General features: G+C 35.7%; 4 protein-coding genes across 4 annotated transcripts; 2 read left to right on the top strand and 2 right to left on the bottom strand.

The window, feature by feature from the left end:
• Positions 1 to 45,202: 45,202 nt before the first annotated feature.
• On the top strand, positions 45,203 to 192,601 carry LOC125237831 (neuropeptide SIFamide receptor-like). The gene is made up of 3 exons (XM_048145042.1): positions 45,203 to 45,746; positions 131,241 to 131,340; positions 191,813 to 192,601. Exons 1-3 carry the CDS (start codon positions 45,203 to 45,205, stop codon positions 192,579 to 192,581), a joined length of 1,413 nt encoding a protein of 470 aa, XP_048000999.1. The 3' UTR covers positions 192,582 to 192,601.
• Positions 161,619 to 162,467, top strand: LOC125237844 (A-kinase anchor protein 14-like). The gene is made up of 2 exons (XM_048145069.1): positions 161,619 to 161,821; positions 161,998 to 162,467. The coding sequence occupies exons 1-2, from the start codon at positions 161,810 to 161,812 to the stop codon at positions 162,424 to 162,426; spliced, it is 441 nt and encodes a 146-aa protein (XP_048001026.1). The 5' UTR covers positions 161,619 to 161,809; the 3' UTR covers positions 162,427 to 162,467.
• LOC125237851 (larval cuticle protein F1-like) lies at positions 165,045 to 166,587 on the bottom strand. Its single transcript, XM_048145081.1, has 2 exons — positions 166,519 to 166,587; positions 165,045 to 165,479 (listed from the first exon to the last, which is right to left on the bottom strand). The coding sequence occupies exons 1-2, from the start codon at positions 166,528 to 166,530 to the stop codon at positions 165,084 to 165,086; spliced, it is 408 nt and encodes a 135-aa protein (XP_048001038.1). The 5' UTR covers positions 166,531 to 166,587; the 3' UTR covers positions 165,045 to 165,083.
• LOC125237839 lies at positions 172,262 to 173,133 on the bottom strand. Its single transcript, XM_048145055.1, has 2 exons — positions 173,056 to 173,133; positions 172,262 to 172,881 (listed from the first exon to the last, which is right to left on the bottom strand). The coding sequence occupies exons 1-2, from the start codon at positions 173,065 to 173,067 to the stop codon at positions 172,309 to 172,311; spliced, it is 585 nt and encodes a 194-aa protein (XP_048001012.1). The 5' UTR covers positions 173,068 to 173,133; the 3' UTR covers positions 172,262 to 172,308.
• Positions 192,602 to 232,702: the final 40,101 nt, after the last annotated feature.

Raw genomic sequence — 232,702 nt, 5'->3', positions numbered from 1 at the left:
CCATACTGTAGTTCATCGGGAATACCTCGACAGGGAGCTCATTCCACAGCCGAGCCGGAGCGTTCGTGGGAGGAAATTCCTCAGGTTTTTGTACAGACCTATCTTTTACTGGTTTGTGTTAAATAAAAAGACACAACAAACAATTGGAATAGCATACATGTTTTGGCATGCTGCTGAGGATTTTGTAAGTTACAATTAGTAGGTATTTACCTAAAATAAATACGAATTTATAGCCAATTTGCACAAGATCGGAACGAAAAGAATCCATAAAATGGGGCCGAAGTCCAGCAAAATGTTCTCTTTGCCCAAAACAAATCCATTAAAAGGTTACCAACGATTGTTACTTTGCTCCAAGGGAGCTTTTATATGGTCCATTATATTTCCATAACAACGTCGTTTATATTCAAACGGTTAATTGTAGGTTTAAGTAGACCTAGTTATACACTCCTTCCTTGCCTTAACTGTCTGCAATATTCCGATTTGTCTGAAGCTTTAGGTATGTAATGTACAGTCAACCAATTGGAACCCTAGGCCACTCTACAACCATGCCAAAATGACAAGCAGTAAGAAATTTCTTACAATCTGATTTAGGGCCCATTTAGACGGTACGAGAACTCGCCTTCGAGTTTTATTACATTGCGGTACTTGATGGCTGTGCAAAATTGTATGTAACCCCAACAGCCCGCAATGTAACTACAATCGCATGCGAGCTCGCACGCCGTCTAAATCAGGCCTTATTTATAACGTCACTACGACATAGCTAGTTCTACAGTGGCCTAGGGTTCCAATTGGTTGACTATACCTTAACAACTAGGCTGTCGCCATCAAAAGTAGCGGACCTAATAACGCTTCAGAATATGTAACGGATATTTTTGGTGCATTGTTTTATCCGCTACTATTGATCCTGACTGTACTTCGTTAAGTTAGCCATTAGGTTTGTTTTTCGATCCTCTTGTTACGTACACGTGTCGCCGCGAGTAAAAGTGACTTTTCCTTGTTCATCTAAATATATAAAAGAAGAAGCTGACTGACTGACTGACTGACTGACTGACTGACTGACTGACTGACTGACATATCAACGCACAGCCGAAACCGCTGGTCCTAGAGATTTCAAATTTGGCACGTAGGTTCCTTATATAGTGTAGAGGAGCACTAAGAAAGGATTTTCCAAAATTCACCTCCTAAGGGGGTCAAATGGGGGTTCAAAGTTTGTATGGGGAAACAAGATTAGTTTGACTATTTTATTCGAAACTTCACAGGAAGATTCCTTAAGACATATGACTGAGTACGTGTTTCAGGTTTTTTGAAAATTTAACCCCTAAAAGGGTGAAAAGGGGGTGATAAAGTCAAAAAACCAATATGGGTAGGGTACCGTTTTTATGGTTTATCGGGTCGCTGATCACGATAAATACAACGTTTTTAAAATGTAACGAGGCGGAAGTGAAATACCTTCTCCCCTGTTGTGGTGCAATGGGGTTTAAATATCAAAAAAAAATATAAAAGAAGATATTGACTGACTGACTGACATATCAACGCACAGCCGAAACCGCTGGTCCTAGAGATGTCAAATTTGGCACGTAGGTTCCTTATATAGTGTAGAGGAGCACTAAGAAAGGATTTTTCAAAATTCGCCTCTTAAGGGGGTCAAATGGGGGTTCAAAGTTTGTATGGGGAAACAATGTTAGTTTCACTGTTTTACTCGAAACTTCACAGGAGGGAGGGTAAAAACATATGGCTAAAGACGTGTTTCAGGTTTTTTGAAAATCTAACCCCTAAAAGGGTGAAAAGGGGGTGACAAAGTCAAAAAACTAATATGGGTATCGTTTTTACGGTTTATTGGGTCGCTGATCACGATAAATCTAACGAAGCGGAAGTGAAATACCTTCTCCCCTAAGGTAAAATACCCCATAATGGACGGTGATGCCATTATGGACAAAAAAACACAAATCCTTAAAAATAAGTATCTAAAATAAGTTTCTAAAAACTGACGGCTATGTACCATAAACTAGAGTTGTAGAGCTGTTTCATTTTGAAGTTTCAATTAATTCGGTTATTTCTGAAGGATTTGGCGACAAGATAAAATTCACCAGTTTACTGAAAAAAATATCAAGACGAATTCTTAGTAATGTTGCTAAGAGAGTTGAGTTCATGTATAAAATAATAAAAAAATAATACACGGTGTAAACTTGAATGCGTTTTACTTACTGCATTAAGCATGAGATAAGGTATAAAACATACTAGTTTGTTGCTCCAAAGATATAAAGAAATGGCGTTATTTTGCGAGTGTCCATTACTGGACCCGAAAAACTGCGTACCTCCTATGATGGACAAGGAACAATTTACAAAACCAAAATTTACAAGAAACATAGGATATGTTAAAATAACCCAAACTAATTGTATTTATGGTGTATATAATTGACTCATTGAGTATCAGTTGGCTTTAAAAGTAAAATTTTAAACTTATTTCACTGTCCATAATGGGGGATCCATTACTGGAGAACTGCCGTCCATAATTGGAGAAAAAACACCTAGTTTTAATTTGTTAACTATGAAGAAACCAATAGGAGTATCCATTCTGCAATACGCTTGAAATGTAAAAGAAGGATAGGACATTCAAGATTTAACACGCTTAGCGGTAGAATTTTTACATTTATCAGTGAAATATCAAAAACAGGCGAATTTTTTTCTTAAACTGTCCATGATTGGGTCCGTTACATTATTGTCGTGCAATGGGGTTTAAAAATCAAAAAATATATAAAAGAAGAAACTGACTGACTGACTAACTGACATAATATATCAACACACAGCCGAAACCGCTGGTTCTAGAGATTTCAAATTTGGCACATAGGTTCCTTATATGGCGTAGAGGAGCACTACGAAAGGATTTTTCAAAATTCTCCTCTTAAAAGGGTGAAATGGGGGTTCAAAGTTTGTATGGGGAAACAAGATTAGTTTGACTATTTTATTCGAAACTTCATAGGACGATTCCTAAAGACATAACTAAATACATGTTTCAGGTTTTTTGGAAATTTTACACCTAAAGGGGTGCAAAGGGGGTAAAGTCAAAAACACAATATGGGTATCGTTTTTATGGTTTATCGGGTCGCTGAACACGATAAATACAACGTTTTTAAAATCTAATGAGGTGGAAAAGAAATTTTCTCTCCTGTTGTTGTGCAATGGGTTAAAATATCCAAAATAGTCATTAGTATAGGTTTAGTGTTTATCTTTACTTCTGGGTCAAGAGATTTCAAATTGACACGGAATTTCCTTAGAGGACCACTAAGAAAGGATTTTTCAAAGTTCACCTCCTAGCACGATAATTTGACAGGGACAGGGACAGGTACAGGGACAGGAACGGGATAGGGTTAGGGTTAGGGATGGGGATGGGGATGGGGATGGGGATGGGGATGGGGATGGGGATGGGGATGGGGATGGGGATGGGGATGGGGATGGGGATGGGGATGGGGATGGGGATGGGGATGGGGATGGGGATGGGGATGGGGATGGGGATGGGGATGGGGGGATGGGGATGGGGATGGGGATGGGGATGGGGATGGGGATGGGGATGGGGATGGGGATGGGGATGGGGATGGGGATGGGGATGGGGATGGGGATGGGGATAGGGATAGGGATAGGTGTAGATAAGGATAGGGATAGGTGTAGATAAGGATAGGGATAAGAATAGGGGACGGGGACGGGGATAGGGATAGGGGAGGGACGGGGACAGGGACGGGACGGGGACGGGGACAAGGATAGAGATAGGGACGGGGACGGGGATAGGGATAGGGGAGGGACGGGGACAGGGATGGGACGGGGACGGGGACGGGGACAAGGATAGAGATAGGGACGGGGATAAGAATAGGGATTGGGGTCGGACTAATCGGTCGGCAATCGATATCTAGGCAGTGTAAAATGCAGGTGGCTCAGTGCGAAGGGATTAGTAAGTAGGCATCGGCGAGTATCCTGCATCCGTAATAACTATTACATTCAATGTGCTGTAAGAAGATCGTTGTTTGCTTGCCTTTTATATGTTTACGTTTGCAATAATTATAAGAAAAATGGAAAAAATTGTAAGCGATAATGCAAGGAAGTACTTTTTACCCTACCGACCATAGCGTCGAGATACTGGCTATGTGGGTTGTATGAAGTTTCCCCAGTATAAATATTTATATAGGTAAAATACAAACATATTCGTACCTACTACCTACGCTGTGGTCGCTGTGTAACAAATTCTACAATCATTGCAAGAATTTCTTTTAAAACAATAGTAATATGTGTAAGGTACAGTCAGCCAAAAAAGTGGTTTAGGTACCACTTTTCGATCAATAAAGTCAAAAAGTGGTAAACCACTTTCTTGGCTGACCGTACAGCAAATAGATCAGTTACAATGGCCCCCCAGTCGAGAATTGCCCCGCTTTACCTTAATCGAAGTAATCGCGGACAGATGTACCTACAAAGAAACCTATGGATCCAAATGAAAATCTTATTTTTTGTAAACGTTTCATAAGAATACTTTTATTACGCGGGCGAAGCTGCGGGTAAAAGCTAGTAATTTCATAAAGGACCTTTTTGATCATAACGATATCAAGTCTATGTTTTTGTATACCTATTTTATATCCACACCATAAGCTCTTAGTCGTTGGGTACCCGGCACCCCTATTCACATTAGCACTCACTGAAATTCTTAACACGACCAAGCGAAACGTCAGCCCTTCCTAAATAAACAAGGTCCATGCAGGTCATTAAATCTTTACGGCCGACCTTGGCCCACTTACAACATCTGTAGGCTAATAAAACACTTGAGAAAACTTAAGCGGCTGTGGAGATCGTCTTGAATGTATGTCGACGGGTAATAGACATAAGCGGTTTAATGGACACTCGGAGTTTTTGCAGAGGGAGACTTCACAACCTTGGGTAAGCTAGCAGACAGGCCGGAATTCCAGACCTTGTGGAATCAACATATATGCACATCCGTTTAACGAATTTTTAGTTAAATCCTTCTAAATGTAAACAGAGACTTTTCACCGAAATACTAAGTATGGTTGTTGACAGCGACATATACAGTTTAAGTATGAAAACGCAGTGAACTAACACGTAGGTTAAATTAAATGACAACCTTTCATACATTACAATTACGACTTTTATTTCAAGAGTTCATATTTTATTTTTCAGATTTCATTAAAGTGTAACCCTAAAATGTACCATTTGTGTTCTCATTTGTAACCCTTTACTAGTATGCGGGTGGGTTTTATTAGAAATTCTGTTTATGGCTTCGGTAATATACATAATACATTGCTTCGTTTCAAGGACGAACCCCATCTTATTCACAAAACTTTTTGAGTCCATTATCGCCAATATACCTTACCCTCGAGACATGTGCCAAGTCTTTTTCCCTTCACTAGCTCGGAAACACGTGTTTTGTCCTTTAATACCAGCGGGTAAAAACGCATTTTATCCACTAGTGGGTAAAGTAATTTGACCTTGAATAAAGTCAAATTAATTGCTTTAAAATTGATAAAAGTAGGTGAATATAGTAATAAAGATGATTTACCACCTGTGGTACTACTGGAAGCAGTGATAAACGCATTTTTTGCGTTGTAGTTTCCTCGCTATAGTGAGGGGAAAAGTCTTGTGTTACACTCGGGGGCAAATGTATTTTACTTCTCGTGTGTTAAAAAACTCGCAAGTTCAGGATTCTATTCTCGAACCCCTCGCTTCGCTCGTGGTTCAACTATAGAATCCTTTTACTTGCTCGTTTTTCAATTCCACACTCGGCGTTAAAATACAACTTTGCCCCCTTATATAACAAATAACTATTAAATAAAAGATCACTTTTTACTGGTTTTTATACTCAATGTAATTATTACTTACTTGGTAAATATAACAACTCTGCCGTGGGATCCTAGGTTATAGCGGCGGACAACATTCCAAATTACTTACCTTTAGAATCAGCGAGGAAGCTAATACTGAAGTTTATAATGTCTTATTCGGATAGTTGGAAATTGGATACTGAAGGAATTTTGATTGCGTGGTTATATTATAAGGAGTCCAAAACAATGTCCAAACGTCCTCCCTGCAGAGTGCTGCAGTGTCAGTAGTATCACACACTCTAAACCACAGCTTTAAAGAGTTTTTTTGAAAAGTTTTCATTATGACAGACGGTTAATGCGCACCCTTCTTCGACGTGTTGCCTCCCTTTCACAGTTATGTGTGAATTTACAAGGGCAATATACTGGCAAAATGTCGAATAATTAATTCTGATTTCGGCTTTCAGTACCTACCTAAAGTCCTAAAGGCGCCTCCTGCAGTCTCGCCTGCGGGACCATAGAAATCAAATGTAGGTATGTACATGGTATGTATATGTTTGTGACAGGACACACATAGTTTACTACTAAGTTATCATCACCTTAGTATGGTTAATAAATCGTTATCGATTAACGTTAAATATTATTTCAAAACGATTTAAAATTAAACCATACCACACCAGGCAGGCAAGTATGGTCGCGCGATAAATGATAAAATATCTGGCCGTCCCCATTGCACTTACTAATAGTACGATAGGGATGGCCTGATATTTTATCGTCTATCGCGCAACCATGCTATGCTACCCGTGCAGCATGGCGTAGAGACAACGCTACTTCACATTGATTGGGTCAAGAATAGATCGACCTACTAACTGTTTACAGCTTTAAAATTTTATTAGCTGCAGTGCAATGATGCTTTTGTACTTAATAAAAAATGAGTTTAAGTAGGTACTAGTACTTACAAGGTTAGATAGATATCTAACCTCTTTCAAAGCTGAGATCTGAGATGGCCTCTTTTTGAAACAGGCCTGTTATATATAAGATTAATTAAATGCCAAAAAACTATAGTGTCATAATAGACAAGTAATAAAATACTTTCTATGAGTGTCATGGTTTATTCATAAAAACCATACCTTTGATCTCCATATTAATAACACTATGATTACTTTTTAATTATAAAATTAGTGGCCCTGGAACTTGAGTAAGTTTCATGTGTTCTGCCTAACCCTTTAAAGAATGCAGGCGCGTGTTGGTGTGCATGTGTAGAAAATTAATGAAGTGGTTTTTTTTACGAAAAAAACTAAGTGTATCGCAAAATTACCGATCGACGATTCAGAGAAGATTCACCAAACCCAGGACTAGGAGATAAAACAGTAAGCAAAGAAAACTTATGTCAATTTCATCTGTATTCAATTAGCAATACAATTCGCTTTTTAAATTTTATTTATGGTGCTAACCAAAAATAATATTATTATTATATAATAATATTACATAATTATTAACATATCTAATTTAAACCATTTCCTATTGTTATCGTTGTAACTATCATCACTCATATTTTAAGATATGCATAGTACCAGTGCCATTCAAATTGTTATACTTATAACCTTCTTATAACGATTTTCTTTTACTGAATGGAAGCTCCATAATGTGACACATCCTTTTGTCACTTCACGAGGTTGCAAATGTGCTAAATCAAATAAGTGAGCGGGTCGTCAACCTTCCACTCGTCTTGCTAAGAGGCTTGTCACTAGGAACTTAGCTCTTGAAAGTTGGGAACACTGAGTACAGTACGTACGAGTATATTTTGCGTACCTCTTAATGGAAATAATTGAACGGTGTCTATGGGCATTTTCAGAATTTGGAACCCCCCAATTAGCGTAAGTTGTTAACAAAAAAAAAACCGGCCAAGTGCGAGTCGGACTCGCCCACCGAGGGTTCCGTACCTACAAAACTTTTACGTTACTCACATAATTCTAAAGACTGGGCTAGGCTAGAAGTATAGGTTCTCTAATGAGCATAATTGTGTTTAGCGCCACCTCTCGACGAATTCGCGAACTAATTAGCACAGCTTGCGTGAGGTCTTTTATAATGTTAACCAAATTCAACATTTTTATTTTATTTTAAAGTAGGTGTTTTATGTAAAATTTCGTAGCTATAAATTTCAACACCCTTATTCATAAACGTACACTAAAGTATCCAGCCGATAAAGTTCGTTTGTCCCTTTCTATCACACCAATACGTCGGAAAGGGACAAACGAAATTTATCGGCTTGATAACTTTAGTGTACGTTTATGAATAACGGGGTAAGTAAGTATGGTAAACATCAGAAAGGGTGAGTAAAACAATCTGAAAGGTTCTAAGTTTTACTTAAAGGTTTTTTTAATCTAATCCAAATTTGGTTATGGTAGCTGAAAAAGTATACAGAATAGTATAACGCAAGTTTCTAGCGGGAAATTACTAAATAAATATTATTTAGTAAATACATTAAGTATCTATTGTTGTATTTAGGATTTACCGAACCAACGTCGGTGTAAGTCCAAAGAGAACAATATTTATTAACATTTCGCTATTACCAATTGGCAGCTGGGATTTTTCAAGAGATTTTGGCGAACTTCGGTCTTTTACAGTAACATAATAAACTTACCCAAAAAATTAATAGTTGATAACTGATGCAACTAGCTACAGTAAAATTATTTTTTATCATGATTAACGGATTATCGATTAACTTTAACTTCCGTTAAATTTGTTGAAATGTATCACTTTAACGATTAACGAAGTTAACTTTTATAGTAACGGATTAGCGATTATCGAAGTTAACTATTTGATTAACGGTGCCCAGCTATGAGTATAATTAATACACTTAATTGTTAAAATGTAATGTATACGGATTAATGAATTTAATATAGATAAGTAATTATTGATATATGGCAAAACGAAGGAAATTGTTTACACCTCCGCAAATAAGTATCTAATGATAATTTTTAATTTACCATGTTACTTCACGTACTAAATAAGTACCTAGTTATTTTAAAAACCCTAAAAATGTCTATTGAGTTTCTGCCACAGACCACCATGTGGTTTCTGCATATATTGCAGAGACATTGCAGAGAGCGCACGCGGACACCGGCGCGGCGCCAGTGGACGCGTCTGTGTGCGTGAGCTAGGTATGCATACAACTACAACCTGCTGTAGGCACCGCCCCCCTCAGTAGATCGATGCGATAACATCGATTTAAACTTCCCTAGCCTCGTGGCGCCCACCATACAAAATTTTTGCTAGGGAATTTTGATTCTTATTGTACTTGAGATTGAATTCAATTTCAGTTATTCGAAAAATTTTAGAAACAAAAGAAATTATATTTTATTTGTTTACATGAGAGTTAAAATTCCATTGAAACCATTATGTACTTTAGAAAGTACATTCCGCGCCACGAGGCTAGAGTAGATAGTTAGATACACTGTCACCTACAGTCCGATCGCTTAGTTGCAAATGTGTGCGTCTAGTTGACAAACGAAAACTTCGCAATGTAGTAAAAACTACTTTCATTTTTTTACAAAAACAACGTTATTTCTTAGTAATTAAAGTTCAATTTCCAATGCAAGCAATTGGCGTGCACACTTACGCCGTGTCTTGCGTGGGCGACGGTCGCGCGACCGTCGCCGTCACGTCTCATCGCATCGTCTACTTCCATATCGATAAGGTTTGATTTCGTATGCGTCGCATCGCCGTCGCGCGACCGTCGCCCACGCAAGCCATCGGTTTATCAGTCGCGGTCGTCAGACGCGTCCCATAATTTGTTTCAAGCTTTATACACAAGTTTTCCTTTCAATAGCAATAGCTAACGTAACGCTTGGCTTGAGTAATAAAAACTGTATAGTTAAATTAATAAAATATGTATAAGTAGGATATTGAAATCTTCTTTCTTCGTTGAGCCATCACAGTTAACTTTAACTTACAAACGGTCTTAAGCACCTGCACTTCTGAAGGCGCTTAAGTCATTTATGCTAATAAAAAAAAACCACAACGTTCTATGAACATTGGTCAAGTGCGAGTCGGTTTTCGACTTTTCCATACAAAGAACTCATGAGCGCCTGAACGACTATAATGGCAAAGTTAACGTTTCGCACTTTCAAGACTTTACGTATATATCTCGGAAACGATAAGAGATAGAGCAAAATGGACTTCAGATTTGGGCTTTCGGTGGCACAAATTCTATGTTTTCGTCAACAGACACCTTTTTTTGGACCGATTTGAATAAAATTTTGCTCAGTCAATTTATAAACGGTCTTAAGCGCCTCCTTTTTAGTAGGAACTTAAGTCATTTTGTACAAATGAAAAAAAAATTGAACAAGTTCTAAAAAGAAAAAGACAGAAATGAATTTCTTTATACCTGTCCAACTCGCTTACACAATTTTAAGACGTTTAGTAACTACTTGCAGCGGCAGTGAGTGAAATTCGTAATCTGAGTTTTTTCTCTTAAGTCCGACTTACGCTTGACTGTAGATTTCTAATAGGTTTTCCTGTAATCTACAGGGAGAGGGCTATCTCGTGTATTTTTTTGAAAATTTTACGCTAAGTAGTTTCGGAGATAAGGGGGGGGAATGGTAATTTTTTGCTTATTTTCTTAAATTACTTCTAAATTACCAAAACAAAAAATATAAAAAAAATATATTTCAGATGCTGATAAAATGCTCTTTCATTTGATATGTAACACAATATAGTTTTAATAACTTTGATTTTTAATTTTCAATTTTACCCCCCAAAAGTGACCCCTGTGATTAAATTTCATTTAATTAAATTACATGTCCGTCTTTGGGCCACAGGTTTACATACGTGTGCCAAATTTCAAGTAAATCGGTGCAGTAGTTTCGGAGAAATCGGCTGTGACAGAGGGACAGACAGACACGCGAGTGATCCTATAAGGGTTCCGTTTTCCTCTTTGAGGTACGGAACCCTAATTAACTCACTGTCAGTTTTGTGACGATAATTAAGCATGAAATTTCAATAAAAATATTGTTTTTGTGTTAAATACATAAACCTCAAACGATAATCTACATTTAGAATGTTAAAAAAAGTAAGTGTTTAGACAGATTTTATGCTTAATTGTCGTCACAAAACTGACAGAGAGTTAATTTTTGTTAACAACTTTCGCTAATTGGGGGGGTCCCAAATTCTGAAAATGCCCCTATAAGAGAGAGATATGACACGTGTTTCTAATCTCTGGACCTAGATGAAAAGCACGTGCTGAATAGGCTAAGCTATGTATAAAGTCTCATTCTAAGCCTCACAGTAGGTATTGATATTATTGAATATTTAGGTTTTAGTTTAGGAATTCGGTTGAGGATTGCATAAGTAGTTTGGAACAGCCTTTATATAGACACGTGGATGAAAATTTAGGTGTAATTAAATTTTGGTGAAAGAGGAGAAAAAGTAAAGTAGTTTAAAAGAAGTCTATGTGTAAACATGCTTGCAATAGCTAGTATTCAATAAGGTATTTTTGTGATTTACTATAGATAATTACAGCCTAAAACTATTTAACTGTACGTAAGTACCTATATTATTATCTATTCTGTACTCGTATTATAATAGCTATAATATCATTATCATTCAATTGGAAAACTCACGCTTGTATTAAAGGGCAGGTCACATGAAACTAGGTATTCAAGTTTTATGGAGGTTATAAAGAATCGAAAACTTGAAATTGCAGTGACAGGTTTCTATAGCCCATCGCCTACACCACAATTGAATCCATAGTCGACTTCTACTATACCCACAGGGGGAAAGTGGGCGGTGAAATTCTTATCGCAACACCACACTGGTAATGTATTTAGTATATTTAGATATAGGTACAACACAAAATAACTCAATTGTGTTGTGTTGTAAATTTGTTTATACCATCATTACAGATTTGATTAAACTTAACCAACTAAATTTAAATATCAGAAGCAACTGCTCAATATTAATATACAGCCAAGTAAATAAATAAATTCAACACATCTGGCAGCCGGCCGTAACGTAGCACAGTTCATTAAAGAGCAAGGTTGCTAGTTCAAATCCCGTTTTCGACCGAATTTCTCTTTTGTGACCTTTCTGTATTTCTGTAATAGATGAGGGTGCATAAATTCACTGTTCACATTAGACGCGCCTGTGTAAGACTGAATGATTTAGATTATACAACGCTTGGGACACGCTTTACCGTTTTTGGCTTAAAAAATGTTTGATTCGAATCTGGCCCCTAATAGGGAACTTGACTGTACTTAAAATAAAATATTTTATACCATGCACCAAATAAAGCAACAGATAAATATAAGAAAAATATGGATAAAAGTAATTGTTACATCCAATTTCTATCAGGTAGAAACATGAAGTAACCGAGTTGACCGTGACTCAATTCGATTTCATAATTAATTCCATATTAGCAAGACGTTGAAATTCGTTTTGACAGTTTGAAGAAGCCGATTTGACTAGGAGGCAAGTAGCCTATTTTGTTGCGAAATACTTTTCACTGCGCCAGATCGTAAAGGCTCAAAGCTGATGAGAAAATTGCAGTTTCACTGGTTATTTGACGCAAACGTTATCTTGTTTCGTCGATGTTTAATTAAATATTTTCTCGTCAATAATAATTTTGAAACCGAAAAAGAAAAACAATAAAACTGTAGCCGTGAGTACTAATAAAATGTAATTTTCCCGAGCAAAGAATTTATTGTTCGGCAGTAAGACATGCCATGGGGAGGCACTAGCAAACAGACAATGTATTTTTACGATAGCAAATGTTTGCGATGTAACTCATCTCTTTGTTCTGGTAAACACGAATAAGAATAAGAATAAAGAAATTATTTGCTAGAATACTTCTAACTAAGATACCTACAGATGTTCGTGTAAGGTAAAGTAAAAGTATTCAGTCATCGTCGTGACGACATGCAGATGTTTCTTAAAACTAAGTAAATAATAATAAACTTAATCCTGACTATAAGAAGGCCTATGATTCGGTGCCTCACTCATGGCTGAGGCGGATATTGGAGCTGTATAAACTTGATGCAGCTCTAATATCCTTCCTGGCCGCATGTATGAGGCAGTGGACCACAGTCCTTCGTCAACCAGGAGGTAGGGATGCCCCCCCTGGTCCGCAGGACTTCATAAGGATTGAGCGAGGAATATTCCAGGGTGATAGTCTGAGTCCTTTATGGTTCTGCCTAGCTCTGAATCCCCTCAGCACCCTGCTGAAGGATTCTGGGCTAGGTTGCCGGCTTCGGAGAGAGGGTGAAGTCATCTCTCACCTTCTGTACATAGACGATCTCAAACTATTTGCACCGAACACCCAAGATCTGATGGTGCTATTGAAAACCACAGAAGTTTTCAGTACCGCCATCAGAATGGAGTTTGGTGTCGATAAGTGTGCGGTTATGCATGTACAGCGGGGGGAGGTTGTAAATTCAGAAAATTTACAACTTTCTGAGACGATGTCGTTCAGATCTATCTCTGAATCAGAAACCTATAAGTACCTTGGTATGTCACAGTCGTTGGGTATTGAGGATAATGGCATTAGACAGTCGGTGAAGGAGCGCTTTTTCAGTCGGCTCACAAAAGTCCTTAACAGTCTCTTGTCAGGAGGCAACAAAGTGCGCGCCTTTAACGCCTGGGTAATGCCTCTACTCACAAACTCCTTTGGCATACTAAGGTGGACCCAGACTGAGCTGGACGCCCTGGATCGGAGGGTCCGGTCCGGTTACTGCTTACCACACACCGTATGTTACACCCGCGCTCGTCTGTTATGAGATTGTACATCCCACGGAAGTGCGGAGGTCGAGGCTTCCTAAACGCCAAAGATCTCCACAACCGTGAGGTGTACAATCTCAGGAATTACTTCCTTAACAACGAGTGTGAGATGCATCGTGATGTGGTGGCAGTAGACGGAAACCTCACGCCGCTCTCCTTGGCGAAAGAGAACTGGCGCAAACCTGTGGTACTAAGTGCTGCGGACCGCAAGGCGGTATGGGAGAGCAAGCAGCTACACGGGCGGTTCTACAAGGCCCTCACGGGACCCGATGTAGATCTGCTCGCATCGGTGAACTGGTTACGATTCGGGGACCTCTTCGGAGAAACCGAGGGTTTTGCCTGTGCAATTGCCGACGAAGTTATGATGACGAACAACTACCGGAAATATATCCTGAAGGACGGTACGGTCGACATTTGTCGGGCATGCCGCCGTCCCGGAGAGTCACTCAGGCATATCATCTCCGGTTGTTCTCATCTAGCTAACGGTGAGTACTTGCACAGGCATAATCTCGTAGCCAGGATCATTCACCAGCAGCTTGCTCTTCAATACGGTCTTGTGGACCGCGAAGTACCGTACTACAAGTACATACCTGCGCCAGTTCTCGAAAATGGTCGTGCCACGCTCTATTGGGATCGATCTATTATCACTGACAGGACTATTGTAGCCAATAAGCCTGACATTGTCATAATAGATCGATCGCAACGCGGGGCCGTGCTCGTCGACATCACCATCCCCCATGATGAGAATCTCGTGAAAGCCGAGAAGGACAAGTCCAGTAAGTACCTAGACTTGGCTTACGAGATAACCGCCATGTGGGATGTTGATTCGACGATCATTGTCCCGATAGTCGTTTCAGCGAACGGTCTCATAGCGAAGAGTCTCGACCAACATCTCGAGAGACTCTCGCTAGGTGGTTGGATCAAGGGTCAGATGCAGAAGGCGGTGATCTTGGACACGGCGCGGATAGTCCGACGGTTCCTCTCTCTGCAGCCCTAACCACCGGCAGCTTGGGCCCTGCCCCGCTGCTGGCGGCACCCTAGGTTAGGTTTTTTATAATGTGTTTATATATTTTGTATTAGACTTATATTGACCGGGATATAGACCGTGATTACCTTTTTGATTTTTGTCAAGCTCCCGATATTTCGACGCAGTTGCATGCATCATGATCACGGAAAACTGACGAAGGCGGGTGGTCAATATAAGTCTAATGAAAATAACCGTGAATCATTCAAAACTCATATTTTGTATTGTTTTGTATGTGGTTTTGTATTTTACTTTTATAATCATATTATAACAAACCTAGCCTAAGAATTAAAATAAATAAAGAGAATAATAACTTAATCCCATTATTAAATATTACATAAATAAAAAAGTATGTCAAAGACTAATATAATTAAAAGAATTATTCAACTTGATTTATAATTATTCTGGAATATATGTCACATTTTATCACATATTTTCTGGAATATATTCACGTGGAAATATATGTCACATTTTACTGTATATTCAAGAGACTGTGGGATTGCTCATTGAGTAACTTTCATCGGGAGTTTATTCTAGAAGGACGACAACATGAAGGGTTAATGCCCTAACAAACCCTTTTTTATTTTTGTTTATTCAGGAAGTATTTTATTAATAGAATACAAATGGACTAAATATTTGATGTTACATTTTTAAATATACCTCCAGGTTCCGTACCAAGAAGGAATAAAAGGAATGGCGCGACTTTATCTCGAGAAATACTTATGCTATCGATTTGAAATTTGACATAGTTATGTTATGAACATTGTTAACCTCTACAAATTGAAGGTATTGTTTTTATAAATTTATTAATATTGATTATAGATTAATATTAATATTAATTGTAGAAAGTGGCCAAATGAAAGGTTGGCAAACTGTAAATTTCACGATACTAAGTCAAGTGGGGTATCGTTAGAAAGAGCTCAAATTGTACATTTCAAAACTATTTTTTTGTAATTTAATAAAAAAGGAATTATAAAGGAAAATTAAAAAAAATATCAGAAACTTTTATTTTAATAAAAAAACCTTTCGGATTTTAACTTTTAATTTGATTACCCTTGCGAAATGATATCGTACTTTCAAATTCACCCGATATTTTACGTGAAAAAATATCTTTCAAATAAAGTAAAGACTGTCGAAATCGGTTAATATTCTAAAGAATTATCCCGGAAAAACCAACATACTGTACAGGTCGCGTAAATTAGCGATTTCACCGAGAGATGGCGCTATACCTATACTTCTAGTCTAGTCTTTAGAGTTACATGAGAAACATGACATTATTTAAAAGTTTGTACGGAACCCTCGGTGGGCAAGTCCGACCCGCACTTGGCCGGTTTTATTTTTTTTTCTAAATAAAGAGTTTTAAGGTAGTACAGTACCTAATACTTTTTCTAAAGAAATATCCACCGCATTGCCTTCATTAATATCTTGTGTAAAATAGATGCCACTGAGAATCTTTTCAGTCGCCTCGAACTGAAAACATTTTTTTACAAAATTGCCCCAAGAGTATAAGGACGATTAAAAAGTGAAAATTACCCCATTTATAATCCCGGCTTTTTTTGTTCCCGACTGCCACACAAATATCGCTAAAGTCATACATAAGGCGTATAACGTTTATTACGTGAGCGGGGTACGTAATGAAAATATTTCTAAGTTACCTATGTACGTGTAAGACGCCGAAATAGTGTTATAGTATTCTTGGCATCATGTTTATTACCTGAATGCAAGCTGTTGTTTGTTGTTGTAATTAATATTTTCCACCTGTGTGGGTTAGTTAATGAACAAATATGATCTTAAGAATAATTTCGTTTCTAATGTAGGTATACAGGCTGTGTACAGATATGTGAGAGTTAGGAGATTTATAGGTACTTTTCATAGCTGCGTAACATGCCGTGAGAGTACGGTTTGTTAAAAATTAAAATTAAAATTATAGGCAAATTACTGTGTTATGTGTTGCATAACCTATGTGTAAATATGTTCACGAACACTCGAATAGTCCAGATTTTAGTCATTCCTGCATGCAAAGCACATAATCTGTGCTCAGTAGGTTTCAAACTATTCTATTAAGTTAAGACTCTTTGTCTAAGTATTTTATCGCAATTGACTTGTTTAAATTTATTTTTGTCTATACCAATGGTTCCAAAACCAAAATGGAAAAGGCTCGTTAAGATGTGCGATACGATTGGCCTTGAAACTGGACCGAAGTTGTTATCAGAAACATTCATTCCTTTCAGTGCCCCGCGGGTTTCCGAAGGCCGGCGGAGGCCGAGGAAGGCCGTTTGCATTGTTAAAAGATTCCGCAACTCGCCCAAATCTTTGAAGCATACATAAGTATACAGATAAATTTGAATAGCTAATCTTAATAGATTAATATGATATGACATGATAATGCACATGCTTGGCATCATTACATCTTGATATATGCTAGATACATCCATACTAATATTATAAATGGGAAAGTGTGTGTGTCTGTTTGTGTCCGTCTTTCACGGCAAAACAGAGCAACGAATTGACGTGATTTTTAAGTGGAGAGAGTTGAAAGGATGGAGAGTGACAAAGGCTACTTTTTGTCTCTTTCTAACGCGAGCAAAGACGCGGGAAAAAGCTATTTGTGGTGTGAGTCTGCGTCTCATTTCCACCAAATCGTGATAAATATATGTAAAGTTTGATGGAATTGAGTATTGAGTCGGACCACAGTCATAGGTATCGTTTTAGAACAGCACAAATATATAACCATACGTTTACACGCTATACCTAATACATAAGCTTTCAGTGAAAATTCGTGAAACATGGTTCATTGGCTGTATGAAAAAATACTAGATTTTGTCCGCGGCTTCGCTCGCGTTACAAAAAGTACTTTAAGTTTGAGGGCGCCACTTAGGACCGCGTGCGTCGGGCTTCGCCCGACACTTTAAGTTTGAGGGCGCCTTCGGCGCCCGACTTAGGACCGCGTGCGTCGGGCTTTGCCCGACACTTTAAGTTAGAGGGCGCCGCTTAAGACCGCGTGCGTCGGACTTCGCCCGACACTTTAAGTTAGAGGGCGCCGAAGGCGCCCGGCTTAGAACCGCGTACGTCGGGCGTCGCCCGACACTTTAAGTTAGAGGGCGCCGCTTAGGACCGCGTGCGTCGGACTTCGCCCGACACTTTAAGTTAGAGGGCGCCGGCGCCTTAAGACCGCGTGCTTTTAGTTTGAGGCCCGACACTTTAAGTTAGAGGGCGCCGAAGGCGCCCGGCTTAGAACCGCGTGCGTCGGGCTTCGCCGTTATTAGTTCCTTTGGCAAAAGCCTTCTTGTGTAACCGCAGTCGGATAATACATGGAACTATGGCAGAGCGCTTGCGGATTTGCAAATAGTAAATTTTTCCGAGAAATTAACGAATTATCCGGTGTAATCAAGTAAAGCTGGAAATAAAAGCTAACAATATGTACATATTTGAAATGTGCTATATAAGCCCTTTCAAATGATATACAACATGTATTGTCATTCTAACGTCATTTTATTTTTTTGCTTAGACACTTGACACGAACTTTAATGTTAAGATTAGGGTCCTGGCTAGGGATTGCAATCCGGTCTGATATCCAATCCGGCCGGATCCGGCCGGATTTTGGTCCCAATCCGGTGGATCCGGCCGGATCATAAGTAAGTATATTTATTCTTGTTTGTATATATTTATATTTTTAGGTATTATATAAGTATTTCATGAAGTTAATCAGTTGTTTTCGATAATTCTACCATTGTCATTTTTCCTTCTCCTTGCACCATTTTTACATGTCTCTGTTTGGCCGATGGTTGACTGGTAGAGAATGCCATTAGGCATTAAGTCCGCCATTTGTACATTTTTGTTTTATTTGTGCAATAAAGTTTAAATAAAATAAATAAATTTGGGATTAATTTTTTTATTGTAACATATCGGAAAAACCGTACCACAGAATATATAATAGTGCGTACTTACTATTCTTTAAAAGTTGGTTTAGTTGGTAACCCAAAATATATCAGCAAAACAACCAGAGTTCGTTGCACTCCCGTATTAGGGTATCATAGATTTTATTGCCGTCGACTACCTGGACGTTAATGGCCCTAGCTAATGCCACCAATCAGTGCTTTATGTTGATTTCGGACTAGGGATTGCAAAACGGGTTGATTTTTTACCGGCCCGGATTCTGCTCGATTTTTTTTTTATACTACGTCGGTGGCAAACAAGATATGGCTGGAGTCAGGTCCGGCCGGAACGAATCCGGTTTTCTATAGGGAATATCAAAGATAAAAAAAATAGTGCATGGAGTCCCTCCGCGAAGTGAAACTGTGTAATGTGGAAATGAAAATAAGAAGGGATATTTCAAAATTGGAGTTGGCAACACTGTCAGTGAGCGTTAAACGTTAAAAGTTTAACGGTGTCAGTTGGAAATCGCATTAGAAGTTTCACTTCAATAAACAAATTAAATATTTTTTAAATTTATTATGATAATATAAAACTTTGCAGTAGGTAAAAAAAACCATTACAAAGTTACTATCACTGATGTCACAATACAAAATATCTTGAATCTGCAAACTTTTCATTAGATTCTTGAATTTCTTGTTCTATTCATCAATGCCATCCGTCGCTTTCACGTCATCCAAAACGCGATTTTTGATTTTAGCTGGATCCGTAAAGTACCGGATCCGCCGGAATTGATGATCATCCCTATTTCGTACTTATCGCTCTTATGGTGTTCCGTTATCGCTTTCCTTATCTTTTAATGGATATTAACACTTGAATAGATCAGACTTTTAGGCGATGGCGATACTCACCCAGACTTTATAAATGTAGTACGTAACGACCTCTCCCCACCTGACCCAAGCGTTATCATTAAAAATTTACTTCTATGGGTACTTTAAAAAGTTCTATTTTTTGATACATAACAAAATATGGCCCACTAAAGTATGAAATATAAAATGCGTATGTTTTTTGTGGCGTATAGATAGTTAGAAAATCAAAACAGTGCTAGTTTACAATAGTTTTGTTTTCTAAAGAACCTAACGATTCCTACTTAAAGATGAAAGCTAACATCATTTTATTAGGTACCTGTCTTTAACGTACAGAGTGTCTTCGTAGTTAGCGAATAGCCGCCCAGCCGGCTTCACAAAATGTAAACTTGCCTCGGCCGAGGCAGGTGGGTAAACCTCTTTCCCTCCCTCTCGATAGGAGAGGGGGCCGAAAGAGGGAGTCCCACACACTCCTCCACCAATGCCTTCCCGCGGCTGGGGGGACGGTGCGTAACGCTTTCCCCACTCCGACAAAAAAAGGTTGCTCCCACGAGCAAAACGTGCTCACTGCCTCGACCGAGGCACTTCTACATAGCACATTTGCTGCCGAGGAATTTGCCTCACAACGTGACTCGCTGTGTGGACCCAGCTAATGGCTACATAATAAATCTACATACTAAATAGTACATAGTTAACGTAGACCTTAATCACACGATTAACCTCTTGTCATTTTGGCTACATGCTTTGATGGCTTCTACTTCGAAACCCTTTCTAATTGTTGAACGCTAAACTTGAAACTAAACCGTATTGACGAGAGATTACAAAGGGCTGTACTAATTTATTTTCTAAGATTGAAGGTCAAGGTAACAGTGATCTTGTGACCCTAATCTCATTGAAAGGTTTTGACAGTGACAGACCCTTTTGTATCTTTTATTCAACGGGGTATTTTAATTGCAGGTCCAAAGGTTGGTGATGGCTTAGGCGTGAATTCGTTTGAAGCTGTATTTTTATATACAAAGCTAAAGACGTAATCTATTTTCTCAAGAATGAAAGGCGTTTGGCAACAAAAGTTATGTTGTACAACCAGGGGGCCGATTTTTGAGTCTCACGGCGTTCGAATTCAGAAAATTGTCACTGAAAATAATAGGCAATTCACCGTTTTCAACCGGTATTTTAGTGACAGTGAGACTCAAAAATCGGCCCCCTGGGGCAAAAATAACACATATTAGATAGGACATTGCGATTAGCATAATTATTGTAAGGTACAGCGATGCAAATCTCGACTCGGGGGCAATTGTAACTAATTCCATTTTTTTCATTATTACATTACACTATGATGTTGAGTTCTACATGTATCATCCACTGAACACGCCTACCATATATAACCGGTGGACACTCTATTTAATATTGCGAACATTGTAAAACATGGAAAAAATGGACCAGTTATATTTGTCCCCCAGTCGAGATTTGCCCCGATGATTATTTAAATGCAATATTGGAAAATGTACAATTATTTTACAAAATTGTGTTTTATATTCCAAAACTTCAAAAATAAGTTTATATCGATTCTATTGTCAAAAATCTTTGCACAATAAGGGTCTTCCCAAACCTATCGACGCGGAAGCTTTCGCCGACCAAAAATCATGCGTTCAGCGACAACCACGCGTAACGTCTTCATACCAACGACTAACGAGCTACTTAACTTTTGGTCGGCTTGAGCCGATTCCGCGTCGATAGGTTTGGGGAGACCTTAACTCGTGTACCAATTGGTCAGTTCCTTTCTAATTCAACAATTATATACTACGTATATATATTGTGTACAAAACTTTGCCTTATTCATTTCGATATTGATCAATACCTATTACGAAGCTAGCTGAACTTCAGTTTCAACAACAACAATTTGAACAAGGAGCTCCTTGAAATACCACAAAATATCAATGAGAAATACTTGCAGAATTATTTACTTGCATATTAATTAAACGTTTCGATGAAAACATTTTAGTACAAGTGTAGTTACCTACATTTCGGGCTAAAGACGAACGAAGTAGGTACTAGTAGGACATCAAATTCATTGCGGACTATTTAATTGAGATTACCTAAATCAAATTAAGCCGACCAACCAAGTGCCGCAATTTAACTGTCTGCCCTAAGAGTCCCAACTTCAGAAGTGTTACGTACTCGCCATGATCGGTACATTATAGTTACTTCTTATATAATGTGAACTATTACTTATAAATAAAGTGTATAAAAATATAATCTATGTACCTTATAGATTATATTTTTATACATGTGAAAGTTAAGAGAGTCATAGTTACTACCGCCGAGCGGGGGGTGTGGGGGGCCGCTAAGGCCCCCCACCCTAAAGCTCGGGCGCCGGAAAGGCGGTGTCGTTTACAAACACACGCTAGACTTATGGCTCGAACCGTGCGGTTCCCACATTACAAGCGCCAGCGTGCCAGAGATGCACCTCCAAGCCCCGGACCATCGAACCACTAGAAACCGGCAGACTACTTTCGTAATCGGTAACTATGACTGCAATTACGCCTGGATGTTGCTCAGGCGGCAAGCACCATCGGCCCGACCCTCCCCGACTTGAGGAAGGACAGTAGACCGATGGCGGCGGATCAAAATGTGTCTCTGGACTGGCCCCATTCTGCCACCTTCTCTTAATGTCATGCGGCACACGAATGAACACCAAGATTCCCCCTGCCCGCTAACTGGCGAGACCTCAACCCCCGCGAGTCCAACGCCAATCGGATGGGCACTGGAAGCCGACCAGTGGGGCTCCCATCCTCCCGCGGTATCGTTTTAACCAAGATTCCTCCTGGTCCCCGCGCACGAATCACCGGTTGAGGCCAGCATTGCTGACTTCTGCCCTTTCTTGCTTACTAGGCGCAGTACAAACTGTTGCCCAGACCAGGCCAGACCTTAACCTGGGATTAGCCGACACACGACTAGTTTTACGGGTAACGCCCGCAGGGCGTGAACGAAACCCATGTTGCTGTCCCTTTAGCATAACCCGGGAGACACGTGGCTGGTACTCCCGCAATGTCCTACACGGTCGGACACGACGGGCAATCAGAGCAGCCGGACGCGAACAGCTTTGATCTCCCTGGTGTTTCCGCCCCGGACTCTTATATAATGTGAACTATTACTTATAAATAAAGTGTATAAAAATATAATCTATAAGGTACAGCGGGGCTAATCTCGACTGGGGGGCAATTGTAACTGATCCATTTTTTCCATTGTTATACACTATGATGTTGAGTTCTACATGTATCCACTGAACATGCCTACCATATATAACCGGTGGACACTCTAAGCATTTAATAATGCAAACATTGTAAAACATGAAAAAAATGGACCAGTTACATTTGCCCCCCAGTCGAAATTTGTCCCGCTGTACCTTACTAATATTATAAATGGGAAAGTGTGCGTCTGTTTGTTTGTCCGTCTTTAAGTGGAGATAGTTGAAAGGATGAATAGTGACACTGACATAGGCTACTTTTGTCTCTTTCTAAACCCCCCACTTCCCTGAAATTGGGGGTGGAAGTTTGTATGGAGCAATCTGCAGTTTTCGAATTTAACGCGAGCGAAGCCGTGGGCAAAAGCTAGTGTTAAATAAAAGGAAAAATAAATAAAGTATTTACACGTAGCGATTATAAAAAATACACAACCCATATTTACCATGTACATATTAAATTTATACTCGTACGCGTAAATGCCGAATTTCTCCTTTAGGTTCGCAAAATGTGCGTTTCGTGCTAACACCAGATGTCGTTACTGCATGTTTATGAGTTTGTGCACCTTAGTATTTACGTTTTGCTTTTTCGTCTGGGCTATAGGAAAGTCTTATCGATTTCAATGGGGTTGGGGAAGCATTTAAATATTTTTACAGATTTTAAGTAAGTATTCTTAAAATAAATGTTATCTGGCAACTAGTCAACATTTTTGCAGAAATTCCATGTTTTTTTTGCAAAGAAGTTTAGAAGCTAAGCTGTCGTGTCGCAGATTAAGACCTAAATTATGATTAAATTTTCTAGATGCAAATTTTACCTTTTGTGTATTATTTATTCATGATGTGTCACAGAACACCCCACTAGAAGCCTAATGCAAGCGATATTGTTCGAGACGCAAATCACCAATCTTTGCGGGGTGAGGCGGGAGCGCACGGTGCTGCCATTGGTCGTTTCAAATAATGGCGCGCCTTTACGCTTAGCCGTAGGGATGGGAATGGGACATGTCTATTATAGACAATGGTACCGGTACCAGTACTGTGGTGAATTTGTTTTGCAACAAATTATAATATTATAGCAGTTTTTCTAACTTATTTATATTTGTTTAGTTATAAAGTATTATTTCTACAAGTAATGGTAAGAAATGCGCAAGTTAGGCGTTTTTGCAAGCTTTTATTTAACTTGCAATGTTAGTATATTCGGGTGAAATCATGCGACTTTTAAAGCAGATATTTTTAACCGATTGAGCTGAAATTTTGCACACATAATTGTGTAAATCACGTGACGATGCAATATTATGGTATCATGGAGCTGATCTGCTGATGGACCAGAAATGTGGCCATAGATTAAATTTCATATCTGATTATGATGTTGACCTCAATTCCAATAAGGCCTAGTTACCCTTCGGGTTGGAAGGTCAGATGGCAGTCGCTTTCGTAAAACTAGTGCCTACGCCAAATCTTGGGATTAGTTGCCAAAGCGGACCCCAGGCTCCCATGAGCCGTGGCGAATGCCGATGCCGGGATAACGCAAGGAGGATGATGATTGTGATAGCACCTCAATAAAAATCATTCTACTAACTAATAACTAAACTGTGCATTTTTACTTACGTTTACTAAGTAAAATTACCAACTAAATATTCTAAACTAATCAATCAACTAAATAACACTACAGACTTCACAATTACAAATCTGCTTTCTTTTATATTTCATAAAATGGTAGCACATGGTACGAACGGTAGTACGAAGTTCCCGCAACAGACATAAACTAACATGGCCCCATCCCTAGTCGTTTACGTGAAAGGGATAGCATATCGCATTGTTAACTAGGCAAAAAGGGATGGACGCGCCTCGGCGCCGCTCAGTACAACCATATTGACCAGTATAAATGAACTCCGCGGATAATAAACAATATTCAACAAAATAATTAATTTGACTTAACTGTGGAATGTTATTCCGTCTATATTCTTTTTTATATGTGGAAGTGTTAGAAGACTTGCCACACCACTTTATGCTGCAAGAGACCATTGTTTGCAACCAAATTTAATTATGAAATAAAACTATGGAAACGGATTAAATCGCGTATAATGAATTTAAAATACATCCCGACGTTTCGAACTCTTTACAGCGTTCGTGGTCAACGGGTGACTGAGGAGAAAATTAAAATGTGCAAAAGCTACCCACTTACAAGAAATATTAACGAACCATGACCACAAATAATATAGATTTCTAAGGCAGGTTCACACACTATTAAGGCGAGAGGCCATTGAGATCAAGAAATATCCAAACTTTAATAGAGAGGATGGCTTTACTTTACCACCGGCTTGGGATCCAGTAGTACATCTGATAATGGAACAAGCACGACGAAGGCTGTGAGGCATTTGTGTTGTATGGTGTTGGACATTTGCAGTTTGTTTCTTTGTCAATTTTGTGTAGATTAATTGGTTAATTTTTTTTTAACAGAGTAATGGTAAAATTTTTTGAATATTGTATAACTGGCTTTATTAATAGTGTGTGAACCTGCCTTAGAAATCTATATTATTTGTGGTCATGGTTCGTTAATATTTCTTGTAAGTGGGTAGCTTTTGCACATTTTAATTTTTTCCTCAGTTACCCGTTGACCACGAACGCTGTAAAGAGTTCGAAACGTTGGGATGTATTTTAAATTCATTATACGCGATTTAATCCGTTTCCATAGTTTTATTTCATGAGTAACTATCGCGGTAACCGAAGTCAAATTTAATTATTTAAGATTTTTTCCCGAGCGGACACGAACACTGTTAGCGGGTCGTATACTTGGGCGCTACTGATCGGTGTCGCGCGCGTTCAAACTTTTATACACCTGATTTTTCGTATGCTTGGTGCCCGCGAGTCGCCCTGTAAGGGCCGTCTTGTTGGGTTGGTCTGTGTGATGTGTTCATGATGTAGGTAAGACAATGATAAAGTGTAGAAGGTCATTTTTTGTAAGGCTAGCTAAAGTAAAATAAAGTATCTTTCAGGGGTCCATATTGGCTCATATAAAATTATTTGTTATAAAATTATTGTTTATACCGATTTGTGCTCCGAATGATCATTTCTCATAATTTTACTTATCATCATTTTGTTTCATTATTATCAATAGTAGGGTAGACCGGGGACAACTGAAACAATTTATGTTTAATCGCCTGTAGCATTTTAATTTGAATAGTTAGGAAGATATGAAAGTTATTTTTTAGAAGGAAATTTATTAGGCTTTTAAACAAAATTAGTTTTAAAGGTATGTTTCCCATGGTTATTTTGTATTATGAAATTAAAGAGGCAGCGGGAGAGTGGTTCAATTGACCCCACATGGTTGTCAATTGAAGCACTATGCGAGGTCATTTGAAACACCTTAATTAATTTGGGGAAAAATAAAGAAATGTTTTTATTCATATATTTAATAATGACTGCTGTGTTATAAGAACAGACCACCAAAAGATTACTTTCGTAGTACAAACTATACAAAAAATATCAGCGCCTGAAGATTCTTTCAAGATCTTGACAAAAGAAACGTATGTAAAAAAAGAAATACATGACTTTTAACCTTCTTTGTTTCAGTAACTTGTTACATATAAATTTATCATTTTGATTAAAATGAAACAATAAGATATAATTCTATGGAAGAGTCGTAAAAAAATATTAACGTTTTTCATACAAAAATGGGTGTTTCAATTATAACCTTGTTTCAATCATAACCAGTCAGTAACACAGCGGTGTGCACTGTATGTAGACATTTTTGAAGATCTGTCGGTCGCATGCTTCTGTTTTCAGGCCGGAGTTATACGTACATGTTGCTGCTTTCATTCGTGGAATTTACACGCTGTTATACTTACAAAAAACAGATCCCCATTTTATTGATAGTCGGTTACTTGTGGGGACGATTAAAATACAGGGACGTTTGAAACGTTTCAATCGTCCACAAGTACGTTGTTTCTATCGTCCCTACAACACATGTTTGATTTCAAAGTCAATTATTTACTAATTAATGACACTTCATCACTGTTTCATGGCACTTAAAATATTATAGAATCCACACTCATATCACTTAGTGAATTGAAATTTTCATACTACACGGCTACACAAAATTAGACAAAAATATACGAGAACGCCAATACTTACTTTTTCGGTCGAAAATTTTCATCGGCTCCCTGTCACTGCCACGTCACTCGCGTGCCCGATCCTTATTGGTTCAAACTTGCAAAATGATCGACCGCGTGTCGTGAGTAGGTATTGCGTATTCCACGTAGGTATTGTAGTTTTCGAGAAATTTGACTTGTTTCAACCGTAACGTGTTTCTATTGTCCCCGGTCTACCCTACTACTATCACTGTTCATAATAATAATTTGGCCGAAAAATTTTAATCATAACTTCTATACAAATATTTAATAACATTCATAATTTTGTGTTTAAGAAAATCATTCATCATAAAGTTATTAAAAAAGTTTTAGGGAAGTTCTATGAAAAACTTAATTGTGCCATTTATAGAAGCGCGCTTGGAGCTTTTACAGTGACATACAATTCACACGGCGACGGTACGGAAACGCAGTGACTTTCGTTTGGGGCACGTCATGCGTTTCCGTACCGTCGCCGTTTTTTGAGCAGCGGTGTGGGGAGCATGCGGTAAAAACGGTACGGATACGATGCGTCACTGCGATTCCGTACCGCACCGTTTTTTAAGCAGCGGTGTGGTCGCACCTTTACGAGTGCAAATATAAATATAAAACTCAAGTCAGCTACACTCGACAAAGCTCAAATATCTTTAGAATCGTGTATAATCTTATAGGTGTTTCAGAATTTACAAAGTTCAGTAATATTAATTTAGAATATAAACTAGATCTCCAAAGTCAGTGTAGCGGAAAACAAATAGCACGATAAAAGGCCAAAGTTGCTCGTGTGCATAATTTTATTATTTTTACTAGATAAACTAAGGGCAAGGTCAGCGTGAAAGGGTGCATCTCATGCATCCTTTTATATACAGGGATTACAGGGTGCCCCAACACTATGAGACATGATGGGAAAGTACCTTAAATATCGTAGATAGGTTTTATATACCTACTCAAACGTATTACATTCTTTTAAAATACTGTCACTTAAGAAAAAATATTATTTTGTGTCCATTCTTTCGATTAGCATCGAATATATTTGAATGTAGTATTACTAACTTTTTAAACGTAAAATAAGGTGGTACACTGAGAGAAAATACAACCAGTTTTCATGTTCGTTTAACAAGTTTTTTGGTTAAAATAGCGCCTACGTGCTCTTTGGTTCAAACAACAAGCTACTTGTCATTTGAATCGGCAATATATTTGAATCAACAAGTCGATTTTATAAAAACAACCTGACACATATTGTTTTAAACATACGTTTGGCTGATTCAAACGGATAAACCGCAATAAGTCGAACTTGTTGTAAGTAGAATTAAGCACCTCTATTGACTCAATAAAATATCTTTTTTATCTTTATCTTTTTGTTAAATTCACAATGCAAATTTCTCTCAGTGTAGAAAAATATCCTATCTTAGATATTTAGGATACTTTGCCTTCATGTCTCATAGTTTTGGGACGACCTGTACATACAGGTACAGGAAGACACATACTTGGATGCTGATAAGCAACAATGTGTCAACCCACACGCCAACCATTTTGAGAAAATGGCGTCTAAAGATTTTTTCTCATTTTTTTGTGTTTCTCTTAAAAAAATTTTTTTTATATAGATTGTTGTGTTTTTCAGCTATAATACGTTCAGTAGTAGTGATTATTGTAGCTTAATTTCAAAACAAACTTCAATTTGACGAAATAATGCCCTTTTCTTTTATTGCGAATTGTTCGACGACGTCAAACTTTTTCAAGACTGTGTTATGTACTTAACCCACTTTTGCTAATTGTTTAAAAATATCTATGAGTCTTAAATAAACATGTTAAGCACATAAATTGTTGTTGTAAAATACTCTGCCTATGCATATTTTTAACTTTATAAGTGTTATTAAGTAACATATCAGTCATGGTCACTTATGTTATTAGGTATGTAGGAATCAATACATTATTTATTAATCAAACCTTTTAATGATTTTTCTACTCCCGAACTGTTATTCGTCATTTACAGGATTGTGCGTATCGAAAAAACTGAAAACGCATTGTTTGGTTCTGTAATCATGGCAACGCATTGCATTAACGATACTGCGTGCGTGCGCGGGAAGGCTTTGGGCAGCTGAGCTAACAGTGCAAACCTTTGCAATACAGGAAACAGTGTGAATTTCGCGAGAATTATTAAAAAAAACTATTAAAAACTAAGTGCATGGTCGTTGTAAAAGTATTGTATGCAATGGTGTTTAACTGACTCCAAAATACTCGTGGAAAGTACGCCACTCATATTTCTTGACCTCCTTTAAACGCCTGTTGAATAAAAAACTATAAATTAACTATTAGAGTAATGATCATTTCTAGATACATATTTAAATTATCTGTGCTTTTTCAACAAAAAATCGTTACAAAAACCAAATAATCATCTTTAAAAAAAATAAACTACTTATCTACAATAAAATATACAACAAAATATTTTTTTACGCTAAGAAATAGACTAAGTCATTTAAATTATGAAAAACTCATGACTTGTACAAGAACAAAACATAAAATATCTTTAACAAAATAATAAACTACCATTCAGTAAGTATTCAAAAATCAAACAATATTTTTATGCATACATTAACACGTCTTAATGTAATTATTAATTGTAAAAAAATAGTAGCTTATATTAGATTTTTATATAAACACATACTTGTAAAAAATGTTTGCAAATTATAATAACGAATATGTATATTCATGACTTAAAATGTTCAATTTCGTACTGAATTTACCATTCATGTGCAAAAATATACTAATGGACTAAGTCATAACTTATTCAAACATAAAGTAATATGAACAGTTATATTTTACAATATAGTGTCATGGTACTTACACCAAAAACGAACAATTTATGACCCGAATATAATTTAACAATAATGACTTATGTTTCATAACACGGGTCGTAGCATAAAACAACGAATAAAATATCATTTTGCAATAATCATTCAAGTCTCATAGTGGGTAACTATGTCATTTTTTGCGTTTTGCAAGAATGAGTCAAGTGTAAAAAAATCGTTGAGTCAACCCTCATAACACATTATTGTAATTTAAATATGTCTTCTGCCAATTACTATAATAAGTTAAGGTTCTTGACACATTAATGCAAAACAGGCAACACACGATAAAGGATTTGTGTTAACCTATTTTTTTACTTTTGGGATAGTGAAAATTTTCAAAATGAAAAGGTCATTTTTGCAAATAGAAGTTTGACGACCGGTCTGGCGCAGTCAGTAGTGACCCTGCCTGCTGCGCCGCGGTCCCGGGTTCGAATCCCGGTAAGGGCATTTATTTGTGTGATGAGCACAGATATTTGTTCCTGAGTCATGGATGTTTTCTATGTATATAAGTATTTATATATTATATATATCGTTGTCTGAGTACCCACAACACAAGCCTTCTTGAGCTTACCGTGGGGCTCAGTCAACCTGTGTAAGAATGTCGTATAATATTCATTTATTTATTTATTTTAAAAATCCAGCTATAACATGGCATTAAAATCTCATTTTTTTAGTTTTTGTGGGTTGACACATTATTGCTTATCACCATCCACTTAAAAAGATATATAAAGTACAGCGGGACAAATCCCGACTGGGGGTCAAATGTAACTGATCCATTTTTTTCATGTTTTACAATGTCTGCATTATTAAATAGAGTGTCCACCGGTTATGTATGGTAGGTGTGTTCAGTGGATATAATATGTAGAACTCAACATCATAGTGTAAAAATGGATTAGTTACAATTGCCCCCTGTCGAGATTTGCCCTGCTGTACCTTAGTAATGTTTGAATAATTATGTTCACTTCCATCAAAGACCTATATAACTTCGTAAAGACCGGTAAAGTCTAAGAAAGAAACGTACCCCAAAACCATACAGAAAAAGGTACGGTGAGCTAGATGGCGATACACCTTTGGGGTACGCTCGGCTAGATGGCGCTAATATTAATATTTGACATTTTAAAACATATCAAGCTAAGAATATGGGCCAAATTGTCAAAACTGAGGTTCAAAAGTTTTAAGCTTGTGTCGAGAGATGGCAGTCTATGCACTGTGATTACACATTTTACTTTGACAGTCATTCTCTATAATACTCGATCCTCTTTGACTTCCATCCATCAAGAATACGTGTATAAGAATACGATTTAAATACGTGTACCTATAATTTAATCATTTGAAGGTTAGGCGTGGGTAGTAAAGGGCAATAAGTAAATAAATAAATGTAAATAATTAGGTACGATTACGGCTAAAAAAATTAATATTCCTTTTTTGCTTGCTAATATTTAGGTGGGTGCTTACTTATAAAAAGATTTGTGTTACATAAAAAACACTAAAATTTATTTCATTCAAATTATGTTTTTAATATTTTACCATATTCCATTCAGTTCTCTCTAATTAGATTAATCAAAGTAAAGAAATCAAAAGGTTGATAATAAAACATTTAAAGGTAAACTAGAAATAATTTTCTGTTTGATGTAGGAGTAAATAAACAAACAAGTAGGTACCTACTTACGAGTAGTTGAAGCCAATTACTCTCTATCAAAAATTGCGCGCGAATGTTGAGAGTACGTAGCCAAATGCATCTTACGATGTATCGTTATCGTAGCTAGCTATCTCTATTGCTCTTCCGTATTGGCGCGACAGTGCCAGATTGCGTTTCGATCGGCGTCTAGCATCAATGCTTGTCATTTCGGATAGACCGGCAGGTGCGGGATAGGCCCCGTAGCCGAATGGCATTTCTCCGACGCCAAACGAAAGCGATACGCCGCTGGCTCTGTCGCGCCAATACGCAAGCGCGATAGAGATAGATACTACTAGCGCTTCGTTTCGTGAGCGTTTCGTGAGCGATTGTGCCATTCGGCTAGCCACCCTGAATAGATGTTTTAACCAACCTTGTTTTCTAGCCAATTCGAGTGACCTGTGGGACCTTTGTGTTGTTATTTACTTATACAGTTTATTTACTGTATATGGCAATAAGGTAAAAAAAAATAGAGTTGAAGATTTAAGGTAAAAGTACCAGTGCTCGACACTCTCGACAGTGTACCAGTAGATGCCACTTTAAATATTAAGTCAGTGTTAAGAAATGTGATCAAAAGTTGTCGACTATTGGGCATTAACGTGTCGAGAATTGGTATGTTTAATTGATTCAAGTTGTTATTCTTATTTTTGCACAATTTTCTGAATTTATGGGAGAGGCTTCACCCTGTATTGGAAATACCTAGAGGCTATTTGTTTAATCAAACGTGTTAAAACTCGTGCCCTTCAGGTATAAATATTTATCGGAAAACGTTACGGAACGGAACAGTGTTTTTCTGATATTTATGCTAATAATTTTACTGTTTACAAAATTTAATTTAAAACCGGCTCATTGTTTTTTTTTTCTTAACTGATATTTATTTATAACTTTACTGAGAAAATGCAAAAAATATTTCGCTTTAACTATGGCACAAACACTGTAAGTACCTAAATAATAAGAATGTAAGTAGGTAAATATGCCACAAACAAGTCTATCACAACCTATCATAAGAGTTCTTGTCAGTTGCATACTACTATCCTTACTTAATATTATAAATGGAAACGTGTGTGTGTGTCTGTTTGTTTGTCCGCATAAGCCAAATGAGAAGGCCAGACACACTTCCCCTTAAGACACACGGATCCTTATTGACCTTATTTTTATATTATTAGGTTGGCTATGTTAAACGAATTTAACTTCAAAAAATTAAATTAAGTACCTATTGTTTAAAAAAATGATTAACTTTTACCTTTGTTTGCTCTAAATTAAACCTTAGTATTAGTTTAGGACTGATTAAAGCCTAACTTTGTGCATGTTGTGATAATTATGAACATTTTCATCCAGTTCGTCGATTTATATGGATTTAGTTCTGCTTTTTAAATTACATTAAATTCACCAAATAAATGAATCGTATTAAATACGTTGTCAACGAAATAATAAGTATTTATGGCAAATGAACATTGCTATATTAAAAGCATAATCAATCATACAATTTATGAAAAGGAAAAACATTATATAAGTATCATCTGCGTGGCAATTTTATTTCCCTTACACCACGTGGCAGGGCAAGTGGAACTACATATTTGGCGATCAAATCTCAGTAAATTAATAAATTAAAAAAATGTTACTTTGTATTTTTTCCCAATTAATTAATAATAGATTCAATCCAATCTTTCAACACATTTAACGCCAATGACCCGATATCGGGTTCTCTATTCGTAGGCGTTCTTCATACCCATTTTATCATTTTCACTCGTAGCGCGTAGCATATGCTGGCACTTAAAATGTTCTGAAATTTTATACTTACAGTGTCACATAGGAATCAAGCTAATTCATACTCAATAAATGAGTAACAGTTTACAGATGAGAGTAACTTATTTTACAATTCAAATATTTCAGTTAGATAATTCCCTAAATGTGATTTTACCTAAGCTTAGATTTTGGGGTAGCACTTTCGTTCCGGAGGTCGCGGGTTCGAACCCCGGCTCGCACCAATGAGTTTTTCGGAATTTATGTGCGAAATGTCATTAGATATTTGCCAGTCGCTTTTCGGTGAAGGAAAACATCGTGAGGAAAACATCGTGAGGACTAATTCCAATAAGGTCTAGTTTACCCTTCGGGTTGGAAGGTCAGATGGCAGTCGCTTTCGTAAAAACTAGTGCCTACGCCAAATCTTGGGATTAGTTGTCAAAGCGGACCCCAGGCTCCCATGAGCCGTGGCATATGCCGGGATAACGCAAGGAGGATGATGAGATTTTGGGGTAGCACGACGTTTAGTGCTGACAGAAATTTTCAGTTCAATTTTATTCCATTATCTAATAAGTGGCGCGCTTACGTGGTCTTAATTCGCGCGCTATAGGCGGCCTCATACTTACACGTAGCCTAACGTACGTCGCCCACGCGTGCAGCTTCCTTGCAGTCACAAGTCACAAATTACATATATATTTAACTATCGCAAGTGCTACTGGCTCTAGGCATAGTAAAACGTTTCTCCTGATGTGACTTGCCTCGAGGTCGATTATTCGTCGATTAGAATCAGGCAATCAACCGGTTGCCTTTGTCGTTCCTGTATTCATTTACACGGCTCCCGTCAGGTGCTCCACGGGCACGTTCAGTAATGGGGTCTTCGAGGAATACCACAATTTGTGTGTTGATCGGAAATTAAAAATACTGTAGTAACATAAATAATATTATTTATATTATACAGGGGCAAATCTCGACTGAAGGCCAAATGTAACTGGTCCATTTTTTCATGTTTTACAATGTTTGCATTATTAAATAATGTCCACCGGATACTTATATGGTAGGCATGTTCGGTAGATAAATGTAGAACTCAACATCATAGTGTAATAATGGAAAAAATGGATCAGTTACCAGTCGAGATTTGCCCCGCTGTAGGTACCTTATAGAACATATTATATTCCATGACTTCTCGTTCTGAACAGACTATACCTGTAGCTATGGATTTTTAGTAATTTTTAACGGATGTTCATTAGAAGATTACTACTAAGGGTGATTAAAAGAGAACGGGCAATCTGTCCCGTGAGTGCACTTATACTCTGAGAAGTATCGTTGTTTTCATTTGAAAATGAAAATGAAAATGAAAATGATTTATTTTATAAAAAATCAACATTGCTAAATACATAGTTGTCGAGTCCTCCTAGTGGGTACGAAGTACCTGTATCAGGAGACCTCGCTCTTCCAGAATTACAGTTTATGATCTTTTACTATATGGTACATTTTTTATTTCTAATATACTATTGAGATGAACAGGTAAGTGGTAAGTGCTTTATTTGTTTATACAATACAATTTTCTTATAATAAGTAGCATGCAGTTGTGTGTTCGCGCGTATGCATTTTTTTTGGCGGCGCGTATGCGCGTATGCATTTATGGTACGCTACCAACTTTGGATAATGGGCAGTGCCTGGGGCTATTTAAAACTTTAGGTACTTGGATGAAAATATTCTGACGTAAGTAACACAAATTTGATGGCAGTTGGGTACGTTGAATAAAACAAAAAAAATTTTGTTATTTGACTAAATTATGCTAGGAGCTTCATCACAATAAATATATTCTGTTATATTTACAAGTCACTTCTTTTTAACCCCCGACGAAAAAACGAAGGGGTTGTAAGTTTGACGTGTCTGTCTGTCTGTGTGTGTGTGTCTGTCTGTGACATCGTAGCTCCCGAACGGATGAACCGATTTAGATTTAGTATTTTTTGTTTGAAAGCAGAATTAGTCGGGAGTGTTCTTAGCCATGTTTCATGAAAATCGGTACACTATTTGATTTGATTTGATTTGATTTGATTTATTTGCTAAAATGAAAGCACAGGTATATGCATATATAGGTATAGGCATATGCTATGTCGCGGACGGGGGTTTTTTCAAAATTTTAATTTTGTAGTTATTTCCAACGTTTCAACCAGTTTGCATTAGCCGTGGTCAATTAAAGAAAAACGTAGTCAAAATAATGTTAGTCAATCGCGATCGACCCCTAAGTGACTTTAAATGACTTAAAGAGTTTAAAAGCGTTATAACATTCAGTTGTAGATACTCCATCCAAACCACATGTTCATTTTCAATAGCAAATAAAGCGGTGTCTTAACCCCAAGATCTAGATTAGCTTATCAACCGAAATACCCTTCACAGTGATATATGTCCGCAACGCTGTCAGGATTTATCCTCTAACTATATTCAAATCGTCGTCTAGACGTACTATTTGTATGGGATTGTTTAATGTTTGCGAGATTTAAGGCTAGAGTCGCTTTTATGGTTTTATGCTAGTTAAGTTGTGTTAGGCAATTTATTGTCACCTATTAACTAACCTAACCACGAAATCGGTCCATCCGTTCGGGAGCTACGTTGCCACAGACAGACACACACACAGACAGACACGTCAAACATAACACCCCGTCGTTTTTGCGCCGGGGGTTAAAAACATATATCATTCTCATTATTCCTTTCTGTGTAGTTAGTAACGCAACTTTTTTTTTGTACATAGTTGAATTTCAAGCGACTGAGTGGCATCAGCGTGCGTAGCCGAATGGCATTTCTCCGACGCCAAACGAAAACGAATCGCCGCGCCAGTTTGTCCCGCTCTGTCGCGCCAATACGCACGAGCGATAGAGATAGATATCTACTAGCGTTTCGTTTCGTGAGCGTTAGTGCCATTCGGCTACGCACCCAGATCTCATAGGATAGAAGCGAATAACGGAGTCTAATGTCGGTCGGAGGCCAATATCCAATTCGGGTCGCTGAGTCAACGCCAAAGACATATATAACTCCGTATAGACAGATAATGTCTTAGAAAAACCCGTAACTCACTACCATACAGAAAAAGGTACGGTGGCAATGATGGCATTACTCCTTTGGGGTACGCTCAGCTAGCGCTATGATGCGCTAGCGCTAAGATGGCGCTAATACTAATATTTGACATTTTAACACATACCAAGCTAAGAATACCTCTACTGTAACCTTTGAGTAATTATGTTAACTAGAGAGGGCACCTCAACTTGATTTTGTGTAACAACACTTAGAGCTGATCGGCACAAGCGCGCTCTGTGCCGAACGGCTGTGGTAGATTGACGTATCGCAATGAAAAATATTTCGTCTAAATAATGCCGTCATGTGTAGTGACTAGTGAGGTACTGTACAAACTGCTCAGGAAAATCTAACAAAAGCCAAGGAGTGACTTTTCATACGTGTAGGTTTACTGCATTTTTGTTTAAACACGCTTACTTTTTAAAAAATGTATCAATATGAACTCATGCCGAAGCGCCATGTTGCGGCGGCCATGTTTCGTTGAAACCAAAGAATAAAAAAACAACAAAAGCAGACTTGACAATATCGCAAGTTAGTTCATGTTTCCTATCATACATTAAATTATATATATTTATCGACGCAAAAAAAGGTTATTTAATTATTATTGTCAGAATTGCACAGTTTTCCGACATGTCGGTCTATAACAGATTCTCAATACGCGTGTCGAATTTCATGTGAGTATGTAAATGTAAGTGCAGTACCTAACCTGCCTGAATGAATTTGGGTAGGTAGACGGTCAAGCAAATTATGAGAGTATAAAAACGCGCGAAATTCAAATTTTCTATGGGACGGTAAACCCGCGCCCATACATACATGGATGTAGATAAAGTTATGTATGCGACTATTCATAAATAGGCATTAAAACACTCATGTTATCTTATTAACACAACAAAAACAACACTCATGTTTTAATGCCTACCATTATGCAAATGTCACGTAAATAACTAATATCCAGTTGCGGCTACGTGTACTGTACACATGTACGCTCAGTCCGTATGCAGCTTTATATGTGGGCATAAAAAAATTGGGACTCACAGAGTTGTTAAAAAAAATTTAAATCGCTGTCAGTTTTGCAACGATAATTAAGCATGGAATTTCAATAAAAACATCGTTTTTGTTTTAATTATGTAAATTATAATAAGCTATAATCTAAATTCAGAACGTGAAAAAAAGTTTAGTTTTAAATACAGATTTCAAGCTTGATTGTAGTTACAAAACTAACAGCGATTTATGTTTTTATTAACAACTCACGCTAATTGAAAGTCATAAATTAAAAAATGCCCTTGTAAACCCATGTCACTTCTATACTACGACTTCTAATCTATGCACTCTATGCAGGGCTCATCATCGCGACCGAAAGGTCGTAAGCGCCGAGTAAAATCGTAGCGCTTGCGACTTTACGGAAGCAGGCCATTGGTTCACACCCCGCCCACTCACCCCGCCTTCAGCTTACAGGCTGTGACACGTTCGTTGTTTGCTATAGCTCCTCTATACGAAGTAATACTTACTCAATGACTGTAACCATGGTTTGCAATAAAGAATTAAAGAAAGAATATGGGCCATATTGTCAAAACTGAGGTTCAAAAGTTTTAAGCCTGTGTCAAGAGATGGCAGTCTATGCACTGTGATTACACATTTTAGTTCGACAGTAACTCTCTATAATACTTGATCCTCTTTGGTCAACGCATTAAGTTGAATTTAGATTTAGAGCAAAAGATGGAGGTAGGTTTATGTAAACTAAAGTTGACACTTAAACATTGTTAAAACCTGATAAAATCTAAAGAGAAAATCATTGTTAGCGGTCTCACAGTTATATCAACAATAGTAAATGTTAGATAATATATAATGTAGTTTTATGTACTTAGGTACTTACTATGTTTCATCAAACTACAGATGTTTTCTTCAAGTTTACATAAACTAGTATGTAACCCGTTATTCCATTACGGCTTACATGTGAATCAAGGACAATATAATACTGGGACAGACAAAGCCCATACAAAAAAAAGCGCACCCTTGAAATGTATAGGCCTTTAAGGCTGAAAACTAGATGGCGCTGTTTCGCAGCCTGGAAGTGGCAAAAACATATTTTCCCCAAATATTTTTGGATGTTTTTATTTTTTATAAGAACAAATGACATGCTTCTTTATTTAAATATCATGATTTCAATCCAATACACATTTTAAAAATAAATAAATTTGTAGGCATCAATCATCAGTGTAGTTATGATAGTATTTAATAGGGGGCGCTAAAAAAAGAGGTACGATGCTTAGTATGTAGATTGTAAATCCTATATAAAACATCTTTGATGTGAATCAAATTTTCAACTATAGAGGTCTTGTGTTTTATAGTGGAAATAAACAGTAGCTTCAATTATGTACTCTAATCCTTTTAGTCAATTGTGCAGCTACAATAAATAAATAATTCTTGTTTCTTTTGCTCACATTAGATCAAAATGAATGATGAACAAATGTTTACATGAAAGGAAATCTGTTTACACGAAACGAAAACCGGTTAGAGATATATACTTGTAACGTATATGTACATTATGTAACGACTGTAAATATGTACCTAGTTACTGAGGGATGAGCTTGTTATGAAATGGATATTTGACTAGTAAATCAATCAGAAACTGCGCGCTTCGTGTTGAAGCATAAAGCGGGATTCACATTTGTTAACCGACTTCAAAAAAAGGAGGAGGTTCTCAATTCGACTGAATGTTTTTTATTTTTTATTTTTTTTTGTATGTATGTTATTCGATATCTCCGAGAATCATGGACCGATTTTCAAAATTTTTTTTTCGTTCGATCAGGTATAACCCCGAGATGGTCCCATTGGCACCAAGTCGGGGTCTGATGATGGGATCTTGGAGAAATCGAGGGAACTTTTCAAATGTTATAGGCACATGTCATGTTTTTAGTATATTTTTCAAAGGTACACCAGTATTTACGCCTGATGGTGATAACTTTATGTGGCTGAGCTGATGATGGAAGATCAAATCCTCAATGGTTAGGAGTTAAAGGATAATTCTTTCACTACTGTACATATATTCGGACTGATACATATAATATCAACAGGAACTACTAAAAATCAACAAATAAATAAACTTTTTAACAAATTAACAAAAAATAAAACCGCCTTCAAAAATAAGCGCGTTACAAAACACGGAGAAACTAAAAAGCCAAAAATAATAAACCTTTCAATTCAGATTTCTTATCGTATTGCAATAAGCTAAACATCCAAATTATAAACAAATCAATTATTTTTGTAGTCGGTACCAGACCTGTTCGTCGCCTTGCTATTGCCTGTTTGCCCCACCCAACCATACACAGGCTGGTACCGACTCCAAAAATAATTGATAATTATTACCATCAGACGTAAATACTGGTGTACCTTTGAAAAATAGACTAAAAACATTACATGTGCCTATAACATTTGAAGAGTTCCCTCGATTTCTCCAGGATCCCATCATCAGACCCTGACTTGGTGCCAATGGGACCATCTCGGGGTTATACCGGTTCGATCAAAAAAAAAAATTTGAAAATCGGTCCACGATTCTCGGAGATATCGAATAACATACATACAAAAAAAAAAAAAAAAAAAACATTCAGTCGAATTGAGAACCTCCTCCTTTTTTGAAGTCGGTTAAAAATAAAACCGCTTTCAAAAATAAGCGCGTTACAAATCACGGAGAAACTAAAAAGCAAAAAATAATAAACCTTTGAATTCAGTCGGCGTATCATGCTTCTAATTTTATCACTTATCCACGTGGATAAGACTTCTGTCACGCTTTGGCAAGTATGTCAGTGTGAGAGTGACAGATGTCTTATCCACGTGGATAAGTGATAAAATTGGAAGCATGGTACGCCGGCAGATCTCTTATCAGATTATTTGCAATAATCTAAACATCCAAATTATAAACAAATCAATTATTTTTGGAGTCGGTGCCAGCCTGCGTATGGTTAGGTGGTGCAAACAGGAAATAGCAAGGCGACGAACAGGTCTGGTACCGACTACAAAAATAATTGTTTTGATTATAATTTGGATGTTTAGATTATTGCAATCCGATAAGAGATCTGAATTCAAAGTTTTATTATTTTTTGCTTTTTAGTTTCTCCGTGATTTGTAACGCGCTTATTTTTGAAGGCGGTTTTATTTTTGGTTAAAAAGTTTTTTGAAGTGCCGTGTTGCATCAGAACGTTAATCGGAATAATATATACATATGGCTACATTCAGTACGTTCACATTTCGTGAAGTGCGTTGTTGCACGTAAATATTTGATAGCCGTAAGGATACGATAGCTGCCGATTTTTTTTTAATAAATGAGCTTACTCTTGGCCTCAGACTAGCCAAAGGCAAAGACGTGGCCGACGATGGAGTGAGCTCGCCGAGAAGATGCATGTTCACCCTAGATTTGAAGGTTGCCGAGTCATATGAGCTCGGAAACATAGCAGCCGCCGGCAAGGAACTCCATTAGTCCATTCCTTAATTCTTTCTTGATTCTTTTGTGCATTTGCAAAATAACACCAAACGCGCTTAGTTTACTAATGATAACTATACACATTTTTTGTGTAATAGTGTAGCTCCACTGTAGGTTTTTGCTTAAACCAAATACATAGAAAAGTAATAATTTTGTTTCAACACGTCGAAACCGCGGCCTCAAATGGCGATGCTTTGCAAGACGCAAAACGTTCGACCGGAGTTGTATAAGATGCCTCATCAGTCACATGAAATATAAGTAACCAATTACCGTTCTATTTCGACACAGAATACGATGTACTATCAGTCTACCAATCTATGTACGGTCTATTGTACTACGTATTTCTTGTGCGAAATAAAGATTAAATAATAAATAAAATGCTTCACGACACGTTACCAATGTGAATGCGGCTTAACACACATGATGCGTCGTACTTGCTGAATGGGCAGAAGTGCAAACAGCTCTGTTTTGTTTTTATAGGCTTCAAGTTTCAACAGTCATGCGTAGTTTGAAGAAAATACACAGGCTAATTCTGACGTCAGATGTCATCAATTTGATATTAGAATGATATTACACCCATAGGAATATCAGATAATAAGTAAATAATACGCATATCAGTTGTCATTCAAGGGAACGTCTCGCTTGCAATAGTGCTTGTGCGAACAAATCTGATGAAAATGAACAGGAGTATTGTGACATATAATAGGATATAAATTAGTTCAGATCATTAAACAGTACAAAATCTTATTCATAACCTGTTGTTACAGTGAGAATACAATATCATTTTAATATCGTCAGTGAACATTCGAATAGATTTGATTGATGATCGTCGATAACTTAACCGAAATAATATTACGCGGCAATTTAGTAAAATTATCAACTATTATGTTTTGCTACTCAAGTTACACGGAGTAGACTAAAATAATATAACACTGATTTGCTACGGAAGTTATAATCCAGGAAACATTGAGTAAGTAGATGAAAGTGCCATGACACTTGTTTTAACACAGTACAATAATTGATTACATGGCAATACTCTCACACGTTTATTTATCACCTATATTATTATACCATCTCATCAATCACTTCGTCTCGCCTGTCGATATGAGTACACACGAGTTCAACGACCTCTCGTCGATTTTCAACCTGTCATATATCGGTATGTCCGCACGTTTTTGGTTATGTGTAATTGTTTGAATAACATGCATATTTGAATTTTAATAAACCTCTACATCAAAAATTGGGTATGATCATAGATTAAATAGAAGAAGATCATACCATCCCATACATTAAAATGCGACCGCCTAAGTACGCGCATACACTACACCACACATAGATGGCGCCACAAAAAATACCTTGTTGCCATCGATTATTTGTGTGTGTTGTTAAGTGTCACTTTTGAGCCATATATCTATGTCAAAAGCAAAGAGGATCTAGTATTATAGAGAGTTACTGTCAAAGTAAAATGTGCAATCACTATACATCGGGGTTTTCGGAGCGGGAACGTTTGACATTAGCCAAAGAGTAAGTATTTACTTAAAAACAGATCGTACTCTAGCAGGTTTCTACCGAATGAATAATTGATTGAAAAACAAATAAAGATTAATCATACATATAGGTATATATTTTATAATGGCCATTCATTATCAACCTCTTCAGTTAAGTCTATTCATTTATAAATAAGAAAATGCTTCATAGTTTATTCTGAAAATCGTGTCAACTATTAAATTTACAGCAGGTAATTAATTAAAGTTATTTTTATTATAATCTTATAAGCAGAGATCGGATTTTTGTGCGTCATCTCATACTAAAAGTCATTAAAATGACGTAAGTCACTAAGAATGTCGCAAATCCGTTCGATCTCTGCTTAAAAGTTATAAGACTTTACGGAAATTAAAATAAAACTTTGTCACAGATTGTATACAACTCGCAGAGAGGTAATTATTCATTAGGCATAATATGATATTTTCTTAGACTAACATATCTGTTTATCTTTACTCTATCTCAAATCATTCCCGCTCCGAAATTTAAGTTTCTATGAATTATTTAGGTACTAGCTTTCTCATTTATCTGATAATAACTTGTGGCGCCATCTATGTGTGGTGTAGTGTATGCGCGTTCTTAGGCGGTCGTATTTTAATGTATAGGATGGTATGATCTTTTTATATTTAATCTATGCTTTAGACAGTAACAGATTGGAGATATCGCTGTGTAATCTTTATTTATTTATTTATTTATCAAGGAGATAACACAGAACAATAGGTACATGAAAAATAAGTACAGTAAAATGTTGGTCACATGTTTGAATACAGATGTTTCCTTAAAAGTATCTCACTGTGAACACAAAATACCATAATAGAAGTTATACAAGTGCAAGCTTACCAGTATGAAATAATTTACATATAAAATACAGTATGATTAGGTAATATGAGAAACAAACAATATTAGTTTACCAATGTAAGAGATTTACAAAACAGGAAGATGTAGTAAAAATATAATATTAAAGTATTTTCTAGTTTTCATTACATTTTAGTTTTGATAAGTAGTTGACGATAAAATAGCTCCCTTCGCACTATTTGTAAGTGCGATAGGGACGGCCTGATATTTTTATCGTCTATCGCTAACCATGCTTCCCGTGCAGCAATTAATCTTTATTTTTTAGGTTCTTATAGACATACCTAGTTTGAAACGGGCCGTAAACACACATGTCATACTGTACAATAAATTTTAAATAAATAAATATAAATAATGTTTAAACCCAAGTGTACTAAGCCATTCCACCGTATTTTACGCTCACGACTTTGTCTTTTATGGTAATCGTTTTTGTTATTTTTGCTGTAAAAAAGTTTTTACGACACAAGTTGGGTATAGTGTATTAAAGTGGAAACATTGAAGTTAGTAATTTTATACCGTTTAATTAATTTGAAATGACAATTCTGTCCTCCGTTTCTACATGGCTGGCGTTTCAAGCGTTCACTATACATAGTAAAAATGCGGGGCGTTAACCTGTATTATTTTGGTTAAATAATGGTTTATACACCGTGTTTTTTTTTTTTTGTTTTATTGTTTTCCGTTAAATTCGACACGTCGTTAGGTTCATTATCAGGAAACACCCTGTATATCACTTATAGTTAAATTCGCAAAAAAAATATTTTCATCATTTTCATATATAATCAATGAATTTATTAGTGTGAGAGATTTAAGAATAACATTCAAGTTAGTGTGAAATGATTGACGGCACATGTCAAAACAAATAACATTACGAATCGGTAAAGGCTGTGACACACGTGTTCATCAATTAATCTTTATTTTTTCAATAGCTCGATAACCGCAAGAGTTAAGATGCTAGTTTTTTAGAGAAATTAATTGTATTGGATGTAATGAATCTTCCCTTAAAGTTAACGGAATTCAATAAAAACAGGGTGTATTTTGTAGGTATTCTACAACAAAATAGTTTCTATAACCGGTAATATAGTCGGTATGCCTTTTTCCTTCCTCACTATTTTCTATTGAGGACGCAATTCTGTAAGTATATGACCTCAAGATGCCCATTAAATATTTATGTCTATGTATAAAATAGGTACACCCACCGTACCCACTATAATTATTAAGTACTATGGAATAAACCAGGTCTTTTTTTAAGCCCCGACGCAAAAACGAAGGGGTGTTATAAGTTTGACGTATCTGTCTGTAGCATCGTAGCTCCCGAACGGATGGACCGATCTAGATTTAGTTTTTTTTTGTTTGAAAGCTGAATTAGTCGGGAGTGTTCTTAGCCATGTTTCATGAACGTCGGTTCACTATTTCGAGTTTTTTTTTTCAAAATGGTTATTTTATGGTTAGGTTAATTATATCACGGTGGTGGTAAACAAGTACTTGTCCTGCACAATGGTAAGTAGTCACCGTAGCCTATGGACGTCTGCAACTCCCGAGATGTTATGTATTATGTACGTTGCCCACCTTTTAAAATGTCGTACACTTCTTTTTTAAAGAACCCCGAAGGCAAGTCTAAAATATTCGGCTGCTGTTTCATGCAGTTTTGGCTGCCTGACCTTGATATTACCTATTGGGCAGTTATTTTCATTTGTCACTATATCGGGACTGGTTCCATTAATAGTTCCTCAGTGTGATCAATATATTCATCCGGTCAATTATTGCAGGTGGCTAAATAAACATCCTGTAGGTTGAAGTTTTTCCTCAATGTCCATTTACTCCATTAAAATTGCTCTCATTGTAAACAATGAGCTGGTATGCACTTAATAATGCGTTGACTGCATTCTGCGAGCCTCAAATTTGATTACGGGTCACTCTGATTAAAATTCATGAAATGCTAACCGTTTTCCATGCATTTGCGACCTTCCTAGCCTATTGGCATCAAACTGGAGAAAAATCAACCCTCTGACGTATAGAATAGAAGTGTTTTACAACCCTGGGTTGGTAGTTAGCCAAAATGCACATGCGTCGTTTCCGAGCGGGCCTACGCCGTAGACGCTACGCTCAGACGGCGCTCGACCGCCGCTACACACGCGCGTAGACCCTCTACGACCCAACGCGCGAACACTCCGAAACTTTCGTATTTTTCTATGACATAGAATTTTCGTTAAGTGCTGTGAAGTTTCTTTGCTGACGTTCGGTGTTTTTTGTAGGACTAAGATATGACTTAATTTAAATTATGGCTCCATTAAGAATACCATCAGGTGATTTCTTTACGAACGATGTAAGCGAGTTTTTTAACTTTTCGACTCAGCATCCAAGTCACGAGACGCGTCACGGGCGACATAGGAATCATTCTCACCCACATCATTCGAAGAATCATATTGTGGACGTTCTATCTAACTCTATAATGGAGGTGTTAAATACTAAATTTGTGCCAGAGAACAGTGTGTTGCCGGATTTGGAGCCGTTATCGAATCACATGGACATGGACCGTCACCATCCGTTAAAGATGAACATTACTATGAACAGGTCAGATTTCGGTGTGATGAACGAGGAAGTGATGTATAGGCATAACGGTATAATGACGGCAGTGTACTGTGCCGCGTACCTGCTGGTGTTCGTGGTTGGGTTGGTCGGGAACTGTTTCGTGATCGCGGTGGTGTACCGCTCGCCGCGGATGCGAACTGTCACCAACTTCTTTATCGTGAACTTGGCTGTGGCTGATATTCTGGTGATCGTGTTTTGTCTACCCGCTACGCTGATGTCCAACATTTTTGTTCGTGAGTACTTTTTATCCGTCATTATAAATGTTAAAAAATATCAATGTGTAGTTCATTTTAATCTTTGATTTATAATGTTTATTTTTGTGTCAGTATTCGTATTGATAAAAAACAAGTAGTATGTCCACGTTGTGTTAAGTTAATATTTACATGCAGAGACTTAGACTACAATATATTATAAGGTAAGTTGTGTTTTATTTTGTCTTTTTTACTTAATATAGGACTTTGATTTAGTCACCTGCTATATTTACGAGGTCATATTGAGCAACATTTACAATATCAAGACCCGAAATAGCGATCAAAAATTGCTCTCATATAAAATGTCAAGGTCAGACATCCTATACATACATACAGCCACGCCTGTATCCCATAAAGGGTAGGCAGAGCACATGAACTACTCAAGTTTCAGTGCCACTCTTGGGAGAAAGAAAACGAAAATTGTGACATTACAGTGACAGGTTGCCAGCCTCTCGCCTACGCCACAAATTAACCCGTATCCCACTGTCGACTTCTACGACACCCACGGGAAGAAAGGGGGTGGTGAAATTCTTAACCCGTCACCACACGGAATAAATGTATCCTATATGTATGAAAAAGCCTAATATTTTTAGAGATCTTAGGTTGACCTCATAGTAAAAGTTGCTGACTATGCTCGGTATATAGAGGTATAGGTAAAACCTGTAAATTATTTCAGGTAAAAAAATATTCCCTGTATGGATATGTTGGCAAAATAATCACACACAAACTACGAGCACTGCTACAAGCGAAGCCTTAGCTTCGCCCACAGAACTATATTTAGATAGAAGAAACAAGTTCATCTATTTGTATAGGGGCAAAATTTTGCAATTGTTTCTTGCCTGTAATTTTAAATATGTCTCACATTGTTCATAATTTTTGTGTTGTTGCAATTGAATATCTAACGAGGCATTTTTTATGTTTTGATTGACTTCAATTTACAAAAATTGCAAAGCTGCAAGCTGCGATTAAAGACGGACAACTCAGTGGATTTCACTGAGTTCATTTGACACGCTAAGTAGATACGTTTGCTTGATCTATGGTATATATGACATCTGTGGCTTCGCCGCTTACGGTAAATATGTTGACAAATTCAAATTGTTATAATCTGTTTGTTAACGAGAACGAAATGACAAGCTCAAAGACGTAACGTGTTATAAGTGTTATTTAAAGCTTTACTCCCACGTAATGGTATGTTCATTTGAATCGTTTGACGATATTCTTCCTGGAATATCTTAAATATTTAAGTCGCTAACAGTATCTTGAACGCTGTAAACAGAAAACAGGTATTTTAATTTGTTAATAGTATTGCGCATATGTGATGCGCAACATAGGCTTAATATTAAGACCTTGAAACATGGAAGAAACATGGTATCAAAGGTAAGTCCTAAGTGAGTGTAAATAACTAGAACTTAGAAGTATAAAAATATTTCGATATATTAAAATAAAACCAAAATTTTTGTGATATTTTTTGGGGGGAATTGGGGAAATAACACAATTTGACGACCAGTCTGGAGTAGTCGGTAGTGACCCTGCCTGCTGACCCGATGACCCTGGGTTCGAATCCCGGAAGGGCATTTATTTACAGATATTTGTTTTGTGTCATGGGTGTTTTCTATATATTTAAGTATTTGTATATTCCGCATATCGTCGTCTGAGTACCCACAACACAAGCCTTCTTGGGCTTACAATGGGTCTGTGAATCTGTGTCCTACTTATTATAATTCTACGCAAGTATTTAAAAAAAAGTTTGAAAATTTATGTTTCTTTCTTTTTCCGTTTTTAATTTATTTACCCAAGTGAGGCATTATCAGGCCATTTACGTAAAACATTATGCATTTTTAACACCCCAGCTTCACTCGTATTTGCATTAAAGAGATTGCGCTGGGCCTGTTAGAAGCAGTTAGAAATAATTTCTTCGTTTATGTAAATTGTCGTACTAAGATTCAATTTTGTGTGACAAAATACGATTCATTATTCAGAATGTAATCAAATACTGCGTTACACATTTGGTGCCCTAAATAAATAATACAGATATCAAATTAAATCCACGATTTACTTATACAGAGAAATTGCGTCATACAAGTTGCGTTTAATCAGTACTACGATGACATTGAGATTTTGATTTTGACAATAAACAACTTTCCTTTAAGTAAAATGTGAGTCTTTCTAATATCTGTCAAAGCGAAATTAAACGGTTTGCTAATATGGAAATAACAGAAAATCGAGTTCAATAACGTCACGGTGAACTAATTCACTTTAATTTCTATTAATTAAAAATTGAATTAAAAATAACTACAGTCTGTGTTTTTTATTATAATTATCTGATGTTTTAATTTCGTACCTGGACTACCTGCTATTTTTTATGTACGCACGCACGCACACACGCACACACGCACGCACGCACGCAGCACGCACGCACGCACGCACGCACGCACCCGCACCACACACACACACACGCACACGCACACGCACACGCACACGCACACGCACACGCACACGCACACGCAAACGCACACGCGCACACACACACACACACACACACACACACACACACACACACACACACACACACACACACACACACACACACACACACACACACACACACACACACACACACACACACACACAAACACACACGTGGCAAAAGCAGCATTAAATATTTTCCTTACATTCCATGATCACATGCGTTCAACGCAGGTTATATCACATAAATCAACTGCGCATTTAAGGTGTAAATATTTGTTGTTTATTCTGGCCAAATCTACTTGTAAGTACCTTGGGAATGGTGCAATTGCCTTGCAGATAGAAAAGAATCGTACCATCTCATTTACGACTAGGCAATCAAAGATGAGTTGGTATTCTCTTGGGACAGAAAACCAATTAGGGTTATAGGCACTTCAAGTTTAACTACGCGGTTACCTAAGTATAGATTGACTGCGACAATGTTTTTTTTTATTTTATTTTGGTATAATCATTATTTTTTCTTCATTATGGAATTTAGAAAAAAAACAATACTTAACTTAATAATGTTAAAACGTTTTGAATTCGGTTAATCGTGCAATTGTTTTAAGATAATGTTTCTTAATATTGTCTATATTTTATTTAAAAAATCCTACTACAATAGACGCTTACATACCGTTAAAGCACTCTAAGTGATGAGTTAGAGCCAACATTTTAGACTAAAATCTACTAAAATGTACCAAATGCGATTAAACTTCCAGTAACTTAGTTATTAAGCAGCGTTTAGTCTGGTCTTGTTCAGAATTTTAGAATCATGAGCTATTATGTATTGATCTATGAAAAAATGATTGTATGCTTTGCAATCAATCACTTTTCTATTTGGTTACACAATGGAAAAAAATCCATAGGTAAATACTTTATTTACAGAACATAAGTACATAATATATTTTCACCACACAAACTTGTAAAGGCTCTCTTTGCTATTCGAAAAAAGATAGCAAAATTGCATTTTATCCACATGAGTGAAAATTAATTTCATACAAATTTTAACTTGATGTCTTAAGCTGACTGGTAGATTTTACCTATAAATGATGATTTTGAATCATAAATATTGTATAAATTGATGGATTTGATTAGTTTGATGTTTTATAACCAGTATTTTGTTCGTGTTGGTGTGGTGAACAATTTTGTGATTCACTCGGTGGCAACGTTTGTTTAACCTTCGTGCCTTGAAACCCTCGCAACGCCCAAGATTCCACTTTTTGGAATCTTTCGCTTGCTCGGGTATCAATATTGGCACGTGCGGTTAAACAACAACTTTGCCCCCTTGTAAAACAAATAACTATATTTACACCCTGTGAATATCTAACATAAGTAGGTACACATATATTTAAAGCCTTTCCACTAGATAACAAATAAAAGGACTACTGAAGAATATGACAGGTCGATTGAAACTGCTCTCTGGAGTGGAATTGTGAGATAACGGAGTTGTCTGCGAGTTGCGTTGCATTGTCAGGTATTTTACTTTAATCCGTTTCCAACTTGGTCGTTTTCAGCCAGTTTTATTCATTATTAATAGCTTTTAAATTAAATTCGAAAATTGCGGAATGCTCCTTACAAACTTCCACCTCCCATTTTAGGGAAGTGGGGGTCGGAAAGAGGCAAAAAGTAGCCTAATATGTCACTCTCCATCCCTTCAAATATCTCCACTTAAAAAATCACGTCATTTCGAAGCTCCGTTTTGCCGTGAAAGACGGACAAAGCAACGGATACACACACTTTGCCATTTATAATATTATTATGGATTATTATAATATTGTTAAGACTTCAAGTCCCGACGTATTAAAAAACGCCTAACAAATTTTCAAGATAACAGATAGTAACAAACAATTGGTGTTTATAAACAACGATATAAACAATTATTGTTAAAGTTTTATGAAGATGTTGCAGAAATGGTGAGCAAAATCTTGGAAATTGTAGCAATAGTACACTTACAGAATGGACTCGCTAAGTCCGTAATGAATTCAGTCACAAGTTGCGAGACGGCGAGAGATTTTATGTGTTACGAATGGCAGACACACTTACAAGATAGGATAGCTATAGATGAACGATAGGGCTGTTGAAATGTAGTTGAATGATAACGATTCAATTGTTAGATAGAATTATGCGATGTCTGGTACAAATTGTTTTACATTCTATGTAAAACATATACACGATGTAACATGAGGGAACCGAAAGATTGTAACTACGTAATTCAAAGGGCGAAATAAAGATAAAATGCTATATGATCTCAAGCAAATATCGCCAAAGAAATTATCTTTTTTTGTAATTTTTTTTAGTTTTTTGGATGTATTTTCACATAAAAAGCAAATGTTATTCGTAAAAGTGGCAATTAAATTAAAAATTTACATTTTTTTTTCTAAAAAAATACTTTTTTGCAATGAGTTACGAGTTATTTTTTGACATCTATCAACGACGATAGTTAGATTATGTCCGATGTTGTGAGAAAGAATAAGTAATTGTTTTTTTTTAATGCTTACAAATCTGAAATTAGGCGAAATCCAGAAAAGTTTATATGACATTTTACTCTTCTAATATGATGAGGAATACGCTGTTAAAATTATTCGGTTTCCTTATGTTACACCGTGTATAAAAACACGATGTACATAAAATGTGTTTTTGGTTTTGTTTTTCTCTGTGCAGATATATGGTCGTGATCTCCAACGTACACCAACAAGATCTCCATGGAAAAACGTCCGGATGGCAGATTTCTAGGTCTTTCGGTCCCTTGCGACTTGTAAGGCATCATGGACCTTGGTCTTTGGTGGAAAGGGATCTGCTGACCTAGTCGGAGTAACGCGAGGTCTGTGGACCTTTTCTTTTCTTTTATTCCAGTAGGAACCGATAGTTATTTTTCAGGTTGTCTTCCTGGCTACGTTATCCATGCTTACTAATATTATAAATGGGAAAGTGTGTGTGTCTGTTTTTTGTCCGTGTTTCACGGCAAAACGGAGCAACGAATTCATGTTATTTTTTAAGTAGAGATAGTTGAAGGGATGGAGAGTGACATAGACTACTTTTGTCTGCTTCTAACGCGAGCGAAGCCGTGGGCAAAAGCTAGTACATAATATTCACAGGTACATAAATGTATATTACAAGGTAAACGGTCCCTGGCAACTGTATCAACATTGAACCCTGCACAGAAAAATAACAAGTTACCTACCTTTTTTCTTTCATGACTCATTTGATTGTAAACAGATGGTAAAATATATTCTACCCTTTGTAGGAAAGGAGAAGGCAATTGAGGAAAATTTTAATTTACACGTGTAAGTTAAGGGTAGAGCTAGCTAGAGGATCAGTTCCAGTCAAATTCTTGTTTCTTTCTTGTTACATAGGGCCAGTTGCATCAACCACATTTGACAGACACATCATCGTCACGCAGCAAATGTCTATGGAACTTCCCATACAATCAAATTTCACGAACGCTTTAACGGTGACAGACGGTTTGATGCAACCGGCCCTTAGTCTACCCGCGCCGCGGTGACCTAAATACTAGTATCTTTTGTAGTGCAATTAGATTTTTTTGGAAAAAGGTCCTGTTTGCAGATTTAAAAAAAATGGTAGGTATTTGTATAGACGTTAAACTTTCGTGAGACATAGTTATGGACTAAGAGCCCAGAGCCGCCAGACCTTCCTCATTTTCTCAAGGGTGAAACTTTGGTATAATGTTGAGTTCATATCGACGTTTAATTACCTAGTTCGGCCCGTCAGCCATTGTTTTTTGCTATAAGGTTTTTTATGAAAAAAAAAACGAATTTTCCTTAAATTCTCAAAGCTGATTTTTATACACCGTGTTTCACTTAACACTAAAAACCTGAAAACAGTTTGTTCAGAATCGAGAGTAGAATCGATTGAGCTATATCTTGGTGGGGGTAATATTTTTATTTAAATTAGTATTATTAGTTATTTTTTACGTGCCCATTCTATTGTACTCGTAATACAACATTGTGTATATCGCATTGCTAGAGGTTGTTTACCTTTTTTCAGTATTTAGGGGTATTAATACTGGCCGGTTACTTGGACGATTATTTTTTCCGCTACTAGTTTGACGTTGTTTGTCAGTTTAATCTTAATGTTTATCATAAGTCATAACAAATTGAACTCGTACCTAATTACAACCTTGTCATTTTGAATATTGAGTTTATTTGCTTACTGCGATTACCTGTCCAATTTGAAGTTTACTGTGACAAAGCTTTAAAGTGTTTTACAATGACATCTTAGCTGTCTATTGGTAAACCTTATGTCGTTGCAGTAACGTACACAAATAAATAGTCTTATGGTTTATGATGGTAGTTAGCAATTATTTTATTGAGTGTAGAGCTAAAAGTCAAGTAGAGCTGTACAGAAAATTAAAAATTCAATTAAAAAAAAAGTAACGATCAGATTAAAAGATGAATACTCTAGATGAGTTTAAAAAAATAAAAATCAGTTGGGGTGTCTGAGGTTTTGAGTGATACCGGAAACACCGTGTATATGTCTCAGAAAAGACTGTAAGGATTTGATAATCATCATTTCCTTTTCTGCCAGAGGCTTGAAAATCTCTGTTACGCTAATTTCTCAAGTTACGGCCCTCAAGGTATCTATTAGTAGGTAATTTGAACAAAAAAATAACTTAAGTAAATAATGCTGACGCAAGAGCAAGGTGGACATTATTATGTAATGAATCGGATTCCTACTTAAGTTCTTTGTAAATGTTTTGAGGGTCTCTTCGTACAATATATATTTTTTTGGTTTTCAAATATGACATTTGTAATGAAACAACGAGTATTTTTGAGCTTTTTAGTTCGTTAGATATCGTATCGTTACATCGTAAATGTTTACATAGTTAAAATAATTAAATCATTTCAATTATAAATATAATACATAACGCTTACTTAAAGCACACACTTAAATACATATAACAATGTCACATGCAAGCAACGCTGTGGTATAAATATATATTGATATATTAGTTAATTATAATTGCTTCAACAATCTGTTATAACGACTTCAAAGCCTGAAATTTTGGAATAATTGTGCCCAAATGAGTTTAATTCTAACTATATTATACGAGGGACAGGGTATCTAGCCAACGTTACAATGACTTACGATTCGCATGACGTTTTAAGCTAGGTCCATGTCGCTCTTCTGTGGTGGCACGACAGAGCCAGACTACTTTTCGATCGCCACGTCGCGACAACGATGGTAACTTTGGCTAAGACTGGTGGCCCCAATTTATTCCTTTGTGACAAATGCAATTGTGAGTGCTCTTATGGACGATACTCGTTAAAACACAGATTTTTTTTTTGATGACTTTAATTTATTAATTGTTCTTTGTCATTTCATTAGACGTTAAATAATTATGATAGTTAAGATTATTATAACTTTTTAATATTTGATTATGTGGATTTTTGTTGTATTTTTTCCAATTTCCCGAAGACAAAATACATATTCTTAAATAAAATTAACATGATCATGCTGTTAAAATATCACACCAGATTTTTAAGCCTTTTTTATATGTAATATACAATTACAATTCTAAATTTAATTCGTATTTTGGGGCGTTCATTAAATTTATACCCATGTCTCTTTTCGCGCTAATACTCGTACATGTACAGACAAATCGAATTGAAGTGAACACGCCTATGATAACTAACAAGTAAATATACATACGAGTAGATGCGTTTTGAATTTGCATATTAGTATCAGTTTAGGTATAGCATATAATAGAGATAATACTATAAATAAAGTATTATTTTATTTTCAAAATTTACCATTAAATTAAATCTAAAAATAAATAAAACTACATAACAAACTATACCTACATACATATAAAAATACTTACCTACCTACAGTAATAACCTAGTTACAAAGAAAATACCCCTTCCAGTAGGTCTGCTTGCGGCATGGACCCCATGACACTGGCGGCGTTACCTCTTTGTATCGCAAGTGAGATACGTTAACAGAGGTACGCGCCAGCCCTGGGGTCCCCTGTACAGCAGCTAAATAAAGTGCGTTGTTTATTCCGTGAATTTCGTCTGAATTTCTCTGAGAGATATTCTATATTTGAAATGTATCCATTTCACCGAGAAAGTTGTCAAATATAAATAAGAAATTACCATACAAACCAGATTCCAAATCAAGCACATTTCTAACTAAACGTACCGCATCTTTATATCCAGTTTAATCTTTCAAAGAAACTCCTTGAACGTCTCATTCCCCGGTCTAGACGTAATATGTTAGTTTTTGTACCATTCGTCTACCGCCTCCGTCTCGCTCAAACACAGCTGTTCAGTGTATCTGTCGCGGGCCATTTGGTGCGATGATGACTATCTAGCTCGATATTTATTGTTTTGTCATAGAAATTACAAGCAGATTTTTATTTTTGTATATTTAGCATGGCGATAAAGATATGGCGCGACGACTTGAAGGCATTTGTCCCGATTGGCGGGTGTGTGAAAAAGCAAGGAGACGCTTTTGCCCAGCAGTGATACACCAAAAAAGTATATCTATGCTGTATAGTCTGTGGAATTAAATTGCTGTCATTAAGTTGGTGATATTGCAACACTTAGTAGCAGCATAACACTCTTAATGAGGGGAATAATGGTAGACACTTAATGTGAAGCCATTAAGTCTACCCTACACATGGAACTGAGCACAGATTGTTTCCGTTGAATCGTCTTTGTGCTTCCTCTTCCATTGTCGCTTAACTATTGCATGGGTATGAAGATCAGCTATTGGCACGTTTAAACACTTTACTAGGTTGCTAATAACAAGCGTGCTCAAATTATATATATATATATATATATATATATATATATATATATATATATATATATATATATGTATAGATTTGTATTGAACTTCGTGTACAAAATGTATTTACAAATATGAGATATGTTCCTGTAAAACAGAAAAAAGTGAGATACGGTATTCCCTTTGCCTGTCCGAGTAATAAACTATCTATATTCAATGGTGTAATTAAATATTGCACTGTTTGCTTGCTGCGTTCAGAGTCCCATTGAGTCGGGATGCTCCGTGAATTGATTCGTATGTAGCTTAGGGATCTGCCCTGTACGCTACACAGCCACAAACGCAAGTGTAGTTCGAAATAGTTCAGATGCTGCTTAAATCACCTGTCATAAGTAAAGGCCTATTATTAATTAAATATGTATGTATTGTATCAGGCAAATGGTGACACTTAAAGCCAGAGACCTGGCGGCTCATTTGAAGATTTTCAAAGGTCGCAAAAGGTGTCCGTTTGCGTTACGTCATTTTACCAGATTCCAGCTGGCTAAATTACCATTACAGAGTACCTAGGTAAAAAAGTTAGAAAATATTATCAAGATTGATTTCTTATAGATATTTATGAAATACATATAATTATTTGTCAATTACTTTCAATAAAAAAGTTAAAAGCAATAAGGGAAAGTTTTCAAGGAATTTGTTTTATTGATATTTGAAATCTTAAAAGAAGTTTGCCTATAGTTGAATAGCATATTTTTGGTAACTGATTAAATACCGTGCTACGTAAAATATGTAGTAGAAAATAAGTGAGAGTTTTGAACGATTCATGGAAAGCTTCATTAGAATAAAGTTAATCACGGTTTATATCCCTGTCAATATAAGCACAGTATAATGAAGAGTACTATCGTACAGTATGGCCACTCCCGCTCCCCGCTGAAAGTGCCGCCCACCCCCTCTTGGTTACCTCACAGTTACCGCCTGTCAAAAACGCGAAGTCGACCTGTCATATTTCACTCATACAAGCATAGTACGCGTTCACCTACACGAGCTTAGACTGTGTGCTAGGAACGCCCCTCTTTCATATATTTGATCGCCAGTATCTGAGATGTGATATAAGTGTAATAAATGATAGTGCCACCGTCTTTGTAACTGTCAAATTTTTGACGTAAAATGATAAAATATGGCAAATATGGCGTTAATATCGAGACCACAGAACTTAATTTAGATAGAAGAAACAAATTCATATATTTGTATAGGGGCCGAGGGTGTCATATTTTGTACTGAAGTTGATTCTTGCCTGTAATTTTAAATATGTCTCAGGCTCTTGATTGTTCATAATTTTTGTGTTGTTGCAATTGAATATCACGTAACGAGGCATTTTTTATGTTTTGGTTGACTTCAACTTACAAAAATTGACGCCCGAAAGCTGCAAGCTGCGAGTAAAGACGGACAACTCAGTGGATTTCACTGAGTTCATTTGACATGCTAAGTAGATACGTTTGCTTGATCTATGGTATATATGACATCTGTGATCGAGACTCATTAGACCAATACCTACTTCTATTTAATAAATTATGTGGCATTTTATTTCGCGCTGTACATTAAAATACGTACCTACAGATGTCACAAACATAAAAATGAAAGGGGCATCGAACTTGCTGTAGGATAATATTATTTTAAGAAGTCACTTATTATAAAGATTCCCAAACCTATAAAATTGCGTCAATAGATACTTACAGTGCAGACATGTTTCGCAGATTCCGCGTCTACCAATAAAAAACAAGAGTTTATTGCAAGACAGTAAATGGCGGTTTACAATATAAAACAACGGGAAATATAAGCTTTACAACTGCAATAACATTGATGAAAAGAGACGGATCACTTTGATGACGAAAACTGCTTTGATGTATCTGAAAAAGAAATGGAATACTTATGAAAATTTCAAAATACATTAATAAAAATAAAAAAAACATTAAAATATCACTAAACTGGAGGTTTTCAAGCTTTTCCGTGAAGTTGCAATAACAAACAAACAAAAATGGAAACTTCCATTCAATGTGAACAAATACAAGAGTGATTACGGGGAGTTCATAATTATTATTATTTTTTTTTTTTTTATAGATAGGTAGACGTTTGACCACGATCACACCTGATGGTAAGTGATGATGCGGTCTACGGTGGAGCACGCTTACCTATGAGATACCTATTTACTCTTGCTTTAAAGAGACCTGGATTGTACTCGTGCGGAAACACAGAATTAGGCAGGGCATTCCACTCCTTATTTCGATATGAGGTCTGTTAACGCCATCACTGGCAACACTATCCAAGACAACCAACCTCCGGACGCCCCGCTGGATCGATGAGCGGCGCGGCGGCCAGCTGCTTGACCTTCCTGACCAATAAGAATGAAGACTGAAGTGCCACAGTGTCCCCTTCGCGTCCCTATAAAAGCGAGGAACAAGGCACCAGCGCCCCCTTTTTTTCTAATCGAACTCATCTCTCTCTGAACGTGTCCTAGACAACTAAATAACCTTCTGATTTATTGGGTGTACCCTTGTTTCGCCGACAAACTTTTCATCGAATATCATTTCATCGACAACAAATCATCGAAAGTTTAGTTCGAGTAAAATTGTTTCGAGTAATTTTGTTTCAACTACTATTTATTTGAAATTTTCTTAGTTATTATAAATACTATTCAATTAATATTTCTTCATCGCTGATTCGTTTCAAAGTACTTCAAATAGCAGAACTACAAAACATCGCAATTCATTTATTCGACGTATTATTACAAAACTTTCTCATTTGTCGTACTACACATTTATAGATGTTTCTATTCTAGGAAACATCAAATTGTCGATTTCATCGTGGCACATCACATACGTCCATAATTAAACTATGACCATTGGCTTAAATCCTATATTAGAGTAGGTTTAGGTTAGAAGTGTGATCACACAGAAACAAACGGCTTACCAAATAGGTTTATATTAGGTTAGAACTGCGACCTTCGCAACAACGAATGGCTTTTAAATTAGGTTTAGGTTAGGTTAGAACTGTGACCACACAAAAAAACAAATAGTTTACAGAGTAGGTTTAGGTTAGGTTCGACCTGTGATTTACAAAGAAGCAAACGTATTGCAGAGTAGGTTTAGGTTAGGTTAGAACTGTGACCACACACAAAAACAAATAGTTTACAGAGTAGGTTTAGGTTAGGTTCGACCTGTGATTTACACAGAAGCAAACGTATTGCAGAGTAGGTTTAGGTTAGGTTAGAACTGTGACCACACACAAAAACAAACAGTTTACAGAGTAGGTTTAGGTTAGGTTAGAACAGCGACCCCACACACAATAACGATTTTTATTTAAAGTAGGTTTAGGTTAAGTTAGAACTGTGACCAATCAAACAGTTTACAAATTGTAATATTTTAGAAAAAATCATAGTTGAAATAATGTTATGCGTAATGAATTGTATTTAATGTAAAACAAAATGAAATGAAAAACACGAAACGAAATACCGCGATATAAAGTATACTCGGAATAACTTATCTACGAAATAAAAGTCTACGGTTTGATTTTACTTGTATCGATTGTTCTACGATATAAACTGTCGATGAAATGAAATTATTTGAAACGTTGTCTTTGAAATAATATTCGAAGAAGTGTCTGTCGGCGATTCAAAGGTAAACCGATTTATTGTATTCTTAAAGTCCATTAAAAATGGTAATTATTTAAAGCTGTTTTTATTTACTGTTTGGGTCTCGGCTCAATCAGGTCACAGCTTCAATGTCAGCAGTCAAGCCGATCCGAAATCCGAGTCGCTCTTCGTGGTATGCGGCCCAGAGGGAAATGCGGGCACTGGGGTGCCTGTGCCATTAAGGATAAGAAGTATTATATTTGTTGGTGAACGTGCGTCATAAAAAGCTATAGTTGAGAATTTTTAGGTACATCTAAGTAATCATAATACTAGTTTAACATTAGCACGAGATGAAACATTTTTCTATTTAGTAGGCACGAAAAAGATATGTCTATATATCTCTAACATCCTTCTAAGTAAATTAACTTAGTCAACACCTTAGTCAAATTTATCGGAGTTTAATTAAGTTACCCAGAATTTACGCAAAGAGGAAATTTAGAAATTCTCTTCAATTCCCAGAATTCGGTACATCAAATGTTCTCGTTAAAAGCTTTTGTTTAATGCTTATTGAAAGTAGTCAATTTGTAGCTACTTCAAACTTTACTTGGAATAACAGAAAAATGGTCGCGAATATTTAAGTGTTTTTACAAAACAACTATCATTAAAAAGTACATCCAATAAAGACTAGAAACTGTAGCCTAAAAGAAAATAATTTTTAAGAAAAAAAAACCGCCGCCTTTGGCGTTCTGGTGAAAGCTACTTGCGAATGTTGGATTATGTAGAAATGTGTAGGTATTTTTTAAAACTGCTCTTCATGCTTTAATTATTTGATGGCAACAGTAATCAATATACGTATACCGTTAAGGTTTGAGGAGTTTCCTCAATTCCTCATGAATCCGATACCTAATAAGAAATCGAAGCTTGACAAAATTTGATTTGAAAACTCAATATGCTTAATAAACATAACATAATTAATGTCACTGTTCTGAACTTAAATGCATGCTGTTCTTATAAAAATACCAAAGTCACTATAAGTGTGCCGTTCAGATTTGAGGAGTTATTTAGCATTTTGGTTATATAATGAAACGTTTTTATTTTGTGCTTGTATGAGAGATCATTACAATTCAATTATGCGACCGAGTATGTTAAAGGGGTATAATATGCAGCCTTTTGTCTAAAATAATAATCAACGTTTTTACTTCAAGAAAGGTAACTAACTTCCAAGGAACAAATTAGCTTTACTCAAATGTCATATGACCTGTAGTGACTACTAATATGATGAAATAACTAACTTCCAAAGAACAAATTAGCTTTACCCAAATGTCATATGACCTGAAGTGACTAATATTATGATAAAATAATTGTAAACATTTATTTGTATTCTCCATTTAAGCGATCCTAATTAAATTTGTTTTTGGGATAAATTTAAATATGTAATTCAATTGGCAAATATGGGACATAATAAAACTGCGTTGGTTATAAATCAATGACACCAATTATATATTTACTCGTTAGAAACACATCAAATATTCAACAAGGGAGTAAAATCATAAACATGGTTACTATTAAGTTACGTATAATGAAATTAGTCAGTTTCATCAATTTATTCAGGTAGTTTTCATTAATTAATTTTCATAGTTAAATACGGGTAATTATTATTAAATAATCAGACATAAACAGGGTTGTAGAGTTGTTTATAACGAAACACTAAAACATTAACTTTTTAATTACATTTTCATTAATCCATTTCATAAATTAATTCAGACAATTTTCATTGAATAAATTTATAAATTAATTCAGGTATTTATTAAATAATCAGATTAAGGTACTTCAAATAATTTCATAAACTAATTCAGACAATTATTATTATTATATAATCAGATTAAGGTACTTATCTCTGTTCGTGGCGCTGGTAGAACTAAAAGTGACTGCTCGCCGACGAGCAGTCCCTTTTATAACCAGTCCAGGTAAACTTGCCAGACCGACCCGGTTTCTTTGTCTACCGACATTATTGCCATAAATTTAAATGTTTGAGAGAAACGTACCTTAAAATGTTACAATTATTAAACATTATAATGGCAAATCCAACACGGCCATACTGACAAGTACTTCGATCTCGAAGTACAAAAGTATTTACATAGTTATACATCTTAATCTTACTCTTATATTAAGTAGCCACAAGCCTTGTCATGTAAGCCCCATCACCTGCTGCCCGTGAAGCCAGGCAAACATCAGACTTGTGACCGACCAGCATTTTTTTTGTAGCTGTGGGCCCTGGCATGAAAGCTCCGTCACCTGTTGCGACATGACGTCGAGCAATCATCAGACACACAACCGACCAACAGTATTTTTGTAGCTGTGGGCCCTGGCATGAAAGCTCCGCCACCTGTTGCGACATGACGTCGAGCAATCATCAGACACACAACCGACCAACAGTATTTTTGTAGCTGTGGGCCCTGGCATGAAAGCTCCGTCACCTGTTGCGACATGACGTCGAGCAATCATCAGACACACAACCGACCAACAGTATTTTTGTAGCTGTGGGCCCTGGCATGAAAGCTCCGTCACCTGTTGCGACATGACGTCGAGCAATCATCAGACACACAACCGACCAACAGTATTTTTGTAGCTGTGGGCCCTGGCATGAAAGCTCCGTCACCTGTTGCGACATGACGTCGAGCAATCATCAGACACACAACCGACCAACAGTATTTTTGTAGCTGTGGGCCCTGGCATGAAAGCTCCGTCACCTGTTGCGACATGACGTCGAGCAATCATCAGACACACAACCGACCAACAGTATTTTTGTAGCTATGTGCCCTGGCATGAAAGCTCCGTCACCTGCTGCACCATGACGTCAAGCAATCATCAGACACATAACCGACCAGCAGTATATATACAATTGACAACATTTCATATTTTTGAGTACTACTTTTTATTGTTTGGTTTGAAAGAACTCAATACTAAAAGATACACGTATTTTTTTTTTTATTTTTCCAAAAACTGCTATTTTAATGAGAAAGTCCCTTATTACTACTTCGAGTAGAAAGAGCTTAAGAAGACACAGCTTTATGACTTCACATGTGTTGATTCATACACTTAAGAAAACGACAAAATAATTTCAAAAAAAAAAAAAAAAAGTTTTAACATTCAGCTTAAACAGTCCGGTATGTCTGACTGTCAAGTGTCACTGTCAAACTCAAGTGACTTCCTAACTGGAAGTTTCTTTTGTTATAGTGACAGCTCTAAATCAGCTATTGAGGTCACTTCCCCATTAAACTATTTTTTAAGATTTTTTTGTTATCATAAAAATACGGAAAAAAAAAAATATATTAATATTATAACTCGAAATGGTTTTCGACTAAGGGACACTGAAAATTTTGAAACGTTGTCAATTATACATAGTATATAATATATATTACACATTTTATTACATATGTATACATCCAACACGACTATTCCGGACTTAAAGCAATCGGCAAAAAAGCTACCTTTTTTTTCAGTTATTTATTGTAACCTTAAATTAATGTAACGGTATAGCAAGTACACAATAAATATAGCCAGTTTTTTTTGCGGAATGCTTTAAGATAATCAGCACTTAATATGGCCATTTACCATTTTGTATACTATTTTACATTTTCTTTACAGATATAGCATCATCGATAGGTATATCTTTCATCAAGTTTTATCACAAAATGTTTTTATCTTTGTACTGTACTGTAAAAAGATACAATATCCTAGGACTTCAATTAATCGAGCTATATATTTATTTCTGATTACTTCACGATCAATCAACAAGTGTGAATATTATTATATCTTCCAAACAGCTCGGCCAGTCTGACCTAATATTTTATGAAGGGCATGTCATGTAAGATGCAAATGCCGTACAAACTGAAAACTCATCTTCCCTTATTCGTAGCTTATTACATGGTAAATATCGCTTTATCAGCAACAGTTTTCAGTAAATAGTATACCTAATATATTTATTAAACATTACAGTATCACATATTAACTATGTAATGAGCTATCTTGAGAAGTAAAGCATAAACGTGACGAATAATCAGGAAAAGAAGCATATAGAATCGTCCACTTATTTATACAGTTATATTTTGAAAATGGTCCCTTTTCCCAAAGAATCTTATTAAATTTATTTGAATCTATTCACACTATTTTCCGTAAGTACTCTACTCAGCATGAAAGATGAATAGTACCTACCTAGTGACCCTTTTTTTTTGCAGAATCTTGTTCTGTGAGATTTGTATTATTGATCATAATTTAATTTATTAATCTTATTTTTTTTGCTTTCCTTTTTTTAATAATGACTTTCTTGTTGGGAGACCAAATTAATTTTATTACATAAGTAATAAAATTAATTTGGTTCGTATAAACGAAACCGCTGATATGAAAACACTTTTTTTTTTGTTAAATTTGACAGTCGCCAGGATCCCTATTTTTTTTTAGTTTTCATACATTATAAATTTGTCAATCATGTGAGAGACCCGTAGAAACAATAAAGTCAGTCTCAAGTAAATGACGACACATGTAACAATAAATAATGATAAGGAATTACAAAGGCAGCCTTTATTACTACGCTTACTGAGCCACTAAATTCATTCCCTGAATAACTCGATAACAGTAAGAGAAAAGACAATATTTTCTTACAGAAATTAATTGTAATTTACCTAAAGAACCGTCCCCTAATATTAACGGAAATCAATAAAAATTCTTTGTAGATAATAATCTACCCAAACTCGAAAACCAGGCAAGCACAGAGTAAACTCTCTTTATAAAGCAAGTTGCGTAAGCCTTTATTTGCACTAGGTCCATTTATTTATCTACGTATATATCAATATGTATGTAAGTTCATTTATTGTATCTATATATGTTTATTTTATAATAGAATCAACAATGGTTGACTGATAGAAAATGACTTAAGGCGTTAAGTTCGCCATTTGTACTTGTTATTGTTAATTTGTGCAATAAAGTTCAAATAAATAAATAAAACTTTATTCGTTTTTGAGCCTAAGATATGCGATAACAGACACACAAACGTGAAAGTAGAATTAAAATCTCAGACACTTTCTTAATCGTTACTTCTCAACGAAAAGAGAAGACAAAATTGTAAACATACTCGCAATGATGATAAATAGATTTATCATTTATCAGGTCAGTAATTTGTCCGAAGTAACAGCAACTTGGAAAAAGTTTCAATGTAAATTGAATTCAAACCAATAGGGATGTGTGTGTAACATTACTGTTGGGTACTAAAAGTAAATTTTATTGGTCCGCAATTGGTGAAATAATTTTGAAATACGTTAGTGCGGGATACAAACGTTTAAGCGTTTCTTAGAATAAGCACAGCATTTATAGTAGCAAGTTTTGAATCTATTTTTTTTATTAATTAGGTAGGTAAGGAAAGTCTACCATATTTATTAAATAATTTGGTTTAAATTTCAATACCTCAAACTGTACCTACATGGTGGGCAGGAACAGGTTAAAATAAGCACAGCATTTTTAGCAGCAAGTTTTGTGTCTATTTTTTTTTATGATGTAGGTAAGTATGTAACTAAACTACTGTATTTAAATAAACCAATAACTTTCACTTTGAAGCCATGCCACTATCTGAAGAAAACACTAATATACTACTTTTAAATTTGACATTTTTGTAGGTAGGCAGGTTTAATTACTTACTCATTTGTTTGTTTTTGGTATAGTATAGTTAAATAAACAACGAAACCACCTAAAGTAAATCACATATCGATTGCCAATTTTTTTGTATCTCATTATAATAGCAATCCACTTAGGTCTCATTCTGGTCAAAGTGGAGAAAAATCATTATAAAATGTAAGCGAAAACAAATATTGGACAATTGAAAAGCGAGTATTAAAAAAAAATAAAAACGATTTTTGAAACGTACATATTTGCTTGAAAACATCGATCTTGAGTCACTTATTAGTATCAAATTTTTATTTATTAAGTGAAAACTGCCACTTTGCTTAATACATAAACAAAAAAAATATATTAGTGATTTTCAAATTAGTGTTTCACAAGAGAAATAGCTAAAAATATTTTTTGGAAAATAAAATAAACGTTGGTCAATACAGAGATTTAGACCCTATATCAATACGAAAATCGAAATATTGTTTTGCAGTTATAGGATCACTCCGGATCAGTAGTGTCGTAATACAATCTTTACAACAAGAACTTGTTTACCGAATTATGTCATTAACAAAATATAATTTATTCCCAAAGGAAGAAACTAAACCAGTATTGTTCTAAACCTGTATTGTTCAGTTCTGACTTTTATACCCCTTCTTCAGGATTTAACTGTTTTTCTTTTAAACAACATGATCTAATAAGAGGTAATTTATTTATTCAAGATGTCATAATCATAACACTAGCTCTTTCAATAACTAGCTCGATTAACTGCAGTTCCGTAATAAGTAAACAAAATCAGTTTAAAACACAGTGGGTACAACAATATTTCTTCAAAGCAAGATTTTTTACATGATAATGCAGAGCCCTCAGGGCCTTACCGACTTTAATGATCATAACAACGCCAGTTCATTCAGGTTTTCAGAAGGTCCCGAAATCGGTGCACCATGCGTCGGCCGTGCAGCCCCATCATCGCTGTTAGTAGGACCAAATGTAGGAAGCACAATGTTGTGGTATCGGCAGCCCGAAGAAACTTCACTCCGAATGGTGGTATGAAAGTTGGTCAGCAGATTTCAATCCGTTATCTCTGAAATAATTCACAGTGTTAAAAGATGGCTAGGTAAAACGTATCTCCACTTCTGAATTTAGCATTTTGGTTATATAATGAAACGTTTTTATTTTGTGCTTGTATGAGAGATCATTACAATTCAATTATGCGACCGAGTATGTTAAAGGGGTATAATATGCAGCCTTTTGTCTAAAATAATAATCAACGTTTTTACTTCAAGAAAGGTAACTAACTTCCAAGGAACAAATTAGCTTTACTCAAATGTCATATGACCTGTAGTGACTACTAATATGATGAAATAACTAACTTCCAAAGAACAAATTAGCTTTACCCAAATGTCATAATTATGACCTGAAGTGACTAATATTATGATAAAATAATTGTAAACATTTATTTGTATTCTCCATTTAAGCGATCCTAATTAAATTTGTTTTTGGGATAAATTTAAATATGTAATTCAATTGGCAAATATGGGACATAATAAAACTGCGTTGGTTATAAATCAATGACACCAATTATATATTTACTCGTTAGAAACACATCAAATATTCAACAAGGGAGTAAAATCATAAACATGGTTACTATTAAGTTACGTATAATGAAATTAGTCAGTTTCATCAATTTATTCAGGTAGTTTTCATTAATTAATTTTCATAGTTAAATACGGGTAATTATTATTAAATAATCAGACATAAACAGGGTTGTAGAGTTGTTTATAACGAAACACTAAAACATTAACTTTTTAATTACATTTTCATTAATCCATTTCATAAATTAATTCAGACAATTTTCATTGAATAAATTTATAAATTAATTCAGGTATTTATTAAATAATCAGATTAAGGTACTTCAAATAATTTCATAAACTAATTCAGACAATTATTATTATTATATAATCAGATTAAGGTACTTATCTCTGTTCGTGGCGCTGGTAGAACTAAAAGTGACTGCTCGCCGACGAGCAGTCCCTTTTATAACCAGTCCAGGTAAACTTGCCAGACCGACCCGGTTTCTTTGTCTACCGACATTATTGCCATAAATTTAAATGTTTGAGAGAAACGTACCTTAAAATGTTACAATTATTAAACATTATAATGGCAAATCCAACAAGTTCGGTTCTGACCATCATCAGCAGTTCCACTGCACCAAATATCACTGTTCTGGACGTAAATGCATGCTGTTCTTAAAAAAATACCAAAGTCACTATAAGTGTGCCGTTCAGATTTGAGGAGTTCGGTTCTGACCATCATCAGCAGTTCCACTACACCAAATGTCACTGATCCGTACGTAAATGCATGCTGTTCCTTTAAAAACACAAAAATCACCATTTATGTATGCCTTTCAGATTTAAGGAGTTCCCTCGATTTCTCCAGGATCCCATCATCAGAACTGGGTTTTGAGAAAAATGGGACCAATCTGTATGCATATACATTCAATCAAAAAATAATTTTTCAAAATCGGTCCAGTAACGACGGAGATATCGAGGAACAAACATTTAAAAAAAATAAAAAAAATAAAAACATACAGACGAAATTGAGAACCACCTTCCTTTGAGAGATTTGAGGCGGCGGTTAAAAATATAAAATATGAAAATATTGCAAATACTTGACAGAGATTTTTTAAAAGTAGACGAACTACTATTTAAACTCTAATCAAAGCAAACTGAATTAAGTAACCTACAACAAAAATAACGGTTAACAAGGTTAACGTTTAAAATACGTCATAGAGAGCAAAGATATTCAATTAGAACTGCAAGGCTAGCACATCATTGGCGCGATCAGACGTCTTTTTTTTAATGAGGAGGCACACTCAAAGGTTATGACAGATGGCGCCACCCTATTAGTCCATTGCATTTGCATTGCACAGATAAAGAATTTCACACGTGAGAGCGAGAAGATGTGTTTTTTCTCTCTCTCACATATGAATGACAGTGACATGCCTAGACACTTGCACAGGCGCCGCCTGTCGGGATAAAATGTCAGTGTGCCTCCTTATTGTATAATATAAATGATATAAACGACGACCGGTCTGGCTCAGTCGGTAGTGACCCTGCCTGCTGAGCCGCGGTCCTGGGTTCGAATCCTGGTAAGTGCATTTATTTGTGTGATGAGCACAGATATTTGTTCCTGGGTCATGGATGTTTTTCTATGTATATAAGTATGAATTTATCTATTTCAGTATGTATATCGTCGCTTAGCACTCATAGTGCAAGCTTTGCTTAGTTTGGGGCTAAGTTGATCTGTGTAAGGTGTCCCCAATATTTATATTTATTTATTTATAAAAACGGGTATTCTATGTCGTGGCGACATAATCTTGCGCCCATCACGTGCTAGCCTTGCAGGTCGGAAACTGTAGTAAAAAATACTGACGACGCAAGGTTGATCTTGTTCACGTCTCCTGAAACACCTTGTATTAGAAAAAAATACAAAGAACCATCGATTTTGTGGGCGACCAATCAATCATTCTCATATCCAGTTCACCTGTACTTGAGTCTACAAAAAATATGAATTAAAATTTTCGCCGGTTTTTCTACTACACCTTTAGTCCTTTATGTCAGGGATATATTTCGGCTATAATTGATTATGTCCATTTTATTTCTGCGTTTTTACTTTTTTTTTGTGTAGCGTGGGGTTGGATTCATCTTTGAAAATCAGATGCGCTGATGATGGTACAGTGAAATTAAATGAATTTGCGTGTGCTACTAATATCCCACTAAGTGAGTAGTGTACCATCCGTCGTCTACCACCATCCACCATTAATTTATTCGTCAAATTTTTGTGTATGGGAAATTCCATAGATAGTTACTTGCTGCGTGACTTTGATGTGTCTGTTAACTGTGCTGTGGTTGATGCAACCGGCCCTGAGAGCGCGTCTATGTTGGATGCAAATTGAAACTCATATTTACATTTTTATATTAAAGGAAAAAATGGAAAAATTTACGCTTCTAGCGGGACTTGAACCCGCACCATTTTTGCAATCCGTGCAATGCTCTTACCAATTGAGACCAGTTTAGAATCGTTAGCAGACGTTTCTGCTTAATAAAAAAAATAATAATTTATATTTACATTGTTTGTGTTGACCACTTGATAGTATAACGATACCTGAATGATAATATTGATAATTATCAATATGATTTGTCTTAATTGTTTACGCTAATTCGTGTGATGACTATCTGCGGCCCATTTCTCAAAACTGAAAGTTACAAGTTACAAGCGGAAGTCTCTTTCCAACTTGTCTTATTAGACATTGACAACCACTTGTAAATTGTAACTTGTAGCTTCGAGAAATAGTGATCATTCACACGAATTAGCGTAAACAATTAAGACAAATCATATTGATAATTATCAATATTATCATTCAGGTATCGTATGGTATTATAAAAGAAAAATAACAACCAAAGTCTACGAGACATGTTTTTTTTTAAAGAATTGTAATGAGCCATAACCTCGAGACATTCAGTATTTAACTCTAAAGATGTTGACGTAGCAAAGTAAATTGAATCATCGTTATGAATGCATAAAAAATCATTTAAAGACTTATTTATTTAGGATAGGTAGGTATACCATATATACTGGTAATTTAACTTTTTATTAAGTTTAAGATAGGGAGGTGTGACATCGAATTCCCATTTGATTTAGAAAATATTAACGACCGTATTTATAAAGCTGTTAAAAGTAGTACGTGATTTAAGTGCTAAGTTATTGAGGTGTTTTTCATTGCTGTAGCTTCAATGTAACATCTTATCTTAGCAAGATATGGATATTTAAAAAAATCCTTGACGATAAACATTATTTTTAGAAATTTCGCATGATGTTTTCGGCGAAATTTAACATTTAATTATATGTTATTAAATGATTGGGTTCGAATCCCGGTAAGGGCATTTATTTGTGTGATGAGCACAGATATTTGTTCCTGAGTCATGGATGTTTTCTGTGTATATAAGTATGTATTTATCTATTTAAGTACGTATATCGTCGCTTAGCACCCATAGTACAAGCTTTGCTTAGTTTGGGGCTAAGTTGATCTGTGTAAGGTTTCCCCAATATTTATTTATTTATTATTTGTTTTGCGTAGGTTTTGTAATTTAATACAGGAAGAATATAACGAAGTAATAATTAATTAATTAATAATTTAATTTACCGAAGATTTTTTTGCCTTTAACTTAAAATTGTCAAATGATAATTTCAGTTTTATTCCCAAGGTTCAGTTGGACTAGAAAAGTTTGCTCAACTTTATTTTTGTCAAATTAATTACTGGACAAAATTATTTTGTCAAAAAATGTTTCTACAAATTACACCGCGCAAAACCACGTTTGACAATAAATATTATAAGGCACTAGCTTTTACCCGCGGCTTCGCCCGCGTAATAAAAGTATTCTTATTGAAACGTTTACAAAAAATAAGATTTTCATTTGGATCCGTAGGTTTCTTTGTAGGTACATCTGTCTGTATTTCGATTAAGGTAAAGCGGGGCAATTCTCGACTGGGGGGCCATTGTAACTGATCTATTTGCTGTACGGTCAGCCAAGAACCTTACACTGCTTTTTGGTTGACTGTACCTTACACATATTACTATTGTTTTAAAAGAAATTCTTGCAATGATTGTAGAATTGTTACACAGCGACCACAGCGTAGGTAGTAGGTACGAATATGTATGTATTTTACCTATATAAATATTTATACTGGGGAAACTTCATACAACCCACATATCCAGTATCTCTACGCTATGGTCGGTAGGGTAAAAAGTACTTCCTTGCATTATCGCTTACAATTTTTTCCATTTTGCTTATACTTATTGCAAACATAAACATATAAAAGGCAAGCAAACAACGATCTTCTTACAGCACATTGAATATAATAGTTATCACGCATGCAGGATACTCGCCGATGCCTACTTACTAATCCCTTCCCACTGAGCCACCTGTCTTTTAACACTGCCTAGGTATCGATTGCCGGCCGATTATTCCGACCCCAATCCCTATTCTTATCCCCGTCCCTATCTCTGTCCTTGTCCTCGTCCCCGTCCCCGTCCCGTCCCTCCCCTATCCCTATCCCTATCCCTATCCCCGTCCCCGTCCCCGTCCCCTATTCCTATCCCTATTTCTATCCCTATCCCTATCTATACCTATCCTTATCCTTATCCCTATCCCTATCCCTATCCCTACGCCTATCCCTATCCCTATCCCTATCCCTACGCCTATCCCTATCCCTATCCCTATCCCTATCCCTATCCCTATCCCTATCCCTATCCCTATCCCTATCCCTATCCCTATCCCTATCCCCGTCCCCGTCCCCTATTTCTATCCCTATCCCTATCTATACCTATCCCTATCCCTATCCCCATCCCCATCCCCATCCCTATCCCTATCCCTAACCCTATGCCTATCCCGTTCCTGTCCCTGTCCCTGTCCCTGTCCCTGTCCTTGCCCTTGTCAAATTATCATGCTAGGTGAACTTTGAAAAATCCTTTCTTAATGCTCCTCTTATGGCTATTTTGGATATTTTAACCCTATTGCACTACAACAGGGGAGAAAATTTATTTTCCACCTCATTAGATTTTAAAATCGTTGTATTTATCGTAATCAGCGACCCGATAAACCATAAAAACGATACCCATATTGTGTTTTTGACTTTACCCCCTTTGCACCCTTTTAGGGGTCAAATTTTCAAAAAACCTGAAACATGTATTTAGTCATATGTCTTTAGGAATCCTCCTGTGAAGTTTCGTATAAAATAGTCAAACTAATCTTGTTTCCCCATACAAACTTTGAACCCCCATTTGAGTCCCTTAGGAGGCGAATTTTGAAAAATTCTTTCTTAGTGCTCCTCTACACTATATAGGGAACCTACGTGCCAAATTTGACATCTCTAGGACCAGCGGTTTCGGCTGTGCGTTGATATGTCAGTCAGTCAGTCAATATCATCTTTTATATATATTTTTGATATTTAAACCCCATTGCACCACAACAGGGGAGAAGGTATTTCACTTCCGCCTCGTAGATTTTAAAAACGTTGTATTTATCGTGAACAGCGACCCGATAAACCATAAAAACGATACCCATATTGATTTTTTGACTTTATCACCCCCTTTTCACCCTTTTAGGGGTTAAATTTTCAAAAAACCTGAAACACGTATTCAGTCATATGTCTTAAGGAATCTTCCTGTGAAGTTTCGAATAAAATAGTCAAACTAATCTTGTTTCCCCATACAAACTTTGAACCCCCATTTGACCCCCTTAGGAGGTGAATTTTGGAAAATCCTTTCTTAGTGCTCCTCTATACTACATAAGGAACCTACGTGCCAAATTTGAAATCTCTAGGACCAGCGGTTTCGGCTGTGCGTTGATATGTCAGTCAGTCAGTCAGTCAGTCAGCTTCTTCTTTTATATTATAAGGCATAAATGTAATGTAAGAGAGATTTTACTTCACCCATAATTAAATAAGAAATAATTTAACGACACCAGTTTTAATGTAAAAATGAAGGAAAATTGTCTAACAAATAGACTATTTGGTACATATTTTTTTTACATTTTATCGAATGTTATAGAAGGTGTGCACTAACTACCCACTTCATATAGTTAGTCCCCTTCAAACTTCTCGTAGGAGAACTAGAACCTAGAACTTACACTAATGTACCTACTGAACTGGGCGAATAACAAAATGTTCCACTAAAGAGTGAATTTTCCACTCGTGTCATTCATCACCATACGTTTATTTTTATATGTAGGTTTACAAATCTATTTCCAACGCCAACGTGAATCACGTTCACTTAAAACGTATTTTTGTGACCAAAGAATTATATAAAGTTTGTCTCTGTCGACCCTTCAGTGCCTCTACCATTCGTTTTTCACATTTTTTTATACGTTACGTTACTCGATATCTTAAAAGACACGGAAAATTTATGTATTCCGTGACGTTTTAGCTCAGATTTCCTAGTACGAATTATGGAGACCACCTTTGTGATGGCACCTCAGAGGATATAATACTAGAGCGGACAAGCCGGCGGCGGACGTGTCGCAGTTGTTAATTCAGTGACCATACAGTTGTCGTTGTGTGCGTGCGTGATAATGACGTGCGTAGAGATGGGTAGTGAGTAAATACTCAAGAGTAAATATCGAGTAAATACTCAGTATTTACTCAAAATACACGTATTTACTCGTTTTTACTCAAATTGGTGGGTATAAACTATTTAGCGTGCTGAAATGGAAATACAAATTAGAAATATTGGTGTAGTTTGTTATCGGCTACTAAGTTAAGCAATCAAATTTATATGAATTTTATTTTAAAGACGTGCTCTCCATACATGTAACTATTTTTCACAAAAATAAAATTCAGAAATTACCAGTGTATTATACATCATCTGATAGGTCTTTAAAAACTAATTGAATGTTTCTAAAAAAGTTTTTTAATAATATGAACACTTTTGGACTAAAACTATAATTAAGGCCGAAATAATGTTTAAACCTTTATAACTTTCGAATTCGTTGTTGGAAAAATATCCAGAAACCGTCAAATCATTGCCCATATAATACAAAACACAAAACTAGTACTTTAAACGTCATCAGCTGAGCCATTTTTGAGTTTTCTTTAGAAAACCCTTAATAAAAGGTCGTAAGTGCCACATTAACAATCACTTCCGAACGTCATGCCATTATCCAGAACATCAATTTAATTTAATTCTCATACTTTTACTGTAAATACCTGCTTTTTTAAAACAAAAAAAAAAATAAAAAAAAACTGCTAACTAAACATTATCACTATTTTTTTCTCACAATGATTACCTCTTTTTCGACAAACTAAGACTCCCATAAGCTTCTAATAATATAAATCTCATTTAAACAGGTCCACACAGTTAAAATAAACACGACTAAATACTTAAATCTCATTTTTTAAATTATTTTTAGGTAACAGTTTCTACTCACCCAAATGAGTAAATACCAGTATTTACTCGGTGCTTTGAGTAAATTACGGGTAAATACTCAGTATTTACTCACCCCTACCCATCTCTAGACGTGCGTGACACTACTCGCTATTGCTTGCCGTTCGCATATACACAAGTATGGAAATAATGCGCGTGTATTGAGGAATAGCCCAACAAGAGCGTCCATCTACTACTATATCAAGTGTTCAGGAACTTCAGGAGTATTCAATACAAATCGCTCGACATGTCCAATCTCATGGACGCTATCGCTATCGAGTAACGTATCTAAAACGTCATTAACTCATGGTAAATTCCCAGGCTTATATTAAATTCTACTCACGTCGCTTTTCACTGAAGCTTGTAGAAACAGATTACAGACGAGATTTCTTTGCTTTAAAGACTTTTCAGCTTCGCTAGACAATTTGTCTTAGTCTAATAAGTGTAGTCTAGAGCACTCTGGAGGGTAATGAATTGGGTATTTTATGAGAAGGGGGTACTTTTAATTAATCATTTGATGTCGTTTAAATAATAATTGATTTTCAGAAAATAATACATACGTTACTTACTTTTACCGGTCATTACCATTTGTGTGTTATTCATAGAAAGAAATTATGATATAGGTTTGTACTTGTTAAAATACTTGCTTAGTGTATGTTGTATGTCTAGTAGAAACAAAACTGTAAGCTTAGTTGTAACACCATCATGCTGCAATGTACATACGAGTATATGTACATTGTACAAGTGTATAAGCTAGCCATTGGCTTAAATTTTTAGCAGTTAGCAGGTTTCAGGTACATGTCATTAATATTAAAAAAAACAATGACTTTCAATTCAAACTAGTATATAAGAAGCTGCTAGTATATTCTCACGAACTCAGTACACAATCATCGTTGTATGACTTTTATGAGATCCAAGTTATCTCAGCAAAAAGTTTGAAATTGAGTGAAGTTTCAATAGATATCAAACGTTTATTCCCGTTGTTGCTCCCTTGTCGCTGGCGTAATTACTAGTTATCTATAAATTGGAATGGAGTCGCTGTCAAGCGCACTGTTCGGTGGCAGACAGGGCAGCGGGTCAACAGCATCTTGGATTGCCGTGGGACTGATTTGCTGGTTAAACTTGGCTTTGTTTATTTGTAATATGATTGTGAGCTGTCGCAATATAATTGTTTGTACAGCGATTCTTCTTCGGCCTGACAAAGTCAATTTTGAGACAAATAGAATATGTCTAAGATTACAAATCCAAATGAAATAGATAGATAGATAGATATACGTTTATTTGTTTGTCACAATACACACAGAATACACAAAAGAAATAAGTTACAAAAAAGAATTAGAATACATAATAAGCAAATTGGAAAACAGGAAATTACACAGATTTTTACAATAGCGTACTATGATACTGTGCGCGTCGCAACAAGACAAAAGGGTTACGGCTCAGTATTACGCTACGCCCTGAGGCAGCAGCACTGATATTCTGCCGGAACCGGATCAGATCACGATAACACATAATTGATTGAATAAGAAATATTGTAAAGAGATGAAATTATATACCTAAAATATCTATAAATAATTGCCTATGAAACGAGTGAGATGAATGCTATGATGAAAAGAAATGTGTGTTTGATCTGTTAGATCGATAGATAGTAAAATAATTGCTACAGCTAGAGCTAAACCTGAAGCTAAAATATTAGAACACACAAAATCTTCATTATAGTTAATTATCCTTAATGTACTTGTAAAAAACGATTGAAAAAAAAATACGATATCCTCAATTCTCTTTTTACGAATTTTCCAATATTTCTCGTTTACCCTATTGTTGAAAACTGGTTTTTGCCAAGTGCCTAGGCAACATCATTTTCAATTGAAACGTTTATAAGAACTAACGGAAATATATTAATAACCTAACCACAAAATTAAACTTTTGAAAAAACCCCCGACCGCGACATAGTGGACCGATTTTCATGAAACATGGCTAAGAACACTCCCGACTAACTCAGCTTTCAAACAAAAAAAACTAAATCGATATCGGTTCACCCGTTCGGGAGCTACGGTGCCACAGACAGACACACACACAGACAAACAGACAGACAGACAGACAGACAGACAGACAGACAGACAGACAGACAGACAGACACGTCAAACTTATAACACCCGTCGTTTTTGCGTCGGGGGTTAAAAATGAGTGCTCGGATTAAACGAAAATAACTCCGGACTACGAGTCCTAGGGATAATAATAGAAAAAAGAACAAAAATTGTTCTAATTCAGCCCGAATCAGTGTTAACAACACATGTCCAGATCCCTAGGCACATAATGTAAGGTGAGACTAAGCAAGCGCTGTCAATATTGACCGAGCCGTAAGTCCCTCATACGGGTCGTACATTTCGATCTATCCGCCTCACCCACAAAAACTTGGAATCTGGGCCGCCTTAATTGGTACTCGTTCCGCACCTGGCCATCCATCAGGTTTTTAGAACTAGTGTAGTACCTAATTAGACGCTTCGCCAGTATAAGAAGTTCCAAGATTGTTGCAACTAATTATTATCTCTCTTAGATATCTTTACGCATGAAGCTTATACGGATTGTTTCTCTGTCTCTTGAAATGGGGTGAGCGTACTGAGCAGCATTTTCAAACATTGCCTGTTTCACATTTTGGTTACTTTTTATATTGATATTTTCTATCGAAAAGTATTTATTTTTGCAATTTTGAGATTGTTCCATTTAATTAACCTCAGTATGTTAAATATACACAAATTGTAAATTATTGCAAGTAATTAAATGATCATTTTTTACAAAGATAGAGCTTGTCATAGCGAACTCTTGTTGTGAAACACGCTGTTTCTCACAAAAAGAATCGCAAATTAGATCACGTTGAACATCTCAACTGGAAATCAGAGAAACAGTTCACGAGGTCGGAATAACTAGATATGACAAATAAATGTTTGTTTGCTTTTATTTAAAATTAATAAACGAGCTGACTGTTACATAAGTCAGGATAATGCAGGTGCAAAAATTATTCTTTCTTATCTTGAAAATGGCAGTGATTTCAACGGCAAAGCCTAAGCAGTAATGTAGCTACATATAAAGCGTATATACAGAATGAAGGTTCAGGTTATTTAATATTTGAACACAGCCGTGTGTAATAACGCCTCAGTACGAATATTAGGGAACAGTCGATATTACGACACTTATGACCTGCCCCACTGGTCCACTGATCGGCCGTCTACATCGCCCCTGCTATGTGTGTCGGACCACAGACCTCACCACCACCTATTAGAAAGAGTATTCAAGCCAGCTCAAAGTCACTACACATAATTATTATGTTCTCTATGGTAACGCAGTTGCGTTCAAAATTACACGAGTGCTGATTGTAAACATTGCAACCGCTTGATACTATCATAATTATATAGTTTTTGTTATAATTATATAGTGTTTAGATACAGTCTTGGAACTAGCTTACGTGTGTTATTTACACCTCCATATCAATACATATTTTACATGGCGCAGTCGCTAGGATGGGATAAATAAGAGTTGTGTCTCAACGTTAACAACCAGCACTCGTGTAATTTTGAATTGAAAATTAAAAAAAAAAGAGTTTTAGAGCTAAAATTAGGCTGTTATTATGTAATAATGTACGATGCTACTCAATTGCACTTTTACTGGTAAAATTGTATATGTCTGGTGACCACGCGCTCTTTGTAAAGGTTTCATAATGCGGTATCTGTGTAGTCTGTGGTCGGAACTTCCTCACCAATTGGCCTGGTTGGACCAAATGTTTGGCACGCCTGTATTTTATCGTTAGACAACCATGACGGGTCCTATTGATCGTATTAAAATTTGATTTGCCTTCGATTCGGCAGCAGTGGGGTGAACAGGCATCTTTTGGGCAAGCTCACTCCATCCTAGGCCACGTCTTTGCCTTTGGTTAGTCTGTGGCCAAGAGTAAGCCCTTATAATAGTAATAAAGATGTAGGGTAAGTTTCTACCACATAGTCAAATCAGTTTATTTTTTAGAAATGTAAAAACGATTAGCTATTATGTGTTTTTATTAGGGATGTACCGACTATTGATTTGGCCTACTAGGCCGACTACCGACTAGTCGGCGCTTGGGTGGCCGATTAGTCGGCTAGTCGGCCAAAACTTAATTTTCGACTAAATTCACATTTAAATTGTCATTTTTGGTCCTTCGAACGCGCTTTTCATGATTTTTTTCAAGTTCAAAGGTTCATGACAATGTTTATATACAATTATAAATTTTCCATTTTTGACAACCGGCTTGGCTTAGTGGGTAGTGATCTTGCCTATGAAGTCGATAATCATAGGTGGGATATTTATTTCTGTGATAAATACAGATATTTGTTATTTAGACAAATAAATAGGAATTACGAATAGTTACATAATACAACCATAATTTTCAGATGGTAATTTAATTTTGTACTGTTTTTCTATCACTAATGAAGTGCCGACTAATCGGCCCTTTTTGCCGACTAATCGCCGACTACAAATGTGGCCGGATAGTCGGCTTTCCCAACTAGTCGGCGACTAGTCGGTATATCCCTAGTTTTTATTATGTTAATTGAATAGAAATTGTGTTTAAAACTATTTTCTATCCATGTTCATGTAACAAGTAACTGGTTTGGTATATTATATGGTACCTATGCAGGTGAAGTGCCATAAATAGCAATGAAAATAATGCCTTTCATAGAGAAAATTCCCTTCAAAAGGTAAACTCCCTGGAATGGCACATAACTATATTAAAACTTTATTGCACAGTTATCAAATGATATCTGAAATTATGCGGCAAGATTTAAAAGGATGACATTTCTCTCAACTTACATATAAACAAAGGGAGGATTATAAGTAGGCAAGTGTCGTCATGTGTCCAATATGTTTAACGGAACGTGCCGGCACTCAGCTGGGAAAACATGGCTGATTTTGTTGAGATATTATGTGACTTACTGAAGCAGGTCACATGGCAGTGCTTTAAGTGATTTTGTAAGGGTTTCACAATTTTTTGTATGCAAATATTATGAATAGCGTATTCATAACATTTATTCGCTTTACAAAATGTTTGTACAAAAATACGAGGGATATCTAAACTGATGCAGAGGATTTTAAGTATCTAAAGAGCTGCATAAAATTCTCATAATATCTTTCTATGTCTTTCCCATCACGGAACAATGGTATTCCGGACCTTTGGGAGGCGTGCGCGGGGCCGAAGCCAACGCGTAGAGGCCCTTTCGACACTTTAATGAAATGTAAGGGGTACACCGAGCGGATGTTGCCCTTGCCCGTATCATGGGACACACGCAGAGGCAACACCCGCCAGGGTGTAAGGACTATTTGAGAGTTAATGGAATCTAAAATGAACTGGTCTATTTTGATGAAAGTGATGGACTAAATACTGGCCTATGGATAAAAAACCGGACGCCTGCCTAATAAAACGGTATCCAATTTTATTTCCGGCAGACGGTGACTCGTCCCCACAAGATGGGCCCCCACAAAAAGCGACATCCAAGATGGCTCAAGGGCAACACCGATGTGAGAACTCAAGGGTGTCGAGAGGTGTACACCGCTTTCTGCCCAGTGGCTGTTAAGCCACGAGTTGGTACAGTGGCTGTTAAGCCACTGTACCAACTCGCGTCTTATGCAAATTTTCACTTCCACCCCTGGGGCATGTAGCCCTAACGACTCCACTCTGGACGGCCAGCCAAGGCAAGCCAGAGGTAGAGAGTACTGTCCCACCCACCCGCCTTACGGGTAACAGAACTCCCCGGGAGCACTCGGGTTCGTGGGGTTGCTGTTCCCCAACAGCTCGCCACAAGCTGCCCTGCGTTGATAATAATATCTTTCTTATTATTATCATATTGATATTTACCTAACCATAATTATAATTATGTTTTATTAACTCGTCCCTTCTTCCGATTCCAAATCTACCATAAACAGCTGTACTGCATCGAACAGTACCAGTAATGGTATCCGATTTGATTTTTTTTTACTTGTTGAGGCGTTTTCGATTTGGTTTGGCATTGACTTCAAACATATCGGTTAGTGTCGCATATAAAAGGGATAGTCTTATTTTATTCTTTTTGAAGTAGGTTCTAAAAGTGTTTTTGATAGCCAAAGCTATAAATAATGCTACTTACCATAGCTGTACTGCGTACGAATAAAGCGTTTTTTGCGAAAGTAAAGTAGGTTGCCTCAATATTATTCACAGCCAAAGTGACTCGCGTTTTCTATTCAGCTCGCGCCGAGCTTTTTAGCGGTCATGGGTTCGATTCCCGGTCACCTACTTTGTAGTTTTGGCCCCAAATAAGTTAGGAACGGATATCCGTAACATCCCTTACGCGATTGATTTCGTTGTCAAGTTTTTTGGGTCGTATGTCTCTATGGGAGTTTTAGAGCTCCTGTTTTGATAACGCAATATGTTGCTGACAGTCTCTTGGGAGCGTTTAGATTTCACTCGAATTATTGATATTATATTGCAGTATTTATTTCAAAAAGTATTTCAAGGTTGACTGATTTTCTATCAATCACTATGGTTTTATTTTAACACTAGCTTTTACCCGCGGCTTCGCCCGCGTAATAAAAATATTCTTATTGAAACGTTTACAAAAAATAAGATTTTCATTTGGATCCGTAGGTTTCTTTGTAGGTACATCTGTCCGCGATTATTTCGATTCAGGTAAAGCGGGGCAATTCTCGACTGGGGGGGCCATTGTAACTGATCTATTTGCTGTACGGTCCGGTTTTGGCTGACCTTACACATATTACTATCGTTTTTAAAGAAATTCTTGCAATGATTGTAGAATTGTTACACAGCGACCACAGCGTAGGTATTAGGTACGAATATGTATGAATTTAACCCTTATTTGCCAAGAGTGGCACTGAAACTTGAGTAGTTTCATGTGTTCTGCCTACCCCTTCATGGTATACAGGCGTGATTGTATGTATGTATGTATGTATGAATTTTACCTATATAAATATTTATACTGGGGAAACTTCATACAACCCACATAGCCAGTATCTCGACGCTGTGGTCGGTAGGGTAAAAAGTACTTCCTTGCATTATCGCTTACAATTTTTTCCATTTTGCTTATACTTATTGCAAACGTAAACATATAAAAGGCAAGCAAACAACGATCTTCTTACAGCACATTGAATGTAATAGTTATTACGGATGCAGGATACTCGCCGATGCCTACTTACTAATCCCTTCCCACTGAGCTACCTGCATTTTACACTGCCTAGATATCGATTGCCGACCGATTATTCCGACCCCAATCCCTATTCTTATCCACGGGGATAGGGACGAAGATAGAGATAGGGACGGCCCTATCTCTATCTTTGTCCCCGCCCCCGTCCCCGTCCCTGTCCCCGTCCCTCCCCTATCCCTATCCCCGTCCCCTATTTTTATCCCTATTTCTACCCCTATCCCTATCCCTATCCCTATCCCTATCCCTATCCCTATCCCTATCCCTATCCCTATCCCTATCCCTATCCCTATCCCTATCCCTATCCCTATCCCTATCCCTATCCCTATCCCTATCCCTATCCCTATCCCTATCCCTATCCCTATCCCTATCCCTATCCCTATCCCTATCCCTATCCCTATCCCTATCCCTATCCCTATCCCTATCCCTATCCCTATCCCTATCCCTATCCCTATCCCTATCCCTATCCCTATCCCTATCCCTATCCCTATCCCTATCCCTATCCCTATCCCTATCCCTACCCCTACCCCTACCCCTACCCCTATCCCTATCCCTATCCCTATCCCTATCCCTATCCCTATCCCTATCCCTATCCCTATCCCTATCCCTATCCCTATCCCTATCCCTATCCCTATCCCTATCCCTATCCCTATCCCTATCCCTATCCCTATCCCTATCCCTATCCCTATCCCTATCCCTATCCCTATCCCTATCCCTATCCCTATCCCTATCCCTATCCCTATCCCTATCCCTATCCCTATCCCTATCCCTATCCCTATCCCTATCCCTATCCCTATCCCTATCCCTATCCCTATCCCTATCCCTATCCCTATCCCTATCCCTATCCCTATCCCTATCCCTATCCCTATCCCTATCCCTATCCCTATCCCTATCCCTATCCCTATCCCTATCCCTATCCCTATCCCTATCCCTACCCCTACCCCTACCCCTACCCCTACCCCTACCCCTACCCCTACCCCTACCCCTACCCCTATCCCTATCCCTATCCCTATCCCTACCCCCAATCCCAATCCCTATCCCTATCTCTATCCCTATCCCTATTCCTAACCCTGTCGCTGTCCCTGTCGCTGTCCCTGTCCCTGTCCCTGTCCTTGTCCCTGTCCCTGGCCCTGTCCCTGTCCTTGCCCCTGTAAAATTATCATGCTAGGAGGTGAACTTTGAAAAATCCTTTCTTAGTGCTCCTCTAAGGAACTTCCGTGTCAATTTGAAATCTCTTGAACCAGAAGTAAAGATAAAAACTAAAGCTATACTTATGGCTATTTTGGATATTTTAACCCCATTGCACAACAACAGGGGAGAAAATATCTTTTCCACCTCATTAGATTTTAAAATCGTTGTATTTATCGTGATCAGCGACCCGATAAACCATAAAAACGATACCCATATTGTGTTTTTGGCTTTACCCCTTTGCACCCCTTTAGGGGTCAAATTTTCAAAAAACCTGAAACATGTATTTAGTCATATGTCTTTAGGAATCCTCCTGTGAAGTTTCGAATAAAATAGTCAAACTAATCTTGTTTCCCCATACAAACTTTGAACCCCCATTTCACCCTTTTAAGAGGAGAATTTTGAAAAATCCTTTCTTAGTGCTCCTCTACGCCATATAAGGAACCTATGTGCCAAATTTGATATCTCTAGGACCAGCGGTTTCGGCTGTGTGTTGATATATCAATCAGTCAGTCAATATCTTCTTTTATATATTTAAACCCCATTGCACCACAACAGGGGAGAAGGTATTTCACTTCCGCCTCGTTAGATTTTAAAAACGTTGTATTTATCGTGATCAGCGACCCGATAAACCATAAAAACGATACCCATATTGATTTTTTGACTTTATCACCCCCTTTTCACCCTTTTAGGGGTTAAATTTTCAAAAAACCTGAAACACGTATTCAGTCATATGTCTTAAGGAATCTTCCTGTGAAGTTTCGAATAAAATAGTCAAACTAATCTTGTTTCCCCATACAAACTTTGAACCCCCATTTGACCCCCTTAGGAGGTGAATTTTGGAAAATCCTTTCTTAGTGCTCCTCTACACTATATAAGGAACCTACGTGCCAAATTTGAAATCTCTAGGATGAGCGGTTTCGGCTGTGCGTTGATATGTCAGTCAGTCAGTCAGTCAGTCAGTCAGTCAGTCAGTCAGTCAGCTTCTTCTTTTATATATTTAGATGTATGATATACATAGGTACCTAAAGTAGAATCCGCTGTTATAGATTATATCTGCTAACTTAATAAGAGTGCATTAACAATGCACACTTGCATAATCTCTTTAATTATTGAATACGGAACCCTAAAAAAGGGTTCGAAGGGTTATATCTATAAACGTCAACCAAAATCATGTCTGTCTGTTGTATGGAATCCCGATTTTTTAGTATTTGTTGGTACATCGGCAAGAGAAAATACATCATCGATATCTAACTACCATGGTTCATGAGATATCATGGGATGGAAGAACGGACAGCGGAGTCTTAGGATAAATTTCCCGTTTTATCCTTTGTGTGCGGAATCTTATAAATATACCATGTCATTCATGTGCATGGAGGATGCAGTTATACCGAAGTACCTGTGCTGCGCTACGAGCAAACCTCTTGACCGGTCATCGACCGAAGTACAAGCGGAACGAAAACTCCCAGTTTGACACTTGTGTTTTATTTGGCGTCGTTAAGTTTTATGGAGTTTGATTTAGTGGTTCCGCTACGGCTGAGCATTAGGAAAACGAAGATATGTATTCTTTATTTATAGCAGTAGGCCTAGCACATGATGGCCGCGGGAGTATGTCGCCGCGAGATAGATGCCACGTCTTCTTCTAATTGTATTAATGACATAAGGACGGGTAGTCTATCTCGCGGCGACATACTCCCGCGGCCATCATGTGCTAGGCCTACAGTTTGTCTCTTGTACCTATTTAAGTACAGGCAGATGCACAGAGTGGTTTTATGCAAACTAAGGGCAGTTTACCTCTCTTCGCACCTCACTGTACAATGTTAAGTTAAATAGGTACATTGTATTTATTTAAATGCTACTTACTTATAATTTTTAAGTATTACATTTTATAATATTTATTTAAAAAAAGTGTTTTTCGTGAGTAATAGTATTTCTATTTACACCTATTGCATGTACTAGATTTAAAAGGTTATAGATATCTTGTTGAACATCACTAAATTGAAATGTACTTATTGAATTTCCTTGTCAAGTGACTTAATGTTTCAACTTTACTACAATTATTATAGCCACATGAAAAGAAAACCAAGAAATCAATTTCAACTGGACACTTTTATGACTTTTGTTCTTTACCGTACATCCGCGAAGAGTGTTCACGCCAATCCTTGCCAACTCAACCTTACGTTATAATCATAAAGCTTAATTCGCAATAGCGATGGCTTTACACTTGAGTAAACCAAAGCCTCGTAAGTCTGAGCTTTATTTGGCCTTTTGTCGCACAGTTAATAGGAGTTCTAATAGAGTTACAAGGATACTTAGCCAATTTCCCAATCGCTTACGAAAGCGTAACCTAGCTCTCCTTATCGCTCTTCTGCCGCCTAAACGCAGTCTGGCTCTGTCTCGCCAATGGGCACTTTCAGAATTTGGGACCCCCCAATTAGCGTAAGTTGTTAACAAAAATTAACTCATTGTCAGGTTTGTGACGATAATTAAGCATGAAATTTCAATACATATACACGGTGCTCGTGAGCATTCCGAGAGATTTTAACACCATGTTCCTGACCATATTTTAAGTTAAAAATGTTAATTAACTTTGGCTAAATTCGGCTCGGGTTTCGAGATATTTCCATTTTTCTGTAAAAACGTTTTAATGAAATCTCCAGTATGAAACACCTTTATGATTGCAACGTTGCGAGACTTAACAATCTAATTTGACTGTAAACGTCAAATCCAGTTCTGTCACTATGAGTGTTTATCAGCAGAAATATCGCCGTGTTATTTTTAGTAAAAAAAATACATCTGATGTTAAGAATGGTGATCGTTTTGCAAATGAATTTTTTGAATGCACGTGTTTACTATTGAAAGCTTTCACTGATTCCAGAGGGCAAGTAACAAAAAAAAAGAGTGATTGTGCACTGTTCCCCAACGTTTGTTGTTGCACATGGTTTCCAGAGGATATTGAGAAGGCTCGTGAAATATGACTGGGAGTAGGGAAAACTACTAGTAAATTATATTGTGGACGTAATTATTGGACTAATAAATGTACTTAATACTAATTATGTTTCTGTTACTGTTACAATAGTTAGAAAGGTTAATAAAGATTAACTCTTATCAAGACTCCATTCAAAGTGGTACAGCTATTAACACCATGAATGCCCAGTAAGGAATATTTCAGTATCATTTTCTCGGCCGCAAAGAAAACTACCTCCTGCACTCAAAGGGTTTCACGTTTCCCTGCAGATGACCGTACTCAGTTGATTTTGTATCAGATGGACAATAAATATCAGGGACAATCTTGCAAAAGATACATAGTGTCCTAGTTCCTAGGTTCCATCCACATAAGAAAGTTTAAGTCGAATACCTAGAAGTCACATGTTATACAGTCCCCACATAAATAAAATAATATGTATTTTAGTTACATTTATTTATTTAGCTTTTTATTAATAAATCTCATTACACCATACATTTTATCAAAACTTTACAATCTTGGGATATAGCAGTCATATCCTTTTTAGGGTTCCGTAGTCAACTAGGATCCCTTATAGTTTCGCCATGTCTGTCTGTCCGTCCGTCCGTCCGTCCGTCCGTCCGCGGATAATCTCAGTAACCGTTAGCACTAGAAAGCTGAAATTTGGTACCAATATGTATATCAATCACGCCTACAAAGTGCAAAAATAAAAAATGGGAAAAAATGTTTTATTAGGGTACCCCCCATACATGTAAAGTGGGGGCTGATTTTTTTTTTATTCGAACCCCAACGTGTGATATATTGTTGGATAGGTATTTAAAAATGAATAAGGGTTTACAAAGATCGTTTTTTGATAATACTAATATTTTCGGAAATAATCGCTCCTAAAGGAAAAAAAAGTGCGTCCCCCCCCCCCTCTAACTTTTGAACCATATGTTCAAAAAATATGAAAAAAATCACAAAAGTAGAACTTTATAAAGACTTTCTAGGAAAATTGTTTTGAACTTGATAGGTTCAGTAGTTTTTGAGAAAAATACGGAAAACTACGGAACCCTACACTGAGCGTGGCCCGACACGCTCTTGGCCGGTTTTTTATTAAGCCGTCGCAGCTGATTTAACGCTGTCTGCGGCATCAAATATTCAAGGCACACTGATGTTGTAATAAGACGCACCACAAAGCACTTCACATAAAATTTCCTTCAGCTTTCGTTGTTAAACGACCTACCGGCCGTCACATTAAACTGGTCCTCAATTTCTTATTATTAAGAATTTGGTTTCGGTGATACTTCAGAACATTTAAACATGCTTAGAGTAGGTACGATTTTTAGTTCTAGATTACATTATTTACAGTTTTAACGCTAAAATTAATGCCAATAATATCAATGAGTCGTATGAAAGTCATTAATGTCATTATGAAGGAGGAAATTTAGTTCAGGTAGAAAATTTACAAGTGGCCTGTTGCTTTTATCGTAGCTACTTTAAAAAGTACCGATAACGATACTCTTGAATACATTAAACTACCTCTGTTGTCTAATAGTCGATTCTGACAAGTGGACATTGTATTTTGTGTACCAACCTTTTACTTTCATTAAATGTAGTACGGCTAACACGAAAAAGAAGAATCTAAATCATAATTTGAATACTCTATGCCCCAAAGAAAAAAAAAACATAATGACATTGTCTTTTGTAAAAAAGAGATAGCAATAACAGACGTTGCCAGCTCGTCCTAAAGGCACGTTTATACTTCATTAGCAATTATTATGTATGAAAATTTATAAAAAAAAAATCTCGTGTTTCGACCTAAGTTCATATAACATTTATTACTTCTTATAGCTTCGGGAATTCGTGGTTGAAATCTCTCGCAATGCTCACGAGCACCGTGTATATTGTTTTTGTGTTAGTTACATAAACTTTAAGCGATAATTTACATTCAGAATGTGAAAAAAGTAAATTTTTAGACATATTTTATGCTTCATTGTCGTCATAAAACTGACAGCGAGTTAATTTTTGTTAACGACTTACGCTAATTGGGGGGGACCCAAATTCTGAAAATGCCCCGAGACGGAAGAGCTATAGAAACGCTTGTGCATTTGGCTACGTACACTGTGGTGGCGCGACAGAGCCAGACTGCTTGACTTTCGATCGCCACGTATCGTCAACGATTGTCACTTCGGCTAGGCGGGCTGAAAATCAATCAATAGATTCTCTCCTTTCATGTCGGAAGTATAATTGAGAAAATTGAATCTGTATTGTGGCGAGTTTAAATGGAGAAGTTAACTTTTATGTATTTTATTTGTTATACGTTAAACAAAGAGGGAGAGTGTCGGCGAGTTTGTGTTGGGGCGTTGACATTGTAAGGTAAACAAACTAAGGAAATAAAATCTTACACACCCTTGTCTGATGTATTGTACCTAAATATGTACCTATTTCACTTCTATGACGCGCAAAACAATATCTGCAGGGTTAGCACACGATTGCCGCGAGAGTATGTCGCCGCGAGATAGACTACCCGTCCTTATGTCATTAATACAGTTAGAAGAAGACGTGTAATCTATCTCGCGGCGACATACTCTCGCGGCTATCATGTGCTAGGCCTACAGCTGTTAAATATCTGTCATCAAATTTTCAAATGAAATGAAATGAAATGAAATATTTATTTTCCAAGTAGGCATATTACAATGCGCTTATGAACGTCAAATAAAGCTACGCCGGCTCTAACACTACGCCTCAGCCTCGAGAAGATTTCAGTCCCCCCTCAGTTGGAGGGGGGTATCCACTATGAGACCGGCAAGAAACTCGGCGGGCCACTTCTTTTCAAAACATTACATCTTATAATTAACATGCATTAAAAAAACGAAATACAATTTAAAAAAATTAATAGACTAGGTACCTACTCTATGGAAATTCATTTCAATAAAATATACAAAGTACAAAGCTACTATGATTAATAAGAGATGTTAGAGATGTATAGAGTCTCTAAGTGTTAAAGTACATCTAAAAAAAAGAAAAATTATACATGATGAAGAAAAAAAACACGAACTGATACAAATAAAAGATAACTAAAATAACTTTAGAGTTGTAAAAGACTCTTGATGTCTCAAGTAAAGAAAAAAAAATTATTTATCTACTTAATCTACTTTTTTCCTTGGAGATGTATATGGTCTCCAAGAGTCAGAAAGAAAATAAACAAACAAGGATCGAACAGAGTGCCTCAATGTAATCAAACTTAATAGTTATAACCCCTATTAGCTGAAACAGACCGGTCTTCAGAAACAGCACCCGTTCACGAGTATGGCGCGTATTTCAGCCATCGCCTCCCTCAACCTATATTCGGGAAGGTGGCGACCCGATCAACGACGCCACCGTAAGCAAAGACTTTTAAGCGAGCATGACATGTTCAAGCTGTCCGGGCTGTATTAAATATTCAAATAATAAGTCAATACCGTATACCTAGATGTAAGACACAACATTCCGTTTTTGTATGTTATAATGTGTTTTAAGAACCATCAGTCTATTTATAGGTATCTAGACCTAGTTTTTTAAACGACTTATTTCTTCTCAGAAGAAGAATATTCTGTATTTAAGTTTGTTCTCAAATAAAATATTTGGATCATGATTACTTAATCTAAAAAAAATCAGTCTGTAATCTTCGATATAAATCATATACGGGATTTTTTTTTACATTTCTTAATGATACATGAAAAAATGTTCCGAGTGCCAAAAATCATGGGACACGATCGGCGCGCCGTTTGATTGAAGAAAGTAAAAACGTGATATTATTTTTAAAGGAATGTTTTTAGGGTTCTTTCGATCCGTACAAAAAAACAGAAACTCTTTGCTTAGTTCACCAATAGGAATATAATAAGGCAGAAATATAAAACAATTGAAATAAGTTTTTTGCAAAAAAAAATCATTTTTGGCACAAGCTTTTATCGCCGACTCTACCTTTCTTTCAACAGTCATCTACTGCTCTCCGAGACGTTTCTAAGAATCCCTTACTCGATGGGGATACGACGTTTCATAAAAGAGTTCCTTTGACCACCTTTCTGCTCCATCATCAGATCAGCTCCATGATACCATAATATTGCATTGTCACGTGATTTACATATGTGTGCAAATTTTCAGCTCAATCGGAAACCGTTAAGTGGGTCAAATTTAGCTTCTACCTTTTGACGCACACTAACATACTAACAAGGCAAGTTGAATAAAAGCTTGTAAAAAGAAGTAACTATATTGACAAACTAAAAACCTATTGAAGTAACTATCGGTGGCAAACAAGCATGATGGTAAACACCGTAACCTAAGCCTGCAACTCAAACAGTGTCCTATTGAACTTGTAGCTGTGTTAATTTATCTAAATGAACAGTTAATCCTAAGCACACCGCACCCTCGTTGACTCTGGCAATACCGGCAGGAACACAACACTTAATATTAATAAATATTTATCAAGCGGTCACAGCGAAGCAATCACAGCGATACACATTAGGTAGTCCAATCGCGTTTTGTCCGATGAATTGAGAGTACAAAGTCACACTTTTTTTTTCAGAATAATGGATTACATTGAAAGAGCACCCACTTGTTTGCAGGAATCTCTAGACGTGGAATTTTTTCCCTCCACCCTGACTATTTTCGGCAACGTTCTAGATTATTCTGAGGCAGTCAACATCGTACTATGTAACTTTTAACAATAAAAATAATTCTACATATAATACATACTTATTCTATTTTTAAATATTTTTTTCTTCAATATACATAATTATTATAAAAAACAGGTACTTAGCTCTAAATTTTCATCTAAACAATAATATTAATTAATAATAATAATTAATAGGCAGAAAAAACGATAATTCAAACAATTATTAACATGCGACGATGGCGTGGGTTGTAAGACTAACTCACTTTATTAAGTCATTACATACTTATAGTAATTACATAATAATAGTCATTACATAGTAATTCGGGAAAAACTATAGGTACCTACGTATGTGTTAGAAAGTAATACCAAACTTGTTTTTTTTCAAATGTAATTCTTTTGCATGAGTGCAAATAGACGGACGTAGTGCACGTATAGTATTAAAATTCGTAATATTACCAAGATGTCACAAAGTGGAGTGACATGAGATTGGCACAGACATCAACAACAAATAATATGTTTTTATTAAACTTCAGTAATCCCTCTCAGTGTACATAAATATTAAAGTTTACCCATAGATATGGAAAAAAATACTTACTAATTTAATATTTAAAATTTACATAATTATGTTATTATCATCATGTTACATATACAAAAATATATGTAGCCGTCTAACCAAGATCCAGTAATGCCTCATGGTATGGTATATAGTCATTGTATGCGTCAATATTAGTCGGCAGCTTTTCTATTTTTTTTTTACTTCCTGCGATTACTATTCTAAGAACTGCGAACACAATAAAAACCCACTTTCGTGTGAATCTGCCTGGAAGAAACACTGAGACACGCACAGATCTAGAATTTCTAGAAACCGCGATGTAACATTTATAATGAAACAGTAATTAACACAGATCGTTATCTCATTTGTATAAAAGGTCGTTAAAGATAAAAAGTAAAATAAAGCTCTAAGTTAAAGTAAAATTACCAAAGTGTCCACCAAGTACCTATTCGTCACCAATAGTTTGAATGCGATTAATTCTAATTCCAAATCATTTATTTGACAAACATAGATATGTTTATACAACAGTAGGTCTAATAAGATAATATTTACTACAACCTTACTCTCATTTTAACGATGAAAAATGTCATTGGCTTTGCCATTTGACATCACAATTTCAAAATGAATAAATTTAATGTTACAAAATGTACTAATAACTCGTTGGTAGAACATTGTACCTATTTAGGTACTTCAAAGTAATATTGACCGGGATATACTGTGATTAAATTTTTGATTTTTGTCGCGCTCCCTATATTTGTATCTATTTACATTGTATGCATCATGTTCACGGAAAACCACGTTTCTCCACGGTCACGGTTTTCCGTGATCATGATCCATATAACTGCGTCGAAATATCGGGCGCTTGACAAAAATCTAAAAGGTAATCACGGTCTACCCGAGGGTTTACCCACCATTTTGTATGGAATTTGACAGATGTCAGCCCACTAACCCTGAGTTAAGTAATTGGTGCAAGTGGGCCTTATTGTATTTCCAGTTATCTTGTACCTTGTTCCGCCCCATTTCTTGGTCTATTCTGGCTTTGAATCGTCGTGTTTTCATCTTTTCAGAGCTAGGCCTTGAGTTCGGAGCTTTTGAATCTGTCGTTAAAAAGAAATTTGCTTGGAGTAGTAAAGTTCAAGGCCACGAGAAGTCCAAAGAGGCTGTAACCTACTGAATTAATTATCACAGTTTGCTATCGATTCACTTGTGTTCAGACACAAGGCTTGATAGTAATTATCTGTTTGTATTATTATCAACATTATCACCCATACTACAGATTTAAATATAAAAACCTATGTTTTTAAACAGCTTAATATTTTTACGTACATTGATATCGTTAATAAAGTAGCAAAAATTTAATGTTTTAAACAGATTCGGTTTTATTATGATACGAGTATTTATTGACTATTTGAATCTTATTTTATGTAGGGTAGGTAGGTATGTACTTATAAAATTAAAGAATTTATCATAGAACGGGGATGTCGAAACGTACATTGATATCGTTAAAAATGCAGCAAAAATTAAAAAAATTAAACAAATTCGGTTTTATTATGATACGAGTATTTATTGACTATTTAAATCTTATTTTATGTAGGGCAGTGGCAGCTTGCTGGTGAAAATTTCCGCTAGGAAACACCAAAGCAAAAATAAACCTACCTTAACATTAGGTACTTTTAAAATTCTATTTTAGGCAAGCCGGCGGGAATCGGCTTGTATGGACCAGCCGCTGCTGGTAGGTAGGTATGTACTTATAAAATTGAAAGAATTTATCATAGAACGAGGATGTCGAAAATCAAAAGTACACCAAAATCTGCTACTTAAGTTAAAATGTCGCCACAGTCACATTCTGCTAATTAGACATTTCTAAAGATTGCTAATGATGAATTAATGAATTCTGAACTACGTTAAATTTGGAATGATTAATTAACTTTGAAGATAAATATTACTTTAAAATATGAAAGTACAGTCAAAGTAAATATTGATGCGAACAAAGTGTCAAAAAATATGTATCTACAACCTTAACGTATAAGCAATAAAGTCGTATATAGGTACATATTTTTGACACTTTGTACGAATCTATAATTAACCCTTAAATGCATGGTGATGTATATGCATCATATCGTCACTACTTTTAAAAAACTTGTATCTTCGTCTGTCAATGAAAAGAAAATTGTAGTAAGTATGTATGGAATGCATATAGACTTACTGCGTTTTAACTTTGAGGAACAGCATGAGATACCAGATTTTTTAAAAGTAGTGACGATATATTTGATGGCCCGTGGCTCGATATGTAGCTATCCAAAATCACATTTATTGCTTAATTATTTATTATTGTTTAATAAACAATTAAATAAATTAAAAAATATAATGATTTACTATTTATCATTTAAGGATTAAGATGAGATGGCGGAAAAGTGTGAAAAAACAGGACGATGGCGATTTTTAGTATGTGATTTAAGCTGATTCGGAGTTAGTAATTAGTTTATGTTTAAACATTTTATCATAGAGGTTCCACAAATAGTGTGCCTTTTTAATAGTAGTCATATTTTTTAAATTAAACTTACCAATTACGATATATTTATATAAATAAGATTTGACCTATTTAACTTCTAACACTGATTTAGTATATAAATCGATCTTAAATATTATTTTTATTATTTTTCCCAGAGTCAGAAAACCATTATCTATCACATATATTAATATCTCGTTAAAAGAAAAATTCATGCATTTAAGGGTTAATAACTTGACTGGTAACGTGGCGACACTGGTGGCGTTTATTCTACGCCGTGTCAAAGTCACAGCTCATTAACGATAACGACCCTAAACTTAATTTTCAGCTGTTTATCTTTATGAGCAGAACTATTCTAATTGGCTTAACGGCCAAAGTTTTCTATTGACACGCAGGACACGCGACTAGTTGCCCAACTTGGCCAAGTTACGTGGCCTCTTGTTTGATGGCGTTAATCTAAAATCATAGAAAATTATTAGCTTTCAGAAAAATCTGAAATATTACGAACTGGATTATCAATTATTTTTAAAATAGGGACTTAATCGCGTATGACTACATATTAAACTGACCTCCATCGTTTCAGGGACGGCGTTGTCCCCGTGGTCTCGGAGGAGACTCAAAACGTAAACTTAAATCAACTTAAATCAGTGTGGATTATCAAGTCAATCATTTACTATATCGTAGATTGTCACTCATTTCAGTCTGCGTTGTTGGGTTTCCACTCCGAGGGTGAACTGAAGTGTTGCCTTTCAACAGTTTCAACCGAGTCGGACACTCAACTTTTCATTTGGAATACGAGGAAAGTAAAATATGTTAATTCAAAACATACATTACATTGCAAGAGACCATTTTCGCAATACCAAGGTGTATACCTCGCAATTAAGCGCCATACATCAAAAATGGAACCTGTCACCGAGGATTTTAATTTTCTATTTTTTTAACAATGGACAAGCAAATACAATAAATGAATTATTCTGAAATAATAAAAATATAACCAAGATTCAATATATAGTCTTGGTGTTTATATAAGAATCATCCTTACTACAGAAATTAGGTACTAAATAGAATAAAGTGAGTAAGTTTTTATTTTAAAATTCAGGTAAAAATATACAACCTTCTCATTACTACCAAATTTTCATAGCTTATCTTAAGAACTTAACCATCAATGCGGTACCATAAGAATGGCACTTAAATGAATTCAACATTACACCCACCTTCAAAATTAACAGTCCTAATTGGGTGCCTACCCTTACACTGTCACAATTTATATACCTAGATAGTAGTAAGATTACTTTGTGTTTAACGGAATTACTTCGCGTTTTGTACTTGGCAAGGCGCCCACGCACAAGCCAATAGTACCCTATTCTTCGTGAATGTAATTGAAAATGTTGGTGTTACACAGCGTGATATAAAAGACCAGAAAATACTTGAGGGCCGCTTTCGTTGTAATAGGCTACTTGATCCTTTTTAGGGTTCCGTAGTCAACTAGGAACCCTTATAGTTTCGCCATGTCTGTCTGTCCGTCCGTCCGTCCGTCCGCGGATAATCTCAGTAACCGTTAGCACTAGAAAACTGAAATTTGGTACCAATATGTATATCAATCACGCCAACAAAGTGCAAAAATAAAAAATGGAAAAAAATGTTTTATTAGGGTACCCCCCCTACATGTAAAGTGGGGGCTGATATTTTTTTTAATTCCAACCCCAACGTGTGATATATTGTTGGATAGGTATTTAAAAATGAATAAGGGTTTACTCAGATCGTTTTTTGATAATATTAATATTATAACACTTTAAGTTCTCGCGCTTTGTACACATATTTAAAGTCACACACAGGTCGAACGCGATTAATTAACATTATTTTTACCTTTTTTCCCAAAGTTTCGGCCAGGTGTCTTCCGCGACCACGGCCAGTGCAACCTGGCCGAAACGTTGGGAAAAAAGGTAAAAATAATGTTAATTAATCGCGTTCGACCTGTGTGTGACTTTAAATATTAATATTTTCGGAAATAATCGCTCGTAAAGGAAAAAAAAAGTCCCCCCCCCCCCTCTAACTTTTGAACCATATGTTTAAAAAATATGAAAAAAATCACAAAAGTAGAACTTTATAAAGACTTTCTAGGAAAATTATTTTGAACTTGATAGATTCAGTAGTTTTTGAGAAAAATACGGAAAACTACGGAACCCTACACTGAGCGTGGCCCGATACGCTCTTGGCCGGTTTTTTAAAGTCTGTCCTGTCTGTCTTATATGATTAAGTACTGTCCAATCAACCGGAATAAAATATTATTGATGATGGAAGTAAACTATACTTAGTATGTATCTAATTTGTCAAATTTTCTGCAAAAACGAGTTTTCCGCGGAATTAAACTAGACAGATTTCTCATGCTCGCGAATTCGATATAATCAGTAACACTATCATCACAAATTGGATGGTGATAAGCAATAATGTGTCAACCCACAAAAACTAAAAAAATGAGATTTTAATGCCATGTTATAGCTGGATTTTTAAACTTCTATTTGCAAAAATTACCTTTTCATTTTGAAAATTTTTACTATCCCAAAAGTAAAAAAATAGGTTAACACAAATCCTATATCGTGTGTTGCCTGTTTTGCATTAATATGTCAAGAACCTTAACTTATTATAGTAATTGGCAGAAGACATATTTAAATTACAATAATGTGTTATGAGGGTTGACTCAACGATTTTTTTACACTTGACTCATTCTTGCAAAACGCAAAAAATGACATAGTTACCCACTATGAGACTTGAATGATTATTGCAAAATGATATTTTATTCGTTGTTTTATGCTACGACCCGTGTTATAAAACATAAGTCATTATTGTTAAATTATATTCGGGTCATAAATTGTTCGTTTTTGGTGTAAGTACCATGACACTATATTGTAAAATATAACTGTTCATATTAATTTATGTTTAAATAAGTTATGACTTAGTCCATTAGTATATTTTTGCACATGAATGGTTAATTCAGTACGAAATTGAACATTTTAAGTCATGAATATACATATTCGTTATTATAATTTGCAAACATTTTTTACAAGTACGTGTTTATATAAAAATCTAATATAATCTACTATTTTTTTATAATTACTAATTACATTAAGGCGTGTTAATGTATGCATAAAAATATTGTTTGATTTTTGAATACTTACTGAATGGTAGTTTATTATTTTGTAAAGATATTTTATGTTTTGTTCTTGTACAAGTCATGAGTTATTCATAATTTAAATGACTTAGTCTATTTCTTAGCGTAAAAAAATATTTTGTTGTATATTTTAGATAAGTAGTTTGTTTTTTTTAAAGATGATTATTTGGTTTTTGTAACGATTTTTTGTTGAAAAAGCACAGATAATTTAAATATGTGTCTAGAAATGATCATTACTCTAATAGTTAATTTATAGTATTTTATTCAACAGGCGTTTAAAGGAGGTCAAGAAATATGAGGGGCGTACTTTCCACGAGTATTTTGGAGTCAGTTAAACACCATTGCATACAATACTTTTACAACGACCATGCACTTAGTTTTTAATAGTTTTTTTAAATAATTCTCGCGAAATTCACACTGTTTCCTGTATTGCAAAGGTTTGCACTGTCAGCTCAGCTGCCCAAAGCCTTCCCGCGCACGCACGCAGTATCGTTAATGCAATGCGTTGCCATGATTACAGAACCAAACAATGCGTTTTCAGTTTTTTCGATACGCACAATCCTGTAAATGACGAATAACAGTTCGGGAGTAGAAAAATCATTAAAAGGTTTGATTAATAAATAATGTATTGATTCCTACATGACGACCGGTCTGGCGCAGTCGGTAGTGACCCTGCCTGCTACGCCGCGGTCCCGGGTTCGAATCCCGGTAAGGGCATTTATTTGTGTGATGAGCACAGATATTTGTTCCTGAGTCATGGATGTTTTCTATGTATATAAGTATTTATATATTATATATATCGTTGCCTAAGTACCCACAACACAAGCCTTCTTGAGCTTACCGTGGGTCTCAGTCAATCTGTGTAAGAATGTCCTATAATATTTATTATTATTTTATTATTTATATCTAATAACATAAGTGACCATGACTGATATATGTTACTTAACACTTATAAAGTTAAAAATATGCATAGGTAGAGTATTTTACAATAACAATTTATGTGCTTTAACATGTTTATTTAAGACTCATAGATATTTTTAAACAATTAGCAAAAGTGGGTTAAGTATCATAACACAGTCTTGAAAAAGTTTGACGTCGTCGAACAATTCGCAATAAAAGAAAAGGGCATTATTTCGTCAAATTGAAGTTTGTTTTGAAATTAAGCTACAATAATCACTACTACTGAACGTATTATAGCTGAAAAACACAACAATCTATATAAAAAACAATGTTTTTTAAGAGAAACACAAAAAAATGAGAAAAAATCTTTAGACGCCATTTTCTCAAAATGGTTGGCGTGTGGGTTGACACATTATTGCTTATCACCATCCAATTGATGTTAATATAAATCGAAGTAGTTATATCTCTGCTGACTAGACAGCCAGATATTTCGGGAAATAATTGTGAACGTCATCCACTCAAGGTGTTAATAAGTGAAACGTGCTTGGTTTATTTCCGGAACAATACACCAATACCAATATTGAGTTAACTAGAATCTTGTATGTTTGTTACTACTATTCTGTGATTTCTATGTCTGTAAAGTTACATTATTCAGGTATAATAATTAAACTTGCAGCTGGATTAAATTTGCCTAAACATTCGAGTGTGCAGAAATATTTTTGTGAGAATTCATTTTTTTTTTCATAATATATTTATTTACATGAACATATTTAGGTACATATTTATTTAAGAAACTAAGACTAAACTTAAAAGCTAGCTAATATCTAAAATAGGCCCTTGACTACTTTACTTAGTTATGCAGGCAAAAACAACCAACTAAAAGTTGTATCCATCATGTAATATTATAAATGGGAAAGTGTGTGTGTCTGTTTGTTTGTCCGTCTTTCACGGCAACACGGAGCGACGAATTGACGTGATTTTTTAAGTGAAAATATTGGGTTGGTAAGAAAGTAATGAGCGATCGATTGAATTCCACATAAAATTTTTGAGAGAGTTCTAGAATCTTCTATGGTCGAAAGTATATAAAGGGCGAGTCGCACAGTTTCTCGTCAGTCATTCACTAGCTGTCGCCGAGCTAATATAAGGAAGAAAATGGACGAATTAAAAGTGCATGTAAGGCATTGCTTACTATATGAATTTCAGTCTGGCCATTCAGCCACCGAAGCAGTGCGTAATATATGTCAGCGTGTTGCTCCTGAAGTTGTGTCTGAGGCCACGGCGAAACGATGGTTCCAGCGGTTTCGTAGTGGCGACTTTTCATTATCAGATCAACCTAAGTCTGGTCGACCGGTGAAGATTGATGTAGCCAAATTAAAAACCTTAATTGAAGGAGATCCGAGGCTAACGAGTCGTACTCTTGCTACCGAGTTAGGCTGCTCTCATGTCACCATAGAAACACATTTACACGATTTGGGAAAAAACTACAAATACAGTGTTTGGATACCGCACGAACTTGATAGAGATCAACTAAACCGCCGTGCCGATATCTGCATACAACTTCTGTCTTTTCGCCGCACATTCAACTGGTTGGACCATCTTATCACTGGAGATGAAAAATGGGTCTTATATTTAAATCACACACGCAAACGTCAGTGGCTAGCTCCAAACGAAAAAGGAATAGAGGCACCAAAAACAGAGCCTCACCCGAAAAAAGTTATGCTGTCCGTTTGGTGGGATATTCATGGTATTATTCACTGGGAACTCCTACCAAGTGGAATGACTGTTACCGCATCAGTATACTGTAATCAGCTTGAATATTTAAACCAAAAAATCTGTCAGAATCGTCCACAGCATGCTAAAGTTTTTTTCTTACACGACAATGCTCGCCCACACATTGCAAAAGTGACTCGGCTAAAGCTATTGGAGCTAGGTTGGAAAGTGATACCTCATCCACCGTACTCTCCAGACTTGGCACCTACGGATTACGCATTGTTCAGATCGCTAAGCAATGCCTTGAATGAAAAAAAGTTCGATGATCAAGCCCATCTACGACAGTACATAGCTGAGTTTTTTGAATCTAAACCTAAGAACTTCTTCGCCGATGCTATTCATTCTTTACCAGAACGATGGAGACAAGTAGTAGATAACGAAGGCCGTTATATTTTTGATAGATGATTAAAATAATAAATTAAATAAAAATTACAATATTGGTTATGATTCGCTCATTACTTTCTTACCAACCCAATAGTTGAAGGGATGGAGAGTGACATAGGCTACTTTTTGTCTCTTTCTAACGCGAGCGAAGCTGCGGGCAAAAGCTAGTATTGTATATACCTCTAAGTACTCTTTTTGTAGTTGGATTAAAAATGATTACAAAGTTTATATTATCTTTAAACGTAATTAGAGGTATTATCTTATTACCGTCTAATCTACGATTCAAATTTTTGCAGTTGGCCGTAATTTTACTGCAAAAGTTTCAGTAAAGTCGACTTTAATTGCTAATGTCTAGATAGAATTTAGTTTTTGTAACTTTATCTTTTGCCTGTACTTACTTATACATATTTTTAGGGGATTGCAAATCACAAAAGTGAAAATATTAGCCCAAGTCAAAATGAATTTAAACCCAAAACTATTTAACTCATTGAAATCAACGACAGTACTTATTACATCTCTGATTGAAAACGATTATTAGGATTTTCACTGAGTAACAGATGGAAAAGAAATCAGTCTAAATTATTAAATATTTAACCAAAACCATGCTTAATCGTTTATACAATTCAAATCCAGATCCTCTACGAATAGTTTTAGACTACGTTAATCGATATCGTAAACTTCATGTTAAATGTATGTAATTTTTGATTATACTTCCTATCCAAATCCGAGACAACAAATATTATTTACTATGCAGCACACGGAATCGTACCGTCCAAAGTCACACATTTCAGAGATATAAAATTTAAAAAACAAGTTCTCGCCATGCATACCTACTACCTTCAACATAGCCCAGCGCCCTGCGGCGTAAACCCATCATTACATGTTTTTGTGTCGTCCGAGTCACACGTAATTTCGTCAAAATAAGTGTTCCTCTAAAAGTGTAAATGTTGTGAATTTATGAAGTTCGGTAAGTGATTTAATACCTACTTATGTACCTATAGTGCGCTAAATGGTGATTATAGAATTCAAACCATATTTGAACAACTGCCGACCGCCGTATAGTACCGGCGAGTTTAGTCTAGTTATCGGCGAGTGTATAATAGTTTTGTTTTTCATTCGATCGTAGCTACGAGCTAATGTGATTTACACATTAACACACAATTGTACTATCATTTAAGTAGCTTGCCTCACTTGCCTATTGATAACTAGAACTAAGAAGTTAACGAAATACTAAATTTATTTGCGGTCATATTTGGTCATACGATAGGATTTTCTACGACTACCTTCTTTTTCAAACAAAAGGCTTTCGGTATGAATACTTAAGTTGCAGTAGGAAAGTAATACGATGTAGTGTTACCTTATTACTAGTATATGTGTTTAAGTAATACGTAAATCACAGATTACTTACAGTAATATGTAACTATTAAACTACCTACTGACAATCGATGTGATCTCTGACTTCAATATTTACGAATATGATTTTACTCGTATATATCGTAGGCGTATAGAACAGTATATTATACGTTAACAACATGTCTGATCTATAAACATATTTTTTCTGGTTGGTGATAAAGCGCCTTTTACAAAAAGTTTAAAAGAAAAACGCATCGTTATGTAAATTGTAACAACATTCAACAATATTTATAAGTCAAACGAGCAATAGTTGTAGCAATATTTACAAATACTGGAACCAATAATTAAACTATATTTTTTCTGTTGATTCATTCAATAATGTATTAATAAATATAATGACCGACTGCACATTGCCAGTAACTGATGCATTTAAACAGGATGCGCTTGCACGATCTTACCTAAGGCGCCTTAACTAATACCGAATCCATGGCACAAACAGCAACACCTTTAACTGACTATCGTTAGACTTTATGCCGTGGTAATAGGGATCACAAATGTGTTGACAGTGTTGCCTGTTGCTTGCTGTTGTATATAGTACGGGCCGTACTTCGATGCCGACAAAAGGATTTATGCGAACATTACGGGTTTCTAGCTCGGCATCATGGTCACATCAAAATTTTTTCTATCAGTTTTGTGTGAAGACAAGTACCCTATGTGAGCAAGTCTCTTTTTGTAAGTAATTACCTACTATTTGGATGACATGTGTCTATGTCCAGCAATTAAATCATAAAGAAATAAAAATAAAGACATTAGAACATTAGATATTGTTTGACATTGTTAAGACATTAGAGATTATAATTATAAGAGCTTATTGTAAATAAAGATTTACTTGTGTCAATAATAAATATTGTAAGCATGTCTTGAAATAGTATTCCGATAGTATAATAGCGTCAAGGATGATTGGTTGAGTATCGGGTAGAAAAGAAATAAAACCCTGATGAGTGATGAAAATTGAGATTACAATGTTGGGTACCCCACTAAAAAAAAAAAAAAAAAAAAAAAAAAAAAAAAAAAAAAAAAAAAAAAAAAAAAAAAAAAAAAAAAAAAAAAAAAAAAAAAAAAAAAAAAATCGAGAGAGCTCCGCTAAATGCGTTGTAACTATATGTACCAAATTTTAATAGTGGCGTGGTATTTTTCTCCACAAATAGTGTCGCGGGCTCCGCTAAATGCGTTGTAGCCATTTGTGAATGAATTGAATGAATTTCTTTATTGCGATAAACATGGTATACATTAGTTGGTACATTACTATTTTTGACTAGCAATACATGTTTAGCCAAAAATGGCATGCAAAATTATATCTGAACCTACAGTAAAATGCCCTTCTTTATTAGTAGCGTGACTATTTTTTCTCCACGAATTGTGTCGAGGGCTCCGCTAAATGCGTTGTAGCCATATGTGCCCCACTTTAAAAGTGGCGTGGCTATTTTTTCTCCACAAATTGTGTCGAGTGCTCCGCTAAATGCGTTGTAGCTATATGTGCCCCACTTTAACAGTGTCGTGGCTATTTTTCTCCACAAATTGTGTCGAGGGCTCCGCTAAATGCGTTGTAGCTATATGTGCCCCACTTTAACAGTGTCGTGGCTATTTTTTTTCATGAATTGTGTCGAGGGCTCCGCTAAATGCGTTGTAGCTATATGTGCCCTACTTTAACAGTAACGTTGCTATCTTTGTTCACAAGTTGTATCGAAGGCTCCGCTTAAGGCGTAGTAGCTGTTTGTGGCACATTTTAACAGTGATAGGCTATCCATTCAACTCAATTCAAAACCTTTAATGGCATAAACAAAACATGTCAAAAATACAAAAATAATAATACAATAAATAAGGAATTAAAATAATCTTAAACAACTTAGTCAAAAAATAATGATAAATTTAAATACTAACCATAATTATATATATAAAACACAAGAAATTAAAACAAAATGTTATCATTTTAAATTAAACTTACTATGTAATTCTCCACGAATGAAGTCAAGATCTCCGCTCTCTGACTGTTGAAACTTTGTGGGCTCCACTTTATTAGGAAATAAATAAAATAAACATTAATAGTGTGATCTTTGCTTCAAAACTGTATCGATGGCTCCACTTTTATAGATACATTTTATAGAGAACATTGTATTTATAGCGTTCTAGCTATATGCACATCAAGTCAACCTTAAAATGACTATATTTTCTCCACAAATTGTCTTAGGAGCTCTTCTTTCGTTCAAACTACATTGAGAATTCCGGTCTCACAGTGCATTGTCCACTGTGTTTTTTCAATCGGTTTACGCTTCTGTGGATTCACGCTTCTGTCGCTACGTTCATCGGTCACTTCGCTCTTCGCTCGCAACTCCAACGTTCTTAGATTGCTTCTCTCCTCGCTGTATTCAATCTGTTTATTCTTCGGCCGCTCCGCTCCTTGGTCTCTCACAAATTAAAGATAGTAACATTACTCCGCTTTAAAAGTGTTAATGTTAATGAGATTTACATTATCTCGAGACTTGTTAATCAGATTTAATGTAATGTAATGTTGTTATATAACTTATGTAGGTACCTACCTACTTAACGCACGTTATACAGAATGAATATAAGAACACTTTCGTCTAAGGATTGAACCAATGAACCAATGATTGAACAGTAAACAAAAATGTAAATCTTATTTTCCTTAAAATTGCTAATACTATTGCTCTGACAAGACATACAATATAATGTTGCTACACCATATGAGCATCATGCATACACTAAAATAATAAAATATACGCCGTATTAACCCTTCAGTCATAGCTCTATGACCTATACCACAGCCTATACCTACACAAATCACTTTACAATGCTTAGTACGTGTCATCATTAATTACTCGCTGTTATAATAGTTATAATAATGAAAATAAATAATCAAGGCGCAATAAATCCCTTTCAGGGTGGCTAGCCGAATGGCACAAACGCTCATGAAACGCTCACGAAACGAAGCGCTAGTAGATATCTATCTCTATCGCGCTTGCGTATTGGCGCGACAGAGCCAGCGGCGTATCGCTTTCGTTTGGCGTCGGAGAAATGCCATCGGCTACGGGGCCAGGCGAGCAACGACTATACCTGTACGTTGCCACATACGCATTAACTACCTACATCCTACACTTTAATTAACATACCTCGATTGAAAGAGAAATCTAATACAATATTTAGAGCTCTAAACTATAGGGGAATTGTGGTACGGAAAACAGGGGCTGACTCGTGGGTGGTGCACATTATCTAGGCCTATATACCCGGGGCGTAAAATCGCCGATGGAAACTAATACACACAATATAGTTGTGCAGTTATGCAGAGTTATTGCAGCCGTGAACAGCTAGATTAATAAATCCAATTAGAAAATAAAGTTTCCAATGAAATTAATATTTAAATTTGAAATCCCTGATTGACATACAGTCTCGCTTAGTAACAAGAAAGTTTAAATAGTTATAATAGTTGATTGTATAACCCAACTACCTATTTTCTTTCTTGTTAATTGTAGTTTTGTATCACAATACATAGTACAGCTTTACTGTAACGTTATTTTATTTTATTAGTATGTATGTTTGTTGTTTGTTACTCCCTCAATTAATTAATAAAGGAAACTGTGGCAAGTGTGGAATAAGCAGAACTGTCTTCTGAAGGATTACCGGACAAACACACCTTTAAAAAAGTTCTAATGCTTCAGGTTTTTGGTGTTCATGGGTGACAGCGATCTGTCTGCTCATTTGCCTTCTTTACAACTTTACAATCAGATGTTAAAATTGAATGTTGTATATTTTGTCCTCAAAACATCGGCAATAATTACATAATAATTAAACTAGTAACTAGCTAAGTTTACTTCTTCCTTTTTAAGTATAGGAGCCTTTTTTGTTGGCATCTATATAAATTAATATAATACTTACCAGGTTACTTATGTTATATGAACAAAGTGATATGACGTTTTAAAACAATATTTAGAAAGTAGTATACTAAGGCATTGTATGGACTTACTTTTTAATTGCATAGTAACTGAATTTGACTTTTAATTCACCTTAGAATATAAATAAAACATTGTAACTGCGTATGCTTATTGCTTGCATTGCCAATGCACAAAAGGGAATTTGTTGCTACGCATAATTTTACATGAGATTTCTTGTACATCAGAAAAACCTTAAATGAAAACTGATGAAACTATAATGACCTTGACTTTAAAACGTAATTAATACTTATTTAAAAACATTTCATTAAAAGCCAAAAAGCGCCGTTCTAAGACCTTAGAAGTTGCAAACTAATCAGTGTTACCATAACCAGGGAATATCAAAAACATTCATAAAGCTTAATATAATTATAACATTTTCAATAGGTTATATATAAAATAATAGGAATAACTTAACTTTAAATAATAGGAATAACTTTTAATTTGCTTAATGACGTCATCATGACGTCACATCATCAGATACTTAATACCATTAAGTAGGTACTCATACGAAACTTAACACTATATCATATTTTGATGTTCTTACTTTATTTTATTTTCGCATGCAGTATTTGTATTGACATGCAAGGCTCTGAACATCTGCATAGTAAATAATATTTGTTGTCTCGGATTTGGATAGGAAGTATAATTAATAATCAAACGAACTTACCTGTGAAGTTTGATTACAATTATACGAGTATCCAAATCCGAGACAACAAAGTCCCGCCCCCCAACCCCGAAAATAACAATAAAATGGTTTCACGACACAAAAAGATCTACTCTAAAATAATGATGGGTTTACGCCGCAGGGCGCTGGGCTATGTTGAAGGTAGTAGGTAATTATTAATTCTATTTAGTAAGGGACTATTTAGGGGCGCTGTTCACTTTCTCCGTACAATATTGTATACCATAACGTTTACATTCCTGAGTAATGTATGAAAACTCTCAGCAGCTGGACTTTATGCTACCATTAGGTCGATTAGACTTAAAGTGACACAATGGCACGACATCTTCAGACCCATAGACAGAAAAAATATAGACGGAAAGTTTTAAGCAGAATCTAAATAACTTTATGTCACCCTACGTATAAACTCTCATGAAGCAGAATATGCTTAGACAGATATCTTTTAATTAGTACCATGGTACCTACCTCTTTTTCTCTCCAACTTTATGAAAATTATTTAATTTTTGGTTAACCGGCTATCAGTTATATACTTAATGTCCCAAGACTATGAGAAATGAGGGAAAAGCATCTTTAATTTAATATCGTAGTTTGAATATGCAATAACTCAAACATTTGACGTTGTTATTTTTTTTAATTGCATAAGAATAAAGATGATTTTTTGAAATTTTTTTTGAGTGATAGCATAAAACCAAGGGTGATTTTTTCACATTTATTTCACTTCGATTCCCTGATGGTTTGATGAAATAAGTAATTTTTGGAATATCGTTTGAAAATAACTTTAAAAAAGCATAAAGTGCTCTTTCAGCAAAAATCATGAAGTGTTCTACTATATTTAGGGCACTTTCTCTGCATGCTGGACGCCTTGTATTGTCAAAATGGAGAGTAGTGCCAAGATGATATCTTCGAAGGGTTTCTTCAATCTATGTCCAGACCAGTCGCGTGGCAACACCGTGACCCGGTGACCCAGCAGAGTGCTTCAAGCACCGAGATGAAAGCGTTCTCAAGATGGACGAACGGTTGTTTCAAAGCCTTCGGAATATGCGGCTATGACAGATTATGAAGATATTTCTGACGTCGGATGGTCTACCCTACTGGATAGTGGCCCTGACTGCTAAGGTGATGGTCCTAAGTTCGCTATCATAAATATCAACTAGTTAATATTCATTTGTCTTTATCCGTCGTGTTTTCTTATACGAGTATATGTTTGTGAGAAAGGGATAAAAAACAAACTATCAGTACCGTAGTAGTTTTTTTATTATTTTAAGTTTTATTTTTAGGTAGTTTTAGTTTATTTCTTTAAGTTTTATTTTGTAAGTAGGTTATTTTCATAAACGATTGTTGTTTTTTTTTTAAGTATTAACTAAATAAATGTTGTTTGCATCAGTACCGTAAGTTTTTTTGTTAGGCTTGCCAGCAGCTCTAGCTATGTAAGCCATATGTAATAAATATTAATTTAATAGCAATAATTCCATGCACCTCTTACATTCCATTAAAGTGTCAAAAGAGTACATATGAGTACATGTTGGTTTGAGCTACGCACAGGCTTCCCGAAAGTCCGGAACATCATTGTTCCGTATTGGATAAATACAACGTACATACAAACAATTGTATAGTAACAGTGCCTTCGTACAATGATCAGAACATGCAAAGTTAACCTAAATCCAAATTCGCGAATCAATAGGGTTCCAAGAAAGTAAATAGTGAAAATAATCGATCGCTGCAGCAACGGAACCGGGTCAGTGGTTCAATGAACCACGTAACCTCGCCTTGTTAGTGCAGAATGTTGGGGCAAACACACAAATGATTCGCCAAGCCGGAGTTTGTGTTAGATTATGATACCAAGGACGATATAATACAGGACAGACAAAGCCCATACAAAAAAGCGTATCCCTGAAATGTATGGGCCTTTTAGGCTTATACAGAAGAGATAGAGAGAGATAACCTATAGCTATTAATTTCTTGTAGGTCATCATCATCATCATCATTTCAGCCATTAATCGCTCACTGCTGAGCATAGGCCTCCCTTCGTGTACGCCACTTATCCCGGTAGGTACTGTACCTGTACGTATACATACGTGCCCGGATTTTGTGAATCTGCATAAAGTTTTGTTGCAAACAACTATCGAAAACTGTCTTAATTTATCAATGACAAACTTTTAACCTAAATGTGAAATTATTTAGACATAATCACGCGTAACGTAACTAAGGATTCTTTAACTAATAATTTATAGCCCAGATAAAAATAACTTCAACTAAAATCTAAAAACGCAATCTGAAATATGGTAACAATGTAAATTTTTAGCCTATCTTGTCACGTTGTCTTGGCACGATTTGCATTCATCTAAATATTTTTTCGCGTATTTTTACTCATATTTCGGGGAATATATTTACGTGTTTACTTAGGTACAAATTCTGACTCACTATTACTTATATGTATTTTTTTTTTAGTTTAAATTTTGCCCCTGTCTATTCCCTACATGTACATAAGGTGCATATACTAAAGGTGGTAAGAATTAAGATTTGATTTTTTTATACCATGTCGATAGCAACATGCCTACGGCCCGCCTAATAATACGCATGTCAACGGAGTGTAGTGGTACACAAAAGGGGTGGGACACAAAGGGGGACGTTGCCAACCTATTTTAATAATCTGTATAATTCTTATGAGACAGACCTCACACTACTAACTCACAACCAAAATGAAGTAGTCCCGGTTTAAGAAAAGAAAAAGTTAAGAATAAGAATAATGTATTTGCTTTAAACAATACCAATTACACAGGTGTTGATGCGATAGGTGGTAAGTTTCATGTTTAACCATTAATGGTATGCAAACTATGTACACAAACTATTATACAAAAAACTTAAGTATACGAATATCATGCAAGTTTATACATTATTCATACATTATTCAATTTTATACATTACATTCATTTAAAATATAAAGTCTAATTAATTATTTTTATTTTTGTTAAGTTAAGATGTGTAGCTATACGTACTTTTAATCTCACCAATTTTTTTGTCAAAACAAACGATACACTTAGCTAATGTTTCTCTCCATTAATCAGACCATTAACCAAAGTTAAATCAAGATATAATACTAAATACAGAGTGGGGCCTGTAACAAAGGCGAATAATTAAACTGTAGGCTATTCTCCTTATACTGATCAACATTTGTTCGGCGACTTTTAAAAATAACTTGTATTTTGATATTTATCACCCTTGAAAGCTTTTTCTAAGAGGTAATGTAAATTCTGTTAAGTCTAAAGTGTGATAACGTCAATGACAACAATAAATTGAAGCTAATATTTATTTTGTATAAAAAATTTAAAATTTAAAAACTTCAAATTTTTAAAAGTCACTGAATAAATGTTGATCAGTATAAGGAGTACAGCCTACAGTTCAATTTTTCGCCTTTGTTACAGGCCCCACCCTGTATATATCAAACTGATTAATCAATTTGCTTAAATAAGGTCCCTAAATATCTAAACATTTAGCTAATGTTTTTCTTTGTTTATCTAAGCATTTTTCTGTTTTCATAAAATATACAGTACTGGATATTCTTAAAATAGCCTTTAGCGATGTCAATGACTTATATATCGGTCGAAAGTTTTTTAGTCACCCAGCATCCTGATTTTATGGAATATCTAAAATATAACATCTTCAAGGCAATATTGACTTGATTATTATAACTCATAGTTAGACGGATCAATGAAACAATGGATGACAAAAATCATTTTATCCGATGATGTACCTTAGACATCGTAAATTGTTTTTACATGGTCGTGCATAGATCTTTAAAAGCCTACATAAAAGTCTATTCTCTAAAGACAGCCCCTGTCGGCTTCCCGCGCACGCGAAAGTATTGAAAACGCATTGTTTGGCTTTGTAACCATGGCAACGCATTGTTATAACGTTACTGCGAGCGTGCGCGGTAAGCCGGCGGGGGATGGCTTTGGGCAGCTGGCTCGAGCACTGGCAATGCAAACCTTTGCGTGAAAATACAAGAAACAGTGTGAGTCACACGAAAGTTTTTAACTAAGTGCATGGTCGTAGAAAAAGTATTGTATGCAACGGTGTTTAACTGAGTCAAAAAATACTCGTGGCGTCTTTATTAACAATTTTCGGCTTCGCCTCAAATTGTTACCCACGCCAGTCGTCTTTTTTGATCTCCTTTAAACGCCGGGTGTATAAAATACTATTACTTCTTAGGTGTCTTTTAAATGATTGTAGGTAGGTATGCACTTTATTTCGTAACATAACCTTGTTCAGAAAGTATAACTTTATCGTTTATTTACCCATCAAATATTGTCCCTAGTTGAAGTTTCCAACTACCACGATTATATAACTTGATAGAAAATTGAATTGCAATATCCCTCCCACTCAGCGTCCCGGGTGGTCATATATTTCACTAGATATCTATTAGAAGCCCGATATGTTGACGCCGATTTAGTAGATTTTCGGCCTTATATTTGAAAAAACCTGCAAAACCTCCACAAATTTACTCTTTCGAACAGAAAGCTGGAAAAAAGGCTTTTTTCATAAGAAAATAGGCATCTTATTTTATTCCTAAAGCCATAACTATCAATTTCTGAGTAATTTCGGGTAACAACCAATGTCAGCATAGAACTGAAGAGAAGCTGAAGAAAATTCTTTTTTTATTTTACATAATATTTCTTAGATAAAAGTTGTTCTAGAATGCCTAAAAAATTGTTATTGTACGTATAAACAGTTATACTACTACTATCTTTTGCCCGCGGCTTCGCTCGCGTTAATTTTCGGAATGCTCCATACAAACTTTCACCCCCTAATTTAGAGAAGTGAGGAGGTCAGAAAGAGACAAAAAGTAGCCTATGTCACTCTCCGTCCCTTCAACTATCTCCACTTAAAAAATTACGTCAATTCGTCGCTCCGTTTTGCCCTGAAAGACGGACAAACAAACAAACACACACACTAATATTATATTAGTGTGTGTGTTTGTTTGTTCTTTAGAATTGTAATGTTCTACTAACCATCTATGGACCGTGAGTCTGAAATAAATGATTTTTTTATTTTTATTAATAAGGATTATAAGGATTAAGAAGCGCTGGTGGCCTAGTGGTAAGAGCGTGCGACTTTCAATCCGGAGGTCGCGGGTTGGAACCCCGGCTCGTACCAATGAGTTTTTCGGAACTTATGTGCGAAATACCATTTGATATTTGCCAGTCGCTTTTCGGTGAAGGAAAACATCGCGAGGAAACCGGACTAATTCCAATAAGGCCTAGTTTACCCTTTGGATTGGAAGGTCAGATGGCAGTCGCTTTCGTAAAACTAGTGCCTACGCCAAATCTTGGGATTAGTTGTCACAGCGGACCCCAGGCTCCCATGGGCCGCGGCAAATGCCGGGATAACGCAAGGAGGATGATGATGAAGGATTATAAGTATTGACAAAAATATGGAAGGTTTTTGCATTTCCTATTTAAAATAATTATTTTTAGACACGTTTGCATAATTATGTTTCAGGGGTAGTATCGAAAATCAGTACATTTGTTGAAGTTAATACGTATAACATAATGCTCCCAAACATTTAGTATTACTTATGATGATACCTCATGTTACACCGTTTAAAGCTAATTTATTTATTCGCCTGCATTATATTTGAAATTGTATAATAATATCTCAAGATTCACTTCAATTACCAATGTTTTGTTCTTCAATTACCAACGATGTCACTTTAATTAGCTCTAAAGAAAATTAACTAAACTTTGCCTCCAAAACACACAATAAGTTATTTCAATAGTCTTAATTTAGCTTTCATATCACAATAGATCAAGAAGGCATTGTTTGCAGTCATATAACAAAAGGAGCAAGGCTATGAATTATTGCGATAGTTTTAATATATGGTTGACTTATATTCGTAAGTTGTCCTATTACTGCCAAAAGTGCCAAAGACGTTTTGTGGTGCGACGAGGTTCAGGGTGACATTTCGTTTATTGGTACTTGGTAGTTAGGCCGGTCTGAGTACCTAGCCAACTTCACAATCGAAGTTGGCCAGCAATATCATAATCGCTTAGGCTTCGTAAGCGTATTGTTAGCCGGTCTATCGCCTCTCTATCGCTCTTCTGCAGTGGCGCGACAGAGCCAGACTGCGTTTCTATCGCCACCTATCGTCAATAATTGTCACTTCGGTTAGGCCGGCTGATCGTTTGGATTTGGGATAAGTAGAAGATTCCCGATGGATTGATTGTCGTCCCTTGTTTTATGTCCAACTCGTGCTTCTCCGTCATCTCACAAACTTAAATAAAAAATGTGAAATGCTCTTGGCATGGTTGCCGCCGGCAGCCAAATGACCTATTTATAAACAAACTATTGTTTTTTTTATGCGATAGGAGGCAAAAGAAAGCGTTATTATAAAATATGTAAAAAGCATCTAAGTAAAATATTTGACCAAATTACCATATCGCCAGACAACGGACTTTATACATAAGAATAATCCTTGTCATCGTCTAAATGGCTATTTGCTTATCTTGACTCTAAATAACCGCCCACGTTTCTCAAAAACATTTTCTTAATGAACTTTAGAGTCCTACAATTTCACTTTACATTTAAGGGGATGAGGGATGATCGATTCTCCATACTAACGTATTTTTTCCCTGGATGATGAAATAATAAATAATAAAAGGCAATTTGAATGCTCTTTGCCAATGCCATTTAACTTTTTCTCTTTTTTTGGTGAAGAAAAGACATCGTTGGGAAACCGAACTATTTATTATATCCATTAAGGCCTACTTACCCTTTGGGGTGGAAGGTGAGATGGCAGTCGCTTTCGTAAAACCTCCACCATATCTTGGGAAGAGTTGTGTGAAGCGGACCCCAAGCTTCCAGAAGCCGTGACATATGTCAGGTTATATTGCACAGTGTACAAAATCTGATTTTCGGTCCTATTTACAATTATAAGAACATTGTTAATTCATAGCTATTGTTGAAATTTTCACAAATTATGTAAAATATTTCAACCAATGACAATATAAAGATTACGTTTGAACGTAGCCTACGTCTCCTTTCATCTTAATCCAGAAGCAGTAGGTACCTATTAAATTGTTCTCGAGCAAAAGTTTATCACAAATGGACCCCCAAAAGACATCCCCTGACGCAAATAGTATTTTGAGGGGTGTAAAGTGGTAGGTGCTAAGAAAAGGGTAAGTTTTAGACTTCTTTAATTATTTACGTTAAGTTTCGAGGATTTGACTACATCAGCACTATCAGCAGGTCTCAAAAAGTTTGTACAAAAATTAAGGAATAAGTTAAATCATTTGTTTTGTTGTTATTTTGTTACCAAGATTTATTTGAACAATTGAATTTTTTTATAAGTTTTATTAGTCATTAAGGTTCTCTAGCATCTATATTTTCTTAATTATAATAATCTTTCAATCAATCTCTATCATTTTCTTTCTTTCAATCTTTATTATAGGTTAGCTGATATAGAATGCCTTTTGGTATTAAGTTCGCCTTTTGTACATTTTTTTACTGTGCAATAAAATTTAAATAAATAATTATCCTGTATATATCTTATGAAAATCGACATATATTACTAAATGTTGGTAACAAAATAGGATCAATTAAAATTTGCTAACGTGGCTATGTACAAAGTTTTTGGGAACTGCTCACCTAATCATTTTTTGCAGCAGGATAAGGATAATTCTGATTTCATAAACTGTTCTTGGTTTTTGTACAATTCACTATTTGCACGCTGTGTGCACGACATCTGATGCCGCATCATCTGTATGCTCATTTTGTTTGGTTTTCCATGTTAAATATAATGGTGTCAAATTAGTTTCAACGGCCGCCACTAGCATTAATGTTGGACGTCCAATCAGCGCCACTGTCATGATTTGAACGTTGCCAATACGTAATTGACACAACTTATAGTGTACTGTAGGTGTATCGGTTGTACTTTAGAGAACATAGTATTGAATGCGTTATTATAGGGCTTATTATTACTATTATTAGTATGACTTTAAACTGATTTGGTTCGGTTTCCCGCGCTAGTTTAGATATCATCATATAAAATGCAATTAATTTATTGATTGCTTGCTAATTGTTACCATAATTATTATGTTCCACTATACGAGTAAATTACACATTTACTTGTACTTATGTGCCTATTGTAACATACAAATGCGCAGGTATCTATTAACTTTCATACCTACTTATTTGTATTTTGCGTGATAATCTTGTCATGAAAAAAAATATAACTTTATAAAAACAATACCTAATGTTTTTGATAACTTAAACATTCACTCGACAGACGCTTAACCCCTTTTCAACTTTTGATCTTTGCTTTCCGGGCCTGAGTGCTCTCGAAGGTCCTATAGTTTCGGGCCCTTGGTCTCATCTCAACCTTGAAACTTACGTTTTACGCGACCTGAAACTATGCATGTAAGTATAAACACAGAATATATAATAGTACAAGTATCAAGGCTCACTCCTTTGATGTTCACAAAACGCCGCCATTCTAAATTCTTACCTACAGTAACAAACGGACCGCACGCGTGCAGACGACATTGAATTCTATTGCGCCGCGCGAAGGTCGTCGCCACTGAATGGGCCGCGAACTCGCGGCCGCCGGCATGTACTTGTAGCGCGGCGAAAGGATCGCGGAGTGAGCCGCCCCTGGTATAAACCACCTCATTTCTAGGCCTTGGTATAGAGCCGCGTAGTGTATTTTAAATTGTAATTAAAAACAGGGCTTGAACTTCCTTACCAACTGAACCACGGGTGTCTACCAGATACGTGCAATTTTTGAAAATGAAAAAGGTTTTATTTCCTTGAAAAAGGTTTACAATATTGTAATCAGTGGTTGGGACTTCCCTTTAGGTAAGTAAACCTGTATTGGGATGCCCCGCTCCTCCATAACTAACAGTCTACTTAAATAATCTATTTTATTAATTTTACATTATAACTACGTTAATTTTTAAATTGTTAGTATCATTTGCAGACGTCTCTGCTTGATAAGAAAATAGTTTGCCGTTATCGAATATGTATAAGTGCTAAATTCAAAGGCAAAATAGTACTTACATACATAATAGGTACACGCAAACATATTTGCATTTTAAGTATCGACTAAAAATAATTCATTGTCATAACATATCATTTTGTGTGCTTGTGGATGAAATTAGACTGACAGCACAGTAATAGGTTAATATCGTGTTTTTCGGCACATCGACCTCTGCATATATAACCTCATGTTGGAGCAGCCTGTACATAACCGCATAAATTAACCTATCCTACGTGAACTCGTGTGTACCTACATAAACACTGTTTGTAAAGTTTGTATGTATCTAGTCAGTTGACTCGCAAACGCGAAACTTTTTTTGTCCAAAATATGTAAATTTAATGTTCTTCCTACTCAGAATCACGAGCCCTTTCGATCCTATTAGGTAATAAAGTGTCTCAATTTTAATTTTTCCGTTCCGTTACAATTTTTCAAACACTTTGTACAGCGGTTACAAAGTGAAAAGTATGCAAAGTAATAAAAAAAATTGGGGCCATTTTTTTGTCTCTTGTTTTTTGTCCTGGATCGAAAGGGCTCGTGGTCCTGAGTAGGCAAAACATAAAATTTACCTACCTTAGAAAAAATATTTTTGGTGATTGTTCTCGCAAAAACGCCCTTTTCTTAATCATCAGAATGCACTTGCGCAATATTATTAGAAATTGCATGTTTAAACAACGGCATGTACCGATGAGTTTTTCGGAAATTACGTACAAATTGTCAGTCGCATTTCGCTTAAGGAAAATATCGAGCGGAAACCGGACTACGAAATCCCAATAGGGCCTTGTTTGCTCTCTGGGTTAGAAGGTCAAATGATAGTCGCTATAGTAATTTACCTAAATACTAGTGTCTACGCCACATCCTGGGATTATTTGCCAAGGCCAGACTCTTAAATCAATGCCGGGGTGATCCAAGGAAGAATAAAAAGACTAATAGTGCAGCAATGGAATGTTACATTAATGCCGACTGCATTGCTATCGGTGCTGTACATAACAAAATTCCACTCAGTAACATCGATTTTGTCATTTGTTACAAAAATAAAGATAGCAGACAAGATATGATTCATCAGATAAAAATATTATTAAACAAATTACCTACTTAATAACAAACAGCAAGTGATTTGATTATTTTACAGACAAAAAATGCATCTAATAATTAACACTTTCACTACTTATAGTTACTGTATCTTTAAAATAGTAGCATTGAGCATGAACTGTGTTTCAAAAAGGGTGGGACACATTGACACCGTCTAACCTCCAACGGACCAAGATAAAAACGGGCGCAGCGGCAGAGAGTGCCGAAATTTTGAAACGTAGTACCTAAATACAAAAGTCTTGGCAAAGAATACCTTTTTGTACCTTTTGGCGTAAACTCTAGGTCCATGGGGTCCCAGCGCGAACAAGTTTTTCACAAAAATCGCGAAGCGTTTGGTTGAGGTAACTGATGATCGATGAGCTGGCGACTTCCTCGCAAAACGTATCAGTATTGCGATACAGCGAGGAAATGTCGCCAGTATCCTTGGTACAATGCCTCAAGGGCCTGTTTTAGACATTAGCTAGCTTTTAAGTTTAGTCTTAGTTTCTTATATAGGTAATTATGTACTCGTAAATATGTTTATGTAAATAAAGTCTTTGAATTACAAAAGGGTGTATGAACAAATTAAAAAAGGCACTCTCGTGAAGGCCACATTACATAATTAATCCTAAAGCGTACGTACCCTTTAACACTAGGCCATGACATGTACAATTCTGCGAAAATATTCAAGGTCTGAGCCCCTTTCTGTGCCACTTTTGACCTTGTACCATGAAAGCGTCAATCTAACAACGGGCAAATCATCCCAAGGGTGGACCCCAGTTTATCCCTCGTCCGTTTGACTGACCTTCGGAGTCTATTGTCCGCAGACTCATTGAAATTATGATCAGCTGATATATAGATATCTTCAAAAGGAAATGACTGATGAATTGATAAGGTGTTACGCAATTTCAAGGCGCTCGCGAAGATGGTATTAGAATTACATTACGCATATCCTTGGAGTTTGTTTTGTTTAATTTAATTTATTATGGAGCTTTTTGCGAATGTTAGAAATAACATAAATGTTGACATTTATGTTATTTCTCATTATTATGACATTTTAGTATTTGTATTAATTATGTATTTGAGAACTTTGAGTTAGATAAACATACAATACAACTGTACATTATTATGTATTAAGTACCTATGATATGTTGGAAAATTACCCTTCAATAAAAAATATAACTTTTAATATCAATGTTTATTCTGACTTTCATAGTCATCTATGTAGCGTTTCATATTTGGAAAACTTTCAGATCATTTCACATTTCGAACGACAGAACTTCGAAAACTACTGTGTGTCCATCCAGAATCTCAACTGATTATAGACACAGACAGGGGTGGACAACCTTTAACTAAACACTTTAAACTTCGCAAACCTGGAGATGAAACTTTATTGTTCAATTTCAATGTATTCCGTCTTTATAGCTGAAAATTTGATTAAAACAAAATAAATGTAATTGATTTTCACGCAAACGAAGAATATTAAAATCCTGTTGAGAGTCCGATTGTAAAGAGGTATCGTACTATCCTGAACAAGTATTTAGATATGAAAATGAATGTTATGAGCGTTGCCAATATAACTGTATAAACCGGTCTTTGTAGTTACTTGACCATTATGATAATACTATTCGACATTATAATACTAAATCCAGACCCCAGACGCCCATTAATTATGTTATAATTATATTCAGCTAGGTATTGCGTATATACTTAAGTTTCTTTCGCCTGCTATATTTTTCTATTGTTTATGCTACGTATAATTATAAAAAACCTAACACTAATTACTCAATTGCAGAGAAATATGATCAGTTCTCGGTTTTGAAGTTGAAGTTTTCGTTAAGTAATGTTATATATTTGACTGTATCATTACAACAGGCTTGACCTGCACTTGGTCTTTGTTATTCTCAAAAAGGGTCACTCTTAAGTGGCACTCAAAGTTCTACCTAGATTAGTTTATATGACAACTAGTTTTTGCCCGCGGCTTCGCTCACGTTAAATTGTGAAAAATTGCGGAATGCTCCATACAAACTTCCACCCCCCATTTTAGCGAAGTGGGGGGTTAGAAGGAGACAAAAAGTAGCCTATGTCACTCTGGACCCCTTCGACTATCTCCACTTAAAAAATCTCGTCAATTTATCGCTCCGTTTTGGCGTGAAAGACGGACAAACAAACAAACACACACACTTTCCCATTTAAAATATTAGTATAGTACCTCTATAATATACTAGTACATGGATTAAGGGGTTGAAAGAAAACTAAATTGTGATAAGTATTGCAGTGACAAGTTGGAAGCCCAACGCCCTCACTACAATTAAACCATACCCCATAGTCGATTTCTACAACACCCACGGGAGGAAAGGCGGTGGTAAAATTGTTTGTTTATACACGGTCCACCCGAAGAAGCCGAATGTGTTACTTGTCACTTTTTGACACATATTGAATCAACGAGGATAGTTAGTTGCCCCATTATGGCATCATCACCATCAAAATAGCATTCAATACTAAGAAATACTATGTATAGGTAAGTCTTAAAATGTGATAAGGAATACGCTGTTAAAATTTTCGGTTACCTCATGTGTGTATTCTTTAATATTAAGTGTGGCTGCGATAGATAACATAAGACAAAGGTTGACAACTTGACACAGAAGGGCTCAAAATAGTTGTTCAGGCATCCAATGTCGTTCGAAGGCCAAAGGTTGTATCAATCTTGTGCAGCAGTCTGATCGACGCGAAGGTTGCATGGATATATTGGAATTTTGGGAAGTTGACCTTTTAAGTGTCCTTACCTACTTCTATAATATTTTTTTCTACTCGCCGACTTTAGTCTGTCAATTAGGACACCACAGACCAAACTATATGTGCCGACTTTTCAGTGTTGGATAGTCTTTGACAGTCAACTATAATTTTAAACATTTTTATATTAAAGGAAAAAATGGAAAAATTTACGCTTCCGGCGGGACTTGAACCCGCATCATTTGCAATCCGTGCAAGGCTCTTAACCAATTGAGCTACGGAAGCCACGTCGGACATCGCAAATCTTCCCATGCCTTTCCTTATGTACACACGTCTTGGGGTGACGTCTAGCGCCATCTACCGACAGACTATTACATCTTGTAACGGCACTGGAGTCTCAAGTTATATTGAGAATTCACCAGTAACAATGTGCTAACCCATACTAAATTTATTTTATAACAAGCAGAAACGTCTGCTAACGATTCTAAACATTTTTATATTAAAGGAAAAAATGGAAAAATTTACGCTTCTGCTTGTTAAAAAATAAATTTAGTATGGGTTAGCACATTGTTACTGGTGAATTCTCAATATAACTTGAGACTCCAGTGCCGTTACAAGATGTAATAGTCTGTCGGTAGATGGCGCTAGACGTCACCCCAAGACGTGTGTACATAAGGAAAGGCATGGAAAGATTTGCGATGTCCGGCGTGGCTTCCGTAGCTCAATTGGTTAAGAGCCTTGCACGGATTGCAAATGATGCGGGTTCAAGTCCCGCCGGAAGCGTAAATTTTTCCATTTTTTCCTTTAATATAAAAATGTTTAGAATCGTTAGCAGACGTTTCTGGCTTTCTGCTTGTTAAAAAATAAACTATAATTTTTAATTACACTTCACTTTAGTTAACTGAAAAAAATTCAAAAATAGAACTTCATACAAGTTCTATACTAATTTGCGATACCTGGCAAATTTTTCTGCATCTAAAACAATTTTTTTTTAATTTATCGCATTATCGATCAATCAGAGACGGTTATTACAAGCAATTGGTTGCTAGGTAATTCGATGTTGATACAACGGTGCTAAACGACGCTATTAATATTAATTTTAACTTGAATGATGGTACTTTTCGTCCATTGATGATGAAAGTGATGACTCATAGAAAAAGTATTGTATACAATAGTGATATAATTAAGCTTTTCACTCTCGTACTCAGCAAGCTTCGTGGCCTAAACATGGTACTCGACTGAAAAGCTTTGTATTATATCACGATTGTATAAAATACTATATTTTTGCTGGCAAAATATGGTTTAGATTAAAAAAGTTTTATAGGATATCTGCAGATATTATGTCAATTGGTGTCTGATTTAAATTAATAAAAACATATTGCTTTTATTACTAGTTCTGAAGATTTATTTCGACGAGTTGTATAAATGTATTTATAACTAGCCTCTAAATGTTTTCAAAATTTCCAACTTCCATTTCAACCACTCAGGTTCTGAATAAGTATACAAAATAAAGTGCTAGTGGGATTCACGAAGTCTACAGCTCATTCTGCCTGACGCCCCTCTAAAATATTAAGCTTTTGACTGTTTCGGTGCTATTTTCATTTAAAAAAGAATAATCAGGTGTAGTAGACAAAGTGACAATCGTTAACGCTCCGTGGCAAGTGGAAAGCAACTTTTTCTGTGACACTAATTCGGAAGAACGATAGGAATAACTACGATGCGCTACATAGCGTGAAAGTTTAGTATCTTGTCTACAGGCCCAGGGGCCCATTTCTCAAAACTGAAAGTTACAAGTTATAAGTGGAAGTCTCTTTCCAACTTGTCATATTAGACATTGACAACCGCTTGTAACTTGTAACTTTCAGCTTTGAGAAATGGGCTCCCGGTAGTCAAATTGTCGTTTGCGAGTTAAACAATCCTAATAATCTCAGGAATCAGAAGCAACTGTCGTCTTCTGGATAAGCGCTGGAGACTGCGACTTGCGAGACGTCGGATCCAATATCGTCGAAGGCCGGGGCTCGTATTAATGTCGTGCAACGGTCTGAGCGACGCGAAGGTTGCATCGGCTTATTGGAATTTTGGCTCGGTTGCCTCTCATTGAACACGAATGATTAATGTTGTGGAAATCGAATGAACATCAGCAAACGTATGTTAATATCCTACGTAGGAATAAGGAACCTAATAACTTTACGCCGCTCATGTATAAGAAATATATTTACATCCACGCCTATTTCTTAGAGGGGTAGACAGAGGTAATGGATTTCTATTTGCTACGATTACGATACAGACAAACCCCTTTCGCTTTCGTCCTTCATATGATATGTACTAGTCGGTTTCGAGGACTTCTAACTAGGCCTTAATTATAAGCAATATAATATATTATTAATATCTCACTATTGTCAATGGCACGCGTTTATTAGTAGATCATAGTCAAAACTGGTAAACAACCACCTATTTCGTGGAAACTTCGCTGAAGTTGTTTAACCGAGGACTAATTTTCCTTAACTAAGTTAGGTAACTTTTACAACTAACATAAAACGTTTAGAGAGAAAATTTAGGTATTTCGTTGCCAAGTAATCAAAGTTTATGATCAGGGTTTAATTCAAGAAACTATTCTGGAAAAATTGTTTTCTCTTTTGTCATTATATTCACATTCCTAAAATAAGACGGGTTTTTCTTCCAGAACATTCCAGTGGTCGTAGGTTTTCCTTTCAAGATAAGTTTATCTAGAGATTTATCGTTTGCTTTTATATACGGGCTTATCCTACCTAATTAATTCATTAGTTCGTGATTCTTGGGCTTTCTCCATGTTTGATCCGGCGCCCAAAGTTAGCTGTTACTTTACTACTGTGTTAGCGGAGACAATTGTAACTGATGCATTTTTTTCATTATTACACTATTGAGTTCCACATGTATCCACTGAACACGCGTGCCATATATAACTAGTGGAAACTCTAAATTAATAATGCAAACATTGTAAAACATAGAATAAATGGGTCAGTTGCGTTTTCTCCGTCGAAATTGTCCCGCTGTACCTTACATATAAATAAGCAAAGTGAAATCATTTTACTGGAGTGCGCCTGTCAGTTAGAACTGTGATCGTCAATGGGTCCTTTTATACATAGAATAACATAATAATAACATAAACATGTCTATGTATTGGCAATGTGCGACTTTATTGAGTGACGCTAATTGTCACAGATATAAGTCAGCTTATCCAACATTAATTTAAGCGGCGACCGTTGGAACTAATTTTACTCCATAAAAATTGACATAGCAAACCAAACCCTGAAAATGAGGGCAGCACCAGTCTCGCAAACTCACACATAGCGAAACCTTCCGTAACTAATTTTGGAACTTAGTTATTTCGAGTTGTTATCAAAAGTTTTATTTTTAGTATTTTCCAGGCATCACACATATCTTAAATATCTCACCAAGTCACGGGCATAATCAGTTTGATAATCTATTAAACATTAAAAGTGTCATACGAAGATGGCGGCACTTTTATGGATCGTAAAGAACATCGGAACATATCAGAATTACGACGTGTGTATAAAATATCTACTCAACTCCAATAATTTTGAGGATGTGTGGAGGAGAGTTTTACAATGTTGCGGATGTTTTTAGAACTTTGAGAACACGGAAAACACATCATTATAAGAGTAGCATTGGAGTTAGATTTTACATTATTTCGGTACTTTCGGACCTTTGTTTGTAGTGTAAGTATGTTTGTAGTGTTTGTTATATAGTGTAAGTATTAAGTAGTGTAAGCCTAATGTCACCATACGTCTCTCCAAAATGTGCCATGAGCGAACCCTTAGATTTTTCGGTCACATTATTATATCACCGATGCATAATATAGAGAAGTGTATCATCTTGGGGCGAATGAATGGTAAACGCGCTTGGGGCGGGGCTCGTAAGAGATGGTCTGACTGTGTGAAGAAGTCGACTGGCGGCAGCCTATACCGTGTAGTCCACATGGCTTATGACCGCGTTCAATGGAGACACCCTACTTGTGGTCGCGATCCTCAGCATTGAGAGAACGAGGAAGAAGAAGAAGTACTGAAAATATGCGTGACAGAGTGGCGCTGATTCTCACAAATACGTCGTCATCTTATGGGCACGTCTAATATTAATGCTAGCGGCGGCCGTTGGAACTAATGTGACACTACGATAATTAACTGTTCAAACGACGTACGGCCGTCAAACTAGTTTTCCATTGCGGCTTTAATTTGACGAGTCCGACTTGGCGTGCGTTTAAAACAAGCGATATAAAAAAAGGCTATTCAAACTGCAGACACAAAGTGAAGGTAGATTTGTTATTTTGTCCGTCGAACTCACGTCGAACTTAAGAATAGTGGTGCACCACGGAACTATATCGTCATGTATGCTGCGATTTCCTTATTCGATTTAAATCGATTTTGCGAAGCAGTGGAAATTATAATTATGTTTTTATATTGTTATGAAACTATACATATAAAGTACGAGTGAAAAGTAAATTTAACATTAAAATAGGTTACAGTTACGGTATTAACGTTGAATTTGTGGTCGGCAGAAAAACAAATACAAACATAATACGCTCTATATTTATTATGAATAAAAATAACTCTAAAAATGTGTTAATGGTTAATTATATTTATATATTACTAAAAGTTGTAACAAATAACATGAGGATAATGCTGTGAGTACATGGTCGATTTTCTTAAAAATATTACGAAATATTAACTAGTATTAATACCTACCTACTAAAATCTTTGTTCCTGGCCTTAGGCAAATTATATACCTACTAGTGAATTGTTTGTCATCACACGAATACAGGTATATACTTACTTCATTTCACAACGAAGATGAACATCCGATATTTTTAACTTCGGCGGGCATCCCGCACGCAACCTCCACAATCGATCGAATGGGTTACGCGGCGACAACGTTCCCATCACTAAAGTACACTCGTGACATCATAGGCTCGACACAAAACGTTACACGCTCGTGACACCACCACCATACAATTCAATATGGAAAGGCCGACAAAATGAGGGCAACATCAGCCGTTGACGTAAATTAGCGAACAGATATGCATTACAAAAATCGTTCCGAAACAACCAACTAAACAAAAATGGCTCTCTAAACCTAGCTTCTTAATATTACTTTGCCTTAGTTACGTTTATAAAACGAATATTTTAGAGTATTTTTTTTTTGTTGAGAATAACAAGAGAGTGATAACCAAAACATTTAAGAAAACTACTCAACATACAAATTAAATGACCCCTTATATCATTGAAACTTTTTAGAAAAGGTTTCAATGTTACTTATTACATGAATGTTGCTATCAAAACACATCTTAACTCAGTTTGGCGGGGCGAGAAGTAGGACGATGCGAGCCAATATTTTAGTTCCGCTACCCAATTTATCAGCCCCTAGAGGAAATCACTTAGCCGCCTTAGGATTCGGGGACACTAGGTTATAAGTATAAGGTAATATGAAAATAATTGAGGTTTGCTTTCACTGTTTTGTTAATGGGTACCTATCAAAACTTTCATTCCTTCCTTTTCTTCCTTTACATATTGAATTGGAAATAATCCTTTATAACTTTATTGGTTTCGAATTTTTACAACATACTGGCTGGTATTAAGTACATACGTGCCGCGCAAGACCCCCAAGTGCCTTAAGGAGTTGATGTTACCTATGAAACCAATAAGGATCTTAGGTACTATACTTTATATTTTTATCGGTTTAAAGATTATGACTGAACTCATGATATTATCCGCATGAACGGAGAATCATCACGAAACGTCACTTAGGCAACTCGAATCCTCTCTGTTTATTAGTGGTGTATTTTAATTTTAACAATAATAAATGTCTTTGTAACACAACAAATTGTTCAACAAATTCCAAATTATACAATTTTAATTAAACTTTTTCACAACTCATAAAAAAACAGTACCAATAAGGGGTTGTCTTCATTTACCTTAAAAGAGAAATAAATGAAATTATGTTAATTAAAGTGCTTCTGTAACTAGCGTATTAAGTGCGTCAAAAGATCTATTTTTAGAATGTTATATTATACTTACTTTAATTTTCAGACCGTAACATTAAATGGCACATTTTATTTCTGTAACGTTAATGTCATTGCCTGTGGTAGAGGTTTAGACGGTATTTTAGGTTTAGTTTATATTTGAACATGCCTTAAAATATTCATGCAGTCAAAAAGGATACTGTGAAGGACAATCATACAAAATTTACACAAAATAGTATTTTATTTTAATACATGGGACATGTACGAATTTCCAAATTTTCGTAATTCTATTTGTGATGTAAATACTTAGTTACTATTGATAAATTGGTAGGTAATAAAGATTCATACACTTATCTCCTTATTCATAAACGTACAATAAAGTTATAAAGCCGATAAAGTTCGTTTGTCCCTTTCTATCACACAATTCACACCAATACGTCGGAAAGGGACAAACGAACTTTATCAGCTTTATAACTTTAGAGTACGAGTATGTTTATAAATAAGGGGGTTATAATTCAAGGATCAAAGTTACAAAATCAATAAGACAGACTCGATAATTTTAAAGTCTCATTGTAAAACTCATAATAAATAAATAAATAGTTGTAGGTATTCTTTACAACATTGCTATTAAGATAATAGGTTGATGTTTAGGCCGTTTACTTTCTTCATACATTTTCCATGACGTTTCGACTATCTGTCAACGCATTCAGAACTCATGGTATACTATACTTCGTTTTTTTTAGCATTAGAGAGACCTGTCAAGAACGAGATATAAGGTTTTTTATCGGGCACATTCTGCGGATCGAACAGTGAATACGAGTTAATAAATATCTCTTATTTATTATCATGTTTTATTAACACATACATTACTCAGCGTTGTGAACAGATAAGAAACATAACTTTGGTTAATTTATATTGTAAGATGGAAAGCTAAGAATTTAAAAAAATTGTGTGTGCAATTTTTCATGGAAAGGTTGTACATTAAAAAACCTAAAGAGGCAGAGTTCTCACACTATGCTCTATTTTCAACGTCATTGTCACTATCTACATACAGCATGTGCATAAGTTCCGAGAAATCAGTGGTATCGGCCGAAATCGAAGAAGGAATGTTTACGACCACTGCTTCTTCGTTTACCCGTTTGACAGAAAATTCTAATCTTAAAAGAAACGGAGTATAGAAAATAGTTCACGTGTGCCCAAAACCTAACTCCGGGGCAAAGAGGGCAGGCGGGTATATCGTTACCGAAATTGTGTTAGTCGAGCACCGCTGAAAAACGCTAACATAATCACTCATGATACGTCATACTGACTCATGAAAATCATAGAGGCATTTTATGTGGGATATTAGAGCCATCTCTTGTTGTGGAAACTCCGTTGAGAAAATTATTACATGTCATGAAATTTTAACGACGATACGGTAGGGGTCAATTCTCCATACAAACGCTCTCGACTATTTCCTCCCTGGTTTTTGAAGATAGAGCAATGATTTTTTCAACACAGATTTTTATTATTTTTATCTGTGTCGGACCGTTTTGATTTTTTTGATGTTCTGCTTTTAAAGACTCTAGAGCCAATCAAAAATTTCCAAAAACGGTTTTTTTCATTGTGGCGCAAAAAAAGGTGTGATACTCAAGATTGGTAACAATTAACCAAAAAAGCTAAACGATCCGACATAGATTATTTCATTGTTATTCAGATTCTCAAATTTCGTCCCGATTGATTAAGTTTTGAAGGAGGAAAGAGTCTAGAGCGGAACCTCGATTTTAAAGATTTTTTTGAAATATCTTTTGACTGAGTTGTTCTTAATGGACAATTTTTTTTCGATAAATCTAGTTAATAACACTTGTATATTTAACTAAAATTCCCAAGTTGAAAGGGGGGCTCCTTTCCATTTTAGCATTTTCGCTACCGTATCCTCTTAACGACGATACCATCCTGAACAAATATGTTGTATTGTTTCCGACTAAAAAAACTGTTTTTAGAACTGTCACAAAATTTCAAGCTAACGCGCCACGAGCCTTCGGAAATGTCATATACTTGGAATCTTCAACCATTGCCTTCGTGACCCGGTGGCCGTGCTCTTTAGGTATCCGTCCGGTAAACAGAGGACGCTGGTTCGATTCCAGCTCGGGGCACTTGGAGGCCTTGGTCACTTTTTCTTTGTATATGACATTTATTTCATGTTTATGAAGTATAATAGTAGTGTGACTACTTAAAATACAAATTAAAATATTTTCTATGAAAATAATTTAATTTGTTCTTAGAGCATGTAGGTAAATATAGTGGGTTAAATTAGTAAATGTAACGAATATATTGGTATTTTAAGATTATGTACTTACATAAATACCTACATATTTATATCTATGTAATATAAACCTAATACGGGTGTAAACCTAATACGGAGGAACCTCTTAACGGTGGTGAGTATAGGACATAAAAAATGTAATTAAATAGATAAGTTTTACTTAAAATTTGTTTTTATTATCCATACAAATTAATTCGGCCTGCAGACGCTCCCGTTAAACGCTCGTTGACAGTTGTCATTGATTCTCATAGCAACAACGTTTACAGTACATTGCTGCTGGGAAAATGTTCAAAAATTCATTATGGGGTGAAAATTAAGAGTAACTCAAAAACACCTCTTAATTAATGATAACAATATTGAATTACATGCATGGATTCATTTATCGCCCTTATAACGTTTACGCGCAGTATGTATAAGATGAATTTATTAAACATTCGGGTGCAGGTAAGTCACTCCTTGCGTCATATAAAAAAATAATTATTGTAAAACCTAATTTAAAACCAGTACTTAAAAAGTATAATATTTATTATTAATTTAAAACAAGACACACGCACCGAACACAAATGATACCCGGTCCCGCAACAAGTCTGCGGCCCCGATCAGCCGCTGACCCAATTTCCCGGCCAGGGACCGCTGAACCAGCCAGGACGAGTGTTTACTATTCCTTACTTTAAACGTACACAACTTGTACATGTGTACAACTGGGAACACATGGGAGCGTGTAGATGTCAGTGCCGTCACGTGTGAGTGCGTGATCTTTGGCGTGGAGTTTCTAGGCATTTTGCTTTTGTTTCTTGGGTATAAAATGTGTTTCAAAAAAAAATTGGTAGCTTTTATAGTACTGTATATTTTTTCTTTTAGATTAAGCTTACTTAATATATTTTATTACTTAATATATAAATTTCTAAAGATATGAAAACAGTCACTTTGCGTTGTCGAGTTCCTATTAATGACCATCTACTTTCTCGTCGAAGCAGACAGTGTGGGAATGGGATAGGTACTGCTTTTGCCAAGATACATTTTTCATTTAGGTCTCTTTTTTATTGTTTTGCAGTTTCATGAAAAGGACACTATATTGAAATCACATTCAAATATTTTTCTTAACATAATGTCATATCTAATATAATTGTCTACTGTTTTAAACTCTAGTTACGTATGTACATGTATGGAATGGTACTAACGTATGGTTTCTTGTTGTTATAAAATATTGTTACATACTCCTTATTTTAGAACACAATTTCTCCGAATAAATACCTACTAAGTATAATTATTGATATGTCGGTTGAAGAAACTTCTGTGAAATTTGAAATGAGCAAGTTTTCACATCAAATAAGATCCTTGTTTTTGTAAAACGATAAAACAACGCAAAACGTTTAAAACTCTTGCTTGCTTTGGAGTTTCTACGTATTCTCTTGAGACTTCTTCGTTGCTTAAATTATATCAGATTACGACCTTTCATAGATGTTGACGTAATTGCCAAGGAATTGCGTAGTTTAAAATTAATAAGGAGATTGAACTAAATAAAATAAAAATCTCTAAGCATTAACGAAATAAATAAAAATTCTTGATTTGACGTTTTAGAATACGAAAACGAAAACAAAATATTTAGATACTGTGGTATTAATTTTGTCGGCCTAATTTATTATAACGTGTCTCTTGAGTGCGCTAAAATTCAGTACTCCAACTCTTTACTGCAAAAAGGCGTCCGCCTTCCGCAAAAAGGAAACAGATGTACAAAATCCCATAAATTACGGGAAGACAATGTAAATTTTGGCAACACCGCGTGAACCCGCTATAAATTCCCTGGGGTGGCCAGCTCGAACGGCTGAAAAGCAATAAATAATACGAAGGGGGCGTGGCGACGATATTGTATTTCCGCATAACCGGGTTTCAAGGACAGGGCTCTCGGTTGTCTGGTTCCCGGGCATCAGATAGGTAGGATGTGTCGATAGATACTGTTTTAGGACATGACTTATAAAGTATTGCAAAGGTAACTCCATCCTAGGCCCTATCCTAACTTACATCAGACGGTCGTTCAATCACAGACTTACTTTTTCTTTTCTTTTTGAAAATTAGTCAGTATAAATTATGATTTTGTTTGATTTAAGAAGAAAAACACATGACAACATGTGGAAGAGGGCAGATATTAAATCGTGAGCAAAGCGTAAACCTACTTTTTGAGTATTTATTCACCTTACCCTTTATTCACCTTAATTGAGTGTGTTTGTACCTGTCTCAGTATTTTCTTTATGCTGTTTTACGTACCTACATATAATAATATATGTTATACCTAAATAAAATGTTTTTATTTTAGAGATTTATTATATTATCAATACTCTTGTTATTCTTAAGTATAAAAACGTATATTAGTTCAAAAACGTCGTACATGTTTAATAATAATAATAATATACTACTTATTTTACGAGTAGGTATACATATTTTTTCAGTCCGTATTTTCTGTGAGTGTGCATATCCTAAAGATTTTGACCTACGCAAAGAATCTAGTACCATATTTAATTAATTATGGTATTAGATTCTTTACGTTGGTCAAATAAATCTTTAGTATCCATCAAGGGCCAAGGCGTAAGGAACGTAATAATGATAGATCATAGCTTGTAACTTCTAATACATATATAATTTACATAACCGTGCATTGATTTCAATGTTACCGAATACTACAACAGCAATCAAATTATTGAGCTATTTGGTTGGATGTCAACTTCAGGTCAAGGTCAAAAATATAGGTTATAAAAAACAAATCACAAGCTGTATCATTAGACCTAAATCAGATTCATTATTAACTAAGTTAAATCGATACAGCCAAAACGGTTGCATTTCACCTTACAAGGAAATCGCGACTCTACCTCGACCGTCTACGATACATAATTAATTGAAGACGTTCTGTCATTTCCAACTTTTGTATTGTAATGCGTCGTGATGGGACAAGGCCAACGGAGAGAGAAGGGACGAGTGGTGTCGGTGGGTGCGAGTGGGAGGGGAGATTGCAAGGCTGCGGGTCACAGGTAGTACAGTGACCTGGCCCAGTTTTAGATGCAGGGCGGCGTGTAAATATTGATTTGGTGACCTGAGCCAACTTGTTGCTTGGGCTCTGTAAAGATGCAAGGTGTTCTGTTTTTTCATAATGAAATTTTGATGACCTATAGGTACTTTCTGTCAAAATTAATAGCTGACTATGATAATTATTATATTGGCTGAAGAAAGTAAGAAACCTATGAAATATTTGATCGATGTAATTTTTGATTGCTTGAATGCTTACCATTAGAACATTATTTGAAATTTTGGAGACGTTATAGTAGTATTAAAATATTAGTAAGGGGGCGCAACAGTTGGTTTACTAAATAACAGTTGATGGTATTTCAGATAGCTGGTTTGGTTTATAAATAATGTCCTGTAGTGTTACCACTTACATTAATAACACTAATTACTAACTAATTCATTGCTAAATAACATCATGTGTGTTTGACGACCGCTCTGGCCTAGCGCGTAGTGACCCTGCCTGCTAAGCCGCGGCCCCGTGTTCGAATCCCGGTAAGGGCATTTATTTATGTGATGAGCACAGATATTTGTTCCTGAGTTATGGAAGTTTTCTATGTATATAAGTATTTGTATATTATATATATCGTTGTCTGAGTACCCACAACACAAGCCTTCTTGGGCTTACCGTGGGACTCAATCAATCTGTGTAAGAATGTCCCATAATATTTATTTATCTTATACTTTTAAACGAGCAATTCTTGTATATTTATTTATTTATTTATTTATATATACCGACGATCTCGGAAACCGCTCTAACGATTTCGCTGAAATTTGTTATGTGGGGGTTTTCGGGGGTGAAAAATCGATCTAACTTATCCTTAGGTCCCGGAAAACGCGAATTTTCGAGTTTTCATGCGTTTTTCTTCGCGCGCCATCTCGTGCGCAGTAGTTGTACTGTTAAGACAGAATTCTTTCGGTCGATGTAAGTACTATTTATTGCAAAGACTAGATGGCGACACAGGTCAAGGCTAACACGAATAGAAAAATACACTATTTGAGCTTTTGTGGCGAAACGCGCGCCATCTCGTGTAGAGTAGTTGTGTTGTTAAGACTGAGAATTTTTCGCTCGATGTAGGTACTATTTATTTTTGAACTAGATGGCGACACAGGTCAAGGATACGAAACAGAACCGAGCGAAGCTCGGTCGCCCAGATATTTTATAATATAAATTTGTAATAAAAGTCGACACCTTACACCTACTTCATCTTACAAGCGTGGCTTGTGGTGGATGAAATAGCATCATTACTTTTAAAAGGCGCTAAAATATTTTTAGTAAAATTTAATTTTGTGTACATTACACATTTATATTATTATATAAATTAATTTCATTTTATCACATTATAGGTGTGTGTAATCCGTCAAAGCATGAAATTCCTAGAAATTGCGGTAGGTATTATAATTTCTGAAATCGCCCAGTAATACGCGAAATAATACTAGGCATTTCTAGGAAACCTATTACTTATAGGTTTTCTGAAATGTATAATATATTTCATAAAATAAAAGAAGTTTCTAATAGAGTCGTTGTTTTTTAAGACCTTTCAGGGTATTTTACGATCTCGTACGACTTTAAGAAGTAGGTATAACATTTTATATCTATTTAAAAAGGTACATTTCTAAGAAAATTAAACTATTTTACGATTTTTTTGATTTATTAATTTAAGTAATTACTACCTATAGGTACATAATTATGAACTGAAATAAACTCGTTACCAGTCATACATTAAAGAACCGTTACCTGCGTAAGCTGAAGACTCGGGTTCGGTTCCAGCCTTACCTAGTGGACTTAGGTACCTAATCGCTTTATGGTATCTACGGATATTTCAGTTTACTAAAGCTTTTGTTTCGAATCGATTTAGTTGAATGATCTGAATTATGAAATTACCGTCAATAATAAAATTATGTTCGTGAAACTTTTGCACAATAATCAATTTACTCCTCTGACAGTCAAGAGAGCACTCAGAATAATTCACGTGTAGGTAATATATTTAATTTATTAAGGCACCCACGGTGTCTAGTGTTACAGGTTGCAGCTTTTTTAGTCTATCGGTTCGTAATTTGATGATGTTAAGATACGTTTAATATAAGCTCTCGATAACTACGACATGGATAATATGTCAGTATCAAAAATTACAGGATGTGGGATTTCAATTCAACCCATATCACATAGTCGACTTCTGCGACACTCACGGGAGGAAATTTTTAGCCCGTCACCACACGGAGGACGGGATATGATCCCATCCATATCTTATTTAGATACCTAAAGCAAAAATTTGATTCTGAAAATATTTGACGCAATCTCGTGATTACGGACACTGTTTACTGTATAAAATGTTTATGTAAATACGCTATGATTGACTGATTCAATAAAAGAAAAAAACAGATTTAAACGCATGTTCTTTTTGTCCACAGCATGGGTGTTGGGATGGCTCATGTGCAAGACGGTGCCCTACGTGCAAGGCCTGTCCGTGGCTGCGTCAGTCTACAGCCTGGTCGCCGTCTCCCTAGACAGGTCAGTCACTTTAAGAAACTTCGTTTAGAAATAGTTTGAAGATTAGACAGCTAACGTCCCCACGTTGTCACTCCCCAGAGAAGATGTATTTTGGATCTCTAGAAAGGTGAGGATGAGACTAAGCATTTGACTGAGCGGTAAATTTCATATGTTACAAAACAGCTGCTGTTTAAAAAGTAAAAACTATATCAGCAGGTAATAAGGCGTTTATATAAAATGTCAACTTACAGCTTATAATACAAAACAAACTCATAAGAAGTCAAAAATAAATATTATGCGACAGGTAGGTATCTGTTACAAAAAAATTGTTGGCACATGCCAAAAAGCTGGAGGGTTCTCTAATTTAAACTTAATACGTGTACTTGATGATGAAATTTGTAGCATTTCACCGACTCAAGGCCAGTTGCATCAACCAAAGTTAACAGACTGATCATCAACACGAATAACGAACTTTTTAACGGTGACAAGTGGTTTGATGTGACTGACCCTAAAACTATCAGTTTTAATGATTTTAAATTATCTTTCTTGATAGAACACTTAATAGAAATAAAATACCAACAGCGAACAAGACACAAGTATGTGGAATACACACATTCGTGTGACTGCTTTCCATTTCACCCTTTTTACCCAACCGTCCCAAAGTAATTTTCATACGCAGTCGTACCCAGAGGCAATCATGACTGCACCTACCCGAGCCTTTATTGTGCGAAATTGCGCGATTGTGTCCGACTTGCATTGTCCCGAAAAAAGCCGAAGGTCGCATCCAAAATGCGGCCCAAATCTTTGGGTCCTAACACCTTGACCCGGTAGTGATGGAACCTATTATAATATATCGGTGCGTGTTGACAATTGAGCAGCCCCTGCATTCCAAGCTTTGACCTCGCGTGCCGAAAATTTATCAACGGACCCTCGGATTAATTTAAAAATTTGATCGATGGACACCTTTTGCTGCAATTTGTGGAGCCAAGGTCCTGTAATATTTTGATGAAATCAGAACCGTTCTGAAAACGTTTTAGTCTTTATTGCTTATACATATATTACTAGTATGGCTGGTACGATAGTCGTACATAGAATACAGAGTAACCTACAAATATATTTGTACGATGTCCTAAATATTAATTTGTCCTCATGACATTTGTATAAGGTTACTCGTGGTACCTTTGTGTATGAAATTCATATTGTCATACATTTCTAAATGAGACAAAGCTTAAGTAGGTTATAATATATGAATCGTACCCATTTCCAACCTAGATATTTAAATAAATTGAGCACACATGTATGGGTTGTCAACATGCGCACGTGTTAGCTCCTAGACATGCGGAAAATGTGTCAACGAAAAGAAAAAGAATTATGCGTATTTTTCGGATAATGTGAAATTTCGTATAATTTCGTATACTTCACTAAATATTTTAAGTACATGTTCAATTTTAGTTCGATAGGTCCAACTATTATATTCAATGCATTGATTTTATTTTCATTACCGGATATATTGAATGGAATAAAGACTTTGTCAGATAATCTGATTTAATACCAAGCACTCAATAAGTTCTATGAATAATTAGAAATATTAAAGGTGACAAGGATGTCACTCACTGAGTGAAAGAACACGAGGCTAACTTTACCTAACTTTTGAAGTAAACAGCTAAATGAATTCAAGCTAAACTAGTGAACGAAGGAGATATATTAAGCAAAGTAGGTATTTTATTTAAATTCTTCATTCGCGATTCGTATTCATATCTATTAGCTTCGGCTGATGTAGGAGGTGCTTTATTTAAAGGTCATGACATAGGAAGCTCCGCCTCGTTGTTCAGTCATCTCAAATTTCTAAATTCAGTTGCTTCATGCCCGATGGTTCAATTTAAAGGAGCTGTAGATAATTATGATTATATGGAACACTCAAATATGAAAGCAACATTAAGAAACCTTTCGCCAAAATTATGGCAGGTCTTAAAAAAATTATGCAAATAATTTTTATTAACAGAGAACTCGAAACTTAATTTATTTGATGAATTGAATACGTGGATCACTCACAGTCTCTACGCTGGCTGCTGTATGTAGTAAAAAATGTTTTCAGTCTAATGGTTTAATGTTAAGGATGGAAGCTACGATGAAGCGTCACCTCTATATCGCGGAGGCAAAATGTTATACTTGTAGTCGCAACGATTCCACAACTTTCGCCTCTGCTTTCAGATCGAAGCTGTTCAGTGATGTGATTTTAATGCATGTCATTCCCGCATTTCGGCAACGTGACTAACGTGATGAGTAATTATAAACCTAAAATGTTCGACCGTGAGCCCAAGGACTGCACAAATCTACATGTAATGACTTGGAGACAACCTTCACTAAACTCCCTAATAGGTGTCATCATGTCAATATTGAACTTCAAATATTAGATAATGATCATAACCTTGTAACTTTCCGATTGATCTTCGGTTATTACAATAATATTAATTCCATTGGACGTGATTATTCAGTATTTATTTGTTAGCCTGTTGTGTCCCACTGCTGGGCAAAGGCCTCCCTCTCTTTCTTCCACGCTTCTCGGTTTAAGGCAATGTTCGGCCAATCTTTTCGAAAGACGTCAAGATCGTGCCGCCATCTCCTTCGCGGTCTGCCATCACGCCGCACTATGTTTGGTGTCCATTCGGTACTTTTCTTGGCCCAGAGGTCGTTTGGCATGCGGCAGATGTGTCCGGCCCAGTCCCATTTAAGCTTAGCGGCTGTCAGGGCTACGTCGGCTACTTTGGTTTTGGAGCGCAAGATGGAATTTCTAATCCTGTCAGTCAGTTTGACACCAAGGATGCTGCGCTCCATCGCCCTCTGGCAAACCTTGAGGGAGAGATTCAGTATTACGAATTGTTATTGTTTCAAAGTTGACAATAACATGATTGCCTAATAAATATTATTGGCCGTTTGACGTAGACTAAACTACGTACTAAACATACCTCTAAGTGTTGTACTATAGTCCAATAAACAGCCAAATAAAATACAATAATAATTTTATTCTACGTACTCACTAGACACTATTCTGTGTCGATGCAAAAGTGCTGTCCAAGGACTGTTTAGTGTTTACCACTTCATAAATCCAAATCTCCACTTAACCAACCCCAATGGGACCAATAACATTCCTCCTTAGCATTTTCACTACTTACCGAGAACTTCGTTTGCAAAAACCAATAAGCTTGGCCTCGTGATCTGAAGCAACTGCAACAGTCAGAGATCACTCGTTTATTGGTTCGCTCGAGGCTTACACCCGTGAAGGGGTAGTTTATTAGGAGTCGTTGTAGTTCTGGTCACGTCTCTCACGGTTAGTTATAGTCTTACTGGCCTACCCGGATTCATCCCACGTAAACAATTAAATCATGGGAAATATGTGGACCAAGGGCAGATCATCGATATGGGAAAGGTAAAGTATGCCATAGTACTGTAATTCATATATGTTTAACCTGTAGATTCTGTAGAGATATTCAACTTAAATAAATGCTTTGATGTATTGTACTAAATTTTAAAATACTTATGACTTCGAAATTTACATTCTACAGTAGGGCCGGTATTTACCTCTCCTAAATTTACGAACTATAAATTCGATTTTATCTGGTCGTATATAAATTTTGGTGTGAGAAAACTCGCATAAAACAAAAAATAAATATTCGGTAAAAATATATTGACATAGAAATGTGTATAAAAAACCGGCCAAGAGCGTGTCGGGCCACGCTCAGTGTAGTGTTCCGTAGTTTTCCGTATTTTTCTCAAAAACTACGAACCTATCAAGTTCAAAACAATTTTCCTAGAAAGTCTTTATAAAGTTCTACTTTTACTTATTTTCTTCATATTTTTTTAACATATGGTTCAAAAGTTAGAGGGGGGGGGACGCACTTTTTTTTCCTTTAGGAGCGATTATTTCCGAAAATATTAATATTATCAAAAAACGATCTTAGTAAACCCTTATTCATTTTTAAATACCTATCCAACAATATATCAAACGTTGGGGTTGGAATGAAAAAAAATATCAGCCCCCACTTTACATGTAGGGGGGGTACCCTAATAAAACATTTTTTTCCATTTTTTTTTTGCAGTTTGTTGGCGTGATTGACATACATATTGGTACCAAATTTCAGCTTTCTAGTGCTTACGGTTACTGAGATTATCCGCGGACGGACGGACGGACGGACGGACAGACAGACATGGCGAAACTATAAGGGTTCCTAGTTGACTACGGAACCCTAAAAAGTCGTAAACGAAAGGATCTTCGTGTTATTTTGCCATAAAACGAGAATAAATCACATATTTTGTGACCAGCCAACTTTATTTTGTAGACTTTTCAATAAAAGTTTGTGGTATAAATTTAAAGTTTTGATTTATTTAAAAAAAATGTGATTACTTTAGGTACTTAGAATACCAACAGAATCGCAATTATCCAAGAAGTTTAGGTATGACTTTTCTCAGCCAATATTTACCAAATGCGACACATTTTTTCGTGAAAAAGTTACGAGTGTACCTCATAGGCATAAAGGCAGCCCATCGGTGAAAAATGCTAAAATATTCTGAGTGCTACGATATCCTGAGTGCCGAATGCAACCTTGAGTTTCGAATCAGCTGTAACGGCGACGGTATAAGATATACGCAGTCTGGAAAACGTGACTAAATTTCCTCTCATGGCCGTTCGTTTCTATCACCCTAAAAATTACAAACGATGTATCATGCAAATCTCTGCGGCCGCTTTAACATAATACGCCTTGCAATTTCCTGACTCCTGACACGACGAATCTCGACTGCGTCCTTGGCTGCGTTCTGCCACATTATACAGAACAGGCATGTTATGAAATATGTGCATGACTTTCATCTTGAGTAATGCTTTGGCTAATTTGGTTTATTCTGCCTGTATGTGGTATAATTTGCCTTTGTTGATGAGCTTGGTTGGACGAATGCTTTTGTCAGAATATGTTAGTATTTTTTATTCCAAATCATAAAGCTTACATGCGCCAAAATTTAGGGCACACTTATAATAAATAGAAACCGTGAAATCTGAAGATCGTAATGAGATTTAAACACTGCGAGCGCAATCATTTGTCTTTGGCAAATTCAATTGAATTAATGAGAATAGGAGTAGTAATACATCAGAATTTATTAGTTTTTGTATTTTAATATTGAAATTGAATGTATAAAAAGTCAATAGTGGTGTATACGATAACAACCAGTCACTGAATTATCGTTTTCTTTCAACCCCTTAGTTGCTAAGAGTGGTACTGAAACAGAGTAGTTTCCTGTGTTCCGCCTTGTACTATTATATTATATATTCAGCTGTGGTTCCGCCTAGACTTTTTTTAAATGATCGGTCGTATTGCAGGCAGCAATAAAAAGTCTATAGTTTTGAAGTAATAATTTGTATATTATTTATTCATTGAATCAGTCCCATTTGAATTGATATCTGGATTCCCTCAATATGTTAATATTAATGGTATACTGCGACGTTGACATGTTGACGAATGGGGTGCGTCTAACCTTGACTGAGATTGCTTCCCTCCCATTGTCTCGGGTGAGCATGTAAATCAAAATGTGAATTAACGGCAAACAATCGAGACGGGACGGCAGTTGAAATGTTCACTTTGTTAACTGTTTCGAGTCCTTTGAATAAGTCCATCATACGCTTCATTATTTCCAAAATCCACAATTTAATTGAATGTGTGACAATGTGTACTGCGTTGGTACGTTCTTACACACAGTACAGTTTTGTCTGTTTTCAACATGTATGGCATAAAATCCTGAAATAAATAATGATTATGCAGGTTGGTTATAAAAAATATCTTGTCTAAAAACCTAATATTTTTTTGGTACGTTTCATTAAAAAAAAATAGTGACGCTTACATTGACTTCCTTTCATAAGAAATATAAAGAAATAATATAGGTGCATGTTTTAAATTGAGCTTCCAAAAAGTACCATGCCTTACTGTAAAGGCTTCCATCATTTCCTGAAGTGAATTGGCAGTCAACAGTACCTACCCAAGAATAAACCTTTTACTTACGAACAAAACATCACTTTACTTGAGATCTCATGTGCCCGTGGTGTCGTTAGGGACTCGATATCTGTGCGGAGGTTTATCTTTCAGTGAATTTGCACGCTTAGGTCCAAGGACAAGACTTTAATGTATAGCTTTTGTGATAAGTGTTTGTTCAGGGACATTGTATAGGTCACCATTGTTTACTCTACCAAAAAATGGCGTGTTACTTTTGTTTTTACACGTGATCATAATTTTGTTGTAAAGAATATGTAAATTTCTTCTAAAATATTCTCTAGTTTAGCATAAATAGAATTTCTTAGACGTAGACGTAGGTACGTAAAAGGTCAGAGATGTGTTTAGACAAACGGCGGTGGCGGATTGCCGACTTGATTTGAAAGTAGCTCGATGTACTTAATTGTTAATATTATATGTTTACAAAATTTTCAGTAGGTACCTATATAATATATAAAATACCTGCTTCTTTTAACTGTCAATGGGTGATGCTATTAGAGAGATGCAAAATGTCACAGGTACGTTTTGAATATTGGCCATCAAATTTTATGGCTTAAGAATTATGCACTGTCAAAGATTTGGATCTTATTTTATTTAGTTTGTCGTGTGCATCGCACGACACCCAACTAATATTTAAATTACCTAAAATTTGGTAAACTAGAAACAACTAAATTGTAAGAAACACTGTTAGTCTTAATTGATTTAGGTTTACCTTAAGGACGGGTTCCTCTCGTCAAGTTAACAACCCCTTTATACACCTGTCAGCACGAGAACTAAACTATCTTAGATTGGAATAGTTCAGTACAAGCATTTGTCTGCTTTCCCGAGCGTGAAAATGTCGACCTTGCCTGCTTGAGATTATCCTTGATGGTATAAGGACTTTGTGTATCTACGCAGGATGTGAGCTTATTTATGGTCGCGCCTATCGTGCTTGAATGGCAAAATAAAGCGCCTGTCTTTTATCGTACAACGGTGCCAAACATGACATTGCTCATCGTTATCATCCGGGTACGTAACTATAGGCGCGCAGTTATACAGATTATAAATAATGTGACGATTGTGATAAATGAAAATATACCTAATTACTTCAATACTTATACTTATCTATATACCTACTTAATTTACACAACTTTAAGTTCAAAATAAATAAGTACCTACTGGATGAGAAGCTAATGCTCAGCATATAGGACTGATTATGATGATGATCATGAATATTCGCTCAATAAATTAAAATCGATTAATTTCACACAATTCTAATCGGGGCTGCCCTTGAAATCAACGAATCAAATGTGTATCCGATCCCAACAAAGCCCCCAAAAGCCTACTGGCTAAGTTAACGACAATGCCTTGTTCACGTCACATTAACCAAAGGTCCAAGGCTGTCAAAAATGTGTGTTACGTGTAGGGGTGTATCTTTGTCCCACCTCCTGGGGCTCGTTATGCGCTCATAGTAATTATCCTTGAAGCTTCCCGGAGGAGATGCGTAACGCAATGGGACTCCTGTATTAATGCGTTCTGTGGAAGGCCATTGGTATTGTTGTATTTTATTTTTTAAACGGCCTATCCCACTAATGATCCTTAGAATTTAAAAGTGAAATAATTGCTGTGGTGAATTAAGGCCCAAGGCAGTAATTATTCAGTTTTAGTCAAAATACTAAGCTTAATAGAATCGTTTGCAGGCGATTTTGCTTGTTAAAAAATATTTATTCTATTAACGGTGCGTTGCGATTCAGTCATAAATATATTTATTATATACCCGGTTATGACTGCTGGCAGTGCTGGTAATATATTTTCAATTTAATTATACTAAAATACAAATGCATAATAAAACTTAAACGTAAATAATTTTGTTTTTTTTCTTCGTTCGCTATAATATCATCTTTCATATTTTATGAGAAAAGTAATTGGTTTTATGTGTAGACTCCTTATCCATAAACTTGGCCTTGGATCTGAACCTTGTTAGTATTTCTTACGAGGTCACAACGTATGGATACTAGACGCAACTTAGGCACAACTGAAATCAAGCCTTTGATATTGAAAATACTGAGTTTATACAGTAAATGCTTTCGTTCAGTGGTTGAAATGAGACTGCTATTAGCAACACATAATGATATATATTTCGTTTATTTTTTAACAAAACACCATACGAACGAATAAATTAATGGTCTGTAATTTCATATATTCAAATAAAAAATATCATACTAATATATATAATGTCAAAAAATAAATAAAAACGTGAAAACAGTGTGATCCACTTTAACCTAACGCCATTTAAATGACTACACTACGGTACGTGTTTTCTTAAAATATCTACATTTTCTAGATTCGTAGCTCAACAAAAAAAAATGGTCTAGGGAATAATTTTGAGCTCGGCACTTCCTTAATGATGTACGATGATAGGCGCGTGTCTCACGACTGGTACAACGGGTGCGGCGTGGACAACCGGGACGGGGTGAACCAGTGGCGCGGCGTGCACGATCGGATGCCCGTGATGGACCACGGAGCTGGTGTGGGACACGGCCACGGGGTGCGCCACCACCGGGGCCACGTGGGCCACGGGCACCACGGGCGCGATCACGCCGGCTTGCGCGACCGCAACGAAGGCGAAAAAGAGAATCTGAAAATGATATACATTTTACATTAGACCAGTCTAGACAAAGGTAAAATTCATGGCGAACGAAACGCAACTGACTCTGCTGCACTAATATTAAGCGAAAAGCGAGCTGGAAGAGATCGGTCTTAAGCGATAAGACCGCCTCTTGTTTTACCTCTTAAGTTGTTGTTTATACTTACTATGTTGTTTCCTGTGTTGAGGTGTGCAATAAAGTGTATTTGTATTGTATTGTATTGTATTGTATTAAGCGATATAAAGAGATAAACACGACACGCTACGATTAACAGTAAATAAATAAATAAATAAATATTATAAGACATTCTTACACAGATTGACTGAGTCCCACGGTAAGCTCAAGAAGGCTTGTGTTGCAGACAACGATATAGGTATATAATATACAAATACTTATATACACAGAAAACATCCATGACTCAGGAACAAATATCTGCGTTCATCACACAAATAAATGCCTAAAACAGTACTTACATAATATTAATTTTGCCTGATTTATTTGCATCTTGTGTATATCTTCTAAACATAATATTTTACAAATATTGTAACTCGCTATAATAGAAGATATCGGCACTGCTTTGAAAAAAAAACTTGTGTCTTCTTCTGTAAATGAAGAGAAACATGTATTAAGTATGTATGGAATGCATATAGACTTACTACGTTTTGTCTTTGAGGAGCAGTGTGAGATACGAGATTTTTTTCAAAAAGTGACGATATCTATAATATGTTTAAAACAGTATGGTCATCAAACTTTTAATGTAAAAACTATATATAATTATACTTTCTTAGGTTTCAAAATTATGTTTAAAATACATATTTACACGAAGTGACGTATTTGCCTTCGGCTCAGACCAACCCCTATAGACATCTATTACAAGACGACTCGCGGTCGCCAGCCTTCCTAGTATTTGCACTGATATAAGCGCGGGCGCTCGCCGTGCCCGATCAGTATCGACCAAGTAACAGACCCGAAAGCAGCGCGTGTTTTTCGCACAAAAAAATTGGAAAAGGGTATTTTGATGCCTTAAAGATGTCCACCTGTAGTGTGAAATGGTGTGGAAAGGTAACAAGAAGCTCAAATTTAAAAACAGACGGCATTACATTCCACAAATAAGTCATATTTATAATTTATTCAGAGCCGGCATAGGTCAACTTACATTGGCCACTTACGCGTCAGTAGAGGGACAGTCATACTTCTGTCCCTTTTCATCTGGCGCGACTGCCCGCCGTCCTTGAAACGGCCAATCACAGCGCGCTTAACACATTCCCCGCCCGCTCCTCGCACCCCAAACACTGGTGACTCGTATCGCGAACCAAATATACAAGACTGCCACTCTATAGGAGGTTCTCTGTGGCCTTCGGTGACGTTTTTACCTTTATTCCAAATTTCAAAATGACGTAAGATGGATTTGAAGACATTTTGTTCAAAAATGACGCTTTTCAATTATCTGTCAAATCGTCGTAATAGATTAAATTCCTTCATATTTGATTTACGGCGTCAGAAAAATTTAATCAAAATTGTTTTCGGTCGAAGTATTTTTCATAATGACATCTTGCTTTTCATATTTGTGAACACTATGTAGGTACGTAAATAGTTTAAAAAATAGAGTAGTGAGTGCGTATCAACTGGGTCGGCTTGGCAAGCATACTTGGTTACGAAAACTAAAAGTAAAAGTGATAATTAGCTATCTACTATGAGTAAATATAATAAGTACAAGTTCACTATTATACATTTTTGTAATGAAATGATTATAATCCTGTGTAAGGATGGTCATGAAGAACGAACAGTAAAATTTTGAGGTGTTCTAAAATTATATTACGTCAGCGTCGTCACACTTTTTTAAATAAAGTTTTATACATTTTAATCAAACGTAATTGAAAATTGAAGAGCAAATTTTAAACTTAGGTTTTCGGCAAGATTATTGAGAAACTATTAAAAGTTATTTATTACCCGATTCGACTATTAAAGTTATTGAAAATGAAGAAGGCATAATTCTCAAGAATCCCCTCTGATTGACAAAGCTATATCTATTTTACTTCCAAAAACGTTAAGACTGCATTCGCAATACTCGGTACACAAGTCTAGACTTTTACTAAGTTCGAAATACTCAACGAACTTATCAACGAACCAAATTGTTTTGAAAATAAATAATTGCGTTTCTAGCTTCAGAGAAGTTTTACCTGAGTTTGTTATGGAAGAATTTTGTTTATTCAAGGTCACTTGAAATTGTTATGGAAACTTTTAATGTAGTGGAAAGGAATAATGTAAGAATAATATCTAGAGCGGTCATCTTTATATGGGCATACTTCGTTTACATTATATTTAGATGTGGTTAGTTTAACATTAGGTATATTGTTTAGTAGTGAAATTGTCAAATCGCGTATGATAGGTATTGAGATTTATCCTTTATTTAGAATAGGAATATAAATGTAAAATAAACAAATAATTATTCAGCCTATACATCCCATTGTTGAAAAATATCTAAATATATTAATTTGGTATATTACATTGTACTGTTATCTTTTTTCCCCATTTAAACTGTTTACTTATAACATTACAATGAATATTCATTCAGACTTTTTTTAAATACATTTGTTACATTTGAGAATCACTTGCACGTGCACAAAAATGTATGTCTCACCAGTTTGAACATCGTAGTTGTTTGTGGCTTAGGTCTTCTAATAGAGACTGTACAGGGTAGGCTAGGCCCTGTCCTTTTATAGCACCTTCGTCCTACGGTCTAGGCTATGCATCTAGTTGTAATAAATCTTGTTTGGCAATATGCAACGTGAGCGCACAATTGTATTGTGTGGATATTTAATAATGGCTACTAATTTTATTTTGCCGGCTATAAATATATTTCACCACCCCCTTTCTTCCCGTGGGTGTCGTAGAAGGCGACTATGGGATATGATATGGGTTAAATTGTGGCGTAGGCGGGAGGCTGGCAACCTGTCACTGCAATGTCACAGTTTCGTTTTCTTTCAACCCCTTATTTGCCAAGAGTGGCACTGAAGCTTTAGTAGTTTCATGTGTTCTGCCTACCCCTTTATGGGATACAGGCGTGATTGTATGTATGTATGTATGTATGTAAATATATTATAAAAATATTTCTCGTTACATACTTAAGTATTTATTGTTAAGTTTATTCATAAACTGGTATTTGTTAAGCATAAGTAATTTGTAGACGGGAAACAAAACACGAAATTTATTTCCGTGGATATTGCATCTTATAAACCGCGTTAAACATTTTAGGATATGGCAACAACACAGCTGTTATGCCAAACCGTACGTTAAACATTTTGTTATACACAGTGTGTTGTTGACTACTTACCTACCTGCCTTACATATGAAAGAGGCGCGTTCCTAGCACACAGTCTAAGCTCGTGTAGGTGAACGCGTACCATGCTTGTATGAGTGACATATGACAGGTCGACTGATCGCGTTTTTGACAGGCGGTAACTGTCAGGTAACCGAGAGGGGGTGGGCGGCGATTTCAGCGGGGAGCGGGAGTGGCCATACTGTACGATAGTACTCTTTATTATACTGTGCTTACAGTTAGTAAAAAGTGTATCAAGTGTCAAAAGTGGCTGTTATCAAAAGCATGTGACATGGGTATGTACGAAGTGTTCGTGATCTCTGGCAAATTTTTGTGCTCTTGAATTTAGAACTTTCTTTTATTCTTTCTTTTAGTAGGAGGTAGGGCATAGCGAATGATATTCCGCTTTGTGTGGCAGGGCACAGCACAGCGGATATCGTCTCGCTCGAATCTAGAGCAGAGTCCAACTGGGGTAGTACCTCCGCCTTACAGAAGACCGCAGCCAAATAGCACTAGACCCTACTCATTTCTTGTAAAAGTTCAAACCGTACTCGTACGAGGGCACCAGGACCCAGGAGGTTAATCTCAATCAGCAAATAATTGGTTCAAACTACATTTAAAAAGTGTAGCCATTCCCGATTCTGTTTGTATTAGGTATAGCTTCTCACTTTGAGTTTCATCAGCAGTTTCACTCATCTATAATAGTAATTTGGAATTTTCCAGATTTTCCTGCATACTTCAAAATGTTTGCAGAAAAGGCGAAATAATTAAATACCTCCTCTACAAGTGAGTTTAATACGCGCGAGCCAATTCATAATAGCCCTTTTATACATCTAATGCCACCGTATGAGTCAGGTTTCGAGCCACGATCAACGCAAAGATAAACGTATTTTATACGAAATGTTTATTCTGAAAAGCAGTAGAAGTCACTATATACCAATGTTTTTATATTTTCTGTTAAACATATAATATATGATTATAAAGTATATAATACCTACCTAATGAACCAAACTTGGAGTTATCTCTTCCTCTTAAAAATGTAAGTCGACTAAAAGTAGCAACAATAGCTTAAATTCAAAATGTTTTCTACAACTAAGAAAAATTAAAAAAAATGCATAATTATTTTTTTCATTTTTAAGTGATTAACATTTTTAAAGAACGAGAAAAATAGAAATCTTCAAAACATCATGAAAAAGAATCTTAGTGATTTTTTTTACATTTCGATTTCCTATGACCCTTAAGTATTTATTTACTGTAATGCGATACCGGAACGTCAATTTCCAATGCGGATGGTGGGTCCGAGCGGGCAAGGTTGTATCCGGCAAATTAAAAGCAATAAAGGCAATGTAAATAAAGGCCAATAGCTAAATAAGGCAAAACGTGCTATTTTAATTTGATATACTTTTTCTAAAGGGCACGTAAAGCCATGCAGAAAACTGGAAAGGATCAGAGGATAAATTATAGCACCACGCTAAACGTACAGTCAACAACACAGCTGTGAACACAGACAAAGTGTGAAATATATGTATACAGAACTTTATTGCCTGTACATTAAGGTGTGTATACATATTTTGGCACTTTGTCTGTATTCACAGCTGTGTTGTTGACTGTACTACAGAGATTTGACGAACGCATGGGTTTTGACATTTTACATCGATAATGTAAAGGGTAAATGTGCAAATTTTCGTCCGTCGGAATATCAAATAGCACACACCTAAATGTTTAATATCGCTAAGAATGGTTTAAGAATATTACCACCCCCTTGGGTGTCGTATAATATATTTATGTCGACTATGGAATGTGGGTTAAACTGTGGTGTAGCAATAACCAATCAATTGCTAAGATTGTCACTGAAATTTAAGTAGTTTCATGTGCTCTGGCTACCCCTTTTGGAACTACAGGCATAAGTTTTATTTATGTTGTTATGTACTTAGTACTGTATGTCTTTTTAATATACTCCTATCGAAATATTATTCATAAGTGAACAGATGTATTACTTACACACTACGAACTGTATTAAGTGCTACAAAGTTTTTTCTTCGATTCGTCAAAAGGACGGAAACAAGAATTGAGTGGCAAATAGTATAGCACCACTTTTGAATATATAAGTTCGCTGGAGAAATCCGTCGACGGTATCAATTCTTTAAATAAATGTTTTTTTTTTGTTATATCAGGTTTTAATTTAATTTGGTTCATATAGTAGTTACGTTCTTTTTTGCCGAAAACTTCGAAAAATTTCTCTAAAATATTTCTAGTGTGCCTGGCCCTAATAAATTAATAATACTTTAAAAACTGCCGTTAATCCATTTTGATGTCACCCGCAAATATCCTTGCCACCCTTAATTATACTACTACGAGCCTAGAGTTCTAGTAGTTTACCATAATTAAATAGAGCAGGCCATTATCGGTGAAATATCATCACTTGAGAATCTAGGATTACTGAACTTTACTAATTTATAGACCTTTTACTTGTTAACGCTAAACATAGTCTTTTAAAGAAATATTGTCTATGAGGTATCTGATCTGACTGTCAGTCTAAAAAAGATATTGTTGCAAAAAGGGGTGTTGAACCCTTAAACGTTAACGACGTTAAATTAGTTATTTTTACTGAAGTAAATGGGTCACTGGATAACTTTAGCAAAACAATTTTTTTTCCCGTATTATTCTCCGAAAATATTTATACTGTAAATGCCTACCACTTCTCTACAGTAAGCATTATAACGCGACTTACGAGCGTGATGTTTAATGAGCAATGAGCCCTTCAACTATCTCCACTTAAAATATCACGTCAATTCGTCGGTCCGTTTTGCCGTGAAAGACGGACAAACAAACAGACACACGCTTTCCCATTTATAAAATTAGTATGGATTTACATTTTCATAAATTGGACATAGAAGATAGTGCATGAATCTATAATTTGTGAGTGGATGTATATACTTACGTATTAGATGACCAGTCTGACCTAGTTGCTGACCCTGACTGCTAAACCTGTAGTCCACCTGTCGCATCCAAGTATGGGCATTTATTTGTGTGATGAGCATAGAGTTGCTTTATTGCTTATATCCAGTACCCACATCACAACACAAGCCTTTTTGAGCTTACCAACGGATACACTATGTGTGTGTGTGTGTGTGTGTGTGTGTGTAGCCTTAAGAATGTCTGTATACGTGGGACATAACATACCTAACATAAAAACCGTAGAAAATAAATGAGGGCGTCACTTTCTTTCATTATTTATTTATTTATCTCATCTCTAGCTTACGTCACTTTCTTAATTTTATTATTTTACCTAACTCATTGCTAGGTTGTATTACACTTTTAACTAAATTGGGTACCGTATTAAAATAAAACAATAAAGTAACAACATATTTATTTAAACAACAATTCATTTACCAAATATCGAATAATGTGTTTTATATTTATACGCAACAGGTTGTACGTAAGGATGAGGATGGTGGTACACTGGCGCGGGGTGGTACACTGGCGCGGGGTGGTACACTGGCGCGACTATTGGTGCGTGGTAGGCGTAAGGTTCGTGGTACACTGGGACGTGGTGAACCGGCGCAGCGCCGTACGCTGTTGTGTGTATGTGGAAGCCTGGTGACGGTGCTGCTGAGGCTAGCATGGCTAACGACAGCATCTGAAAATGGAATCACTTACAGTCCGACCAAAAAGAGTAGAAATTAAAGAGTGGTAACATTGAATTAAAGAGAAGACAAAACAATCACGCCAGTACGACACTGAAGGGGTAGGATGTTGCCATGAAACTTTTCAATTTCTACCCATTCATGGTCCTTTTTAAATCACTATCACTAACTAAGGACGAGGCTCATTAGCAATCAGTTTATCAGACGATATAGAGTGTCAGATAAAAGTAATAAGTGATAATGACAAATACAGATCTTCTAGCAGAATTAGACTTATATTGACCGGGATATAGACCGTGATTACCTTTCAGATTTTTATCAGACCATATATTCAATTAAAAGTAAAAAGTGAATCATTCAAAACTCTTCTAGCAGAATACTTTAAAAACATCATATAGAAACAGGACAGTATAGTAAAGACGTCTGGCATTCGAATTAAGTGTAATTTGTCCATTTAATAATTCATTTTTACCAACTACACTTAATTAATAAATGGGAATATATCCTGTTATAAACAATTTATTAATTTCCTAATTACAGAAAAAACGGTATTTCAGTGCTGCTGTGTTAGTGTCTGTTTGCTGACTTGATTTATAAAGGGCGGCTTGAACGCGTCTGATTACATATTTATAGCCTTATTAAGGAACATCTACGACGTTTGATTCTGATGGACTTTGAAAACAAAATAATTAGCTCTAGTCTTCTGGCAACAAAATAATATCCCAAACACTGATCAAAAATACTTATGAAAACTTATTTGGATCTTATTCAACGGAATTATCTATAGCTTTCGTTTCATAGCTTGGCTGCTTACCACCATCGTGTAATATAAAACTAAATTTCTTTAAACAATTTCTCAATTGCTTTGTAATCATTTTGAACGAAACCGCTAAAACAATATCGCAATTTGAATTTCTACGATTTGAAGACACCTGTAGCTTTGTAGTATCCATCACGCGTGTAAGAATTCTAACATTTGTTCGAAAATATTTCTTTGCTTAAATTGTTTTTAACTAAAAATTTACCATTGAATAAAATAATCTTACCACGAGCGCTTTAAAAGTTGTCATGTTGTTCACAGTCTTTAATCGAATGACACACGTTCGTATCACACGCCTATCTATTTATAGGTCATTTTCTTAGACCAAAGGACAATAGGCCTGACGTCAAGTTGACCCGTATTACCTGATGAACTGCTGTTATATTTCCTTGTTTAGTAAGACCAATTAAATCTATTGTTTGTCTTATAATCTGTGGAAGTTTGCGTGATTCATGCGTTCATAATATCTAGTTAAGGACCATTTAACACTATTAATTTTGCTTTACTTGAAATTGCGTAATCAGAGAATATTAGTCATAAAAGGAAATCTAGGGTACCTAAGTTCTACATATAGGTAGACACCTTTCTGAAAGGTAGCAGACATGTGATAAGTATTTACTATTTGTCAGAGTGCGTAAATAAACTCGCGAAGGAATGGAGCTGATTGTCACAAATACACATAGTGTTATGGAATGTCAAACATTAGGGCAGGTTTGGGAATTTGGAATTAATTTGACTCTCATTTAAGATTTAACATAAAAAGGTCTCAAAATAATAAGGGCAGCACTTGCACAAATGCATATACGATAGCATTTTAACATAACATAACATTTAAACTAAAATATACATGTAAATAAAGGCCCACTTAAATTTTTACGGCTTAAACACGTCCTTTAAACATCCCAATACACTTTAAAGGTACATTTACACAATTTATCACCTATCGCACGATTACAAAGATAAAGCTATAAAATGTACCTATTGAATTTAGAAAAAAACTTCTTTATTTTTTTTTCTGAAATAAAAACCAAGAGGGACCTATAAAAATAGGAGGTGTTTATTTAGGTCTGAATAAAATACATCTTAGGCCTTTTTTTAGCTTTTAAGCTGGCTATTAAATTTTATGCTTAGTCTTAGCGTCTTAGTTTCTATACTTATGTAAATTTATTTTATTAAGTAAGTAATAGTTAGACTTTTATAAAATTCAAGTTTATTTGGCGTAATCGAGTCAAAAAGTGCAGGTATGTGGGTAAAGTGCAGTTTTATGTAAATCTGTGCGAGCGCGGATTATCTGTAGTGCGCAAATGTTCGGCTGTATACTTTATTTAGGTTCGAATAAAATAGAACAGGTACAGTCAAGTACCTACCACAATATGTATCGATAAAAATCGCCCAAATATGGATACTTTACGCTCTTATTACACTGGATTATGATGCTATGGGACATATTTTTGAGCAGCTTTTATACATTCATATATTATAAGCCTTGTCTTGTCACTTGTCAAAGCAGACCTAAAGCTCCCATGAGCCGTGGCAAATGCCGGAATGACGCAAGGAGAATGATGATTACACTTGACTGTACATTCGGGTTATAAAATAAATAAATAAATATTAGGGGACACCTTAGGGTCTTAGGGGCATCAACGAAAATGGAGGGTTAACCCACCATTTTATATGGAGTTCAATGACAGATGACAGCCCACCCTGAGTTAAGTGGTTGGTGCAATGCAAGTGGGCCTTACACAGATATAAAAGCCTTATAAAAGCCAAATTTGGCTAGATCTGATTGTACATTCGAGTTATAGAAGCCAAGTGGTTTTGGCGTAACCGAGTCAAAAACTGCAGTAATGTGGGTAAAGTGCAGTTTTATGTAAAGCCGGGAGCGCGGATGACGCCGTCAATGTCACCCGGTGCGAGTAACGCGGTCACGAGCGCATTCATTTACGGTGCTCGCTTATTCATGTACCGGCGACAACTCAAGTGTTTCTGAGGAAAACATGTTTATGGTTTCAAATTTTTTTTTTTTTTATTATTATAAATGGGCTTACTCTTGGCCACAGACTAGCCAAAGGCAAAGACGTGGCCTACGATGCCTAATCTGTAAGTTATCTCGGTATTTCGCCACGGCTTGTGAGAGTCTGGGGTCCGTTTTCACAACTTATCCTAAGATTTTCTAAGTTCTAACAAAAGCGATACGTCCTGCCATAAGACCTTCCAACCCAGAGGGTAAACTATGCCCTATTGGGCTTAGTCCGTTTTGCTCAAGATGGTTTCCTTCATCGAAAAGCGACTGGTAATCAGAGGACATTTCGAACGTAATCAATTACAATAATTATATTGTTTTAAAATAACGACTAATCCTCTCACCCAAGAGCGTAAATCGTCGCGTACTGTGCGGTTTAAGGAATTCCTTCACTAATTGTTCTTCAACTATGAACTCTTTTTGACACTGGCAGATCTAATCGAGATAATTGTTATTCTTTTAAATACAACTTCGTGCTATCTATGTACTAATGTTATTTTCAGTATCAAGAGCGTTTTAAAATTCTAGAGTGTTGGCTTGTAAAGATGTTTGTGAGCTTGACTGTATCAGTTATGACTGCACTGCCTGTGGTTTCTTTTACTAGACTTTTCCATACTATACGTTCTGCGAATTGGTTTCCTAAGACGACTTTACGTGAAATGAGAAGAGAAGGACTAAGAAAAGTTAGATGAGTCGTTTTATTTAACATAATGGCTCATAAATATACTCAATTTAAATTAACTCAATTTACTCAATTTTAATTAAGTTTTGCATTTGATTTGGAATGCCTCTAAGAAGTACGGTCAACCAATTTGAATCCTAGGCCACTTGACTCTAGAACCCTGTCTTATTGACACCGTGCTGCATTTGTCAAAGAAGTCACTTGGACGTTTACTGTGAAAAGGTTCTACAGTGGCCTAGGTTTCAATTTTGTTGACTGTACATATTAGTTTTGTTTCAACTCCGAATGGAAATGGTATTTTACTAAAGTTTATTATCAGAGTAACCGTAATTTATCAAAACTTCTGGAGATAGATGTTAAATTGATAACAAGGTTTTTACATTTGGGTTTAATGACTGGTATTGTTTTCTGGCTTGTGCCAGATCATTGTATGATGTACGATTACCTACGTATTTAAAAAAAAAACAAGTCTTTTGGTAACAGTAGCTTATACAACAAATTGTACTTAGTTAACAATTGATGACATAAATTTTAAATAGGTTATTCATAAAAATGCTTAAAGAGTTCCAATATATTATTGCAAAAGTTTTCGTTTTCCTTCAATTTCATAATACAAGAATAATTTAATCATTATATTATTTGAAACGTGACAGTCGTAAAACTGAACTCACGTCCTTTAGTAATAAAGGAGTCTACAGACTATCAGTTATTCGTCGATGTCATTTTCAGGATTCCGTAGTCAATAGATATCGTCCGGCGAACTAAAAGTTGGCCCTTTAGATGCCCGTGAATTTTATTTATTTTTACCTTCATTATGATGCGATAAATATGGTTCGTGATTGTGAGATAAATGTCGCGGGTGTGTCGCTACCTTGGCCCTCGATAGAGGCAACGGCTGTTGCACTTGGCTTCAATAGAAAATTAAAAACTTACCTACTAGATACGACTTATAGATAGAATAGGGAGCATAGAACTCGTTTTTTTTTTTTATGAAATAGGCAGCAAACGAGCAGACGAGCCGCCTGATGGAAAGCAGTCATCGCCGCCCATGGACATAAGCAACATCAGGGGAGTCACTTATGCGTTGCCGACCTTTAAGAACCCTAAATACCTGCTTCTTGAAGAACCCCATGTCATAGCGCAAGGGGAACACCTCAGAACACTCGTTAGAGTCTCATCATCATTCTCCTTGCGTTATCCCGGCATTTGCCACGGCTCATGGTGCACTAGTTTTACTAAAGCGCTTGTCATCTGACTTTTCATCTCGAAGGGTAACTAGGCCTTATTGGGATTAGTCCGGCTTCCTCACGATGTTTTCCTTCACCGAAAAGCGGCTGGCAAATATCAATTGGCATTTCGCACATAAGTTTCGAAAAACTCATTGGCATGAGCCGGGGTTCGAATACCCGCGACCTCTGGATTGAAAGTCGCACGGCACGCTCTTACCGTTAGCCCACAGCGCTTTTTTTCTCGTTAAAGTCTACCCTTGCAAAATCATTTAGTTTCCATGTGATTTTTAAGTCGTTTGTGGAATAGTATTTTATCCGCGCAAATACAACACTAATAAGTAATAATATAGTAATATAAGTTAAATAATGTCAGCAATGTCACATGTGTAATACTTATTTTTTATAAATAAAACATGTTATTATTTGTCATTTGCTTTATTTCTACATTACAACATCCATTTTGCATAGCCGTTTCAAAAAATAATCAACCGTCGTTCTATAAATAATGTGTAAAAACTGTACAAACCAAAAACAATAAAATTTTTGCATAAATCTGCTCGTACTTTGCACCTATTGTACTGAATTACATAAGTTACTTTCAATTTGACATCTAAATAAACAATTAAGCACTAAAGTTTTAGTACGTATTATAAAAATGTCAAACTTTTTTCAAACAATTCAATTATTTCTTAACTGGCAGCACATTTTGACACTAACTGTCGATAAACTAAATCACTTCGTCACATAAATCCTCAAGTTTAGGTTAGTGTCAAAAAGGAGCGAGCACTGGCATAGTTAAAAAATAATCCTTTTCAATTTTGCATACTTTACATAATGCTTAAGCGTAACGAGGACATTGGAAGGACCATTACGTTAGCATTATATGATTAAAATGAATGACAATCGGCGCAGGCGTTAGAGCTTAGAAGAGAGGTGGTACAATAGGCGCGGCCGGCAGAACGCGGTACGGCGAGTAAGGCAGGACCGGGGGGTGGTTCAGTAGAGTGCTGACATGGGACACGGCCACGGGAGCAGGGTAGTGTAGCGGCGCTGGGTACACGGGAGGATGGTACACGGGCGGGTGGTACACGGCTGGCGGGTACACCACCACCGGCTTAGGGGCAGGAGCAGCCGACACTGCCGCTAGGATGGTAAAATTGTGAACTGCAAAAGAAACAATTTGTTATTAAGTAGGTATTGATCTGGATAAATACTTTACTGGGACAAAATCACAAGGAATTTGCATAAAATATCGTCGTGGAGTTGAAAAACCTTTCAGAAGTGGCTTTCTTATGAGTTAATGATAATGATTAAAATCGTCTGATCAATTCACTATGATGATCCACTGAAATCGTACATTCAGCCTTGCATCAAATGAGGTAGTTCTAATTGGTGTTTCATATTGTTGTATATGCAATAGTGATGCGGCATCTAAGTTTTCCACCTCGAAAGCCAATGGGGTCATTATTAAATACACGAAAACCTTAAAAAATTTCAGCATTTGTGATTTTTTTCAACAAAGTACCCACGGTACGGCAAAAGTCACTATACATAATTTAAAGTAGACACAATTTGTAATTAAATGAGACTAATTTGGTCTTGGTACGCCAAATAGTTTCGAAGATTCGGCTTCTCAAAGGTTCGCAATATGAAGTAGGGTTAGTTAGTGAAATAAGGTAGTTAACGATAAATGAACTAGACTGGACCTTCGAATCGTCCCAAATTTTCGAATCCACAGCACTCCTTTAGGAGAAAGCTTACCGAGGTAGTATGTCTCTGTCAACTGATCAGGAAGGTCAAAATCATCATCTGATGGTGGATCATCAACGAGTAGTTTACCAACATTGGTACACACCAGACCTGGTACATTACCGCAAAATTGTCCACTGCAGTAGGTGTAAACAGCTGAGCTGTTGACACTTACTTTCTCGCAACCAGAACTGCTGGTACAACCTTCTTTGTAAGTACAGAGAATTGTTCATTTTAAGCAGAACCTGAGGAGTTGGTGGTTCCAGCTTCGGTTGAGAAATGAAGCCTTGTGGACTCCGTAAGAATTCATCTTCAGTATGGATTAAAAAAGATTATACACCTCCGAACAGCTCCAACTACTTTTCCCTTTTGTCGAAATTGTGCAAAACTTTGAATGGCTGTAGTATTATTAAACACATTATTATTATTTTTTATTTGTTGTATCTTAGTAAATATATGGCTTACCAAGACAAAATTATATTCATAATAACGATAATTTAGTAGACATCAAATTGTTCATAGCCACTTTTGCCGTTCAAAAAGTTTTTGGTGGTAAAATTTAACAAAAGTCAGAAAAAGTCATAAAATTTTACGGATTTTCATGAATTTAATTATGACCCCATGGGCTTTCGAGGTGGAAAACTTGGATTTGACATTACTATTTCATCTCTAATAACATATAATACAAATTAGAACTACCTCATTTGATGCAAGGCGACACCCCTTAATTGATACGATTTCAATGGATCATGAAGTCAAACTATTAAAATGGTGAACATATTAATATAAAGTAAATTATTTTTTTGTGAGATTTGTTTAATTTTTTGCACTAAAAATTTGAATAAGTGTTGAGATTTTGTGCACAAACTTAAAAGAATAAGTTGAAATAAATTAAATAGATGAAGGACATATAGTAAGGACGTAAAGACAGATAAAATCTAAGAAATAAACGTACCTCGGTACCATCAATAAAAATGCACGATCGACTAGATGGCACTACAACGTTGCTAGATAGCGTTAAGATTATGGGCACGCACTAACGACTACACATTTTATAGTAATTCTCTATATACTCAATCCTCTTTGATATGTACGTAGAAATCCTCAAAGGGACGTATTCTAAGAATATTGCCAAAATCTTATAGGTACCTATTATAGCTCTTTCAGTGCTTTCTTGAGTAGACACTTAAACACTTTCTTATGCAGCTAAGTATTAATTTTAACGCGAAATTATCAAGTTAGAACAGTTTTACTCACCAGACGATACATTTTTTACTATTTCTTTTTCTTCAAAACCAAAGGGCTATCGCGTTAGTGGCCAACTAACTGACTTAGCGCCATGTCTTCAATTTATAGTGTTCTAAGTATTTATAGTATTCGAGTTACCAAACGGCTTATGGCCAAGCATTTTCCTAATACTTCTCATATTATGTGAGGGCCAGTGAACATGCGTAATCAGTTTAAAGAGACTGTGCTTTAGGAAAATTTTATCGGTGCCTATTTTATCTAAATTGTATTAAAAACGATCTCCAACTCCAAGACCAGGTGCATTATATGATCTGTGGTCTAGTCACCATGTCTCTATAGCAGGAGGTTCTGGGTTCGAATCCCGGTAAGAACATTTGTTCATTGACCACAAATACGAATACGTGAGTTATGGATAGTTTTTATGTAGATAGGTAGAATACTATTTATTTATTGGCCCGCTCAGTAAATAATAAAACAATAGTTGACTGATACAGTTAGACAAATAGCGATATCAGTGCTGAAGAGTGATTTCTTCCAGACATCCTTATCTTTTATGTATCCGTCCAAGTCTTGAGCTTACTTATTTATTTTAAATCCTCTAGATGCCCATAAATTAATTACGATAAATTTTAACTCACTGTCTTAACATTTTTATCGATATCTGTTATCGTATTACTCAAAAGACTAGACACCCACCGCCACATCAAAACTACCACTATAAACTTGATTTATGTTACACTGAAGACGACTTCAGTAGATATAAGAAGCTCGCGTCATAACTTAACGACACGCCTACGCAAAAGTAATAGCATCAAATCACAGAAAGAATACAAAATGGCCGTGATGAGGATTTCTTTCTAGACAATAAAAAATTGTTGCAGAAATACTGAACATTGCTACGCAGTAAATTTTTACGCTTTAGTGTATTATATACTTATAATCGTATAAGTGGGTACTTAATAAATATTGTAGGATATTCTTACAAAATTGATCCCAATGTTCAGAAAGCTCAAGAATGCTCGAGCTACTAAATGGGGATATAAATGTGTCTTCGAAAGCCTACGCCTACGACGTAAAGGCGTTATCAATAATACTAGTAATGTTGATACGCATTGTGCCCGAGAACGTACCTATTATTTATAATTTTTGTCCGTTTCTTTTTAGTAGTAGGGCTTATTTACTGATCTATGCGAACGTATATACTGACATTAGATATGATATTTTAATGATGAATGTGCGCCGCTGTAACTGTGTATTCTGATCTTATTACTTGATCTTATGACAATAAAAATAGTTCATACAGGTAGGTAAGTAGGTACTGTTTCTGTACTACCTACTTGTACAGAAATAATGACTTTTAAACAGAAAACATCAAAGAAGGAGGTAAAATATGTACAATAATTAATAATTATTGAATGATATCTGCGAGACATGGCATCTCGCACCTTTGGGAGGCGTGCGTGATGCCGAAATTAGCAGCTCAGACGCCCTCTCAGACAAATTGATAATTATGTAATGCGAATTACCTTAATTCATTCTCATAATTCGTTATTTATTTATACGTATTATTATTTAAAATATTTTCCTTATTCTACGTTTTGTACTAAACTGACTGGACACCCTAATCGCCCGTGGTAAGTCGGAGTCAGTTTCCCGTCAACAGCTCGCTCTCGACATGATTCGCATGCCTCCACACAGAGTATGCGCGGAGACAGAGATTAATTTAATACCGATGATGATGATCTTTACTATTTTTCACCACACCAACTGTTAAAGGCTTACTTTGCTATTCGAAAACAGATAGCAAAATTGCATTTTATCCACAAGAGTGCAAAGTAATTTCATACAAATTTTAACTTGATGTCTTAAACTAAAACTAGTAGAATATACCTATAAATGATTATTTTGAATCATAAGTATTGAATAAATTGATGGATTTGATTTAATTTGACGTTAGTTAGTATTTTATTCGTGTTGGTGTGGTGAAAAAAATTGTGTTTCACTCGGTGGCAAAGTTTGTTTAACCTTCGTGTCTTGAAACCCTCGCGACGCTCAAGATTCCACTTTTTGAACCACTCGCTACGCTCGCGGTTCAATATTGGAATCTTTCGCTTGCTCGGGTATCAATATTGGCACGTGCGGTTAACAACCACTTTGCCCCCTTGTAAAACAAATAACTATTGTTAAAGGAATTTTAGTATTTTTATTCTGTAAGTACGTGCGACTTTCGTTCTGGAGGTCGCGGGTTCGAACCCCGGCTCGCACCAATGAGTTTTTCACTTATGTGCGAAATGCCATTTGATATTTGCCAGTCGCTTTTCGGTGAAGGAAAACATCGTGAGGAAACCGGACTAATTCCAATAAGGTCTAGTTACCCTTCGGGTTGGAAGGTCAGATGGCAGTCGCTTTCGTAAAACTAGTGCCTACGCCAAATCTTGGGATTAGTTGTCAAAGCGGACCCCAGGCTCCCATGAGCCGTGGCAAATGCCGGGATAACGCAAGGAGGATGACCTATTACCTACCTAATTTAAAGCAATACGATTTGCACTCTTAGCTCTTATAGGTATGTTTGTTTTTCGGACGTGACATTGCCAAATCTCCAAAATACTTAAGGCGGGCCAAATATAACCCTCAGTGTTACGCAATATCAGTAAGAATAATAGTTTTAAAAGCGATCCACTTTTCTTTTTAAAACTTCCACATTTTATACACATTTCACGCACCAACGTCATATTTAGAAAAAATGCAATTTATTTCAGAGCCCCAAGATAGTTTCTCATAAATTTAAACTTGAGATACATTTTAGAACCCTCAAATGTGATAACGTAAAACAGTAAGTTTTTTTCATCCTAAATAAAACTCACAATAAATTCTAGTAAAGCTCTTTAGAACATTCGCAGTATTTTTTATCCATTAAAAGAGTTATTAAACCGGAAATCTGTTAATTTACGCCTGTCATAGTCCAGCTTATACGGGTTAACTGGCCCTAATGTGCGACCTATTTAGGCTTTACTGCCGCAAATTAATTGGATTTTTACTGACGAGTACCAATTGGAAAAGTGCAATGAACTCGGAATTACCTATTTATGATTGGTATTGATTTTTGTGGGTTTAATAGGCACACCTCGGACACTGGTGATCAAATATATGAAAGAGGTGCGTTCCTAGCACACAGTCTAAGCTCGTGTAGGTGAACGCGTAGGTACTATGCTTGTATGAGTGAAATATGACAGGTCGACTGTTCGCGTTTTTGACAGGCGGTAACTGTGAAGTAACCGAGAGAGGGTGGGCGGCACTTTCAGCGGGGAGCAGGATTGGCAATACTGTACGGTAGTACTCTTTATTATGCTGTGGTTTAGGTATGTAATTTATTAAGGTTTTTGTGACGATATACTTAATATTCACCCTGGCAAGACGTTACCCAAGCCGTTTGAGATGTGTTATGATCTCAATGCATAGTCTCTTCGAAAAGAGAAGAGTCGTGGAATTTAATAAGACCCCATACATTTCACGACTCTTTTTTTTATTGGTCTACAAAAAGTCAGAGATGGTATATCTTTTAGGAATAACTTACTACCCGTGCAAAAACTGTGCGGATCGCCAGTAAATAATTGATTATAATGATCTCGATGTTTTGTTATAAGCAGCACTATATGAGTCCTTTACCTGAATGATCCCTCTGTGTCGTTGACTGCAGTGAGTCAAGTCTGACATTAAACATAACAGATTACTCTATTCGCAGAATCTGGCACGTCAAGATGCGCTCGTGCCATGACCCGACTCCTTAAAAGTCGCGCTATTTGTCACTGCGTTTATTTTCACTTACTTTGCGAGTTTTTTAATGTAGTTCTGAGTAAAATTTGTAATTCAATTAAGTGCAAACGTCTAATTAAGATACGAGACGATGAACGGAAAAGATAAATTAATTTTGTACGAACGATTTTCATTAGGTATTAGGTAATATATATATACTATAAAAAAAACTTAATAAGAGCATTTATATGTTAAAATTGCATTCTGTAACGCAATTTATTTCAGACTAATACATTTAAAAAAAACACATATTTTTATACAACCTCCTATATAATCTACCAAATTTTTGTATCATGCAAAGCTTATTCCATTTTTAACCCTATTCCACTTACGATTGTCATGAACTCAGGATAGAAGCAGAATGTGAACGAGAAAAGTATAAAGACCCAACCTGACTGCTTACATGTAGGTGAGCCGTCTGCTTGTTTGCCACCGACGTAGTAAAATATATATAAAAAAGTAACGACCAATAAACCAAACATTGTTTTTTTTAAGTATAATGTATAAGCATGTTTGAACGCTATCCTCATTCCCAGCGGTATAGGTTTAGAAGCAATAAATTCGTCACAACTGAGAAATGTCGGTACGTGTAACTGGGAGCAGTCGTCAAGCAATGACTGAACTGATGCAACCAGTTTTATCGCAAGCACATAGCATTTTATCTCTTAATCAGCCCAATATTAAGATAACGTTCACATTTTCACAAGTACAGCCTTTCTAGGAAAAAATCTATGGTAACACTTCAAATTATGTAGATATTTTGAAAGGAATTTGGGGACTACGTTTGCATGGAGAAAGCCGTGCCCTTTCATCTTAAACACCAAAATTATGAACTTACTTCCATAACTCGATACTGCATGTTTTACCTCACTTAGGCATAAAAAAAGGTTACGAATAAATTGCCTACATTATGTTTTATGAAAAGGCAGGTCACCGAGATAATTCACGGAGCTTTATGTGCCCGTTATTTGTACAAATTGCCCTCAAATGTGACTACTGTTTCATGATATTACGAATGTCTTTTTTTATTAACAACAGTTTGCTAAAATTGCTCTTAAAAAAGGTTACTGACAGGCTTTCGCAATACTCTTTTCCCCGAATCGGATTATTTATTTAAGCAGTTTTATTTTCAACTTGTACGTACCTATTTTGCGTCTTTCAATCTGTAAACATTTTGAAGGTTTCAAAAATAGTATTTTATACAATCGTGATATAATACAAAGCTTTTCAGTCGAGTACCATTGCTGAGTGGCCTAATAGTACGGTACGAGAGTGAAAAGCTTAATTATATCACTATACAATACTTTTTCTACGAGTCATCATCTTCATCATCAATGGACGGAAATATCATCATTCATGCAAGTTAAAATTAATGTTAATAGAGTCGTTCACCGTTGTATCATCATCGAATTACCTAGCAACCAATTGTTTGTAATAACCATCTCTGATTGGCCGATAACGCGACAGATAAAAAAAATGTGTTTCAGATGCAGGAAAACTTGCCAGGTATCGCAAATTAGTATAGAAATTGTATGAAGTTCTATTTTTGAAATTATTACAGTTAACTAAAGTCAACTATAATGAGCTTATTATAATTGAGTCGGTACTGCCATAGAGTATCCAACACTGAAAAGTTAGCACTTATAGTTTAGTCTGTAGTGCCCTAATTGACAGATTACAGTCGACAAGTAGAAAAAAGGTATTTTCAATTTCCCAAGAGAAATTGCCAAGGATTACGGTAAGTAACATCTTTGGAACTACGAGTATCATAGACAATAATATATTGCTCTCGAATATGTTCGTCATAAAAAGTGAAGTAGCCCTCTATATTTATTTTATACCTACATTAAATACTCTAAAGCGCTTGTCTGGCTTTTACCTATTATTTTATTTGTGAGCTAATATGAATAAAAACAGAGGTAATTAATCGAGCAATAATAATAAACAATCGTATTGTTTTCAAGTATTGCTTTTTGTTTGGACGATTTAAATAAAATATGATACTACTACGACTAATCTACAAAACAACTGCTAAATGAAATAAAACACTGGAAATTAAGAGTTACATATAAATAATTAAAATCACAATTTGGATTTCTTTCAATCCCTTTTTGCCAAGAGTGACACTGAAACTTAGTATTTAATGTGCTCTGCCTACCCCTTTATGGGATAGGGATACAGGCGTGATTATATGTATGTATGTATGTATGTATGTATGTATGTATGTTTGTAAAATTTGTTGTATCAACACACTACTTAATAATTACTAGTCCCTGAAATGTTGGAGGTCAGTTAAAAATGAATTTACATGTGATTGTTCCCGATTTAAAAGTTATTAAATAACAAAAGTTTACTGACACTTTATACATAAGTAATGACAAGACAATTAGTATAATATGTCAAATATACGTATAAATGTGATGTTTGGTGGGACAATAAATATGTAGTATAATTGAGTTATATTAAACTACGAGTCACCTTATACATATAATATACAAAATATAATACACAAACTAAAAATGTTCCTAAAATAATATTAGTCAATAATCACCCGATTCGAGATAACGGACAGTTAATAAAAGTAAGAACATGCTCTTCATAAGCTAATAAAATTGTAATATTACTCTTTTGCGAAGCCTCTGAGAGATAAAAGTAATCTATAACGATTCTCTGAACTAAATGATATTGACTTCTGTTACGTCAATTAACAGAAATGACATTTTATCGTTTCGATTTTTCTGTTTACTGCTTGCTCCAGATTTATATGTTTTTCCATGCCTGATTAGGAGAAGCTAGTTTAGAATGTGCTTAGTAAAATTAATATACTTTAAATACGGTGATATTGCATTCCGTTCTAAGATACATTATTAAAGTTAACGTTTTACCGTGGGAGATTGATTACTACATATTAATAGTCGACTCGTTTTTTGTAAAGACATATATAACAATTTTCAAATTAAGATTGGTGAAATAAAAAAAATACAAATTAGTCATTGTTAAGTAAGTCAGTGCATTACTGTCTGTAATGTTGAATTAATTATGTTTCGTTAATACTAAGTATATAAGATTCGCCAAAATAATTGAACAATATGAGACTCGATAAAGTGAAGTTCTAATAGGTATTATTTATTATTCGATTGACCTCTCTTCAAAAGTTCCATAATTTAATTTATTCAAATCTCAAGTACGCATTACAAAGTCATTGTCGGTTTCGGCCAGTATAAATACCGCGATACTCCATCTGCTTGTTAAACAACTTTTGAACTTTGAGTAGTTAACTACTTACAACTAAAAAATCAATATGCAGAAACTCGTAAGTATTTGCAGAATATTAAGAATTAAAAATATGATTATTATTGTTTAATTCGGATCAATATCTGATTAAACAAATAGACAAACTGAAAATAAAAACAAATATAGATACTTTGTTTTTCAATAAAGTGTCTACTGTAAACAAACAATTTTATTTATAAAGTATGACTATTTTAGATCGCTTTCGCCGCCTTCCTGGCCTGCGCCGCTGCCGCTCCAGGCGTCCTAGTCGCCCACGAGGCCCCCGTCGTCCACTCCGTGCACGCCCTCCCCGTGGTGGGCTCCAAGACCACCATCACCAAGAGCAGCCAGGTCGTCAACCACGGCAGCCCCGTCGTGCACGCCGTGCACACCCCGGTCGTACACGCTGCGCCCATCGTGCACGCCGTACACACCCCGGTCGTACACGCTGCGCCCGTCGTGTCCGTGCACTCCGCGCCTGTCGTCCACGCCGCCCCCGTCGTCCACGCCGTCCACGCCGCTCCCGTCGTGCACGCCGCTCCCCTGGTCGTGAAGACCGCTCCCGTCGCCGTCGCCCAGAGCAGCTCAGTTGTTCACCACGGACATGTCGTCAAGTCCGTCCCCCTGATCGCTGTCCATCATTGATCGAATACCTATTTAGAATAAAACTTATTAATTATTTAAAATGAGGTTTTTTCTACTTTATTCCTAACAAGTCGAAATACAGTTGTTGAAAAATTGGTTTATTATCCGTCTCTACTTATTTATTTGACGCAAAAATATTTTTTTGAGAATTAAATTTCAGCATTAAGCATGTTTCCATTCATTTTAAATAAAAATAATTTTATATCGTATCAGTCCGATGCCCACAGATACATTTTTCATAGCAAACAGTATGTATGTCACGTAACATTATGTAGCAAAAGTCTGCATTAAAATACCTACATACACATACTTACAAAATGTATACATACTCGTACATCCATACTAATATTATAAATGGGAAAGTGTGTGTGCCTGTTTGTTTGTCCGTCTTTCACGGCTAAACGGAGCGACGAATTGACGTGATTTTTTAAGTGAAGATAGTTGAAGGGATTGAGAGTGACACAGGCTACTTTTTGTCTGTTTCTAACGCGTGCGAAGCCGCAGGCAAAAGCTAGTATAGAATATAAATAGAACAAAAGGAGTATGATGACTTAGTTACGTATACTGCTGAGATAGATATAATACCTATAGCAATATAATTAACTGCCGCGTCACGATTAATTAATTCTGTGATGTGATGTATAGGAAATCATCAGGACATTGGGTATCATGATCACGTAGATGGCTTGATTTATTTATTTTTATAGTAGCAAGCAAAGAGGATCGAGTATTATAGAGAGTTACTGTCAAAGTAAAATGTGTAATCACAGTGCATAGACTGCCATCTCTTGACACAGACTTAAAACTTTTGAACCACCGTTTTGACACTTTTGACAATTTGGCCCATATTCTTAGCTCGATATGTTTTAAAATGTCAAATATTAATATTAGCGCCATCTAGCTGAGCGTACCCCAAAGGTGTAATGCCATCTAGGTCACCGTACCTTTTTCTCTATGGTACTAAGGTACGTTTTTTTCTTAGACTTTATCTGTCTATACGGAGTTATATATGTCTTTGGTAGCAAGTAAGTAGTCATTTACCTATTGTTAGATTATGCATATCAGTTTACAGATGTTACAGTATTAATAAAAAAAATATAGCTAGTGTCACAATCAACCGTACTAGGGTATACAATATACATAATTATTCCTATAAATAAATCAATTTAAATTATTATAACAAAAAAAAATATATGAAAATTGTCAGGTATTATTCTATAACCCATATCATTAAATCTGTGGCCACATCTTGCAGTGTAACTAAAGTGTAATATCTCACTATTCAATATGCTCGTCTCGATTTCATCCGTTAAAGTAATCTTCCGGCAAGCATCATATTATGACCTCATCAATTACATTTTCTCGTTTAAAATAGAACCTTGTAAGTTACATACTTACAAGGTTCGATTTCATGAAAAAAATAATCATTACTTCAATTATGAGTAACTTATAAGGTATTTCCTACTTCTATGTTATTTTTTTTATTTGACGTTGATGGCAAGTGAGTTTAATTAAAATGGTACATGGTTCTCAAAGATAATTATGAACTTGACTCCTTTCAGTAAATAACTATACAGTCAAAAAATGACTGTATTTATATGGTGATTTCAATTCACTACGACTAAGCCAATGATCCTTCCATAAATATGAGCTACCAAGATTTTACACCATGTTTTTCTTTAAAATTCGTCCATTTCAAGGGTGCATTCTTAATCTTAAATTAACGAACTCTATTTTTGGAAAAAACCGTTTTTTTTTTACTAATAATACCTTGTAATGCCTCTAGGAGTTTACATACAGTTGCCTTAGGACTTGCTTACATATTGGTCAACGTTTGAGAGTTGATACATTTACTACACATAACTAATTTTACTCTCGGACATTCTGTATTCGAAATTATATTGATTTGCGCCCGAATAATTACACCGACGTGATAAATGTGTGTGTGGCACGTCTTATGAAAAATAAAATTAAAAAAACTATAACTGATATAGCTATTCCATTTAGCTCCTTTAAGTTACTCAGCCAGTCCCCGAAATAAACGGATTTTAAATAACATATTGTCGTTCAGTACCTTATATACATGCATTTGTAAGACAGTTGTATGTAAAATAGTCCTAATGAACATATTTATTATTTACTATTATTTTAACGAAGTATAAGAAATGTAGATGAAATTTATATTACAATAGTACGGAAACCTTATTTTAAAAATATTGGATTTTCTCGGCCTCATCTTACTCAGATTTGTCAGAATTTTTCATCCCACGGCTTACTAAAGATATCTCAAAATGCTCGTTCGATTATGTCACATTGCAAATACAATGCAGTAAGGCAGTTGATTTATTGTTCACTTTCATGCACGTGCTTTAGAGGAAACTACAATAATATAGGTACAAATTTTCGGATTTTTTTTTTAATTTAAATTGAAAACGCTAGTAATTTTTACGTCAAAGAACCCAAACATATCTGGATCTGTGTGAATCAGGTCTTTGACCTACACAGCCTTACTTTTAAAAGACACGCTTCATTAAAGTTTGTGGAGATTAAGGGACAGTCGTGGACGCCTAGGGTACTTTGTAACTAGGGTTTTCATTTGTATAAATTAAAGAAAAAAGTTTTAAAAACTACTAAATTATTTTATTCTAAATATCCAATCAATGATGGACAGCGATCAGGGGGACGGATTTGACGACATGCCCGTGGTGAACAACTGAGCTGCTGTGAGCGACGGCGACGGGAGCGGTCTTCACGACCAGGGGAGCGGCGTGCACAACGGGAGCGGCGTGGACGGCGTGGACGACAGGGGCGGCGTGGACAGCGTGGACGACGGGCGCGGAGTGCACGGACACGACAGGCGCAGCGTGCACAACGGGGGTGTGCACGGCGTGCACGACTGGGCTGCCGTGGTTGACGACCTGGCTGCTCTTGGTGATGGTGGTCTTGGAGCCCACCACGGGGATGGCGTGCAGGGAGTGGACGACGGGGGCCTCGTGGGCGACTAGGACGCCGGGAGCGGCAGCGGCGCAGGCCAGGAAGGCGGTCAAAACGATCTGAAACAGTCATTAGAACATTACATTGTTTGAACTATATGTGCCTTCCTATATATTTTTTTTAGTATTGTTTATGTCTTTCCCATCACGGAACAATGGTATTCCGGACCTTTGGGAGGCGTGCGCGGGGCCGAAGCCAACGCGTAGAGGCCCTTTCGACACTTTAATGAAATGTGAGGGGTACACCGAGCAGATGTTGCCCTTGTCCGTATCATGGGACACACGCAGAGGCAACACCCGCTAGGGTGTAAGGACTATTTGAGAGTTAATGGAATCTAAAATGAACTGGTCTATTTTGATGAAAGTGATGGACTAAATACTGGGCTATGGATAAAAAACCGGACGCCTGCCTAATAAAACGGTATCCAATTTTATTTCCGGCAGACGGTGACTCGTCCCCAGAAGATGGGCCCCCACAAAAAGCGACATCCAAGATGGCTCAAGGGCAACACCGGTGTGAGAACTCAAGGGTGTCGAGAGGTGTACACCGCTTTCTGCCCAGTGGCTGTTAAGCCACTGTACCAACTCGCGTCTTATGCAAATTTTCACTTCCACCCCTGGGGCATGTAGCCCTAACGACTCCACTCTGGACGGCCAGCCAAGGCAAGCCAGAGGTAGAGAGTACTGTCCCACCCACCCGCCTTACGGGTAACAGAACTCCCCAGGAGCACTCGGGTACGTGGGGTCGCAGCTGTTCCCCAACAGCTCGCCACAAGCTGCCCTGCGTTGACTGATTGCACTGGTAAAACCAATGGGCGATGGGGTCGTCACATCCCTACGCCAATATTGTTTATATATTTATGACCATATCGTATCCGAAGCTATAATCACTTTAACAATAAAACAGTATTTCCTTAAAACACTGAATCCATTTTGTTTAATTGATTTAAAGAGCTATAATTTTGTAAATAGTCGATTTTTTTGCACTTTTTGAATTGGTTTTAATAATTTCTCAGCACTCGCTTTACTGATTGAGGAAAACATTACAAAGTATCAAGAACCCTATATCTTTCAATTGTTTAAAATATTGAACACTTACGAGTTTCTGCATATTGTTTTTTTTTCGTAAGTAGTTTACTTCTCGAGCTTTGGAAGTTGTCTAACAATAACGTACAGCACTGAGGTATATATACTGGCCGAAACTGACAATGACTGCAACGCGTACTTGAGCATTGAATAAATTAAAGAGCTACGAGCTTTTGGAGAGGTCATTCATCAACTCACTCATAAGTGATAAAACCTTATGTCTGCGAACACTGTTGTATTAAAAATGAACTTACTGGCCGCTAATAAGGATATTATTTCAAATAGCCAAGTAGAGAAAGAAATAAGGCTATCGATGTTTTCGGTGAAGTTTGTTTTTATCAAGTGTGTGAAACCCTTCATGGTGGTAATCGATACCGGAAAGCATGACTTTTTTTGCATAATTTTAACTACTAACTGCGATTTTATTCATCTGTTATTAAATAAGAGTAAATGATTATAGTGTGCACATTTCTGTAATAGGTCATAATACAATTCTAGGAGGAGGACTCAGGTAAAATTCTGACATGTTACTAGACAGTATTACCACATTACCTAAATACCCTATATAAAAAAATCAAAGACAATATCAGACAAGATTGCTTTAGTAAGTGTTAAAAAAGTATTAACCAATAAATCTCGAATGATGCCGCATCCGTATATTATTAATGGTCCGATCTTGTACAAATAGCCCCAAGCATTTCTTAAAACATTGAATAAATACATAAACAAACAGACATTGGGCCATGTAGGTTGATGCCAAGTTCAGAACAATTTCTCTTATGTAACTTGATTATATTTTGTTTACAATAGATTACACTACCAACTTACTCATAGCGGTGGCGAAAAATAGAACTTCGAATACTACATAGTAACGCCGTGGCTTGCGTGGGCGACGGTCGCGCGATGGTCGCGCGACGGCGATGCGACGCATACGAAATCAAACCTTATCGATATGAAGTATGAGACGCAACGGCGACGGTCGCGCGACGGTCGCGCGACGGTCGCGCGACCGTCGCCCACGCAAGACACGGCGTAATGCTCATGCCTTGTTATGTGAAAGCGACAATCTTGACTGCAAATATAAGTTTGTGTTCCCGCAAAGGGTTTGCATTTGATCGAAGGTTAAACTTTTGTTTTCCATTTTGCTAAGTCATGCTCAATTGAGTAATAGTTAATGGTATTTTTTCGATTGTTATTTTATTAACAAAAATATTGGGTGAATGATTCGGGTATGTGATGAATGATTGCTTTAAAGTTATTTGCATGATTAGGTACATATTTGTTTGTAAAATATATTGTTCCCTGCATCAATTTTAATGTTTCTGTTTCGTTCCAAGGTTGAATGGCAGAAAATGCTATTTGGCCACCCTTACAGTCAAGTGCAAAAATATGTATAGAAAAAGTCGTCTCATAAATAATTATGGTATTTACTACGCTCATATTACACCGGACTATAAGATGCTATGGGACATATTTTTGAGAAAGATGAGTACATCCGTATTATATAATGTATAATGTGTGTGCAACAAAGTTTAAACAAATAAATATTCAATATTTTACTTGTAATGTCCTTAAAACAATACATATAAGAAAACAAATAATGTTCATTAATAAGATTTAGGTGAATGATTTATGAAACTTGAATGAGATGTCAAATAACTCTGGCTTATTAATGTTGAGTGAGTTTTGTTAGATGTAATCAAACCCAAGACATAATTACCTTCACAAATCATCTCCCTTATTATCAATTATTCCATTATACAGGGTGTCCCACGACTATGGGACTTGAAGGGGAAGTACCTAAAATATCGTAGATAGGATATATTATTACCAAAAGAAGACCTTATTTTATTTTGAAATGTTAGTAACACTGCATTCAAAGGTATTCTAAAAATTACTTACATCGTCTGGGAATCGAACTGACGTAAAATTAAAAAAAAATCACCCTATTTTTATGATGCCAATCGAAAGAATGGACAAAAAGGAATAATTCGTCTTAAATAACATACTTTTTTAAAGGAAAGGAACAACGTGAATTTAATCATTTTTATCAACCAAAAACGTACATGAAACTGACGTCTATACATTTTCAAATTTATGAACAACATTTTAAGTATGCAGTATTACTAAAATTGAAAAATAAAATAAAGTCTTCATTCAGCAAAATATCATAATCAACTATATTTAAGGTACTTTCCCTTCATGTCCCATAGTCTTGGGACACCCTGTATATGATAGTAATGCAATAAGATAACAAATAATATACTTGGTAAAATTCATCTTTAATGTAACGAGGTAAAGGTTATTTGGCTGCATTCAAAAAACGTAATAGTATTTTTCATCACATTTGCTGTTTAAATGTCTCATTGCGTCTAAGTGTACTGAAGCATAATGTACTATTTATTCCCAAGGGAATAATGGATTTAGTTTTAAAAATTAATACAATCCGTACATTAGGCAAAGGATGTTTCAATCAGCCAAGGATTTTTGTTGCACAACCAAAATTTGACTATTAAGCTACAAAAGATATGGTATGAAAAATGCAATTTATTTATGTTTTAGAATTATTTCAGTGTGTTTTGCACTTTTCGATATTACAATATGACAATATGTTCTCGACTCGCGCTTGACCGCGTGCCAGCGCGAGGCGCCCACCGTTGCCTAGCGACGGAAAGTACAACAGATCAAAATTAATGAATGAATGAAAAATAAGTAAAAATTTAGTTCAATTATATGATTTATATGCTTTTTTGAACATTGCATTTAATTTATATGCAGAATTTTCGTGTTTGTTTTCGTTCAAAAAGTGTTTGTTATCAAAAACAATGGAATTTAATGTGAATAATCTGATATAGATGAAGATACACTACTGATCTTTGCGCCGTCGTTGCGTTGAAGGTTTTGCCTTATGACTTTTTTTTGTATTTTTCTCTCAAATGTGATTAAAAACATTGTGTGTAACTCAGGAGGTAAGGATATTAAATACTCGTGTCTATATTCACTCCAGCCTGCGGCTGTCGTGAATATATCAGGACACTCGTATTTAATGACCCCCTTACCTCCCTTGTTGCACAATGTACTATTAATGTTATTTTAATTAACGTAAAATGAATAAAACTAGATATATATTTTCTGCAAAAATAAGATTAATACTTTACAATACATTATACTACGTTATACAAAGGATTATTTATATAGAATGTACCCACTTCATACTACGAATCGTACCTAATATAACTACACTGATGATGCCTACAAAATGTGATATCATGATTTTAAAATAAAGAAATATGTCATTTGTTCTTATAAAAAATAAAAACACGCAAACATATTTAGGAAAAAATATGATTTTGGTCACTTTCAGGCTGCGAAACAGCGCCATCTAGTTTTAAGCCTAAAAGGCCCATACATTTCAGGGTACGCTTTTTTGTATGGGCTTTGTCAGTCCAGTATTAAATCGTTCTTGGTTATACTAATATTCATAGTTTAAGGCATGAGTCTATTATTAATTATACAAGGACATGGAGATAGTATTACAGATATACATACAATAAATGTCTCGTTGTTACTATTTTCAACTAAGAAATTTTCCCTTTAGCAGAGGCGGCTCACTCCGCGTTTCTTCCATACATTTCCACGGCCGCGAGTTCGCGGCCCGTAAAGTTTGACAACCTTCACGCTGCGCAATAGAACTCAATGTCGCATGCAGTCCGTTGACAGGTTGTTGAGAGTGAGCCTTCTGTACTTGTACTTTTATATATTCTGTGCCTTTAGGCATAGAGGAAATAAGTAACGGAAGAGTTGTAACTCCATACATCAGTAAATGCGAGTTATTTGTAGTGACATCTATCGTCATTCACTCGTCAATCACGCGCCAACTAGCGTAAATTATCAGTACTGCTACTTGTCAATAGACGTCACGACAAACAAAAAGTCTATTGCTCAACAATTTTTAGCTAATATTACAATAGTATTAATCAGTACTTTGCTTTCAATTACTTCAGCTTATAATATAAGGTGTAAACTGTTTTAATATTACATTTTTGGCAAACGCAACACTGTCGGCACCTAGTGTCGAGTAGCAGTACTGATAATTTACGCTAGTTGGCGCGTGATTAACGAGTGAATGACGATAGATGTCACTACAAATAACTCGCATTTACTGATGTATGGAGTTACAACTCTTCCCTTACTTATTCCTCTATGCTTTAGGCCATAAACCATGTAACTGCAAAATCTGTAAACAGTCTTCAAATACAATTTATTATTAAACAGTGTTAGTACTTTAACCTAAAGTGAAGTAACATATCGAATAATAATCCACTGCAGACGTGCGTAAACTTAATATCCGAGATATCTGCTACGATGAACATTAATGACTTAATTTAAAGACGAATTAACTCGGCGTTTAATGTTGCTCAACGATTTATGCCCTCCGCGCCATTTTCGAGTTCATGAATTGGTTCAAGAAAATTTATCGAAAATAATCTGTCATCATTTTGATTTAAATCAAGATTCGTTAAAAATGCCTCAGCAAATTGTGTGGGAACATAATATACTAGGAGAATAGGAACTAATTTAGGGAGATTTTGAGAGATATACATATTACATATGTGCCTATATGCACGAGTTAAGCGCCCTTAATAAAGTGACATGTTTATGCTGGAATAGGTCAAGAGAGCTTATAAAATAAAATAAAAACGATTATAGCATGGTTTTTAATACCTATGCATTATTTTACACGTTATAAGCATACCCAATAACGTAGTAGGTACCTATTGTATTGATTATTACACTTTTAAATTAAAATAAGAAAGTGTTTATTTTGTATTAATTGAAAAAGGTTTTTTTATTACCTGTTAACATTTGTTTTAATAAGTTTGTAGCATTTTCGTAATGATTGTATTAGGTTAAAACGAGTAAACAACTGGTGGCAAAGATAAAAAATCGACTTAAAGAAAAAATGTTAAATGGCCAAATGTCACGATATTTAGTAAATAGCTGCTACATATTTCATTTTAAAAGTGTAAAGTAAGCTTGAAATGTAAATATAGCAACGCCAGTCCATTTAAATACAAATACATTGGTAGTCGAGACTTTTCCATTTTACTTCAAGAAACTTTATATTCCCTCTCGCTCATGTTTTTTTTCTCTAGTTTACAAGATTGAGTAGGGGTACCGAAAAGCTAGGGGCAGGATCACTTCTTTTGTAGTTAAAACTAGCTTTGAAAGTTCATTCACACTTGTCGAAAGCAATTAAGTAGTAAAGACTTTATTAAAATTTACAATTGTTAGACGTTGCGTTGATTTGAATTATTGGTACCGTTGAATTTCAGTAAACGTTTTAGATTGGTTTTATTAGGCGGTGTTGTTTTTGCCTAAAATTACATGCATTTCATAAAATGTATCCCATTGTATTAAAATATGTAATATTATTTTTCATTACCTATTCTGGTCTATTTATTATTTGACGAATTTTCACCTTGTTACTTTGTTATTTTATCTTTTATTATTTAATCAATGTGTGGGTAGGTAACGTAAATAAATTCAATAAAATATATTTTCACAATTTACGAAATTTATGTAAAATAACCAATGAATGAAACCGACAAAACTTACTAAGGACATAAATATGTTTTGTATAGGGACTTTTTTTATTTCCATGGACTATTTTTGAGGATCTATTCGCGATATCTATTTTATCTTAGAAACCAATAGTATCAATCAGGAGACGATAATTGAAATAAGGATCAATATAAATATTAATTAAATTTATTACAAACAAATGTTATCCTAGCGAAAATCAATGGTGTATAGCAATCAAAGAAACAGGTTCAGTCTTGTGAACGGTTGAGCTTTGATGAGATATAGCTGCGTCGCCCACTCTTCCTACAGCTGGTGAAGAGTGTACCACGTGCACCGGCTGAACGTGATGCACATGAGTTTTCACTGGTACAGCGTGCACTAAAACCGAAGTCGTGTGCACCACTGGTGCGTGCACTACATGAGTGCCACCGTGGTTCACAGATAACTGGCTCTTGGTCACAGTAGTTTTCTTAGGTTCAGCATGCAGAATATGTACGGGCGCGGCATGCACCAACGGTACAGTGTGGACCACGTGCGTACTACCATGGTTAATTGCCAAATTGCTCTTGGTCACTGTAGTTTTCTTGGGCTCGGCGTGCAAAATATGAATTGGGTGAACTGGCACCACTGGCACACTGTGAACTACTGGCACGCTGGCAACCACATGGCCTCCATGGTTAACTGCTACATTGCTTTTCGTGATGGTCGTCTTAGCTGGTACAGCAATGTGAACGTCTTCAGCCACATACAATGGGCCGGCAGCCGCGCAGGCCAAAACAGCGAACAGCACCTGAGGGGATAGTTGAATGAATTATAGCAAGACATTTTTATATTATAATTGCAGGTGAAAGAATTTTTTTTTTTGGGATAAACAATCAATACATATTTACAGTTAGGGAATTTATTGAACAAAAAAAAGGCATTGAATTTAATTTTATAATAAATTATTTTTGCGTTAACGTACTATAAGTTTCATTTTTGAACTTGCAAGTAATAAGTCCCGAACCCAACTGATGGTGTATAATCACCAAGGCTTTTTATATATGTAACGAGTTGAAAATTGCCAAATGCCCCAGTTTACCATTTATTGGGGCGCGTTCTTGAAATTCGCGAATCTCACAAACGATTGCGACACAAGTAACAGTATTTGTTCTTTTTTTTTAAACCTTGTATAGAAAAAATAAACTAAATTGACATGTCAGTCGATCGAACATGACAGATCCGATTTCGTAAACCGCGGCTTTGACGTTCTAATTGATAGTTATTTTATTGGCAGGTCAGTGAACTGTGCATTTTTTTTCTGTTGATAGGTACTCGTATATTTGCTATTTTGTGGCATAAAGTAGTATTTACTATTTATTAAATTATGAGTTGGTAACGATATATGTTTTATTCTCGTGTGGGCTCAAAAATAAAGCTTTATATGTATATACGATATAATATGTAATAATTATTTTAGTTTCTTTTTTTTTAGATGAAATTTCTTTGTTAAATTTGCTATTTTAGAGAGATCGTAATCTGTTATTATTGTTTGTATTCTCTCAGACTGGAGTACCTTTTACCTTGAGTGTTTGACGTTTTACGTTACTCGATACCGTAAAAGTCACAAAATATGAATTTAGTAAGTAGTAATGTAACCGTTTAGGACCTCTGTACTATTTCTCATAATTATTCTCTCCGTTCATATACAAGAATGTCATTTTCCGCGACGTTTTCTATAGCGAATAAATTAATCTAAAACATTAAACACCCTTACTTTCACTTCTATTACATAGACACTTATGTATATTATAAAGTGAATACTTACCGTTTTCCTAAAATATTCGGTAAGTAGGTAGAAGTTAAGTTTGAAACAATATTCTATAAGACGTCGTTTATGTTGAAAATAACACCCAGAGCTTTAGAGCTTTATACGCCCACATGTCTGCGTGAAGCATCTTATCTATAGCCCTATTCGCTAGTTTTACTTGACTCGCCTTTGAGAATGCGAGCCAATTTCTTTAGGAATTCAGATTTTAAAGAACTATGTAGTGATCTTGGAAATATCTCCAAAGAGCTCAAGCAATGACCTTGTGTTACGTAAAGCTCAAAGGTTTTAAAATAATTAAAATATTCAATCAGTTTTAATGCTAATATTTTTCTTCAAGTCATTTCATTCATTCTTTACTGTTAATTAAACTTTTTTGTATAATGTCGTAGGGTTTTACCAACAAAGCTTCCATCTGATTTGGTAATGTGCCTAAAGAGTAAAGCCAAGATCACAAAGTTCACAGAGCAAGTACTGTTGGCTAACAGTTTAGACGTTACGTCCAGATAGACGTTCGGACAGATTATCTTGCTCTGATAAGAGTAACCCCGTCTGAGCCTAATTGACCTTTACCCGCCCAGCCTGTTGCAGCAGAATTAAATAAGAAAATTGTGTCATAATTTTAAATGTAGCCAAGTTATCTAGTTTAACAAAACGGTAATTATGATTATTAAAATATGAGTTAGTCTTTAAGTTTAGATATCTTTAATAAATGTACAGAATAACGTCAACGAGTCACCGTCTGCTGGAAATAAAATTGGATACCGTTTTGTTACGCAGGCGTCCGGTTTTTTATCCCATAGCCCAGTATTTATCCATCACTTTCATCCAATAGCCAAGTTCATTTTAGATTCCATTAACTCCCAAATAGTCCTTACACCCTGGCGGGTGTTGCCTCTGCGTGTGTCGCATGATACGGGCTAGGGCAACATCCGCTCGGTGTACCCCTTACATATCATTAAAGTGTCAAAAGGGCTCTACGCGTTGGCTTTGGCCCCGCGCACGCCTCCCAAAGGTCCGGAACACCATTGTTCCGTGATGGGACAGACATACATAATAATAGTATGATATATAAAAGTGTCGCTGTGGCCTATTTTCAGATTTTTTTTTAAATATTGTACGATTACGATATATCATATCTATGTCTTATTTTTGACATTATCTTAAAGTTCGAATTACACCGTAAGTAAAAAAATAACATGTGAAGACTTTTAGATCTAGAATTATCGGGCTCATTAAAACTGTACCCTTGTGCTTTCAATTGTTTACATTTATTTTTGCAATAAAAATTGAATGGTTAAAATCAGAACTCGTTGAAATGCGTTTGCACATAGGTATTCTTTATTTTTTGTGATTCGTTATCACTTTCATTTGAATTTATTGACAATTTAAATACAGTTGGTAGATTCTGAGATAAAATATGTTGATATGAAATTTATTTCAGTCATTTTATTTAATAGAGCTCATATTAAATATAAAGGGTTTTTATTAGTAATAAATTATAAGAAGGGGTTGATCCCTTATGGCTTTTATCTGATTCCCTCTTGGCCGTTTTTGTCTACGTTGTAATTTTATGAACAAAAACAAATTTCTATGTTGAATGGCTCGCTCTAATAGGGCCTGACCTGATTTAATTAAATTTAAAACCATGAAAATGCAACTAATAAAAGAATATGAACAGTTAAAATACTTTACTTCAATCGCGTATCGTAAAATAAATTAACGACTCAAACCGAACCCGATTTTATTACTTTACCTGCAAACGATAGTAATTTTAACAATCAGTTATAAAATCCTCTAATAAATAAGGGTGTATTCACATTACGTGTTATAAACGTACATTGTGTTAATAGGTATGTATTGTAGTTGTAGACCAATTAAAGTTAATCGAACGTGAGATAATCAAAAAAGCCCACAACGATTATTTTATTTAATAATAATATTTTTTCAGTACAGATGGTCGTTTTTTTACGCACTAGTTCGAGAAGTAGTTCATTATATGCCAGGTCGAATCATCTGTACTGAAAAACGTCGTACGATACACGTGCGAAAAGGAAATTCGTAACTCGTGTCGATTTAAAACACTCCCTTCGGTCGTGTTTTAATTTATCGCCACTCGTTTCGAACTTCCTTTTTTACGCACTTGTATCGTAATGTACTATTTCAGTACAGATGGTCGTTTTTTTACGCACTAGTTCGAGAAGTGGTTCATTATATGCCAGGTCGAAACTTTGAAGGCTCATCTGTACTGAAAAACGTCGTACGATATACGTGCGAAAAGGAAATTCGTAACTCGTGTCGATTAAAAACACTCCCTTCGGTCGTGTTTTAATTTATCGCCACTCGTTTCGAACTTCCTTTTTTACGCACTTGTATCGTAATGTACTATATCTCAAATTATTAAAAAGCTACACATTATTTGTTACGATGTTGGAACTGTTCCAAAATTTGATTTTTGTTGCAATAGTTATTTGTTATACAAGGGGGCAAAGTTGTATTTTAACGCCGAGTGTGGAATTGAAAAACGAGCATGTGAAAGGATTCTATAGTTGAACCAAGAGCGAAGCGAGTGGTTCGAGAATAGAATCCTGAACTTGCGAGTTTTTTAACACACGAGAAGTAAAATACATTTGCACCCGAGTGTAACACAAAACTTTTCCACTCACTATAGCGAGGAAACTACAACGCAAAAAATGTGTTTATCACTGCTTCCAGTAGTTCCACAGGTGGTAAATCATCTTTATTACTAGATTCATCTACTTTTATCAATTTTAAAGCAGTTAATTTGACTTTATTCAAGGTCAAATCACTTTACCCACTAGTGGATAAAATGCGTTTTTACCCGCTGGTATTAAAGGACAAAACACGTGTTTCCGAGCTAGTGAGGGGAAAAATGTTTTACAACATTATGAATCACATTATATTTTATAAACGCATCCACACTGAACACAACGTAAAATATGTCGCAAATTGGGTTTCAGTACTTATGGTGCTCTTTTATCGCACTAGTGCCAGAAGTAGTACCTACATACTTTATGTGCCTTTGAATATACCGAAAAACCTAGTGAATATGAGAAATGAGAAATGAAATACACGTGCGAATAGGAATATTTGTTTTTTTGCGCACTTAGAACGTATGTGTCTATTATATTTAACACCAATGTGGGTGCACCTTAGTTGCATAAACGTTGCCTTGTTGCTCACACTATAGAGAAGCTGTGTTCAGCCTTGAACTACAAAGGTCAGGGCGCTATCAGACACTATTTGTTATGTGCTGGATAGATACCGCGGAAACCAACGTGTACTTCGTAATCTCTGATTTTGAAATACTATAACCTTAAGGCGCATTGACACGGCGTGCGATCTCGCATGCGAGTTCTTACACTGGATTAACTGGCCTTTACAACAACTGTTTTAGCAGTGTTAAATTTATAAATAAAATAAATAGAAAATAAAAATCATTTGCTGACGTTTATGTAATAAACTTCAGTGTTAAACTGGTGGTAGCATAAAATATAATACCAAACCTACTTAGAAAAGGATTTAAGAATTAGAAATGAATAAACTGTAATAAAAAAACCGGCCAAGAGCGTGTCGGGCCACGCTCAGTGTAGGGTTCCGTAGTTTTTCGTATTTTTCTCAAAAACTACTGAACCTATCAAGTTCAAAACAATTTTCCTAGAAAGTCTTTATAAAGTTCTACTTTTGTGATTTTTTCATATTTTTTAAACATATGATTCAAAAGTTAGAGGGGGGGGGACGCACTTTTTTTTCCTTTAGGAGCGATTATTTCCAAAAATATTAATATTATCAAAAAACGATCTTAGTAAACCCTTATTCATTTTTAAATACCTATCCAAAAATATATCACACGTTGGGGTTGAAATGGAAAAAAATATCAGCTCCCACTTTACATATAGGGGGGGTACCCTAATAAAACATTTTTTTCCATTTTTTATTTTTGCACTTTGTTGGCGTGATTGATATACATATTGGTACCAAATTTCAGCTTTCTAGTGCTTACAGTTACTGAGATTATCCGCGGACGGACGGACGGACGGACGGACGGACGGACGGACGGACAGATAGACATGGCAAAACTATAAGGGTTCCTAGTTGACTACGGAACCCTAAAAACATCATTTTAGTGTTCCTGCATCAAGCTAGCACACATTTGCTAATTTAGTTCAGCCAAAATCTAATTTAGTTATAACTATTAATTCTCAGAATGAAACTACATATATCGCCGATGGACATCCGGCCATTAAAGCGACGTTGTTTTCCAATTTCCTCTAAAATTTAATTAAACTAGGTATCGATGTTCTAATGTAGGAACACTTTTATCAAAATTTGATTTTAGTGAAGGGAGTTACATACATCGCTCCTTGAAAAACATAGTGTCATTAAATGAAAAACGTCTTTTTTGGGTACAATGGTTTAAAGTTTTGAAATTTTTGAATTGTCAAAAATTGCCATTTTTACAACAAACTTGTAATTTTTTTGGCAGTTCTTGTTAGTTTTGTGACTAAACCTGATAGATGTAATAGTAAATTGTATTTTTTTTATTTTGTTTCTAAGATAATTAAGCTTAAACAAAAAGGTAGTGACACTTTTCCATTTATTTTTGTTTAGGGACACATGACAATTTTATATCTTCGTTTTACTTTGTGGAAAAATATGACACTATAGCCATTTTTTTATGAAATTTACCTTTTATTTCAATGAATAATTAGCAATCAAACCACCTTTTATATATATACATTAAAATTTATTGAATTAAATGACATTCGGTCTCAAACCCTGTATCTATTTAGCATTACTGCCCTTAAAAACTAGTGTAAACACTCCTGGCTTGCCCTCTGAAACAATAAAGTATAACTAAAAAAATATTAGAAACAAAAATCACTTTCAGTCTTGACATTTGCGTTAGTAATACATACAACATTTATTTTAATATCCATAAAATTCATGACATTTTATACAAAAAATTAAAATTGTCAGGAAAAAGTAACCAAAGTGCATTCAGGTTAAAATAAAAAAAAATCAAACGCAATAAAATCAACAAACATCGAAAAAAATTACTTAAAACTAACCTTAAAACCCGGTGTTCCTCCCTCTGGCCCTTCGTGTAGCTTCCATGCGATCAGTTATGGACCAGACCTTAATTTTAGCACAACTTGCCTTGTCGCGCGCGAGTCCATACATCAAGCACGACTTCAAGTATGGACTCGCGCGCGACAAGACAAGTTGTGCTAGAGGGGCTGATCAGTGTTACGATCAGTTTTTGAGGAATATTTTCCCATTCCTCAATAACTACGGCTTCCAGCTCGTTGAGGGTGGCTGGAGCAGGATCCCGTGACCAAACAAGCCGTTTTAACTCATCCCAGAGATGTTCGAGGGGTTCAGGTCGGGGCTCGTTGCTGCCACTCCATTACGGTGCATTCCGACCTCATGCAGGGAGTCCCGCACTATCAAGGCAGTATGGCAACGGGCGTAGACGTGCATGAATTGGAAATCAGGTCCAAAAAACTCAGCGTACGAGACCATACGTTCTTCTAAGATCTCCATAATGTAACTGCCTGCAGTTAAGGACCCCTCAAACCGACCACAGCCAGTGCGGGAAACACAGACGAGATCCGTTTTGCCGTCGATGGAAATGCCGCCCCAGAACATGCACGTAACTGACTGTTTCTTCGGTGAAGACTGGTGTAAACTGCTCTCCTTGACTGGCTGTACACCCTTTTGCGTCTATAGTTGGTATAAATGATCTCCTTCGTCTCGTTGGGGAACAAACTTTCCTCTATTGCTGCAACGTCCAATCTTTAAGCCTTATGGCAATTCGATTGGGGTATTGGCTCTGGCTTCAATTGGTAGCCCCTGTCAGCTCTTCGGGGTAATATTTTCTTCTCCCTCAATCTTCTTCTGATCATGGAGACACTCACTACAGTTCTTCGAGCTGTTCTAAGCAGTATCAGCAGCTCAGGAGCGATAAGACAGCGGTTCCGCAAAGAGGCCGATACAATGTACCGGTCGTCTCTAGCGGTGGTGCAGCGTCTTCTCTCAGATCTAGGCCTCCTGATGTAGCTACTGGTCTCCAGAAACCCCAACAAGACTCGTCGCACCCGGAAACGGATTATGCTTAGGCGTTCAGCAACTTGCTACTGCCGTAGTCCGTTTAGGAGCAGTATCACTTGAGCTGCTTTTTCTGGTGTTTTACCCCTATTGCCTTCAAGGCTTTTTTTTTCTGCAGGCGTTCGTCCTCGGTGACCTTTGGAGTGCAAAAGATCCACATGACATCTTTACAGCTCCTTTTAAAACCGTCTGGGGTAGCACACCTAGAGTCTCATTAAAATCGCATCAATACCTTTTTTTTTAAACCACGGCAGACTGGCGATTATTGTTTTTAAGAAAGTTGTACACATTTTCTCTTAAAGGGCTTTAATTGTACTTTGAAATGATATAAATATTGATAGATTACAGTCAATAAGATTAGAGATATTTTTGCTTGAAACGATTTTGCGCGAGGTGCGATTTTTTTTGACGACGTGGTATACCCTAACTTATGCGAAGTTTAGTCGGCCGCTTGAAATTTGCATGCTCGTGGCGATGTAGCAAATATGCTGGTGTGTTTATACTATTGATGATTGCTTTGAATTTTTGAGCCTTGAATATCGTTGAGCCATTTTTTACTGTAACAAACAAATATACTTATTTATGGCTAATAATTTAATTATATTAATGCACAAGAAATTTATCCACTAGCAATCATAGTTTTTACATTGTATCTTAAATTAATAATTGTGTCTTGTAGATCACAAAAATTGCAATTACTTCGTAAAAAATGATTATACAAAAAATAACCTTCATTTTTATTAGCGCTGTTTATAGGTATTTTACAAAAAAATAGAGTAAAATGTCTTTTTCATAGGATTTTATCAAAATTGTGTAGGTTTATGTGCTAAACTTAAATGGAACAATGGTATTAAACGTAATATGTCTAGAAGGTAATTAATCATTAACTGTTTTGTAATTTTAATTACCGCAAACCATGACATAAAACTTAAAGTGACAATAATCAGTCAACGTGTTTAAAGCTACCATTACCAGTTAAAGTGGCTTTAAACTCATAACAGCGGTATTCCATTTCTTTGCAAGCGTAATTATGGTAATTCATACAGTCAAAAATGACACTAAACAGATAATGACGATTCATTTATGCAAATTCTTTTTAGCGAGTTAAGACCATAACGTCATTTTAAGTAAAAGTACAGTACAACTTTATTTTTAACCTGCATTAAGCCTAATAGTTTAAAGCCAAACCGTCATTACGTGCACAGTGTCACTATACCTATCTCAAAACGTTTAGAATTGTTAAAGTACTAGTGTCATTATAGCAAAAATGACACTGTTACTTTAAAATGAAACTCAATATTGAATAGTTATTACAAGTTCAAAGTGACACTTTAAGGATTGATATAATGTTCCATAAGAAAATTGTCATACTTACCATTCAATCTCGCGGAACACCGTCACTAAACACAAAATGACAATTTTCGTCTTAGAGTTCACTACATTTTGATCGGCGTCCAGGTCATTATTGCAAACATGACATTGTTCCCGTCCCCCACGCGTCTATTCCCACTATTCGCCATAGTGACATTAGCGCCCCCTGTCGCCTCTAAGCGAGCTAAATTGATAGGTGTCTTTAACGCGCGACCTATCACAGAAACAATGAGCTATGATATAATTATGAGACACTATTTTGTTTAAAGATGATCCGGTTAATATGATAGGCTTTAGAAACTATCATAATATCAATAGATTCAAATCGATGGTCATTGGCACAGGGAACGCTTTTAAAATGAAAATCAGTCCGTTATTTTCTATTCATCTCGGTCGCATGTCAATATTGAAATTAAAATACGCAGACGATATAACTTGTGGTATGGCTACAAATACGTTATTTTGGTGAAGTGTCATACAGTTCTTAACATAATTATGTAGGTTAGGTACAGAAGTAGTCTAGCAAAAAAGAGTAGAAAGTAAAAAAGGCAACATCGTCGAGTTATCTTTTGCCACTTTTTAATTTGTGCTCTTATTTGCCAGCAATACAGAGTATTTACATAAATTTCAATATACATACCAGAAATAAATCATGTAAAATATTATAACACCTATCAGACAAAAAATACGAAAAATATGTTGAGACATTAGCTTAACAAACTTAATCCAAAGCTGATCCAACTTGAAATTAAACCTGTTAATATCAAAGCCAAATGGCTTCGTTTATTACGGGCTGAAGTTTAATAATATTTGATGAAGAGGTTTTTAAATAGGAGTTCTGAGAAATTAAGACGATAGTGTATCGAGTGTATACCTACTAGTAAGTCCTGCTATACATATTATCAAAAGAACAATAAACATTACTAACGGATAATCTACTAAATGTCAGTGTAAATATTTTTTTTTGGCAGAACGATATTCGGCATTTAATTTTTACGTATCTAACCATTTTACACATGTTAATTGTGTGTGAATTCTATTGTGTCTCTTTAATCTCCCTGACAGCGAAAGATCAATAAATCGTAGTATGTTATCGTCGCTAGCTATTTCTATCCCTCTTCCGTATTGACGCGACAGAGCTAAACTGCGTTTCGTTCGGCGTCTAACGTTAATAAAATATTGTCATTTCGGCTAGGCCGGCTAATATGTCAGATGGCATGATAATATAATAGAAAATCAAATGGCATTTAGAGTTATCTCTTGGCACAGGATTAAAACTTTAAGAACCTCTATTTTCTCAATTTGACCCATATCCTTTAACTGATGAGTCATAATTGTTCAATAAAATCAGTGTCGTCATGTTACCGAATAACGACCGACGGTGTAGCGTCCAATAAGCATACTTTTTTTTTAATGTTTCCGATAGATAGGTTTTTTCTTAGATTTTATTTAACTGTATAAATACATATCTACTAATATATCTTTGCTCTTAACCTCTCGTATGCTTAGGAGCAGATCTGCTCCATATTGTTTCAACTTTAACATGTAGTTATTATGACTAATATATTAATGACAATTTTTTGACAGACGCATACGAAAGGTTAATGTCCGACGAATCAACTTATTATATTTTCGTGTAAGTAATTCAATGAATAAACTTGCGCAAGAGGACATGCAGCTCTTATTAGCATATGTATCACATTTATAACACAACCAATTAGTCAGGTACCCTTTGAGCGAAGTTTATTTATGAGCGAATCTCCCTTTTAGGACACAACCAATGACCCACATACATTTAATTGTTATGACTTATGACATTTAATGAATAGCTTGAAAATACAATGTATTATACTATTAATGTTAATTGGTAGAATCTAATCAATGACCTTCATTCATTATGTACCAGTCACGATTATAAACCTTATTTAAATACCTTTTATCAACAAAGTACATAGATAAATCCCTGCTTAAAAGTAAATACCTAGAAAACATGGTTGTTTCTCTCTAACGAACAAATAGAATACTTATCAGTGTTCATCACAGAAATCAACGCCCCGCCCTTACCAAGATTTGAACCCAGAATAATCGGCTTCGCAAGCAAAGTTTCTACTCACTTTGCTATATCAGTCACCAAATCTTATATGAAGATTTAAAGAAATAGCATTTTGGCCATGCTTCGTAATTAAAATTATATTTTTCAAGCCACAAAAATATGATACTTTTTTATTTAATATCGACCTGATGGTGTGGTCCTTGTATGTTCGTAAATTTAATAATGTACAGTTAATAACACCCTTCGACACTGCACGAGATGATAATTAACCCAAATTCCGTTTACGGGTAAAATGCATCAATCAATGTAAACCACAGACCACCTCAACTAGTTATTTGAAGGAGTATGCAAGCCAACTCCAAAAGTCACCACACATGATGATCTCCCAATAGTAATTTAGTAGGTATGGGAACTCAATCGTATGATCTAGTTATGTCATCGCTCACAACCAGCAGTCCTGTAATTTAATAAATATTTATTAAAAAAAAATAGTTTTAGTGTTAAACCGGGAATGTTATACAATGTAACAGTAATAATTACGCGGCTCAAATCATAGTATTTTACCAGTAAAAATTGTCAAATAAATATCTGGTGACTACGCGATCGTTGTATACGCATTATAATGCGTTGTCTGGATAGTCTGTAATGTAAAAGTATGTAGTTAATATGCACTTACAACTTATGGCAGGTTGACTCCTTGGTACAACAACATCAGTACAGTAAATAGTAACCTTAAAATACATACTGTAAGGTTCTTATCCATCGGTTATAGAAACCGGAATATGAGAAAGTTTAATTTCCATTATTCCGTCTGGTTGACATATGAGAGTCGTATTTAATTGCACAATGTTGTGGTAACTTGAATTTTATTTGAAGCGACGTAAAGTTCAATAGAAAGGGGTTTTTCAAGTAGCAAAAAGCAAACCATTGTACATGCAGCCATTTGTAAAGTTTGGCGCCTCAATCTGTCAGACGGTCATGTTAAGAGTAAATTGACGCTGTACGTGACATTGGCATTCAATCTCGTTATTACCGATTATGTAAGCAGTAATCAAGTGCACGCGACTTACTGCTTATCAAAATAAATTTGGTCAAGTACAAATCTTGATGTATATTGTCCTGTCTGACTGTCTGACAAATTATTTTCTGGCAACTCAAATCCCTTTCAGGGAGTTAATTCTGGCTAGGATAGATATTCCATATTTTACATTATTAGTACTTATAGCTAGACTGCCGTACGTGTGCCGTAACATGTCATGAGTATTATTTTTACAAGCTATAGATTTCTTTAGAAATATTACAAAATTTTGCATAGTAGTTTATAAATATCTGCCGGCCTAGCCGAAATGACAATCGTTAACGCTAAACGCCGATTGAACCGTAGTCTAGCTCTACCAAAACGGAAGAGCAATAGAGACAGCTATCTACGATAACGATATTATCGTAAACGAATGTGTATTTGGCTACGTACCCTGTCCACATACATGTAGGTAAGTATGTCAGTGGGTATTCAATGTTCAAGTACTTGTATTGTTGAACTTAAAACCATCGTGTTTAACCAATGTATGTTCCGTTACGCATCTCACAAGGACATTATGCAATATTTTATCTATTTACATCATATTCGTGCAATTGTATGTCTAATTTCATCATCTCATTTATAAATGACAATGAACAACATGGTAAATATGTAAAGCAGAGCTTATAGAATCGTTCTTTAGGTCGCATAAATTAGAATGCCAAGGTTTCATCTGCTGGAAGTTCAGGCTGCGTAGACAAGAGGCCAATAGTTCTCGTTCCGTGGTGTAAACGTGATGACAAATCAGTAAGATCATGGGCCATTGAATCAGCGGACGAAGTCACTTTTAATTGGTTATTTTTGTTACTAACATAGGGGATAAGCGATTTAACTAACTAATAACTATTTGACCCATTTGTGAGTTTATTTAGTAAAACGTCCCACTTTGTCGGTTACCATTAAGGCGAGGTTTACTTGTATCCTTATATGAATATAAACTGCTAAATCGGCTTTATAGCAATCGACAAAAATGGGACGTTTTCCCGTGCACACTCACATTTGATGTCATAATAAACAGTGTATGATTAGTCATTATAATTTGATAAGTACAGTTATTGTTATCACCAATACAACCATTGTGAAACGACCGTACCTACTCTTAGTTAATATCAAAACAACAAACTTAGACTGTATTAAAACCTAATTAACTTTCGGTAACAAAAATCAATCTTCGCAAATTTTAAAAAGCTTAATCACATAGGTACCAAAATTAAAAGGAGACTCAAAAAAATACTTAAGAAATTTCTTTCGAGCAGTCTGTCGATAGCAGTTAATTCGCTCTTAATTAAGGCAGTTATGAGAACCCAATTTTTCGTAGAAATTCTTAAGCAATTATTTATGAAATACCTAAGTAAACTATGTAAATACCTATAAGGCAAATTGAAACATATACCGACATCAGATCGATATCCGAAAGATGTCATTATCATCGTGCGTCGCGCTAGCACCAACACAGCTAAACGTATGCAGAAACGAAATGCACGATATCTATCTAAAAACCTAACACCCTTCAAGTGCCCTAATGATATCAGTGTAAGTTAGAATTGGCCTATATATCTCAGTTTAAGAGTGGAGAGTACAGTCGGCTGCAGAGAAAAGGAGACCCCCTGCCATACAAATTTGCATGCAAGGGGGTCTATTTTTCTCTGTAGCTGACTATACCAGAGCTAGAGGAAAGTATCCAACGAAGTGGATCGATCAGTGACGGCGACCATAAATGAATGCGCTCGTAAAACGGCCCTGCGCGGGGGAATGGCGTTGTGTTTGAATTAGTCATTTACCATTATTTACTTTTATACCTACATAGGTAATACAGCTGTAATCATTATTTTAGAACTAAACGGGACTTAGTCGCGTAAACACTTACATTTACATAATATTTGGCCCGAGTTATCGTACGGTAGTGTAACCCCCTTATTCATAAACGTACTCTAAAGTTATCAAGCCTATAAAGTTCGTTTGTCCTTTTCTATCACACCAATACGTCGGAAAAGGACAAATGAACTTTATCGGCTTGATAACTTTAGAGTACGTTTATGAATAACGGGGTATGTGTTTACGCAATTAAGTCCCGTTTAGTTCTAAAATTATGAGTGCAAATCGTATTAGTTTAAATCAACTCACAGCTGCAATCATTTGCAATGTGTGTGTGTCTACACCAACATACCAACAGTAACGAACTTTGTTGTTCAACCCTGGTCGGAGCTCCTGAAATACTTCTCGAGCAGCTTAATTTGATCTTTATTATATTGACACATTAAAGCAGCTAGTTAAAATAACAAGTTTTAATTAGTGCCCGAAAACTGTCGAAAACGCTCATTAACCAGAGTTTGGCCTCGTACCTAGTTGAAAACCTGATATAAACTTTGAACAAGTAGCGGGAATAATATATGTATTAAGCCGTAGCACTTTTCACATCACAATACGGTTGTTGTAAATGTATTTAGCAATCTTGAGACCCTTTTCAGGGAGTCATCAATAATACTGATTTTTTTACTTTTGCTTGGTAGAAAAAAAGTTTAGTCGCAAAATTACCCAAGATAGATTTTGAACAGAGGTGAAAAAATCTTTTAAAAATCTGCAATATCATGCATGAGTTTGATTTAGCGAATGAATTAAACTCGCTGAGCCTTTTTTATAGGATTTATAGGTAAAAGAACACAATGAGCTTACAAAGTTCGCTCTTCTGTGTACCTCCCATGATTGGCATACAGTATGCAATAAAGTAAAAAAAAAATTCCAGTCTCATTGTCGCGTAATATTTCTTATAATAATTCTGAGAATTATTATATTTCATGCAGTAAATACTTTTCAAAATGTCCTCGTTGTCATGTATCGGCGCCACGTCAAATTAACAACATCACAACTAATAATTAATTGGTAATTATTGTGTTAAGCGACAAGACTGCAGGTTGTGGCACGTCAAGGCAGTTCAGTGTTGTTGGTAGCAAAATTAAGTAAATAAATAAGATAAATGATCCTTTCGGCAGTCATGTGATCCTACACCTCATTTATATACTTTAAAAATCAAGGGTTTTTTCCTCGCATGAGGCTAACTTGAGACTGACGTTGTCGTATGCATTGAAAAGGTGACATTTTTAAATCCTAAACGTCACTTTTAAGTCTATAAATTATGCTATAAGTATTGTTGGAATTGGGCGTTTCACCTTTCATCTATCTATAAATTTAAATATACGGCCAAAAATACATCCATATGGGTAATTCATTTATTAAATGAAATTCACAAGTACAAATTCATAAGTAGATATAAGTTATACATTGCACGCCCATGTCGGGTAACTATTGGGACTATATCATATACATTATACATACGTGTTATCTTTTGTACACAGTTTGTCAATAAATAGTTTCTATTCTATTCTATTCTATTCACTGTTTGTCTCAAGATTAAAATGTTAATAAATTATATTTATGTAATGTACATATTATAGTACATATAAGTACATAAAGTGTAATTTATAATTAGTATATTATGTACTAGTAATAGGACATATTGACCGGACATACACCGTGATTACCTTTTTGATTTTTATTGAGGTCCTAATGACGGTCTATATCAAGGTCAATATAAGTCTAATGAAACTAACCGTGAATCATTTAAAACTCTTTAAACTAGTAATAAGGTTGACAGAATAACAACCAAATTTAATAAACTAAATATACCTGAGATCTGAGTTGCATCCTAGGTAGGAGAACCTAGTCTTAAGAGGGCTTTCGTGTTAAAAATAGTGAAATCGCAACCGAGCGCTCGATCATACCGTATGTGGTATCAAATTAAAGGGCTTTGCGAGTAGTTTATAAATATATATCACATTATAGGACTTTTTCTACTTGGTCTAACAAAATATGAGAAAATGTCCAAAAGTGGTAATAATTGTACCGGTGAAGGCTCGTTTTCAAAAAATTGGCAAAAATCAATAATAGCAATTTATAATCACTAAAGCATAACAGCAATTTAAGTAAACGTTGCAGATTAATTTAGTACAAAACTTACTTCGATGTGATGTAGATTTTCAAAGAAATTGTCACTTAATTTTAGGTAATTTCTGAAAAAAATTGAATTCGCCTTAGGCTAGTTTACTCTTTTTCAAAAACTTAAAATAAAAATCTAGTCTGAAATGATTGTGGTACAGGATATACGAATTATAAATTTACCCGTTTTAATATTCAAAATTGTCCAAATTTTACAAATAAGATCGACTGATTCAGCTCTATACGTGCGTTTTTCTAAACGTGCATTAGAGAAAAATTCATAATTAATTTAGTGAGTTAGTTTTCAAAAATCCAGTCTTATAAAAATCAAGATAATAAGATGCTCTAACTGGAACTTGAATTAAATAAATCTATTGGATAACGGAAAGTGTAGTATTTCACCGACTAAAACTATCAACTTTACATTCTTTTGACGTTTTTTTTGAAAGCAGCCTTAAATAAATAATTATTGACAGTTTGCAACATCAAATCATAGTATTTGCATACGACCTCCATTGCGGCCCTTTGATTACCGGTTCCGCTTTTTGCAAGCACAGCCATTTATTTATAGTTCCACTAGCTTTTGCCCGCGGCTTCGCGCGTTCAATTTCAAAAATTGCGGAATGCTCCATACAAACTTCCACCACCCATTTTAGGGAAATGGGGGGTTAGAAGGACACGAAAATTAGCCTATGTCACTCTCCATCCCTTCAACTATCTCCACTTAAAAAAATACGTCAATTCGTCGCTCCGTTTTGGCGTGAAAGAAGGACAAACAAACAGACACACACACTTTCCCATTTATAATATTAGTATACGGTATAATAAATATTACAGGACATTTTTACACAGATTGACTGAGTGTCACGGTAAGCTTAAGAAGACATCCATGACTGACAATAAAGCAAAGATCTGTGTTCAGCATCAGCACACAAATAAATGCCCTCACCGGAATTCGAACCCAGGACCGCGGCTTAGCAGGCCAGACCGATCGTCAAAATATGTATCGGACATTTGAGGTACTTATTGAAATTGTGCTAATGTCAAAACTCAAGAACTGCCTACCTATTGCACCTAAAGTTATTGTGAAAATTGTCGAAAGCGGATTAGTTACATTAAAAATAAAATAAAAAATAAAATAAATAAAAATAGTTTATTTGCCAAAAAGTGTTACAAAAGATTTTACCTTTGACCACCACACTAGGCTAGGCCTGTCTCGTGCCCAAACATTACCATACATATAATTTACTTTTCCTAATTTAAATACTTTTCTCACTAATCTAATTTTGTTTTCTCATACACACTTTACACCTTATAAGGAACCTACGTGCCAAATTTGTAATCTCTAGGACCAGCGGTTTCGGCTCTGCGTTGATATGTCAGTCAGTCAGTCAGTTTCTTCTTTTATATATTTAGAAATAGATTAAGTAGGTTAATAAAAATGTAACTAATACGCTAAACCAATTATATTTAACAATTGTACGACTATATTAAGCGAAACGTTATCATGAAATCGTATTAATTAGAGTAATTAGAGCGAATTGTTTCAATCGTAATAGCAATCATATAACAAAGGTCTTTGAGAATAATAACCCAGTTACTGGATTTACTGACATACGAGTACATTTTCTAATTATATTCCTGAGCCTGGCCCCGCAGCTGAATGGCATTTCTGCGACGCCAAACGCCACCGAAACGCCGCAGAATATTAGTCTAGCTCTGTCGCGCCAATACGCAAGAGGGATAGAGATAGAAAGCTACGAAAGAGATATAATTGTGAGCGTTTGTGCATTCGGCTACGGTACAGATAAATTATCAAAAAAAAAATCTAAATCTAGGTACTAGGTACCTACCCTGCAAACTAAATCGGAAGTCCTACTATCGGAAACCTGCTAGCGGAAAAATCCTAAAAGATAATATTTATCTCTTGCTTACCTGATACAATCACTTTTTGTGTCCTATCCAATATCATTTATATTTTCATCCTAAAAAGACAAAAAGAACTAAGCTTAGCTTTAGTGAAATTGATGAGGAATTGCGATTTGCGGTAAAATATCCCCATACTTATGTTTGACACACCTAAAAACATTTACGGTTTAATTCTAGATTGTTTTTTGTGTTTAATTATAATCGTGTTGTCAAGTAGAGAGCTACTTGTAATAAGTAAAGACTTATCTTTTAGATACTGAAAATAAGATACATATTATGTAATTGATTGATAAAGTAATTGTTAACTAGACATTTATTTCCGTACCGGTACCATTCAGGTTTCGGGTTCACTGTTAGTGCGTTTTCACATTATCCGATCCGATATCGGAAGTAGGACTGATATCCCGTACATTTAAGACCCGTCTTGGATTTTTGCCTTTGAAATCCTTCCGACATCCGATATCGGATCGGATAATGTGAAAACGCACTTAGGTAGTCATGGAAACTTGAAATATGCAACAAACCACAATATCTAAAGAGAGCTGATGTAAGTGATATAAAATAACCTATTAAATATCTAAGAGCATATTAAAATCTTATACCTATCCACGGCACTTACAATTAGCTATTTCATCTTTTACGCAACATTTTCTATTAATTAAAAATACGAACATCTTGAATTTGATGTAAAAAGTTTTAAGGCTTTTGAACCCATCGAAACTTTTTTATTTGGGATCAATCTGCTGAGCCGTGAAATAGGTTATAAACAATAGAGCTGCTTGCTCCATTATTTGCCAGTAATTTGCATAATACTTAAGGGTCGGAAAATCGTAACAAAAAGATGAAATTTAACTTTTTATTCTATCTTTTACCCTCTTCCTTCGTAGACAGCGGAGAAGCCGAGATAGCAGGAATATTTTTTTGCGATTTTGTGAAAAGAAAATGCCTTGAACGATGCCTTCGAACTAGACGAACCAATTATTTCGCAAGACTGGCGAGTTGCTTACGCCCAGTTGAACTAAAACGTTTTCCAGAAATATCCTATCCGTTATTTAAATTTCATTCAAAAAACAAGTGGTTGAGAATGGTTTTCGAATTCTTGATGTCTGAAATTCAGATCCTATTTTAGAAAAAAAACTTGTTGTTGAAAACAAAGAGGTAATAAATATAAATATATGTACAAACAAACCCTTGAATTCCGAAGTCACTATAAGTCGTGGTAAATCTGATGCCCGACCTTTGCTAGTTGAAAACTGAAAACATCGAACGGATTCAACTTTTGATCTACAGTTGTCAATTAAGAACTGCACATGAATACATTTGATCATATATTAATTCTCTTTTTTCTTTTGTTTCAGATTCCTGGCCATCTGGTGGCCTTTGAAATGCCAAATCACCAAGCGCCGTGCACGTCTGATGATCGTGTTCATCTGGATCTTCGCCGTCCTTGTCACCACTCCCTGGGTGTTCTTTTTCGACTTGGTGGTGGTGTTTGAAGACAACCCTCATGTTCTCCTGTGCCTCGATGTTTGGCCAAATCCCTTGAGCGAAATCTTGTACTTCGTGGTCGGAAATCTAATTTTCTGCTACATCTTACCAATGCTTCTTATTACCATGTGCTACATACTCATCTGGATTAAAGTCTGGAGAAGATCAATCCCAACGGATACCCAAGACGCTCACATGGAAAACATGCAGCAGAAATCCAAAGTGAAGGTTGTCAAAATGCTCGTCGCCGTTGTGATCCTATTCGTTTTGTCCTGGTTCCCTCTTTACCTCATATTCGCGAGAATAAAACTTGGCGGACCAATTCAAAAATGGGAGGAAGAAATGTTCCCTATTGTGACACCCCTTGCGCAATGGCTGGGGTCATCAAACTCGTGCATCAATCCAATCTTATATTCATTTTTCAATAAAAAGTATAGAAAGGGCTTTGTTGCTATTATCAAAAGTAGAAAATGCTGTGGCAGGCTACGTTACTATGAAACCATTGCGTTACAATCATCGAGTACGTCAACGAGAAAATCATGGCATTACAATAATAACAACCACCCGTCAATAACACGAAGATCACCGCCCGTTGACAAGAATGCTGTGTCGTTTATATTCAACCACACGGGAGTATAAGATGGGTGTGTGCTATTGTTCTGGAACTAGTCTACAAAGCCCTCGTGTTGGCGCGCGCTGTTGGCGCATCGTACATCAGCATATCGAAAAATACGACTTATGTTAAGTAAACTTTTGAGTTCAGCAGTTTGATGTTGTCTGTGCTGGTGACTATTCCATAGCATACTCGTAAGTAACAAGAACATAATCAGTTGATGTTTTAGTACTGTGTAACTTTTATACGTAAGACGTCTAAAGTGTAAAGTGTTAAGAAGATTATTTTTACACTGATTGTACTTTTGTATCGCGGAAACTGCGAAACGCACATATAGCACAAAGTGTAAAAAATATTTAATAACAATAATATTAAAAGCTGTTTTGCTTAGATTTATAATCGAAGTAGCCAAACCTTTTTTTATTAGGTATTTGATTTTACATTTTGTATTTGTAGGCACCTGGAAAATAAAATACATTTTGTCTGGATAATTTCATAAGATCAATCTCGTATGTACCTATTATAACCGTAAAATATATTTCAATACGTATAGTCATATAACTTATAAATGACACTAAATTAATAGATAATATGGCAGTACAAATAAATACTGGTAGAAAATAAGTTTTGAAATGTGGTTGGTAAAACATAATGAAATATAAAATATAACAATTTTTCGTTGCATGTTACTGAAATCATATTGTATTTCGACGTAATTAAATAATTAATGTAACGTTAAAATGTCAAGGTCACAATATTTGCAACTTTTTGAAACACTGTTATTCATTTAATTTCTTCATTACATGTTTAGCTAATTTTTTTTTTAATTATAAGCTAATATATTTTATTTTTTATAGAATAATTGATGTATTTTTTTATTTGAACATTATTATACATGTTTTGATGACAAGCTAGACAATCTTGTAACTTACTTTTTTAAATGTAAAATGCAGGGTGATAAATTAGTAACAATAAATGAAATGAGAAGTAATCTTATAAGTACTTAAAACGACTAAGGTCCTACTATTGCGATGACGACAAATTACGTTATGAAAATTAATTTTCAATATAATAGTTATTTGCATCATCAAAAAATTCACCTCTATTAAATAAACGTAAACTTATATAATTGTAAATAATAGAATTATTACGGGGTTCATGAAATTGTTGTAAAAGGCTTTGAAAATATTGAAAGTTTTAACAAAATCTGTATTTAAAAAAGTTTTTTTATTTATCAATTAACGTGTTTAGTTTTAGTACAATGATTTGGCCAATCTTTACTTCAAACACAAAATAATTGAAACCAGAAAATTCAATTTCTCTCGCTATATCGTAATCCTGCAAAAGGATTCATATAGGAGGTGCAAGCACAAATTGCTCGCCCTTAGAGTTGGTCAAAGGCGCCTAACCTTCAGAGATAACATACACTAGAGAAATTTCGACGGGTACCTCGGCGGTCGGGGTGGTGTAACGGTTTTAGCACGTCAGCCGCGTTAGCTGGAGACCCGGGTTCGATTCCCGGCTTCGCCACCAGTGGGCTTGATCGCTTTTTCTTTAGTGTATCTATTTCAGTTTATAATTTATATTATAGTAGTGTTACTACTTAAAAAAAAACAAATCAAAAAATATTTAATAAAATAATTATAATTAATAATTTGTTCCCTACATCGTTAGTTTAAATTTTTCTTTCCTGTTTTCAAAACCGTTCGCAATTTTAATGATCTACTGGAGTAGACTCAGGGCATCGCCCTTAAGCCGCTTAGAATGCACAAAATTGAATAAATAATAATAAAATGACTTTGAGAAATAAATAACTCTCAGAGTATATATATATTATTGTATGTAAACCTATGAGATATATTCTTTACGGAGCCTTATGTAAGTTGTCTTAGTTGATAGAATATCTAATGTTGTTAAAGAGTAAACTTGTTTGAGGTAACCTAACATAGGTAGTTTTCTTTAATAAATATACAGGTAATAATTTCTCATTGCATTCTGTGAATGTACCTACCCAGCTGCAATGGAAGCGGTTTACTTTGGGTGTTTTTTCATAAATTTAATATACCTAACTACTACTTACAAATTCACAATAAATCCTTATTATAAATTGCAATTGCATGTTGCCCTTACAAAAAATACTGTACTACTTTAAAAAAAATTACATGAATTTATATAATTATAATTTTGGTTTACATGACGCACAATAGCGGTATCAAGAGATACTGTTTCCAGCCACAGAGGCCACATTTTCTCATAATTTTATGTTGTGCACATTCAGAGCCACTAGTGTAAATATCATTCAAAAGTATTCAGTTTCGTTCAAAAAAAATTAAGAAACACACTAAGTTACTAAAATTTTAAAAAAAAAATTTAAATTGTTGATTTTTCTGTTTAGCTTTAATTTTGTTTTCCATAAAATTGTATATGTGCGTGTCTATGTGGTGTGCTATATCATTGACAAAGTCGACGCTTGGAAGACTGAATTACTTGCATTATTCCTTGTAAAGGATTTGTAATATAGTAAATGGATTATAAATTCAGCTATTTTTATAAACATTGAAAAAATAAGGCAAGTCTTTGCACAGCTCATTATTTTTTAAATATTTGAAAAAATATACCTTTTAGGATGTTATTGAAAGTTTCAAAGAATATTTTCTCTTCTTTTAGCAATTTAATTTGCAGCAAATAAAATATGACAATTTACAATTCCACATAAATTCTGAAAATATTTATTAATGGTGACCGTCGTTTGCTGGTCATTGATCATAATATAATGCAATTTAGATTATACAAACGATAAGCTGAAAAGTTAACGTATGATGACCTACTACATATGATGTATGATGACATACTTCGTAACTATGTATAACATACTGAGATGATTTTAATAGAGGTGTGAATGTAAACTTAATCACGAGAGCACACTTAGTGATCGATGTTTTGTATTGAAATGAATTAAGAGGTTGCCACACAGGTTGCGCTGTACCAGTGGGATGCATAGATTACGCGATGCGTGCAACGTTGGACACCATCGTATTCAGTCAAGTATAAGTACAAGTCATTATTCACCTTGTCAGAATCTAAAAAGATGTAATTGGACTGTAGCCACAAGTGTATTGCAATCTTTTTAGTGGTCAAAGGGTAACATGTCGACGCCATATCCTCGGCGCACATACAGTCCGATTCGTGTTTTAGTTGCCTATACCAAGGATTATTTATATAAGATTTACATATGTACTTCATACTAAGAATCGTACCTCGATTTTTTAGAGCCACCTATTAAATACTATCATAACTACACGTATGACAATTTTTTTTTCAAGATGTGTATTGACGTGATATGATGATTTTAAAATAAAGAAATATGTCATTTGTTCTTATAAAAAATAAAAACACGCAAAAATATTTGGGGAAAATATGTAATTTTAATATCTAATTTTAAGCCTAAAAGGCCCATACATTTCAGGGGTACGCTTTTTTGTATGGTCTTTGTCTGTCCAGTATTAAATCGTTCTTTTTTTGATTGAAAAATGTTGACACCAACAGATCCGTGTCTCCCGATAGACGCTCTCAGCTCGTGTATCAAGGACGAGGTGTCATCCTTTATTTAATTTGTCCCGCACGCTTCACAGGCTCTATGGGCCCCGCTGGAGCTTTACAACCTCTCTGGCAAAGCCTTTACATACCTCTAGAAGTAAATATATTTCACAACACTACTGTGTTTTCTACTAATGTTTATAAAATAGGTGTAAATAATATTAATAATGATAATTGACATTTAATAGTTACGAACAATAATCGTAGAAGATTTATAAATTATGTTGAATGGTGCATTTCTGTATCATATTGCTGTTCCTTGTTTGCAGTGTTTGGTGTTAGACATAGTTAATAATCAAATACATTGTGAGATTCCTATTATTTCATTTTAAATTTTTAAATAAGGTAAAATAAATAAATGTAACAAATGATATAAATGAATGTTCCCTTTTCAAAGATGAAACTGTATGCGAAGTAATAGTTTGATGTTTTTAAATAATGAAAAGTTATTCCCTTGGAATTTACATGTAATAATTCTAGTTACCTAGGCCACACTATGTTGACGACTTGTAGTTTAGTACTTAGATAATGATTGTAAAAATTGTAACATAAATTTAATTGTAAAACAAACAAGTAGAGGTTCAATGTTTCAAGCAATGCTAATTAGGTAATTTTTTAGGGATTTTAATATTTCATCAAATATTCTTACAAACTGTTTGCCTTTGTCATAAATATATTTGGTTCGGAATTATTAATTACGAAACGGAAGTAGTAAAAGCAATTAAAAAAAGCAATAGTTTTTGGCTTTGTTTTTTAACTTCGCATTGTTTTATAAATATAAGCATCATAAGTCTTTGACGTTAATAATAAGCTTTTTAAATTTTTGAAGCATAACATATCGTTTGAATCATTTTAAAACATGGATTGAATATTTTATAGACGAAAAGATCTAAATTTTAGTATCAGTAATAATGGCATTCCTTTTATAAACCATATTTATAATGTTATGATTTCTGGCAAACACTGCTTTCTGGTGACATCGTTCTGGACAAATCCTTTTTCTTTTAGAAAAAAGTAAAGTTATTCTAATTTATCATATGACATGAAGACATGAAAACACCTAACTAATAAACCTAATTCCTTATAGACTCTTTGTAGGCATGTTACACTTATCTACTTCTTATAAACTGCAACTATTTAATAACACGGGATTTAATAATATATAAAAAAATCAACTAAATTAAATCTATATAGTATGAGTAAGTACGCCTTAAAAATGGAGATCGTGGAGTTAGTTACAAAAAGAGTTAAACGGAAAGAGTTTGCCAAAAATTATGACATAGGTATTCAATTCTGTGAACAACTCCACATATCAAGTTTTACATCCTCGTTTACAAATTTTAAGCAATTTAGGAGGTATTTTACAATATTTTATATTTTTATTGCATCTTAAACAACGATTTGCATTGTAGACATTTTTTGTACCTTCGTTTCGGAGTCCATTATAGGGGAAACGACGTTTAAATAAGCATAGTTTAAAATGTAATGGAAAAACATTTTTACTGTCTCTAAATAATTTATTTCATTTAGTTACCTATATTGGATTTACAAGTTTTTTTACAATAATTACATTAATATTAGTCACATTTTATAGAATTAAGATTCGAAAATATGAAAAGTTGAAAATAACAATACTACTGGAAAATGTGCACAAAAATATAGGTAGTGGAAGTTTAATTACCTGCTTGCTCTTTGCATAGCGGTTAAGAAAATGGATATTCATATGTAGGTTATTCGTGAAAAAGTACAAACGGCAGCATAAGTTAAATTATTAATTACTTAGCTTAATTTGAATGAATGTTTTATTTGTAGCACAAATTGCTACATATTTTAATTACCTCGTTTTAGTTTAGATTTAAATTCCGTTAGTCCATAACGGAATTTAAAGCACTCATTAAATTATTTAACATTTACAACTATAACTTAATTCAACTAATATAGTTTTTTAGATATAATAAGTATTTACTTTAATTTTATTGTTATTCTTTACGTTTCATTATATATTTGGTGACTACGATGTAACCAGCCCCTTTAGCACAATTTGCCTTGTCGCGCACGAGTCCATACATGAAGTCGCCCTTGATGTATCTCACGTAGCGCACGACAAGGCAAGTTGTGCTAAAGGGTCTGGCGGGCTAATTTGGTAGCGTGCTATGGCCTATCGCGTCGGTCCACTCCTATCGCACTTACAAAAAGTGCGAAAAGGACGCACTGATGCGATAGGCCATATCACGCTACTGTGCTTGCCCGCCTGGTCAATCTAGCTTTAACTTTGAATGTTATTAAGAAGATTACTTAGAACATCTAAAGTACATGTATTTTTTTTTATCAATACCTATTACCTACCCATACGTATGTCGAGTTTGGAACAATGCCTAAATGTTTAAAAATAGAAAGAAACATTATGAGTACTTTCCTGTAATTCCTGTGTGATCTAGAGTCGAAAGTGTTTTTCATATAGGATGGTCCTTACGGATGTATATGTCGCAGTAAGATAGATAAAGCCGTTATATAGTTATAACCCTAGGAATATAATTATACGTCGTAACATAGTTAAACGAAAGCGATTAATTGCTATCTTACTAGGAATATAACTATAATACGTTACTAGTTTAGTCATATAGTTATATGACTGGATTCAGTTTAGTGAAATGATTGTAGGCAGGAGTGCGGCGGTGCGGCGGAGGTATAGTTATAACCCTAGGGATATAATTATATGCCGTAACATAGCTAAACAAAAGCGATTCATAACCATCTTACTAGGAATATAATTATAATACGGTATTTAAAATCGTGAAAGTTTAAATCAGTGTTTTATAATACGTATAGCGGGACGATTTGGAATAACAACACCGTCACTGACGTTAGAACAAAGTTTATTTTGTATCGAACATAGTACACAAGGTTTGGTTATTAACCCTTAGAGTCGCAACATTTTTTTTAAATGTAAAGCAGTTTTTAAATGTTTTTTTAGATTTATTATAGTGACAAAGTAAGTGTAAAAAATACAAAAAAAAATCTATAACTTGTAAATACCTAAATAATCTACGTATAGAATAATATACGTTGTCAACAACTCAACAAAAAACGATCCTGGGTATATGTATACTATTCTAAGCAATACTATACTTCCTATGCAATGCGATGGTAAGTAACAAAGCAGTTTGTTGTCTTCACGTAGCACAAATGCACATCACATTTACACACACACAAAAAAAAATTAAGTACAACCAACGTATGGAAATTAATTTCGGTACTATACAATGCTATCAGCATAGCTGCGAGATCCACCCCTCCCGTGGCGATTGTAATGAATGACGAACAGTTTGTCCTTTAGTACCGTTTCGTGACTAAAAATTGGTAACCGGGAAACGGGAAAAGAATCCCAGTTTGTAACTGGCTTCAAATTAGGACTTTCCCGTTACCTATTTGTAACCACGTTTGGTAACCAGCTTCGAAACGAGAAAAAGCATCCCGTGTTGAAACTGGTTGCAAAATGAGACTAAATCATTACCGATTCGTATAGCCATGGTTGGTAACCAGCTTCCAAACGAAAAAAAAATGGTTACAAAATGGGACTTTTTTTACCGCCATGAATACCTAATACATGATTTATTCAAATAATGCTGACATTGAGTAATTTTTAGGGTTTCGTAGTCAACTAGGTTGACTATAGGAACCCTTATAGTTTCGCTCTGTTCGTCTGTCCGTATCTACACCGTCTTAACTTTTATTTGGTAGAAAGTCCGATCAGTACCTAACTCGGGCCCAATACGTAACCAGCTACAAATAGGGAATTCCATATTCCCGTTCTGTAGCCAGTTAGAAAACTTAGTAACCAAACGGTACCACGCTGGCCCAGTTCGTAACCAGCTACAAACCGGGAATCTTGATTTCCATTTTGTAGCCTACGAGAATAGGCAAATTCCCATAAAATGATGGGCTCTTTGTATTGAGGCCATTAAAATGCAGTTTTGCCTGGGTTTGCAATTAAACATAAGGTATTAATAAGTCTAATAACACTCTAAACAGTTTTAAAGTTCTTTAGAGTCGTAGTCGCAACGTATAGTATGCCATACGGAACAAATCAGACTTCATTCACAGGAGTGTTGGCAACGTATAGTATACTAAACCGTGTTGGAAATATGACAATAAAACGTAACTACAATGTATCCGACACAAAAATATTGCATTGAAAGATAGGTTACTATCATTCCCATACAGGGCACTGCTTTCTTTGGTTGAATTCTAAGAAATTTTATTAAATTATGTTAATTTACCTTATGACTCCGCAATGATTTTCTCACGGTCGCACAATTCGTCTAATTGTGTTATTATCGAGCACTAATACACGTCAAGGTATTTTAATGCAAATTCTATCCACCTTTATAAATTGTACTACAAAAGTCATTCCTCTTTAAACATTGGCGCAGTACCCTATTTATTTTTTTATTTGTTTTGTATAGCATGATATACAAAGTGACTCTAAGGGTTAAACAAACGAATCCAAGCTATATTAGTTAAAACGTAACAGTTAGGGCCCCGGTATTTCCCGGTTCTTGATTTCGCAACCGTGACGTGAACGACAACTGATGCCGAACGACTGTCTTGTGGTAGCGGGTAAGCCCGCGCCCCCGTCTCCACTGCACCCCCGCACTACACTGCACCCCCGCACTACACTGCTACAATTATACTACTGAACTTAATCCAATAATATAACTATATTACTTACCTAGAGACGTATTATAATTATATCCCTAGACTAAGTTTAATCCAGTGATATAATTATATAACTAAACTAGTAACGTATTATAATTATATTCCTAGTAAGATGGTAAAGAATCGCTTTCGTTTAGCTATGTTACGGCATATAATTATATCCCTAGGGTTATAACTATACCTCCGCCGCACCGCCGCACTCCTGCCTACAATCATTTCACTAAACTTAATCCAGTCGTATAATTATATGACTAAACTAGTAACGTATTATACTTATATTCCTAGTAAGATAGCAATTAATCGCTTTCGTTTAATTATGTTACGACATATAATTATATCCCTAGGGTTATAACTATATAACGGGCTTTATCTATCTTACTGCGACATATAGATAATATTACAGTCGATGAATATAATACCTACCGTGAGTAAGGCACTTCCTTGTTACCCTACTAATTTCCTGACAACAGAAACTATTGTACTTAAATAAATGGAAAATCCTTAAATGAGCATTTTATTCACCGTATGTTTTTCCTACCTTATGTTTACTAACTTTCCATCTTGTCAACCATTCATGGTTACCACGGGTTGATACTTGATGTAGGCATATACATACAATAGTGACTCCATAAACTCGAATGCAGTGCATGCATCTCCACTTTCACTGTTATATATATGTGAGATTGAGAGAAAATGCAATCGAGTTTACGTATCCGCTAGCGTAAAGGTCAAAGCATTGCAGCAGTCATGGCATTGATCTGATGATAGCACATGATGGCTTAGGAAGTTAAGTCATAATGTTTACTCTTAAATTCTTGGTAGCATAGATTATTCTAGCTGATTGTACAGGAATACTGTACAATTAGTAGCAGTTGTGATATTCAAAGTGACTAAATAGTTCGTGACAACATAAACCTATTTAGAGCCGGTTGCACCAAACCGCCTGTCTCCTCCGTTAATGAGCTCAATTTTTTTTATGGGAAGTTTCATTGATTGCATGCGCTGCGAGACATTGATGCGAATGTTAAGTGTGGTTGCAACTGACCCTTAGTACGGTGCCGGTTTGACCAACTAAATTATTATGCCTACATATGTGAGGGGCTATAGAAGGCAGACATTTTCGGCGGAGGCAGCGGTTAAGCGGAAGGAGGTAAGCTGTAAGTATTTCACTAGTTAGTAGCCGAACTTAAGAACTCGCAATAGCCGAAACCTATCGCACACCCTTTCCAATTTATTCAAACCACATTCAGACATTTTATAGTCTTTGCTAGCGTTAGGTAGGCCTAGCTCTGTCAAGTCCTTGTATAATGGAGATGGTTTTAGTCCAGAAGGTTGGCGGGCGACTCTCTTGCTCTCTTGTATATCCAGTAGGTATATCAGGACTGTAGGTATGTAATGTATATCATACCGTATCTTTGCCAGCTCTCACTGGATTAGTCGTAATAACTAATAACAATGCGTAAACAATAAACATATAGTCACGTACAAAGTTTACCGTTAAAACTAAACACATTAGATAAACGTTACATGTGTACATGTCTAAAATATCCATTATTATCGCACGTGATGAGGAGTACTTAAAAAAGTCTAAATAACCCTACTAATTCTACTACAAAGTTTTTGTAACGGTTGACTCTTTGTTTCAAAATTCTTTTAAAAAATGTGAAAGTCGCTCGCCGGTAAAATATCGGCCAAGAGCGAGTCGGGCCTGCTAACCGAGAGTTCTGTGCTTTAACTTAATTTCTTACGGTTTATTTTTGAAAAAAATTACACCCCCCACCCCCTCTGTAATGGAAGTGGGGTATTAGAAATTATGAAATATGAAAAAAAGTAGCCTATGTTACTCTCCATCCCTTTAACTATATATCTCCACTTAAAAAATCACGTCAGTCCCATCGCTCCGTTTTGTCGTGAAAGACAAACAAACAGATACACACACGTTTCCATTTATAATAAAATGGATAATTTTGTTATATATGTTGATTCTTTTTTAAGATTTGAATTAAATTCAATAGTTGTTATTTTGCATAGTAGAGATACTGTTTTATATTTGTTTGGTCTTTGTTCTCATAAATTATATAAAAGTTCTCGTAAATATACCAAATAGAAAACTATTGTTCGGTCAATATACGTTTTCTGTAAATGTCCGAAATTTCCTTAATAAAACTTTATAACTACGTGCTGATGTTTAAATCCAATATGCAAATCAGGCGGAAAGACGGTTTATCGTCTTTCACGAAGTCACTGGCCTTACCGAAGTTAGAGTCATAATGACATCACTTACAGTAAATTATGATGTCTGCACCGGCCACTTTAGGATTTTAGAGTTCTTAACTTTGCCACAAACATATTATTAACATCGTCGGATTTGTACGAGAAAAATGGAATTTTAAAAATAATAATATTCTACAGGTATTCGTTCGATGACCCTTGCGTTATTGCGGCATTCGCCACGGCGCATGGTAGCCTGGAGTCCGCTTTGACAACTAATCTTAATATTTGACGTAGGCGCTAGGTTTACGAAAGCGACTGACATCTGACCTTCCAAAACCCAAGGGTTTTCCTTCACCGAAAAGCGACTGACAAATATCAAAGACTATAATTATAACTCCGTATTACTCCGTACACCAGGTGCCGTAGCCGAATGGCATTTCTGCGACGTGAAACGAAAACGAAACGCCGCAAAGGTAGTCTGGCTCTGTCGCGCCAATACGCAAGAGCGATAGAGGTAGATATCGATGAGCGTGTCGTTTCGTGAGCGTTTGTGCCTTTCGGCTGCGCACCCTGGTTCCGTGGTTCGTAATTAAATATGTTAGAAATTAACATATGATTAACCTGCACATGATTCGCCTTTTACGTTAGCATATTAATTTATTGTGCATGATAATAAGATGCTAAGCTAACTTATTCATAAACGTTCACTAAAATTATCAAGAAGATAGAGATCTGTCCCTTTCTATCACACCAATACGTCGAATAGAGACAAACGAACTTTATCGGCAAAAAAAAAACTTTATCGGCTTGATAACTTTAGTGTACGTTTATTTATAAGGGGGTAATTATATAATTACGTACTGTCTATATAGTTAGACAGTACATAATTTCGAAAGCCCAGTGAAACCTTATCTGAGACCATTTTATTATATTCAAAACTTCTCAAACTAACGGGGTAAACCTAGACTGGGGAGCAAATGTAACTGGTCCATTTTTTCATGTTTTACAATGTTTGTATTATTAAATAGTGTCCACCGGTTATATATGGTAGGCTTGTTCAGTGGATACATGTAGAACTCAATATCATACTTAGTGTAATAATGGAAACAATAGATTAGTTACAATTGCCCCCCTGTCGAGATTTGTCCCGCTGTAGGTAAGTACCTTATTCTGATGTTATGTTGAACGGATGCTGAATCAGCTCATAATCGTAGTCTACTGAGCATTGATGAATTTTACGCAAACGGCTCCGTTGATTATCGGGAGAACTTAATAAATTATTCATGGAACTTACCCACCTTTCTCGGGAAACAGGTTTCTCGAAAAATGAAATAATTTTATCGTATGATGTTCCATTTTTGACTGATCGAAAATAAAAAGATTTTCAAAGATGTGTCTATTCAAAACAACTCGGTGTGTCCCAAATTTTAGTGCTTTAATTTAGTACTTTTTTCACAGATTTGCGAGTGACGAAATCGTATTCATGAAGTTTTAAAATCGCCTCCCAGTCTCTGAAACCATTTTTGTATTCGAAATTTCATAACCACCACGTTTAAGATGTTTTAATTTATTATTGACTAGCTTTTGCCCGCGGTAAAAAGTAGCCTATGTCACTCTCCATCCCTTCAAAAATCTCCACTTAAAAAATCACGTCAATCCGTCGCTCCGTTTTGCCGTGAAAGACGGACAAACAAACAGACACATACACTTTTCCATTTATAATATTAGTTTTAAAACCAAGTTCGGATTCGCGAGCCATAAACGTGCTCATCAGAGGAAACTGTAAAGATCGCCGTTGTCGGATACGACAGGGAGGACTATATAATATTATTAGTATGGATTTCTTATACATATTTCAATCAATTATCCAGACTAAATTTAATTATTTTAGTCAATTATCTAGACTGGAAACAACCCGACTGGTTTTACCCATAAACCTTTACAATTTAAACTGTAACACCAATTTTCTATTAAATCAATTCAGTCTGCAAGTCGTGCCATAATTTCGACGTTTTCGTTATTCCCCGAGTGCAGCAGGAAGAGTCGTAAAGCCGGTCGTAAATTTTCCAACCGTTGGTGAAACCGCTAAAAGTGCTACTTTTAAGCTTTGGGATAAAGCTTTATATAAATCATATAGGTAGTTTGATATCCATTGTGTAGGTGGAGAGTGATTCAATGACGTTGTACAACGATTTTGATTCAATTGTCTAAAGTGGTTTTATATCTTTCTTATACTACTTCGGTGGCAAACACGCATACGGCATACCTTTTTTTTTAATACCAGGTCGGTGGCGAACAGGCAAATGGCCCGCCTAAAGGTAAGAAGACTCCGAAGCCTATGGACACCTGCAAATCCTAAGGCGTTGTATGCACGTCGCAGAACCATACACGTTTCTCTCATTGTTGAGCTCTCCTGGAGAGATAACTACCTACACTACGTTTCAAGCGCATACTAACCGGAAACAGACTTTGATAGTTAAAGGACCTTGTCCAGAATTTCACTACAACTGTGTAAATATAATATCCGTCTCGGAAAATATAGCTTAAGGAGGGTAACGGCCCAGCCACGACATTGGTCTAAGCGCGACAGCGGTGAGCGGCAGCCATACGTGCGAATGAAAAGTCCCATCGCTGTGTCTCGCTCCAATGTATGGCCGCCGCTCACAGCTGTCGCGCTTAGACCAATGTCGTGGCTGGACCGTAAGAAACGATTATTTATGCATACATTTAACGGTCTATAATGAAATACATTTGGTAAATATTTTTCATTCGCTTCAGTGATAAGATACTTATGTCTGTGAAATAAAACTGTCACAAATATGTCAAGTATTTAAGTATAATAGTTTAATCGGAATTCAATTAAGCTCAGCGAAAGGCCCTGAAATCCTAGGTAAATAAAAGCGGCTCGGCTCAATGCCACAACCTTGCACCGATGACCTAAAAACGGCGCGGCAGCACTAAATTATAGAAGTACGTAATTTTTTTATTGAAATGCGTAATTTAAAACTATTTTAAAGTTAATCGTGTGGTATAAAGTTACAGATTTTTTTAAAGAAGATATTTAGTTTTTGTACTATTTGTTTTATGAAGCTGGATTTGTTTTTTAATGAAAACAACAACCGCTGCACGCTGGTGACTTAGTGGTAAGTGTCCTTCAATCTGGTGGTTCTGGTTCACGAAATCACGAGTTTTCGGAACATATGTTCCACGGTACATAATTACGAAGCACATTAATATGGTATACCAAATTAATACTGCATTGTCATTTGAAATTTAGCCAGGCGCTTTCCGGTGAAAGAACACCGTGAGAATGGAATAGTCCCATAAAAGACCTAGTTTACCCTTTGAGTTGAAAGGTCAGATGACAGTCACCTTAGTCAAAATAGTGCCTACGTTTCTAGTTCTTCGGATCATTCTAGTTCTTAGGATTCGTTCCCAAGTGGACCCAGGCTCCCATGAGCCGTGACAAAATGCTTAGTTATACAAGGAAGATGACGATATAAATCAAGACCATATCCTTCTATTACTTCTTCTTCAGTCGTTCCCTCAATGCTGAGGATCGTGACATCATGTCATTCTGTTGAAGACTAGGTCCCTCCATAGGCATCTGTTCCTCGCCAAGCGCATGACCTCGTGCAGTTTTAATTGCATGGGTGCAGTAATTCAATTCTATTACTATACCTCTTGTTACTATCGGAACTGAATGTATTTCCTGTTCAATAAGCCTTAAGTCAATCAATCAGATTACAATTGATCACCTGGTGAACTATTTTCAAAATGTATAAAGCCCACTGAACTGAGAAATCGACATCTGCTGTAAATATCCACTACTCGGTCGGAGTTCTAAATCCAATAAGCTGTTTTTGGGGCCCGGATCCGATCAGGGTACCTAGCCAATATCATAATCGCCTTCGTTTCGTAAGCGTCTCGTAACTAGGTCTCCCTATCGCTCTTAAATGATGCTCCCTATCGTTTTTAAATGAGCACTGTTTCTACTCAGTAACAGATTTTCTTAACTTTAATAACTGCAATGACTGATCTCATGATCTAATATTAATAAATAAAAACGGTTAACACATGTTTGCTTACTGTTGTGACCATAGACAATCGGATTTTTAAATTTGACTCCCCTATTTAATTTTTTTTAATTCATGTTTCTGTTTTTTTTTTTTCAATTCAAATTTTGATTTACCTATATTGTTTTTGTGTTAGTTTTATTTTGACATTGAATGTATAACCGTTCCGTTCTGCCTGGCTTTGTAACCATTAATACCTTTAATGTGAACCTACCCTATTTTTTGACATGATTTAAAATTTATTGTTTTGCAATTTCCGAAGGTAGGTTAGTTACATGTTGACATTTTATAACTTCAATTTTTAATCTGTTTAAGTATCTTTTGCATGCCTGTTGGTCGAATACACTGACGCTTCCCTAGTTTTAAGACCTATTATGTATTTACGTGTATTCTTGCAAAATAAAAAGTTTGAAGTTTGAAGTTTGAAGTTCTGTGACGCGCGACAGAACCAGACTACGTTTCGATCGCCACGTATTGTCACTTCAGCTAAGTCGACAGTCGATACTATGTGGAGCGCAGGCTTCCTTTGGCTGTGACCTTCCTACACATGAACTGCATCCAGTGCCGACCCGAGGCCGTGGCCTAAAACGGTGCATTTCCTGTTGCATTCCTGTGTTGACATTTGGTATATCTCTTCTTGCTGATCCAATAGGTACATTTCTAATAGAATGATCATGTGATAATAACGTAAAATTGTACCTTCAAACGAAGTTTTAAAAAGCTTACAATACGAGCATATTGAAAATTGAATAGAATACTATGAGGTTTTTATGTATTACAATAGTTAGATCGGTTTTTATCTATTACAAGATTACAACGTTAAAACGAAATATCATTATCTTATATTTTCACAAGAATTTATACCTATTTCCGGATATTTAATGATGTAATTGTAAGTCAAGTCTGAAACAAGGTTTTACGTAAGTATCTATTTATTTCATTGTAAAGATTATTTTTGTAACTAATATGCACCAACGAATTTAGCTTAGCTTTTTTAAATTCTAATTACACTAAATCAGAAATATAATTTAATAAATATATAAATGTGCGTTACAACTTTACCAGTCCAGTGGTTCTTAAATCAATATTTACAACGACATATCTATTATTTTCTATGCCGCGGGCATTTGAAAAACAAACAGGTACTTATTATTTGCAAATCTAGCTAGCGATAATTTTGATACTACATATAAAGAATAGGATATTATATATTATTTTTTTACAATTTGTAACAACAATAAATAAAGCGCATCGATCGGCTTGGTGGCAGATGTGCGTTGTGCCCCAGTTTCGGTGCAGCGGCGGTTCAAGGGCGATGCACGGGCCGCGGCACGGCTTTCAATCAATACGGCGTGCCAAACTGGAGATAACCGTTTCAATTTCGTCGTTGTCGCAGGGATATAGAATGTGTACATCGGATTTGAATAAATTGTTGTACATTTGAAGTCTCATTCTCTGACATTTTTGTTTTCATTAAAAAGTAGATTGCTCAAGATTGAGACGGAGGAGGCCTTTGCCCAGCAGTGAAACACCATATAGGCTAGAAAAAAAATGTTTTATCGTTTTTTTTGGAATAGATACGGTCTGGTATCGGCACCGTCATTGAACCCGAAGAGATATTGGATTGATTTGAATATGTGCCGTGTCCCGCAAATAGATAATGTTGGTGGGCCGGATTATTAAGATCATAATTTTGGATCTTAGCCAGCTCTATGTTCTCCACAAATTGACCAATTTATGAAAGCATTAAAACATTATCCACACATGGCAAAACAAGAACAAGCGGGTTTGTCGCCCGTTTTTTGCCCAGAACGTGCAAGTTTTGGACCGAGCTGCTTTCTGAGGTGCACTATGACTTGGGGCTCTTCAAGAAGCACATATTAAGGGGTTCTCATAAGTCAGCAAATTATAAGTGGCTCCGATGTTGCTTATGTCCATCCATGGGCGCAACGAGTGCTGCCATCAGGCGGTTGACGGTTCGTCTGCTCGTTTGCTGCCTTAGAAATTGTGTTTTTGTGTTATTTAGAAATTGTTAAGATACATTTTTACGGGTAGATGTCGCTATACACCACCTTAAGGCGTGGGTTGCGTGCGTTGAGGAAAAGCATGGAGAAATTCGCAAACATCTCTGTGGCTCAGTTGATCATAGCGGCTGACCCGGCAACCCAGCAGCAGGTTCGACTCCTACCGGATGTGTGATTTTTTTTTCAATTTTCCTTGAATTTAATATATGAACATTGAACGATGATTTTAAGGAAGAATATTCTGAAATTCATTGCCAAGCCTCCTCGTCCGTGCGGATATTCCGGATACGTGGCGTTTGGCCCGCGACCTAGTTTCGATGCAACGGTTCACGGCCAACGCTACCTGCTTTCTGACACCACAGGAACATAGGAAACATACGTGTTTTCTGAAACATGTAGATCTACCACTGAGACTTTTTATATCTTATAATGATTATATTTACGAGCCCCTTTTGGCTTCTTTTAGGAAAAGATTTAATCAACTCTATGTAAATGAACTTCAAAATATATGCAATCAATTGATACAAATGCTTTACACAAAACGATAAATTTACCTAAACATAGTTAATGAAAAATTAAAATATGTGATTGTGTCCACTTTGTCGATTGCTATTATAAAGCCGCATTGTCAGTTTATTCATACAAAGATACAAGTAAAAAAAAAAAGTAAATCTCGCCTTAATGGTAACCAACAAAGTGGGACGTTTTACTAAATATGCTCACATATGTTTAAAATCACAATAAAATGATCTAAATATGATATGATGAGTTGCATGTGGAAAAAAAAATCTAAAAAACAATTTTTCTAATCATCATAAATAATGCAGACTAGGCCAAGTCTGCAAAATTTTTTTTAGTAAGTCGCCCGTTGCTGATATATTATAATAATGGTTCCGTATTTGGTGCGAGTGCCCCAGTTTTGGTGCACCAGTTCATGGCCATCTCCAAACCGCTAAGGACTCGATACGGCATTGAATAGCTTGTGGATATTTATTTTTCCCTGAACTAGCTCGGAAACATGTCTTTTATCCTTTAAAGCCAGCGGGTATAAACGCATTTTATCCACTAGTGGATAAAGTAATTTGACCTTGAATATAGTCAAATTTTCTGCTTTAAAATTTATAGAAGTGGGTGAATTACGTGATAAAGATGATTTACCATCTGTGGAACTACTGGAAGCAGTAAAAACGTATTTTTTGCGTTGTACCTACTTTCCTCGCTACAGTGAGGGGAAAAGTTTTGTGTTACACACGGGTGCAATTATATTTTTACTTCTCGTGTGTTGAAAAACTCGCCAAGTTCAGGATTTTATCCTCGAATCACTCGCTTCGCCCGTGATCGCGTTTAACAATACAGTTCTTTCACTTGCTCGTTTTTCAATTACACACTAGGCGTTAAAGTACAACTTTGCACCCTTGTATAAGAAAATAATTTAACACAATTAAATATATTTTGTTCTGCTAATACATACATACATACATACATACATACAATCACGCCTGTTTCCCAGAGGGGTAGGCAGAGATCACGGATTTCCATTTACTACGATCCTGACAAACCACTTTCGCTTCACACACTTTCATAACGTTTCTCATACAATTTCTGACCTGGCCTTTTTGCAATATTTCCCCGATTTGATCAAGAAAAGTTCGCCTAGGTCTTCCACTACCAACTGACCCTTCCACTCCTTTTTCATATACTAATACATTCTGCTAATACATTTATTAAAATTACGTTAGACGGCAAGAGTTGACAATTAAAACGCCATCAAATCCAATCATTTATGATTACCTTCAAAGGTGCAGTGGTTTCAGCTAGCAAAGCTTAAGAAATTGTGTCATTTTTTATTTATTATGAATTATGATGCTGTCATTAAAAATATAAGCAATAATTTTTAAAGCTTTATTTCACTTTCAACAATTGTAAAACTGATAAAACGATTTATTGTCGATAAAAATAACGAATAAAATATTATAGGTATTATATACCTAAAAGGCACCAATAAATTTTCTTCATTAAAATGTTGATCTAAGGTACAGCAGGACAAATCTGAACTGGGGGATAATTGTAACTAATACAATTTTTTCCATTATTGTACTATGATGTTGAGTTCTACATGTATCCACTGAACACGCCTACCATATATAACCGATGGACCTCTATTTAATAATGCAAACATTGTTAAACATGAAAAAAATGGACCAGTTATGCCCGCCAGTCGAGATTTGCCCCGCTGTACCTCAACTTAAACTGAACCGAATAGTAAAAAAGATCTCTACCATTTTCAAGGTATTCCTAGCCTGATAGATTTTTTAACAGTAGGTAGTTACCTACTAAGAGTTAGGCTACATGGTATAAAAATAAACTTTTATTATTTTATCTTTTTCTGTTTCAAATCCCTTTATATCAGGATTTTTCTCTATCCGAGTAAGCAAATCATCGAGGAAGTGTCGACCCCTCGTGACCCCAGGCGTGGGATTGGGACTTCCTTACGGTTATGAAATTGTTTATATCCTGGACGGACGGCGACAGACATGGCGAAACTGCTGCCAATTTTATCACTTTTCAAGGTATCCACCTGTGGATAAAGCATCCGTCACGCTTCAGCAAGTATGTCAGTGTGAGAGTGACAGATGTCTTATCCACGTGGATAAGTGATAAAATTCGAGGAAGTGTCGACCCCTCGTGACCCCAGGCGTGGGATTGGGACTTCGTTACGGTTATGAAATGGTTTATCCTGAAGTAGATTAGTTACTGTACTTCAAAAGACTTCAAATACTTGTTGAATTAGGTATCTACAGCTACTAGTGTATTTAAATCAAATTAGTTCAAAGAAGAGTGTAGCCATATTCATCACGAAGTTAGGTACGTCACTCGCTCGCGGTCGCGCGTTAAGTCCCTCCCCGCTAGCAGTTGCTCGAGGTAACAAGTGGCCTGTGTAGTCGCGTGGCACGTACCTACTATTCTTCTGAGTTTTCCTAAGTAACTTATTAGTTAAATATAGCGTAGGTGTTTGTCGTTTTGCGGCCGATTGAAGAATCTGTTACGTTAGTAAGTTATTAATAATCTGTGACGATATATAGAACGTAAGGAAAAAAAATAATTTTGATTTTAACAACCGCTTGGGGGCGCTATACTCTTTTTCCGTACAATTAAAGTGACGCAATAAACCTCTCAATTAGTTATAAACTGAAATACATATCATACACGAAAGAAAACGCGACTAAGCCCATGGATGGCACACCTGGGGATTGATTAACGTCCTGACCACTACACCACCCGCCCGCCTTAGCACCCGTCGGAAATTCCCTAGTACATGTTATCTCTGATGAGGCTATTAAGTGCTTTATAATTTATTTTTTAAGTAAAAAACTCTTCGATATTTAATATTTTAGTCCTTAACATAATTTTAGGCACCGACGCATTTCTCTATCAACGAAAAAATTCTTAAATTAGTTTATCTAAAGGTCAAGAAAAAATGTTTCAAGATGTATTTGAGTTAGAGTACTAAATAACTTTATTAACATTTGAAGATCGTTATAACATATACCTATTGAAAATAACATATACCTATTGAAGGTATGGTAGGTATTAGGTTAGGGGTTAGCGGGGTCAGCAGCTGAATCAGCCGCCCTTAAAAAGCGAGAGAAGCATGCGTGCTTGAGCGGGTATTTGTTTGTGCCTCTTGCGGTGGAGACCACTGGGTGTTGGTGCTCAGAGGCGCGGTCCTTCCTAAGGGAGCTCGGTAGTCGGTTGCGTGCAAAGGGACTTGATCCATGCTCCGGGTCATTTCTGGTGCAAAGATTATCCATCGCAGTTCAACGGGGGAACGCTGCGAGTGTGCTGGGTACTTTTGCGCCGGGAATGACTCGTGGGGGGCTGTTCGACGACTGAATAATAGGGAGATGTATATGGTTTAGTTTTTGGATCTTGTGTTTCTTAGCTTTTAAATATTAATTGTATTTTGTATTATTGTATAATTTTGTATAAGTAAGTATTTAGAATGAGTACGTATTAGAGCTCCTGGTCGTGACCGTGTTTCGTGTACCCGTAGCCGAATCTCCGTTGCCGTGTTACTCGGCAACGGAGATCCGCTCCGTTTGCTCCGTGTGATTCGGCTACGTGTAATTAAGATACGTAGCTACGTGTACACGGAGATACGTATCTTATTTATACGTAGATCGGATCCAGTCGTGACCGTGACGTTTAGTTACAGTGTAGATTTTATGCGTGTCACTAAGACCCCCGAATGTAATGCAAGGGGCGAGTTTTTAATTTCAGTTTCCATATTTTTGCATTTTAAATAAAGTTTTAAGAGTGATCAAAAATAATAAGATGCAAATATTATCATCATCATCATCATCATATCAGCCGAAAGACGTCCACTGCTGGACATAGGCCTCCCCCAAAGATTGCCACAATGACCTGTCCTGCGCCACCCGCATCCAGCGGACTCCTGCGACCTTCACCAGGTCATCAGTCCACCTTGTTGGGGGCCTACCCACGCTTCGCCTTCCGGTACGCGGTCGCCACTCGAGAACCTTTCCGCCCCAACGGCCATCGGTTCTACGTGCAAATATTATTTTGGAGGCAAAAATAATAGACCAGTACAAATTGTAAAAGATGTGTATCAAAAGAATTCGCGTATAATCAACATATAAAAAAATAGGTAAAATTCTAATTTTCATTCACATGACACAGACTATAATTAATCAACTTTTTTTTAAATAATCTAACATGTACAGTCAGCGTCTTATAGTTGGTAGTATCCGAAGTAGTCAAATAGTTTGTTATTTTTGCTTTCACTTAACTTCACAAACAATAGGAACACATGGTACTTAATAACAGGTAAATCTCAAAGCCTTGAAGGTAATTATTATCAATGGCCCGCAAACTATTGTTTGTTATCTTTATCTGCACGTGCAACTATTTCTTAGTATTTTCACCGACGAAAGACGGTTGTCCAGCCAGTAATAATATTTATGAACAGTGTATATTATTATTTCACTTAAAATACTTTTAAATTGTTGCATTGGTCTACCTGTAGCATTTCTTACTAGGGAGTAAATATTAATTAGAGATATTAATATATTTATTTGGATGGACTTTCATATTCATCGACATCCCCAAGTAGGTACCTAGTACCTACCTGAGGTGCGATTTTTGATTCTCATCGGGTGGCTTATTTCGTACTAAATAGTCATCGGCTGCATACAAAACAAGGCACCGGTGAGATTCAAAAATCCCACCAATACCACCTCTGGTTTTTTTTGTACAAACTCATAATGTCTAGTTATCAGAGAACAGAATAATACTAATATGTAATTACTTAAAAAAACATCTGGAATCAAATCAATGCAAAGACCACGAGTATAACACATAATGCGAAGGGTCCGTTCGACACTTACAAGCTCTCTTTCAACAACCGAGCGGAGCGGAGCCGAAGCCGAGATTCGCGGGAACGTAGCCGAATCCAGAAACGGATACGTATCTTTGACGTGACCGTGTAGTACGGGATCTTAGCACCGCCGGTACTAAGGCTACGTAGCTACGGTTCCGCGTGTAACACGTATATCACAAGCCCTAGTACGTATTATAAATTGTAAAAAAATGAAAATGAAAATGAAAATGAAATATTTATTTTTCAAGTAGGCATATTACAATGCGCATATGAACGTCAAATAAAGCTACGCCGGCTCTAACCCTACGCCTCAGCCTCGAGAAGATTTCAGTCCCCCCTCAGTAAATTGTATTAATGAATACTAATTAATATAATACTACTCTATTAAAACTAACATTACTATAAAACTAAATTCTATTCACAAAACTCGTTCCGAGCCCTCTCAGATGCAAAGGTGCCCATCACACTCGATGCGTTCCCACGCTGAATTGCGATAGACAGCCTTTGCATCAGAAAAGACCCGGAACGAGGGTCATGGCCTTTCTCGCTGAGCCGCCGCCCCAATTCGATCAAAAAGGCTCTCCCCTCCGCACACCAACACCCCGACGTCTCCACTGCCAATGGGACAAATAGATAGCGCGACAGCAGCGCCGAATATTTGTCGCGCTTCCGTGATGCTGCTAGTTCAGCCGCTGCTCCAGCAGTCCGGACTGTCCGGCCGATGTGCGAGGCGGCAAACGTGCTGACATACGTAGCGTCCCAGAGTAGGCACTTACCCTTCTCCCACGGTACGAGTGTCAGCCCGTCTGGCCTTTTTCCATCGGACCGGCTGAGGCCTGGAGGTTCTAACATGCACGGCATTTGCCGACACAAGTGCTCTCCTAATAATGTCATTGAGGGCATGGTGCCGTGGAAACCTCCCCATACACCGACAACAACTCAACGCATGATGGCCATTACTCTCCACCATAGAGCCGCAGATGCATTTATGAGGTTCGCAAACATCGCAGCCCAGGCGAAGAGCGACAGCCACCCGCATTGAGTCGTTGTCGAGAAGAGTACCTATGAAAATAATAATAAATAAATAAATATCGGGGGACTCCTTACACAGATAAATAAAATGTACTATTGCTGCTAGGCGACGATATACATAATTACTTATTATACATAGAAAACATATTTAGAAGACTAAAGAACAAATATCTGTGCTCATCACACAAGTATCCCTTACCGGGATTCCAACCCAGGTCCCCCGGCTTAGGAGACAGGGTCACTACGCCTGACTGGTCGTCCTAATAAAGCTATCCTAGATAAATCGTCAAGAGATAGATAGGTGACACAGGTAGCAATTACAGACGGCCTAGCTGCAATAGCTGACCCCGTTACCTAGATTCCAAGGCTCGTACATCCTGAACGTAAACAGGGAACTAGCGATAGTACCGACTATACTAGTCTACTATACCTACCCGCTGCTGTCTACTTAATCTAAAGTTATTTTAGTTATCTTTTATTTGTATCAGTTCGTTTTTTTTTTCTAGTAGCTTTGTACTTTATATAATTTCTTGAAATTAATTTCCATAGAGTGTAATTTTTTTTTATGAATATTTTTGCTTATTAAATTGTATCTTGTTTTTAATGCATGTTAATTATAAGATGTAATGTTTTGAAAAGAAGTGGCCCGCCGAGTTTCTTGCCGGTCCCATAGTGGATACCCCCCTCCAACTGAGGGGGGACTGAAATCTTCTCGAGGCTGAGGCGTAGGGTTAGAGCCGGCGTAGTTTTATTTGACGTTCATAAGCGCATTGTAGTATGCCTACTTGGATAATAAATATTTCATTTCATTTCATTTGCCTGGTGGAAAGTAATGGAGTATTCGAACAAGGTCAACTCAGGTATTTGCGTCTGGTTTGGTAAAATGGAAAAACGGAATCTATAGTTTTGATATCCCTTTTTGCTTGTCACAGCTATTTTACCCAGAAGAATATTTTTATAAAATTTGGATATAATAAAAGAAGAACTGTGATTTTTAATAGGTAGTATACTTATTAAAAATATGTCTATTAAACAGTACCCAAGATTTTTGAAAATAACATCATGATTACTAAAACTGTTATTAATTATGTGAATACTACGACACTCTCCATTAAGCCATATGCACTAGTTTCTTGTTTTTTTCTTATTTTGTAAGGAATTATCTATTCCAAAAAGTTATATCTAAATCCGTTTTTTTTTGGTGTTGTTAATAAGTAATTTTTAGACTTTATTTTAGCAACGTTTTCCCATTCTATCTACATAAATATTTAACTTTGCAGTGTACCTTTTAAACATTTTTATTATAACTAACTATTGTCTTCAAAACAATTAAAAATCATCTCCTAATACGTCTAAGTCGCCCACCCAAATAAATCCAAGTAACTTGCATAATAGATCGAGAGGTCAGTCCCTCTAGCCAAGACTGCAATCGAAATTTATTTAGTTCCTTATCGCATCGTAATCTCTCTTCTGTGCGACAGAGTTGGTTGCGTATCATTTGCCAACGATTGTACAAACAAACCGCGGTGAGTATACAAGTCGTGCATTATTTAGATGGTAGAATTTATAAATGGTAGAATTTGCAGATAAAAAATTATTTATTTCATTGGAAATATCAAACAGTTCTTATTTCATTACATTAAAGATAATTTCGCGCACATAATTGATTAAACATATTCTACAGTTTATATTTTTATGAGGTGATATTTAGCCATTTCTATTTGTTTCTATAAAGTTGCATATTGGACATATGATTTTAAGAATTATTTTTATCAAACCATATTTGTTCAAGCTAAAAAGGAGACGCTTTGTTCGTTCAGTCAAACAGTCTCTGGGACTGAAGCTATATAATAATTATAACGATTATAATGATGACTTTTGATTATAATTATTAACTATAAGACCTAATGTGCTGACGGTACTTTCGAATCGTATTCTCATTCCGGTCGAGCAATACGTTTGGCTAGCTAGAGGCGTCGTACGGAGCCAGTACTCGCGGTATCATGCTAGGCCCGGCGCACTTGACCTACTTAATGCGTCCCAGATTTAACAATATGCAACACTTTATAAGCATCGTTAAAAAGTCTTGTGGAAGCTCTCGAAGCTTTAAACTTTCAAAGCCGGGTGCTTTAGGGAATTTTAAAAGGATCAGGTAAATGGAAATAAATAAGTTCCGTTTTAATGACGGTTAAGATAACTTTTGAAGGTTAGGCGTAATTTTTTTTGTAGTTAATCGTTATAAATTTTTGACGGACCTTAAAAAAGTTTATTTAACGATCTTTGGACGACGTTTGGCCTATAATAGTGACACTGCCCGCTAAACTGACAGTTCTGAGTTCAAACCCCAATAAGGGCATTTACATATCTGTGCAGACTTAGTACGGGGCAGATTGGGCCTCGTAACGCACTAGATTTTGGGTTAAGGTTTCGGCTTGCCTAAGTGAATTTATAATAAATTAGAATTTGTGAACAATAATTTTTTAGTGCGGTTTGTTTTCTAATTTTTAATTATTATATTATCATATACCTAACTGTATTGTTTTATTTATTACTTTTTTACAAACATATTAGATTACACGGTATGATAACTTACAGTATGAATTATGCCATTAGATTAGAAATGGAGATGGTCGAAAAACTCTTTTAACTAGTTAATGAATCTCTCTAAAAGGACAATCGCACAAAAAAAACTATGGTGTGCCCCCTCAATATTACGATAAGATAAAATACATAAACGAACACAGCATGAGTTATCTTAACTTTGCAAACATCTAAGTCTTGAATAAGAAATACGGCCTAGGATAACAACCAAGTGCGTAAGGGTCAAGCAGAAATTGATTGCGAATGAAAATTGGATTGTGCTATCACATCTCCAGGATACCTAGCCAACGTCACAATAGCTTACACTTCGCAGCTAGATCTCGCTATCGCTCTTCTGTAGTGGCGCGACAGAGCCAGACTGCGTTTCAAACGCCACGAAGCGTCAAGACAAGGGACAGTCTGGGTTAGGCTGGCAGGCCAGACCAATAAATAAGACAAGCCTTTATTCTCATAAAGTTCTAGGACGTGATTTGAAACATGGATTTTTGTCGAAATGTCACATGATACCCAAAAGGAATGTGAAACGCCCACAACTGATCCTGTTTTGTTTTTTTTTTTTCAGTAAAAAACATGCGTAGGTGTCGTTGTAGGTTTTTTTACAACATTCTCTCTTGCTATATAAAATAATTGTAGATCTACATTACTTTATTTCAAAATTCTAATTTCATTATGATTATACTTACTGCGGGGCGTTAACAGAGCATTAGTATGAATGTATAGTCCCGTCTGTCAGAAAGCATGAAACTTGGCATGTATATAGCTTATAGGGTTAAAAGAAAAAATTGAAGTAGAAACACGCCGAGGTGTCAATGTTTCCCCTCCTTCTCCCCACTTTTGTATCCCTGTTTTCAGTTTTTTTATATTTCCATGAAAACTATGGTACTGGTAGAGAATGCCATGCAGTCCGCCTTTTGTAACTGTATATGTTTACTGTGCAATAAAGTTTAAATAAATAAATAAAACCGTAAAAGCTACAACAATAACGTCTAAGAGAAGTATATTTTCTATAAAATTCTCTACAATATTGTCTTTGGAAGTATATAGCTAGAACTTATAATTTTCAAACTATGTTCATTTTCCCTTTGCCATATTTGTGTTTGGTGACCAGTAGGATAAGTAAGGCCAGCGACTTTGCACTTTTGCCTGTGGCGATGCTGCTTGTCATGAAATCACACGTGACTACTCCCTACAAAGAGAAGGGGAAGGGGCCGGTTCCCTCGATGAAATCTATGCAATACTTCTTCTTGCTCTTAGCGACTAGGGCAAATCGTATATCATTTTCGTGTAATGTAGGGACGTGTTAATCGTTTCTGAAAAAATCGTTGTACCTTTTCACACAAAAATAACGATTTTATAACAAAATAATGTTTTTTTATGTATTTAATTGTAACAGCTATGGGCATTTACAATTCAATAGTGGCAATTATCTCATCAATAAATAAAAAAATAGGACAGGTTAGCCCAAAACCCAGTTCTGATGATGGGATCCTGGAGAAGTCAAGGGATCTCCTCAAATCTTAAAAGCATAGATATAGTGATTTTTGTGTTTTTATAAGAACAGCATGCATTTACGTTCAGAACAGTGACATTTGGTGCATTTCAACTGCTGATGATGATCAGAACGGAACTCTTCAAATCTGAACGGCACACTTTTTGGTATTTTTATAAGAACATCATGCATTTACGTTCAGAACAATGATATTTGGTGCAGTGGAACTAATGATGATCACCAGAACGTAACTCCTCAAATCTGAACGGCAGACTTGTAATTACTTTGGTATTTTTATAAGAACATCATCATCATCATCATCATCATCATCAATATGGCAAAGGGAAAATGAGCATAGTTTGAAAATTATAAGTTCTAGCTATACTTCCAAAGACAATATTGTAGAGAATTTTATAGAGAATATACTTCTCTTAGACGTTATTGTTGTAGCTTTTACGGTTTTCATGGAAATAAAAAAAAACTGAAAACAGGGATACAAAAGTGGGGAGAAGGAGGGGAAACATTGACACCTCGGCGTGTTTCTACTTCAATTTTTTCTTATAACCCTATAAGCTATATACATGCCAAGTTTCATGCTTTCTGCCAGACGGGACTAATGGGACTATAGATCTGGTTAAGAACTCGTACTACTACCCAATTCGCCCGTCATCATTTTGCATCTAATTTCAACAACAATGAATTTAAATGTGGCTATCGCTTGGTAGTGATTTTTGTGAGAGATAAAAGCTCTAACACGTTATAGTGGATTTAAAGCAATATGTACCAATACATCTTGCTTACCAATTCTATTTCCATTGCATAGAGGTTTCTTTCTTTCTATAAATACTACTTTTCTATTACATTAAAGTTGAATCGCCCCACTTTTTTAACTTTCTTCATTACCATTTTTCCTGTTTTCCTGCTTTTTGATAGATAATTAAATAGAAGAATAAACACTATCGCAAAAACAAATGTCAAGGAAAAAAAATGTGCGTATTTCTAATATGAGATATTTTCTATTAATTATAGGACAGACAAAAAAAAATGTGTTGCGATATCTGAAACGATGAAAAGTGTTTAAGTATATCTTTTATTTATTACATTCGTAAAAATATAACTAAAGGAAAACCTACATACCTGAAACGATGAAAAACTACATTTAACGTTTATTCGTCCATCTGTTCACTAAGTACTACCTACTTTAATCAACTTATTTTTGACAATACGTTTTCATTACTAACATTCATTTTTACTAAGGTACAGCGGGGCAAATCTCGACTGGGGGGGCAAATGTAACTGGTCCATTTTTTCCATGTTTTACAATGTTTGTATTATTAAATAGAGTGTCCACCGGTTATATGGTAGGCGTGTTCAGTGGTTACATGAAGAACTCAACATCATAGTGTAATAATGGAAAAAATGGATCAGTTACAATTGCCCCCAGTCGAGATTTGCCCCCCCCCCCCCCCCCCTTCCTTATGACATGACGCATCCATAGAGACGGCGTCTAGAATAGGAACAATAATAAAAAGTAAGGTGCATTAGGGTAATTCCGAATGACAGAAATGCTCTAGTAATTCCGAAAGGAGAATCTTGTTATGATGGAAATAATGGTGATTTTTGTGTGACTTTCGAAATAAGACGACTTTCGGAATTACCCGAATGCACCTTATAAAACTTTTTAAAGGTACATTTAATTTTTTTTGTATTAAAGTGCCTTACAGGTCCCATTATTTATCGGATTATGCGACGTTCTTGCCAATGTCACTTCTATTCGCAATTCTGGACAATCTGAATTCTATGCAATTAGTATTTCACCTCATTCGCTATTGTGCACAGTCATTACTTGTGAACAGTGGCGATTCTTCCTGTTCGCAATTCTGCACATTCTGACTTACACACAATAGTTTTTGACCTCATACGCCATTGTGTGCAGTCATTATTTGTGTACAGTAGCGATTCTTCTTGTTCGCAATTCTGCACAATCTAAGTTCCACGCAATAGGTTTTTCACCTCATTCGCTACTGTGCACAGCCGTTATTTGTGTACAGAATAGTTTCTTCCTATTCGCAATTCTACGCAATCCGAATTCAACGGAATAGGTATTTCGCCTCATTGGTTATTGTGCACAGTCATTATTTGTATGCAGTATAGTTTCTTCCTATTCGCAATTCTACGCAATTCGAATTCCACACAATAGGTATTTCGCCTCATGCGATATTGTGCACAGTCATTATTTGTGTACAGTATAGTTTCTTCCTATTTGCAATTATACGCAATCTGAATTCGACCCAATAGTATTTCACCTCATTCGATTTTATGCACAGTCATTGTGTACAATCTCGTTCTGCACAATCTCAGATTCCTCAATCCCCGCAAACACGCACACGTATAAAAGCAGAAATCTCCTAACATGAGCTATACGTCGCTGAGAAGTTTCATTCTGATCTATTATCAGCAGTTCTACTTCATCAAATGTCACAATGTGAACTATTATAGCATGACAAATACGAACGTTTCCCGAAAAATACGAAGGAAAATCTTTTCACACTACATCTGTAATTATTTAGTAAACATTGGCCTATACCTCTAGCCAGCAAAAGTTTGATTTTAACATTTTGTTTACAAGATATTGATATGGTGACTGGTTAGATTTATTTTATTTTCAAATTGGGTGTCAAAATTGAATACAGTGCTTGTAACAACGCCATCTGTAGCATGACACCTAAATATTATTTTTGCTGAGTGTGTACCGCCTAGTAGTTAACACATTCACTGCTAGACAAAAAATGGCGCACTACGTCTGAAACCGGTCGACTTTTTAACCGCTCGCTTGTTTAGCGAGGACCCGCCCAGCGGCAGCAGTTAGAATTCAGATTGCGTAGAATTGCGAATAGGAAGAAACTATACTGTACACAAATAAGGACTGTGCACAATTGGGCATGAGGCGAAATACCTATTGTGTGAAAATCGAATTGCGTAGAATTGCGAATAGGAAGAAAGTACATTGTATACAAATAATGACTGTGCACAATAACGAATGAGGTGAAATACCTGTTGCGTCGAATTCGGATTGCGTAGAATTTCGAATAGGAAAAAACTATTCTGTACACAAATAATGGCTGTGCACAGTAGCTAATGAGGCGAAATAACTATTGTGTGGAACTTAGATTGTGCAGAATTGCGAACAGGAAGAATCGCTACTGTACACAAATAATGACTGCACACAATAGCGTATGAGGTCAAAAACTATTGTGTGTAATTCAGATTGTGCAGAATTGCGAACAGGAAGAATCGCCACTGTTCACAAGTAATAACTGTGCACAATAGCGAATGAGGTGAAATACTAATTGCGTAGAATTCAGATTGTCCAGAATTGCGAATAGGAAGAAGTAACATTAGCAAGAACGTCGCATAATCCTATTTATCACCTAATCTTTTCTACTGCAAGCCGAGTAGTGTTTGTAACAGAATCCTATCTATTTGATTGCTAAACTCAAAATTATTTCCCGAGTTTTCCGACTCGATTGATAGAAGCGAAAAATGTCAAGGCATCGAATAAGTAGTTCCGATGAGATGATCTTAGTAATAGGATAAGATACTTACCGATAAGAAGTCCCATTAATTACGAGAACTTATAAGTCTGCTCATGACAGGATCATATCAAGGTTATGTCAAAGTTGCTTATGTGATTTATATCTCGGGCCAGTAACATAATAAATATATCTTCGTTTGATTATTGGTAGCCATTAATTGGATAAATGAAAGTGTCTACTATTCATTTAGTTACAAAAAAAAAATATTTTTTTTTAGTATACTACGTACTCCCTTCGGTCGTGTTTTAATTTATCGGCACCAGTTTCTTATCCGCACTTGTATCGTAATGTCATATTTTAGTTTAGACGCATTTCGTAGGGTAAACATACAGGTATATTTTTATATATATTTAACTAAAAAATATATGCAATCTCGGTTTTAGTTTTAGTTATGTGTCAAAATCAAGCTTAAGGCACTGGTCCCACCGCGAACTAGTAAACTATGAAGCTATCGGCTATAAAAACGAACAGAAGATAAGCACTCCCGTGCTAAAAGAGACACGGCGATATTAATAGCTCACCGCTGGGCGAGTAACTACAAACATCGCCGCGTCTTTATTATTTACACTGGAGTGATTATCTTTTGTTCGTTTTTATAGACGATAGCTCATAATTTACTAGCTCGCGGTGGGACCAGTGCCTAAATCAGTAAAATAAACCACTGCGCTGCATAATAGACAACAAAATCGATAGACAAAAAAATAGTGCGTGGAGTCCCTCCACGCGGAAGAAAGACTTGAAAGAAGTAAAAGTTCGTATTGTGGAAATGAAAATAGGAAGAGTTATTTCAAAATTCGAGTTGGCAACACTGAGCGGTAAACGTTTAACGCTGTCAGTGAGCGTTAAACTTTTAACGCTATCAGTTGAAAGGCGCATTACAAAAAGTTACATACATACATACATACAATCACGCCTGTATCCCATAAAGGGGTAGGCAGAGCCCATGAAACTATTAATGCTTCAGTGCCTCTCTTGGCAAATAAGGGGTTGAAACGTTGAAAGAAAACGAAACTGTGACATTGCAGTGACAGGTTGCCAGCCTCTCGCCTAGGCCACAATTTAACCGGGTGCGTATCGATGAATATAACTTTTTTTGATATATTTTTAGTCGTTATAACGATCATTTGATATAATTATTGAATCATATAACAAGAAATAATATACTAACAAATTGTATAATTCTTATTTAACATAATGATCATTTTTAGGGTTCCGTACCAAAAAGGTACAAACAGGAACCCTTATGGTGCGACTCTGTCCGTCTGTCTGTCCGTCTGTCACATTCCTAAATATCTCGAGAACTACTAATGCTATCAACTTGAAATTTGGAATAGTTATGAACATTGTAAACCTCTACAAATAAAAAGTATATTTTTTTAAATTTATGAATTTTAATTGTAGAAAATGCCTAAAATGAATGGGGGGCAAACTGTAAATTTCAAGTTACTAGATCAAGTGGGATATCGTTAGAAAGAGCGCAAATTGAACGTAAATAAAAACTATTTTTTATAATTTTTTTGTTGTGGAAAAAAAAAGAATTTTGAAGGAAAATGTAAAAAAAAATACCGTTCCCCCCCCCCTTATCTCCGAAGTTTACCAACTATAAATTATGAAAATTTTAGGAAACATTGGTTGTATGCTAAATATTACAGGAAAAATATAATCGTGTTTGTATCTTGGAAACTTTTTTTTTAATTCACAAAAAACTTTTCATATTTTACTTTCAAGTTACCCACCCTTGCGAATGTATATCGTACTTCAAATTAATACGAGATGTTACGTAAACCGTCTTCTTTCCAATAAAGAAAAACTGTTTAAATCGGTTAACATTATAAAGAATTATCCCTGAAAAACCAACATAGTATACAGGTCGCGCAAATTAGTTAGCGAATTCACGAAGAGATGGCGCTATACACAATAATGCTCATTAGTACCTATACTTTTGTCTTCTAGTCAAGTCATTAGAGTTATATGAAAACATGAGATTATTTTAACTAGGTAGTTTGAAAGAAAGTTTGTACGGGACCCTCGGTGGGCGAGTCCGACTCGCACTTGGCCGGTTTTTATTTCGAATAGCATTTATTATAACATACTTTGAATATAGTGCTTACTTCCGATAATAAATAAATTGTATAACACAAATTCTTTCTAAAGCGCAGTTAGAATAAAAACAAGAGCGTGTCGGGCCACGCTCAGTGTAGGGTTCCGTAGTTTTCCGTGTTTTTCTCAAAAACTACTTGAACCTATCAAGTTCAAAACAATTTTCCTAGAAAGTCTTTATAAAGTTCTACTTTTGTGATTTTTTTCATATTTTTTAAACATATGGTTCAAAAGTTAGAGGGGGGGGACGCACTTTTTTTTCCTTTAGGAGCGATTATTTCCAAAAATATTAATATTATCAAAAAACGATCTTAGTAAACCCTTATTCATTTTTAAATACCTATCCAACAATATATCACACGTTGGGGTTAGAATGAAAAAAAAATATCAGCCCCCACTTTACATGTAGGGGGGGTACCCTAATGAAACATTTTTTTTCCATTTTTTTATTTTTGCACTTTGTTGGCGTGACTGATATACATATTGGTACCAAATTTCAGCTTTCTAGTGCTTACGGTTACTGAGATTATCCGCGGACGGACGGACGGACGGACGGACGGACGGACGGACAGACAGACATGGCGAAACTATAAGGGTTCCTAGTTGACTACGGAACCCTAAAAAAGTATAATAAATTATATCCATCATTTACCAGAAAAGTAGATTAGGTTAGAACTGACCCCCACACAAAACGCGCTGCTACCAAAAATATAGGTTAGGTTAAGTTAGAACTGTGACCCTTAAACATATGTTCAAAATTCTACCTATAATTCTACCTACCTAACCATATATATTTAAACGATATGTTTCCCCTCCCCTCGCGCCTCGCCCCGCTCGCGCGGCCCTCTAAAACGGTTGTGCTTCCGTGATGAAGTGTGGACCCCAGCCAATCCTGCCTGCAGTTCCTGACTCCCGGAGAGAAGGTTAGTGCATGTCTTTGACCACCTTGACAGATTTTTGTATTTCTATTTTACCCCCTCTTGTCCGTTCATAAACACAATATGTACTGCTATCAGAAAAGCAGGTTAGGTTAGAACTGTGATCCCTTCAAAAAAGAATAAAATTAATTCATGAAATGTTTTATACTGTTTGCTAGTTATATTCTACTAGTCGTATATCAATAGATAGTTATACCATATAACGGTTATTATAAATAAGTGTTATACGAAATAATGATTATACAAAATAAAAGTAGATATTTCGTGGTTATACCAAATGTCAATTATGTTAAATGAGTGATTATATCCTCTAAATATATACCAAATGTTGTTATATCAAAAAACCAAAAAAGTTATACTAATCCTTACACACCCAATTTAACCCATATCCCATAGTCGCCTTCTACGACACCCACAAGTTAAAATATACTTTTTCCGTATAAGTTGTACGAAGGCTATAGGCCTTTAGTCAGCACCGCCAGGAAATGGAGGAGATAGTGACTGAGCTATGTTGGTGTTTGGTGTATCGACGTCCGGCCGCCACTGGGGCTTGGCCTAGTTCCTAGGTTCGTGGTATTTGGGTGTCGCATGTGCACCGTATAATAGTAAATTCGTAAAGATATGTAATTATAGACTGACTTGCTTCAGTTTTTTTTTTTACTTAAAATAAGAGATAAGTTTATTCCATGTTAAAAATACATATTAAACTAACAAAGTTTGCTTAAGTAGTTAACAGTGGTAAGTACTGGAAAAAGAATCTTAGTAGTTACACCCGGTTCAAAAGTTAGAGAGAAGATAACAGAATAAAATTAATGTAATGAAAAAATATACGTCAACACATATGTATTCAAACATTTCGCACCTGGAACCTCTCAGTAACTGTGACTTGCAATAACAATAAAATATTCATTATTTTTTTTTAGAATTACAAAATTTATTTACAATAAAGAACAATACCTAATAACTAATAAGAATAAAAACATAAAATTATCCAAATAAACTATTCCTTGTCGTTCCCGGTGCAAAAGTGCCCATGACGCTCGCAGCATTTCCGCGTTGAATTACAATGGACAGCTTTTGCACCAGGAACGACTCGAAGCGGGGACTTTCTCCTTTTTGCCTGAGTCGACGGCCCAATCAATATATAATAATAGCTATCTGGTTTCAGACCAAAATTCTAGAGGTATTTACCAACAACTTTAAAGGTAAACATAAACTTCGCCTTTTATACAGTAAATAAACGGTTAATGTCAAAGGTTGCCGCAATAAGGGAGAACAACGAGCTTATTTATTATGGTAATGTAGCAAAATGTTAACAATTATTTAGATTAGGTATATCTTTGTATTCGTACACTGCTCTTAGATTTAAATGTCTAAGGCCCACTTGCACCAACCACTTAACTCAGGGTTAGTGGGCTGTCATCTGTCAAATTCCATATAAAATGGTGGCTGCATTTTCGTTGGTGCAAGTGGCCCTAAAGGCAAACCCCGAAGGTTAACCGAGTTAAGTACCTACTTGCACCACCTGGTGCAAGTGGGCCTAAGGCTAACGAAAATGGAGGGTTAACCCGAGGTTAACCCACCATTTTATAAGGAATTTGACAGTTGACAGCCTACTAAACCCTGAGTTAAGTGGTTGGTGCAAGTGAGCCTTAAAAGGCCCTCTGTGCTGATGGCTTCAGCCCCACGCATGCCTCCCAAAGGTCCAGGACCCAAGATATGGCAAAGACAAATAAATAAGTTTGTGCGATGACACGGAACCCTCGTTGCGCGGGTACTACACGCACTTATCCAGTTTTACTTAGCTTTAACATTAATAACTTTATTACAACTTTATTAATTAATAATTTGAACTATGAAATAATAAGGCACGTGAATCGAAATGAATCTGCAAATCACCTGAAGCTTGAAATACGGAGTTGGAAAACTAGAAATTAGAGCGTAATATTAAAAGGCTAGTATTAATTGAAGTTGAGAACGATTACCGATAGCAGTTAGTTAAGGCTGCTTTCAAAAAAAACGTCAAAAGAATGTAAAATTGATAGTTTTAGTCGGTGAAATACTACACTTTCCGTTATCCAATAGATTTATTTAATTCAAGTTCCAGTTAGAGCATTTTATTATCTTGATTTTTATAAGACTGGATTTTTGAAAACTAATTTACTAAATTAATTATGAATTTTTCTCTAATGCACGTTTAGAAAAACGCACGTATAGAGCTGAATCAGTCGATCTTATTTGTAAAATTTGGACAATTTTGAATATTAAAACGGGTAAATTTATAATTCGTATATCCTGTACCACAATTATTTCAGACTAGATTTTTATTTTAAGTTTTTGAAAAAGAGTAAACTAGCCTAAGGCGAATTCAATTTTTTCAGAAATTACCTAAAATTAAGTGACAATTTCTTTGAAAATCTACATCACATCGAAGTAAGTTTTGTACTTAATTAATCAGCAACGTTTACTTAAATTGCTGTTATGTCTTAGTGATTATAAATTGCTATTATTGATTTTTGCCAATTTTTTGAAAACGAGCCTTCACCGGTACAATTATTACCACTTTTGGACATTTTCTCATATTTTGTTAGACCAAGTAGAAAAAGTCCTATAATGTGATATATATTTATAAACTACTCGCAAAGCCCTTTAATTTGATACCACACACGGTATGATCGAGCGCTCGGTTGCGATTTCACTATTTTTAACACGAAAGCCCTCTTAATGAATATTCGGGGGTGTTGACCTCTGAGGGCAACTGCCAGCGACAAACGTTTCTGTAAAGGCGAATAAATATTTAAATTTTTTGGAAATTTTTGTACTGTTTTTACTCAGAATCATGAGCTCTTTTGATCCTGATACATAATGTCCCAAAATGTTTCTCCAATGTTACGATCATATTAAGTTCTATGACTCTCAGTGCTGTTTCTCCTGCGAAATTTAAAGAGCTCATGATTCTGAGTAGAAAAATACAAACATTGGAAATGAGTAGAAAATTATAAACATTGGAAATGTTTATACTTTTCTACTCAGAATCATGAGCTATTAGCATTTAGAAAAGTACCTAGTAAAACAGAACAAAAAATAAAATTCTGAGCGATTTTTAAGTACGATATAATCATTTTATTGCAGTCAAAATGCAACTTTGTCGTTCGTGTTTATAGTATCAAGAGAGCCTTTACCAGTTGGTTTGTTAAAATGATTTGATTTAACTGCTCCCCGCTACAAGTTGGTACCTATGTATACTACCGATAAACTGACAGATGGTTCCAGCAGCAGGCTTAATTTTTCCGATGTGAATTAGGTTGGAACGCAAAGTATTGATAAAGTAAATGGCATACTGAGAAGACAGAAGCTTTAAGTATGATATTAATGAGGAATTGAGGAGGCACACTGACATTTTATCCCACCAGGCAGCGCCTGCAAGTGTCTAGGCATGTCACTGTCATTCATATGTGAGAGTGAGAAAACAAATACCATCTTCTCGCTCTCATGTATGAAATTCTTTATCTGTGCAATGGACTAATAGGGTGGCGCCATCTGTCATAACCTTTGAGTGTGCCTCCTCATTGATTTTAACCAGTATTACTAGTATAGGGAACTTGACTGTACAGTAGTTAAAATAAAATATTTTTTCATACACGAAATAAAGCATCAGATAAAAAATATAACAAAAACATCGACAGAAGTTATTTTCATTCCAATTTCTATTTAATAAGTCAGGTAGAAATATATAAAGTAACTGAGTTGACCGTGAGTACCGTGACGTCACTCAATTCGATTTCATATAAATTCCATTAGCAATTCGTTCGAATTCGTTTTGACAGTTCTTAAAAAGAAGCTGATTTGACTAGGAGACAAGTAGCCTATTGCGTAAATGCGTATTTAGCAGGTTAGATATCCAGTATCCAGCCACAGACATTGAATTTTCTTACTCATAAGGTATCTCCTAGATGAGTTTTTGCTAGGTATCTACCCGATTAGTCGCGTTTCTTTAAGACTTTTTCCACTAATTAAGGTTAAAAGTGAAGTTTTTAAATTCGACTGACTAGGTCGGTTGGTCTCCGCATTTCGATGTTTTTCACGCGGACCCTGGCAGTTCTTCAATAGGAAAATAAAATAAACGTGTGTCAATGCGTGTCAATTTAAAATAAATTACTTAGGAAAAATTGCCATCGAAGGCTATTGTAGCAACACCAATAATAGGGTTAATTGTGGTGGGTGATGCTGATGAAATATGAGTATGAGTACATAAATATCACTGATCATTGAGTTGGAAATCAAAACCTGGGGGTGGGCGGGGAGAACTATTAGTTTCAAAGGTTCAAAATTTGATAAGGGTTCAGAAATCAATCCGCCTATGTCGTGGGCGATAGAGTTCGATAACGTGCAATCCCGAGTTTGTTGTCTAGTAAACAAACGAGCCTACAAACCAAACATCTTGATACAAGTATCCTTTTAGTAACGGTTTCTGAAATAAACACTGATGGGATAATTCGTGACTGGCTTTGGACTGAGACTTCTGCTGTCAGTGGATAAACATTATAAAACTGATAAAATACCTAAATATAGAAAATACTGGAATAGATTTATATTAAAGCTCTCGATTCAGAGATACTCCAAAGGCTGAAAGAGCGAATTGCTAAATATAAGAGTATGAAATTGAATATCAGTCTCCTTTACCTCATCAATCTCATCATGTGTGAGTTCGGCGTTATTAAAATCGAATACTTAAGATCGAAATCCAGGTATTCGCTAGTTGATTCCCTCATTTTGTAGAATTTTCTATGGATATTATCTCGGGTTGCCGCAAGTATAAAAAAATGAGATTCCACAATTCCACCAGAGATGACCTTTGTACGTACGTAGATGTGTTTAATATCCACCAATCAACTTAATCAAACCATAAGACTACGATAGTACTTTTTATTATACTGTGACTACGTGTATAATTAGTGACAAGAACTGCCATGCCACTCCTTCACGCGCGTTTACAATATGACACTTTCATGACACAGATAGAAAATATCTCTTCAACCAAAGAAACCTATTTGAACCAAGAGATATCCAGTTTCCCATATCAGGAAGATTTTAATTACTTGATATAAAACATAAAATGTCTCGATGTTTATTACTTGCACTAACCATTTTATATCTTAACATGATTAGCAAAACAATCTTTTTTTAAAAACTTAATCATTTATTCCAAGAGCGTAAACGTTTTGTTCAGTGATAATTATTACTCAGAAGCAAATCAGCAAGTTCTTAAAAACAAGTATAATATTTCTTGGTTCTAAGTAATAAAATTGTTGCATTAAGAGTTATGGCGGTTTTCAGTTAAGAGTTATGCATAATTAAAGTAAAAGTTAATGTCTCTTGGGGTAAAACAATTAGTTACTTACACCAAATATATACATTTTTCATTTTAAAAGTTCTGACGGTATTAGATGAAGATTTACATGTTTGAAGTTAGATTTAATGTTTCTTGGGGTGAAACAGTAAGTATCTTAAACCAAATATACTTACTTCTTGGATGTAATTTATCTTATTTCATTTAAAATATATAATTTCTTGAAATGAAATTTTATATTTCTTAGATTGAGTAAATAATGTTTTAAATTATTTTGCTGAAACTCTTGATTGTATTTTTACACAATCTTATTTTAAATTGGATGTATCTTGGAATAACACACCAATGTGTCTCCAATGGAATTATTAAATATCTTGCTTCTATTTTCTTCAAGTTTTAAGTCAAGTGTTTTCTCTTTTCATTCTATACTGATGCTTCTTGTATAAAGATTTAATATTATTTCATTGGTACTTTCTATGTCTTGAAGTAAGATACTTCATTCTTTATTCTAATGTCATTAGTTACTTGATGCAAAAGGTATATATTTCTGTAATTCCGGATTTGTTTTTAATTCAAGACACTAAGTTCGCCTCTATTTCAACGATACCAGTAATCCCACTTGCGGTTAGCTACATCTGAACTTTAAAATAGTAGATTGTGTCGTATGTAATATTTTATGAATTCGTTTATATAGTGGGTACCGCTAAAGAATTACATATTCAACAAACTTCTTAGTCGGGATTTATATGACACAACCTATTGTTTTCAGGTTCACCAGATGGAGCTAACTTCAAGTGAGATTACTGGTATATTGTTGAGATAGTGGCAAACTTAAAGTGTCTAGAATTAAAAAAAAAATTCGGAATTACAGAAATATATATTACTTTTTGCATCAAGTAACTAATGACATTAAAATAAAGAATGAAGTATCATACTTCAAGACATAGAAAGTACCAATGAAATAATAATCAACGTGTTAGTTACAATGTTATCACAATACAACAAAAGCA

This window comes from Leguminivora glycinivorella, chromosome 2 (genome assembly GCF_023078275.1).
Source record: "Leguminivora glycinivorella isolate SPB_JAAS2020 chromosome 2, LegGlyc_1.1, whole genome shotgun sequence".
NCBI lineage: Eukaryota > Metazoa > Arthropoda > Insecta > Lepidoptera > Tortricidae > Leguminivora > Leguminivora glycinivorella.
Note: the sequence above shows the minus strand (reverse complement) of the source record. Positions and strands in the feature narration are given on the sequence as shown.

What these genes read in the sequence shown, in the direction of transcription:
- LOC125237831 (XM_048145042.1), top strand. Translation starts at nt 45,203, where the DNA reads ATGGCTCCATTAAGAATACCATCAGGTGATTTCTTTACGAACGATGTA. An exon ending in GATGTCCAACATTTTTGTTC is followed by an intron (nt 45,747 to 131,240) that starts GTGAGTACTTTT and finishes TTTTGTCCACAG; the next exon opens with CATGGGTGTTGGGATGGCTC. An exon ending in GTCGCCGTCTCCCTAGACAG is followed by an intron (nt 131,341 to 191,812) that starts GTCAGTCACTTT and finishes CTTTTGTTTCAG; the next exon opens with ATTCCTGGCCATCTGGTGGC.